General features: G+C 45.7%; 3 protein-coding genes across 4 annotated transcripts in view; 2 read left to right on the forward strand and 1 right to left on the reverse strand.

The window, feature by feature from the left end:
• The first annotated feature begins 66,697 nt into the window (after positions 1–66,697).
• Positions 66,698–220,506, forward strand: ZNRF3 (zinc and ring finger 3). The gene is made up of 9 exons (XM_039225614.1): positions 66,698–67,167; positions 159,727–159,852; positions 209,442–209,516; positions 209,955–210,086; positions 211,680–211,790; positions 212,754–212,921; positions 214,761–214,863; positions 215,627–217,384; positions 218,778–220,506. Exons 1-9 carry the CDS (start codon positions 66,868–66,870, stop codon positions 218,816–218,818), a joined length of 2,814 nt encoding a protein of 937 aa, XP_039081545.1. The 5' UTR covers positions 66,698–66,867; the 3' UTR covers positions 218,819–220,506.
• A 2,222-nt stretch (positions 220,507–222,728) lies between these two features.
• Positions 222,729–225,252, reverse strand: CUNH22orf31 (chromosome unknown C22orf31 homolog). Its single transcript, XM_039225913.1, has 3 exons — positions 225,230–225,252; positions 224,140–224,589; positions 222,729–223,213 (listed from the first exon to the last, which is right to left on the reverse strand). The coding sequence occupies exons 1-3, from the start codon at positions 225,230–225,232 to the stop codon at positions 222,794–222,796; spliced, it is 873 nt and encodes a 290-aa protein (XP_039081844.1). The 5' UTR covers positions 225,233–225,252; the 3' UTR covers positions 222,729–222,793.
• Positions 225,253–232,891: 7,639 nt separating this feature from the next.
• Positions 232,892–247,611, forward strand: part of KREMEN1 (kringle containing transmembrane protein 1) — a 68,593-nt gene continuing 53,873 nt past the window's right edge. For both annotated transcript variants that reach the window (XM_039225677.1, XM_039225684.1), the window contains exon 1: positions 232,892–233,005. In XM_039225677.1, the coding sequence (XP_039081608.1) occupies positions 232,909–233,005 (97 nt within the window). In that variant the 5' untranslated portion in view covers positions 232,892–232,908. The remainder of the gene's footprint in view (positions 233,006–247,611) is intronic.

Raw genomic sequence — 247,611 nt, forward strand, 5'->3', positions numbered from 1 at the left:
CAAGAAGTTACTGCTTCCCCTGTGCTTTGCACCGTCCTAGGTTCTAGGGATGCAAACATTAGTAAAACTCCTAGCTGGTGGCTGGAACTATGCAAAAAGTGAAAAAAGAATGGTTCTTGGTAATTTTTCAGTGTCATTAAGTCAGAGTAGGTCTTCAATTATATTTTGGTGGGGAGGAAACAGGATGGGAAGAGGGAACTAAATCCTATCAGTCTTTTGAAATACAGGCCCTTTAAAGAGGCACAATTTCTGTTGTTGCCATGAGTCTCCCTCGTACAGTGAGCTTGTACATCTCAGGGTGAGCTGAGCATACACTGCTTCAGCGAACTGGAAGAGAGGGTTGGGGGTGATCAGAGACTCCAGGGGACAAAGAAGCCTGTTTCCTTTCTAAGTCCCATCAGTCTTGAGCTATCTGGGTCCTGATGTGCCTCCATAGATGGGAGACTCATTTTCCTGGCCCTCAGACATACGGAAAAAGTCTTTGGAGTGCCTTCTGCCTGAGACCTGCACGTTTATGTTAAAGGACCTTGGAAAACTGTAAGAGGTTCTGAGAAAAGTCATGTAACTGTCATGCAACCTTGCATTAAGTTACCATTTGTGAACACCAAGAGAATGTCTGGCACTCTGTAAGAAATCCCAGTGAAACTAAAATTTAAATCATGTAGACATAAAAAAGAAAACGCAGGAGGCCTGTTAGTCAAGTAGGGTGTATATGAGTAACCATGTGGAGAAGGCACAAGATGCTAGGGCAGAGGAGAAGAGGTGGAGGGACTGCATTTTGGTCTTGATTAATAGGGTGGAAATGGAATGTTGAAATAGACTCCCCCAGTTTTGTTTTCAAGGCTTTTATCTTTTTGATAAACGTTTAAAATCATGCTCAAAAACAGTAATTTGACCCAATGCAGATTACTATCCGTGAAGTCTCAAACACTCAACTCCAAACCTTTGATCAGTTTCATATCCTCTTTGTAAGAGTAATCTGATACTTCTTGCATCAGGTGCCGTTAATATTTTAAAACATTTACTAGGCACTTGTGATAAGAGATAAATAAAACACAAAGTTCTTAAAAAAAAAAAAAAAAAAACACAAAGTTCTTAGTCTTTGTGAAATGCAGGAAACAGTGATGAGAAGCCATAGGTCATTAAGTCTAAATAGATGTCAATGTAAAACAAAACAAAACAAAACCCAGTTACAATCTAAAACTAAAATTCAAAAACTGCTCTGATGTGGTAGCCACTAACCACATGTGGCTATTAAGCGCTTGAAATGTGTCTAATCTGAGTTAAAATGTGCTGCAAATGTGAAATACATCCTCAGTTTGAAGACTTAGTGTGAAAAATAAAAGAATGTGAAATATTTTGTTGATCAATTTTTATATTGAATATATGTTGAAATTATAGTATGTTTGATATTTTGAGTTGAACTGCTTTTTAGAAATTGGGTTTGCTTGTTTCTTTTTTAAAATTGGCTGCTGGAACATTAAAAAAATTTTTTTAATCTTCATTTATTTTTGAGAGAGAGTGTGTGTGTGAGAGCAGGGGAGGGGCAGAGAGAGCGGGAGATACAGAATCCAAAGCAGGCTCCAGGCTGTGAGCTGTCAGCACAGAGCCTGATGAGGGGCTCAGACTCATGAACCATGAGATCATGGCCTTGGCTGAAGTCAGATGCTCAACCAACTAAGCCACCCAGGTGCCCCTGGAACATTTTAAATTACGCGAGTGGCTTGCAGTCTGTTTCTGTTGGATAGTGCTGGCCTATATGATGTCAATCTGAGCAATGACACAGGTAAAGAAAAGGAAGGGAAATGAAAGTGTGCTACAGTTCTTGCCTCCCTCGTTCAGGGAAAAGGTATGCATAATGACTAATCCTAGATGCTATTAGAATAAGTAGATGTGTTAATATTGATTTTAGAATTGGGGTGCATGTACCCCTGAGGATATACAAAGATTTTCCAAGCAACATGTAGGTACATGGATAAAATCTCTTTTCCAAGGTCTGAATCCTTGAGAATGGTATCTCTGAAGCATCTTTTTCCTACCTTGCTTTGCAGTTTGTTTTTTAAGTGTTTATTTTTGAGACAGTGTGCAAGTTAGGGAGGGGCTGAGAGAGAGGGAGACACAGAATCTGAGGCAAGTTGCAGTCTCAGAGCTGTCAGCACAGAGCCTGAGGCAGGGTTTGAACCCATGGACTGTGAGACCATGACCTGAGCCGAAGGCGGGCTCTTAACCAACTAAGCCACCCAGACGTCCCAAGTTTTGACTTTTGTGAATAAAGCTGTGGTAAGCACTTGTGTACAAATCTTTTTTTTTAATTTTTTAAATGTTTATTTACTTGAGAGAGAGAGAGAGAGAGAGAGAGAGAGATCGAGCATGAACAAGGGAGGGGCAGAGAGGGAGACACAGAGTCCAAAGCAGGCTCCAGGCTCTGCGCTGTCAGCACAGAGCCCAATGCAAAGCTGGAACCCAGGAACATGGAGATCATGACCTGAGCCGAAGTCAGACGCTTAACTGACTGAGCCACCCAGGCACCCCTGGGTACAAATCTTTATGTGAAAGTAATCTTGTATTTTCATTTCTTTTGGCTAAATAACTAGGAGTGAAATTGTGAGATAATGTGGTAGGTATATGTTTAACTTTTTTAGAAACTGCCAGTTTTCCACACTGGTTTTACTTACCATTTTACCTTCCCACTAGTGATGTACTGTTTTCTTTCTTTTTTTTCCCTAATGTTTATTTATTTTTGAGAGAGGGAGAGAGAGAGGGAGGGAGGGAGGGAATGAGTGAGGGAGGAGCAGAGAGCGAGTGAGACAGGGGATCCAAAGCAGGCTCTGCGCTGAGACCGAAGAGCCCAATGTGGGGCTCAAACTCCAGAACCATAAGATCCTGGCCTGAGCGGGAAGTCAGACACTTAACCCACTGAGCCACCCAGGCGCCCCTCGATGTACTGTTTGTTTTCTTATGTCATTATTGCAGATAGTTATATAACTTTTCATTAATATTCAACTCTGTTGAATAATATTTTTTCCAACAGGATTTCAACATGCTCAGTAGAAGTAGAAGCCAGGGGTTAATCTCCTTTGCTCATCCATGTTTAATATAGTCCTGAGTATGTACTAGGCATTCATTAAATATTTTTGGGGGCTGCCTGAGTGGCTCAGTCAGTTGACCATTCATCTCTTCATTTCAGCTTAGGTGTGTGGGATCAAACCCACACTGACGGTGGAACCTACTTGAGATTCTTTCTCTCACTTCCTTTGCCCCTCTCCTCAGCTCATGTGCTCTCTCTCTCCCTCTCAAATAAACAAATAAATACATAAAAATTAAAAAATATTTTTGAATGATATTTAACTATTAAGTTGTCTGCAATATGCTTTAAAAGATAGAACATCTTTTATATTACCCTGGAAGATTGCTACATAATACCATTTTCTGAAATGCAGAATTCAACATAAGGTTGGTTTATATTGGGCTCATTACAAAAGGCTAAAATATGCTCATTTTAAGACACTAAGGCAACCTTCCTTATTAAGAAATAAAAAAAATTGTTCAAAGTGCCAGGCTGAAAACATTCAATTTCCAGATTCCCTGGGAGCTATGGAGAGCCATGTAACAATGCAATTCAGGCTAATGGATAAGTGGAAGTTCTAGGCAGAGAGGATTCCAGGAAAGTTGTTAAATGTAGACTCAACTGGGATTCCTTTCACATTTCGGCTGTTGCCCTTTTCCTCCTCATCCTTTCTTCTTCTTTTTTTTCTTTTTTTTTAAACTTTTTTTAATGTTTTATTTATTTCTGAGAGAGAGAGAAGCAGCATGAGCAGGAGAAGGTCAAAGAGAGAGACACAGAATCAGAAGCAGCCTCCAGGCTCTGAGTTAGCAGTCAGCACAGAGCCTGACGGGGGGCTTGAACACACGAACTGTGAGATCATGACCTGAGCCGAACTCAGATGCTTAACTGACTGAGCCACCCAGGCGCCCCCCACCTCACCCTTTCTTCTTGCCTGGAATGCTAATAAAATGGCAAAAGACTGAGCAGTCAGCAGCCATCTTGCAATATGAGGAAGGAAGCCATATGCTAAGGATGACAGAGAGGAAAGACAAAAGGAGTCTGAGTTCCTGCTGGCTTCATGGAGTGGCCCTCAAACCCCAACCTCACTCTGGATGATCCACTTCCCAATCCCAAGTTATGTGAGAAATAGAAACACCATAGTGGCTAGGTCCTTGATACACACCATACAACACAATCCTCACTTCATACAGGCACTTTACCCACCACATTGCCCTAAGTGAGATTTGCCAAACACTGTCCTTATTTTTCTTGTGAATGGTTTACTAGCCCTGCTGGGCAACAAATATGCCTGAGTAGGACAGCTGGAAGTAGATGGGTCCCGGGGACATAATTTTTATCAGTGGCACTTTCTTCCAATACCAGGGAATGAGACGAGTCATTTACCATCATTATTTTGTGGCCGGGAAAGTTGAGGTTCAAAAGGACAAAATAATCAGCTTAAGGCTATAGATTAGTTTTCCAGTTTATTTGTCCATCCCACGCACCAGTCCTACCATTTTTCCTGGAATTTCCTTTCCCCTTGAGTTTGCTTGGCAAATCCATGTTTCTCTCTCTGTTTAAACCATAGTTTCTCAACCTCGGCATTATTGACATTTGGGGCTGAAAAGTTCTTTGTCGTGGGGTGGGGGGAGATTGTCCTGTGCATCATAGGATTTTAGCAGCATCTCAGGCCTCTACCCACTAGATGCCAGCAGCACCCCCCACCCAGTTGTGACAACCAAAATTGTCTCCAAACATTACCAATGCCCAGTGAGAGCCAAGATCTATCCCCCACCCGTCGAGAACCACTGCTTTAAACTCGTGCCAAGCATCACTTCACTGCACCTGCTTCGTTCCCATGCAGTCCTCCACAGATGCCCAGCCAAACACCTGTGACACTTGGCGGTTCGAGTTTACCTGCCTGGGCCTCTCTGTTAGACCACAAGCTCCTTGAAGGCGAGGACGGCATCTGATTCATCTTAATGTTCCCCTGTCTATTGACTCAAAAGATTTAAAAATGGGGGCGCCTGGGTGGCTTAGTCGGTTAAGCGTCCGACTTTCGCTCAGGTCATGATCTTGCGGTTCGTGGGTTCGAGTCCCGCATCGGGCTGTATGCTGACTGCCAGCTCAGAGCCTGGAGCCTGTTTCAGTCTGTGACTCCCTCTCTCTCTGACCCTCCCCTGCTCACGCTGTCTCTCTCTCTCTCCTAGAAATAAATAAAACATTTAAAAAATTAAAAAAAAAAAGATTTAAAAATGGTGCAGGGTTTGGGACACCTGGGTGGCTCAGTCAGTTAAGCGTCCAACTTTGGGTCAGGTCATGATCTCACGGTTTGTGGGTTTGAGCCCCTCATCGGGCTCTGTGCTGACAGCTAGCTCAGAGCCTGGAGCCTGCTTCAGATTCTGTGTCTCCCTCTCTCTCTGAACCTCCACTGCTCACGTGGTTTCTCTCTCTCTCTCTCAGAAATAAATAAAACATTTTAAAAAATGGTTCAGGGGTACCTGGGTGGCTCAGTCAGTTAAGCATCTGACTTCTGATTTCAGCTCAGGTCATGATCTCACAGTTTGTGGGTTCAAGCCCTGAGTCAGGGTCTCTGCTGTTAGCATAGAGCCTATTTGGGATTCTCTGTCTCCCTCTCTTCCTGCCCCTTCTCTGCTCTCACGCTTTCTCTCTCTCTCAAAGATAAATAAATAAACATTTTTTAAAAATGGTTCAGGAGAAAAATGGGAATAAAATTCAGGAATTCTGGCTTTCTGATGCCATGATTTTGACACTCATTGCTAGACTCACGTGTCCCCTTGCTTTGCTTGACATCATATTTTGTAGACTCCCAAACTGTACTCAAGAGGCAGATTTCAGCAAAAATGTACCTATTGCTCTTGTTTTATTTATTTTTTTTTTAAATATTTTTTTTTATTTATTTCTAGGAGAGAGAGAGAGACAGCGTGAGCAGGGGAGGGTCAGAGAGAGAGGGTGTCACAGACTGAAACAGGCTCCAGGTTCTGAGCTGGCAGTCAGCACAGAGCCCGACGCGGGGCTCGAACCTACAAACCGCGAGATCATGACCTAAGCGAAAGTCGGACGCTTAACCGACTAAGCCACCCAGGCGCCCCGCTATTGCTCTTGTTTTAAACACCAACTCCATTGGAAAAGGAAAGCAAATATTCTAAGACAACCTTTTATATTCTCACAAGGAAAAATGAAAAACTTTTTCTTCAATGTTTGTTTATTTTTGAGAGAGAGAGAACGTGAGCAGGGGAGGGGCAGAGAGAGAGGGGGGACAGAGGATCCAAAGCTGACTCTGCGATATCAGTGAGCGCTCAGTGAGGGGCTCGAACTCATGAACTGTGAGATCAAGACCTGAGCCAAAATCAGACACTCAAGCAACGGAGCCACCGGGTGCCCCTGAGAAACTCTTAATGATACAGGGAAGAGTGAAGAGCAAAGTTCTATATAATATTTTTGTTTCCCTAATGAAATCAAAGTTGCATCTTAGCCTTGTAGAAAGATCTATGCACATCCCTCTCCTGTTCCAGTTTCCCCTAATGCTGTCATTTTGCACGACCATGGGTACATCTGTCACAACGAAGAAACCAACTTTGAAGGCACAGGGCTCATTACTGGCTAGGAATGAAGTCCTTTGATTTGTAGGACTAGTGACCCGAGTGCTTTTAATTGTACTAATGTGTTTTTAAAGCAGGACGTTTGTGAGCCGTTTAAGTCATGTTGAGACTCTGAGCCTGTGGACAGGAAATTCTCCTGGTCCTGTTGATGAATGTTCCCTTCAATCCCGCGGCTGCCCACCCCTTTGCAGAATTGTTGCAACACTTCCTGACTTTCATTTGTGTATATTAAGGTTCTAAGAAATTGGATACTCCTGTGGCTTCTGCAAAACGCTGCAGTTCATTTGCCCAGTAAATTAAACAGGGGCCAAAGGACGCAACAAAAGGAAAAGATTCATTTGAGAAGTGCAACTTTTCCACCTGGCATTGACCCAGAGCAGTAAATGGCTCTGCATCTGGTTTGGTCTCTTTATAAAGAAAACCAAACATTCCATTGTCGGTACCTCTGTTGACACCAAGGTTCAAACGCGGTAAGAGAAACAAGTGTTATCTTACTTGAAAGGAGTTTAAGTGCTGCAAGTTCCCTTCGTTAGTACTGGGAGAATAAATACCAATTCACCGGTTTCAAAAAAATTTTAATAAACTTTTTGTTTGGGCATAATTTTAGATTTACTGAAAAGCTAGTACAGAGTACAGTAAAACCTTGGACTGTGAGCAACTTGCTCTGTGAGTGTCCTGCAAGATGAGCAAACATTTCTAATAGATTTTAACTTGATAAATGAGTGATGTCTTGCAATATGAGTAGTACATGATCCTGAACGTCACACGATCACAACTGAGCCACTGGTTTCTCTCTCTCTCTCTCTCTCTCTCTCCTCCCTGCCCCCCGGGATTGTGGGTGTTGTGGGTGATGGTCTTCCATGCTTGGATGCTCAGTCTCTGGCATTTCTGAGTCTCTGAGTTTCCATTATTTCTTATGGGGAAATTTGCTTTGATATACAAATGCTTTGGATTACCTGCATGTTTCTGGGGTGAGTTATGTTCGCAAGCCAAGGTTGTATTGTATTCCTGCACACCCCTACCCACCCAAGGCCAGTTCCCCCTAATCTTCAGCCTCCATTACCAGTGGTACATTGGTCAAAGCTAAGAAACCAACACTGACACGTTGCTACTAACTAAACTCTAAATTTTATTTGAACTTCACCAGTTTTTCCCTTAATACCATCTTCCATTTCAGGATCCTGCCTTGTTTTCGATTCCTTAGCTTCTGTGTGGTGTATCTGTTTTTCCAAAATGTTTCATAACTAACTTCAGTGAAGGAGATTTATTTGAGGAGTTGACTTAACTCAGGTTCAACCTTCTCAGACACATACATACCCTAAGGCTTTGACTCCAAATAATAGCGACTGAATCCCTCCTGCTTTGGTCAGGTGGCTTTGTCTGTAGGTGATGCCGTGAGCTTTTGCATGAGCCAGAGGGAGAATGGCCTAGGAGTTCTCAGAACAACAACAAAATCCTGAGGCTCCTGGCTGGCTCCATTGGTAGAACTTACAACTCTTGATCTCTTGTTGTGATTTTGAGCCCCACATTGGGGATAGAATTCACTAAAAATAAATAAATAAATAAACAAACGAACAAATAACTCTTCCTTAAAATTTTAATTAATTGATTAATTAGAGAGAGAACATGAGTGGGAGAGGGGGCAGAGGGAGAGAGAGAATCTTAAGCAGGCTCCACATTCAGCATGGAGTCTGAAGAGGGGCTGCTGGATCCCATGACCCTGGGATCATGACCTGAGCTGAAATCAAGAGTCAGATGCTCAACCAACTGAGCCACCCAGGTGCGCCATTCCTCTTTTCTATTTATAGCTGACTTTGTATGTTTGATATTCATGTGGAAAAAGACAGCAAGCTGTACCATTTCTGTTCTCTCATAAACTTTTTTTTCCCATGAAAGCAGCCAAGATTTATGTGGTTCCAAGAGCCAGTTGGGTAAAATATAGACCAAACTCTGATTTGGTGAATAAAGGGGATATGAGAAGAGAAAAAGCTTTAAGAGGAGGAAGAAAAAAAATTATGTTTGTTTCAGAGAACATCGAGACAGAGGCCATCCGTCTTCCATTTCTAGACCCTGTAAGAATGGTCATTACAGCCTGGGGGGTGGAAAGGGGGGATACAGCCTTGGCTTGTGAAATGGATGGACATAGTATAGGTTTTCAGCTCCAACACATACTAGTTAGGTAACCTTGAACAAGTTACTTAACCTCTCTGAGCCTCAGTTTCCTTGTCAGTAAAATGAGACCCAAGTAATTTTTTTATTTTATTATTTTTTAAATGTTTTTATTTATTTCTAAGAGAGAGATAGACAGCATGAGCAGGGGAGGGTCAGAGAGAGAGGGAGACACAGAATCTGAAACAGGCTCCAGCTCTGAGCTAGCTGTCAGCACAGAGCCTGACGCGGGGCTGGAACCCACGAATCGTGAGATCATGACCTGAGCCGAAGTTGGACAGTTAACTGACTGAGCCACCCAGGCGCCCCTCAAGTAATTTTTTTAAAATGTTTACTTTTAAGAGAGTGCACATGACTGAGCACGAGTGGGGAAGGGGCAGACAGCGAGGGGTACAGAAGATCCAAAGTGGGCTCTGTGCTAACAGCAGAGAGCCCGACGTGGGACTCAAATTCATGAACTGTGAGATCATGACCAGAGCTGAAGTCAGATGATTAACCGACTGAGCTACCCAGGCTCCCCTGAGAATCAAATATTGAACAATATAATGCATTTAACATAGTGGGTGACACAGGGAAAGCATGTGATACGTGTGTGAAGTGTTATAGTTATCAGGGGCCGTTACCCTAATGCCACCTGGCATTCTCACATTCTCTCTAGCTTACCATTAATCTCATCCTTTCTTCCATCTTTTGGTATTTGGTAGCCAAGAAGTTTGACAGGTCCCAGAAGGCTAAGCAGAACAATTGACTGTTGAGTCCTGAAAATATATGACTAAGTGTAAAATTCGGTCACCCGTCACAGCAGGGACAGAGTCTACAAAGCAGGAAAAGTGTCATAGCAATGGACACCAAGTGAGCATTCCCCAGTTACTGCCTCCCCCAACCCTGAGAACACTTGACCCCTGGTCTGGCCACAGGCTGCCAAAGATCTACTCGGCTAGTGTGACCTGGGATAACATTCCCAGCAAAGGGCTGCAAACATTTGCTGAGCACACAGACCCGTGACCTACGGTGAGGTTCCGGGGACTGAGTTTGGCTCACGCCAACACTGAGGGTTGGTTGGTGGCTTGTGGGGTCCGCTCTGCACAGAACAAGCGAGTGAAGCCATGTGCTCTGGGGAAGACATTGGGATTTGAAAATGGGACCCCATTGTTTTGTACAAGACACAATCGTTTCCTGTTTGCAAATGATTTGTATTTTCCAGCATACAGTTCCAGAATTATAGAATTTATTATAGCCCTTAAGATCTACCATGTTTTTGGGGCACCTGGATGGCTCAGTCCGTTAAACGTCGGACTGACTCAGTTTCAGCTCAGGTCATGCATGATCTCCCAGGTTCGTGAGTTCAAGCCCCGAGTTGGGCTCTGCGCTGGCAGCATAGAGCCTGCTTGGAATTCTGTCTCTCTCTCTCTCTCTCTCTCTCTGTCCCTCCCCCACTCGTGCTGTCTCTTTCTCAAAATAAATAAATAAACTTTAAAAAAAAGGACCTACAATGCTTTTCCAAAAATACTTATCGTTTTCTGTACCTGCAATCAGCAGCCTCTCAGGGAGCTGAGTAGTAGTGGACCCTACGCTGCACCCGAGCGACAGGTACAATGGAGGTTAGCGCTCGGCCCTGCTGGAGAAACTGGACTAAGCTGTGAACCTCTTCAAAGCTTCCTTCGTTGCTGTTTGTTTGTACTCGAAGAGGCAGGAACGTGCATGCATGAAAGCAACGTAGCAGCGTGCCCGGAACACAGGGAGAAGGTTGTTTTGCTTCACACCAGGCTCCAGAGCAAATGCAGCCCATCCCGCCTGAGCCACTTTGACTTCACCTCAGGAAGGTCTGTCTGGATATCTAAAGGAATGTGGCAGCAGCAGAAACAAACACCTGCTCATGAGCTATCCCTGCCCACAAACGGCCTCCTTAGCACATGGAATGCCGTGTAGGTGATGGAGGGCACACCGATTTGGTCTCTGAGCCCATCCAGGGGGGCAGTTCTGTACAGAGACAGGTGCAGTGGCTGAAAGAATGAGCTCAGATTCTCTGACATCCCACAGATGCAAACTAGGGGGCAGGGTGTCTTTTAGATTCACCTTCCAGGTGACCAGATAATTTACAGCTCAAAAGGTCTGTGAGTCTGACTTTTTCTTACCTTCTGGAACAGATAAAGGAGGACAGAAGATAGCTGTCCTCGTTACAGCTCCGAGTGGGAGTAAACATTTCTCCATTGACATTTTTACCAGGGTCTTGAAAAGGAAGAATTCTCAGGCTAGGGGCACCTGGGTGGCTCAGCCAGTTAAGTGTCTGACAGCCAGTTAAGTGTCTGACGTCAGCTCAGGTCATGATCTCACAATTCGTGAGTTCGGGCCCCGTGTCGGGCTCTGTGCTGACAGCTAACTCAGAGCCTGGAGGCTGCTTCAGATTCTGTGTCTCCCTCTCTCTCTGCCCCTCCCCCACTCATGCTCTGTTTCTCTCTGTCTCAATAATAAATAAAAACATTTTTTAAAAAACTAAGTAAATAAATAAACATTTTTAAAAATTAAGGGAAAAATGAACTCTTGGGCTTTCAAGAAGTGGACTAAGTCTTACTTGACATTTTGGGGGGAAAAATTGACAACAAAGTTTTCTTTTTTTTTAAACTTTATTTTTGAGAGAGAGAGAAAGAATGAGAAGGAGAGGGGTAGAGAGAGAGAGAGAGGAAAAGAGAGAATGTAAAACAGGTTCTATGCTGTCAGCACAGAGCCTGATATGGGACTCGAACCCACCAACCATGAGATCATGGCCTGAGCTGAAACCAAGAGTCGGATGCTTAACTGACCAAGCCAGACAACAAAGTTTTCTAAAGGGACTCCCTCATCTTGATCATCCAAGTGTCCTACACCCCCCAGTTACCAGCAAGAAGAGAGAGAACAATTTGCCTTTGTATTGACTTGAGGTTCTCCTGATAATCTCTGCCCGGCCCCTGTGTTCAACCATTTGCCTTTGATGAGTGTTACTTGGTTTCCAGGAGCTGGGTGTCCACACCCAGTGTACTGTTATTTCCGGCATCATGGTCAGATCCACTGCCAGAAAACCTTGATTTCAGGTCATTCATTCATCCTGGACTCTGTGCTACCTTTTACCTTGCTCTCAAGGGACCAGAGCCTGGAAGAGCAGAGAGACAAATGAATAATTTCCAGTGCAGTATGACTGCACCCAGCCCTATGGTGGCACTGAGCCGGGAGGGCCAAAAGGAAAGGCTGCATACAGGAGATATTCACATGGGCCTTGAAGGATGAGTAGGAGTTTGCGCAAGATTCAGCTTTTCTTTTACCCCTGCCCCTCCTCCCTGCTAGAGAAGCTTAGACGCCACCTGGCCCTGAGATAGAGAAGCGCTAGTAGTTCATCTCTTGCTAAAAAAGACCTGAAACTAACCTGAAAAAATATATTCAACTTTAACATCTGCAAATATTCTCAAAACTAAGTGGGTAAGAAAATCCCTCTGCATTTCTGTGTACTTCTTTTAACCCTCCCGAGACACCCCTTGCTCCTCTCCTCTCCACACTCAGCACTCTTGAAGGTGTCCTTACTATTTCTCATTTAACCACCAACTATTCTTAAAAACTGGAGGCGAGGATACAAGGGAGAAAAGGCGGGGAAGGATTTCTCCCCACCCCCACCCTGCCCTTGCTTGGCTTTTCAATTCTGCAGTCCCTCCCTCTCCCATTTCCGCTCTGTCTCTTTCTCTAAAACAGTCAGAAGGGACTTTCGGGTGTCTGAGCTCACATGCTTTTGTCACGCTCCCTTGGAGTCCCAGGGAGAGGCTATCTCTTGGGGTCAGCAGTTGGCATGGGAACTCAGGGCTCCTATGACCGGGCTCCCTGGACCTATCCTGCCTCCTCACTTTGTACAGTGAAGTCGTTCTGACCTTTTCTATATCATCCTGTTTATTTTTTTCTCTACATTCCTCATGGCTTTGCAACCAGAAACCGACACTGTTTCCTCCTTGGCATTTCTTGGGATTAATTAAATTAAGTAATTAAATTAATTAATTAATTTTATTATTAAAATTTTTTAAGTTATTTATTTATTTTCAGAGAGAGAGAGAGAACAAGTGGGGGAGGAACAGAGAGAAAGGGAGAGAGAGAGAACTCCAAGCAGGCTTCACACCATCAGCTCAAGCTGATCAACCCGAGGCGGGGCTTGAACTCATGAGCCGTGAGATCATGATCTGACCCCAAATGAAGAGCTGGTCACTCAACTGACTGAGCCACCAAAGCACCCCTATTTACTTAAGTACGGAGCCCAATGCAGTGCTTGAAGTCACAACCGTGAGATCATGCTCTGAGCTGAGATCAAGAGTCGGAGGCTCAACAGACTGAGCCACCCAGGCGCCCCCACCCTCCCTGGCATTTGAATGTATCCTTCTTCAATTAAAAACTTAAAAGACAGGGGCCTCATAGACTTTGAAACTTTCAGCTTGCCTTCTGGGCTCAGCCACTGGCTTGACAGGTCCCGCTGGCTCCCCTGGGAGAATGGGCAGCTGATGGGATCCGGAGGCCCTGAAACCTCCCTTCCTGAAAGAGCCCTTGTTTGCATATCCTGGTTCCAGAACAGGAACCTCCAGCTGGAAATGGATCGGGGAGGCACCGTTCCGGATTGGGTGCATTTGCTTGGAGCTGCAGGCAGCCAGCCGCCTCCCCAAGAAAGACAGAACCTGTTTTTACTCATTGAAATCTCCCTTGTTTGCTCACTTTCTACTTCTAAAAGTTCTCGGAACCTTTTTCCAGGAAGAAGCCAGGTAAGAGGAAGTCAGGGCAGCGAAGAATATCAAGACTTGTTTTTGTCCTCCTGAATCTAAAGCTCCTTTTTATGGTCAAGGAAACAAGCACCAGGGTGTGTGAAATAAGTCAATAGTGCAAACAATAGCTGATGAGCATGGCGTGTGTACCAGGTGCCTGCAAGGCCCTGGCATCTGTCCTGGCTTTTATTCCTGCTGGGTACGAACTGGCTCCATTTCTCAGAGGAGGAAGGTTGAGAGGTTAAACCCAAGGTCATGCCACTCGTCAGTGGTAGAATGGGGATTTGAACCTAGACCTCTGTGACTTCGGATATTGCCTGGAATCCTGGAGGCTGCACACACAGGCCTGGCTCTTTGTTTTCAGGCCGTGAGGCTTCTGAGGCGACCCCCACTTTCAGTGATTTGCATTTTATTCTATAGAAACTGAAAACTGAAGTCAAGGTGTCTGAAACCAGCAAAAGAATGTACCTTTCCGTCTCCATTGCCATTGCCATTCCTTGGTTGGGGAGTACACTGGTGGGGCCTACGTGACATTTACTGTGCAAACAACAGACTGGGAACCTGGCAGGGCCCACACCTAGCTGAGTAAATAGCACCTGGAGGCCCAGGCAGGGCCTGCGAGGTCCCCAGTGCGGCCTTGCTTTGAGAGACAACCAGGAGAAGGCACCCCTGGGCTAGAAGCCAGCAGCTCAGAGGTCTGGTCCTGGTGCTGCCATTATTAACATGTGTGCCTCTCTGTTCCTCCTCTCGAGGTAGAGGAACTCAGCTTGATGAGCTCTGAGGTCCTTTGTGGCTGCAGGAGTCCGTTTGGCTGCGGCGCAGTGGTTGGGCATGCAGAGCGTAGAATCCAGTTGCCTGGGTTCAAGTATCAGCTCCACTGCTTACAAACTCCGTGACTCTAGACAAATCCTTAACTTTTCAGAGACCCTGTCTTCCTACCATACATCTAAGAATACTGGTAGAACCAGCCCATCGGGTTGTCAAGACCTTAAGTGAGAATGCCCAGGAGAATTCTAGAATATACTGTCATGACCACAAGGGTCCTTTCTTTTGCCTTTGTTTTGGTGGGGAATTGGAAATGCAGTTAAAGCAAAAGTTAAACTGGATGGAGGAGGAGTTAGAAGTTATAGTTGACGTCTCATAATTAAATCTCAGTCCAGTGTTGGTCCATGGGAAACACAGCATGTCGGGAACTATTAGTGATTCTCTAATTCTGCAAATATTCACTGAATGGTTGGCAGATGTGGGGCTTTTTACTAGTTCTGTCGATTATAACAAGATACTTACACAGGGACCTTTTCCCAAAGAATCCCCAGTCCAGGAGAAGACATACACAAAAATCTATGACAGAGAAGTAACAGTTTCATGAGGAAATGAGGAATCTGTCCTGATGCTTCAGGAAATTCTCCGGAGACCCAGACACAGTAAGACTCCTGGGAGAATGTGGACTTTGCGGTCACGTACAGCACTTTTTCAGTCCCAACTTTGACACTAATCAGCTGGATAATCTTGGACAATTTACATAACTTCTCTGAGCTGTCTTCTCCTGTTGGGATGGTTAATTTTATGAGTCGATCTGGCTAAACTAGAAGACCCAGTTATTCTATTAAGTAGTAATCTAGGTGTTGCTGTGGAGGTATTTTGTAGACATGGTAGGCATCTCAGTTGGCTGACTTCAAGTAAAGGAGATTGTCTAAGGGAGTCTCAGAAGAAATTTCACCTATGGGTTGCCGCATTGGCTCCTGCCCCAAGTTTCCTGCCTGTCAATCTGCCCTAAAAATTTCAAACATGCAAGCCCTGCAATCATACAAGCCAGTTCTTCAAGATAAATCCTGTGTATGTAGGGGCGCCTGGGGGGCTCAGTCAGTTCAGTGCCCATCATGCTCTCATGGTTCGTGAGTTTGAGCCCCACATCAGGCTCCCTGCTGTCAGTGCAGAGCCCGTTTTGGATCCTCTGCCTCCTTTCTCTTTGCCCCTCCCTCACTTGCATTCTCTCTCTCTCAGAATTAAACATTAAAAAATTTTTAAATAGTTAAAAAATCACGTATATGTAAATCATGTCATATATATCATTTATATAATATGTGATTGTCTATATATTTATAGACATACATGCTGTATGATATATATCACATATCACATATCTATGAGAGATGTAAAGATATCTTGCTGGTTCTGTTTCTCTGAGAGTAGGCAAGCAGAAATGCTACTTCTCTTTCGCTTCCCTGATTGTCCCCAGCGTCTTTTAGCCCTTGCTCATCTCGGTTCATCATGAAAGCAAAGAACTTGGACCTGGAAAGGCCCTTAGGGACTGTGTAGTTTACCCTCCTCTGTGTGTAGATGAAGACATTCAGATGGAGAAGCCAAGCAGTTTGTCCCTGCTTTCAAAGTCTATACTGGAGACGTGGGGCTAACATTTAGAGCTGCATTGCAAGGTTGGCATAGAGTAAATTTTGCCTTGGGTGCAAACTTTAAGAGAGTGCCCCCAAATTCAGTAATTGAGATTAAGAATATTTTGATGTAATATTTTTAAAAAATCTATATTAATGCAAAACATTATAATGCACAAAGTATCACATTTTCTCTTTAGGTAGGCTTCATGCCCAATGTGGGCTTGAACTCACAACCTTGAGGTTGAAAGTCACATGCTCTACCAGCGGAGTCAGTCGGGCACCCCCACAAAGTATCACTTTTTTTTTAAGAGAGAGAGAGCCGAAGTAGGGGAGAAGGGCAGGGGGAAAAAGAGAGAGAGAGAGAGAGAGGGAGAGAGAATCTCAAGTAGGCTCCACTCTCAGCATGAAGTCAGACATGGGGCTCGATCCCATAACCCTGGGATCATGACCTGAGCTGAAATCAATAGTTGGATTCCCAACTGACTGAGCCACCCAGGCTCCCCAAAGTATCACATTTTTAAACAAAGAAGGATCATGATTGCTAGACATCTCTTCTGCTATAGGCACTGATGTGGTTAGCACAGTACTGTTGGGGTCTCTGTATTAGACACAGAATCACACGCTACCTGTAGTGTTTATTATTATTGTACACGTGGTTTCCTCCACCCTCAAGGCCTCTTATAAGTGCCAGTTGTCGGGGTGTGCCTGGGACTGAGGGGTTTCCCAGGATGTGGGACATTTCGTGGGATAACTAAGATAGTCCCAGCAAGCCAGGATGGCTGTTTGTCCTACCAGAGAAGGAAGTAGGGACCAGATCGTAGGCACTTTTGTACCCCTGAGCCTCTTGGTTACACTGTGTAATTATTATTGATTGAATTTGCCCTTTGTGGGGGAGTGCTTGCAGGCACTGAGTACAGCCCTAATCCGTTGCTCATCTGCAGCACAGTGAGGCTGACTTGGCCAGGACCCACTGGCAAATCCCTGATGCTCCAGAGCCAAGCCTGTTGGCCTCCTGTGTCCTGACTGCTGCTGCTCATCCGTGACCATCCGTGACCATATTCCTAAAATATGAATTTGACTTGTGTAACCAGTAAAGGCTTATTTGCCTAAAACCTGCCCAGGAAGATGTACTCCACTTTTTAAAAATGCTTATTTATTTTTCGGAGACAGAGAGAAAGAGAGAGAGCGAGAGCAAGCAGGGGAGGGGCAGACAGAGAGGAAGACACCGAATCTGAAGCAGGCTGCATGCTCTGAGCCGTCAGCACAGAGCCCGACGCGGGGCTCGAACTCATAAACCACAAGATCATGCCCTGAGCCAAAGTCAGATGTTTAACCGACTGAGCCACCCAGGCTCCCCTCCATTTTTTTTCTTTACAAGCAAATACTCTGTCTTTTGAAACTTTCTGTGCTTTAGACACAAATGGGCCTTTTGATTCAAGGATCATTATCGTCCCTTCAGCTAAGAACAGGATTAAATAGGATAGTGTATAGAAACCACCTTGCATAGATAGTCCCTTGTGAGAGATCATTCATTTCGTTTTCCTTCTCCCTAGTTCTCCTCTGAGTCTAAAATGCAACAATTGTATGATTCCATTTTTACCATCGGCAGGACACATAATTAATTCATTTATTCACTCATTTATTCCAAAATGTCTTATTGTTCACCTACTGTGTGCCAACCATAACCTTACGTATTGGTGCTAAGGATATGGTGGTAACAAAAACCCAGTTATAAAAGATCAGAAATTATCTAAAACTCCCTTGCAATGCAAGAAAGGACCTATCAAAAAAAATAATAAAACCCAAAAAAACAAAAAGCCAATAACAGAATGCACCTACAATTCAGAAATCATCCCTATTATGACTGTTTCAATGAATTCTGAGTAGATGCAGCTTAGCAGGTGGCCACGGTTCTCCCCAGCGGCTGCTATTCTTGTATTTAAAACACCTGCTACTGTTTGCAGGTTGCTAACATTTACTTTGGTCTTTATGTCAATGCCATTTGTAGAATGAGCCAGCTGTGGAAAAAAACGGTGGAGCTTTTTTCCCTTTCAATATTAGCACCGAAATGTGCTTTATTGATAAGAAAATAAAACACCGTTTGCATAGATAGCACTAGCGTAACCTTCAAGACTGATCTGAGCAGGGACCTTCTGCTCAAGATGAAGAGTAGGCTTCATGGCCGAAGAGTAGAGATTATAGCTTAATCATCTGGCTTAATTTTACTTTACCTAGTGGTGTTTTTGTCTTCCTCCCTTTCTTTGGAGCCTTTTTTAGTAATTCCCCTCTGCCTGTGGGATTTTACCAGACAGTTGAGAACTGATGAACCATAGACTGTGAAGGTTAGACAGAAAGCGGGTCAGTGGTTGCCAAGGGTTGGGGGGGGTATTTGTGGGTGGGGAGAGAACCAGAGGGTGACTGCTGAACGGGGAATGGGGGGCCTCTTTGTGGGGGAAATGTGGTGGAACTAGACAGAGGTGGTGGTTTCACAACATTGTGAATGAACTAAATGCCACTGATGTGTACACTTTGTGTTATGTGAATTTCACTTAAATAAAAAGGACCAAAACATGTTAAATGAAAGAAACCAGATACAAAAGAGTATAACCTGTATCAATCTGTTTGTATGAAGTTCAAGAACAGGCTAAACTAACCTAATGTGAGAGAAGTCAAAAAAATGGTTGCCATGAGGGGAGAGGAAAGAAGTCAGAGGGACTTTCTGCAATGATGAAAATATTCTACATTTTGTTTGGGGCAGTGGTTAGAGTCCAAAAGTGTCAAATTGTACATTAAGATCGGTGCATTTTGTTGATGTTAATTCTACCTCATTTAAAAAAATAAAAATGGAAAAATAAATAAATAATAAAAATGGAGGGGCACTTGGGTGGCTCAGTTAGTTAGGTGCCCGACTCTGGATTTTGGCTCCAGGCATGATCTCACCACCATGATACTGAGTTCTCCTCAAAATGCTCCATGCTGTGAGCACAGAGCCTACTTGGGATTCTCTCTCCCTCTCTCTCTGCCCCTCCCCTATTTGCATGCTCACGTGTGGGCGCACTTGGCCCGAGCCCTTTCTCTCGATCTCAAAATAAACAAATGAACTTAAAAATAAATAAATAAATAAGATATTTTAATAATGTTTTATTTATTTCTGAGAGAGAGAGAAAGAGAGAGAGAGAGAGAGAGCATGAGCAGGGGAGGGGAAGAGAGAGAGGGAGACACAGAATCCCAAGACAGGCTCCAGTCTTGGAAGTAGGCTTCAGCACAGAGCCCGACACGGGGCTCTAACCCATTTACTGTGAGATCATGACCTGAGCCGAAGTTGGACGTTTAACTGACTGAGCCATCCAGGCGCCCCAAAATGGAAATTTTTTTAAGTTGAAAAAAGAAAGGAAAGGTGAATATCCTAGGAGAAAACAAAGAAGAAGGCAAGGACCTGGCAATATCTGATTCCAGTTTCTCTGGAGTCAATTCATCCATTTTTTTTTATGTTTTATTTATTTCTGAGAGAGAGAGAGACGGTGTGGGCAGGGGAGGGTCAGAGAGAGAGGGAGACACGGAATCCAAAACAGGCTCCAGGCTCTGAGCTAGTTGTTAGCACAGAGCCTGATACTGGGCTGGAACCCACAAACTGTGAGATCATGACCTGAGCCGGAGTCGGACTCTCGACTGACTGAGCCACCCAGGTGCCCCATTTCATCCATTTTTAAATGTATTGCTCTGGGGGCACCTGGGTGGCTCAGTCTGTTAAGTGTCCTGCTCTTGGTTTCAGTTCAGGTCATGATCTCAAAGTTCATGAGTTCGAGCCCCTCATCGGGCTCTGTGCTGACAGTGTGGACCTTCCTAGGAATCCTCTCTCCCTCTCCATGCCCCACTCGTGCTATCTCTGTCTCTCTCAAAATGAGTATATAAACTTAAAAAAAATTTTTTTAGTGTATTACTCTGGAAGAACCGTTTTCTGGTAGTTCATTGTTTTATGAATATAGTTTTTGGAGGGCAAGAGGTTGCATTATTACTCACTCATGGGCTTCTGGCTTTTGTACATAATTTTATTTATTTTTTAATTAAAAAGATTTTTTTTTTAATTTAAGGAGAGAGAGAGAGTGCAAGCAGGGAGGGGGCAGTGGGAGGGAGAGAAAGAATCTTAAGCGGGCTCCACACTCAGAGCAGAGCCCAATGTGGGGCTCCATCCCACAGTCCTGGGATCATGACCTGAGCCGAAATTAAGTCCAGTGCTCAACTGACTGAGCCACAAGACACCCTCGTAATTTTATTTCTGATAACTTCAGGTATTTTGGGCTAAACGAGCCTGGTCTCAAGCGTGACACTGTGTTTAGAAAGACTTTATCAAAGTAGTTCCCAGCCTTGGTCTGGCAGTCATATGCTCTGGATTTGCTTCCTGCATGGTTTGACTCTTGCCTCATCCATCCGCCTTGGCCACCTGGTAGTTGTGTGACTTTGGGTAAGTTGCTTAACCTCTCAAGGCATGACTTCCTCCTGAGATAAAAGCAGGTATGGTATCTCCCTAGCAGTGCTGTTGTGAGGACTGAATGAGCCCATGCCCAGGGCCTGGCACAGAGAAGGTGCACAGAAAGCATGGCCAGGTGAGTAGGATCACCGGGTGAAATGCAGGATGTCTAGTTACATGTGAATTTCAAATAAACAACAAATAATTTTTGGCATGTGATTGTTATGAATTGAATGCTTATACCCCACCTCCACCCCCAAATTTATATGTTGAAGCCCTAATGCCCAGCATGGCTGTATTTGGAGGAAGGATTAAGTGAGACCTAAGAGTGAGGCCCTGATCCAATAGAATTAATGTCTTCATAAGAAGACACACCGGGGGCACCTGGGTGGCTTTGTTGGTTGAGCATCTGACTTGGTTTCAGTTCAGGTCATGATCCCAGAGTTATGGGATCGAGCCCTGAGTCAGGACCCAAGCTGAGCATAGAGCCTGCTTAAAATTCTCTCTCTCTCTCTCTCTCTCTCCTGTTGCCTCTCTCCCCTGATCATGTGCTCTCTCAAAAAAAAAAAAAAGAGAGAGAGGCACCAGGGAGTACTCACTTGTTCTCTCCATGCCCCCAACACTCTGCACAGAGGTCATAGGCACACACAATGAGAAGGGAGCTACTTCCAAGCTAGGAAGGGAGCCCTTGTCAGAAACAGAATTGGCCAGGGGCGCCTGGGTGGCTTAGTCGGTTAAGCGTCCGACTTTCGCTTAGGTCATGATCTCGCGGTTCGTGAGTTCGAGCCCCGCGTCGGGCTCTGTGCTGACTGCCAGCTCAGAGCCTGGAGCCTGTTTCAGTCTGTGACTCCCTCTCTCTCTGACCCTCCCCTCCTCACGTTGTGTGTCTCTCTCTCTCCTAGAAATAAATAAAAACATTTAAAAAAAAAAAAAGAAAAAAAAGAAACAGAATTGGCCAGAACCTTGATCTTGGACTTCTCAGCCTCTAGAACTTTGAGACCCAACCAAACCCACTAATCAAGTGTCAGGATGGGCTAAAGAATTTCTTCAAACATTCGAGGACTCAAAAAGTATATCTTGGGGCACCTGGGTGGCTCAGTCAGTTAAGCATCTGACTGTTGATTTCATTTCAGGTCATGATCTCACAGTTTGTGAGATGGAGCCCTACATCACGCTCTGTTAGCACAGAGCCTGACTCTCCCCCCTCTCAAAATAAACGAATAAACTTAAAAAAAGAGCGTATCTTGCCATTCCTACAGAATGAGAGAAAAAAATGTAAATCTGTATCTCTTCTGTGTGATGTATGGGCGCGAGTGCAAGTATGGAGCTCCTTACTTCTCCGCCATCTTGCCCTCTCTCTCATAAATCTGTATCTCATAAAGGACTTGTATTTAGAATACATAAAGTATTACAATTCAATAATAAAAAGGCAGCCCAATAAAAAATAGGTAAAGGATTTGAGGAAAACATTTCTCCAAAGAAGACATACAAATGGATGAATGGGAAAACAAAATGTGCCATGTACATACAATGGAATATTTTTCAGCCTTTAAAAGGAAAGAAATTCTGATACAACAAGAATGAATCTTGAGGACATCATGAGAAGCATAATAAACCAGTCACAAGGCCGTGTATGATTCCGCTGTTATGAGGTACCTAGAGTAGCCAAGTTCATAGAGGCAGAAAGTAAAATGATGATTGCCAGGGCCTGGGGGAAGGGAGAACAATGGAGCCATTTGGTGGGTACAGAGTTTCAGTTTTATAAGATGAAAAGAGTTCTAGTGATGGATAGTGGAGATGGTTGCACAACAATGTGAATGTACTTAACATTCCTAAACTATAATTTAAAAAATGGTTAAGATGGGAAATTTTATGTTATGTATATTTTACCATGATATAAATGAATGAATGAATGAATGAAGTACTGACACAGGCTACAACATGGATGAATCTTGACAACTTTATGCTGAGTGAAAGGAGTTAGTCACAAAGGGCCACATATTCTATGATTCCATATTATGAAATGTCCATAACAATCAAGTTTATAAAGATAGATAAGTGATTGCCAGGTGCTGGGGTGGTGGTATAGTGGGAGGGGTTAGGAGGATAATTTTATACTTTAAGCCAGTTAATTGTATGGAATGTGATTTCTATCTAAATTAAGCTGTTAGGGGGCACCTGGGTGTCTCAGTTGGCTAAGCATCCCACTTCAGCTCAGGTCATGATCTCATGGTTCATGGGTTTGAGCCCCATGTCAGGCTCTGTGCTAACAGCTCAGAGCCGGGAGTCTGCTTCAGATTCTGTGTCCCCTCTCTCTGTGCTCCTCCTCTGTTCCTGCTCTATTTCTCTCTGTCTCTCAGAAATAAATAAATATTGAAAAAAATTAAAAATAAATAAAGCTGTTAAGAATGTATAGTGAATATGTTTAGAAAAGTAAAGACTGGATGTGCTTCATGAGAATAAGGAACTATCCCAAGAAGGCAAGTCATGGGATCCAGGAAACAGAGCTCCCACATAGGATGGGATTGGAATAAAGGGATTCTGAGGAGAAAAGTGGTGCCATAGGCTAAGAGAGCAAGCAGTCTGCATCAGGGCAGGAGGGCTCTAGATAGGTATAAAAAAATCTACTAAGAGTTTGGTTAAAAAAAGAAAAACACAAAAAACATTAGATACATAGAAAAGTAAGGCAATGAAAAACGGAGGCAGTTATTAATTACAGAAAAAACAAAAAGCTGTACAAGAAAAAGTTCAGGGGCTTCTGAGTGATTCGGTCAGTTAACCATCTGACCCTTGATTACAGCTCAGGTCATAATGTCATGGTTCATGAGATCAAGCCCCATGTCATCAGGCTCTGTACTGACACAGAAAGCCTGCTTGGGATTCTCTCTCTGCCCCTCCCCCACTCACACACATGCACACACTCTCTCTCAGAATAAGTAAACTTAAAAAAAAGAAAATGTGGGGCGCCTGGGTGGCTCAGTTGGTTGGGTGTCTGACTTTGGCTCAAGTCACGATCTCACAGTTCATGGGTTCGGGGCCTGCGTCAGGCTCTGTGCTGACAGCTCAGAGCTTGGAGCCTGCTTCAGATTCCGTATCTCCCTCTCTCTCTGACCCTCCCCTGCTCACGCTGTCTCTCTCTGTCTCTCAGAAATAAATTCTTAAAAATTTTTTTAAAAATAAAAAAAAGAAAGAAAATGTTTAATTATCGTATACTATGCATTTCAGCTGTGAATAATTACATCATTGTAACATTGCTCATCATTAATAAAAATGATGACATAAAATTTATTGGGAGATTGAAGGGAGGTGGAAGTGGTTGTGAAGAGAGAATTAATTCCCCATGTGCAAATCAATTAATGATGTCAAAGATTGATAATTGAGAAAATGGAGATGATGTAACAGGAAGTGATAGCAAAGAAGTTGCCTTTGAGGAGGAAGATTGGGATGGGATAGGCAAACCTGGATTTTGTTGTAAGCCTTTTTTTTTGTTTGTTTGTTTTTTTGTTTTTTTAAGTAGCCTTCATGTCCACTGTGAAGCCCAACGCACAACTTGAACTCACATCCCTGAGATCAAGACCTTAGCTGAGATCAAGAGTTGAACCCTTAACTGACTGAGCCACCCAGGAGCCCCTGTTGTTAGCCTTTTAAACCTGCCTTGACTAAAAACAAAACAAGCTATATGCATGCGTTTTTAAATATATTTTTTAAAAATGGAAACCTAGAACCTATTGAGCTCTTTTGCATGACCATTTCCTATACAGGAAACATGGGGTTAATTTTAGAGCTCAGAGCACCTACAGGGGGGTGACAAATGGGAGAATTGGAAGAGAGCTGTCCCAGTAGAAGACTTTATGCCTGGGGTCTCCTACAGGAAACCCGACACTGGCCTCGCTGCTTCCCTTGCTGCCCTTCACCATCTGAAGTCCCAGGTTCCTGGTGCCATGCGGTGGCAGCCCCAGGACGCTCTTGCCCTTCAGCTCCTGTATCTGTGGGAATCTTTCCAGCCCCGCTCCCCAAACTGGCTGGGCCATCTTACTTACTCTCTCGTGCCCAACCTTAGCTTCCTATCAGACTCTTGCCCAACACCTGCTTTCCTGACCTTGGCGCTTGGGACTTTCCCTGGTTTTCCTCTCTGGGACTCAGCCTCTAATTTCTCTGACACTCCACCCCCCACAGCTCCAGGCCACCCCCTCTTCAGACCAGTCCCCGGAGCCCTGGTCTGGACAGAACCCATGACCAAGAGGAAACGTCATGCTAAGAGAACTGCCACACCTGTTTGTGTTCACAGGCTCCTCACCGGTGACTTGCGAGAAACTATTCCTATTGTGAAGATTCAAAATGTGTAGCAGCGAGAACTGTGCCCGGCACATAGGAGGCTAGAGGAAATTATTCGGTAAAGAAACACTGAAGGGGCGCCTGAGTGGCTCAGCTGGTTGCGTGTCTGACTTAGGCTCAGGTCATGATCTCGCGGTTTGGGGGTTCGAGGCCTGCTTCAGGCTCTCTGCTCTCAGTGGGGAGCCTGCTTTCAATCCTCTGTCTCCCCCTCTCTCTGCCCTTCCCCCATGCATGCTCTCTCTCTCTCTCAAAAAGAAAGAAAGAAAAGAAAAGTAAAAGGAAACACTGAAGTAGAATTTCAAGTAAGGCCTAGAAATAGCAACAGATAGCTGTCTTGGTGTGTGTGAGGGCAGCAGGAATGAATGGAAATTTCTGGAAGCACATCCAAGCGGAAAGTTTAAGATTTCAACAGTTCTGAATGAAACAAAACAAAACAGAACTGTGTCTGTAACTGGATGGTCTTCTATCCCCATCCCTGGGACCCTGACACTTTTGGCCGGAGACAGAGACACAAAGAGTCACCAGCTTTGAGAGCAAAACAAGACTATATTCATCCAGGATTCCTCTTCCCCCTTGCCCTCCCTTCCATTTCAGAACATCCCCAGTCCCCTGTAGCAGGTCTGTGCCTTCTCCTCAACCCTCAGTTGTGCCTTGACCTTCGATGGCTAAAAGACTTTTTGCTTTATTTTCTCTAGAATCAACTCCCCATATATTGGAACCTTCCCGATGGTCCAACTATTTAAGAATTCATGTCTGCATTTCCCTTCGGAAGTTCCTACTGACTCTGAGCTTCCTCAATTTCACGACTCTGTCATCAACATCTTTTCATTTCACTATCAATAAAAAATAAAAGAGCATCTAAATATAATGTGCATGACTGTATTTAACTTTTGCAGCTTGTTTATTTCAAGAAATGCTGCTTGGAGGGCCAGGAATCTTTAACCGCATTAAGATATTTGACTTGGGTCCATTTTTCATGGGAAGCTGATACTTTACTGATTCCAGACTTTCAGAATTCACAGTTCAGTAAGAGTTTTTTGTTTATTTATTCATTTTGAGAGAGAGAGAGAGCGCGCACACGAGCGGAGGGAAGGGCAGAGAGAGAAGGAGAAAAAGAGAATCCCAAGAATTCGAGCTGATGTGGGGCTCAAACTCACCAACTGTGAGATCATGACTTAAGCAGAAATAGAGTCAGATGCTTAACTGATTAAGACACCTAGGCTCCCCAGTAAGATTTTTTAAATTTTTTTTATTAAAAAAATTTTTTTTTCTAGGAGAGAGAGAGAGAGAGAGAGAGACAGCGTGAACAGGGGAGGGTCAGAGAGAGAGGGAGTCACAGACTGAAACAGGCTCCAGGCTCTGAGCTGGCTGTCAGCACAGAGCCCGACGCGGGGCTCGAACCCACAAACTGCAAGATCATGACCTAAGCGAAAGTCGGACGCTTAACCGACTAAGCTACCCAGGCGCCCCCCCAGTAAGATTTTTTTTAAAGGTGGTGGTCAGGGGAGGTCCCCACAATAGGAATACCCATCTATTACCACTCAAATAAGAAGGACACACTCTCAGAATGTAGAATGGCCTTTTATTTATATTTTATTATTTTTAAATGTTTTATTATTTTTTTGAGAGAGCTCAACCGGGAGCAGGGCAGAGAAGGGGGGTGACAGAGGATCTGAAGTGGGCTTTGAGCTGACAGCAGGGAGCCCGATGTGGGACTTGAACTCATAAACCTCTAGACCATGACCTGAGCCGAAATAGGACGCTCAACCCACCAAGCCACCCAGGTGCCCCTGTTTATTTTTATTTTTATTTGAGAGAGAGAGAGAGAGAAAGCGTGAACGGGGAAGGGGGCAGAGGGAGAGAGAGGGAGAATCACAAGCAGGCTTTATGCTCAATTAGGAGCTCAGAGGCTCGATCCCCTGACCCTGGGATCATGACCTGAGCTGATCATGAAACCAAGGCTCAGACACTCAACCAGCTGAGCCACCCAGGCGCCCGTGGCCTTTTAAATTTAGTATATTACATTAAAAGAAAAAAAAAAGCTTTACATTGTGCTTGTTTTTCTCATTTCTTTGCTCTCCTCCGTTTGGCCCCCAGAAACAAACCATCTTAAGGCAGGTGGTGATGGCACTGAAAAGAGCTGCAGCGCCATCTAGTGTCCAGTCGTTCTCACTGCACATGCAAGTGACTGCCTTTCTGCCAAGAGTTCCCCCAAATGGTGAACTCACACCTAGGATTTCTGGCATGAAGATCAACCTTTGCTACTTCACGGAAGTTTTGAAATTCATTTTACAAATGTTCCTACAACTCTAACTTCAAAAGATTGCTTTGCCATAAATCTGAAGATTGAATTTCCAGCCACTGAATGGTGATTCTGAGTAGTGTTTCCTGAGTCAGACAGACCTGGGTTAGAATTTACTGTCCAGGTGACTTTAGGCAATTTATTTAAACCCTCTGACCCTCTGTTTCCTCTTGTACAATGGAGATAGTCACAGTGGACAGAATTGTTCTAAAGATAAAGGGCAGTGTGCATGTCATGTATTTTTGGCTGATCCTGACAAGTAAGCAATGCTATTGATTTGTTCAATGCTTATGGTAAGGGACAGAAAATCACCCTCCCAAATAGGAGGGTGCTGTTTTACATTCACATCGTGCTTTTTTACATTTCAATAAAAAGTTTAATATGGGATGCCTGAGCACTAGCTCAAAAATCCTTCACTTCTTTTCAATAATGTTTTATAGGGTTTTGTTTTTGTTTTTGTTTTTGCTTGGTACAGAAATCATACACAACTTAAAAAATTATTTTTATTAAAAAAGTTTTTAAATACGTATTTATGTTTGAGAGACAGAAGGAGACAGAGTGTGAATAGGGGAAGGGCAGAGAGAGATGGAGACAGAATCTGAAGCAGGCTCCAGGCTCCAAGTTCCAAGCTGTCAGCACAGAACCCAATGTTGGGCTCGAACTCCCCAGCCATGAGATCACAACCTGAGCCGAAGTCAGTCACTTAATGGATTGAGCCCCCCAGAAGCCCCTAAACAAAAAAATTTTTTAATGTTTATTCATTTTTTTTTGAGAGAGAGAGACAGAGAGTGAGTGGGCAAGAGGCAGAGAGAGAGGGAGACACAGAATTCAAAGCAGGTTCCAGGCTCTAAGCTGTCAGCACAGAGCCCGACACAGGGCTTGAACTCATGACTGCAAGATCATGACCTAAACCAAAGTCGCTCGCTTAACTGACTAAGCTAAACAGGTACCGCTCAACTTTTTTTTTATAAAGATTTTATTTCATTTCATTTTTTTAAAGGTTTCTTTCTTTTTGAAAGAGAGATCACAAGCGGGAGAGGAGGAGGGGCGCCTGGGTGGCTTAGTTGGTTAAGCGTCGGACTTTCACTTAGGTCATGATCTCGCGGTTCCTGGGTTCGAGCCCCGCGTCGGGCTCTGTGCTGACTGCCAGCTCGGAGCCTGGAGCCTGTTTCAGTCTGTGACTCCCTCTCTCTCTGGCCCTCCCCTGCTCACGCTGTCTCTCTCTCTCTCTCCTAGAAATTAAAAAAAAAAAAAAAAACAAACAACAACAACAAGCGGGAGAGGAGGAGAAAGAAAGGGAGAGGATCTGAAGTGGGCTCTGCACTGACAGCAGCTACCCTGATATGGGGCTTGAACCCATGAACCATGCGATCATGATCTGAGTCAAGTTGATCACTCAACAGGCTGAGCCACCCAGGTGCCCCTTTAAGATTTTATTTTTAAGTAATTTCTATACCCAATGCAGAACTCAAACTCACAACCCTGAGGTCAAAAGTTGCATACTGTACCAACTGAGCCAGCCAGGCACCATCACACACACATTTTAAAAATTAATTTCTAGGTATTTTAATTTTTTATGTCATTGTGCTTTTTTACATTTCATTTTATAATTGGTGCCATGTATAGAAGTATGTTTTTTATAGTGATCTGTATCTAGGAAACTTGTTAAAGTAATTTATTTATCCTAAGACTTCATTTTTAGATTCACTTGGGGTTTCTCTGTGCACAATCATGTCACTATTGAATAATGGCAGTTTTACTTCTTTCTGTCCAAACTTTTTCTTTTTTTTTTATAGTTTTTGTAATTTATTTTTGAGACAGAGAGAGACAGAGCACAGGTGGGGGTGGGGCAGAGAAAGAGGGAGACACAGAATCTGAAACAGGCTCCAGGCTCTGAACTGTCAGCAAAGAACCCAATGCGGGGCTTGAACTCACGAACTGTGAGATCATGACCTGAGCTGAAGTCAGATGTTTAATTGCTTTATTGACTGAGCCACCCAGGCTCCCCAAACTTTCTCTTTAAAAAAATTTTTTTATTTGTTTTTGAGAGAGTGCAAGCAGGGGAAGGGCAGAGAGAGGGGGACAGAGGATCCAAAGCGGGCTCTGCCGAACTGACACTAGTGAGCCTAATGCGGGGCTTCAACTCACGAACCATGAGATCATGACCTGAGCTGAAGTTGGACACTCAACCAACTGAGTCCCCCAGGTACCTCCTAACTTGTCTTAATTTTTGCCATCTTGCATGGCCTAAGGCCTTTAGAACATTGGTTAGTATTTGTGACACAAGTGGGAATCTTTGTCTGGTTCCCCATCTCAGAAAGACAGCTTTCAAATTTACCATTAATTATATTTGCTAAAAGTTTTAGTAGATCATATTTAACGAGGTCTTTGTTTTCTAGACGTTGCAAAACAATGATTTCTTTTTTAAAAAAATTTTTAAATGTTTTATTTATTTCTGAGAGAGAGAGAGAGAGGGACAGCATGAGTAGGGGAGGGTCAGAGAGAGAGGGAGATACAGAATCTGAAGCAGGCTCTAGGCTCTGAGCTGGCTATCAGCACAGAGCCCAATGCAGGGCTCTCGAACCCATGAACCATGAGATCATGACTGAGCCAAAGTTGGACACTTTAACTGACTGAGTCACCCAGGTGCTCCCAGAACAATTATTTCTATAGATAATACTGGAGGTAATATATTTCTAGCTCTTAACAGTGGTTATCAGGGGCACTTGCCTGGCCCTGATAGGTAGAGCATGTAACTCTCTCTCTCTTTTTTTTTAATGTTTTATTTATTTTTGAGAGTGAGAGAGACAGAGAGTGAGCAGGGAAGGGCAGAGAGAAAGAGAGGTACAGAATCCCAAGCAGGCTCCATGCTGTCAGCACAGAGCCCGATGTGGGGCCTGAACACACAAAACACGAGATCATGACCTGAGCTGAAATCAAGAGTTGGACACCCAACCAACTGAGCCACCCAAGTGCCCCAAGCATGTGACTCTTGATCTGAATAATTGACAGCGAACATAGATTTCTTTTGTCATTAGTAAAAATAAAGCCAAAGGACAATTTAATTAAGCCAACAAAACATTAACAAGCATCAAATAGTGAAACAGCTCATTCTCAGATAGAGCTGATGTGATGATCTGTCCAAGTACACAGCTTTTGCTAATTTTTTCTCGTCATCGTGTTTTCAATCTCTGCTTAGACTCTTTCTTTCTAATCCACCCTGGACTGCAGCACATAGTGAATTTACCTTCTGTGCTGGATGCTCTTGGTGTCCTGCCTGGTCCACTACATAGGCCAGCACACCTGCCTTCCAGCTGGTGTGGGTGTTGGCTACTAAAGGCGCAGAGCTCCAGCCTTCTTTGGAAGATTCTCTTAGCTAATGGGAGCTGGCCTACCAGGAGATGCCTGGGAGGTTACCCAGATGGCCAGCTCGGCCCATGGCCGATGGCTGACTAACAGGGTGGGGTATAAAGCCCAGCTTCCTGGCCCCAAGGCAGAACAAACCCCGCAGTATAATAAATACCCCAGAGCTCCCTGTGGGGTCGGCTGCACCTAGACCTCTCCTGAAAGCTCTTGTTTGCTTGGCTCCTTCCCCAGCTCTGCCCAGCCTCCCCTGACTTTTCTACCGGTTTCTCCGGAGGGCCCTCCCTCAGTCCATCACTTGCAAGAGAATCCCCACCTGCCTCAGTCTCTGCTTCTGGGGAGCCCCAATTTAAGTCTCTGAGAGTGGTCTCCCTTTGTCCAGGGACCACCCGTGCCTTCTGTGATTCAGGGAGGGGACACCTGTTACGCAGCCTCGGAAGAGCTAGGCCCGAGGTGGTCGGAGCAGGGGCTAGAAACATTCTACTGTTTTAAGTTCCAACTTTAAAAAAAAAAAAAAGTTCACTTGTTTATTTTGAGAGAGAGCGAGAGAGAGAGAAGGATAGAGCGTGGAGAGGCAGAGAGAGAGAGAGGGAGAGAGAGAATCCCAAGCAGGCTGTCAGCACAGAGCCCGACGTGGGGTTCAGACCTACAAACCATGAGACCATGACCTAAGCCAAAATCAGATGCATAACCATCTGAGCCACCCAGGCACCCCCAAGTGGCAACTTTTCTAAAAGCCATAAATTGAGGGGGCGGCTGGCTAGCTCCAGGAGGAGCTTGGGACTCTTGATCTTGGGGTTGTGGGTGAGCCCCACACTGGGTGTAGACATTACTTAAATACATAAATAAACTTTAAAACAAATTAAAAAATATGGGGCACCTGGGTGGCACTCCAGGTTGAGTGTGCCACTCTTGATCTTGGCTCAGGTCATGATCTCAGGATCATGCGATCTAGTCCCTCGGCAGGCTCTGAGCTGAGTGTGGAGCCTCTTAAGATTCTCCTTCTCACCCCCTCTCCCCTGCTTGCACATACTTTCTCTCTCTTAAAAAAAAAAAAAAAACAAGAGGTGTCTTAGTTCATCAGTGCAGCTTCTGAGGTGCTGTAAGGCCAGTATTTAGTGCCCGGGGTGGTGGCCTTCACTGACTGTCTAACTGGCTCACTTTGACTCAGCCCAAACCTCCCCAGACCAGCAGGTCAGTGGTGAAGGGGTGGCATTGGGACAACAGATTATTCATATGCTCAGTAGGTTAAGTGTCCAACTCTTGGTTTCGACTCAGGTCATGATCTTACTATCTGCGGGATCAAGCCCTGTTTCAGGCTCTGCACTGACAGTACAGAGCCTGCTTGAGATTCTTTCCTTCCCTCTCTCTGCCTCTCTCACTCTCTCTCTCCCTCTCAAGATAAATAAATAAGCCTTTTAACAAAAGTAGAATTGGTTCCCTATGCCACACGAGACCACAAATGAATTTCAAATGTATCAAAGCTCTAAATATGAAAAAATGAAACTTGATAATTTTAGAAGCACTCTAGAAGAAAATTAAGAAAGACAGTTAAGGGCACTTGGGTGGCCCAGTTGGTTGAGCATCTGCCTCTTGATTTCAGCTCAGGTCATGATTCCAGGGTCATGAGATTAAGCCCCATGTTGGGCTCCATGATGAGTGGGGAGCCTGTGCAAGATATTCTCTCTCTCTCTCTCTCCCTCTCTCTCTGCCTCTCTCCCCTTGTTGTGTTCTTTTTCTAAAAAAAGAAAAAGAAAGAAAGAAAGAACAAAAGAATACATTTAGAATATCAGGGTGGAAGAGATCTTTAAATATCATGCAAAAGGTACACATCTTTAAGAAAAAAATTAATTTGTATTAAAATTAAAAGTGGGGCGCCTGGGTGGCTTAGTCGGTTAACTGTCCGACTTCAGCTCAGGTCATGATCTCACGGTTCGTGGGTTCAAGCCCCGCGTCGGGCTCTGTGCTGACTGCCAGCTCAGAGCCTGGAGCCTGTTTCAGTCTGTGACTCCCTCTCTCTCTGACCCTCCCCTGCTCGCGCTGTCCCTCTCTCTCTTTCCTATAAGAAAAAAAAAAAACCATTAAAAAATAAAAAAAAAATTTTAAAGTTAAAAGTATGTGCATGACAGATGCATCATAAATTGAAAAGCAAAGGCCTTGATAGTATCAGATGGCGCCTTCCAACTTACTATGTTGTTTCTCACTCACAGGGCTCCTGCCTGAAGGGGTGTCTCACTCTTGAAGCCACATTGTCACCCTTCCCTCATCTGTTGTTTGTGACCACTAATAATGGGCGAGGTTGGGAACGAAGGCCAGACCCCCAAAGGTTGGGCCAAGTTTGAGAACTGATGAAGTAAATGGCTTGGACCCAGCTGAAATCATTTTCACTTTGCTTTTCTATAGAAGTTGCAAAAGTGCTGTGAGAAGAGAACGAATCTTTGACACAGAAGGTGCCCTTGGTCCTGGTCCTCAGAGGCGCACCTGAAGAAGTTCAACTTTTGTAGGGGGTGAGGAATGTGTCCCAGCAGAGATCTAGAACCCTGGGGGGTCATGTGTCCCTTTTTATTCTGGAAGAGGGAATATGCCAACCATTATGATGTGAGCCTGTCTGTCTGACTTATAAATTCAAAACTCCTTGTTGTTACCTGTCACATGTGGGTCTTATTTCCCACTGCCCTGTAGGCCTGCTTGAAGTTTTCAATTGCAGTAGGGCTGGCCTGGGTAGCCACAAAATATAGGCTTTTTTTTTTTAATTTATTAAAATAATTTTTTAATATTTATTTTTGAGAGAGAGACAGTGTATGAGTGGGGGAGGAGCAGAGACAGAAGGAGACACAGAATCCAAAGCAGGCTCCAGGCTCCAAGCTGTCAGCACAGAGTCCAATGCGAGGCTTGAACTCATGAACCACATGATTGTGACCTGAGCCTAAGTCGGATGCTTAACCAACTGAGCCACCCAGGTGCCACCTTTTTTTTTTTTTAATTAAAAAAAAAAAAGTTTATTTATTTTGAGAGATGGGGAGAGAGAGAGAGAAAGAGTGAGTGAGCATGAGCAGGGGAGGGGCAGAGAGAGAAACCCAAGGAGGCTTTGCACTGTCAGCATGGAGTCAGATGTGTGGCTTGAACTCACGCACCATGAGATCATAACCTGAGCCAAAATCAAGAGTCAGACGCTGAGCCGACTGAGCCCCCAGGTGCCCCCAGACCATAGGTAATTTTTAATTGAATTGAAATGCTCCATTACAATAAAAGGGAGCTGTTGAATTCTCTTCAGTCTGAATTGCCCTGGGGTCGTTGGGGGCCCTTAAACCTGCCTGCAGAACACCCAGAACACCAAGTAGTCAGCTCTCCCTCTCTGCTTTTCATAGATCTCCTTTTGGAATGTTTGGGCCTTCAAGAAAAGAGGGCATGGTCTCAAGGCCGGGACTACCATGACTACATCACAACACTCCATATACGCTTGCTGCTTACTCTAATGGTGATACATTTAGAAAAATAACCTTAATTTTTTAGAACACATTTAGATATACAAAGAAAAATTGCAAAGACACTGCAGCTAGACTCCACCTAGTCTACACCTAGTTTTCTCCTTTATTATCTTACATCAATATGGTACATTTGTTATAATTAGTGAACCAGTATTGATACATTATTAGTAACCAGAGTCCATATTTTATTCGGATTTCCTTAGTTTTTACCTAATGTCCTTTTTTTATTTAAAAAAAAATGTCAAATGTTTATTTATTTTTCAGAGAGAGAGAGACAGAGTGTGAGCACTCTGACCTGAGACGATGTTGGATGCTCAACCAACTGAGCCAACCCAGCCGCCTCCCGACATGATTCATCTTAATGTCACTGTTGACGTTGACCTTGATTACCTGGCTGTGGTGGCACATGTCAGTTTTCCCCACTGTTAAGATTCTATTTTTGTCTATCTTTCCAGACTGTACTCTTTGGAAGGGTGTCACTATGCGCAGCCCACACTTACGGAGGAAGGAGTTACACGCTCCTCTAGGACAGAGTCGCTGCATATTACTTAGAATTCTACTGCATGGGAGCTTTGTCTTTTCTTCCCTATTTGTTTCTTTACTCAATCACTATATCAGTATTGACTCAATGGTGAATAAATATTTTACACTTTGGACTATGATCTAACACCACAACTTTATTTTATTGTTCCAATTGTTCTAGCTTTGATCATTTTGATCTGTGTCCCTTTAACACACCACCGTCAACGTACGACTGTTGCTGGGCTCTTCCTTACACTGGCACTATAGGATGCTCCAAGCTCATCTTGTATATTTCCTGCCTCAACCCTAGGATCCCCCATTTCTCCAAGGAGCTCTGGTTCCTTTACTTGGAACATGATATTAGAAACCAAGATCTGGACTCAAGATGTACTCAGTCATGGTATTATTACAGATCTTGCGGCTACATTTTGGATCTTTTAATTTTTTAGAGCAAAACCAATTCATTTGTTACTAAAGATGATCCTCTGTGCCTAACGAAAAAGCCCTTGCAAGCTGCCACAAAGCCATAGTTGGGTGGCTGCATTTTTCAAAGATCAAAAATGAAAGTGTGTATCAAATCAACATTTTGTACACCTTAAACTTACACAATGATGGGGCGCCTGGGTGGCTTAGTAGGTTAAGAATCCGACTTAAGCTTAGGTCATGATCTCGCGGTTCGTGGGTTCGAGCCCCGCGTCGGGCTCTGTGCTGACTGCCAGCTCAGAGCCTGGAGCCTGTTTCAGTCTGTGACTCCCTCTCTCTCTGGCCCTCCCCTACTCATGCTGTCTCTCTCCTAGAAATAAATAAAACATTAAAAAAAAAAACTTACACAATGTTATATGTCAATTATATTTCAGTAAAACTAGAAACGTCAGTAAATAAATAATAAAATGTTTTTTAAAAATAAAGTGAGGGGCACCTGTGTGGCTCAGTCGGTTAAGCGTCCCATTTCAGCTCAGGTCACGATCTTGCAGTTCATGGGTTCAAGCCCTGCATCGGTCTCTGTGCTGACTGCTCAGAGCCTGGAGCCTCCTTTGGATTCTGTGTCTTCTGCTATTTCTCTGCCCCTCCCCTGCTCATGCTCTCTCTCTCTCTCAAAAATAAGTAAACATTAAAAATAAATAAAAATTAAAAATAAATAAAAATAAAGTGAATTTAGGAATTATTCACAGAGGATTTCAATTACTAGCTTTCAAAAGGTGGAAAGCAGGATCAAGGAAGAACAATATCAACCTCTTCCCACAGCCCCTATCCATCTACAATATTTATCAATCCTTTACTCTGGGCTAAGCACCAAAAATTCAGGATGAAAGGCTCAATGGATCAGTCAGGATGATTTTGTTAACAAGTGACAGAACTCTATATAAGCTAGAATAAACAAAAACAATAAAAAAACCCATTAATGATTTACATTTAACTAAAAAGTCTAGAGATGGACTTCAGGCATGAATGGTTCTAGGCCCTTGAAAGATATCACCATGGCTCCCCTGACCCCATCTTCATCTACTTCCCTTTGTGCATTGGCCTCATTCTTGCCTATTCAGATGGCTTTTACCATGTGGTCTGCGGAAATGGCAAGCAGCTCCAGCTCACCTTGACCTTACAACTTATGATCTTAGAGGAAGAGAAGTCCCAGTTTCCTTACATGAAAGTTCAGGGAAGACTTTGATTGGCCCTACTGGGCTTCCATACCCAGGCCTAAACCAGTCCCTGTGGACATGGGATCGATGTTCTGCCAGCCTAGACCACATGCTCAGTGCTCAGCTGGGCGGTGGTGGCAGAGGGACAGAGCATTGTGAATGAGAGCCTTCTCTGGACCACAGGAACTGGGAAAAGGTAGGTTGACAGGGGAGAGCATGCCATAATAGATATGTAGATAGCATTGGCTTTAAAATAATTCCTCTTCCCCCACCCCAGCTCCCTTCCTCTGCTGTGCCCTCCCATGGGACTCTGTACACCCCATCCCTGCATCTTTCATGTTTTATTGTCATCTTCCTCATCAGCCCAGAAGCTTGGCTAGGGCAGTGATAGTGTCCATCTCCCTTACCACGGAATCCCCAGTGTCACAGGACTGAGTGGATGATGACCAGGACCCTATGCCTATTACCAAGGCGTTAAAACAGGGAGAGATAAATCTAAGCAATTATCATGGGTATGACCAAGGCCACGATAAGGACATGGACCAGTTCCACTGGGGGGCACAAGGGGAGATGGCAGCCCTGCCTGGATGAGGGTACAGATCAGGAAAGGTAGAGGGGACATTTCTCTTTCTTCTCTCCACCCCACTCCCCTGCCCCCAGGCCCAGCATATGTACCTATGCTCATGCAGTTCCTTACTGTGCTCATGCAGTTCTTCACTATGTAAGTCTTGGAAGAACCCACTCATTTCCCACCCCAGAAACCCCCAAACACCAGATACCAGCTTATCTCTGCCCCTAAGCATCTAGGTTTGGCCTTCCTATTGCAACTGAGTCAATACTTGCTTTGCAGAATCACTTTGAGGACTACATGGGGTCAAAAAGCACACAAAACAGTCCCAACACATACTTGACCCTCAATAGTTGTGACTCCCTCCTTCATCCTGGGGAATGAGTGGAAGGGCGGAAGAGCAGAGGACATTCAGGTCATGTGTTTGAACTTCAGACTTGTTTCTGTTGGTATTGTCAGGGGAGGATTTTTAGAGGTCCTTCTATCCAATGTTGTATGGGTGTCACTAAATTGCGCCACTTAGAGCCTCTACCGGGGGATCATGGTTGACTGGCAGACCCAGGTGGTGCCCTTCTGAATCCACCCTGCGTTTACTAGTCAAGCCTCCCCAGCCAATGACCCAGTACAGTGTGGGTACTGATGCCTGTTCCTAGGAGAAATGGGATGCTTATGGCACACAGCTTTGGCTCAGGCACTCCTGATTGGCCTGGCTGAAACTTTACTAGAACTGCAGAGGCACCCAAGACTCTTCTTACAAATTCTCCTTCCTTCCGCTCCCTTTTGCATGTGTGAGACCTGCATCAAGGTCTAAAGGCTCTCCCTGCCTTCTCTAGCCCATGCCCCTTTATCGTCCACAGATGTTTCTCCCATAAATCTCTTGCACATCTAATCCCATCTCGGTGTCTGCTTCTTGGAGAAGATGAACTGAAACATTTGTATTTTTGGAACTTTTTGTGATGGAAGCAGGCATTTTCCAGGATGTGGAAATCCTATTAATTTATTCAACTTCACCAGAGAGAGGTATAGTCACCACCAGCAGGTAAGTGAACTTTCAGGGGTCATGGGACAAAGATCACAGAGATCTTGCCAATGCGATGTGAACAAAAGACGTTAAGAGGGGCTTTTGATAAAAAAAAAAAAATTTAAGGGGGTAGACTTAGCTGGCACATCTTTGGCTTTTGCCTGGAATGTACAGGAGGTGCTAAAGATGGAGCAGCCACCTTGTGACCATGAGGAGATGATCCCGAGGCTGACAGCCTATGCACTGAGGGTGAGGAATAATAGATGGAATGGGGGTCTCCGCGGGCATCGAGGACCCACCATTGCAAGCTCTAGGCTGCCCACCTCTGGACTTCTTGTTACATGAGAGGAATAAGACCCCCATTTGGTTAAGCCAAGGTTTTCTGTTCTATGGAGACAAACCAATTCCTAACTTGTACAATGCTTGCGAAAGAAAAGTGGGAGCTACAAGTGGATCACAAGACTGGAGAGAAAGAAATATAGAGAAGATGAGGCTGGAGGCATGTACAGGGACCAGATCACAAAAAGCCTTTGAAGGCTTGCTTAGAACTTGGGCTTTATCCTGGAGGCTTTTCTTTGAACCTGAATGTGGTTTCCCTTTCTAAAGGGAAAAACCCATCTTCCTGACCCTCTCTCCACCATAGTATTCACTGAAAGTACTTTCATTGTAATGTCAAAGCACGACATTGGATATGAACTCCTTACAGAAGAACCACAGAACCAAATTCACAAATAAAAATTGCAGTTGTCCACAATTTAATGTGACAGGTGATGATGTTCTGCTGGAACTAAATTACCTCTCAAAGCGAGGTGATGCTGCTGACTGTGACGACCCAGTGCTCTGAGTTTGCCCTGCTTATGGGGCCTCGGTCAGGCTGGCTCTGTTTGCCCACAGCTTTCCTCCATTTGAGTATGTGCCACATGTGGTCCTCATAATGTGGGCTGTGGAGTCACCTGCTGTGGTAGACCAGGGGCCCCACCACTTGCCAGCTGTGCGCTTTGGGCAGATGACTTCACGTTGCACAGCCACAGTTTCTCAAGAGTAAAACGGTGCTGATGATACCTATGTCACAGGAGAGCGAAATGAAATAATTCATATAAAATGCTTAGCACAGTGTGCTTTCATTCATGTTAGTATAAGTGCTAGAAGGAAGAGAGAGAGAGAGAGGAGAAGGGGGTCTCTGAAACACCCCATTGTACTCCATGCTGGGATGGCACCAGAGTTCACTTGATGCAAATATATATTTGACTTATATAAACTGCAAATTTTAAGTATTAGGTGCAACTCCATCCTTTTTTTAACTAGCCCATGACAAAGTAGTGCTATCTCCTTTCCATGGTAATAGCAAACATCAACAAAAACTAATTTGGTCCTCATTAACTTTGTTCATCAAAATTTCTGCCTCTGGGTCATGATCTCATAGTCATGAGATTGAGCCCCTGGTCTGGCTCTGTGATGGGCATGGGGCCTGCTTGAGATTCTCTCTCTCTCTCTCTCTCTCTCTCTCTCTTTCTCTCTCTCTCTCTCTCTCCCCCCTTCTCTACCCCTCCCCAGCTCGTGCATGCTTGCTCTCCCTCTCTCTCAAAATTAAAAAAATAATAATTAAATATTTTCTGGGGCACCTGGGTGGCTCAGTTTGGTTAAGTGTTTGACTCTTGATTTCCACTCAGGTCAAGATCTCATGGTTTGTGAGTTCAAGCCCCGTCTTGGGCTCTGCACTGACAGCATGGGATATCCTTGGGATTCTCTGTCTCCCTCTCTCTCTCTCTGCCCCTCCCCTGCTCATGCACGTGCTCTCTCTCAAAAAAAAATACATAAACTTAAAAAAAATTTCTGCCTCTGTCTTCTGAGAACCTATGGACTAACAAGTTGTGAACTGGGCCAGAGCATTTAAGTGCTGGTGTGAGATCTTTCAGAACTCTTTCCCTCTGTCATGGCAGCCAGTAATTTTCCAAATAGGGGCTACATTGGTATCATCCTGGCATTTGGCAGCACATGACATGGAGCAAAGCACCAGCCAACATATAAAGGATATGTAGCATGAGATACTGGTAAACTTTGATTGTTACAAAACATTGAGGTTTGGGTACTATTTGTTACTGCAGCAAAATCTAGCCCCCTCCTGACTAATATACGCACTGAATTTGAATGGCAGTACTGTAATATATAGAGGTCATTTGGATGATCCACAATGTGTTTATATTGAGTTGTTTACATTATTAAAACAAAACATTAAAATGCTCTTAAACATGATACTGCAGTTATGTAAGAAAACATCCTTATTCTTAAGAGATGTATTTTTAAGTAAATGGGAGTAAAATGTTTTCATATTAACAACTTACTTTCAAACAGCTCAGCAAAAATGAAACAGAAAGATAGGGCAAAGGTTAATAAGTTGTGATTCTAAATGAAAGCTATCTACACTGTTTTTTCCACTTTTCTGTGGGTATGAAATTAAAAAAAAATCTAGACAACTGAGGGAGCCCCCAAGAATAGGTTATTAGCTCCAGGTTTGAGGAGTACTCTAGCCAATGGGGGGCAGTAGAGAAGGGACAGGGTCAGAATTTTGATCCCAAAGATTTAGTTTGGTAGCTGAAGAACACTCCGCAGTGTTCTAGGCAAGAGTGGCAGTGGGCTGGAGAGGGGGCAATGGATCTGAAACACCTTCTGGAAGTAGATGGATAGGGCTTGGTGACAGCTTATGAATGGCAGAGTTGGGACTCAATTGCCTTCCTCCCAAATCTAGACCTGTGCTGTGCAGTGGGGTAGCCACCAACCACACGTGGCTATTAAAATTTAATTAATTACAATGAAAGAAAATTAAAAATTCAGTTCTTCGGTCACACTGGTCACATTTCAAGCACTCAATTGCCGTCACTGGCTACTAACCATAGTATTGGAAATGCAAACATAACCCATTACCATCATCACAGAAATTCTATTGGAATGCGGTGATCTATACTTTTTCCATTTTATTATACTGATTCCCCTACCCATACTCAAATGAATAATATGGTTCTCTGCTCTCTAGAAGTTCACAGACAACCAGGTAACCAAAAGACTTTAAAAGTTTTTTTTAAGTTTATTTATTTATTTTGAGAGAGAGAGAGCAAAAGAGACCATGCACACACCTGCATAGGCAGGAACAGGAGGAGGGGCAGAGAGGAGACGGAGAATTCCAAGCAGGCTCCAGGCTGATAGCGTGAAGCTCCACATGGGGCTCAAACACACGAACCATGAGACTATGACCTAGACTGAAATGAAGAGTTGGTTGCTTAACTGCCTGAGCCACCTAGGCGTCCCCAAAAGACTTTAATACAGTGTAGAACTATGTTGAGATACATTCACAGGATATGGAGAGCTTTCTGTGGGAGCTCAGAGGAGGAAGCAAGCATCTCTGGAAGAAAGGAGCATTAATGGAACTTTGCAGATTACAGGAGAATGGAGAGGGATATGTGGGGAGGCATTTGAGCCTGAGGACAAGAAGGATCTTTTCCTGTTTCCCTTGAAAAAAAGATCGCAGATGGCTCTTACCTCTGTCAGTTCTCCCCCAGACTCATCTATAGGGTCATTATAACCCCAGTCAAAATCCCAGCAGGGAGTGTGGGTGTGTGTGTGTTTTGGCAAACTGATTCCAAAATGTACATGTAAATGTGAAAGACTTAGGATAGCCAAGGTAATATCAAAGACAGAAACTACCAGATTTTGAAACTTTCTAGAAAACGACAACAAATTAGACAATGTGGTACTGGTGCAAGGTGGGCAAATAGACCGACCCATGGGACATGGGGTCCAGAAACAGACCCCCACATAAATGGTCACCAGATTTATAACACAAGTGACATTACAGTGCTGTGCAAGAAACGATGGTCTTTTCAATAAATGATCTGGGTAAATTTGATTTCTGTATGGAGGAAAATGAACCTTGACTCATACTTTACACCATACACAAAAATTAATTAGAGATAGATCATAGACTTAAATCCAAAACAAGCAAGCATCCAGAATAGAAGAACATTTTGTGACCTTGGGATTGGCAAAGTTTCCTTAAATAGGACATGAAAAGCACTAACTGTAAAAGTTTTGTGATTAAGACGTCATTAAAATTAACAACTTCCATTCATCAAAATATAACATTAAAAGAGTGAAAAGATAAGACCCAGAAAGAAAGAAAATATATCTGAAAAAAATCCAAACACCCAGAATATATAAAGAACTCTTACAAATCAATAAGAAATGACAAGACAATCCATTATTTTATTACAGTAAAAAATACATAACATAAAATTTAACACTGTACATTTTTTGTATTTTTTAAGTTTTTACTTTTTAATTTTTTTAGAATAATCTCTACTCCTAGGGTGGGGCTCAAAGTCACCACCCTGAGATCAAGACTTGTATGCTCTATCAACTGAGCCAGCCAGGCACCCCACCACTATAAATTTTAAAGTGGACCATTCAGTGACATTAAATACATCCACAATGTTGTGCAATCATCACTTCTATTTAATTCCAGAACTTTTTCATCACCCAAAATAGAAACTCTGTACCCATGAAGCAGTCACTCCCTATTCACTCCTCCCCTCATGCCCTGGTAACCACTGATTTGCATATATGTTTTCAATTCTTTTGAGGATAATACCTAGAAGTGGAATTGCTGGATTACATGTTAATTCTACATTTAACTTACTGTGGGACCACCAAAATATTTTCCCCAGTGGCTATACCATTATACATTCCCACCGACAATGTACGAGGGTTCTGATTTCTCTGTGTTCTTGTCAATACTTGCTATTTTCTCTTCTTTGTTTTAATGTCCATCCTAGCAGGTGTGAAGTGGTATCTCACTGTGGTTTTGATTTGTATCTCCCTAATCACTAATGACATCAAACATCTTTTCATGTACATGGTGGCTGTTTGTATATCTTTTCTGAAATAATGTCCACTCAAGTTTTTGCCCATTTTATAATTGAGTTCTTGGTCTTTTGTCATTGAGTTGTGGGAACTCATTATATATTCTGGATACTAGACTCTCACATATGGTTTGCACATATTTCCTCCCATTCAATGGGTAGATAATTCACAGGTTTTTTAAAAAAAAATTTAATTTTTTTTTAAATTTATTTCTGAGAGAGAGAGACAGCATGAGCAGGGGAGGGTCATAGAGAGAGGGAGATACAGAATCTGGAGCAGGCTCCAGGCTCTGAGCTAGCTGTCAGCACAGAGCCCAATGTGGGGCTTGAACCCATGAACTGTGAGATCATGACCTGAGCTGAAGCCAGACGCTTAACCAACTGAGCCACCCAAGCACCCCACAATTCACAGTTTTAACACGGGCAATAAACCTGCACAGATATTTCACAGAAAAGAATATCAAGATGACCAATAAACTATATGAAATAACCAATAAAATATGAAATGGTGCTCAACATCTTTTTTACCATGAGAGAAAGGTAAATAGAAACTGTAAAAGGATACCATGACATACTTACCAGAATGGCTAAAACTGAAAACAATGACTTCCAAAGTGTTGATGAGGAACAACCACAATTCTCTTATTTTGTTGCTGGCAACACATATCAATACCACCACTTTGAAAAAGTATTTGGCAGTAGTTACTAAGTCTAAATATATGTATACTCTGTGACCCAGCAATTCCACTCATTGGCATAGACCCAATAGAAATGAATGTTATGTCTACCAAAGGACATGTTCAAGAATGTTCTTTGCAGCTTCATTCATAATAGCTTCAAACTGGAAACAGCCCAAATGTCCATCAACATGCTCTCAGATTCCACTACTATAAAATTCAGAAACAGATAAAATTAATCCATGGTGATGGAAGTCAGAATAATGGCTACCCTTAGGTAAGAGCTGATTGGGGGTGGGGCATGAGAGAACATGCTGGAAATGTTTCAAATCTTGATCTGAGTGGATATTACATGGGTGTGATATACGTAAAATTCCTCGAGCTATACACTGCCACCTTTTCCTCAACACTTGTGTGGAAGTACCACATCCCCTCCGTCTCCGGATGCCCCAGCCCTACCTTATTTCTCTTCATAGTAATTACTACTATGAAGTACTACTGATTACTACTGAAGTACAGCTGATTACTACTCAGCTGTCAGTCAGCTCAGGCTGCCATAATGCAAGACTATAAACTAAGAGGCTTAAACAAGAGGCCTTTGTCCTCTCACAGTTCTGGAGGATGGGAAGTCCAAGATCAAGGTTCTGGCTGATCTGATTTCTGGTGAGAGCTCTCTCGTGGCTTGTATGCAGCCACCTTCTGAGTGTGCACTCACATGATCTCTGTGCACCTGGGGACAGAGAGAACAATCTCTTCTTATAAGGATACTAATCCTATCGGATCAGGGCCTCACTCTTATGACCTCATTTAACCTTATAGGCTCTATTTCCAAACACAGTCACACAGGGGCTTAGGGCTTCAATGTATGGATTTGAGGGGGAAGGGGACGCAAGCATCCAGTCCATGACACCAACATGTTCGGTTAGTGACTTCTCATTTATCTCCCCCTGTTGGAGTGTAGTTTCCCTGAGGGTAGAGATTCTGTTTTGGCTACAGTGGCATCCCCAACGCCCATGCCAGTGCCCAGCAAGCAGAAGGAGCCCCACTAGTGTTTGTTGAATAAATGAAAGAAGGATGGGCTGTGATCACCGCTACCAAGAGCTATGAAGCCCAGTGTCTGGCGCATGGGAATACGCGATAGGTGATAAGGGCCACCGTGGTCATTATGCTTTCTTTCTTTCTTTTAAAAAATATTTTTAAAGTTTATTTATTTATTTTGACGGGGGAGGAGAGAGAATCCCAAGTAGGCTCTGTGCTATCAACACAGAAGCCAATGTGGGGCTCAAACTAACTCTGAGATCATGACCAGAGCTGAGATCAAGAGTTGGATGCTTAACTGACTGAACCACTTTCTTCTTTCTTTCTTTCTTTCTATCAGTAAGAGTTTTGTTTTGTTCTTGAGAGTTGCCAACTTTTTACTTTCTGTGAACAGACAGAAACCAAACCCACTGCCATATACAACCTCCTCCTAAGAAGGTCACCTTAACAACAGAAGTGTAAGAGGGAAGTCATCTCAGAACAGTGGATTTGTCATTCCCAGAAAGGACAAGTGGCAATGTTCATAAAACTACTTGGTTTTAGTTTTTTGGTTGTTGTTGTTGTTGTTGTTGTTTTAGAGAGAGAGCACACAAACTGGGGAGGGGCAGAGGGAGAGGGAGACTGAGAATTCCAACCAGGCTCCACACTCGGTGTGGACATGGGGCTCAATCCCACAACTGTGAGATCATGACCTGAGCCAAAATGGACAATCGGATGCTTAACTGACTGAGCTACCCAGGTGCCTTGCTCGTTGCACTTTCTTAAGCCTCAGGGTATTCACTAGATCACCCAAAGTTTCTGTCATCAAAGAATTTACATTCTAGAAGAAGGAAGACTTTTTATGTGCATTTTGGTGTGTGTTTTATAGTATGTACTATGTCGGGTCTTTACTTCTTTTTAAAAAATTCTTTTTTTAGAATTTTTAAACATTTATCTATTTTTGAGAGACAGAGGGACCAAGCATGAGCGGGGGAGGGGCAGAAGGAGAGGGAGACACAGAATCCAAAGCAGCCTCTAGGCTCCAAGCTGTCAGCACAGAGCCCGACGTGGGGCTCAAACCCACGAACCGTGAGATCATGACCTGAGCCGAAGTCAGACGCTTAACCGACTAAACCTTCCAGGTGCCCCAAGAAAATCATTTCTTAGTTTATCATTCAGCTAAGTGGTCTGAACATGGGAACTAAACTTTAGGACTTGGTTCTACTTTTTGACTTCACCACTACGTTGCCATATGTTCTGGTGATTCCCTTTCCTTCCTCAACTTCCTTACTAATCTATTAAGATTAGTGTCTTTATAAGAACTTGAAATAAAGGGTTTTGATTAAATTAATATCTCCGAGGTCACCTTGCAGCTGGAAAATGTTCGTCTTCTAGTGTGCTGTTTTTGTTTCCGTCACCAGGGGGCAATACAACCAGAGCATTGGCATGCATTCCTGCTGTTTGATAAAGGAATTGATGCAGAATTATGATTGCTCTCTGCTTTGGTTCTCCGATCTCTTCTGAAACCGTAAGCCCACAGATCCAAGCCTTCTATGGCTGGTCAGAGACTCAGACTTCCATCAAAGGGAGCAGGGCTGGATCACCCATGAAATCTTGCATCCATCACTTTTCCGCCATGGAACATGTATGTGGTTGGAGAGATGGCATCTAATAATGAATTGCCTGTGAATAACAAACAGACACTCAGAAGGAGGAAGCCTGAGATACGGACTGAGATGTTTTTTTGGAAGAGAGTATAGTTTAGTAATACTGTCTTGCTATGATGTTCGGATGAGACTTGTTTGTGGAGGGAAGGTCTACTGTACAGAGCCTGAATGCTCGCCCAGTGACACATCGTGTGACCTTGGATAGGTGGCTTTCCCTCTAAAAATCAGTTCCTATGTATTAAATAAGAAAAAGAAAAAGAGACCTATACATAGTAAATACATACCCTGTATGCCTTTCCACCACCTCCAGTATCTGGCAGGTATCTTACCAGTCACAAGAAACTCCCTATAGCCTCAGAATATTTTTCAACATTACATCCAGTAGGAGTTGGCCTGTGAGATGAAACATTTTTACCCTCTCTGTTGACATTGAATTATTTCTCAAACTCCTTCCACTGCCAGCATGTTAAGGTAATGGGGTTTTCATAGCAGAGACCTCTCTGCATTGACCAACTAAGACTGGTTTTGGGTGTTTGGGTCAATATTTCAATGGCTTTGTACATTGGGTGGAGACAGGACATTTTTTTGCTTTATGTGATTATAATGCTTAGCAAGGGCTGAAGAATGTGATGCTTTAGCCCATCGACTTAGCTAAAAGTCTTGTGTGGAGAGGTTGGTTGCATGTTCCAAAACAATTAAGAGGTAGAAGAGCATGTATTCAGCTTTGCCCTTGACCTTCAGAACTTTGCTAGGAATTTCCACATCCAGATGTAGAATGTGGTACATTTAGGCACAAAGATCTGGTTCTTCCAAGTAAATTTGTAATCAACTTGGGCTCCATTCCTGGAAGATACCTCTATTTGATGATGTTGCCACTGTCCACTTAGAAATGGGCACAAGAAGGGGTGCCTGGGTGGATCAGTCGAGTAAGTGTCCAACTTTGGCTCAAGTCATGATCTCGCCGTTTGGGAGTTCAAGTCCCACGTTGGGCTCTGTGCTGACAGCTAGCTCAGAGCCTGGAGCCTGCTTCAGCTTCTATGTCTCCCTATCTCTCTGCCCCTCCCCTACTCGTGCTCTGTCTTTCTCTCTCTCTCTCAAAAATAAACATTAAAAAAATTTTTTTTTAATGAGTGCAAGAAAATGTGTCCTCGTAATAGTATTACTGGAGTAGAAATCGGCCTGGGTTCTGTTTTTGGCATCACCCTTTACCCGCTGAGTGGCGAAACATCTCAGAATCTCAGTCCTCCCACCTGTAAAATGGGAGTAATTGTACCTGTTCTATCTGAGGTTATGAGGGTCAAACGAGATTATATTGCAAAGGGCAATGCACCATACCTGATATGGAATTTTCTAGGGACCATGGAGGACAATTTCATCATTTTGCACTCAGTCAAGGAACTGAAGATTTTAAAGCTCTAATGTATCTCTGGCAGGAATGTATATCAGGGCAACTTTCCAGAGGCAATATGAATCAAAAGCCTTAAACGCGTGCATGCCTGGGACACCTGGGTAGCTCAGTAGGTTAAGTGTCCAACTTCGGCTCAGGTCATGATCTCACTGTTCGTGGGTTCGAGCCCCACATCGGGCTCTGTGCTGACAGCCCCGGCTCAGAGCCTGGAGCCCGTTTCAGATTCTGTGTCTCCCTCTCTCTCTGACCCTTTCCCACTCACACTGTCTCTCTCTCTCTCTCTCTCTCGCTCTCAGAAATAAATAAAACATTTTAAAAAATTAAAAATAAAAACGTGCATGCCTGCCACACATCCATTAGATTGGCCAAGATAAGAAAAAGGCACACAATACCAAATGTTGAGGATGTAGGATGATTGGAGCTCTCTTATGCTGTTGGCAACAATGACGATGGGGACAATACACACTCCCTATGACCCAAGAGTGCCACTCCTAGATATTCATTCAACAGAAATGTATACATATGTGCACTGAAAGGCATGTGCTAGAGTGTTCCCAGGAGCACTGTCTGTATTAGCAAACACTGAAAACTGCCCCAAAGAGCATCAGCAGTAGAATGGAGAATAGATTGGGCTATGTTGGTACCATGGGGTTCTATCCAGCAGTGAGAATGAAGAAATTAAAATAAAAGCACTTGCTGCAACAGAATGAATCTCATAAACACAATGTTGAATTATCATTATTTTTAAAGATTTTATTTTTAAGTGATCTCTACACCCAACATGGGGCTCAAACTTACAACTCAAAGACCAAGAGTCACATACTCTACCAACTGAGCCAACGAGGTGTCTCCATAAGGTCAAATTAAAAGTGCCATCTCAGTGTGCCTGGGTGGCTCAGTCGGTTGAGCAACCGACTCTTGATTTCGGCTCAGGTCATGATCCCAGGGTCATGAGGTGGAGCCCTGCATCAGGCTCTGCACTGACCATGAAGCCTGCTTAAAATCCTCTCTCTTTCTCTCTCCCACTCCTTCTGCCCTACTCCCCACCCCCCCTTCTTTCTCTCTCTGAGAATTATAAAACTTTTTAAAAAAATACACAAAAGTGCCATCTCAGGTGCCTGGCTAACTCAGTCGGTAGAGCATGTGACTCTTGATCTCAGGGTCATGAGTTTCAGCCCCACATTGGAAGTAGAGATTACTTAAAAAAAAAGTGCCACCTCAAAAAACTATATATAATCTAATTCCGTTTATATAAAGTTGAAAAACAGGCAAAACTCTTTTGGGGTATGGAAGGCAGGATGCTGGTTACACCTACGGGGAGGGGAGGGCAGGGAGTAGGAGGGAGTAAGTATCAAGAGGGCTGCTGGGAGGCAGGATTATATTCTGTTTTTTGATTTCGTAGCAGGTTCCACAGATGTGTTCATGTATAAAACTTTATCAAGCTGTGCACTTAGGATTTTTATACTTCTCGGCAAGTATGTTAACCTTCAATAGAAAGTATAGTAAATAATGTGCATGCCCCAACCCAGAAACTCTACTTATTTTCTTTTTTCATTTTTTAATTAATTAAAAATTGTTTTAAGTTTTTAATTTTTTTATTATTAAAAAATGTTTTTATGTCTTTATTTTGAGAGACAGAGATAGAGAACAAGCAGGGGAGGGGCAGAGAGAGAGGGAGATACAGAATCCAAAGCAAGCTCCTGGCTCTGAGCTGTCAGCACAGAGCCTGATGTGGGGCTTGAACCCATGGACTGTGAGATCATGACCTGAGCCGAAGTCAGAAGCTTAACTGACTGAGCCACCCAGGCACCCCTTAATATTTTTTTTTAGAGTGAGAGAGAGTGCAAGCAGGGGAGAGGGGCAGAGGGAGAGAGAGGGAATCTTAATCAGGTTCCACACTCAGTGCAGAGCCCAATGCAGAGCTCAATCCCACGACCCTGGATCATGACCTGAACCGAAATCAAGAGTAGAATGCTCAACCCACTGAGTTACCAGGCAACCCCAGAAACTTTATTTTCAAGAGTTAATATTTGAGGGGCTCCTGGCTGGCTCAGTTGGCAGAGCATGTGACTCTTGATCTCAGGATTGTAATTTCGAGTTCCACTTTGGGTGTAGAGATCATTTGAAAATAAAAAAATCTTTAAAAAAGAGTTAATTTTTTAAGTTAAAGTATTTATTAAACAAATATTGGTGATAACTAGCTTACATTCAGAGATGTACCTCTTTGCTATAGTGTCTTTTTTTTTTTTTTTTTTAAGTAGTCTTCACACCCAGTGTGGGGGCTTGAACTCATAACCCTAAGATCAAGACCTGAGCTTACAGCTCGGAGCCTGGAGCCTGCTTTGAATTCTGTGTCTCCCTCTTTCTCTGCCTCTCCCCTGCTCACATTGTCTCTCAAAAATAAATAAACATTAAAAAAAAAAAAAAGATGGGGTGCCTGGGTGGCTTAGTCGGTTAAGCGTCCGACTTTCACTTAGGTCATGATCTCACGGTTCGTGGGTTCGAGCCCCGCGTCGGGCTCTGTGCTGACTGCCAGCCCAGAGCCTGGAGCCTGTTTCAAAGTCTGTGACTCCCTCTCTCTCTGACCCTCCCCTGCTCATGCTGTCTCTCTCTCTCTCTCTCCTAGAAATAAATAATTAAAAAAAAAAAAAAAGAGTTGGATGCTTAACTGACTGAGCTGCCCAGGCGCCCCTCTATAGTGTCTTTTTTTTTTTTTAAAAGTCACTAGCTTTTTTTTAAATTAGAATTTACTTGGTGTATATATATATATATATATATATATATATATATATATATATTCTTTTATCTTTTTGATCAATTTTATGATAAAATTTACCTTTTTAACCATTTTGAGTATACAATTAATTTGGTGACATTAAATACATTCACAATGGTGTACAGCTATCATCACTATCCATTTCCAGAACATTTCATCATCCCAAACCAAAAACCGTGTCCCCCATGACTTTCACAGCCTCTGGAAACCACTATTCAACTTTCTGTCTCTGCAAATTTCTGTTTCTGTTTAATGTGCCTATTCTAGGTACTTCACACAAGTGAAATAACAAAGTTAGTCTTTTTGCATCTGGCTTATTTCACCAAGCATGATATTTTCACAATTCATCCATGTTGTAGCATGTATCAAGACTTAATTTTTAAGGCTGCATAATGTTCCATTGTGTGGATGTACTACATTTTGTTTTTCCATTCATCTGTTGATAAACATTGGGTTGAGCCACTTTTTGGTTATTGTGAATAATGCTGCCATGCATGTTGATGTACAGGTTCCTGCTTTCAATTCTTTTGCGGATGTACCTAGAGGTGGAATTGCTGGATCCTACAGTAATTTTATGTTTAACTTTTTGAGGACCTGCCAAACTTTTGCACAGCTGCTGCAATTTTACATTCCCACCAGCAGTGCAAGAATATTCCAATATATCTACATTTTTACTGACACTTGTTATTTCATGTTTTTTGGGGTTTTTTTGGTCGGTCTTTGGGTTTGTTTGCTTTTGGTTGCCATCCTATTGGGTAGGAAGTAGGATCTTATTGTGTTTCTTAAAAATATTTATTTATTTTGAGGTGGGGGGAAGGTGAAGACAGAGGAAGAGAGAGAGAATCCCAGGCAGTCTCCACGCTGTCAGCACAGAGTCTGATGTGGGGCTCAAACTCACGAACCATGAGATCGTGACCTGAGCTGAAATCAAGAGTTAGACACTGAATAGACAGAGCCATCTAGGTGCCCATGTATAGCTTATTTAAATGAAATTATATGGTGTGTGTTCTTCTTCACCTTTTTATTTAGCATTTATGAATCAACCGGGTTGATGCAGGTAGCTGCGGCCCACTCACTTTGTGTGCCCTATGGTATTTCACGGCAAACGTGCCCTATCTATCTATTCTCCTGTAATGGTCATTTCCCCCCCCCTTTTATTATTATTTTTTTTTTTACCATTGCAAACAATTCTCCCTGAACATGTTTGTACCTGTTTCCTTGTGTGCATGAGCAAGGTTGTTTTTTTTTTTTTTAATGTTTTTTATTTATTTCTAGGAGAGAGAGAGAGACAGCGTGAGCAGGGGAGGGTCAGAGAGAGAGGGAGTCACAGACTGAAACAGGCTCCAGTCTCTGAGCTGGCAGTCAGCACAGAGCCCGACACGGGGCCCGAACCCACGAACCGTGAGATCATGACCTAAGTGAAAGTCGGACGCTTAACCAACTAAGCCACCCAGGTGCCCCGCATGAGCAAGGTTTTTTGCAGCTATTGGTTTGTAGGAGTATAATTGAGAGGCTGTTGGGGGTACACATGTCCAGCTTTACCAGATCCTAGGAAATTGCTCTCCAAACCCACCACGCCAGCTTACAAACTCCCAGTGGTACAAGTTCCCATGGCTCCATATCATAAGCAACACTTGGTATTGTCAGATTTTTACATTTTACCAATCTGATGGGTGTGAGTGGATCTTATTGTGGTTTTAATTTGCTCCCCCCATTTGTAAGTGAGTTTCTTCACACATTTATTGACCATTCAGGTTGCCTGTTCTATGTTGTGTCTAGTTGTGTTTTGCCCACTTTTCTATTGGGTTTATCTTTTTATCCTATTTATTTATAGATGCTCTTTATGCATTGCTGCTACTGATCTTTCATTGATTCCAGCTTGCAAAAAATCTTCCCATCTTTGGTTCATGTTCTCTCTCTCTCTCTTTTTGAGAGAGGTGCAAGTGAGTGAGGAGCAGAAAGAGAGAGAGAGAGTGAAAGAAGTGGGGCTGACCTGAAGTGGGACTTGTGCTCACCCTATGTGGGACTTGAACTCCTGAACCATGAGATCATGACCTGAGCTGAAGTCAANGATATCCTTCTTTTCTGTTGTGAACCCTTGGGTTTATCTTACATACTTTCTTTTTTCTTTTTGAATGTTTGTTTTTGAGAAAGAGTATGCATGTGAGCATGGGAGGGGCAGAGAGAGAGAGAGAGAGAGAGAATCTTAAGTAGGCTCCATGCCCAGTGGGGAGCCCAACTTGTGGGGCTCGATCTCACAACTGTGAGATCATGACCTGAACCAAAAATCAAGGGTTGTGTGCTTAACCAATTAAGCCACCCAGGTGCCCTCTTCTCTTTTTTAAAACTTTACTTATTTATTTTTAATTTTTTAATGTTTATTATTGAGAGAGAGAGAGAGAAGGAGAGAGAGAACAGTGGGGGAGGGGCAGAGAGATGGGGACAGAGTATCTGAAGCAGGCTCTGTGCCGACTACAGTGAGCCTGAGGTGGGGCTTGAGCTCATGAAGCATGAGATCATGACCTGAGCCAAAGTCAATGCTTAACTGAATGAGCCACCCAGGCGTCCCTTTTTAATTTTATTTTAAAGTAATCTCTACACCCTACATGGGGCTCGAACTTACAACCCCCAGATCAAGAGTTGCATGCTGTACCGAATGAGCCAACCCAGCGCCCCAGTGTCTTTTTTATTTTTAAACAGAAGATTTAAAGTTTGATTTGTCTCTTTCTTCCTTTATGGTATGACTTGTTTAAGAAATCTTTTCCTACTCCAAAGTCAAAACAATATTTGTCTCTACTTCCTTCAGAAACTTTTGAAGTTTTGCTTTTCAAGTTCAGGAATTTGACCTCCTTGGAATTGATTTTTGGGTATGTGGTGATGCAAGGATCTCCCTCTTTTTCCTATTTGGATAATAAATTGTCTGTTCACCAGATGCTCAGCAATCAGGGTCAATTGACTAATGTCATCCCCCTACTTAAAACTCACCCATGGCTTTCCAGTGCCATAAGGGGAAGCTCGAGTCTTCTTGCCTCAATCTACTGGGCACTGCACAAACTCCCTCTTACCACTTTCCTGTGCACCAACCACACCAACCAGACTCTCCAGCCTCCACTGGCTTTGTTCCTACTATACTGTCCTGTCTCAGTTCTAGTTGCACTGGGTTGAATGGTGGCTCCTCCAAAGATGTATCCACCCAGAATCTGTAAATTTGTGTGTGTGTTTTTTTTAATTTTTAAAAAAGTTTTTATTTATTTCTGAGAGAGAGAGACAGTGTGAGCAGGGGAGGGTCAGAGAGAGAGGGAGACACAGAATCTGAAACAGGCTCTAGGCTCTGAGTTAGCTGTCAGCACAGAGCCCGACACAGGCTCAAACCCACCAACCGTGAGATCATGACCTGAGCTGAAGTCGGACACTTAACCGACTGAGCCACCCACGTGCCCCCAGAATCTGTAAATTTGATCTTTTTTAAAAAATTTTATTTTAATGCCAGTATAGTTAACATACAGTGTTATGTTAGTTTCAGGTGTATAATATAGTGATTGAGCAATTCTTTAACTTAGTGCTCATCAAGGTAAGTATACTCTTTTTTAAAAATATATGCATCTTTATGTTTATTGCAGCATTATTTACAATAGCCAAGGTATGGAAGCCATCAATGGAAGTGCCCATTGATAGATGAATAGATAAAGAAAGAATGATACACTCACACACTGGAATATTACTCAGCCATAAAAAAAGAATGAGAACAAGGTAAGTGTACTCTTAATCCCCTCCACCTATTTCACCCATTCCCCCATCCATCTCCTCTCTGGTAACTATCTGTTCTTAGTAGTCAGGAGTCTATATTTTGTTTTGTCTCTTTTTTTCCCTTTGTTCACTTATTTTGTTTCTTGAATTCCACATATGAGTGAAACCAATGGTATTTATCTTCCTCTGACTTAGCATTATACCCTCTAGAGTCATCCATGTTATTGCTAATGGCAAGATTTTATTCTTTTTAATGGCTGAGTAATATTCCATTGTGTGTGTGTGTGTGTACACACACAATGATATGTATGATATATATCATATATATCACAATATGCTTTATATGATATACATCATATATATGCTATATATGATATACATATAATATTTTCTTTTTCTATTCATCTATCAGTGAACACTTCCATAATTTGGGAATTATAAGTAATGCTGCAATAAACATAGGGGTTCATGTATCCTTTTTTTTTATGTATCCTTTTGAATTAGTGTTTTCATATTCTTTGGGTAAATAGTAGTGTGATTACTGGATCATAGGATAGTTCTATTTTTAACTTTTTGAGGAAACTCTGTACTGTTTTCCACAGTGGCTGCGCCAGTTTGCATTCCTACCAACAGTGCGAGAGGGTTCCTTTTTCTCCACATCCTTGCCAACACTTGTTGTTTCTTGTGTTTTTTATTTTAGCCATTCTGACGGGTGTGAGATGATATCTCATTGTAGTTTTCTTTGCCTTTTCTGGAGGATAAATGATGTTGAGCATCTTTTCATATATCTATTGGCCATCTGGATATCTTCTTTGGAGAAATGTCTGTTCATGTCTTCTGCCCATTTTAATTGGATTGTTTGGGGGTTTTTTGGCATTGAGTTGTGTAAGTTTCTTATATATTTTGGATACTAACCCTTTATCAGATACGTCTTTTGTGAATGTCTTCTCCCATTCAGTAGGTTGCCTTTTAGCTTTGCTGTGCAGAAGCTTTTTATTTTGATATAGTCCCAAGATTTAATTTTTGCTTTTGTTTCCCTTGCCTCAGGAGACATATCTAGAAAAATGTCGTTATGGCCACTGTCAGAAATTACTGCCTGTGCTCTTTCTGGGATTTTTATTTGGGAAGAGGGTCTCTGCAAAGAGATCATCCTGAACACCTGGGAGGAGCCCAAATCCAATGGCAAGTGTCCTTATAAGAAACTGAAGATGAAGAGACACACAGAGAGAAGTCCATGTGAAGAAGGAGGCAGAGACTGGAGGGATGTGGTCAATGGAGCTCTTCAAGCCAGGGAACTCTGGAAGCCACCAGAAGTTGGGAGAGTCAAGGAAAGATCCTCCCCTAGAGCCTTTGGAGGGATCATGGTCCTGGTGACACCTTGATTTCAGACTTCTGGTTTCCAGAACTGTAAGTGAATATATTGCTGTCATTGTAAGTCACCGAGTTTGTGTAATTTGTTATGACAGCCCTAGGACACTAGAATAAGCTGGAGTAGGGAGCCAGAAAGGCTGGGGGAGAGGGAGCCTACCTAGCCTGGAGGGTTGGAGAAGATGAGGTAGATCCAAACCCCCAGCCAGGAGGCAAGTCCTCTCCTCCAGGCTGAGGAGGGGAGACAGCAGCCATAAATGTAAATGACAGGACCACACTGGGGGGACCCTTGGCTCCCAGTGTCCTCAGTGCAATGAGTGAATCCACTCCAGATGCCCTGAGATACTTCATTTACAGAAGAGACAGGCTGTAGGGACCCCAGAGAGGCTTAAGGAGCACTGGGCAGTGAGGAGGTCGACATGTCAGCTGCTGCGGTGGACCACAGAAAGGTGAAATAATCTCAAAGAGAAGCTAAGGGCTAGCCAAGCAGGACTAAAAGCAGGGTGGGGAAGGTCAAGGGGGCAACGAGTCAGGGGTAGATGCCAGCAGGCTAAAGGACAATTCTGGGACAGGGCAGTGGGAGGGTTGGCTCTCTGTGTCTTTGGGCTTCTTTGATCCCTGGGCCACTTTGGCAGCAACAGAGCCTTGAGCACCAATGGGGTCATGTCTGTTTAAACAAAATCAAACACCGGAGGTAAATTATTAACTCACTGAAGAAACAAACAGGAGTGTAGGCCGTATCGCTGGCACCAGGAGACTCATGGAAGTTAAGAAGTCCTGCTTATCAGGAGTGGTCCCCCTAGGCTAGTCCAAGTACTGCCTGAGAAACTTCTACAAGTGAGTCACGATGCCAGGTGCTAGGAGAACAGATGCATAAAGACAGTTGGCATTGGCCCTCTGCTCTGAACTGGAGGGAATCAGAACTCACAGCCTGTCACTGTGCCCTCCACGGCCCATGCATCATCTCACATCTTCTTCATGCTGATCCCCTGAGTAGTGTGAGGATCACCTATATTTCCCAGACCAGGAAACCCAAGCCCAGAGAGCAAGAGAATGTGCCCAGCCACACAGGTCGCCAGTGGTGGAGGAAGACAAAGGGGGCTGGCTTCAGCAAAAAAGAGGATGAGTTGTTAGGATTCAGGGTGCGTTTAGGAGCCTCAAGACAGTAAGTAGAGCTGGGCCTCCTAGAAAAGAGGGATCAGGACCAGCAAAGCCATTACGGGGCAAGGTAGCCACTGTCCCCTTGTCTTCTTCTTTCTGGGACAGCAGAGTCTCCAAATTCTACTTGTCACTTATTTTGTTCTTCCCTCTCTTTTGGGGACAAGAGCAAGCATTCTGGCATCAGAAGTGGATCCGGTCCTGACCTCACTATTTATTACCTCTATGACCACACACAAGCCACTTCCTCTCCACTTCCCCACCTATAAAATGAAGATACTATGGTTCCATGTGGGGATCAAAGGAGAAAACATGCACAAAGGCCTAGGCACAGTGTGGGTGCATTATAAATCTCCATATAGGAATCGCTGATATAATTTCACATGGTAGGAAGTAGCCTCCCCAGCTCTCTCGGCTTTAGTGCTACCCATCAACTTACTAGCACCCCAGCTCTGACTTCTTCAGCCAGAGAACCAACCACAGCAAGGGAGAGTGGGAAGGGCCTCTTGTTCAAGCACAGTCTTGAGTGTGTGGGGGCTAGTTTTAAGAAAAGTGGAGTCAAGAAGCAGAGCAGACTAGTTAAAAGATTTCTGTTATAGAAATCTCCGCTGCAGTGTCTTGTGATCAGAAAACTGATTGGCCAACTTTCCAGTTCCCTCCATTGTGAACCCTTTGGGTATAGGGGGGAGGGTAGTTAGGCTGGAGGAATAGCACGATGAAGGCTTAAAGGTGGGCAAAGGCCTGCTGACTGCTCACTTACAGGCAATGGTAAGCACAGAAAGGGCAGGAAGGATGGTGTGGGGCCCCATCAGGAAAAACCTTCAATGTCAGGACTTTATTTTGGCATAGACTCAAGAGCCATTCATTCATTTAGCAAATATTTATCATGTGCCAACCGTATGTAAGGCATTTTGCCAGGGATTTACCTACCTAAGCAAAAGGCATGGTTCTTGTCCTGAAGGAGGTGAGTGATTTCTAGGAGGAAACAGTCACAGAAATGGATGAATGTTGGGCAACAGGATCCAGATTCTAAAAGAAATCTGCTTAAGGGGCCACAGGAGCAGGGGAAGAAGCATCTGTCCACCCAGGGGTGGGAAGCCAGGCAAGGAGAAGGCAATGACCACATCTGATTCTGCTTTGGTGGATTCTGCCTGCCTAGCATCCATTCGATCATTCCTAAGGGAAAACAGTCATCACCCATCTCTATCCATGTGGCCAAAAGGGACTGACCCATGTCCCCTGCTCCGGAGAGGAGCAAATGAGCCAGGTCTAGTCAATCAGGATATCCCATCTCCTTGGCTAAAGTGATTGGTTCAGTGAGATGTGTCAACATGTTTTGGTCAATGAGAATCAACTCATGACTTGGGTTGGAGCTGAGAGGAAAGAAACTCTCTCTTCCCGGGGAGTGTTGGCAGCATGGATAATATAAGCCCGGAAAAGAGGGGCCAAGGTGTAGAAACCAAGAAAAATGACATCTCAGAGGAAAGCAGAGGAGAGAGCTGGGGAGTGAAGACACTGATAAACCTCCTTTGAGCCCCTGGACCCAGCTCCCAAGGTATCCTTGGACCCTGAAGTTATGTGAGTCATTAAATTCCCTTCTTTGGTTAGGGCAGATTTGAGTTGAATTTTTGTTACGTTGAGAGAAAAAGATTCAAGCAGTCTCTCTCCCAGCCCAGACTTCCAGTTTTCTTATTGTCAAACAATTCTGATAACAGTTTGTTCTGTACATTCCATGTGTTGTGACTCACTGAAGTCCACTCATTTGGACTCTTGTATAATATTTCATTGTGTGGATATGTCAGACGTTATTAATTTCGTTCTTCCATGAATGGGCATTTGGGCTCTTTCCTAGTTTTTGCTTTTGTGAATAGGGCTTCTCTTAACATACGGTGCATGTCTTATCTTACAATAGCCTGTGGGTTAGTTTCAAGGTTCTAGTTTTCAAATCAAATGATGGGATCATGGATGTTATTATATATATTTTTAATTTTTTTATGTTTTATTTATTTCTGAGAGAGAGAGAGGGAGAGAGAAAGAGAGAGACACAGCATGAACAAGGGAGGGTCAGAGAGAGAGGGAGATACAGAATCTGAAACAGGCTTCAGGCTCTGAGCTAGCTGTCAGCACAGAGCCTGATGCGGGGCTCAAACCCACGAACCGCTAGATCATGACCTGAGCCAAAGTCGGACGCTTAATCGACTGAGCCACCCAGGCACCCTGGATGTTATTATATTATTAAAAATAATTAACTAACCAACTAAATGAAAGTGGACCAATGATATGTGTGTCATGACTAACTTAATTCCATTCACCTGGGGTTCAGAGAGAAAAATAAACTGGAAAATATTATATATGCTGTGACATACCCTGTATTTTATGTGTAAAATAGGTCTTGGACCACTTGGTGTAGTGGCACATAGAGATCTCTTTCATTTTTACATGTTGCAGAATATTCTGCTAATGGACATCTCATAATTTATTTATTTATTTATTTTTAAGAATTTACTTTTAAATAATCTCTTCACCCAACATAGGGCTTGAACTCCTAACCCCAAGATCGAGAGTCACGTGCTGTACCAACTGAGCCAGCGAGGAGCCCCAGGACATACCATAATTTAAATGTTTAAGCATTCTATTATGGAGAATTTCAAACATACAAAAGAAGGCATGGTGGGGCGCCTGGGTGGCTCAGCCAGTTGGGCGTCCGACTTCAGCTCAGGTCATGATCTCGCGGTTCTATGTCGGACTCTGTGCTGACAGGCAGCTCAGAGCCTGGAGCCTGCTTCAGATTCTGTGTGTGTCTCTCTCTCTGCTCCTCCCCCGCTCATGCTCTGTCTCTGTCTCTCAAAAATGAATAAACGTTAAAAAAAATTAAAAAAACAAAAGAAGGCATGGTATAACAGAGTTCCATGTATCCAACAGCCAGCTTCAGTAATTATCAATATCTGGTTAATCTTGTTTCATCTCCACACACTCACACTCCCTCCCCCCCCGTATCTATTTTAAAGCAAATCTAGGCTATCGTATGACTTGTCCATAACTTGTCCTCTGTTGCTGGTTGCAGGTTGTTACCACTCTGTGGCTTCTACGAACAGTGCTGAAATGAAGGTCTCTTATGCAAGAGAAATCTTTGCATGCAGGCATAAAAGGAACTGAAGAATAAGCTTATATTAGTGAACTTGTTTGATCCAAAGGGTGGATGAAAAAATAAAAAGAGAGAGAGAAACAAAACCAAAATCAAAATCAAAGAGTGGATGAGTTCCACATTCGGACAGATTTTGCCTGGCTGTCATCTAAAGGAGTTGCCAGTTCGTAATTCGCATCAATTCTTTGGTATCTTCCAAATTTCAGTCTCATTATTGCTTCATTTTGGGCTACTCTTTCCTTCTTTCTTTTTCTTTCTTTCCCTTTCTTTCTTTCTTTCTTTCTTTCTTTCTTTCTTTCTTTCTTTCCTTCTCCCTCTTTCTCTTTCTTCCTTTCTCTCTTTCTTTCTTTCACTGAAGTACAGTTGACACACAGTGTTACATTAATTGCAGATGTACAACATAGTGATTCAACAACTCTGTATCTATGCTATGGTCACAAGTGTAGCTGACCATCTGCCACCATACAAGGCTATCACAATAACATCAACTATACTCCTTATGCTGTAAGTTTCATCCCTGTGACTTACACATTTCATAACTGGAAGCCTGTACTTCCCACTCCCCTGTACACATTTTGCTTCTTGTTTCTTGATTTTTCTCTTCTATCTTAGATGAAAACAGAGAAGATGCTCAGAATGAGGAGAGCGGTAAGGCCACTCTCATGGCTGTTCTTGGGAAGGGATTGTCAGCTTCTTGGGACCTGGTGGCTGTGGCTTCCAAAAGCCTCAAGGCTCTAGCTGACTAAGGTGGGAAAATGTGGCACTGTTACAAGCCAGTGCCCCTTCTTTCAAGCAAATAAAGCAAACTTGTGGGATATCTTTCTTTCATATAGCATCTGTGTCCATTATTTAATTGTTCCAGACAGTACCTGCTTATAAATTAGAAGGTATTGGTGGCTAGAGAAGGCTGTGCTGTATAATTTTTATTGATCTAGAGTTTGGGATCTCGATTTTCTCACCCGTCATGTGAACAACTATGTTATATAATCTCTAAAGGTGTCTTCCAGCAATAAAATGCAAGGCCTCTTTGAATCTTACATCATATTTGGAGATTACAGTTTTGTTGCTTTCCACGTAAGAGTTATTTCTTCTAAGTGTTCTCACGTTGAAATAAGGAACTTTAGTCTGAGTATTCATTCATTCATCTATCCATTCACTTAATATATTGAACATATTTTTATTGGAGATCTTTTGTTTTAGAATGCTTTCTCATTTTTCTTGATTAGCAAATTTTATGTGAGGAGTAGAAGGTCTGAAGATCTCAAGATAAAATTATGTTTGACTCAATTGCTTCTAGCAAAATTTGGGTTTCTTGGCTGACTTTGATTTCAGAGTTTCTTTGGTTTTATAGTGTGTGTCTGTTTACTCCCTATTGCCACTGAGGCTGTCATTGAACTAGTCAACTTCACTGTTATATTTGTCTGGAGTCTTCTGTTATAAGGGTGGATCCAGGAGCTCTAAGGATGAAACTAGTATCTTTCCTCTTCTTGCTTGTCTCCTCTCAGATTGTCTCTACTTCTATAGCAGCAGTATTCTTCATCTGGTTGGGGGAAAATAGCCACAAACAGCTTAAATTTACCTAATCCTATGATTTGAAATCCCACAGGAGAAGACAGACCTTCTCTCTCCCAGTTTCCAATGGGTCAAAGTTCTGGGAAGACTCTGATTGGCCTTGCTTTGGTCATATGCCTACTTTTGAACCTATCATTGTAGCTGGGGAAGCAGAGTACTTTGGTTATTTGGGGTCACATGCCTCTGCGATTGACAGCCCCAGAGAGATGAGGTCAGCCAGGAAGAGGTGATTGCCCATAGGAAGGAATGCTGAGTCAACAATTTCTGTTCATTACCATCTCCTTGCAAATTGGTGTTGCTTTCCACCTCCCGTGAATGGAGTGTACCTATCTACATTCTCACCCATTCTCTCTTTTCTCCTGTTAACTCACCTCTGCATTAAGCCACCCTGTCCTATATAGTTGGACAAAAGCAAGTGATTGATCATTATTTTCTTCTAGTGTTTTCTCTCTCTCTCTCTCTTTTTTTTTTTTCCAAATAGAGGTGTAATCAATGCAAACTGTCTTATCTTTCAAAGCTCTAATGACCCCTCATCTGCTATCAGCCTTTCGTGGTCAAGTAGGCATGTGATTACATTTCCACTTCAGTTAAATACTGCATCCTGAAGGCAGGTGCCTCTTGTGGTCTGGGGTACTGTTCTCGCACACAACTGTCTCCTTTTTATAGTGCAGTATTTATACACTCAGATTGTGGAATTTTTTCCTCTCCCTCCACCTTACCAATCTAGCAGTGATAGTTTTACGACCTGGTCCAATCAGCATCTACTTTGTCAGAGTCCTCTTCTGTGTCTTTTGGACCAAAAAATGGCCTATAGATGTGTTTATTTGGTCCCACACAGTAATACAAATTTTTAAAATCTGTTACAAACTTCTTAAAAACCAGAAGGCACTAAAAATATACCTGCTTTTTTGCTTCTTTTCAACAAATGACAAGATCTGTGAATCCTGGGCCCACATTCCCCAGAGCAACAATGTGGGGTAATAGCCCTCTGGAAGGGCCAGGCTGAGGCCACGCTCCCAAGGTGTTCCTGCCCGAGGCCCCTTTGCCATTTACCATCTCATTGCTGGTTATTTTAGCTTACACCTGGCCACCTCACTCAGTCACATTCCCTGCATGGCCCCTGGAGCATTGTTTGAATTTGTGACTCCTGGTTGGGTGGCCATTGCAAATCAGGGACAGGTTGAAGCAGGGTTTAAACCACTGATGAATCGGGGCCCAGATTGGCCTTCTGCCTCAAGGCTCAAAGTAGACATAGATTGATGGTATACTTCAAAGGCGGAAGAGACACTTCTAAGAGTTTTGAAAGCATTGCCGCTACTTGTCTGTAGAACATCTATTGTACCTTTCAAGAGAATTATATGATGTTTAAATACAATCAATGAAAGTTTCCAGAAATAGATATAAATGCTGTGGAAGAATGCTAGCAAGTCTTAAATTTGAATCACCTTTAAAGAAGCAAGAGGAGTTTCAAACTCGCACAATTACTTTGTGAAAGAAAGTGCATTTTATCGTCACCCTGTATGATTTCTCTGTCCCATATTGTAATAAATGTTTGCAAAAGGAAGGAAGAAAGGAAGGAAACTACTTGGTTACAGGAGCTGGCTCATTCAGTATTTTTAAATTTAGTTTTTAACTGTAAATAATTAGAAGAGGTTGCAAAAGTAGTACTGAGAGGTCCTGTGTTAGTTTTCCCTAATGCTAGCATCTTCCATAACTAGAGGCCAATCCCTTTTCATATTCCAATGGCACATAGTAGGTATTCAGTAAAGTTTATTGAAAGAATATGTTTGCATATAGAACATGAATGTTATCATCTATTGATTTAGTAGGTTAGTCTTTTAATTTTATTACCTTTGAATAGGTAACATATGTGCATGGAGCTAATTCAATAGGTACAAAGGGTATACAGGGAAAAATAGGTCTTCCTCCTTTCTCTGCTTCCTAGTCACCCAGATGCCTCTCCAGAGGCAACTGTTTATTCATTTCTTATGTCTCCTTCCACACATAGTTAATGTTTGCAAACCTTCATGTATATGTTGTCTACTTACCCATTCCAGTCTATTGTAACATAGCATATACACATCTTTTTCACTTAGCAGTATATATATTGAAGATCATTCAGTAAAACTCTTTATTTTTTTATGTTTTTAAATTTATTTTTCAGAGAAAGAGAGAGACAGAGCGCGAGTGGGGGAGGGGCAGAGAGAGGGAGACACAGAATCCGAAGCAGGATCCAGGCTCTGAGCTGTCAGCACAGAGCCGGATGTGGGGCTTGAACCCACGGCTAAGATTATGACGTGAGCCAAAGTGGGACACTTAACTGACTGAGCCTGTTTTTTTTTTATTTTTTAAATGGCTATTCATTATGGGTTCTATTACATATTAAGTGAGTGTATCATAATTTATTTAATTTCCTCTTGATGGACATTTAGGTTATTTCTTGCCTTTTATTATTAAAAACAATACTGCAGTGAATATCCATGTCTGTTTTTATTTAGCACAGATATAGTCTCTTTATTTATTTATTTATTTATTTATTTTTTAGATATAGTCTCTTTAGATACTAAGGCATACATTTATGGATTTGAAATCCCTATACTGCCCTATTTGGTCATGTAAATAGAACTGTGATGGCAGAAAGTTTCCCAAAGCTTTGTGTCGGTTTTGGCCTAAGTCAGTGAGATTTGCCAAAGACCTGGCAGCTTTAACTGATGCTGATGCACCTGTTCTTGGTTATTTTCATCTGAGCTGCGTCTGATAAGCAGAGAAAAGCACAAGGTAAGTTACTCTCAGGATGGTCTAACTTCCACGACCATCTTGTGCCACGAAAAATAATGCCTGGGTATTACTTCTCTTTACTCCTATCACTTGATCCAGTCCTTGTTCCTAGCCACTGGGTCTTATCTCTTATTTGAAGTTATTTCCTATCTCCCCTCACTGCCCATCAGATTTTGGTGAAATTTCATTACTTGGGTAGTATCTCCATTGCTAAACAGCTTTACATTGCTGAGAGATGAATTGTGTTACCTTTGTGTTTGCTGGCCTATGTTTAATTAACCATGTTTTTCTTTTAAGCAGAGTTTTAAGTATTGAAGCCAGTTTCTTTTTTGACCCTGGTCTGGGTTTCCTTCATTGCAGTCCTTAAGAGGAAGGGCTACTGCCCTTCTCCACATGCAGAATTTATTTCGGTCCCATGAAGTCCAGTGCTCCCAAGCAGCTGTTAGTTAACAAGCTGCCCCAAATGTCCCAGAAAATGGGAGGGATACAAAATGATGAGCTTATCACTCATTCATTTAGTCATTAATTCATGCAACAAATATGTATCGAGTGCCTACTCTGGGCCAGGCAGCCTTCGCCTAAGTCAGTGACCAAGACAAGATCCTTGCCATTATAGGGTTTGTTCTCTGGCATGTGTGTATGTGGGGCGTGGAAGAGAGACAAAAATAAATAAGCAAATTATTTCATATGTTAGAAGGTGATAAATGCCAGGGAGGTGGCCAACTAAGGGAGGTTGGGATTTGGGGACCGGGGGGCACACTGCCATTTTAAATAGAGCAGCCTGGGTACTGAGGGTGTGAGCTTTCAAAGACTACAGAATATCCTTACACAGTATCCTGTGTGTATGTGTGTGTGCGTGTGTGTGTTTGCATGAAAATACCACTAATGACTTTGAATTTTTTTAGACAACTGAATTGAAATATAATTGACATACCATTAAATTCATCCTTTTACAGTGTATAATTCAGTGGGCTTTAGTATTATTTACAGAGTTGTGCAACCATCAGCATTATCTAATTCCAGAACATTTTCATCACCCCCAAAAGAAACCCGTTAGCAGTCACTACCCATTCCTGCCTCCCTCCAGCCTCTGGCAACCACTAATTTACTTTCTGTCTCTGTAGATTTGCCTGTTCTGGACATTTCAGATAAATGGAATCATACACTATATGGTCCTTTGTGACTGGCTTCTTTCACTTACCATAATGTTCATTCATGTTTTAGCTTGTATCAGTACTTCATTCCATCGTATGGATATACTGCTTTTGTTGACTCATTCATCAGTGGATGGTAACCTTGACTTTTAAATATTGCAAAGTGTCATGGGTGGGCTGTAGTAATTGACTTCCCTTTTAATGACTGGACTGTGCCACCTCTGGGGAGATTTCAGGACTGATGTTGCCCAGATCCAGCCAGCATGGGTTAGGCTTGGTTCTGAAGAAACTACAAAGTTTCTGTATTTGCAAAGCCCTGCTTCCCCAGGTGCGTCTCCTAAGCGGAAACTCTGGGTGGTCCAAATGCAGCAGTGCAGATCCATGGTTTTTTTTAGTGTATTTTCTATTCCACATTTTGAAAATATTTTTCTACTTTAAAATGTAACCTTGGTAAGTTGTTTATTCAAGACAATGCTCAATGAGTTTTCTTTTCTTTTTGTCTTTTTAATATTTTGGGTGTGGTAGCAAGTAGAAGCAGATCATCCTAACCAAATATTTGCGAATATCTGAACAAAGCCATTTTGCTGAGAGAAGGAAAACTCCATGGAGGAAGTGGGACTTGAACCCCAGTTTTGAGGGGTTCTATTCTCATAGGCCTATATGAGGAAGGAAAAGGCGTGTTCCATAGAGGGGTTGGTTGTTGACAGTTTATCTTCTGGGCGATCCGGGACCCCTGGGACCTGGAGCACGTCTTTGGAACTTTAATTTGGCAGCCATCATTCTGTGCACATAAAGTGATGGTGTTGGAATCCTCTGGCTTTCTGCACACGGAGAGACTCAAAGTTTCAGGACCCCTCTTTGAGTTACAGTCTCTGGGGCTGCAGAAAGATGAACTCTATCAGAATCCAACGGCTAAATGGCTCCCTTCTCCACTCCCACTCTCAACCAGTTGAGAGTAACTGTCTTAGTGACATCGGCGCAAGAACCAGACACGTCCCTGCAAGGCTGAGCTGCAAACAGCCCTGACCCGCGGGGGCCTTTCCCATTTGATCCCAATTTGAGGTGGGGATGAGGGTGGAAAACCTGGGTGCGGGCTCCCGGGAACTGTGGATTGGGGTCGCAGAGCCGAGAAGGACAAGGCCCTAGCTACCACACCGCACCAGGAGGCGTGGGCCCTCCAGAGAGAATGAAGTCGCCCGGGCGCAGGGTGCTCTCCGAGTTCCCGCCGAACTCTGGCAACCGTGAGGAGAAATGTCTGCCGCCGAGGGCGGAGCGCGGGCGAAGGGGTGGAGCTAGAGCGTGAGGGCGGAGCGAGGACGAGGGGGCGGGGTAGAGACGACGGGGAGGGGCGGAGCGAGAACGATGGGGCGGAGCAAGACAGTGGGGAGGTGGGTGGAGCGAGAACAATGGGGTGGAGCGCAGGCGGTGAGGGAGGGGCGGGGCTGGGCCGAGGGGCGGTGCGAGTGCGGGGGCGTGCCCGGCGGTCGGGCCGCCCCCCGCCGCGCCCGCCCCGCCTTCCCGCTCCCCCCCGGCAGCCGCGGCGGTCGAGTGCGGGGAGGGAGGGGAGAGCGGGTCACGACGTTGCCGGGGCGGGGATAACCCCTCACGTGGAGCAGATGAAAGGGCCGCGGCGCGACGGCCGGGGGAGCCGAGCCGAGCCTGCGACCCACAAAGCCGCCGCCGCCGCCGCGATGGGGCTGTGAGGCGTCCGCCCGCGCTCGGTCCTCCGCCGGCCCGCGACTATGCCTGGCCGCGCCCGCCCTCCGCGCCCTCCCGCCGCAGGACCATGAGGCCGCGCTCGGGCGGGCGCCCAGGGGCCCCGGGCCGCCGCCGCCGCCGCCTCCGCCGCCGCCCCCGCGGCCCCCGCGGCCGCCGCCTGCCGCCGCCGCCGCCGCTGCCGCTGCTGCTCGGGCTGCTGCTGGCGGCCGCGGGGCCCGGCGCGGCGCGGGCCAAGGAGACGGCGTTTGTGGAGGTGGTGCTGTTCGAGTCGAGCCCGAGCGGCGACTACACCACCTACACCACCGGCCTCACGGGCCGCTTCTCGCGGGCCGGGGCCACGCTCAGCGCGGAGGGCGAGATCGTGCAGGTAGCTGCCCGCCGCCCGGGCCCCGCGCCGCCGCCGCCACAAGATGGCTCCGGGGGCTGCGCCCGCCGACCCCGCCGCGGGCTGGCGGGCGGGCGGGAGGGGCGGCGAGGAGGCCGGCGGCATCTCTCCCCCGCCGGCGGGCGGGACGCGGCCTCTGGGGCGCCGCAGCGGGGGCCGAGCGCACGTGGGGGTTCGGCCTCCTGCGGGTCGGGGGGAGGACGGGAGGGAGACCCCGGGTCTGGTACCCACGTTGGGGCGGCCCCCTTGGGCCGGTTGGGCACTCGGTTTGCCTCAGGTGGAAGTCCTGGAACTACCTGTTGAATGCCAACTTTGGAAAGATGAGCGATGAAGGATGGGGTGGCTTGTTTCAGGTCGCAGGCGTTGCTTTCCATCCCTGCACGTTCTTTTTGGGAGTAGCCAAGGTTTGTCTGAGGGGCTGGACACCACTGGGTTCTTCTCTGTACCCTGCCGCCAGCCTCACTCACCTGGGCGCTGACCTCCCTGCAGGGCTGTGGACAAGCAGCAGCAGGCAAGGAGAGCAGGGGGAGCTGGCCGAAGAGTGGGGATCGCGAGTGCCCTGGAGTGGCCGTAGAAGGCAGCCTTCGCTGCGTGCCTCAGATTACAGAGGGTGGGAGGGAGACTGCCTGCCCGCTCCTGGGCCAAGGACTTCTGCGGAGGGCCTGGACAGGGTCGCTCACTGACAGGGCCTCCCCACCTTGCTCCCAATGAGAGAGGTCTTCGTTTCAAAGGAAGCTGGCTAGGGAGAGCTTTAAGCTGTGCCTACACTTTGGAGGTGGGACGGAGCTGTAGCCTCTGCGGTCGCTGAGCTGGGTAGATGCCTTCCCGCTTCCTTGGCTATGATTTTATCAACTTGTTAGACTGCCAACCCACTTAGGGCGGTTAATATGCATGCCTCGGATGCGGGCGATTTGAAATGGTTGGCTTGTTTTGGAGCCTTTTTGGAGGTGATGGGACGTCTGCAGAGTTCTAAGCTTTGGGCCTTCTGTGCTTTACTGGGGTGAGTTATGAATGAAGAGAAGGGAAGTGTATGGATGACTGCTTAGCAGTCTCTTGCTTTCTCCTCCCCGGGTGCATACTCAGAGCCCTAGGTGGGTAGGCAGGGAGCTGTGCAGCTTGGCTCCTTAGAGGTATGTCCTTACAAAGCTGGGGGAGGGACCCCTGCCAGGCGATTAATCAGCAGCATTGCCTCACAGAGCTCTTATCCCCATCTTAAACTTCTGCAGGGTAAATAAAAGGGGAAACACATGTTTGAGTCCTGTGACTACAGATGTTAAAGGCTTTTGGACTTTTTTCCTTGCTAATGTTATAATTATGGCCTTTAGTTTATAAGCTTTAGAGAAGATGGTCTTGAAGATTCCTACACATTGCAGTTGCAGCCTTCAAGAAATAGTTTGAATCTTAAAGCTTGCTCCTTGTAACTCCTTGTTTCTCTTTGAGGCTTTCAACTGTGTCTTGATGGCTTTAGAAATATTTGATTTACAGCCTGCTAAGGGAAAAGATGTTTTAATATGGCACTTCACTATTTGAAGGAGACTTTTGAAGTTTGTGATTTTTATCTGCAGTGTTTTAACTTCTACTCTTTCTCCGCGGTAGTTTGTCTGGCGGGCTGTCCATTATGGGTAGTGCTGCGCTTTGGAGATAATCTTGGGTTCACCATTTAATACAAAATTAGCAGTTGAAGCACACCATTTGTAGCTATTTTATCCTTGTGAGTAGAGAGAGAATGTGTGAATTTGGCAGAAGGAATCTATTCCCTTTTGAATCTTTTTGAAGTGCTTATCTAACTCTTTTGTAGTCCATTAGCCTAGCCAAAAAAAAAAAAAATTAAGTCAACAATTGCTAAGTAAAGAAAAATGACTTAAATGGTATTTAATAAGTTGGCCTGTTAAGCAATCACTAATAGGTGTCCTTAATTCCTTTATAACTGCACAGTGTTAGTGAGTTTATCTGAGCTGTCTGAATAGTCATTTCTTGGTGTTCTCACTCCATATCTTTAATCGCTTTATTGTGGGGGCCTCTGAGCTGAACCCCTCGGGTGCACAGATGGAGGGAACTTCAGCATGGCTTTCAGGGCTGTGTGCAGACAGAGGCTGGCATGTTTTTATTAGTTCTTCGAATACTGCCCGATTGAAGTAACTGATGTGGCCCCCTGTCAGCCCTGAAAAATGTTTTTGTAAGGAAAGCTGGTGTTTCAGGACTGCTGAGAGGGAATGTAACATTCTGTATGAAAAATGACAAGGTCGGAGAAACACACTGGTGTTCAGCTGCAGATTAATCATGTTTTCTAAGCGCCTTGTTGAACTTTTCAAACCTCCTTTTATTTACTGTCTTGAAATAACCCTGTGTGATTTGCTATTTAATATTTTATGGTCTTCAGAGCAGAGTTCATTTTCCTATAACTAAAACCTAACTAGCAGCACTGCAGCATGGCTTTTTGTTTTTTTTCCAGTGGGATTCGGTAGCACTGTTGTTCATGGTTAAGGGGAGAAAAAGACCTGTTTGGGAGTCTCTTTACTTTAAGAATTCTAAGATAGGAAATTGGTTTGTGTTACTGCCTCCCCCCCCCCCATCATATATAGTGACAGGAGATACCTTATCACAGTCTGGTTTGCCCCAGATACTTCTAATTAGAGTACCTGTTTGGTCATTTGCATGGGGTAGGGAGGGGGAGACCGGGTTAAGAATGTGTGTGTGTGTGTCAGTGTGTCAGTGTCAGAGCGAGATAGTAATTCAAACCTTGGGATTAGTCACAGGATTCTCGGTTCTCTCCTTGTGCATTTTAGGCTTAAATACCTTTCCTAAGGTCACAAGTGTGCTCTGTTAAGAAGAGAGGTTTTTTTTGTTTTCTTTTTGTTTTGTTTTGTTTTGTTTTTTTGTGACATCTTCATCCCTGAAAGTTGTGAAAACAGTATGTGGATATGAAGTGCTATTAATTAATTATTCATGCAGCATTGAAATCCATTTGCTTGTAAGAATGTCAGGCATACAGTATGAATGCTGGAGGAATTAATTACAGCCCTGTCATTCTGAAGTCTGGAACTTTAAAGGGTTCTTAGACATATTGATACATATTTCATCTTTGAACCAATTTGTTGCTATTATGAGATCATTATCTGAAACTTTCAGACTTGGCTGTGCAACTCACATGGTTAGTGATGTTAAATAAAGGCCTGATTAAACACTGGCTAGTGGTATGTGGATTGGTTAAACAAGCAAAGAAAATTTGCATCGCTAGAGATGAAAGATTGTTTTAAAGTGGAAATGCATTTTTTCCCTTGAAGTCAAATATTTAGAAATGCTTGAGAAATTCATTTGTAGAAGGAGTCTGAATGATAGGTTTTGTGTAACTTTAAAATTGGCCTTACTGGATCCTGGGTTAAGTTGTTGAATGGTCTTGAAAGCAGAGGAGAGCTGAGAACATTTAAGACCTAAGCCAGTGCCTTTAACTATGAGGAGTTGGGGGAAGGTGGGTGGTAGGTCAGAAGGGCTGAGTGACATCCTTAAATATCCAATATTAACTAACGGTATCACAGAGAATAATTTTAGGAAACTAATTCCTCTGCCTTGTTTCCCTGTCAGTGTGGTTCTGCAGTTTGGTATTTGATCAAACACTTTGCTTTTCATCTCCATTTGAAGTTAACAGGCCTGCCTCTAAAAATTGACTTGGCCTAATAGAACAATTGTGTGCTGGCAGCTGACCTGGATTTACACAGAAAGAGATTGCTGACTGTCTTGTCAGAAGGGCCTTCAGAGGTTAAGGCCAAGCATTTGATTTGAGGGAAATCGTTAGGGCTATGTTTCGGGACCTTACGGATTCTTAGGGGCTCTCATTTTCTGCCTTGTTGTCTAAGATCCCATGGGAGTTGTTAATGCAGCTCTGAATGGAGATGCAGATGGTAGTGAGAGGTAAGGGTAGATTCCATAGACTAGAGGGAAGGTGGTGATATCAGGCTTCCATCTCTTGCATACAGGCCACTGTGGCAAGCACATCATGTGTTTGTTCATCTCATCCTAACTTTAACATGGAATTAGGAATGACTCTTAACCCATTTTACAGATGAGGAAACTGAGGCCAAGAAAGGCGATTTGACTTCTTTAACCTCACACAGCTAGCAAACGATAAAACTTGGATCGAAACCTAGGTCCGTCTGGTCCCTTTGCTCCTATTTTTGCCAAATAAATAGAACATGGCTGGTTAGGTTTGGACATTAATTCTCATTTCTAGCAATCTAGTATAGGGGTTCTTAACCTAAGGGTCACAGGCTTCTAGGGAGGACCTGTGAACCCCTGCAGTTATACACACAATTAAATATGCAGCATGCGCTTGTGTACGTGTACTTCTGTTTTCCTGAGAAGTTACACAGTTTTGCCTCTTGGGGGGTTCTGTGATGTCACTCTTCCCCAAGAGGAAAAAGAGAAGCACTAATCTAATATTCATCATCAAATAGTCCATTACTAAGAATTTGGAGTGATGTGGGACTCAGGCTGGCAAGAGTTGTAGAGAAGTCTCCAGGTTTGTGTGTCTCCATTGAGCATATTCAGCCGATTATGTTTACCAAAACCCTATTTTTGTACCAGACGCTGTATTGTTGTTTTTGGAGTTCACAGTCGCTTGTAGAGATAGATGTGTATAGATGAATGGTAATCCTTCCCAAGTAGGTTTCCCCACAGAATTAAGCCCTTGGTTCCTAAGACATCCATTGTCTATAATGAATAACTTCTCTCCTGTGCATCCATCTGGTACTAGTTAAACACATTATCCTTGGGTGAAGTGAGAAAATGGTGACTCAAAGAATTTTTTGCATCTAGAGGGTGGAGTGCAAGAAGGTGACGATCTGAATGCAGCATGTGAGAGAGCAGATTGTAAGTGTGTTCCTTCTCATCATTTACTGGAAAACGAAATGGAGTGTCTTTTGATGTTGAAATGCCTTCAGAACAACTCCTCACACCTTCTCTTGTGGACCTTGACCCCATGGGCATGGTCTGGTCTGTTTATTTTTGCTCATCCCTGGATCCATCCCTGGGTCCCCAGTGTCTGCCACTTGTCGGACATTTAATATTTGGTGACTAAATGATGGATTTAGAATAGATATCAGGCAGGCAGTGGGTCTTATTGGGCTTGGATTAATTGATGAGTGACTCCTTTGGCTTGGCTAATAAATTCTGGGATTATCTTTCCTTTCAGCTATTATTTCCAGAAAGTTACTTGGCAATAAATGGCTAGAATGGACCTCTCTGGTTCTGCTGGACCAGTGGTATGAGAACCCCAGGCTGTATGCGAGTAATCGGTGTGTGTGTGTCATGTTAAGTGGCATTACAAGTGCCTGTAGACGTTCTTTACTTGACAAGACACTGAGTATTGAGAAAGCCCTAGTGTGGACAGCTGTTATGGATGGACAGGCCCATGGAGAATAGTTCATAGCCAAGCCCTGGTGTCCGTGGAAATAACAGTCAGGACTTGGAATTCAGAATCATCATTAACCTGAATATGTGCCATGTGAAAACTTTGCTTCCTGTTGGTGTTTCCCAAGTCTGGGGAATGTGGGTTTACGGTTCATGACAAAAATGGCATTTAAATCAATCTCGATAATCAGAAGAACAGATTCAGCCCTTTAATGTGTTAGATAAGGAGATCAAGAGAAGTGAAGTGCCTTGACCAGGGTATGTGGTGAGGTAGAGATGACCCTGATAACTGTTTGGGTCTCCAGACTCCCAGGCTTGGAGGCTTGCTGTCATTTTAGGCTGCATTTCAGCTGAGTATGCCAGAGAGAGCAGATGAGAAGCATGCTTTGGGGTCAGGTGTATAATTGGGGAGTTAAATTGTACATTGGGTTTAAATGGTTGCATTTCTCCTCTGATTTAGATTTTGACTCACTCAGTTATTCCCTCTGTCAGAGCTTTATAAGGTAGCTACTGATAGCCAAGTGCTTGCTGTGTGCCAGGCTCTGGGCACAGTGCTGTGCTCACATTTTGTGGGTGAGGTAGACGGCATGCCTCAGGTTTTCAGATGAGGAAACTGAGCTCTGAGAACGAAGTCACTTTTGAAGTTTCTGAGTACGTCTGTAGTGGGGCTGAGATTCAAACCCAGGTCTGTGTGATTCTGGGCCATTTCTGTTTTTACAAGACTGCTTCAGTTGGCACTTGCTTCTGCTTGGGATGAGATTATGGGAACTGATGGTGTAGTTTGGAGTTGGATATAAACCCAGGATGACTGACCAAGAAGTGAGTCTGTAACTAAAGTGGAGAAGATACCCTCCCTGCACTTACAGAGATTTGTCTCCTTCTTTCTCTCTCTCTGGCATAGAAGTCTCATTCAACTTGTTTTTCTCATGAAGAGCCAATCTGCTAAATTTGGGAAGAGGGACCTGTGACTTGAAGTGTCTAACTGTCACACCTTGGCACTTTTATTGTTTTTTGGCTATTGGGAAAGTCGGGATGGCAGTAGGTGTTCTGGCATTTAAGGGATTTCTGGTGTGAGACACAGCTCCTTCCTGTGGCTGACTTATTAGAGCCATGTCGAAGTCTCCATTGCTTTCTCCAAAGAGGCTATGTCCTGCATTCAGCAGGACAAAAAACTACATGTTTTTTCTTACATTGTACAAACTACATGTTCCCTAACTATTTGATATAAAAGATTGCAAGAACCGGGTGCCTTGGGTGGCTCATTTGGTCAGGCGTCTGACTCGGCTCAGGTCATGATCTCCCAGTTCGTGAGTTTGAGCCCCACATCGGGCTCTGTGCTGGCAGTGCAGAGCCTGCTTCGGATCCTTTGCCTCTGAGAGATCTCTGTCTCTCCTCTGCTCGCACGCTCTCTCTCTCTCAAACATAAACATTAAAGAAAAACAGCTCCTCTTCCCTTCTCTGTAAATAAAATGAAATAAATGATTGTAAGAGCCTAAAGCTGTAGGTTCTCCCTGCTCATTCCATCCTCCTGGCTGTTAAAACTCTCGGGGCGCCTGGGTGGCTTAGTCGGTTAAGCGTCCGACTTTCGCTTAGGTCATGATCTCGCGGTTCATGGGTTCGAGTCCCGCGTCAGGCTCTGTGCTGACTGCCAGCTCAGAGAGCCTGGAGCCTATTTCAGAGTCTGTGTCTCCCTCTCTCTCTGACCCTCCCCTGCTCACACTGTCTCTCTCTCTCTCTCCTAGAAATAAATAAAAATATTAAAAAAAAAAACCTCTCTGCGGGTGCTGTATTCCTTCCATGAACAGGCACTCACTGCTACCTTCTGCCCACCGGGCTGTGGGTGAGGTGAGGTCGCAGGTTGCTGTCCCTGGCTTCAGGCAGCAGAGTGTCGGGGACAGACGGCACTCAAGAGTACAAGTCTCACGTGGCAGGACACATCCTCAGGATTCTGGGGGAACACCTGGCCTAGGCTGCAAAGTGTAGGGTCTGGGCGACCATTCTGAAGAAGCACATATGTAATGATAGAGTATGTGGATTGGAGCCTTCTGCCCTTTTCTGACTCGTTTTTACCCACTCGTTTTACCCAGAGGTTGAAGCTGATAACCCCTTTGTGGGGACGTGCCTTCTTATACCTGTCAAACAGGATAGGGAGGAGGTAAAGAGTAGAGATTCTTTGTTCCATTTGTAGGTTGAATGAGATGTTTTAAAGTCTGACTTTTAGCAGCTCTGTTGACTCATGATAGTGTGAAGAGAATGAGGTCAGCTGGCCTATTGTGGTTCAAGGGAGAGCATTTTATTTTTATTGCCCTTAAGATGTGTTGTAAGACCTGGTATTAATCCCCTTCTCTCTCCAGCAGTGTGAGATGGTTGTTTAGAAACTCCATGTGTAGACTTGATGTGAAAAGCAAACTTTGAGGATCCTAGCAGTTTGATGTTAAAAATGTATGTTGGAATGGGGATTTCTTGTGCCCACGGTGCTCTGTGTTATAAATAAAGAGTAAAGGTGGTGCTCAGTTGGGTGTATGTAAGGTCCTATCCAGTGCTGTAAGAATTCAATGAAAATTTTATTTTTTACTTGAATTTAGTTTGAGCATACTAACTCATCAGCAGACATTTATTGAGTCTCTATTGTGGATACAGTCTAGAGAAAAACACCTTTTTTGTATCCCTGATAAAGCAGGTGCTTTTCTTTTAGTTAAAAAAAATTTTTTTTTATAGTTTAATTTTTGAGACAGAGAGAGACAGAGCATGAGCGGGGCGTATCAGAGAGAGAGGGAGACACAGAATGGGAAGGAGGCTCCAGGCTCTGAGCTGTTACACAGAGCCCGATGTGGGGCTCGAACCCACAAACTGCGAGATCATGACCTGAGCCGAAGCTGGACACTCAACCGACTGAGCCACCCAGGTGCCCCAGCATGTACTTCTCAGATGTTATTTCAGTGATTTCTCCCATACAAATTTGGGCAGTTAAATTAGCCCCAGAGGAATAGATCTTTACATTGTCTCTAGTCAGTGCCAAAATCTTCCTTAAAAAAAAAAATCATGTGTACCTTACTTTTTTTCCTTTTTTAAAAAAAGATTTTATTTTTAAGGAATCTCTGCACCCAACGTGGGGCTTGAACTCACAACCTCGAAATCAAGAGTCCCATGCCCCACCTACTGAGCCAGCCAGACACCCTTGTAACTTAGTTTTTAATTGTAAAAATAATACGTGTTTATCGTCGACAAACATCGGAAGCTGTTGGGAAGATACAGAGAAGTATGAAGCAGAAAATGAATCCCACTACGTAAAGATAACCTCTGTTAACCTTTTGTGTTCTGGTCTAGCTTTCCTTTCGTTTTCCTGTGAGCTTAGAGAGATTCTGAAGAAAATTGGAGAAAGCGTTACCTGGTGCTTGTAACCCTTTGTCCATCATTCCTATTGCTCAGTGCTTTGAAACATTTCCAGTGTCTGCGTGGCATACTCTCGTCTTCCATTATTCTAAGGAATGGCTGTGGGGAACATCCGCTCTCTTCTTTCTTGAATATTTTCAAAGGATAAAGTTCTAGAATTGGGACCATGGATGGGTCAGGCAGTGTAAACATTTTGAATGCTCCTAGTACATGTGGTCAGATTGCCGTGAGTGCAGATTGCAGAAGAGTGGCTTTAATTTATACTCCCCTGCCAGGTTGGCTTTCATGTTTCCACCTATTCCGGCTCATGACAGGTAGCATAACAAAAAAGTCCCAAAGGCAACTTCATACAAGTGAAAGTCTGTCTGTTTCTCTTAGCGAATAGTAAAATACTGGCTTTTTTCCCTCTCCCGCGAGGATGTGAGTTATGACTAATGTCTGTATCAAGGGGCAGGTCCCTGGCGTGGTCTTGTGGGTCCTCCCTCCTAGGTGTATCTGAGCGTGATTCAGGAGCAGCAGGCTGTCCTTGTGTTCTGGGCAGGGATGGGGCGGCTGTCCAGGCAGATGGCTGTGCGGGGAGGCCTAGAGAAGACCTCACGGAGGGCACCGCCGCGCTGTCTGCACATCCTGTGGCGACAGATTGTGGCCCAGGAGGGTGCTGCCCCTGCATTCACTGTTTCGTGCCCTGCGGTGTTCCCACAGAGCGGGCTCTCTGCTTGCGAACAGGCCAGGTTCAGAAAGGCCATATGAATCTGTCCTCTCGTTTGGAGTGACGCTGCCATCAGTTGGCGGTGAGCAGAGAGGCAAGTGGAGCCAAGCACCAGCCCACCAGGGGTGCATTCAAAACCGCAGGACCAAGGGCTGAAACTGGCTTCCTGGTATATTCTTTGGTCCCTGTTAAACATCTTGAAAATTTGCATCAAAATCCAGTGCTTTGGCCCTTCTTGAAAAACGAAAAGATTGCCACTGTCAGGTCCACTTTTCTGCATGGCAACAGCCTCGCCTGCCCCAGAGGAATAGCTGCCGTGACCTTCAGATGGGACATGGGCCCTCAAGTTCACCAGTTTCTATTGCATTGCCTTGGCTTACTTCACTCGCTGGTAATTACCTTGACCCACGCCTGGCCCCTGTAGGCACTGGAGTTGGCCAGCCTTTCTCTGAAAGTTCTGACGCTGATAGCATTTAAGTGGTGCTTGTTGAGCCTTCTTTCTTTCCTTCTTCAACCACCCAGTGTGTCTGATGTCTCATGTGGCATTATGATGCTTCAGGGGACCCTGTGAGCCTCTGGTTTCATTGCTGGGGAGGGCTCACCTGGCCATGTGTCAGCAGTGTTCTTTTTACTTTGGTACAGGGGCTTCCATTTTCTCTTGTTCTTCTTGAAGCCTGAGTCATTTGGCCTGTGTCTTCGTGAAGACCTGTGTTCCTCCTTTCTTTTTCTCCTTGGTTTCTTTGGACCTCCAGAGTTCCTGTTTGAACTGGAGTGCACCCTGAAAATGCTGTGGCTCAGCTGTCTTTTTACAGTGAGGGACTGGGGGCAAGGGCCTTGGGCCTTTGGCCACAAGAGGAGCTGTGATTAGAAGTCTGGGATTAGGGCTCCCTGGTGCTGGTCTTTCTAGAACAGCATCCCATTTTGGTGTTTGAGTTCCAGAAAATCTTCCATGTGCCTGGTGCATTAGGGTCCCCAGTGCACTTTCACCTGTATTCTCTTGTTTCTGCCTCTCAGCTTGGGAGGGCCTTCCCCGGATTCTGCCCTAGAAGGCCAGCTGCCGGCCAGGTTGTCCTAGTTGCCAAGGCTTGTTGCGTACTTGACATAGAGTACTTTTCTTTGTACCCTGTTGTACATTATTACTTAAACTCATTTTACATGTGTGTTCAGCCCCTTTATGCAATTTTGGGAAATGACACGGAGTACCTGGAGATTTGTCATCTTTTCAGAACGTGCCTCGGTGCTGGAGTCGGTGGTAAGCAGACAGCCAATGGCATGTAAAGAATGTTGCAAGCTTGACTTGCAAAGCCTTTTCAAAATCGAAATCAAGGTAGCCTGTGACCAGGTCAAAGGGAAATGGTGTACTCAAGATGGTGCTTGATTTCCTCTTTCCTTGCTGACCTTACCTCTTCATGCCAGAGGCTGCCTGCACGTCTCCCTGCTTCACGTTCTCGCTTTTGGAGTCCGTTCTTCCTCCCCCCACCAGCCTCATTTTCCTTTGATCTTGGCCCAACCTTGATCAGAATCTTTCAGGACCATCCCACTGTTGATGACCCCGCTGAGCACGTGGGTGACCTGGACGGTCTCTCCAGCCCCTGTGTCCTCTTGCTGCCTCTGGGCTGCAGACCTGGTTCTGCGTGTCCCACCCTTGTTCCCCGAATGGGTCCTTGGCTTTCCTTCATCTGTGCCTTTCATTCCAAGAGCCCTTCTGCTGTAATGCATTTCTGTGCCTCCATGTGCTGTGTCCTCTCCTCTGCGGTTCCTCCCCTGCCCTCACTGGGGCCACATGTCCAGTCTCCCATCACACGTTTCCTCTTCCCACCAAGTGTGTTCCTTTGAACCAAAACCAAAGCGTTCCTTCCTTCCCTTGGCAGCTGGTCTTAAATTCCTCATTGTAGTTCTCTTGTTAATGTTTTCCTTTCCCCCACAAGATCACAGCTCCCAGTAGGTAGGGGTTGTGCCTTACTCATCCCCCTGGGGCCCGGTAGTACAACTCCCTAATATTTCCTGAGTTGAAATCCTTTTTCTGGATCATAATACTTGGGGATAGCATAGTGATAGGGATGTTAGTGTGGCCAGAAAAAGACTTGGCTTTTCTGGAGGGAGAACTTTCTATGATTGTAGAAACAGTTCACAAGCAGCTTGCGGACATGGTTGTGTCCCAGGGCTCTTCCTAACAGTTGGGATGGACCAGACTCACAATAATTTCACCTTGTCCCTGCTCTCCAGGAGGACTAGAAAAGGAAGTGTGGGCAAGGGGACGATGCCCTCTCTAACTCCTTCCAGCCTGGCGTATGACTACCTGGGTACGTTGTCCAAAGCGTGCTGGAGAAGAGAACGTCCAGCCTGACTGCAGACTTTTAGGGAGTGTGTTTTATTTAAGTTTGGATAGTATTTTGGTGACACTTAGAAAATTGGTACTTTTGAGCAACAGCAAGACTGCACACAGCAATGCCGTAGCTCTAGTATGAGCCATCAGAAGCAACTGTATATGGGCCCTTACTTAAATTTGTACCATATCGTTACCTCATTTGGACTGTCTGGCGTGGGCCTTGATCCTGTTTTAAGTGCTGGGTGGGAAGCAGAGTTTTAAAGGACTAAGGAGCGTTTCTAAAGAGGCCAGTGGGCTTTGTGTTGGAAGAGATTGAAATTTCAACTTAATAAACATTTGATTTTCTACTCTTCATGGGGCCCACTATAAACATTTGGGAATTATTAAATTATTGCTTGGTTATGTACATGTTGGCACATTGAGATTTTTTTTGAGTTATTGTTGCTGTTTTTGTGGAATAGTGGCTATTTTACGGGGCCCTGGGACCGTCAGGAAGATTCTAGAGTGTACCCATGATGTGTTATATTTCACTTATAGCAGAGGGTTTCCATGCCCCTTCCTGGCATGTCCACTCCAGAAATGTTCCAGTGCCCATCAGTGACTGTCATCCAGGGAACTAAACAAGCAGCTAATGTGTAGTTTTGAAATGTTGGTATTATGTTTAAATCTCTAGGACACATAGAAACTCACTTGTGGCATTAAATGTGCCGTGTGGGTGACTTCAAGTTGCAGTGGCAGTGGTAATTTTTGCATTTCCTGACTCTTGTGTTTAAATTTGCAGTCTCAAGATTGCATCACCATAGGTTTTCACATTTAATGAATATTTATGTTGAGCCCAGTTCTATACGAATGCAATGGTTTCTGACTTGATTATAGCTTGCCGTGCACTGTGGCCAGGAGTGCCCTACAGACAACGGAGTTGGCACACGCCTCAGCATGCCAAGCCCTGGCGGATGTGGTTAGGGACCACGGTGACTGGTGCTGGGGTTGCCATGCCAACCTTGTTTTTGGAAGGGGGAGGCTCTAAAACAGCAGTGGGATGGGGGCAGAGGAGTTTTGAATGTTCTGAGTGAAATTATTCCCCATAGGTGCCCCTGTAGGAAGATGTTGTGGAAAACTCTGGAATTCTTAACTACATGCTTAGGTAATGTTAATTAATTTTCTTACTTTTGCGAGGCTGTTTTAATGGTCCTCCTGTGAACCTGTGGAAGACATCTCTTGTGCAGGTGTCTTCCCTACTTGCGGCGAGGTAATTGAGGAGTGTCCTGTCTCCTAGCATTACCAACCCCCTCCTCTCACGCCCTGCCCGCGTCCCTTGCCCTCTGATAACTCTAACCTAGTGATGGCTGATTAGAGAAGGGGGTGGGAAAGAAGAATGAGGCAGAGGATAGTTGGGACGGAGAGTCCCCCAGCTCTTTATCTTCATTCCCCTCTTCTCCCCACCCCAAGAAGGCCTATTCTCTTCCCTACTTATTCTCCTATACTCAACAAACACCGTGGTTTGTGAATGCCATCACCCAGTCATGGGATCTTCAGATGCCTAGCTATCAAGCTTTGGCAGGCAGAGTTAGGACAGGAGGAGGAGGGACGTGTCCCTGCCACCCTACACTGGAACGCTGTTTGCCCCCTTGCAGATGGTGCTTCTGCAGGACTAATTCTGCGGCGCCTGGTGTTGCGTTGTGCAGTGAAGTGTCTGGAAGGGAACTGATCAGGTCTAGTAAGCCAGACAGGGGCCCAGGCTGGCAGAGCAGGATGGGACTCATGGGCATTATCTTCTGTCCTGGCATTTTTATAAAATGTGTATTCATTTTTGAAGGGGGGGGAGGGACAGCGAGATGGGGGGACAGAGGATCCAAAACAGGCTCTAGGCTCTGAGATGTCAGCAGAGAGCCCGATGAAGGGCTCAAACCCACAAACCGTGAGTGAGATCATGACCTGAGCCGAAGTCAGACGCATATAACCGACTGAGCTGTCCTAGTATTTCTGGACAGGGGAGCTGAGCTACTGGAGGAGACTGGGACTTTCACAGGCTCAACAGCTCAGGCAGTCTTGTGTTGTGGGGGGGGCTTGCTTTCAAGGCTCAAAATAGAAGAACATCAACCCCTTCGCCCCCGCCTTTGGAAACTTACTAAGGCAGAAGGGGAGGCTGACCACGCATTTAGACTTTGCTTGCTGACTTGGGGTCTGCTGTGTGACTCTCAGGTTGGATTGGATCCTCCTTCAGGGTGGGGCTGGTATCTCAATCTTTTGACATTTCCCCTCTCCAGCCCGAAGGGTCTTATCATGCAAATTAGAAACAGCTTTTACTTCCTCAAGATATGTGGCTTTCATTTGCTGTAAATTGGTCGTAACGTGGACCCCAGATACGTAGGGTACCCCCTGGAATTGTTCAGTGCGTGAGGCTGTCTTCCTGTGTGCTGATAGGGCACCTTCATATAAGTTACTCGCTCTTCGCCTCTCTCTCAGCAATTCTTACGTGCGGTTTTTGATTTCTGTCCATTCCTAGAAAACCAGGGAACTGTGTAAGAATTGCGCGTAACATTAGGAAACAAGATATCAGGGGACATAGGGGGTTTAGTATGCAGATTCTTTAAAAAATTTTTTCTTAATATTTATTTATTTTTGAGAGAGAGATGGACAGAACCCGAGAGGGGAAGGGCAGAGAGAGAGGGAAGCACAGAATCAGAAGCAGGCTGTCAGCACAGAGCCCGATGCTCAGGGCTCGAACTCACGAGCTGTGAGATCATGACCTAAACCACAAAGTCGGACACTCAACGGACTGAGCCACCCAGGCGCCCCAGTATGCAGATTCTTGATCTCTGCTCTGGCTGGTTTTCTGCTCAAGAGATGAGCTGACTGGAGTGGGGTCCCCAAACCTTGGGTCCCTCAGCAATTACATGGGTAGGCTTTTTTGTGGAGGGGAAATGACACCACCATTGTATGGGAGAAGATACACATGTATTCCTAGGAAAAACTTAGTTTAACTTTTGGATTCTAACCTGATTTGGATATAAGTTCTTAGTTCTGTGTTACAGCTACAAACTTGAGCCAACTGCACTTAAGAGGAGTGGGAGGACACTTCCGTATCATCGATCATTGACATGGCTGTTGGGAGCAGCAGTTTTCAGCTTTGCTATGTAGACACCCACAGGTTTGCCAGGTTCCTTAAAACATGTTGTAAATTTTGCAGAAGGAGTGGTCCTGGATTTCCTTTGCTGATGAGAGAGACTGCTTTGGGTTTGAACCCAATTACCTGCTGTGGAAATGTGACTTTGCCTCTTCTGGGTCTCTGTTTATTCATCTGTAAAATGGAGCAGAGTTTCTCCTGGAGCTGTTGTGAAGGTTAAATGAGCCACTCACAGCACACAGTTTGTGTTTAGTGACAGTGAGGCTGCTAATGAAGAAAACAGCCTACATCGTTTTAGGTCAGTCCTCACCAATACCTAACATGCTGTCGTTCTAAATTTTTATTCTATAGTGGTAGCTTATCGAGCATAAAGAATCCCAAAGTGCTACTCATTGAGAAGAAATCATAGCATGAATTTTTTTTTTAACGTGCTCAGTGTCTAACCACTTAGACCGTTATCTCTTCTCCCCAGGTGGTGTCCCATGGGTCCCTGGAGTGGCATTTAAGCACTGTGCCAGAGGCTTAGGTGGCTCGTTCCTCCCTGGGCCCCTGTCCCCTCTTTCACCTGTTTCCCAGGCGGTACGCTCTGCTCTGCTGCTGCTTCGTCGGCTTACCCCTACGCCCTATAGCTAGACCATTGTCCTGACCCTGAGCTCTGCTCTGTTGGTCGGGCATGCACACACATACATACGTGTGAAGTGCAAGTCCTGTATATAGGAGGCTGCGTTTCTAGGCAAGCCTGCCTGCTGTCCCTGAGGCCACATGGCCTGCATACGGGCACCACTGCTCCGAAGGAAAGCAGGGTGGTTGATTGCTCCTCTGGATCCGTCCAGGGCACATGAAATGTTGTGATATGCTAAGGCTGTGCTCTGGGGGCCTAATTACGCGGGGCCTGTGGCAAGCACAAGTGACTTCAGCACTTGGTTTGATCCAGTGTGCAATTTTGCCAAAGCAAATACTTTATTAATCTTAACCCTCAAATTAGACACATTGACTTTTTCTAAAAATGGGAATGATAGGAGTGCATTGTGGGGTTGTTGGTTTTTGTTTTTTTTTTTTTCTTACTTTCCCCCACCACCCTCTGCCAAGACTGGGCTGTGCATTCCTCTCCTTGAATGGAGAAGGTAGTTTCTATCTCTGCCTACCCCCTTCTCTCACATTCCTGAGACGGTGATGGAAAGATTCCCCTTCTATCCTGTGCAGGTGAGCTTTCCTCCTCCCTCTCTCTGAGATTCCACTTCTTTCTACATCAAGGCCTAAGAGTCTTGCTCCTGAAAGGGCCTGCTGTCCTGATGGACCTTTCCTCACTGGGGACTCTTCCCGGTTTCCTTCGGATTCAGATCCAGAATGTGTGCAGGGAAATTGTCGGGGGACTTCCCGTAGTGACCTTGAGCGTGTCCAGCGTAATTTCTTGTGTGGCCCATGAGTGAAGTAGCCTGATGGGTAGACGGAGGGCTTCCTGCTCAACACCCTCCAAGTGGCTTGGGTCAAGGGCATACTCCTAGGGTAGCATGAACCTGGTATTAGAGAGTGGAGCTTGCTCTTATCTAGTCCAAGTAGGAGGAGAAAAAAATGCCTCTAAGTCAACAAGCGCTGTAACCTCATCTCAGAGAACGGTTCTGAGTTAGCATCGTCTTTTCTCTGCTCTCGGCCTCTGCCAACAGTCTGAGGGGACCTGGTGGGATTTACCAGCTTTGAAGTCCTAAGGTGCTATTTTAATACTTTTCTTTTACATTGCAGGGTTCGAGGCCGATTTAACTAGATTCTGGAGGGAGCTTTTACTTTACACCATTCTTAAGAGCCCAGACAATCTTGAAAGAGTTAAACCCTAATTAGCTCATTCCTAAGGTATTTAATGCCCTTATTAAAACTCAACTGCTCGCTCACTTTTTTCTTTAGTGAATCAGATTTCTTGAGGAGCTGAGCCCTCACTCCTCAGATCACAGGCTCACATGTTGAAGCTGGCAGCGCTAGAGGCTAGTTCCTATCTGTGTGACAGCATTTTTAATTTAACAGGACCGCCTTTGATGTTCCCAAATATTTATAGGCAGCTTTAGATCATTTCAGTGTGTGCTTTCTTTTTCTTTTCTTTTCTTCTCTCTGTCTCTCTCTCTTTTGTAAACTGGAGCAAAAGTTCTTCCTCATGCAACAGCCTTCCTTTTATCCTGTTGGTTTATTTTTGTTTCCTTTGCAGCTTTGGCGAAGGCTCTTTGGCCGCATTCACACAAGGTTGACCCTTCCTTTAGCTTCTTTGGTAAAGGCCACCTCTCTGTATCATCCTGCCTGCTTGAGATTGCTTAAGACACTTCTGTTTGTCCCTTGACTTTCTAGACGCTGAATTTTTTTCGGATTTGGCTCGGGAATCTGCTCTCTGGCTGACCTGAAAGCGTTCAGATCAGTGTGGAGACACGGGCAATGTGTGCGGAGGTGTCTCTTTATGGATGACCAGGCTACGATGTCCTCCTCTGCCTGTGTGTGTTGACCAGGCCTCGGCAAGTGATGATTTATAATGTAACTTCAGCAGATAGTGCCGTAGCTGGGGTAGGAAACACAGATAGACACAACTCTCTCCTGATATTTACAGCTTTGCTCCATTTGGCTCTGCTAGACTTGTTGGCTGAAAGTAATAATCATAGACTTCAGTTCAGTCTCAGGGATGGGAAAAACAAGAGTTGTGGTGCAAATTTGTTAAACCGTCAAGAAAAAGGAAAAGAAAACTTTGTACCAATCACAACAAGTGACAGAACAGAGGACGGTGGATTCTCCAGCCTGGACTCTGGGTAAACATTCTGCTTGTGGAACAATCCAAGTTATTGAACTCTGGGCTGCTGTTACTTACCTGGGCCTGTCAGACAGAAGCCTGGAACTTTCCATGGCTGCTGCCATCATTGCTGGCTCTGCCTCCCGCTACATGGAAACCTGTTAGGGCTGAAGGTCACATAGGTGGCTGGTGAAACATTCGAGTGAGTGCATACCATGTTTACACTGTCTCACTAGATCTTTGAGGGGATTCTGAGCACCAGAGGTTTCACCCCTCTTCTTTTAAATGAGGACTCCAAGGTACAGAGAGGTCTTTTTTTTTTTTTAATGTTTATTTTTGAGCACAAGTCGGGGAGAGGCAGAGAGAGAGAGACAGACAGACAGGACAGACAAAGAATCTGAAGCAGGCTTCAGGCTCTGAGCTGTCAGCACAGAGCCTGATGTGGTACTTGAACTCACAAACCACAAGATTATGACCCGAGCCAAAAGTTGGACGTTTAACTAACTGAGCCACCCAGGTGTCCCTGCAGAGAGGTCTTAATCTTAACATAGCTAGTGAATGGAGAGCTGGCCTGGGTTTCAGGAGTGTGTTCACAATCTCACCATAAGGCAGTTTGAGTTTGGCAAATCCACTGGTGGTCTGCTGACCTCTTACAGCTAAGAAGACCTCTCGCAGCTCAAAGCTACAGTGTGCTGTGTTCTGAGAGTTCGGAGCTGACCAGGCTGTCTCCATGCAAGGGACACAGAGGTGGACAGCACAGCCCTGGAGCCAGACAGGCCTTTGTTTGCATCCTGGCTCCGCCACTACCTTGTGATCTTGGCCAGGTCACCCAACCTTCCTGAACCTCTGTTTGGTCATCTCTAACATGGGACAGTATAGATTGTACCCCCAAAGGATTGTGAGGATTAAGTGGGATAATAGATGTGAGTTACACAGTAAATACTTAATACATGTTAGCACTGGTGACTGCTGCTACGGAATCGTCACCCTCTAGGATATCACATCCTGTGGGAGAGACAGTCAGGAAAAGCAGCTATTAGATTGTCTGGTAAACCAGGTAAACTTGGCAGCTACCATGGAGAGATGTGCTACTGCTTAGCAGGGGCCTAGGGCAGAGCCATTGGCTTGGGTTTTTACATTCTTTCACCCAGCAGATTTGTATTGAGTGCTTACTCTGTGCTAGGCAGAGTCTTTGAGTCACAGTGATTACTTCCCTACCCTCTACCGAAAGTTCCCTGTCCCTTGAGGGAATTTGAGCTAAAATGTTAATTGCCACCTGGAGAAAGATTCCCTGAAGTCATTTTCACGTAAAACTCCAAGATGCAAAATGGCAGAGCCACACTTCATTTGACAGTTTATCTTGCATTGCTTTGTGCTATCCCTTCAACTATTTAATCTTATCTGATTTTCCCCTAATTTTTCTGGTCTCTCGTACATGAGAGATCTACGGTCCTTGAGAATGTACAGGCGACTGGCTGAGGGAGCAGGTGGTGATCCTTTTGTTCCCCAGAGTGCCCAGATGGTGTCCGTGCCGTCTCATGGTCTGGTTCTGTGGGGATTTGTTGATAAGATTTTGCTTTGATTTGGTTTTCCAACCCAGCAGCGTGTCCAGATTTGATTACAGACCCTGGTTTCTCTGCAGAATTTCATTGCTCTGTCATTGGCCGTCTTAAAACTTAAGTCCCATTCTCCACATCCCCCAGCCCTTTGCTAGCTGTGAGGATGGTTGTACGATAGAACTTTCTCCCTGTCCACAGTGCATGGTCCAGAGTGGAGGCTAGCATACTTTCACTTATTGGACTGGTTGATGAAAGCCAGTTGGCCGCTGTCCTTATATACTTACAAATCCAAGTAAGCCTTTCTCTAAGGTAGATTTCAGGTCAATTCTGTGTCTTTTTTACTGTGTTCCTGAGCTTTTGGTGAGAAGTGGGTGTTTTTTTTAAATACACTGTTAATTTGAAACTAAGATGTTGCTCCAGCTACTTTTGGACCATGAAAATGATGTTAATTTATTTGTCTCTGTATAAAGGCAGCACTCATTTCTGTTCAGCTTCTTTGGTACCCATGCTTTCTGTAAGTAGCATGTTTAACCTCACATAAAAAGTAGCTTATATTCAGCTAAGACAGCAGCTGGTTGAAAGGATAATTCAGAAGAAGGGTAAATGAGTGAGAAGGCAGCATGCCATTGCATTTGGCTCCATAGAGTTAACTGAGAGTTAATTGCAGCCCAGATTTCTTTCCAACGAACCCCTGAGAAGCTTCGTATGTTTTGTTTTTTAAGTTCATTTATTTATTTTGAGAGAGAGAGAGTGAGAGAGCTAGCTGGGGAGGGGCAGAGAGAGGGGGAAAGAGGGAGAATATCCGTACTGCCAGTACGGAGCCCAGTGCAGGGCTCCACCTCCCGAACTGTGAGCCGAAATCCCAAGTTGGACACTTAAGTCACTGCGCCAGCCAGGTGCTTATTTACCTTCTTGTGGGCATCTTGGTGGCTCTTTCATCCCTTGGTCCAGGGTGCAAGCTGGCCATGCTGTGGATGAGGCCGGAGCTCACGGGAGCACATCTCAAAACAGTGTTGTGACCCAGTAGTGTGCAATCTACTCTGGAGTGGTATGTGGGCCATCACTAGCTAGCAAAATTTGGGCAGAAAGATGTCCAAGACAGTTGAAGAGGTACCGTTGGGGCCCGTACATGGTGATGTTTGCATTTTCCAGCAATTCTTAGGGAGCATAAGTCTGCTCCGCCCCCATCAGAACTTGGAATGGGAGCAAATTCATCCGCATTCGTACTCCTTCCCCCAGTTTAGCTGAATTGCTGGATGCACGGTCAGTTGGATGCAATTCGTTTTGCTCAAGAAAGGGAAAGCCTGCATTGATAATACAGTGATAGGACCCATGATTACAGTTTGGGTTTGTTAAATTGGCGATTAGATCTGTCTGGGCAGGGAGCAGAGATGAAGTTAATGGTCTCTTGGAGATCCCTGGTTCCCAGGCAGGGACCTAGTGGGTCAGTTGGGCTTTTTAGGCACACTTGTCTGAAGAACGCTGTTTGGTTTTGAATCACTTTCCAAAGCTCTGAAGTGCTTCCTGATCTTAACTCTGTATGGAAATTTGCCTTCTGGGAACGGACAGCCACCTGGAGCCAAGGGCTTTAGGCATTGGCCTGGCCTGGGGGCTTCCTGTTGGGCAGCTTGCTAACTACTACCGCAGACCCTGCCCTCAGACCTGGATAGCTTTCACTGTTTTTCACTGATTTTCTCAGAAAACAGTCAAACTGAAATTTGCTCTTGCTGGTATAGAACGATTATGCACATCGCATCTGTGTGCTTAGGTTTGTAGAAATGTAGAAATGTAGTTTAGTGAAAAGGAAAAAGCACCTTTTTAGCCCACGTACTTCCTAATTTGCACAATGATTTTGATGAAATTTGCATCTGAGGACCTCAGTTTCTCCATTAGATTTTGGATCCGAAGGTACTGAGGGAACAAAGTGAGAGAACTTTGTGCTTTCTCCTCCCCCGTGGATTTGAACTGTCCCAAGCTCTTTTTTGTGGTTTGTCTTGGTCCTATGTTCTTGGTGTGAAGGTGAGGAAGTCTGCAGTAGGCTTTGGTTTTTAGAGGTGTGTCTGGCCAAGCTTAATGCCCACTTTCCTGGAGAGTTTTGATGGATGTGGGGCATGACGTTTTCTGGATAGTGTTCACAGAATCACTGTGAGCTTTTTCCTGATTTCTGTAGGGGTGGGTTCATGGGCGGGTGGGAAAGATGGAATGTGCCCCTAAGAGGGTGGCATTATGATGTCGTGGGCTGAGGACCATGAGCCCAGGGCCCAGGGAAGGCACCTAGAAATGCTGAGCAGATCCTGGGGGTGGGCCTCCATCTGGGTTTAAAGAAGGCTGGGCTTGGAGTCACCTCTGCCTACACTTGTTGGGGGGAAAAGCATTTGTTTTTGTGACCCAGGCTGGGTTGGCATCCAGTGGAACTTTCTCTAGTAGATCTGGAGGTGGCCTTCTATGGAATGTGCTTGTGGCAGCTTAAGGAGGAAGGCGAGGCCGGGCGAGGCCATGGCTGGGATACAGGAGACCTGACCCGCTCCCCAAATCTGCCACTTAAATGAGACCCTGAGGGAACCAGCTAAACTGAGCTGTAAACACGTCTGTAAACTGGGTGTGGGGGCTGGGTGAGATTCCTGGAGGGAGCAGGGAGGATCTGTATGCCTAGGGGCTTCCTGCGGGGCAGGAACAGGAAGGGGGAATCACTCAAACTGGAGAATCTGGGAGGGAAACTGAACTTCAGAGGCCAGTAGGGGATGGGGGAGGGGCCCTGCATGCCAGCGAAAGGTGTTTGCCTTTTATTATAGAGACTAGGGGGTCCTACAGCCACACGTGGTAGATGATGTCCGTGTGTAGGGCCAGATTTTTGATGACATGACCTTCCTGGCCCCAAGTTCTCCAGCAGCATGGTTTGTAATCATAGCAGCCTGGGGGCTCAGTCGGGGGCTGTGCTCTCCTATCCTGAGAGCAGCCTGGAATGTAAGGGAGTAAGTAACAGGTTCTAGTGACAACCTTGAATTCACTTTATTAAAGATAAATAAATTACATGCCGACTTTGGCCTTTAACTGTTATTAGTAACAAATTGCTCTCCACCCATATACTCAACCATTCATGACACCTTGGGGAAATCTGCTGTTGTGGCCTTTTCTCCCTGCCCCCCCCTCCCCAAGTGTTTTTTAACGTACCACGAGTGTGTAGAAACTTCTGGGGAACAATTCATCAGCTGCTTTTTGGGTTCTGTCCATAACCCATAACTGAAGTTGAGGCTCTGTCTGTTGACAGTCCTGGGTTTCAGAAGAGAGGTTTCGAGGTCCGTTAGGATTAGGCAATTGAGTGACTGGCCGGTTTGGACATTTTTCTGGTTATTGACAGGCCTTACTGTGGCTTCTCCCAGATGAATGGGGAATATATTTTCCTAAATCCAGCCATTGAGCCAAACGAGCCACACTGGGATAAACTCTGTTTGTTTACAAATTATGTAAGAGAAGTGCCCGGCCATTAAATTCTTCTGGGCCCGAATTCTTACCCCTCTTCAAAGTTGTAATCAAACTAAACAAACACTTTCCACAGGAACTAACTCCCTCCCGAGAAACAGGAGCAGATGCTCCTGGGAGGCCTTTAGCAACTTTGGAATGTTTAATGTAGAAATATGTAACCAAGGTGAAGTTGTTCCAGAAACCTTGCTTACTCTAGCCAGGACCAAAGCACTAGTCAGCTTTTTTATTTAGGGCAAGAGATGCAAAATGAACTGGGCCAGGGAGAATTTTCTCTAGAATGTTTAATTTTCTGTTTTCATCTTCCCCTGCTTCTCCTAGTTTTAGCCGCTTGTGACCTTTATTCCTTTCTGCTTAAGTAACTTTTTTTTTTTTTTTTTAAAGGCTTGATCCTTATCTCTTAGCTGTGTGGGATTACATTTGAGGATCAAGGAGCGCTCCTCTTATCCAAAGCACTCAATTATTGCTCCTCTGTCTCTAGGAAAGATGTCAGGTGCAGAGCAAACACTCCAGGGGAGAGAGGCTGAGGCTGCTTTGCCTTTGTTGTGGTTCCAGTAACACAGTTCTTTTGAGGATTGACAAAGACTCTCTAGGCTCCCAGACACAGTTTTCCAGCTCTTGCTGCTTTGGGTCTTTACTGGGTGGCTTGATTTATTTTGGCCTAGGAATGTTATGAATTTTTAGGACCTTGGGCGCACTTGTATTAGAATAGAGGTACAGGGGTGCCTGGGTGGCTCAGTCGGCTAAGTGTCTGACTCTGGCTCAGGTCATGATCTCACGGTTTGTGGGTTCGAGACCCGCGTCAGGCTCTGTGCTGACAGCTAGCTCAGAGCCTGGAGCCTGCTTCAGATTCTGTGTCTCTCCCTCTCTCTCTGACCCTCCCCTGCTCATGCTGCCTCTCTCTCTCTCTCTCTCATAAATAAATAAAACATTGTAAAAAAATTTAGAATAGAGGTACATTATCTGAGGCCAAACTTAGATTTCTGTGGATTATGCCTCAAGATGCGCTTTTCTCAAGGTGTCTTCTGAAGAACTCCAGCCCTGCAGAATGCTTTGGAAAGAGTTCTATGGTGAGCTGACTTTGAGAATGCTCTTTCTCATCATTCCCTCTTGGAGAGTTAGATGGCACAGTAGTGAATTAATGGCTCTGAGAAATGCTGCTGATAAGGAGTCTAAATGAACTCCATTCAGCCTGGTGTTTCCCAAATGTACTTGATCGCTGGACTCCTTTTCTCAAATAGCTGCTAGCTGAGGACATTCCATTCTAGTAGCTAGCTAATATTAAGTTGGTTAGGGACTGTGCATGTTCAGTTGGTGTCCCATTGGATTATGAGCATGGAAGGCTGAGTGTGTTAATTTATCACTTCCCACAGACCCCTGGGATATGATCATCGCCCCCATGGCCTGAATGCCTTTCACCTGTGATAGGACTTGTTTCTTCCATTTCAGTGACAGGTTTGTCTTCTCTGTACTTGTGTGAAGGGGTGGGGAGCTGTATGGTATAATAGTATAAAAGAACCAAGAAACAGTGCTTCTTTTTGAGGAATTGAGTTTCTGCTGGGACGGGGAGATCCATGGCGTCGAGCAGAAGTACCCTCCAAGCGGGTGTGAACTAGAGCAAACCCCGCACCAGCCCCAAGCAGCGTGTCCCCTAGTGGTGGGGGAAGGCGTGCCTTTGTTGTGATTTAGCAAGCTATGGGGACCTGGTGAGGAGTGGGAAGATAAGATAGAGGAGTGCCCTGGCAGTTGGGAAACCCTGAATGACTTTTCATTAGGCTTGCCCCTGTTTTTAACACATGTTGACAGACAACAATCTGTTCGACTCCCCCCAGGGTTGGACAAAATGCATGTTTAAGCCTCTGGAAGAGCGCTGTCTGGCTGATTTGCCAGCCGCGTCAGTATCCTGGGTTTGGGAATAGCTGTTCTCCCCAACACTGAGTCAGGCTGTGGGTTTGGCTGCTGGGTTTGGGGGGGCCTTCTGCCTTGGAGGTGCTGGGCTGAGTTGAATGGTTGTGCATTTTTCAGGTTTGTCTACCTTGGTTAATGCACAAAAGATTAAATATGCTCTGCAGGCTCTAGTTGCCTGTAGGAAGAATGTGACTTGAGCAGGGCTGAGATAGTACCCCTGTGAGGTACCTTATAAGGGGAGACGCCGAGATGAGGGGCTTAAATTATTTTTCAACTGTGTGTCATATTTCATAGTGTTGACTTAGGACTTTCTTTTTCTTTTTCTTTTTTTTTTTTTTTAAACTTTTTAAATTGGGGGTGACCTACCTGACGGATATTGTCAGCAGCTAAGCCCTCCTGAGCCTGGGGCATCCAGCGTTTTGCCTCAGTAGCTTTTGATGAGACCCCAGGCTCTGCTGTTGCATTAAGGGTGGGGCTCAACCTTCCCTCAGCCCAGTCTCTCCCACCCCTGCTTCTTTTTGCAGGGTGCTGATTGTCCGAAACTTCTTCCTTGCCCTGAACCAGACATGCTCCTTGGTTCCGGTTCTGCCTTCGAGAGTGTATTAGTGTCCTAGGGCCGCCCGAACAGAGGACCACAGACTGGCTGGATTAAACAACAGAAATTTATTTTACACAGTTCTGGAGGCTACAGGTCCGAGATCAAGGTATCAGCAGAGTTGGTTTCTTCTGAGGCCTCTCTCTTTGGCTTGTAGATGGCCATCTCCGTGTGCCTTCATGTGGTCTTCCCTTTGTAACTGTCTGTGTTCAGATTGTCTCTTATAAGGACACATGTCATATTGGATTAGAGCCCATCCTAATGACCTCGTTTAACTTAATCACCTCTTTAAAGACTCTATCTCCAAATAGTGACACTCTGAGGTCCTGGGAGCTAGGACTTCAATATATGAATTTTGGGGTGATATATCTCAGTCCCTAACATAGAGCTACATTAAGACATGATGGCCCTTCAGATCTTTGAAGGTGGTTATCCTCTGTCACCCTCATCTACCAGGAAAAACCAATACAATTTGTTTTCTCCTTGCCAAGTACCCTTAGTTCTTTCTGTTCATCATCATATGTGATGGTTTTGGGGTCCCTTGTCATCCTGGAGTCTTCTGGACTCGCTTCAGTTAAAGACAGACAAAGTAGAGTATCTGGACTGCTTGCAGTATTCCCAGATAGAATTCATTCTAGCAACTGGTTTTGATGATTTTCTGAAATATTTAAAAGGCTTAAAATAGGCCTGTAAAGTTTTAGTAGCAACTTTAATAAATTTGTCTTTAATTGTGACCATTGACACATGCACATGGGCACATGTACATGAACATGAACACGCACATGCACCCCACCCACCCCCCGGGAAGGCAGCCCTAACCATAAGTCTTTTTGACTCAGGCATTTCAGTTTAGAATCGAGTGCCCAGGGTCTAAATTTATTTACCACTCTTCACCCTTCCTCATACTTCCCCAGTTTTAGGAAAGCCAGCAGGGATAGTTATTTCAAAAGAACAAATGAATGTAGAGATGTATTTATTCTTTTGAAGTGTAATTACCGTCTGGAGAGCCTAGAAGTAATTCAGTCACTTGAATATAATTCCTTTTAGGTACTCACTCTTTATGTCAAGCTGTAGTGTAATTAGATTTAAAATTATAAGGCACCCTCTTCACTTTTGGAAATTGTTTTCTGTTTTATTGTGTCCATCTCCTCTGCTAGAAATTGTTGAAAAGGCTTATCTGTTTTGTTCTTTGTATTTTCAGCACTTAGGAGAGCAAAGTTATAAAAAAAAAAAAAGTTTGTTGAATGAGTAAATGAATCCTCTAAGTCATCTTGTGCTTAATCAGGAAGGTCCTGTTGTGTTTCAGAGACACAAATGTGGCAGAAACGACAGCCTGGGGTTTGGGGGGTGACTCTGGCCACTTTTTCCTTTTGCTGCTGAATTATGGAACTTCCCATGAAGAGACCCTCAGTGCTGTTCACTTTTCTGCTAAATTGTAGTGTGTAAATCCTGACTGATAGCTTTGACAGACTTTCTTCTCTCCAGATAGCATGTGACATGACACTCTTGGAGTTTCGAAGATGGTTTGATCGCACCAGCCAGGATTTCCAGATCGTAGCCCTGAGATGGCCAGAGCCCTGGCCCCACACAGCTGTTAGGTCCCCTCTGTTCTGGAGGCCCAACAACATTGAAAACACCAACTATTTATAGCATACTTTTCAGTGTCCGTAAATTTTAAGATGCTCTTGCCAGTGGGACTGGGCAAACACCCTTCTGCCTGCCACCCTCTCCTTGCCCCAAAGCTTGTAGCCACGTGGTAGGAGCTGAGCCCCACCTGAGTGTTTCCAGGACCCGCCTGAGGCCTGCTGGGATGCCGCAGGGTTTCTAGTAGGCTCCGTGGAGGCTTCTGATAGAGTCCTTTGAGGTGGAGTGGCTGGGGATTAAAACAAAAACCCTGAAGACACCAAGGTGTCTGATCTGCCCGTGCTGATCTGCCAGCCTCTAGGTGGCTGTGCTTTCGTTGGTCTGTGCAGGGACATTGGTTAAGTTAAATCACTGGTAAGCTTGGGAGTGTCCTGTGCAACGTCCATTTATCTTACCTGGAAGGATTCCTCAGATTTCAACAAGGTAGTTGAAGACTGTTGAATCCGAATTTGGGATATGATTAATCTCGGCAGAGTGAAGACTTGTAGGGGTGTGTAGAACCTCATAAAAAGCCCTGATAGAGTCTTGGGTCTTCATTCTCTCAGCTGCCCCTTGGAGAAGACTTCCTTGTCTGCCTTGCAGGGTGCATGGGAGCGGAGCCCCCTCCTCAGGGTGCTGTTTAGAAAGGGCTCTGTTGCTCGAATGCTCCCCCTCAGCTGCTCAGCCTGAAGTAGTTGGACTTTTGGGGACAGGTTTTGTTGTGCTAGCCTTTGGGCCCTTCAGTTCCTTGCTTGGTTCAGGGAGGGACCGGCGAGAAAGAGGCCTGTTCTGTTAGCTGGAGTTTCCATTGAAGTGCTAACTGCTGGATCCTTTGAACCTCCAGCCTGGGAGGGTATTTATAACTAGCTGTTTGCGTGCGTAGAGGAACTGAGGCCCTGCCTTTCTATAGTGGTTGAAGAGCTGTGCCCTTGGTGTGGGCTGAAAGGGCAGGCCTGGCTGAGTGTGGGGACTCACGCTCAGCTCCCCACGACCTTGTTCTCCTCCCCCTGCCCCTGTGAGGCCAGCGGCCCTTTCAGGGTTAACGTCTCTGCTTTGGAAGCAGCTGGCCAGTTTACACTCCTCCCTGGGCTGTACAAAAATACTTCCTTTGAAGTGTTGGGAGAAGCGGTGAAGGGTAAAACCTGGTGAAGAAGGAAACCTGGAGTGGGGCTCCAATGTGCTGCTTTTGTGCTCTGGGACCAAGTCCCCCTCCCCTCCAGCCTTCTCTGTAACCCACTGGGCTAGTTAGTCCTCCTCACACATTTCACAGCGTCCAGCCTGTCTCGCAGCTGGCTTTCTCCGCATATGTGTATGTGTCTGTGCTTCAAGTCGCCACGAAAGGAGCATTTCTCAGTGAGGGAGAGTTAGAATGCAGCAGCCCAGCCTGGCAGCAGGAACCCCTCTGACCACGCCGTTCCCTGGGGCTGCTCCGGTGGGGTGGTATCCCAGAACCATGAAGCTGAAGTGTTTGTACTTGGTCCTAAGGCGGCCAGCCCTGCTTCTTGCCCCCTGCTGGCCTTGGAAAGCTGCCACCATCCCATCTCTGATTCCAGATTGGAGCTCAGCAGCCCAGAGGACCACTGGGCTTTCCAGTCGGGAGTTCTGAGTCCTGACACTCCGGACTTGCCTAGACCCAGCGTGATGCTCTGGCTTCTTTTAACCTCAGTCCCCTGGTAAAGCGGGACTGGCTGTTCCTGCCACAACTTTGTTGTGAGGATCGGTGGAAATAAAGGGTTGGGGGCACCTCGACAGAGGGCAAGACACTTCTCTCACGTCGGGCTTGCTGTTGAGCAGAAAAGGCATTTGGGATAAAGGGGCCAAGGAGAAGAATGCCAGAGCAGAAATGAGATGGAACAAAGCTTGAATGTCTTCTTAATCCTGGAGTATTTGCAGCCGAGGAGGGGTCGGGGTGAGACGGGAGGAGAGGCAGCTGTTATATTCTGGAGAAGAATGCCAACCTGTTTCTCCCCACAGATGGGGCCACACAAGTTCTTTCTGAACTGAGTTTTATAGGCCCTCCTTGCTCGGGAAATGCCCTTATCACCTGGGTTTCTTAACATCTTATTACACGACTCCCTAGCTCTCTGAGCCCAGGAGAGTGAGGGCCACAGATTTAAAATATCCCATGATTGGGGCACCTGGGTGGGTGGCTCAGTCTGTTAAGCGTCCGACTCTTAGGCTTATTAGGTCATGATCTCACAGTTTGTAAGATCGAGCCTCTCGTCGGGCTCTGTGCTGACAGTGAGGAGCCTGCTTGGGATTCTCTCTCTCCCTCTCTTCCTGCCCCTCCCCTACTCGTTCTCTCTCTTTCTCTCTCAAAAATAAAAGTAAACTTTATTAAAAAAATCACATGGTTAAGATTTATTGCTGACTTGTGCCAGGCATTACGTTAAGCACCCAACATGAGTGATCTCATTTATTCCTCATGACAGCCCTGTGCTGTTAAGTGCCATTGTCTCCATTTTATACATGAGGAAACTGAAGCTTGAAGAAGTGAAGTGACTTACCCAAGGTCTCACTACTTGCTGATACTTGCTGTGTGGAAACACAGACCCAGTCAAGCAGATTTTAGACCCTGTACCCTTCAGAGCTGTACGTTACAGTAAGTGATGGAGGATGACATTTAATTCTGTACTTCAAACCTGGTGAGAAACTGTTTGTAGGGCAAGAAGTGGAACACTGGCCACTGTTCCTTCTGACAGTATGTTCCTGAGTTGACTCTTGCTGATCAATTATATTTGAATAAACATAAATCCTTTTTGCCTTTCGGACCAGGGAGTTCCCTAATTTTGCATTCTCTATGCTGACTTTATAACATAAATGCTCTTTCCCTCTCATTGGAAGGGCGGGAGGATGGCTGCAGAGCTCTGTAACTGTGGCTGTCTCACAGCTGAGGATCTTGGTGTTGGGGACTGATGAGAATCGATGGGTAGCCTGCACCTCTAGGAATCCTTAGTTGTAGGCTTTAGTCTTTCCCCAGGCTGGATCCAGACTTGGCACTTACTTCAAGGGACTTGACATCCCATCCTTGACCTTCCTCAGCTGGGGAGGGGGAGGGAGAGAGCTGGGAAAGCCTTTGTGATTTGCCCCCAGTTGCACATGGGGCCAGACCCAGGGCCAGGCTGGCAGTCCACTGGCCACATGCCTCTCCTTTTCACCTGAATTTAAAACGGGGGTAGATGAAAGGGATAGAAATGACAAGTCAGAGGAGGAGGAGGGTTCTCATTTGCAAACAGTTTCTTTTGATCTTCACTCCTTTGTTTAAAACACACACACACACACACACACACACACACACATACACACACACACACACACACACACCAAAAAACCCACAACTGGTAGCCTGAGCACATGGTTTGCTCTAGCTCATCAAGGGACAGCCATTCCTCTTTCAGCAGGAAGCCCCCCAGCCCCACCCCAGTGATCTGGCCCACTTAGGGCCCCACACCCTCTCATCCATGTTGCTGCTCGGGTGCCAGATGTCACACTCCTCTTCACAAATCCTTAGGAACTTTTTTTTTTTTTTTAAGTCTTCATAGGATGGAGTCTAAACCCTGTATGTATGTATTCATTTATAATATCTTTATTTCTTATACTCTAGTATTCTACAGCCTTTGGCATTTTGCTCCCAGTCTGTCTTTGCAGTTTGGTGTCCTACTTCTAATCACATGGCTCCTTCAAACAGGCTTTGGCCTTTATTTGCTTCTTTGCCTACATTCTGCCCATCTTTCAAGGCTGCTGCCTCCAGGAAGCCCTCCTGGTCTGATGCAGTGCATAATCATCTCTGCTGCCTCTGAACTTGAAGCAGCCTGGTCTGGTCATTCCCTTGGTTCTCATAATATGGTGGGTTTTTTTTGGGGTTTTTTTTGTCATTTAATTTTTTCATGTGTCTGTCTCCTCACTAGATTGTGAGCCTATTGAGGTCAGAGGCATGCCTTCTGACCTGCTTTTTGTATCCCATCAGCACTGCGTAGGGCCTGAGTTGGATGCTATATAAAGGATCTGGGACTGAAATCCTGCCATTTTTCTGTTAGTTGGAACGAAACATTTGTAAATGAGTTTCCAAAATAAAATGATTAATAGGTTTTTATAGAGTTTGTGTTATTTCTGAATTAATGTAATTTTAAATCAGGAGTTAAATGAACCAGGGAGTTTTTGTACTTTAAAAAAAATTTTAATGTTTGTTTATTTTTGAGAGAGAGAGAAACAGAGAGAGAGAGAGAGAGACAGAGTGAGCAGGGGAGGGGCAAAGAGAGAGGGAGACAGAACCAGAAGCAGGCTCCAGGCTCTGAGCTATCAGCACAAAGCCTGACACAGGGCTCGGACTCACAAACCGTGAGACCATGACCTGAGCCAAAGTCAGACGATTAACCGACTGAGCCACCCAGGTACTCCATTTTTTTTTTTTTAATGTGTATTTATTTTTGAGAGAGAATTTTTTTTTTAAATATTTTTATTTCTAGGAGAGAGAGAGAGACAGCGTGAGCAGGAGAGAGTCAGAGAGAGAGGGAGACACAGACTCTGAAATAGCTCCAGGCTCTGAGCTGGCAGTCAGCACAGAGCCCGACGCGGGGCTCGAACCCACGAACTGCGAGATCATGACCTAAGCAAAAGTCAGACGCTTAACCGACTAAGCCACCCAGGCGCCCTGAGAATTTTTTTTTAAAGTATGTGTGATCTTACTGGAAAATGGTCGATAGTGAGGACTTCTGACCTAGACCCCCTTCAAGATGAAAGCTAACAAATACATGCATTTTAAACCTACTGTTGTTGATATTTTGTTCTCTAGTTAGCTGTCCTTTATTTTCAAGTTTTTATTTTAGTATTTTTAAAACTTGTCCCAACACATTTCTTGTATCTCTCCTCACACTGTTACAACTGTGTTCTTCTTTTAAAAACATCTCTCATCTTTTGAGCTATTCTAGTAATATATTTTGTTTCCTTGACCCCTTCGATGGTTTGTGGTCTTACCCACAACTATGAGGGGTTCAGGTAGGTTGATGGTCTTCACTGGAATTTTCTGTTTGACCCCTCTACCCTCCCAAAGGTGGGTCCACCTGCAGGGAAGGATTTATTTTGCCCTCTCCACCCCCTCCTAGCCCTTTCCTCTGCCTTCTGGCCTTGAACACACCTAACAGTCCTGGACCATGTCTCTTTCCCAGTTAACTCTTTTGTGCCCAGTCTGCGTGTGACTTGTTCAGCTGCCCTTTGGGTGGAATCATGTTTGTGTCCCCATATACTGTTTCCTCCTTGGCTTTTTTTTTCCTTTCCCATTTCTTACTCCCCAGTTAACTGTGTGGCAGAAAGAGGTGGTGACATCACAAGGTCGTCGTTAGTAGCTTTCTGTTTTTAAAATATGGGGATGGGCAACTTACCCAAGGCTATGAGGCCAGTAGGGAGCAAAATTTGCCTTGTGAAGCGGCGCAGGGGTGTGCCATACCCTGATATGGCCCCACACGGTGGCACTGGGAGTCCAGCAGCCGGTCATGTGCCTGTAGCTCTCTGAGGAATGAGTTGTCCAAATGGAACAACCTGGAATGCTTACCCAAGCTGCCATTTCTAATCTGATTTCTAAGAGTAACAGATTTTGAGGGTGGGTTTGCTATTTCCTCCAGGTTTTGCTGTGTTTGTATTTTTCTGGAGAGATGGACTCTATAATATTCATCTATCACTTAACAGGCCCCGGAATGGGTGAAGAGCCCCTGACAGGGCTAAAGCTTGATGCCCCAGCCCTCGCAGGGATTGCACCGAGAAGCTGGCTCTGTGGGCCACATGCTGTCCTGGTAGCTGTGGTGACTCCCTCAGGGGCACAGTAGGAAAGTGAATGTGACCTACCTTCACCTGGTCTGGTGCCATACTGCTTTTTTTTCCTTCATAAATGAAAAATCTATGAGGAATAGCCTTTAAAAATAGCAGAGGTTTAGTTTCAAGTTCTTACAGAAAATGTTACATGTGTTCACAAGTAGACAGAACCACTCCACACTGTACCCCTGTAATCACTGTCCCCCGGTCTCCATCACTCACTTTACCCCCACCCTCTTGTTTCATCTGCACCTTCCCCCCACCGTGTTGTTTTGAAGCAGAAGCACCCATATCATTTTTTTCCTGTGAATATTTCACTATCTCTAGGAGACAGATTCATTTTCAAAATCTAAATTCCAAGGCTGTTCCCACAGAGGTTAATGTTAAGTTGGTGGTGTCCCCTCCAAAGGGACAGCGCCCCTCCCTCCCCTGCCCCCACCTAAGGGATCTACTATGAACTTGGGTGCCCCAGCACTGGTAGCTGGGTCTGAGGCTTGGGTCCTGGTCGAGCCGGAGCTGGTGGGCGACCGAACGGGCTCCCACTGGGCGATCCAGTCCAGTCGTGGATGGTGGATTCCGCGTGGGCGCCGCGATGGTTTCGGCTTTGCCCCGGGCCGGAACCGCAGGATCAAAGGGCGCCGCGCACCCGGCGCTTCAAAGCCCGGAGCCGCCCGGATTGATGCAGGCAATGAGAGCGCTCTGCTGATGTAATCGTAGCTTGTGAGACAGGTTCTTTTTTTTTTTTTTTTTTTTTTTTAATTTAAACAAAGACACCCCTGTTTGTTTAGAGAGGTGAAGCTTGCGCGGCTGAGGGCACATGGCATCGGGAGGGTTCCACTCTGGGCTGATGGGTCCCCGTAGGGCAGGAATGGTGCAAGTGGCTGGTGTTTTCCTAGACGGCCTTGCAGAGTTTTCCGTGAAAGACAAACTGCTTCTGTTAAGAGCAGCTGGGTTTTCTTAGGGTGGTGGGGTTTGTTGAGGATTTTTAAAGCGTCCTCTGGCGGGCAGTGGGGCTTTGGGGCACACCCAGGTGAACCAGGTGAGGAGACCTGTGAACTGTGAGGAGACCGGCCAAAGAGCAGGCAAGGAGCCTGTGTGCTGCCTTTGTCATTCTTGACTCTGACTCTAAAAAGGAAGGTCAGCTGTCCCTTCCCCCGTGGGTGTGAATTGCTTGCCTGGGGCTGGGGAGTAGGGCCATCTGACGGGGCTGGGAGGGTGGCTCCCCAAGAATAGAGCCGAATGCTACCCCTAGCTTAAGATTCTTGCAGCTTTTATAAAAATCATAGACACAGGGGGCTGGCTGGCTTGGAGCAGAGCATGTGGTCTCGGGGTTGTGAGTTCGAATCCCCACATGGGGTGTAGAGATTACTTGGAAAAAACATCACAGACAAATTGGAACATCCAGAAGATCAGCCAACTTAAGCTGCTGCCCGTGCCGTTAGTAGTTGTTCCAGTGTATAGCATTGGTGAAACCCTGTGCCATATATACCTCCATGAGGAAAATCACAGCCACATTCCATTTTCTTGCTTGGTGAGAACTACAGACAGACACCTACAGACAGTGCAGCCCTCCACGAGCCGGCTTGTTAGCCCCACACCAGAGTTCAGGGTCAGTGGGGTCTGGGACACTTGGAGTTCACCTTGGCATCCTACAGCCGTCCCAACAAAACCCAACATGTGTACAACCAGTTTTTTCTTATTTCCCCCCAAATCTGTTTCTCCTGGGTTCTTGTCTGTTACTCAGGCTAAAAGCCCAGTGTCATTCTGAACTGTCTAGCCTGGCCTCCTGAGGCCTCTGTCCATGCTTGGTGAATTGTCTGCAAGCTCTGTGAGGGCAAGGCTGGGTGATTTTTTTCTCCCCCTCTTTTTTTCCCCTAAATTTGTTAATGTTTATTTTTGAGAGAGAGACAAAGCACAAGCAGGGGAGGGACAGAGAGAGAGGGAGACATAGAATCTGAATTAGGCTCCCGGCTCCAAGCTGTCAGCACAAATCCCAACACAGGGCTTGAACTCACGGATTGTGAGATCATGACCTGAGCTGAAGTTGGACGCTTAACTGATTGAGCCATCTATGCGCCCCCTTTACCCTCCTTTAAAAAAAAATTACATGTTTGATTTCCCTCATCTTCTATAAAACACTTTTGCCCATATTTTATTTTTATTTTAACGTTTATTTATTTATTTTGAGAGAAAGAGAGAACAAGTGGGGGAGAGACGGAGAGAGAGAGGGAGAGAGTTCCAATCAGGTTCCACGATATCAGCGCAGAGCCCACTGTGGGGCTTGGTGTTATAAACAGTGAGGTCATGACCGGAGCCTAAATCAAGAGTTGGACACTTAACCGACTGAGCCACCCAGGCACCCCTTATTTTTTTTAAAGTATATTTATTTATTTTGAGAGAGAGAGCAAGTGAGCATGCTTGCAAGAGCAGGGGAGGGGCAGAGAGAGGGGGAGAGAGAATCTCAGGCAGCCCACATGTTGTCAGCACAGAGCCTGATGTGGCTCTCATGAACTGTGAGATCATGACCTGAACCGAAATTGAGTCTGACGTTTAAGTGACTGAGCCCCCCAGGTGCCCCGTGCCCATATGTTATTAAGAAAAGTTTCAGACATACGGGAAAAGTGAAAGGATTTTCCATTGAGCACCTATATTCTACCATTAATATTTTACGGTACTTGCTGTGTCACATATCCATCTGTGCAGGTGGCTGATGTGTCTTTAATATTTAAGACCCCGAGCACATGTATATCCTACACATGGTAAGTGCTCCAGATGTTTTAACGGGTGTGATAGAGTTTTTAGAGATTCCCTTTTTATTCCATTTCTATCACTTTGAGAAGCGGCTCACTTACAGGCTCCCTCGTGAGCTCTCTCTTTTGGGAACAGCCCCTGGGAACTTGGCTGCTTCAGTCAGGCACTCGGAGAACTTGGGCTCGCAATGGCTGGTGGGCCAGACTTTGCTTTAGAGACCCTGTTGTGTTTAAATGACTTCCTCCCTCATAGTTTCTGGAGCTGAGCCCATTGCCCTTCCTTCATCTTGTCCCTCCTTTGCCTCTTGACAGCGTGACCTTCTGGCCGCAGTGAACACGGGCCCATTTTGTTCAGAAGCTGTAGGTTTTTGTACAATAAGAGGGTTACAGTAGAGTATGCAGTTAGCCAGCCAACTGGAACTTCTGGTGTGCCTTAAACAAACTGGTTTGGAAATGTCTACTTTGAACCAACCCCCCCTCCCCCCCGACTGAATAAAACAAGTCATATTTCTTGAAATACCCATATGAACATGTGATTTGGGGGGAGATTTCACTGGAATTGGCAGTCAGCTTATCCTCTGACCCTTTCATAGACAGCCTTTAGCTCTCATTTGCACATCTGCTCAGAAGATCTCAGAAGCCTAGAATATTTGGACTTGTATGTAAAACAAATAGGTTTTGTGAAGTTGAGATGAACCACAAATTTTTGCACTTAGACTGACTTCCCACGGACTCTTCTTTTTTTTTTTTTTTAATTTTTTTTTTTTTTTTTTATTTCTAGGAGACAGAGAGAGAGACAGCATGAGCAGGGGAGGGTCAGAGAGAGAGGGAGTCACAGACTGAAACAGGCTCCAGGCTCTGAGCTGGCAGTCAGCACAGAGCCCGACGCGGGGCTCGAACCCACGAACCGTGAGATCATGACCTAAGCGAAAGTCGGACGCTTAACCAACTAAGCCACCCAGGCGCCCCTACGGACTCTTCTTTTGCTTTGCTTTGCTTTGTATCCCCTCCGTAAGTTTATGTGCTTGTACCCTGAAATCAAGAGTGGCATGTTCTACTGAGCAAGGCGGGTGCCCTTGTGTGTAAAGTCTTTTTAGAGTAGAAGCACTTTCTTCATTGTTGTGAACAGAAAATGGACAAGACGGGGCACCTGGGTGGCTTAGTCGGTTGAGCGTCCGACTTTCGCTTAGGTCATGATCTCGCGGTTCGTGGGTTCGAGCCCCGTGTCGGGCTCTGTGCTGACTGCCAGCTCAGAGCCTGGAGCCTGTTTCAGAATCTGTGACTCCCTCTCTCTCTGACCCTCCCCTGCTCACGCTATCTCTCTCTCTCCTAGAAATAAATAAAAAAACATTAAAAAAATTTAAAAAAAAAAAAAAAAGAAAATGGACAAGGCTTACCAGCTTACCTGGCTTCTCTCTCTCTCTCTCTTAAGTTTATTTTTTTATTTTGAGACATAGAGAGAGAGAGCGCATGTGCATGAGAACAGTGGAGGGGCAGAGAGAGAGAGGGAAAGAGAAAATTCCAAGCAGGGTCCCCTCTGTCAGCATGGAGCCTGACACGGGACTCAATCTCATGACCGTGAGATCATGACCTGAGCCAAAATCAAGAGTTGGACACTTAACCAACTGAGCCACCCAGGTGCCCCAAGTTTACCTGCTTCTTATCTGATTCTTTCTCTTCATTGAGTGGGTAAGCTCTTCCTTCCTCAAGTGGCAGTCATATTTTAGTTCCAGCCTGTGGCTTCCCTGCTTAAGGGGTTTGGGCTCATAGGTTTCTGTGTGTGTGTGTGTGTGTGTGTGTGTGTGTGTGTGTGTGTGTATTTGGAAGAATGACATTGTCTTTGCAGTGCTCCCGTGACCTCCAGGGTGCCAAGAGGTCTGGGATGTGATTTGTGTAGTGGTCCTGATGACTGTGCCTTTTTCACTGCCGTCCTACCTGCTTTCGCTCTCGCTGTAGAAGGCAGCTACGTAACGTTTTAACAATGAAGCTAACACCACCGTCTCCCAATTTGATTCTGTTGAGACTTTTTTTTTGTATAGTCTAGCTTTATGACCATGAAAGTTGATTGGTGTCTCCCTACTCCCTTATCTTGGTCTGTATTTTGTTTCTGCAAGTCTTTTATTTTGAGGTTTTTAAGCCCATAGAAAAGTTGAATGAATAGGTCAGTGTGTGGCAATATGTTAACAATTGCTCAGTTTGTACTTTCTCACAGATCGTGTGTGTGTGTGTGTGTGTGTGTATTTCTCTATCTTGTCTGACTGTTTTAAAGTTGCCAGTATCATGGCGTTTTATTCCTCAGTTCACTAGCATACATCTGCTGAGACTAAAGACATGCTCTAGACCACTGTACTATCATCATACCTATGAAATTGACACATTTAAATTTCATATTTTAATGATTTCAGAAATGCCTTTTATAGCTCCCTTTTAAAAATCCAGGATCTATTCCAGATTCTTCCATAGTATTAATTTTTTAAAGTAGTTATGTTGTGGGGCACCTGGGTGGCTCATTCAGTTAAGCGTCCAATTCTTGATTTCAGCTCAGGTTGTGAGATCAAACCTTACATCGGGCTCTGCACTGGGTATGGAGCCTGCTTCGGACTCCCTCTCTCTCTCTCTCCCTCTCCCTCTCCCTCCCTCCCTCCCCCCTCTGCCCCTCTTCCCTGCTTGCATTCTCTGTCTCTTGCTCTCAAAAATAAATAAATAAATAGAAACATAAAAAAATAAAGTAGTTAATGTGTATATGCACATCGTGTGATGCTTAACCAGAAGCAAAATAAAAGGAAAGGCTTCTCCCACAATCCTCTTCCTGTGACAAACCAAACCAGTGTCACTTTTCTATCTCTTCTGATGTTCTTTAAAAATGAAGCTTTGGACAGATTTTTTAGCTCATTTTTATAACCATCCTTGAGCTAATTGGAGGTATCATGGAATGTAAAAGAAAAAAAAAAAAAGAAAAGAAAAGTGACCCAAACCGTTGTGCTGTTTCACCACACAAGCAAAAATTGTGGTCTTTGAAAATTTTTGCTGAGAGATTTGGAGTTTTATTAAGAATACCAGGAATCCAGTGGCCTTTGAATAATGCTTGAATCAGGAGGGAAGAAATCAGCTCTTCCTTTTGTGTGTTGAAAGCCCAATTTTTTTGACAACAGAATGGCCTCTATAGGTTTTGAGACTCCTTTTTCCTGGGTGGTATCTCCATCTTGGCCCTCATGACATCTGCAGTGAGATAATTCATTGTGGTGGGGGGCTGTCCTGTGCATTGGGTGGGGGGATAAAGCAGCTTCGTTGGCCCCTACCCATGAAATGCCAGTAGCAAGCTTTTCTCCTGGTTATGACAACAAGGAATGTCTCCGGACGTTACCAAATGTTCCCTGGTTGAATGAGGTGGGGGAGGCCCAGAATTGTCCTTAGTTAAGGACCATTGCTCTAGAAACTCTTTAGGGTTAATTATGGAGGTTGATTGTGCTACTGATGAATTTCGGTAGAAGAATGTTTTCTGTTATAATGAGAATTCAATTATTTCAAGCCGTGTCCCAGTTTGAGAACTCAGAAATTTCTAGGTGTTAGTGGCCAAGGAATTGAAATCAATTGGCAGATGACAACGGAGTGTGTGCGCCTTTCATGATTTTCACACTCTGGTGGGAGCCTTGTCATCTGATACTGTTGGGACCTGTAGGCGGTTGGGTAATTGAAAACAAGGTCAGTTAAGTTGAAGCAGGGAATGATTAGAAACGAGAGATAGTTTAAAATTATGTTTTAATTACAGCCTGTAAGTGGACATTCAAGCCCAGGCCTTTGTGAATTGGACCACTCATTTGTGTTCATTAGAGTCTTACTTTAGCAGTACTCTTGGTCTATCACTTAACATTTATAGTTTTTATTTTTAAGCGATGTGAAAACGTACACTTGTAAAGCTATCAGAAGAGTTCTAGAATTTTTTTTCTGTCTGGTCTTCAAAAGTTGCACTTAATTCTCAGCTATTAAATAAAAAAATTTTAAATGTTGATTTACTTTTGAGAGAGAGAGAAGAGACCATGAGTGGGGGAGGGGCAGAGAGAGCGGGAGACACAGAATCCAAAGTGGGCTCCAGGCTCTGAGCTGTCAGCACAGAGCCCTACGCGGGGCTCAAACCAACGGACTGTGAGATCATGACCTGAGCCCAAGTCGGACACTTAACTGACTGAGCCGCCCAGGCGCCCCAGTTCTCAGCCATTTTTTAAGTTATTTGCCTGCCTTTATTCTTTCTTTCCAAAGTATTTGACTTAGTTTTCCTGGGCTAAAACTCTGTTTTTTGCATCATTTAAAATTTAGTTCCATCACATGCTTAGAGAAGATAGAGTTGGCGCAAACAGATCTACAAACCCGTAGAGCCTAGTTGGTAGGAGCAGTGGCATGTGGAGGTCCCAGAGAGTGGTTTCCTGGCCAGGAGTCTGCATTGGAAGCAGGCACAAGTTAATGCTTAGGGGGGCAGTTCTGTTAATAGCCCCTACTTTATTCTGAAGTGCGTGCAGAGGTTCCCAGAGGAAGGTGGTATGCTCGCTAAGTGTGTGCCGTTTTAGGAGCTGGAAGATCTGGGGGCAGACTCTTGAGTGGCCCCAAACCTCGGGTGGCTGATTTGTCAAGTGGAAAATGATAGTAGCGCTTCTCTTAACTACCGGGCAGGTTATCCTGAAGGTCACACAGCAGTCACATAACAGGACATGCCTATGTAAATGTTCCGCGGGACACTGGTATGTTACTCATGAGCCAGCTATTGCTGAGCCCGAGAACAGATCTGCTCTTCTAAGGATGTGGTGGCTGTCTCTTGCTCTTTGATCATTGAGCACTTGAACCTCACCATGAGGGCTTTCAGTTAGATCAGGAAATGGAGGAGACTTTGCTTAGTGCAAATTCATACCCATTCCTGTGGAAACAGCTTTGGGATTCTGCCATGCTGATGGCAAGGGCATATGGCCTGACTGGGTCTTTGGCATAGGTCTTGCTTGAATGGAGATTACTGGCTTCTCGGTGATGAACCCAGACAGCAGGCCAGGCAGGAGGGTGGGAGGACCAGGGGCCTGGCTGAAGTATCAGAGGCAGCCGGAGTTCTCAGCACAGTGCCTTTACCCCTGCCTCTTTTTTTTTTTTTTTAATATATTTATTTACTTTTGAGAGAAAGAGAGTGTGAGTGGGGGAGGGGCGGAGAGAGAGAGGGAGACACAGAATCTGAAGCAGGGCTCCAGGTTTTGAGCTGTCAGCACAGAGCCCAACGCAGGGCTTTGAACTCAGAGTGCGAGATCATGACCCAAGCTGAAGTTGGACGCTCAACCAGCTGAGCCACCCAGGCGCCCCCCCTTTACCCCGGCTTTGACATGTCTGCAAAGAAAGCAACCCCCTGGAGGGAAAGAAGCAATCATTGCAGTGCCTCATTTTAGTGTCTTCTGGGAAGTAAGGTATTTTATTTACTTTTGCCAGGATGCCTCTTTCTTTCATCAGCAGGGTGAGCAGTGTTGGAGCTGTCTGCCAGGGTCTCATGCCATTCAATGGTTAGATACATCCTGCACTGATGTTCTTACCCTGAAGGCCTTTTTGTCATGGACTGTTGTGATTTAGTGAAGCTGGGTTTATGTACAACGGAGTTGATCCAATTGCTTCTCCCCCTGTTCCCTGTTCTGCCAAAGGAAGCCAGAATTGGCTCAGTAGATGAAGATGTTACTTTGTGAGTCCTTGTGTAACCCCAAGAAGAGGGAAATGGTGTAGCAGTTTGCATGGGGGCACCCTGGGAGTACTGCACAAAATCTGCCCTTAGGCCAGCATTGCTGTTTTGACGTAAGGATTGACAGGAGAGAAATAATCAAGGAGGTCACCACTGTTTTGTTAGGGAACCCCATCCATCCATCCATCCATCCATCCATCCATCCATCCATCCATCCATGCATCCATCCATGCCCGGCTCTAGGCACGAGGGATAACATAGTGAAAAAGACAAAAATCCTTGCCCTCATGAAGCCCACATTGTGGGGAAACTGTCTCCCAGCACATTGTTATTTTGGAATCAGGGTGACTCCTCCTGTCCAGGTCTATGGAGCTAGACATGGAAAGAGAATGTGTGATTGAGGAACGGCTAAGCTTTGGTCAAGTGGCAAAATACAGATGAGGTTCCTGTTGTGATGAGAACACACTGAGCTTGGTGACCCATCACTGGAGGCAGCCTGGCAGAACTAGGGTAAGGATAGTGTAGGCTGTTGCCCAGGTGTGGGGCCGACTTGGAACAAAGGCTTTTGAAAGGGACAGGTATGGGGTGTGGTACCCATAGCTGGGGCTCACAGAGTACCTTACCCCGCTCAAGCCCAGAGACTGTTCAGCGATGCAAGTGCTCATCACTTAAAGCCTACTTGAAATCAGGGATGAAAGCATGGAGACCAGGAGATCTGCCTGGGGCGGTGGGAGGTAGAAGAGCTGATGCTTATCTTTGTGGGGAGAGGCCTGGCCCCTCTCTTGGGCTTGGTTTCCTTACCTGTAAATGAAACCTGCATCTCACTGGTTCCTCCTGGTTTGAATTAAACGTCGACACACACACACACACACACACACACACACACACACACACACTTCACATTGTTGAATAAGAATGTAGCCATTTGCCTCTTTGATCAGTGATCCGCATGAATGTCCGAGACCTGGCTTTTCCTGGCTCCGGCTACCTTTGGAGTGAATGCAGAATGTCTGCGTTACAGATGACCTGGTCCCTATTGGCACGCACAGAATCTCAGTGAGACTGTAGTAGCCACTTAGTGACACCAGGCTGGAGGCAGGACTGAGCAGAGAAAGGGGCTGTCGCAATTGGAACCCCTAAAGCCTGGGCAGGGCCAACCTATATTTCCTTGACTCCTTCTCTTGGGTGTTACTGGCTGTGATTGGTTACCCTAAGGAATCCTCACAGAAGAAAGTCCCCAAATTATCTGTCTGCTCCTCAGAGCTCTCCAGCCGTCTTTGTACCTGCAGTAAATCTTCAATATGCGTCCTCTCTGAGATGTACTGTTCCTTCGCTCCCCACATCCCCAACTCCCTTCCTGTCCCTCCCTCTGCCTTGAAGAAAGAGAGCAAGTCTTTTAATTATATGGAAACAAAGATTGCCAAGGTTTATTTGAATGAAGTGTTGTGTGTTCCACCTATAATAGTGGCTAAGTCTTCCAAAGTACATCATCTGACATGTTAGAATATAGACTTCCTTCTCACGGCAAAGCTGTAATATTATCCAGCCCCCCGCATAAATGCATTCTTCTCAGTTACACCCTAATTCTACCCTGAACTTCCCTTTCTTCTCCTTCATTTCTGTAGAAATCATTGGAATCTACTTATAAAAACTGGGGGAGTTGTACATTCTAGTTCAAAAATGAATCAGTTCAAGTTCGAGCAGTGTTAGAAGTAAAAGGAATTTTCGGTGTTATTCTGATTTTTTAAAAATAGCGTTCTCGGCCCTAAATGAGGCAGTCAGTGTACCTGAAGAGCTGTAGGCCCACTGAGCAAGTGCCCGGGTCACCTGGTGGGCATTGTAGCTATGAAGGAGTTAATGTTACCCCTGCCATGTTTGAATATTAACCAGAGGGCTTCCTCTGCTGTTGTCTGTTGTCAACAATTACTTGGAACATTTTCTGGCAGTCGAGCTTTGCTTTTCCTCTGAGGAGATGCTGGAACAGGATGAGAATAGACATTAGGCCTCAACAAAGGAAGATTCTTGATTATGTCCAAGAAACACTGGCCTTGTGGGCACATAGAGGTTGCCTTTTGAACATTTGGTAACCTGTCAACACTCCCAACAGCCCCCCCAACACGCGCACGTGCGCGCACACACACACACACTTACCTGGATCGGGGGAGAGAGCAGTAGTAATTATTTTATTGTGTAACAATGAATGGTACCTCTTCTCCTATTTGGGATACTCATTAAAGTTGCTTTGTGGAGACGGAGGGATGGCGAGGTGCAATTAAACACAGTCGAGTGCTTTCTGCTTAAGAAAGCAGAGGTATTAATGCTCCCCGGGTCGCTCATATTTGGGGAGACTAATAAGGAGGGTATTGCTCTACTGCAGATGTGTTCATTTGGGTATTAACAAAAGGCTGGGTGACCCAGAAACTTAAACCCAGAGAAGAACAAAAGTACTTTCAAACTTACAAATGGGAAGATCTTGGAGGCTCTTGAATAGCTCCTCTGGAGTGCTTTCTTTGCTACCTAGCTGCTTGGGAGCTGTGGCGTCTAATAGCTTCTCAGCCTAGAGGGCCCCGTAAAATTTTAGCCTGTTTCTATATAGAGTGCTTTGGAGTGGCCATTTCTCTCTGCCTCTTACTGACTCTCAAATACCCTTTGGAAAAAGAGCTGATGAGATGCATTGAGACTTGGCATCAAAAGCCATTCATTGATAGCCATCACTCACCCGTTCTGCACTTATGGCCCTATAATTTAGTTTAAAAAAAAAATGGTTTCAAGGAATTACTGCTATAATGCAAGAAGATAATACCCATTAGAGTCAGACCAGTGAAAAAGTATACAGATTAAAAAGAAGTCCTCCCACCCTCCCCTTCTTCCTTCAGAGACCATTGTGACCAGCTGGGTGTCGGTTTTTTCTTTTCTGTGCATTTATCTGTGCATCGTCTTCCTACACTTGCTGACCCAAGGCTTCTCTGGATGTAGCAGGGTACACTGGGTGTCCCGTAGCCAAACCTCCTCATGGCTTACAATCCAGATGAGGTGAAACAGGACACACTCCTGTGTGTGATCAGGCGTTTGGGGGGAGTGGTGCTTATCATAAGCCCCTGGCTTTGAGGTCTTCTGTAAACTTCAGGCATTGCCCCACTTTCTGGATATGGCTGTCACGATTCTTGATTCTTCCTGTGTTGTTCTCGTAGGGTTCTTCTAGAATGGAATTGATGGATGTCTCAGTGCCTTCAACCGTGGACATGAGCGTGTCTGTCCTTTGTCCTTAGATGTGCCACTGTGAGAGCCTCAGCCCCGTGATCTGTTCTGGCCGCGCAAAGGCTGCTCACTTCTGTGGCATCCCATGTATTAAAGCCCTGTCATGTTCATTTCCAGTCACCCTGCTTCAACCTTAGCTTTGCTCTTCTGTGGCTTTGGGTTTTGGGTGCTCTGCCTATGTCCTTGGTTCATCTCTGTTCATTCTGAGTATTTTGCTTGAAGTATACTCACCAGGCCCTACTTTTTGAGGTCAAGACGCTGTCTTCATACCCTTGGAGGCTGGCCTGTCCCCCATTGAACCCCAGTGTGGGTGTGACATGCCCACAGCGACATCCCTGACACAGGGGTGCCCCAGGTCAACCTGTTTCCTGCCATCTCCTCCAGGGTTTCCTGGATCCCAACCTTCAGTGGCTTAGCAAATTATTTTCTACAATACCACCACTATGATTTATGATGGGATCCATTTTCTTAAACTTGATCCAGGTTACTTCCACCAGTGGTAAAATATTCTCTTAGAGTCTCCATTGAGGCTGCCCCACCTGAATTCCCAGCCATCCCACCAGGGGGTTAGAGGGTTGGAGGAAAGGGACCCTTTCATCTTTCTGCTTCAAGAAGCACCTGGCACCTGGAGGCACCTGGAGGGTCGGTTGCTTAAGTGTCAGACTTGGCTCAGGTCATAATCTCGCGGTTCGTGAGTTCAAGCCCACGTTGGGTTCTGTGCTCCAGCTCAGAGCTTGGAGCCTGCTTGGGATTCTGTGTCTCCCTCTCTCTCTGCGCCTCCCCTGCTTATGATCTGTCTCTCTGTCTCTCTCAAAAAATAAACATTAAAGAGAAATACTGCTTATACTTACTGCCCTTCACCATTCCTGTGCACTGAACCCCTCCATATGAGGGGAGTTCACGGGGGCAGACTCAACGCACAGTCAAGGTCATTTAGGAATCCAGACTTGTTCTGTTCGGCATAGGTGTCTGCGCAGCAGTCGTTCTGAAGAGCGCTGTTTTCATTTGCCACAGAGCCTTTCTTGCCAGTCCCCACCCACTGCTGCTCCCAAACTCCCGTGCAGGTCTTTGAGCCATAGGTCCTTGATCTGGGAGAACAGTCTCCTGTCTGCACAGCAGTTTCATTCTCCTTGTCCTTCAGCTTCAAGTCCTGACCTGACTAAGCCATGACTTAGACCCAGACCCCCAGCGTCTTTCTGGCCGGGTCAGTCTCTTGTGTCTAACAGGACATCTTGCGTTCTGTGGCTGTTGTGCCTACCGTGCCACACCTCTGCAGTCTCCGCCTTGGTGATTCATTGTCCCCAACCCCCGGGGGTATGTCAGCGGCGGGCCCTCAAACTTGGGCACTTCGCTTGGGATCCTGAGGTCCACTCAGCGGCTGCCCTGGTGGAGAGGCAGGCTGGGCACCTGTGAATGCGGCCCCCATTCCCTGAGCCTGGGAAGGTGCCTTGAGTAGCCATTGGGTCGTGAGTGACTTACTTCCAATTGGTTTAGTGTCACTCCTCTCCCACTCCTCCCCTTGGCTCCAGGAGGTAGTAATTTTTGAGAGAACTCAGATCCCTGTGCTGTTCTTTACCGTGGTGTTCATAGAGCTTAGTCAGCAGACAGGCAGCCCCTTGGGTGCTTCTGAAAGTAGAGCTGAAATAGGGACTCCGAGGGCCTTCTACGCGAGGTCCAGGTCCTACACTTGGAGGGCAGGCGGCCGGCTGTGGATTATAATACTTCTGGATCGAGGGAGAGGATCAAGGAAGGATGTGAGGGGCTGTTTCAAAGGCAGGGCTTGTAACCCCGCGCGGCACCTTGTTCATCTGAGCTGTACGACACACAGGCTTAGGGTTTGCTTTTTTTTTTTTTAATTATGAAGATGAGTCTTTACCTCTTAAACTATTAGTTGTCATGCCCTGGCTGGTGCTATTAATGTAAAATTGAGACTGGAGGCCATAAATTTGAAGATGAAGATGATAAACTGCTGCCAACGAAGTTTTTGCTTCCAATAAAATGTCCCCCCCCCTTTTTTTTAAAAGAAAACCCTCCATGTCGGACTCGTTTGCCTGAGATTTGTTTCTGAAGGTATCCCAGAGGCCCCCATGGAAGCTGGCTTGGGGAGATGGGGGGCAGACAGAGCAGGTCAGCTTGAGTTGGAACTGGCCGATGCCTGCATCCTGGTGCATGTGCCAAGTGAGGGCTTGTGTCTGGTCTTAAAATCCTATTCGTCCATCAGCATGCTGACCCCCTTTCCAAGTTTCTTTGTTCCATTGTTTTGACTGTAAAAGTGACACCTGTTACAGAACCACTTTCCGTGACCTAGAACAGTGTTCTCAAACGTGTGTGTGCATCAGCATCATCTGGCCCCACCTCTCAGTGTCTCATTCAGAAGCTCTGGGGTGGGGCCTGGGAATTTGCATTTCCAGCAGGTTCCCAGATGCTGCTGCTGCTGCTGCTGATCTGGTAACCACCCTTTGAGAACCACTGATCTAGAAAGGTCCAAGGAAATGAACATCATCTTCAGTCTTACCAGTAGGAACCATTGTTACCTCTCTGGAGTGTAATGAATATACAATTATGTATATGGATGTAGTTCTTAAAAGCAAAGATAAGCAAAGTGTGCTACACTTGCCTTAAAAAAAAAATAACCTTTTTAGGGGCAGTTGGGTGACTCAGCCCGTTAAGCGTTTGCCTTTGGCTCAGGTCATGATCTCACAATTTGTGGGTTTATCGGGCTTACTACTGTCCGCTCGGAGCCCACTTTGGATCCTCTGTCCCCCTCTCTCTCTGCTCCTTCCCTGCTCACACACTCTCTCTTTCTCTTTCTCTCTCTCAAAAATAAACACAAAATTTTTAAAAAGTAATGTTTTTTTACTTTAGAATAGGTTTAGATTTATAGACAAGGTCCCAAGTGTAGAATAAAGAGTTCCTGTATATCCTGCTCCCATTTTCTCTTAAAAGTTTAGTTATTTATTTTGAGAGAGAGAGTGAGTACAAGCAGGGGTGGGGAAGAGGAAGAGAGAGAGAGAGAGAGAGAGAGAGAGAGAAAGAGAATCCAAGCAGGCTTTGTGCTGACAGCATAGAGCCCAATTCAGGCCTCAAATTTAAGAACCATGAGATCATGACCTGAGCCAAAAGCAAGAGTTCGACGCTCAATCGATTGAACCACCCAGGTGCCCCACCTCTCTCTTATTGTTAGTATCTTACCTTATTAAGGTACATTTGTCACAACTCAGGAAGCAACACTGGTATATTACTACAAGCGAAACTGCATACCATTATTACTCAAATATCAGAACTGTACAGTGACAGAAGTGAAAGACCTCTTCCCTTCCTGTCCCACTCCTTGTGTATTTCAGAATATTTTTCTGGACACTTCTATGCATGTAATAACACACACACACACACACACACACACACACACATCTTATTCTGGAACATGCTTTTTTTTTTTTCACTTAAAAAATGTCTTAGAAGTTTTTCTATATCAGTGTTTCTAGATCTGCCCCACTGTGTTTTAATGGACAGCACACATTGTTTTGTACCCTTTTGAAATTTAATAATATCTTATCAGTTTTCAGATTTTAAATCTAGTAGATTATAGGTGAAGTCTGGCACGCCTCCCTTTTATCTTACATTTGAGGTTAGAGATTATTTGCCCGCCTTTGTGGAGCACTTAGCATGTTCCAGGTGCTGCCATGTATTTAGCACATATTATCTGACACAGTTATCAAAACAACCTTATGAAATGGGTATCCTTATTATCCCTGTTAACAGATGAGGAAACTGAGGGTCATGGAGGGTAAGTGAGCAAAACCCTCTGATGACTCTCTAGCTGAAGCAGGCTCTCTGGCGTTTTGGGTGCCATGAGACGCTCAGCTTAGTGGGAGCATTGCTCATTTGGTCAGCTTTCCTGGGTGCCACACCCAATGCTAGAATATGAAGGTGAAGGGGATGGGGAGACCTGTATTTAAATAATTAGGGGCATCTGGGTGGCTTGGTTGGTTAATCTGCCGACTCTTGACTTCGGGTTTGTGAGTTTGAACCCTGCATTAGGTTCTGTGCTGATGATGCAGAGCCTGCTTGGGATTCTCTCTTTCTCTGCCCTTCCCCTTGCTTGCTCTCTGTCTCTAAATAAATAAATAAATGAGTAAGTAAGTAAATAAAACAAATAATTAGGGATGCCCACATGGCTCAGTTGGTTAAGCTCCCAACTCTTGACTTCGGCTCTGGTCATGAGCTCACGGTTCGTGAGTCTGAGCCCCACACCGGGCTCCAGGCAGACAGCACAGAGCCTGCTTGGGATTGCCCCCCCACCCCCCCACGCCTTTCCCATGCTCTGTCTCTCTCTCAAAATGAGTAAAATAAACTTAAGAAAATTATAAAAAAATAAATAATTACATGAAAGTATTACACTGGAGGTTTTAAGTTACTAGTGGTTTTTTGGTGCCTTTAAAAAAATGCACAGAAGGAGGGGATGTGTGGCTGGCACCCTTGCAGTGCAGATGGAAATATAGCATCAGATTTGGCAATTGGCCTTGAGTTCTCATTCAGAGTCTTACATGTTAGCTGGGTGACCTTTTGCAAGGCACTTAACCTCTCTGAGTTTTTGTTATGAGTATCTTAAAAAAGCCTGTTTATGGTTGTTAAGATTAAATAAATATGTATTAAGAAGTAGCCGATATATTTAATGTTTACAAAATATTTAACATATTTTATATATCTAATGAGCTTAATAAGTACAAATGTGTAATGTCTACCACATCAGTCGCTGAGTGAAGCTTGGCTTTTAAAATCCTTGGGCAGTTCCAGAAGGAAATAAGGAAGAAACCAAGTCTCAAATCTCCTTCATCTTTTATCTTCCAAGACCAAACCCTTCTGCCCCCATCTTTGCATCTCAGAGCATTCTCTGGACGGGCTTCGCTCTTGGCACTTAACCCTCACTACCGTATACATTTTGTGCTGTTCGCGCCTTCTCTCCTCTGTGTAACCACAGTCTCTCTGGAGGGCAGGATCTGTGCTTTTCATCCCTGTGCCCCCTGCAGTTTAATGGAAACACATTAAATATCAGTTGCAGAACCAGATGCTACAGAAGGGGCTCACATCCTGCATGCCAAGATGGGACGGGCTTAAACATTACGGTTTGGGAAGAGTGTGTTCACCTCTCCCAGCCATCCTCCTTCCCCCAACCTCCCCGCGTTAGTGGTTTTAAAAACATTAGGTTTTTACACCCAAGCTTGCATTTTTAACATCGAAGGGTCCCTGAACTTTTGTTCAACAAGATTTTTTGATGAATTATATCTTGATATATGAGTAGTCTGTGTTATGAATTAACTTAATCCTTGGCTCTTTCACTGGGAGGAGAGATTTATGTTGATATTTCCCCCCCCCCACTTAGAAAAGCAGAACAAAACCTCAGCAGGCCTACGTCTTGTGTAGCCAGGACAGTTCTGAGCAGGCTGCCGTAGGCTGGATAAAATGCTCTTTGCTCTTCCCCTTCCCTATTCATGCTCGGGGTACAGGGATTCTAGGCCAGCGAAACTGGAATAATATCGTAAAGGAGTGTTGGTCAAAGATGATGCTAAGTGAGTTACAGGGAAGACTAGCGTCTCTTGTCGTGTAATGGCTTAGAGAAGTTTCTCAGTTTGTCCTGGGGGACTGGTGGTTAAAACATGTTCCATATCAACCTGAACTGTCTAAATAGTGATCTTAAGAAGTATGGCAGTGCTTTTTTTGCCTCCTTTCCCTGGAAAATCAGCTGAACTCCACACATTGGTTGGAAAGTGGGCTTGACCTATCAAGTATGTGAGACTTCACTCTCTTAGATCCAAAGAGCAGGCTTCCCATTTCTGAGGGGCAGTAACAGCCATTCTAGGTCTCTGCCTTTCTTTTCTCCTTTTCTCTTCCTTTCTTTCTTTTTTTTCTTTTCTTTTTTTAGGAGTCTGCTGCCCCTAAGAGAGCCAACTATTCAGAAAACTTAATCATAGGTTCTTCTTCCATTCAGACTTAATCTGGTCATTCAGAGACCCTTGCCCTCCCCTTCAGAGGCTGCCGGTGCCTGACCTGCGGCCATGGAGGCCTTCCTCTCTCTGCCTTAGAAGGCTCAGAGGGCAGAGCAAGTCTCATTCGTTGAGTAGGGGGTTGGGTTGGGTCTCTTCAACTTAATCTCTACTTGTGAGCTGGAAAGGAGACCAACCAGCAGCAACTGACTCTCTTCCAGAATTTACCATGGCAGCCAGAAGCTTCCAGTGGTTTCAGCCAAAAGAATTTATAAAAATGATGAAATACAATAGAAATTTATTTCAGTGAGGTTGTTCATTTTATGGATAATTGTTCCTTTCTGGGCATTTGAATCACCCCTCCTGATTTTTTTTTTTTTTTTTGGTCCTCAATTCTTTTACTCTGTTTAGTGACAGAAGTAGAAGGGCCTTATGAAGTCTTTGAGTAAGTAAGTGCCAACATCTCTCCTCACACTTGTTTTCCTCTGACGCTAAGAAAACAAGTGGAAGTAGGTTCTTAAAAATCTGGTCACGGAAGAAAAGATTAGTTTGAAGTGATGGTGGGGGTGGGTGGTATGATACGCCTTTGCATGCTGCTCTGGTGTACCCACTTGTTTATTAACTGTGTGGCAATAATGTGTCTGCAGTAGTGCAAATGTGTATTTATTGATTTGAATTCAGAAGAGTTTATTTTTAATTTTTAAAAATTTCATGTTTACTCTTTTTCACTTGGCTGAGGACCCATGCAGATAAAGTCTTGGCTTGTCGAAAGAGCCATTTAAATCTTGTTTGATTCTCACTTTTCACACGGCACATTTTATATCTGCAAAATATAAATGGTGAAGACAGATCCATTGAGAAGAAGATTGCGAAAGCCTCAGACTTCTGTGAGTGTTTAAGTTGGAAGAAGTAACCCATACCATTTGAGCTTTGCCTTTCCCCTGAGATACCGTTCTATGACATAGCTTCAGGCCTGTGTCTTTTGTGTGTAATGTATGTCCAGCCCTGTAGAACGTCTCACCTGGTTCAGGAGATCATTTTGAGTGAACCTTACCTTCGTTGAGGGTCTGAAGCGCTTTCCCTCCAGAGCTGTGTGATAGAGCGAGTGTGGGGGAAGAGGAAATACAGATGTGTCCACCTGCCGGGGGCCTGACACCTGTGACAGCCCGCTAAACCCAACAGACCGACAGCTCTTGAGGAGACCCTGCACTTTCAGATGGCACGTCAAGCCATTTAGTAGCAGCCAGAAACTAAGTGAGGAGTGACCAAGCTTTCTTTCAGCCCCTCTCCCTTCTGTCCCTAGGCTTTTATGGTTGTCACCCACCAGAGGAAGGAACCTTGGCCTAGGAGTTGGGAGACCGGGCTCTAGATGAGCTAGGTGACCTTGGGCAGGTCTCTTAATGTCCCAAGGTCGTTCTTTAGAGTAAGGGAATGGGGCTGGGTTCTCTAGCCGTCTCTTTCCCCTGACTCCTGTGCGATTCCCAGGGGCCAGTGATCTGATCCACATGGGGTTGGAGATCCCAAATGGGACAGGGACTATTTGAGATGTCCATTAGGGGCTGTGAAGTCTATTGGCTCTTGTGTGTTTCACCTGGAAAAATGAGGGCAGTGTCTTTCCATCTGTGCCCTCAGATTCTTCTCTTTAGACCCATGGACAAGTGGTGGGTTCCTTCTTCTGTATGGTTGGTATTGCTTTCTGTTGGGCATGAATCATTTTAGGCTAAATATTTAGAGTTTTTTTTTTTTATGAAGAGATGATCATATTTGTATCAAGATGGTGCTTAAAGCTGGTGCTTGTCATTTTATTACTGATGGTTGTGTTCTCTTTCCAGAGCTGTGGGCTTTATCTGGCCATCTCTTAGGTATGCCGCAAGATGTGACTAGTGCTTAAAAAGGCAAGTTCAGCAAAGGCTATTTTCTGTATTTCTTTTTCCCTTGCTTTCCCCCTTGTTGAACAGCACAAAACTACCAGGTTTTATGTTCCACTGGGCAGCTGCTGCCGGTCTGATGTTTTTCTCTTCCCTTCCTCCTCCTGTGCCCCCCTCTCCCTGAGGCCCCCCTCCCCGCCATTCTTGCTCTGCTCGGAGGGGAGCTGTACCTTTGTGGTTCTTCTGCAGCTGCCGGACTTTGATGGGGACATGCTTGCTGCCTCTACACTTGCTTCCCGTGGCAACGGGTTCTTTGAAGATGACCTCTTGCTGTTTGCCTGTTGTCTCTCATGTTGGATTATAGATGAGAGATTTACCAGGCTGGGGGTAGGGGCCTGCTGTTAGCGCATTTCTTTTAGGGTTCCCAGCATCCCTCAGCCTATGTTTTCCCTTTCCAGAATATGAGGTTTGGAGGGGGGTGGTGGTTTGTATGTGAAGGGGATACTTGGGCTGAATCAAAACAGTTTTAGGTTTGTAGGATGGCGCTTGTTGTGGGATAATTTGGAAGTACATGCTGAAGTGATTCCTTATTGAAGCTACTTGATTTACTTCTCCTTTTCATTATAATGTGATTAGCATACGTGGTGGGGGGCGGACCATTTGTTCCTCTCTATGCTCCCCAAGTGTTTGCGTGCTGTCGTTAACCTTGCTTCCTGATGTAATCTGAGCTTTGGGAATTGCCAGATAACCTAAATCTCCACCCTGCGGAACATCCCTATCTTCCCCCAAAGCCACAAGTTTTCTTTTTCTTTCAAAGTAGCAGAATCCGCCCCCCCGCCCCCCCATGATGTGTAGCTCCTATCCTGTGTGGACATTTCCTGGTGTGCTGTGCACATCTAGCATGTGGATTTCTGTTTAGCTCAGTGCACTTGCCCTGGACGAGGTGGGGTCAAGGATGGAATGCCAGTGCTGTAGGACAACAAGGATTCCAAAAGAACCCTTGATCAAAACAAAAACTAGCCACGTATTTTAACCTATACAAGTGGCAAAGGCTAAAATAATATTAGCAACCGTTTTGGTAAAAAGGTACAAGAAAATAAACACTCTTATGCACTGTGGTGGAAGCGTTATTTGTAGCCATACATATATCAAGAGCCTTAAAAATATTCATACTCCTTGACTCAGCAGTTTTTATTTGAGGAATTTGTCTTAAAAAATATAACTGGAGGTGCATATCAAGATTTATGTGAGAAGATGTTCACTAACAAGTTATTTATGCTAGAAAATTGCCAACAATGAGAATATTTAACAATCAAAGGCTGACTGAGTGGTAGTACTTTTGTTCATATAACTGAGTAGTATGCACACATTAAAATTGCTTGAGAGTACTTAATGTCAAGGGAAAATTCTCCTAAGTGAAAAAAAGCAGAATATAATGTGATAGGTCATATCCTAATTTTGTTTAATTGGAAAAATTAAGAAAGTAGTGTGGTGTGCATAGAAAAAAGACTATGATGAAATCTACTCACCCCCCAATGTTTTCTCTGGTAATGAGATTTGGGGGCATGTTAACTTCTTTTTATATTCCAAATTCTTCAGTGATCAGGTACTACTTTAATAAGCTGAGAAAGTTTTTTTTTTTTTAATTGATTCCTCAGCCCTTAAAAAGTACATTGAGAATATGTTCACATAGAGCTAAGTATTTTTTAACGGGTAAACCAAGAAAATGCCTCTGCTCTCCGCTTTTTTGTCATTAGAATGTGCCTTTGGGGTTGGTTGGTTGGTTGGTTGGTTTTAATACTTACCATCACTCTTTGTGTAGGAGAAATAACTTTGTGGCTTTAAGAAGTTGCAGTTTTATCCAAAAGGAAGTTATATCCCTTAGCAGGAACTCAATAAAACAATGTATCATCTTTTGGAATTATGCGGATGCTTGACTTCAAAAGGACTTACATATATGGGCATTGGTATTTGGATTGGTGGACTGTCCCATTTGCTAAAGGTGGATGAATGGCAGTGGGCTTTGGGAACCCTTCTGTTTGCTATGGTGAAAATCACTAGTTTGAGTGTTGGACTCTGTCTTTATTTGGAAATGTTCATGATTTGGGAAGAATGAAGTATTAGCTGATGATGGTTCTGTGAGAAGTTTGCCTAGGGGCGTCAGAATGGTGGGAGGGAATTTGGGGGACTGAGGAATGGGTTTCATTTGTAATTGGCAGGAGAAAGTAAAGGCTGCTGAGGGTAGGTAGAAAGGTCTGGACTGCCTGTTGAGGTGAACTTGACTTGGAGATTGATTGAGTTAGTGGATGAGCAGCAATGAATTGTAGGCTGACAAGCCTTATGATTCCTCAACCCTCACTATCACCAGTTACTTGGGAAACCCAGAGGCTGGCACAAAGGTAAATAACAGTGGTCACTTCCTGGGAAGTTGTTGAAAAGCTGGTTCAGAATACTGGGATGTGGGTAAAACTAGCTTCTGTTGGGCTCATCATGTGGGAGGGACTAGTTAAGTTAGGGTTGGCTCCCTTAGAGGGTTCAGTTCACTTTTTTCTATTTTGAATCCTTTAAGTAGGCACGTGTGGGAATCCATTGGTGTCTAGATAGAATTTCCTTTCAACTGGTGCCCTGTTAATCAACTATATATTACTAAATAATATTACATTGTATGGAAAATACATTTTATTTGTCCATTCATTAATTGTAGACATTTGGGCTGTTTCTGCTCTGGTGATTATGAACAATGCTGCTATAAACATTTAAGCGCAAGTCTTTCTGTGGACCTGTTTTCATTTTTCTTGAGGAATTGCTGGGTCATATGGTAACTCTATGTTTCACATTTTGACGGCCTGACAGACTGTTTTCCAAAGTGGCTGCACCATTTGACATTTTCACCAGTCGTGTCTTAGGAGTCCTGTTTCTCCACATCCTCTTCAGCGCTTGTTATTGTCTTTGTGATTATAGCCATCCTAGTAGATGTGAGGTTGTATCTTGTTGTGGTTTTGGTTTGTATTTCCCTGATGACTAATGATGTTGAACACCTTTCCATGTGTTTATTGGGCATTTGTACACCTTTGGAGAAATGTCTATTTTAATGTTTATTTTATTTTTGAGAGAGAGAGAGAGACAGAGTGTGAGCAGGAGAGGGGCAGAGAGAGAGGGAGACGCAGAATTCGATAGAGGCTCCAGGCTCTGAGCTGTCGGCACAGAGCCCAAAGCGGAGCACAGATTCACAAACCATGAGAGTATGACCTGAGCTGAAGTCCGATGCTTGACCAACTGAGCCACCCAGGCACCCTGGATAAACATCTATTTAGATCCTTTATCCATTTAGATAGAATTACTTATCTTTTTATTATTGAGTTATAAGAGTCCTCATGCTCTTAAAGTGTTAAGGACCACAAAGAGATTTTCTTCATGTGAGTTATATCTATTGATATTTGAAATGAAATGAAATTGAAATGATACTTGAAAACAGAAACTGAAAATATTTAATTTTTAAAATAATTTAAGAATAATAAACGTAGTTACATTAACTAAAATTTGTATGAAAACCAATATTTTGTTTTAGACAATACATTAAGAAGAGCCTCATTTTATATTTTTGTAAATCTCTTTAATGTTAGGCTTAATAGAAGACAGTTGGATTCTCAGGTCTACTTCTGCACTTAGTCTGTTGTGATATGGTTTGTTTGAAGTATATGAGAAAATCTGGCCTTGTACAGATATATAGTTGAGAAAGGGAGAATATTTTATTAGCTTCTTAACATAATTTTGGATATTCTTTGTTACTGTATCAAAACTTGACAAAAGGTAGTTTCATGAATGTTAGTTGCAACATGGAACCTGAAACTTTTACATCGAAATCCATTGGTCTCTTTGAATGGACTTTTACTAATGAAATGGCTTTGTATTATTGGTCACTGGTCACTTGAGAAATACTGATTCACTGAGTCATGCAGTTCTCCCAAATGCTGACACATTTCATTATACAGTATTTAAAAATCATATTTGTTAATATCTCACCTATCTCACTAAGAAAATCTCTAAGTATTAGGATTCTGTCAAGCTGGTGGTGGTAGATATAAATTTCTCCAAATCATAATTTTGCTTGAAAGTTCAAGTTTTATCATTGTCAACAAACACTATGAGTTGTTTTCCTTGAAATGACAGACTGATTCATTTTTGAGAAAATGTCTACCCTGTACCCATTTTTATAACCATACTTTTTCAGTTGTCATTTAAGTAAAAATGCTGTTCTAATAAAAAGTGGCTAGTTTAGCTTGCAACTCACAATTGCACAGTACTTTTTCTTGAGGCAACCATTGTACTTTGGTATGCAGCAGAAGTGCTTTATGCCTATTTCCCTTCTTGTCACCCAGAATATTAAAAGGCATGTACTTAAGAGTTGAGACCTGGGGTGCCTGGGTGGCTCAGTCAGTTGAGCTCAGGTCAGGTCAGGATCCATAGTTAATGGATTCGAGCCCTGCGTTGGGCTCTGTGCTGACAGCTCAGAGCCTGGAGCCTGCTTCTGATCCTATGTCTCCCGCTCTCTGCCCCTCCCCTGCTTGGGTGCTGTCTCTCTCTCTCTCTCAAAAATAAATAAACATTAAAAATTTTTTTCTTTAAAAGGGAGCTAAAATTAAGAATTATTACTCCATCAGTATTCTTCATCAACATTCTTAAGGAAACCTTTTTGTTGTTAATTTGAGAGAGAAAGAGCAGGGTAGAGGGGCAGAGAGAGAGAGAGAAAGAGAGAGAATCAATCCCAAGAAGGCTCTACACTCAGCATAGAACCTAATGTGGGGCTTGATTCCATGACCCTGGGATCATGATCTGAGCTGAAATCAAGAGTTGGATGTTTAACTGACTGAGCCACCCAGGCGCCCAAAGGAAACTTTTCCTTTTTTAAATTACAATAATTAAGAGTGCAGTTTGGTGCCACTGCTTTGATTCATGCAATAATTCTTCCCACCATGGCTTTTATACCATCAGGGCAAATGTCGACACAACTTTAAAAGACAGATAATGTCTTAGTTTTATTACAAAAATAGTTTTGTAATAAGATCTCCCTAGGGGCTTGCAGATCAGACTCTGACTACCACTGGGCTAGATAGCATTTAATGGAAATTGGGATGAAATAGTTTTGCAGGTACTTGCCTCTCTGTTATCTGAGAACATTAGCACAGACCTGCATTATGGTGGCGGCATTATATATATTTTGAATATTATGCGTCTGTGATTGCATCGTCCCCCTCACTCTTCAGCAATATTCATAATCACAAAGCCATTACCATTGAGGCTCCTTTGAAAATAAAATGCTTCCCCATCTTCTTCCTTTTTTTTTTTTTTTGGCCTTCCAAGGAAAGTACCCTCTTCATCACCCACCTTTGCCAAATGTGGTATTCCCTGTTTCATACTCTGAGTTTGAGAAGGCAGTGGCCCTTGAGGGCCTTCCTCCATATGTCCTTTTTTCAGGATACTCCTCACTCTGAAAATCCTAATCTGCTGTCTAGTTCAAGCCCAGGCCAGTGGCAGGCAATGACCTGATCCTTGCCATGTAAATCCTCAGTGAATGGCATGAGACTCAAACTTAGCAGTTCATAGAGTTGTAAGGTGAGCCCCGTTTCCCAGCCAATTATGACTCGATCTAAAGCCATAGCTGGGCCATTAATGTATTTTGGGCCTTGTCCTCTTTTATATCTTGCCAAACTCTGAGAGTCTACTATATAGCTACTGGCAACAGGCCTCTGCCAAAACGTTCTATGAATGTATCATTTTACACCTCATTTTTCCTTGTTTCCCTCTGTGATGGCGCCTTGCCTGTGTTTCTCTCCCACATCTTTCCACCCACTTAAAAAAATTATTCATTTAACTTACTCCTGCATTGTGATATGGACTTTTGGCTTCTGTGTTACTTATTGTGAAAGAGATGGTAAAGAATGAAAATGCTAATATCTCCTTTTAGGGCCCCTCCTTTCTCAACCACCAGGGGTTCTCCTAAGGGCCCTTTTGTAGGTTGAATTGTGTCACCTCCAGAACTTGTCATGTTGGAAGTTCTAACCCCCCAGCACCTGAATGTGACCTGTGGGAATGTGACCTGATTTGGAGATAAGGTGTTTATAGAGGTAATCAAGTTAAAATGAGATTAGTGTGGGTCCTGACTCAGTATGACTGGTGCCTTTATACAGATGGGGGCATTTGGACCAGACACACGCACAGGGAGAAAGCCATCTGTAGATGGGAGACAGCAATAGCAGTAATGATGCTACAAACCAAGGAAGGCCAAGGATTGCCAGCAGCTCACCGGAAGCTAGGGGAGAGACATGGGACAGGTTTGCCCGCAGCCCTCAGGCACCTTGATCCCCAACGTCTACCTCCTAACCTGTGAGACAATCACTTCTGTTGTTTAAGCCCCCCAGTTTGTGGTACCTTGTTAGGGCAGCCCTAAGACAGTAGAATTGGCCCCAAGGCTGACTGCCCCTGTTCTGTTATTCACCTTGGACCTTTGTCCTACAGGTCACACCACAGACATCCTCCCAGGTTACCTACACCCCTGCCTGCTCCATTATGTTCACAGTAATGAGGAATGCCGGGCTGAGGGTGGTATGTTCTGGAAGGATGGAGGGGGGTGATGCCGGACTCCCGGACTCTGTTCCCCTCACTCATTCCTCTTCCCCTGATTAGAGATGTTGAAATCTAACTGGCCTCCACTTGCTCCTCTTTCCCGTGGCGCAAGGAGCATTGAGCCAGCATGGGTACATTTGGCTTTGTTTTCTCCAAGTGCTTTCTCCATGGGACCCTCCTGTGGGTTCCCAGCTGACCGCCTCTTTGCACCACACAGCTAGGAAAGGTGGCCAAGAAAAGCGAGCTGCTGGAATGCTCAGGGCCCCAAAACATTGCCCTTCGTGGTAGTTTGGTTCTTGCCAGGATGCCCTTGTAAAACTTTTATGAAGATGTTGTTGTACTTGCATTGGAGGTTGAAAATTGCTGTTAACTCTGCTAAGTCCTGTGTCACCCAGGAATGTGGGGCGCTAAGGAAGTGCCACTGGCCCTCCCTTCTGGATGGGCCCTCCGCTGCAGCAGCTGCCCGCGCAGAAAGTTGAGCTGGATGGATGGATTAAGGGACATCAGCTAGGCCTTTGTTTAAAAATATTTAAAATATGTTTGAACCTCCCTTTTATCAACAAAGAACAGCTCCTTTCAGCAGAGAGAAGTTTTTCATTTCCCCGTTTTTTTGCAATTTTGTTTGGTTCTTTTGTATACTTGCGACTTTGAAAAAGTATTCCCATTCCCATTTTGAAAACCAAATACAAAAGACGTGCATAGTTATGTGCTATTTTGCTTAAGGGAACAGAGCAATTTACTTCTATTAAGAACATACTGTTTATGAAGATAATCTTCTCTGGCTTGAGTTAACTTTTTCTGGTGCTGAGCTTTGACATTTCAAAAAAAAAAAAAAACAACCCCAAAACCCCCCCTAAAGAACGTATGAGAATGTATGTATTTAAAACTTATATGGAATTAGGTGTCAGTGGGGGTAAACTGGTAACGAGAATGAGCTTTGGAAATAAAAATAAAACAGGTTCCTTTTTTTTTTTTTTTTTTAAATGTTTATTTATTTCTAGGAGACAGAGAGAGAGACAGCGTGAGCAGGGGAGGGTCAGAGAGAGAGGGAGTCACAGACTGAAACAGGCTCCAGGCTCTGAGCTGGCAGTCAGCACAGAGCCTGACGTGGGGCTCGAACCCACGAACCGTGAGATCATGACCTAAGCGAAAGTCGGACGCTTAACCAACTAAGCCACCCAGGCACCCCAAAAACAAAACAGGTTCCTATGTCAGAGTCTGCTGGTCTTAGAACCAGGAGTGTTTAACCAGTTAAAGTCCTTGGTTAGTAGGCGTTTTGAATTAAATGTCAGAATAAGGTGGCATTTTCCTAAAATAAGATCCAGGTTTTTCCTTGCCTTCCTCTAGGATGATCATAGGTTTGTGTATCAGGTTTCTGCCTAACTTCAGATCTTCTTTGGGCATTTGCCCAGTGTTATTAGAAACCTGAGATGTTCCTCTACATACACGCAGGAAGGGCCAACACATTGCACAACTCCAGGGGCCCCATTCATCTTAGAGCGCATGGATTAGCCTAGGGTGTGAAGGGTGCTGGCTGGAAACAGGCTGTGCACGGCCCTGCTCACAGGTGCCGCCGACAGAAAGGGCCTGGTAGCTGGAGGTAGCTGCTTCTCGGGTCAGTTAATACATAATTATTTTTAGAAATGGACCCCAGCCACAACCCCTGCTATTCTGTGTCCTTAAACCAAATTATTCATCTCAAGGAGTATTTGGCCAACTCTGGGTTATGGCTTTGCCCTCCGGCCACTAGCTCAGCCACAGCTTGACAGGGCCGAGGCCACAGCCTATGAAAGATCAGTCTGCAGAATTATTAGTTGTCTCTTAAGGTTGCCTTAAAATTGCTTGAGGGCCAACCCTCAATTTTAGAAGAGCGTGCTTATATTTCTCCATTTTATACCTTTCTCTGACAAGTATTCCTATCCTTCGATTGATTCTGAAGGCTGGCATCTGAGTGAAGATAAGGTGGGACTGTGTGGCAGCGTTGTTTCAAAGATTGAATGTGTTTTTAAAAAAAGATTAAATATGTTCTGTTATATAAAGTACCTAGAATAGGACCTGGTGCTCATGTGCTGGTGTTATGTAACGTAGCCATTCTTTTAACGCCTTTGCAATTTCTTTTTATAAACACTTTGTATTATTAGATTGTGTTTTTTTGAGGGAGAGAGAGAGAAAGAGCACAAGCATAAGCAGGGGAGGGGCAGGGGCAGAGAGAGGGAGAGAGAATCTCAAACAGGCTCCACGCTCAGCACAGAGCCTGATGTGGGGCTCCATCCCACAACCCAGAAATCATGACCTGAGCTGAAATCAAATTGGACATTTACCTGAGTTGGACTTTTAACTGAGCCACCCAAGTACCCCAGCACCTTTGCAGTTACTGGCACCTATTTTGTCATTTATTTAATGTATTTTGTAAAGTGACTATAATTCTAAGGACGCCTGGGTGGCTCAGTTGGTTAAGTGTCCGACTTCAGCTCAGGTCATGATCTCATGGTTTGTGAGTTCTAGCCCCGCTTCGGGCTCTGTGCTGACAGCTCAGAGCCTGGAGCCTGCTTCGAATTCTGTGTCTCCCTCCCTCTCTACCCCTTCCGTGCTTGCACCCTGTCTCTCTCATAAATAAATAAACATTAAAAAAATTAAAAAAAAATTAAAGTGACTACAATTCTAAAAGCCAAAATGACTTATTTTATTAATGCTTAGATTCTTTTTTTTTTTCTTTTTTTCTTTTTTTTTTTTTTAAGAGAGAGAGGGCTCAAGTGAGTGAGGGGTAGAGAGATAGAGAAAACCCCAGGGGTCGGGGGAGAGGAGAGAGAGAGAGAGAGAGCGAGTGCGAGTAGGAGAGAGAAGCAGGGCTCACCTGAATGAAGCAGGGCTCATGCTCTCCTGAAGCAAGGCTCATGTTCACCTGAAGCGGGGCACAAGCTCATTAACCACGAGATCATGACCTGAGCCAAAGTCAAATGCTTAATGACTGAACCACCCAGGTGCCCTCTTCTCTTCTCTTCTCTTCTCTTCTCTTCTCTTCTCTTCTCTTCTCTTCTCTTCTCTTCTCTTCTCTTCTCTCTTTTCTCGTATTGTACTGTATCGTATCATCTCAGTAATTGGAATGTCTTAAAATATACGGTGTGGCATGTCCTGGCTTAAGTTTTTTCTTTTTCCGCTACAAGATGGTATGGTTGATGATGTTTTAGATTTGGTGAAAAAGGTATTTTTTAATAGAGACTATATCAAGAGTTTGTGGTGGTTGTCTTTTCTAATGAATGATAACAGGAATAAATGTCTCTTGCTTTGAAAAGTCCATCTGTCTGCCACCTGGAATCCCTCTGTGGATCAGCAGGGTCTCATGGCCTGTGCTTTGGGGAGCACCAGGCGCTGAGAATGCATGCCGTGATTGCGGTTTTCAGATCATGTTTTGTGGAGCAGCTTGGGGGCTTCTGCCAGGAGCAAAGAGCCAAAAGGAATAGCTTCAGAGTCTCTTCTCCCAGTGTGGCTGGGCCTGCTTTTGCCCAGGTCAGAAATTGGAGTTTACTTGTAGGTTGGTTTATAGGAAGGACGTCCATTGCCGAACATGATTTGAAGCTCAGCAGTAAGCCATCCTTCCATTGCCTCCCTGATGGTCTGCCGAGGCCTGCAGGCTGGACAGGACGGGGGTGCAAAGGAGACTGTTTCCGTCCCTAAGACAGGAAGAGCACCTTGGCCCACCTGGCCGACGGGAAGCCCCTCTGTCCACTGCCACAGTGTACTGAACACCACAGAGGAGGTGTCCAGAGACAGGGATGTGTGGCTGCCAAACATTGCCTTCAGAGAGGAAGTGTGTTTTTTGCAGGCCACTTTCTGGGGTGGAAGTGAGTTGGCAAAGTGATGTGTGAAGTCTATCCTGACATAGAAGGGACGCAACTGGAATGTAGTACCGGGGGGAGGTGGGGGGGCGCGGGTGATCCATGGTTCTTGCTAATGCCTATAGAACATCCTGTTAGATGGAAGTGTCTGATGGCACTTTTTAGATTTTCTGAGCAGCCTTTCGTTTCCATTTCCTTGATTTTTTTCTTGCCTTTTTTGGGGGACAGCAGCTTCCTGCATCTGTTGAACCCAGAACTTCCTAGAACCAAAGCGATGTCCTGACTCTTCTTTCCTTCCCTTTCCCAGGGCTGATGTTTTCTATGTGAGCAAGAGTACAGAATGGAGAATTGGGGAACCTAGTTTTTGCCTTTTTTTTTTCCTACAGGAAGAGGGGCTCGTCTACAAAGCTGGTCTCTCAGTCCTTTGAAGTCACCAGGGCTGACAGAGACTTTCCCTGCTAGCCTCTTGAACCTTGCACTGAGCAGAAAGTGACTTAATTGCCCAAGGCAATATGTGCGGGTTGTGTGGAGGACTTCATGCATTTCTGCTTAAACTTTGTCTGTGAGAGAGCTGGGGGTTAAACGAGGCCTTCTTGCTTCTGGAACCTCTTTGGGCATTGCGTGGCATCCTGTAGGAGCTCTGTTGCTTCAGACATGGGGTGTAAGCAGTCTGAGGGGGTATTGGAATCAAACCAGATCAATTCTGTAGGAAAAATAGGGCCTAACAGCCATGGCCCTTTTTTTCCACCCCAAAATGTCTTTAGCCAAGTGGGGTCCTAGGGCACCAGAGCCTCAGCTAGCTACTTCTCCCCTCCCAGCACCTCTTGATTTATTGAGAAGGTGGATTTGAAGGTCTAGAGAAGGGAATGTGCAGATATTGCACATTATGGTATCGTAATATTATTATTATATATGGTATAATATAATATTTGTCTAAAAGCTGTCTGCATTTTGAAATAAAATTTTAGAGCAGCGTAGATTAACATGGGATATGCCTGGGTTTATTACAACCCTGGCCTCTATGTTTTGGAGCCAGAACAGTGCTTTCCAAATTTTGTCTTTGTTGAGGGGCTTTGCAGTTCTGAGATCGTGCGTTGGTGGTACTGGCTATGAGATAAAACCCACAGTTTCAAAATTCCAAGCTGACGGGTATCATCTGTAGCCAGTCCATGGTGGGGTCCTTGGTCCGGCCCTCCACTATGGCCCTCACAGCCCTGGTCACACAGCACGTGTCACTCAGGGGCTGCTCAATTTATTGAACAAGTTGCTTTCTGTTTGGATAATCCTGCTGTCACTCTTTCTGAGACTGTCAATTACACTGCATCTGGTGAGACTGTCCGCCACATCCCCTGAGACTGTGTTGTGTTTAGGGGTGGGAAACAAATGTTTGTTTTACTCAGTTTAGGACCATGGAGAACTTTGGTGGCAGGAGAATCTGTCAAGAAGGATGTCCTGAAAAGCAAATGACTCTTCTCTCCGGTTGTTGCTGAGAGCTGAGGTTATAATTCATTGCAGTGAGGTTTGTCATTGATGAAACATAGTAACCAGTTGACCTATCAACAACTGTCTGAGTGTCTACTGGGCAGGGAATGAATCAGTGATTGATAGATTTAGAGATGGGTAAAACAGTTGGTTTTACTTTTGTCTCCCTCAGATCCAGACAATGGTGAAAAACTCACTTATCATTCCTACTGGGGAAAGGTATATGACACAGTGATTAAGACCAATAGGTCAGGAGCATGGTGGGTGGAAGGAATCAGAGTGGCTTTGTTTGAACATGGGTCCAATTGACTCCATGTTTCTTTGGGTGTCCACCTCATTGCATGGGGACAGTAATCTCTGGAAGCAGATGTGTCTGTGTTATGACTTGTAAGGACTGTACACCTGAAAGTGGTCCCACTGATCCGGCAGAGGATGTGAGTGGCTCCCAGGGAATATGAGGACACGAGGAGCCTTAGGCTTATGACTGGCTGCATTTAATTCTCCTATCCTCCTTGGGTATTGATTCACCCAGTTTCCTTCATTTGGCCTATTTCCCAGTTTGGCGTCTCTCTTTAGTTCAAGGTAAACAAGTTACTGTGTTCAAAACGGAATGAATTGTATCTGGTACATTCTGTCCTTGGATCTTATAGCAAGGACTAAATGGTACTCTGGGAGCTTGGCAAAGTGAGAACCGGCTTCATCACCAGAGAGGAACGTAGTTGTGTGGGAGGGCGAAGCCCTGGAGGAGAGTGCTACATTCTGGTCCACGGTATTGCACTGATCACAAGTGCTTGTGAAAATTACCTTCTGGTACTCACTCTCCCATCCTTCCCATAGAAGGCTGAGTTGCTTCTCAAATTTCTCTTGTAACCACTGAGATGAGAATCTGGTTTTGTTGCGGGGGGGGGGGGGTGGTAGAAAAACAACTAGAGCTCAGACATAAGAAAATATAGGCCAGTCTTTTTGGAGGAAGAAGGAAGTTCAGTTTACATGAGCCTCTGGTCCAGCAGCTAAGTGAGTCCTCATGTTGGAAATGGGCCCCTAGCAGTGGAACCAGGCAGGTGAACGAACACTTTGCCCCTTGGCTGCCACCTCCCTCAGCTGCTGCCCCCTTTCCCTCTCCTGGAGGAGCTGTGCAGTTCAGGATGGATATAAATCTTTGGCCTGTGTAGACCTCTTTCAAATAAGATTATGTTCTTCTACAGCTAAGAAGTTCCCATTCACCAAGGCGCATGCTTACATCTAAAAGTAATAGCATCTTATCACCGTAGTGATATTAGAATCATATCTAGCTGCCATTTTTGTAAAGAAAAATTGGCAAACAGTGGCCATTTCATATCCCTCCTAGCACAGTTATGATTTCTGTCATATAGTCAATTTCAGATAGAAAGTGGGAATCCTAATTTGAGTATATGCCTCGACTATACCTGTTTTTATTTTTGGTCTAGGCAAGTAATTTTCGTAGTGTTCTCAGAGGTTTGCCTTCATCAGGATCATCTGGAAAACATGTTAAAAACTCAAAGTCTATGTCCTAATCTCAGAGGTTCTTTTTTTTTTTAAGTTTGTTTGTTTATGTTTATTTATTTTTGAGGGAGCAAGAGACAGAGCTCAAGTCGGGGAGGGGCAGAGAGAGAGAAGGAGACACAGAATCCCAGGCAGGCTCCAGGCCTCAGCGCAGAGCCCGATGCGGGGCTTGAACTCATGGACCATGAGATCATGATCTGACCTGAAGTCGGATGCTTAAATGATTGAGCCTCCCAGCACCCCATTTATTTATTTTGAGAGAGAGAGAGAGAGAGAGAGAGAGAGAGAGAGAGTGTGTGTGTGTAGAGGGGCGGGGTGTGTGTGTATGTGTGTGTGTGTGTGTGTGTGTGTGTGTGTGAGAGAGAGAGAGAGAGAGAGAAAATTCCAAGCAGGCTTCACTCAGTGCGGAACCTGACTCGGGGCTCAATCTCACAACTGTGAGATCACAGAGCCAGTATCATGAGTCAGACGTTTAACCAGTTTAGCCACGCAGGTGCCCCCCCAGTCCCAGAGATTCTGACTGGGGTTGTGTGTGTGGCTAGGCCATGCGGTTTTCCTGTGAGGTGAAATTTACATGGATTGAAATGTGCAAATCTTAAGTATATTATCCTGTGGGTGTTGGTAAATACGTCCTCTTGTGTAATCCAACATTATCTTTTCTGTGAAAATAAAAACCAGCATGACCATCACCCCCAAAAGCTCATGTCCATTCAAAGTTGATCTCCATTAGACTGCATTTTAATGGTGCCCCAGGGCTCTGAATAAGCTGAAGCCAGAAAGCCACTATTAATTAATGAAGAACAGCACAGTTTGGACGTTTGATTTCAGCAGAAAGGAGTGGGGATTGGGGTTGCCATCCTGAATTCAAGGTTCTTCAGTTATGTAGTTCTTGGCTCATACTGATGGAGACTATATTTTTAAAAGAGAGTTTAGTGAGTTGGTTAGAAGGAAACTGCAGTGCATTCCCCTTTGGATGTGCCCTGTTGCCCCCTTCTGAAATTGGGGCATTTTCAGTTCTGGTTGAGGAGGCTGCATTGTTGTTCAAGTTTTAGCTTATTCAGGCTGCTATGTGAAAATACCACAGACCGGGACAGCTTATAAACAACAAATTAATTTCTTTTTTTTTTTTAATGTTTTATTTATTTCTAGGAGAGAGAGAGAGAGAGACAGGGTGAGCAGGGGAGGGTCAGAGAGAGAGGGAGACACAGACTGAAACAGGCTCCAGGCTCTGAGCTGGCAGTCAGCACAGAGCCCGACGCAGGACTCGAACCCACGAACCGTGAGATCATGACCTAAGCAAAAGTCGGACGCTTAACCGACTAAGCCACCCAGGCACCCCACAAATTAATTTCTTTAAAAAAATTTTTTTTAATGTTTTATTTTTGAGGGAGAGACAGTGTGAGTGGGGGCAGGGGAAGGGCAAAGAGTGAGAGGGAGACACAGGATCTGAAGCAGGCTCCAGGCTCTGAGCACAGAGCCTGATGTAAGGCTCGAACCCATAAACCATGAGATCACAAGTTGAGCTGAAGTTGGACGCTTAACCGACTGAGCCACCCAGGTGCCCCAGAAATTAATTTCTTGCAATTATGGAGGCTGGAAGTCTTAAGATCAGGGTGCCAGAATGATCGTGGTGAGGGTCTTCTTCAGGGTCGCAGACTTCTGGTTGTTTCCTCACATGGCAGAAGAGTCTAGGATGCTCTGTGGAGCCTCTTTCATAAGGCACTAATCCTGTTCATGAGGGTCCCACTGTTCATGACTTAAGCTCGCCCCCCTCAGAGCCCCACCTATGCAGGCTATCATCTTTGGTGGTTAGGAAATAACAACATATGAATTCTGGAGGGATGCAAACATTCAGACCATAACAGAGCCCATTTCCTGGCAGGCTCTTGCTTGCTCTGACCTCTTTTTGGAGAAGCCTCCTGCAATTCCATAGTTAGGGTTTCCCAACTGCGTATTCTTTCTTGGCTGGCCCAGTCATTCAAAGTGTGGATGACTGCTCCTTCCTTGGCTTCTGCCTGGTGACTCACGTGAGCGCATTGTCTCCCTTCATTTTATGATGTTGCCATTTAATTTTCCTAATGTAAAGTTCTGTCCTTTGACCTGCATGATCTCATTTGATCCACAGCCAGTGGTTGACACCCCAGCCTCCACCAGGGAGAGAATGCACATGCAGTAGTTAAAGAAGACTCTGAGCAGAGTAGGCGTTCAAGGGTAGGGGTTCAGAGGTGGGAACAGCAGGAGTGAGCTGACAGGGTCCGAAAAGAGCATAAATAAGGAGGCAAAGGGGCTAGAGCTGGACCATGAAGAGTGAGTGGGGTTGGGAATGAAGAGTGAGTGGGGCATAGGGACCTCCAAATGACTGGTGAATTTATGATAATGTCTTGCTTTTACCTTAAGTAGCATTTGATACTCTTTAGCATTCTTTACAGTTTCTTTTCCTTTCTAAAAACTTGAAATTAAATGGAGCGGGTGGTTAAGTCTAATTTGTTGTTGAAAAACTGAGGTCCAGAAAGAAAAAGTGATTTGGTCAAACGTACACAGCAAGATTAGTGGCAGTCTGAGTTGCTGACCCATGCTATCTCAAATTCCTGATGTCACCTGACCACCCACCGGTCTCTGACCCCAGAACACCTTCCTTGCTGGCTCCCTGCGGTGTTTTGTTTTGTTCTGCACTGCATGGTGCTACTTAAACAAAATCTTTTTAAAACAACATTTTCCCTGTAACTGGTAGCATCAAACATATTTCTTTATCCTCTGGATTCAATCTGGTCCTGACTTTAATTTGATGCTTTTAAGATAACTTGAGGAGGACGAGGTAAGAGCATGTTTGAACTTCTGTTTTTCTTTCTTCAAATTGTAGGGGAATATTAGATTTCAGAGTCTAAAGTGAACAGAGTAGTCACTAGCCAGATTAAATTAAAATGAACTAAAACTAATACAACTTAAAATTCAGTTCCCCACTGGCACTAGACACATTTCAGCTGCTCAGTGGTTACACATGGCTTGCGCCTCCTACCTTGTCAGTGCAGAACTAGAACATAGGCATCACTGTAGAAGGTTCTTTTTGGACAATGCTGGTCTAAAGTGACAGTCTCAACTGAGTGACTTCTCCATAGCCTCCTACCCTCCAAACCTCTAACTCTGACTTCTCCTTGACCTCTGACTTGAGTACAGAGAAGTGTGATGAAGTTGTCTGTGAACTGGTACATGTCTCAGGCCATGTTCTAGACACAAACAGTCTCTTGTTTTTGGTTAAGAGACAGAGACAGAGTGCAAGTGGGGGAGGGGCAGAGAGAGAGGGAGACACAGAATCTGAAGCAGGCTCCGGGCTCTGAGCTGTCAGCATAGAGCCTGTCATAGGGCTCGATCCAGCAAGCATGAGATTACAACCTGAGCCGAAATCCAGAGTCGGATGCTTAACTGACAGCCGCCCCGGCTCCCCAAAAAGATGTTGTCTCTTATTGGGTTTTCCATGGCCCAGTTCTGAGCTAGACCTGAATCAGAAAAAGAAAGGTCCCTTTTTTCCCCACTAGGTCATTGTGTATTTATGAATTAAAAGCTAGTCTTCATAACTGAGGCTGTTGTATGTATTCACATACAGTAAACTAACCATTTAAAGATACAGTGTAGGGAGTTTTGACAGATGCACATACCCGTCAAACCAACACCACAACCAAGATACAGAACATTTTCATCACCTCTGGAACTTTCTTGCCCTTGCATTCCATCCCTTTCTCTACTTTAGACCCAGTCACTGATCTGCTTTCTGTCACTGTAGATTGGTTTACATTTTCTGGAATTCCGTATGAATGGAAACATGTATTATGTACCGGTTTTGGGGGAAAGGGGAGGAATTCTAAGTTATTTTATTCAGCATGATGATTTTGCGGTCTGTCCATGCGGTAGCATGTATCAGTGTTTTTACTGCTTTTTATTGCTGAATAGTATTTCATTCTTTGGATGTACCACATTTTATTTATTCATTTCCTTGTTGATGGATATTGGATTGTTTCCATTTTTTGTCTCTTACAAATAAAGTTCCTGTAACTATTTCCCCTGGTGGGTCTATGTTTTACTATATGAGAACCTGCCAAACTGTTTTCTAGAGTGACTGTGCCAGGTTGCATTCCCCAAAGCAGTACATGAGAGCTCCTGTTGCTTGACATCCTCCGCGACACTGTATTCATTAGTGCTGTAATTTCAGCTATTCTAGTGGGTATGTAGCGGCATTTCTTTGTGGCTTTATTTTGCTTTTCTCTGATGACTAGTGGTACTGAACATCTTTTCATGGGCATATTTGCCATCCCTATTTCTTCTTTGTGAAGTCTATTCAGGCCGTCATACTCACTTTTTTATAAAAATTGTTTGATGTTTATTTTTGAGAGAGAGAGAAAGAGACAGAGTGTGAGAGGAGGAGGGACAGAGAGAGGGAGACACAGAATCCAAAGCAGGCTCCAGGCTCTGAGCTGTCAGCACAGAACCCGATGTGGGGCTGTGAGATCGCAAACTGAGATCATGACCTGAGCTGAAGTCGGACACTTAACCGACTGAGCCACCCAGGTGCCCCTCATCTTACCCATTTTTAATTGTGTTCCTATCATTAAGCTGTAATAATTCTTTATATTCTGGGTGCTAGTACTCAGTCTTCTTTTGAGCCTTGCAGTAATTTCTGTATCTTTGCAGTCAGGTAAGAGGGCTTAATCTTCATATTAGTGGTTTAAAAAAATTTTTTTAGTGTTTCTTTTTAAGAGAGAGAGTGTGAGTGGGGGAGGGACAGAGAGAAAGAGGGAAACCCAGAATCCAAAACGGGCTCTAAGCTCTGAGCTGCCAGCACAGAGCCCAACACAGGGCTCGAACTCGGGAACAATGAGATCATGACCTAGGCCTAAGTGGGACGCTTAACCAACTGAGCCATCCAGGCGCCCCTTTATATTAGTGTTTAAAACTGAACTCCCTCCCAAACAACCTTATTCTGTCATTCTTCCTCATCTCAGTAATGGCAGCTCTACCCTTGGAGTCATTCTCAACTCCTCTCTTTTCCCCCTCACCTGTGTCTAATTCATCAACCAGTTCTATTGGCTCTACCTTCAGTATTCAGAATCCAACCATTTTCTACTCCCTATACTTCTACCCTGTTCTGAGCCACCAGCATTTATCCTCCAGATGGATCATTGTGAGAACCTCCTAACTGGGCTCTTTTTTTTTTTTTTGAGCCACCCAGGCAACCCTCTTTTCCTCCCCCTGCTCTTTTCAAGTACCTTTCTGCTTCCTGCCGCTGTCCCCACCCATCATTCCCCAAATGTAGCCCATAGAACAGTCTTATTAAAACATAAGTCAGACCATGTCACGACTCTGTTCAGAATTTACCAGGTACTCATGAAGACTTACAGAGTCCTTCATGGTCTGGCCTGCTGCAACGTCTCCCCTCTTCTCCTACCTCTGCCCGTCCGCCTTTGCTCCCCCTGTTCCAGCCATGCTAGCCTCCTTGCTATTCTTTGGACGTGTCAGACCCGCCTCAGGTTTTATGCACTTGCTGCTGTTCCCTCTGTCGGGGATAATTTCCTGCCCCCAGACATGACTCTTTTTCAGTCCTTGTTTACATATCGCCTTCTGCTCAGTGCATAAATTTAATTTTGGATCCCTTCCCTTCACCCCCTAGCTCCAGAAACCAAATATAAAAAGAAAATTAAAGATGTAATTATGCTCAAAAACAAGATAAACATATCTGTGAAAAAAATAGGGGAGAAATACAAAGCAAAGATCGATGCCGAAGCATCCGTCCTGCTGCTCTGTGAGTCTGGAGTAGGCGGTGATGTGAGGAGCCCCACTCTGAAGGGGTAGTGGGAACTAAAAGTAGCGCGTGTGGGGAGGGGACTGGAGCCAGACTCACTGCTTAAAACCAAGGTCTGGGCTGTGCTGCTCCAGCTATGAAAAGGAGGCTAAAAATATCCAAGACAATTACTGCTCAGGATGAAGCCTAGGGCGGTGGGAAGAAACAGATACAACCTTGAGCTTACTCATGGGCCAAGGTCACCTGGAGGCGTGATGACTGAAGCTTACTGGTGACATTATATCCTGAAGGTCCTGGTCCCTCAGTGCATGACCTGTTCCAGGCTTACAGATTCTGGGAGATCCCTAACCACAGAACCTTGGGAGAGGGTGGTACAGAGAAGACCCCCCCTCACTCCTCCCCTACCCGGCCCCACGGGCTGACTAGTATGGATTGCAAACCAAAATTCTAAAACGTCTAAGGAAAACCAACTCTGCTAAAGATAGCCAACAAAATCAACAGCAAGAGATTAATTTGTTCAGGATTAAATGGAAATAGAGCAGTCTGACAACAACCTTAAAATGCATGTTTTGAATCATCAGAGATGAAAGAAGGAATTGCAGCCATAAGAAAATATGAAACACAACTGGCAGAAGGGAAATATTAATAGGTGGGTATGAAAAAGAGTAATGTACACATGCTGGAAATGAATAATAGGCATTGAAATATAAATCTTAATAAATGAAACTCAAACTGCACAAAGATGCAGATAGGATTAGTGGATTGGAAGATAATGCTGAAGATTTTACCCAGAATGCAGTAGAGGAGGATAAAGAATATTTTGACAGAGTAGTTGGGTGACCTCTACCCAGGCCTCTAACCCTGATCTGATAGGTGTTCTAGCAGAGGAGAGTAGGGGCAGTGGCAGACGAGAACTACCCAGAGAGAAGCAGCCTGAGAACTTTCCAGAAGCAAAATAAGCAAGCGTTTTCAGATTGAAAACACACGGAAAGTGCTTTGCATAACAAGATGAATTAAAATAAATCCACAAGTCCATCCCCAGTCACGTTGCAAAATAGCCAAACATAGGGAGAAAGCAAAAATCTCCAAAACACCCCAAAGAGGGAAGATGGGTAATCTATTAAGGAATAACATTTTTTAAAAAAATATTTTTAACGTTTATTTATTTTTGAGAGACAGAGGCAGAGCACAAGTGAGGGAGGTGCAGAGAGAGAGGGAGACACAGAATCTGAAGCAGGCTCCAGGCTCTGAGCCCAATGAGGGGCTCAAACTCACCAACCACGAGATCATGACCCGAGCTGAAGTTGAACACTCAACTGACTGAGCCACTCAGGCACCCCAGGGAATAACAGTTTTAAAGGTGGTCTTTTTTCTGACCACTACTCTCCTTTTACTTCATCACAAGCCTTAATTCTAAATACTGAGCCAGCAGGTGATTGTTTATGCCCAATTAAAAGGTTTGCTCTTGGGTCACCTGGGTGGCTCAGGCAGTTGGGCATCTGACTGTTGATTTCAGCTCAGGTAATAAACTCATGGTTCATGAGTTTAAGCCCCATGTAGGGCTTTGCACTGACAGTACAGAGCCTGTCTCTCCCTCTCTCTACCCTTCCCCTGCTCATGTGCACGTGCTCGCTCGCTCTCCCTTTCTCCCAAAATAAATAAATAAACTTTTAAAAAACGGTTTGCTCTTAGGCATCTGACATTTAGTCTGAGCGGTGAAGGGACCTGCATTTGAGTGGCCACCCTCATTACACCCTGTATTGGAAGTTTATGAGTTGGGGTGTTTCTTCCCGTGTTTTATAGAAGAGCCTTGAGGGTCTAAGTAACATGCTCAAGGCCACAGCTGTAGAGACCGAGTTCAGGTTGTGACCCAAAGCCTACTCTGCCCACCTCTCCTCAGGTTGCTAAGTTGGCTAAGCAGATGTCTGCGGGATCTAGAGCTAGCTCTCTAAGCTAAGGGCTAAGTTAAGGATCTCTTGCTGGAGCTCCTGTCATGGCGGATGATCCTTTTTGCCAGGGTGGTGAGTGGTTCCCTAGCTTCCGGCTGTGGGTCAGCTGCATCCTGATGAAGGAGATGGAAAGATTGTATGGTTCTCCTATCCTGACAAACAGACTGAATACCTAGTATATTCACTATGTCTTTGGCCACCTTCTAGGGGTTTTTTTTTGTTTTTAAGTGACCTATTTCCTTGCTGTTGACATGATAGTGCACGTAGAAGTTGCTATTATGTATTACTTGTTTCTTTGGGTTAGGAAAATCGGTATAGATTGATAGTTTTCTTCCAGGATACTATCCTTTGGGAACCTAATTGAATTTCAAACATTTAATTTTTAATATCTTTTCCCTTCAGTTAGACAAGGACCTGGGCGCTCTGCAGAGGCAGGGACCATGCTTCTGCTAATCAGGACTTTAGGGGAAATATCTGAAAATAGAGCTATTAGAAAGATCACAGGTTTATGGGGCAAGTGGACTGTGCTTGTGATGAGGGTGCCATGTGTGGATTTATTATGTAATAAAGCCATCAAGGTTTCTCAAGAAATCAAGGGATTGGGATATAAAACAATAATATATCTGATATGTGGGCATTTGCAAACTAGCCTAACAAGTAGCTGTTTTCCTTTTCTTCCTTGTGAAATGTGACCATCCCCCCGAATTTGGCATTTTCGTTTCATTTCCACGGCACATCTGTCTCAACTGGTTTAGCTTTGGGCTGAAGGGATTACTGATGCTTGAATATTCCTAAATTGGGGCTTTTGCCCTGTGGAGGCGTGGTGTCACGAAGCTCAGTTTGCCATCCTTACCTGTGAACCTGGTGGTGTGTCGTACTCTGAAGGCTAGTTCCCCCATGACTTCTGCAGTCCCTTGTTCCCTAGATATCTGCCAGCCCTTCTCTTTGTCTCAGTTTTATTTTTGTTTTTGTTTTGTGCAAGCTCAGCCAAATAACTAAGAAGCCCACAGGATGGAAATGGTTCTTAGCATTTGGATTAGATAAAACGTGTTCCTTTCTTCTCAGCAGCAAGAGTGATGGGGATATATTTGCTGCCACCATGGCAGGACGGTGGAGCGCCCAGGCTTGTAGGCTCCCTGGTTTCAGTCCCAGCGCTACCGCTTACGTGTGTGTGTGACTTCGTGCAGATCACTGAATCTGATTTGGGGTCCTCGTCTGTGAAACGAGCATACTAGGAATACCTGCCTCGAGGGTTGTTGGGTTCAAATGAGTTCACATCTATGCACCTGGTACAATCGTGCCTAACCTGAAACATGGCAAGCACGCGGCAGGTGTTAGTGGCCATTGTTGTTATCACTGATGCTTTGGTGCTAGGCACTGCTCTGGAAGTTGAATATATGTAATCTCTAATCTTCACAACAACTCTGTAGTGTCAGTATTGGCATCCTTAATGTGTGGATGACAAATGGACATGGAAAGAATTTCATCTGTGCTAGGAAGCTCACTCAGGAGGCCTTGGTCTGCGTGGGGCCTAAGCCTTTGCTTTATTGGCCCGGATCCTGTTGCCTTCTCTTCTGACAGGCCCTGGGAAACAGCCCTGTCCTCTTGACCTAAAGCTTTGGTGGAGTCAATTTGAGAGTCAGGTGCACCCTCTTGTCAAGCGCACAAGACGAGACAAGGCCAAGGCCTGACTGATTCATCAGGTAAAGGCACAATGAGCCACTTTTGGATTCAAACAAGTTATTACTTAACATAGACGGTGAAAGGGGAGTAGCCAAAGGTGCCAGTTCCCTGTAGCCTTTGTCCCACACCAAAAAAGTGCTGCCCTGAAACAGAAGGGGCTGACGACCTCTGTTCTGAGTGGTGGTGAGGCAAGAGTCTCATCCTCATCAGAACCCAGGACGTGATGAGAAACTGTCTCATGACCACCTCCCAGGGGGAGACAGGAGGGTGGCCTTGAGGTGCACTTCACATCCCCCCCACCCCCTATGCCCTCTCTTGTTCATCAGGAATAACTTGTTCAGGCCTTGACTCTGTGGCCCGCGTGGCCGCCTGCAGGGAGGCATGGAGAGCTCTTCCCCTCTCCCGTCTGGCCCGGAGGCCCACGGCCTCTCCTCCTTTCACCTGAAGTGCCTGGGTCCCCTTTCCTGACTTCTCTCCTGGCACATACCAAGGCTAGTGAGCTTTCTAGGAATAAAGGTCAAGCTCACCTTACTGGATGAAGACCCTTGAATATGGAGACTCACATCAAGTATAGTTTTTTTGGTAACTATTACATGCACGCATGCAACATGGCCTTGCCCTCACTTAGAAGTGCTGTAAATATATTTTTTGGTTTTTGTTTTTTATTGTGAATGAGGAGTCACTTGGTTTCTTTACTTGGTAGCCTTGAAATTAGACACTGCGAAAACCTGTCCGTAAGTCTGACACCTAAGAACTGTGTCGTGGAAGACTCCAGGAACCTGTCTGCGTTGCTCCCTCTAACCTGGCAGTCACTCCCCTAGTGCCCTAGCATGTCGGGGGTTGGGAGGTAATAACACACAGCAAAAGATCTCAATTAAAAACAAAAAGTCCAGGAGCCCTTTTAATCATCCATCTCTGGTATCAAATGCTGGGCACTGTGCTAAACTTTCAAGATGCCCTGAGTGTGGGTTTAGGGAGTGGCTTTAACCAGATCAGCAAAGGGCAGACCCAACCTGGGTTATGACCTCCCTGGCCCACTCTTCCTTGAGCAAGAACTTTTATAGCAGACGTAATAAAGCATAGGTAGCTTAATGAGATGAGGAATGGGCCAGAAACTGTCCTAGCTTGCGCTAATAATTCCTGATCTATAGCGGCTGTCTCCAAGGAGCCTGGAGCACTGCTCAGATATTATCTCATTAATCCTCCCCAAACCCCCATGGGGTAGGCAAGTGGCAGGCATTCCTCTTGCTCTCAGGATCAGAGAGAATGGGGCCCTTATGCGACTTGCCCAAGGTCACACAGGGTGGCAAAGCCCAGCATATAATTTATTGCTTTTAACTCTTGAGCCTGTGGTTTCCTCTGCTCGCTATCCCCACTTCCCCTGCTATTAACAGACTACACAGGAATATTTTAATCAGGCGATTTTCATCAAGTGGCCCTTCCTGGGTTGGAAACTCACCAGGGCAATTACCAAGCAGCCGGGATGGAGTGGAGTGAATCTGTAGCTGATGGGTGTTTGCTAGTGAGTCCTCAGGGAACCCAAGGCACCCTTCCCTCCCTGGGGGCTCTTGCCCACTCAGGATTTGTCACTGGTGTCCTGCCTTCATGCATTCCTGTGATGGGTTTCTTGCTTGGTTACATGGCCTTGGAGATGTTGAATGGAGGAAGCCCCAGTTCCACCCATCCCCCTTAGATGTATCCTCCTGTTTTCACTCTGTTCAGGGTGGCATTGGGTTCCTGGCCAGGGCCCTTTCCCTCTTGGCCAGTATGCCTTAATTTACCCATCAACCTTGGAATCCTAATTCATTAAATGCATTGGCTTGTGCCATCTCGCTCAGGTGATGCAGACACAACCCCAGATTTATGGATGAGGAAACTGGACCTCGGGGGCTGTGTTCTCATTACACCATGCCACCAGTGATAATGAGAGTGTTGCCATACTATTTTTTTCTTTTGTAACTTGTCCTTTATTTGCATAGCTCTTTAATAAGAGCTTTACTGAAATATAATTCCTATACCATACAATTCACCTATGGGAAGTGTACATTTCATTGGGTTTCAGTGTGTGCGCACAACAGTCCACCGTCACCACCATCTCAGAAGGAAACCATGTACTTCCCTGTCCTATTCCTTTACCCTCAAGCCTTAAGCAGCTGCTGAGATATCTGTTTTCTGTCTCTGTAGATTTCCCTATTCTGGACTTCTGCATGAATAAGATGTGGACTTTAGTGACTGGTTTCTTTCACTCAGCATAGTGTGTTCAAGGTTCCTCTGTGTTGTAGCACACATCAGTACTCTGTTCCTTTTTATGGCCAAATAATATTCCACTGTATGGGGAGACCTCATTTTGTTTACCCCTTCATCTGCTGATGGACATTTGGGTTACTTATACCTTTAGGCTATTATAATAATGTTACTGTAAACATTCACGTGCAAGTTTTTGGGTGGACTTATGTTTTTATTTCTCTTGGGTGTACCACCAGGAGGGGAATTATGAGGTCAGGTGGTACCTCTATGTTTAGTTGTCTGAGGAACTGCCAGACTGTTTGAAAAGCAGCTTTACCATTTTACATTCTCACCAGCAGTGTATGAAAGTTCTGATTTGTCCACGTTCCAGACAGCACTTGTTTTCTGTCTCTAGTCACAGCCATCCTAGTGGATATGAAGTAGTATCTCACTGTGGTCTTGATTTGCATTTCCTTGATGGCTAATGATGTTGGGCAGCTTTTCATGTGCTTATTGGCATTTGCATCTTTTTTTTTTTTTGAGAAATATCTATTTAGATCCTTTGCCCATTTTTAAAAAGTTTATTTGAGAGAGAGAGTATGTGCACGCAAGTAGGAAGAGAGTCAGAGAGGGAGAGAGAGAGAGAATCCCAAGCAGGCCCGCACTGTCATCACAGATCCCTCTGTAAGGTTTGAACTCACGAACCATGAGATCATGACCTGAGCTGAAGTTGGACGCTTAATGGACTGAGCCACCCAGGTGCCCCCCTTTGTCCATTTTTTAATTGGATAATTTGCCTTTTTATTATTGAGTTGAAAGAGTTCTTTCTGTATTCGAGTCCCTTATCAGATACGTGATTTGCACATATTTTCTTCCATTCTATGAGCTGTCTCCTCACATTCTTGATGGTGTCTTTTGGCATAAGTGGTTTTAATTCTGTTGGAAGTCCAGTTGATCTATTTCTTTGGTTTCTTGTGCTTTTGGTGTCATGACTTTTGGCCCACTTCCCACTTGATGGGCACATAGGCCCACCTGCTGTCTAATCCTAAGGAGTACATCCATGGTGGGCATGATCAGCACTGCCCTTTGGATGGGGGAACAAGCCTCAGAGGTGCTGTGATTATTCCAAGGCCACACAGAGGTTAAGTGGCAGCACTGGAATCCACCCTGGTTGGTGACTTATAGACCGTGTCTGATACCACAGTTCCATGGTGGCATCAGCAAAGATGGCAGGTTCTGTTCTGGGCCAGACACCAAAGCACTTGCTCTTAAAACTGGGTGAAGGGGCTCCTGGGCAGCTCAGTCGGCTCAGGTCATGATCTCACAGCTGGTGAGTTCGAGTCCCGTGTCCGGCTCTGTACAGACAGCTCAGAGCCTGGAGCCTGCTTCAGATCCTTTGTCTCCCTCTCTCTCTCTGTCTCTCTACTTGTGCTCTCACTCTCTCTCTCTCTCTCAAAGATAAATTAAAAAAAAAAAATAGGTTAAGAATTTCCTCAAAACAGTTGCTTGGCAAGTGTTGAATTATTCTTCCCATTTTACTTACTATGTTTTTACAATCAAAGAGAACTTCTAAATAAAAGCGACCTTCAAATCTTGATTGGGAAGTAATGAACCCGCCCCTCAAAGGCCTGCCTTTCTTTGCGTTCAGAAAACCCAAGAGTACAGCAAGCTGGGCTTATTCCATCCATTGCTTCCTCAAATCTCAAGAGTTATGGTCTTTATTTTATAAAGATCCCGTGAGTTGTACTTACTTTATTGTAATTTTGGGGGATGTGTTTTTGTCTCCCTGTTCTGTGTGTGTCGAAGAAAGGAAAGGGATTATTATGGTATAACCTTGTAAAGTTTTTCTAGGATCAGGTGTTCCTCTTAGGTAAGCTCGACCCATTAGGAGAATCAGAGCGATGTTTGCATTGATCAGAGCAGTGTTTTTTTTTTTTTTTTGGTTCTTCCCTGCGAGCCGGTTAGTAGTACCTTCCTCTTGTGTTTCCTTGCCGAGCACTTGGAGGCAGCCTGTGCAGAGAGCGCTCGGTCCTGCTGACAGCCCATTGGAGGCGTGTTGCGGTGGGAAGGCACACTTCTGATGTGACTGTACTGGGTACATTTGTTACTTTGAAACTGTGTTACCCATAGAGCTGATACAAAGGAAAAAGCCCTCACGAGCTTCAAATTTCTGTCACCTGTTATGCAAGTGTATGCATGTACATTTTGAAATTTTTTTCAAACTGCCGATCAAACAGCAATACGGCAAGGGAGGGCCCAGATCTTATTAACTGCCTTTTCCAGCCTGTTGTCCAATACAGGGTCGGTGCTCAGCAAATGTTGGTTTAAATAAACACTGCACTGGAACAAGGGAAGTTCCCACTGTCCTTCCTTTCTAATGACAATGACCCTCCAATTTTTTTTTTAATGTCTATTAATTCATTTTGCGAGAGAGTATGTGCATGTGTGGATGGGCACGAGTGGGGAAAGAAAAAGAGGTGGGGGGAATCCCAAGCAGGCTCCATGCTGTCAGCATAGAGCCAGATGCGGAGTTTGGTCTCAGACCATGAGGTCATACATGACCGGAGCTGAAATCTGGAGTTGGTTGCTTAATGGACTGAGCCACCCATATGCCCCTGCCCCAGGAACTTTTTTTTAGGGGAGGGGGCACAAGTGAGCAAGAGGCAAAGAGAGAGAGGGGGAGATAGGGAGACAAAGAGAGAAGCAGGGCTCACCTGGAGCAGAGCTTGTGTTCATCAGAAATGGGGCTCGAGCTCACTAATCGTGAGATCACGACCTGAGCCGAAATCAGATGCTTAACCGACTAAGCCACCCAGGCTCCCCCAACAACTTTTTAAAAAAATATTCATTTATTTATTCATTCTTGAAAGAGAGCGCGCATGCAGGAGAAGGACAGAGTAAGGGAGACAGAGGATCCCGAAGCAGGCTCTGTGCTGGTAGCAGAGAGCCTGAATCGGGGCTCGAACTCACAAACTGTGGGATCATGACCTGAGCCGAAGTTGGATACTTTAACTGACTGAGCCACCCAGGTGCCCCTGCCTACCAACTTTTTAAACTCTTTGTTTGCTGTCAGTTTTTGCCCATCAGCAGGTGGTATTTTCCAATCGGCATCATTTTGCACATAAACTTTTCTCAAAGTTCACACATGGTACTTTTTATACTGTGTTCTCTTCATCCTTATCTTCTTGTGATGACATAATAGCCCATAAATTATGCATGTTATTTTGCTTGATTATATAGTATGGTCAGTAATGGCACATTTTTTTCCCTAAGTTTTCACAGTTTGGAGGAAGACTAAGATTTTATTATATGAAATTTCTTCTTTGCTTTAGATTATGTCCTCAGGATCTATTCTAAATAAGGAATTGTGGGGGAAGGAAGGACCTAAGCAGCTTGAGCTTTGTTGCATTTGCTAGGCTAGTGCCCACAAATTGAGTGGAGAAACCGTGTGTCCACATGTGTTCACAATCATCTTTACCTACAGCCCTCCCTCAGTCGGGTTTAGCATTGATTTACTTTGATTCTGCTGTGCATTAATCAGCTATGAGATTGATGGTTTTTCTGTTCTTTACTGTAGACTGTATTTATCCCTTATTTCCACTTGTTTTATTCTTCTAGTTTCAGAATGGCATCATGTTGTCTTAATGATTTGTTTTATAGTATTTTATTCTATTTGTTTATTTTTATTTTTTAAGTAGGCGTCATGCCCAATGTGAGTCTTGAACTCATAATTGAGTCACATGCTTTACTAACCGACTCAGCCAGGTGCCCCTATAGTTTTCTTTTTCAATCTGAAGAATGAGAATTCCACCTTTACCCTTTCCTTTCCAACATCTTTCCTCTTGATTTGGTAACACTGGTGTCTGGAAGCACCTAATCCTTACCTTTTTATAGTAAAAGCAATCAAGGGGTGACTGGTTGGCTCAGTCGGTAGATCAAGTGACTTGATCTTGGGGTTGTGAGTTTGAGCCCCACGTTGGGTGTAGAGATTACATAAAAATAAAATCTTTACCGGGCACCTGGGTGGCTCAGTAAGTTAAGCCTCTGACTACGGCACAGGTCATGATCTTGGAGTTTCGGAGTTCGAACCCCGCATAGGGCTGTCTGCTATCAGCTGTCAGCACAGAGCCTAGCCTCCTCCAGGTCCTCTGTCTTCCTTGCACTCTGCCTCCCCACCCCCAAAATGAATAAACATTAAAAAATAAAACCTTAAAAAATAAAATATTAAAAAAAATCAAGTGTCCTTTATTACATTGCCTTACAATTTGAAGTAAAACTATGTCAGTGAATTTCTGTGTAGAGATTAATACTTGTCATCTGATGGCCATATGAGTCACCTCATGTCACGTTAATAGATGTAGAGGGGCGCCTGACTGGCTCAGTTGGTAGAATATGTGACTCTTGATCTTGGGGCTCATGAGTTCAAGCCCCACAGTGGGTGTAGAGATTACTTTAAAAAAATGAAAAAACATCAAAACAAAACAAAATGAATGATTGTAGAATTATCTTTTGCTTAACATTTTCAGATGCTTTTCTATGGTCTGTTGGATACTTTTTTAAAAAATGTAACTAATGAAACATCTCCTTATTAGCTGAAATTGGAAATGGAAGTTCTGAGTTTGTAAAATAAGACATGAGTTACGTACACAGGGCCATACCTAAGTTTCAACGTAATTATCTGGCAGAGTGAAATTCCAGGGTATGTGGAGTATTTAAGTGAGAAAGTGGACTTGAAATACATGACCTTGAGATACGTTGCTTTACCCGGGCTCTTACAAGCAGCTTCTCAGTTATTCTTTGGGTGTAGCGGAGCGTGATAGGGTAGAGGCTGTTATTGGTTTTTCTCTACAAAATGACACCCACTGCAAGAGACTCCAGCTTAGTGTTCTGACAGCCAGAGGCCTCAGCAAAGAAGTGCTGGTTAAAAAATCTTTTTATATGTTTTTTAAATTTATTTTGAGAGAGAGAGAGACAGAGTGTGAGCTGGGGAGGGGCAGAGAGAGAGGGAGTCACAGAATCTGAAGCAGGCTCCAGTCTCTGAGCTGTCAGCGCAGAGCCCAACATGGGGTTTGAACCCGTGAACTGTGAGATCATGACCTGAGCCAAAGTCCAACACTTAACCAACTGAGCCACCAAGGCACCGCGAGAAGTGCTGGTTTAATCCCCAGGCAGCTCTTCGTTTGGAAGTTCCAGCAAACAGCAGAAATAGCCTTCTGTGTCTGCAGCAGGTTTCTGTCCTCATTGCCATGACCACATGGCGGTGTGGCGGGGGGGTGGTAGTGGTGGTGGTGGATTGGGGTTCAGAGGGAGCTATATTCACGTACTTCTTGATTCTAGATGCAGACAAAGGTTTAAACTGGGTTTGTTCAAAAAGCAAAGAGTTGTCTCTTTCTTTGTACATAGAAGAGAAAAAAAAATCCCTGTGATTCAAGAGGAAAACGTGTGGGGCTATCATTTTTCCATTTCTTCACATACCTTATACGTCTTGATTCTGGCCACCACACCTTTCAAGAAAAGGTCCAGAGGCCATTGTTTCAGGTAGCCCTCTGTAGCACAGTGACACCCTACCCTGGCCGGCAGTGGCAAAAGGGACAAAAGGAAGGAAGTTTCCCTTTTAAATCCCCAGGAATTTTTTTTGATGAGATAATATTACAGAGTGAAATGTCTCTCTTGCTATTAGTTCAGTGCTTTGCTCCTGTGTAACAGTAACCCACTTAGAAGCAGGCGGCACTTTTGAAGTTATTTTAAACTTTGAGCGGAGTATAGAGATATTGTAACCCAGGATAAGAGCACCACCAGCCACGGTTTCAGTTTTGTCCTTTCAGACGTGTGGAAAGTGCACCAGTATATCTCAAGGATTTTGTACTGAAAGCTTCTTAAAGAGCTGGTCTTGGTTTCAAAGCTTGGCTTGATGTCCTGTACTCAAGGGAACACAGTTCTGTTCCTCCAGATATTTAACCTTACCTGGCACAGTCCTTTGGCTTTGAAGTTCCCATAGATTCTTTGTCCGTTAACGAAACAGGGACACCGTGATAGTCAACCTCGTCGGGCTCGGAGAAATTTGAAGAAGATCCATCTTCATATTTCAGCATAAAACCCAATGTTTGATACGCGGCACCGATGATGGTCAGGTATACGCACTGCTCGTCGATGGTCATTTTACTTCAGCAGCTCCGTATTTGGGAATGCAAGTAGGATATTCATGGTCTCTTGCAGAGATCATTGGAAGGTCTTTGTGTGTCTGGGAGAAGATTGGGGCTTCTCAGAATAATCACCCTGGTGATTGTGTCTGCCATCTCTATAACACCCAAACCCACATCACATCTGGTGCCACCTGGGAGTTATTTTTGGTTGTGGGGGTGGTGAAGGCCGCTGTTTCTCCATCTCCCTGAGTCCGCCCTGTGCCGTGTTCCCAGCCATCCCCAGCCCAGGCCCTGGATGGCTCCCAGAGCAGACCCTCTAGACAGTCTCCCTCCAAGTGCCCACACTCTCTGTAGGAGAGATGCCTCCGGGGTCTTTCTTTGGCGGAACATAATGCTTCCCCGCAGGACCCACAGAATCTGCTGGAACACATGGAGGAAGGGACTCCTGTCCAGCGGTGCATAAGGTTTTTAATCAAAATAAAACATGTATAATGTTTATTAAAAAGGCAATGATTTAATTCATGGCTTATAATAAAAAAGAGCATTCAGGGGCGTCTGAGTGGCCCAGTGGATTAAGCGTCCGACTCCTGATTTTAGCTCAGGTCATGATCTCACGGTTCATGAGATTGAGCCCTAAGTCAGGCTCTGCACTGCTGGTATGGAGCCTGCTTGGGATTCTCTCTCTTCTGTCTTTGCCCTCCCCCGCCACCACTCACACTCACGTTCTTTCTCTCTCAAATAAATGGATAAACATTAAAAAAAAAAAAAAGCATTCTTCTGGTTTACCCTTTGCTATCCCTGATTGCTGTTCCCAGGGGCAACTATTTAAAATTATTTAGTGTTTTCTTCTGTTATTCATCTCTGTGAATATATCTAAATTTCTGTGAATAACATGCTTATAACTTCTATTTCATACTTTTAGTCCATTGAACTTTTTTTTTTTTTACTTCCTGCTATGGAAAGTGAAGATTTTGTTCTCTTTTTCCCCCGCCTCCCTTCTCTCCCTCTGCCCCCTTCCCCTCATCACATGTCTACAGTTTTCCAGGGTAGCTGTATCAGAGTTATTGTTTAGATCAGGGTTTATACTATTATGGCTATCACTCTTTTCAGCCAGGCCATGTAGGCCATACCCTGCTTATGGTTTACATGCTTTTGGTTTACAATTCTGATATAACTTTTAAATATTTTTTCTGGAGTTAATAATTGTCCCATGCTGCCCCATTACTTGAATTTGCTATAAGATTATCACTTCTCTCTCTCTTTTTAATGTTTATTTTTGAGAGAGAGAGAGAGAGAGACACAGAGTGAGAGCTGGGAGGGGCAGAGAGAGGGAGACACAGAATCCGAAGCAGGATCCATGCTCTGAGCTCTTTGCACAGAGCCCGACATGGGGCTCAAACTCACAAACCGTGAGATCATGACCTGACCCCAAGTCAGATGCTCAACTGACTGAGCCACCCAGATGCCCCTGATTATCATTTTATATTTTCTTATTCAGAACTGAATAACTCTTATTGGTACTGTCAAGGCCATTGGGTAATGATTCAGGTTGTTGTTTTCTTTGGATCGGGGAAGGAGGCTCTTCTGCAACTGGTCCCATCTTGCCTGGTCACCCAGCCGACTGGTTATGGCCATGATCGTGGGGACGCCATTCTCTATTTCTCCTCTTTGTTGGGTCCCCTGTGTCCGGGACCCCATGCCTGGCTGGTCCTTGGTGTATTCTCTTGTTTTGTTGGAGCTGACGGCAGCTTCTGAAATCAGATGCAGTTGGGAAAATATAAAGTTTTGCTTTTTAGGGGGGCACGTCCTCCCCCCCCAACTGCCTTTCTAAAGTGCTGTCGTGCTCCTTCCTGAGTTAAGGGCAGCAGTGTTGTGTTCTCTGTGTACAGAAAGCATTGGCCTCCTCTGCATGCTTGGGTGCTGTGGTCCCATGGCAGAACCGAGAAGGAACAGCCTTTGCTCCTGTGCCGTTGCCCATAAATCTTTTTTGTCCCGAGGATGTCTTTGGTGACTTGGTAATTAGTGACTGTAAGAGCCAGGTTGTTTGAAGTACATGCAGCTTTTGATTAAACTCCAACCTGCCTGCCTGCCCTGGTCCCTCACTTAGCTGAGCAGAGACCCAAGTGGCTTATCAAAAACAAAGCATGAGGCATGGCGTCAGGCCTACCTCCAGCCAAACGCTGTTCTGGCAGTAGTCATTTATTGAGCACCTATTGAGTGCAATGCTCTGGGTGGGATGAAAGGGGATGACCCCTGTAAGGTGCTCCTTCTAGAAGGAGATGCCTGTCTTACAGAGAAGGCTGAAAGAACTGTGGTAAGCACCAAACGAAGCATTTGGCAACGTGGAGGGTAGAAGCAATTATCTGTATTGGTGCATTCAAGAAAGCTCCATAGAAGGGGTGGCATTGAAGCTCCTCTTGAAGGACAGAGTATTCTAGGCAAAGGCATAAAGCGCAAGCAAACAAGACCAGTCTAGAGGAAGTGAAGACAGAGAAGGCTTTTCCACTGAGAGAGCATCTACTGTGTTACAAAAGTTATATGTTTTATCTCCTTTAATCCTTATAGCACCCTGTTAGGGCAGACAAAACTGTCCCCGTTTTACAGATGCGAAAATCGAGGTTTATAGAAATGGAGTCATCTGTCCAAGTTGATGTGCCTCTTAAGAGGCAGGAGTGAGGTTTAAACATAAGCTTGCCTGATTCCAAAGCTCTCATTCTTTCCATCCCCAAACACCGCTTGAAACAAAATCAGGAGTAAGAAGAGCAAGAGCCGTAATGATGGCACGTTCATAATAATGTCCCACCTCACGTAAAGGATTAACTGGGCATTTTCTTTCCACTGAGCTAAGCAAGGACATTGAGCATCCCCAAATTATGTTCTGATAGCACGAGGCCAAAATTACACCACAGGACATGTTTTCTTTTAGATTCTTATACTTTAATTGTAGCTGGTTGGTTATTTGCACTGCTCTTCTGTGAATCCATCCCAGGAACTTTGCCGGTCTCCTGTCTAGTTCCAGGCCGGCTTCCCCTTTCTGCGGTGTTCTTTGCCCAGTGGGGTGTCGGTCCAGTTCCGCTCTGGGTTTCCCCCAGTCCATTTGATTTTCTTCTTTATGTTTTTATTAGCAAGTCTTTCTTTCTGATGTCCCTGAGTTCTTACACACAAATCAGCCATTCTTAACCTTCTTAAAAATATTAAGGCAGAAAATGTCAAGCACCCATTCAGGTAAACCCCACACACTCAGACATTTTCAGAAAAGAAACTCAGAAATGCCTGTAATTTTTAAATGCTCACATGTCACATTAGGTTCAAAGTTGACATGCTCAAGCATCATTCACTGAAGTATCCTAAGATTAATTCTGAATGATTAGTGGTCAGAAGGGCACACAGGCTTTATGTGTAGTCACTGCCTGTATGCCACTGGCTGGCGTCAACAAGTATGAATTAACACGCCTGGTTTTTATGTGGCGGCTGTCTGGAGCGACAGTGTGGAGGCAGCGTCTGTCTGAGTCTTCAGGAGAATATGTGTATTTCATACATAGGAGGCCCTCATTCTCTGTAGATGATTGGACTCTAATATAGGACTTAGAGGAATCTTTTTAGATTATGGTCTAATATTTCTTAGTAAATAGTGGAAAGAAAATGTTTGGGGCTTTATCTTGAAAAATGAAATGGAAAATAATGTTTTTTTTTTAACGTAACAAGTTAAATTATAATTGTTGCTATGTATTGATTTCTGGGCATAAACAGGGAATCCCATATGGGCCGTGTTGGGATATTTTCAGCAAAATTGTATGAATGTATGAATGTGGCATCTTTCTCCTATGTTTGACTTCAGCAACAGGATTATCAAAAGTAATTCCAAAAATATTAGAGAACTCCCTTACTTTTTTACAAAGTTCTGTCATAATTCTTTGATCATTCTCTGCGGAAGCTCTCTTGTATGTTTCTTCTTTAATCTTTCACTAGATTGTTTGCCATTGGCTTTGAGTGGAATCCTGTTATTGACCAATATGGCTTTTATGGGCTCCATTATATTCTGCATCAGCTGCTGAAATGCATTTTAGTTTGCAGCTTACTTACCATGTCTGGTCAGTGTATCATCTGATATTCTAACAATTAGCAAGCGGTTGTTGTAAGGATTAAATAAGATAAAATGCATTAACATAGCAGCATAGTAAATGTAAATACTTATGAGAAAACCCTCTCCTTTGCTTTCGCCAGACTTGGCATACTTGTTTGCATTTTATGCCTTTGCCTAGAATATTCCACCCTTTGAGATAGGTCAATTCACAGATGAATGTTTTCATGTTACAGCTACTTGTGCTTCTCTCTGAAACATTCTGCTGAGCTTATAACTTGGAGCCCTTGGGAACAGAGAGCCCTAGGATGTAAGTGGTTGGAGGCCTGGGGTGGCAGGCATTTCCAGAAGCTGATATTGTCATCAGGGATGATCTGACAGAGACCTGAATCATACAATATTTAGCAGATGGGGCAGAGAGGCCAGTTACACAGGAGACACAGCTCAGGTTGAATTCAGAGGCCCAGTGCTTGGGCACCTGAAAGTGTAAACTCGAATAAGGAACTCAGGAGAGAAGACACAGAAGGTGGAGCTGGGAAGGTGGCAGAATCGATGAAGTAGGTTTTCAATCTTCTGAGATGGGATTTTAGTGGCCTCTTTACTTCCATGGGGAAATAAACAACCCACGCCAACGGATTGTGCCCACTGGTGCTTTAGAAAAATTCCTTTTGGTTTTTGAGCCTTTGATCCATGTTCAGAAGTCAACACCCTCGACAGGGCTGCCATTTGGAGCTAACAGTTCCCCGCAATGTCATTGGAAGATTCGATTGGGGCATCTTAGAGGAAGACGGGAGGGTGTGACTGCAGAGGAGGGAGAGAGTGCCTGGCATGACGTGCGGCCCAGAGCGCAGGGCTTGACAGCCTCCAGGGGACCCAGACCAGTGGGTGTGTTTGAGGCTTACATAGTTCAGATTTCTGCATGCCTGCGGACGCACTCTTGACATGCCTCTCCTGTGTCTATGTGTTCTTCTCCACAGCACAGCCGTCTGGTCATGGCTGCTCCAGCCTCACCATGGCTGCAGAGGTCCAAGCTTGACCATCCCCTACTTCTGCTGTTCCCGTTCCTGGTCTTCCTCCTCTTCCTCTTCTCCCTAGGTGCCCCTGACCGTCCCTCCGCTCTTTCCACCATACCCCCTACTCTGTATTGTGGGTGAGGACATTTAGTTAGATTTGCCTTGACTCACGTTGACTTTACGTTTCTTCTCTGATGCGTGTATGTGTTCTTCCTAACTTAGCATTTCTCAAAATGTGCCCTGTGAAACAGTGTGATAGGAGTATACACACAAAATTGGCTTATAATCAAAGGGTGGGAAGTGCTGGGTTTTGCAGAGGTTAAAAACCTTTTATTTTTCAAGGGCTCCTGGGTACCTCAGTGAGTTAAGGGTCCAACTCTTGATTTCAGCTCAGGTCATGATCTCACAGTTTGTGAGTTCGAGCCCCACATCGGGCTCTGTGCCAATCGTGTGGAGTCTGCTTGGGATTCTCCCTCTCTTCCTCTCTCTCTGCTCTCTTTCTCTCAAAATAAAAAATAAACTTGAAAAAAAAAAAAACCCACACCTTTTGTTTTTCAAACCTTAGACCTCTGCAGAGCTTTAATTTCCAAAAGTAAATCCTGACTCCCCATGGAGTGTTTCTCAGTGTTAGTTACTTGCACAAGAACCTGTTTTTAATGTCTTGGGGCTAGTGTTCTGCAGGACGTGGTTTCCAGAAGGGCTTCGACTCTGTAAGGGTGGAAACCACATTGTCCTCCACTGTGGATCCCATGTTAGCTGAGGGCAGTCATTGCTGAGTAAACTCTTGAGACTTCTTCTTGAAACTTTTTTATCGTTGGGGCGCCTGAGTGGCTCATTCAGTTAAGTGTCCAACTTCCGCTCCAGTCATGATCTCCCAGTTCCTGGGTTCGAGCCCCACCTTGGGTTCTGTGCTGACAGCTCAGAGCCTGGAGCCTGCTTTGGATTCTGTGTCTTCCTCTCTCTCTACCCCTACCTCACTCACACTCTGTCTCTCTCTGTGTCTCAAAAATAAACATTAAAAAAATTTTTTTAACCATTTTATTGTTGGAAAAAATTATATAAAATTCACCATTTAAGCCATTTTAAAGTGTACAGTTGAGAGGCACTTAGTACATTCACAGTGTGGTGCATCCATCACCATCTTCTGATTCTAGAACATTTTCATGACCCCAAAAGGAAACCCTGGACCCATTAAGCAGTCACTCCCCACTTCTCCCTCCATCAGCCCCAGCAACCACAAACTTGCTTTCCATTTCTATGGATGTGCCTATTCTGGACATTTCCTAGCAGTGGAATCGTAGATACAAGGTCTTAGATGTGCATGATACCTCTGCCCCCGCGGTGTAGCTCTTCATCATTGGCCAAACCCCATTCATGTGTAAGTAACAGAGAGCACCTCTCCATCTGGAAACCTCCAAGTCGTGTGGCCAGGTTAAAAATGCCCTGGAATACTGTGGAAAAGGGTCAGTGGTGCTGTTGCCTTTGCCAGGTTTTGGCCTGGGATTTCAGGAAGCTGACTTGAGCCGGGCTGGGAGCCCTTTCGTGGTGGCGGAAGTGACAGGCTGTTGGCCTGGTTGGCTTTAGCACCCTCACCCGTCCTCTCTCTCCCATCAGAGGTCTTCACTTCAGGCCGTTCATCCTTTAATAACTAGCAAACATGTCAGAATGGGCTGGGCTCTTCATGGAATCTTCTTACGTCCTTCGGGCGTGATCTTCCAGCCAGAGGACTCATGCAAAAATTGGCTGTCCTGAGGCTGTCTGTCTCATGTGTTGCAATTCCCAGGGGATGGGTCAGTCCTCACCCACTAGAGAGAAAGCTGCTGGCCACCCCCTTGTAGCACCCTGTGCTCACTCACCTTATGGGCTTGTGAAACCCCCATCTGTCGCTCCATTGAATTGCCAAGATTCTCTTGTCTCTGGGCTGCACCCTTCACTCCTCCACTACTGATGCCACCTGAGGCCGGGCACACCACTTCTAGAAGAAACCATTTTCAGTGTGCCACTCTAACGTCCAAGGAACCTGGGGTATTGTCTCGGTGTCCAAACACCTTTGCAGTTTTTGAGCGTGTCTCTTTCCTCCTCAGTGTAGACCATGGCCCTTCAGACTCATCAGACCGGTCTTGTTCCTCTTCCCCCTGGAGCCTTTAGCTCCTCCTCCCAGGCTTGGAACAACTGGCTGCTCTCTCTCCGTTTTCCGATTTTCCTTGACCCATCTGACTCTCCCTTGAAGCTTAGCTATCAGCTCAGCGGCATGGTGTGCACGGGGCTTCCCCGGAGCATTCCAGCAACTCTTGCTGCCCACACTGCATTCATGTTGCAACTCTACCACCACAGAATTTAGAACTGGCAACATTTTCCCCTAAAGATTTTATCACTTCGTGTTTTTCCCCTAGTCAGATGATTAGCTCTTGGAGGAAGGGACAGTATTGCTAAGCAAGTAGATTGGGAAGTCACCAGGCTATAAATCTGAGGGCTAGGTCACCCGTGGGTACAGCCACTTGCTGGCTCTCTTGTCTTGGAAAAGCTCCTTACCTTGTACTTCTCAGCTATAAAACGAGTGGGGGTGGGGTAAAGAGAGTGTTTTAGTTTTCTATTTGCTGCTATAACAACTGACTATAAACTTAGTGGCTTAAAGCAACACAAATGTATTCCCTTTAGTTCCGAAGGTCAGAAGTCAAAAATGGATGTGTCCGTGACATTCCTCCCAAAGGCTCTTGGGAGAATCTGTTTCTTGTCTTTTCCAGCTTTTGGGGGGCAGCTTTGGAGGATATCATTCTGTCCACCATACTGGATTCTTGGGTCTCTTGTGTTTCTAACGTGCCACAAATCTGAAGACACATTTCTTTCTCTTACTTAAAGAATTTAGCACTGTGCTGGATTCATTAATTTCTTGATAAGTTAGTTTATCCATGAGGGTTTCCTCCTCTCAGATTGTTACTGGGGATCCCAGAGCCTAATGAGACTCAGTAATATAACCATGAGCACAAACTTTAGGATCGTTCTGTGTTTAGACTCCCACTGACTGCACTTTAGCTAGAGAAAATGTGATGATGCTCCTCTTCCTACCTTTGATTTTCTGCTTTGCCTGCTTTGAAGAAATTCTCAAAGGATTTCATCTCTTTCCCGGTAGCCTTTTAAACAGCTTGTTAGGGGTGCCTGGGTGGCTCAGTCAGTTAACTGTCCGACTTCAGCTCAGGTCATGATCTCACGGTTCGTGGGTTTGAGCCCCGCGTTGGGCTCTGTGCTGACAGCTAGCTCGGAGCCTGGAGCCTGTTTCAGATTCTGTGTCTCCCTCTCTCTCTGACCCTCCCCTGCTCACGCTGTCTCTCTCTCTCAGAAATAAATAAAAACATTAAAAAATTGTTTAAAAACCCAGCTTGTTACTTATACTGGTGATTCATGTCTAGTGATCTTTCCATAAACCCCTGAATATGTTTCCAGGTCCTGCAGAACTTGAAGTAGATGTGTTGTTAAGGTCTAGAAGCCAAATAGACAAAGATATTAACTTAGCTAATCTCATCTGTAATTGCTACTTAATGTTATGATATTTCACAGGAATTTAGATTGGTATTTATAGGGGAGTTACGCTATATTCCTTTCCCTGCATTCCATCGGGTGGTGTCCACCTTGGGTAACCACCGCTTACAAAGCAGCAAGAGAGTGGGGCGCCTGGCTGGCTCAGGCCAAGGAACATGTGACTCGTGATTTCGGGGTCATGGATTCATGCCCCAATTGGGTGTAAAGATTACTTGAATAAATACATACACTTAAAAAAAAAAAATAGCGGTGAGAAATCATCCATAAAATCAACACCCTCCCCCACCCCCTTTTAAGAGTTGAGGTTACTTTCAACTATTGAGTCTGAGACATTTACAGTGTGAGTCAAGCACGTCTGTGGCCTGTATATTGAAGCTTTCTTTCTATTTTGCTTTCTAGATGCACCCCCTGGGCCTATGTAATAACAATGATGAAGAGGACTTGTATGAATACGGCTGGGTAGGAGTAGTGAAGCTCGAACAGCCAGAATTGGACCCAAAACCATGCCTCACTGTCCTGGGCAAGGTAAGCACCAGGCCCTCTGAATCACTCTGGTTCCTACGGTGTTCTCTGCTCTCCCATTTCATCAGTTCCTCGCCTAACTGCTTACAGAGAAGAGCCATCCCGGCACAGCCCTCTCTCCCAGCCGAACCGTGTGGGGTGAAGACTAACACAAGCCCTGTGGCAGCCCACCGTGGTGTTTCCAAGCTTGGGCTCTGACGGAGCTCACCAGCCTCAGAGTTGGCTCCCCCTCTTGTCCACTCTGTGACTTTAAGCAAGTCTCTTCCCCTCCAGGAGCCTCAGCTTCTTATCTGTGTAATGGGTTCATATTAGAGGTTCACAGTACCTTATACCCTTGGGGACAGAGGTATCAGAAGTCTGAGATTTGGAGAATTTAGAAAGGTATGAAGGCTGTACATGTTTTATATTAAGTAACCCCCAGGAGATCTGGGGCAGTTCTTCGTAATTAAACACCTTCGTATTTGTGTGGCAAACTGTATGGATATTCACATTAAGTGACATAACTAAAATCTCCTGTTAGTTCAGGGCAGCTTTGCCTCTAAATGAGTTCGGGTCCATTAAGTTTTGCTGCCAAGTAAGTTCTGGAAAAACTCCTGGGTTTTAGAGCTTTTTTGGTTTCGGAATGGCAGACAGCAATTATGGTCCTATATTAGAACTTACCTCATCGGACGGTTAGGGGGTGAGATGAGATACAAACAGCCAGCAGAGGAAGCTTTCAAAAAATGTTTGCTGCCATTGGCTGCTACCGCCCCATTTAGAAGCACGACACAAGAGACTCGTTAGCCAAGAAGGTCAGCATTATCTCTGGCTGTAGTGTTAAGATAGAAATTTATCGTGGAAAACTGTCCATCAACGATCTTAAAATCTGACAAATGACCATCTGTTTTAAACCGGATCACTTTGTTAAAGGGAAAGGTTTGAAGAAAGTTATTAGAAATTAGGATTTTAGCTGGAGGAAAGGCGGTATCTCCTAAGGACAGTGTTATTGCCTGGGTATGTTTTATAAAAAAAGAAGAGGAAGAAAAGGAAAAAAGGGGAGAAAGAGGGGGAAGGAGGGGGGGGGGGGGGGGGGGAATAGTCCTGATTCCTTACCTCTCAAGGACTCAGGCAGGATGGCTTTGATGCAGGGTGTTTGAGGGAGAGCCTTTCCCCCCCATTCGAAGATGTCCCAGCCAGTGTCTCCTAAAAGGCTTTCAGTCCAGGAGACCATTAGGAGTCTAAGCTAGGATTTTCCTGCCCCTCTCATCTTCTGAATAGCTTCTGAGCACTTGTTGAGTTCTCCTGCCCTTTTGTAAGGGTGGGGGGCGGGGGGGACAACCCAGGAATTATTACCCGTCTGGTTTACAGTTCATGAAGTCAAATCAAGGTGTTTTAGGTGACCCAGGCCCTGATACTTCATCATTTCAGAGCTGCTTAATGATGCTAGGAGAGCTGCGGCCCCTTTGAAAATACTGTAGTGTTTTCCTAGGAGAGATGCCAGCTGCATCCAAAGGTTGGGAACACTGCTTCCCTTGTGGGCAGAACACTCCTCCTATAATATTTTCTCCTATACTTACGCTGCTGCTTTGCGGCAGCTTGACTTGATTTGTTTTACTCCAGCTCAGTGGAGCTCTACCTTTGCATCTGTTGTGTCTACACGTGGGGTGGAACAAGGGTCCTGGGGACCCCCACATTGTCCTTCAATGGCTCAGTGCTGTCGAAGTCACTTGGAGAACCCGCTTGTTACCTTCGCCACCTAGAACAGCCATGTAGTGGTTTTACTTGAAGAGGTTTGTATGGTTTGGCCTGCTGGCCTGTGAAGCCAGGGGGAATAAAAACCCTAGACATATATTGAATCATTAAGTACTTCTTGGGTTTATTCATTCACCAAATATTTATTGAATGCGGGGGCCCTGAAGCTAAGTGTGTGGTTCTACCTGCTTGCAAGCAACAGCCCCCCTTCCCCCGCCGTGTCTCTGCTTGGAAAGGCTGTGCGGTGGCCAGGCAGTATTTACACGTGGTTAGTTCCCGAAATTTGGCTTAACACCTGAATAAAATCATTAGCAAAAATGCCTGGGCCAGACAAAGCAAGACAGTTTCACATTTGTTTAGACACTGGGACTGTACAGGAGGTGTGATGACTCATCCATCTCTCTCTCTTTCCCTCTTTGCTTTTTTCCTTTCTACCTTCCTTCCTCTCTCTTTTCATTTCTCATTAAAAAAATTTTTTTTAATGTTTATTTATTTTTGAGAAGGAGAGAGGCAGAACGGGAGCAGGGGAGGGGCAGAGAGAGAGGGAGACACAGAATCCAAAGCAGGCTCCAGGCTCTGAGCTGTCACACAGAGAGCCCAGTGCGGGACTCAAACCCACAAACTGTGAGATCATGACCTGAGCCTAAGCCAGATGCTTAACTGACTGAGCCACCCTGGCGTCCATTTTCATTTCTCATTTTAAAGTGTAGTTGTTCTCAGCTTCAATTTTATTAACTTTGCTAACTGCGCCTTTTATTTTTATTTTTAGCCCCCAAGGGCAGTAGCAAGAGACTAGGGTAAAGAAAAGCAAAGTGATCCTCACAGGCAGCCCTGTCTCCTGCAGATAGCCTGCTTTTCTCTCACTTCTTTGCTCTCAGTGGCTGTGGCAAGAAGGCAGTGGGCAGTGGAGAGAAGCACAAAAGGAAGAGATTACAGCCAAGTCAACGTGGGGGTGGGAGGAGGGACTCCTCCATATAGATGTTGAGACTTGCTGAAAACCATAGAAGGGAGGACTCTGTCAGGCGCGCGGAAAGGCCTGTGGGAGAACAGAGGAGGGCCAGTCGCAGACCCCTCTCCCTCCCCCACCCCCCACTCTCATCACCTCCCCGCCCACAGAAAATGCCATGGGGCAAAATGTTGAAACAAGAGAGGAATGTCCTAAATTAAAAACCTGTAAATGCCTCTCCAGGAGTTCAAATAAAGTTTCATTTTAAAAGCAAAAGACATAAACTCATCACCTTGGTTTATTACTGAATGCTTTTGAACTCCTCAGAAGGGAACACTATAAACTCATGAGAGAAAAATGATTTATGATCCCCTCCTTATAATCCTTTCGATTCTGCAGGAGGCAGGGCAGATAGTGGGATCAGCTAGGGAGGCAGAGTTGGGGTGAGAGGGAGCCCCCCACAGGGATATAGCCAGCCGGGGCACCGGGCCAGGCCCTGCATCATACCAGGCCCAGAACAGAAAGGCTTTCTGGGCCTTTCTCTTTCACTCCATGTTAAGAGGCTCCTTACTCTTCTAATATTTTGAGCTTTCTGTGTCATTTAAAATCTCTTCCCTTGATATTCTAGTTCAGGGAGATTCTCTTTGCAGCATTGAAGGCCAGACTTGGTTTTTAAAAATAGAATAAAATGGACATTTCTGAGCAGCTTGCTACTAAAAGTACGGGTCTTGAACATCCCCACAGTGCAGGAATCTATGCTCATCCCATGGGCGTTTTAACCCTTCAATTCAGACAGTGTTTATTAAGCATCTTCTGGGATGGGCAAGAACTTTCAAGGTTGACCTTACTAGCTTCAGTTCCTATGACGCATCCACGTAACTGAGGGTCTCATGGCAAGAACCCAGAGGATGTGGTGGAGTTCCTAACAAAGCCCGCCTGGCCCGGATTCCATAAATGGAGGCAGAATAAACCTCTCCTCCCCCTCATGCCACGTTGAGGTGGACCCTTAGGGAGGGTTTTGGAAGACAAGACAGTCAGTAGGCATGGACCAGCTCTTTCTGCTACTCGGAAGGATGGTGTGAGGAAATGAATAAAGAGACAAGAAAGGCAGGGAGTTTTGGGGTCAGAGACCGAGCACTGGGAGAGCAACCTCAGAAAGATCACTTCAGTTCTGGGGTCCTTAGGCTTAGGCCTCCTGCTGCCTTTGTCATTGCGTTTGTCACTGTCATGTGCGGTGTTTGTGGAGAACTTAACACAGAGCCTGGCTCGTGGTCCGTGCCTGAGGAGAACATAACAGCAGCCATAATGTGTTGGGTGCTCGCTCAGCGCTAAGTGCTTTCTCTGCAGCATCTTTCATTTTCGGACTGGCTCTGAGATCGTGTCCAGATTCCCGTTTTACCATGAGAAAATCAAGTCCCAGAGACATTCTCTACATAACCTAAGATCAAACGGCTCCCAAAGTAGCTGACCTGAGATCTGAGATAAAGGCTGTTCTCCTGCCTCACCTCTGTCAGTTTCCCCCCCTTGCCTGCTTTTGTCTTCACCAATTTGTAGATAAAAATCGGTGCTTTTCAGTAGCCACTGGCCTAGTTGGGACTGTTGGTTCCACTTAGCAGAGACCTAGCTTGAGCGGAGTTTAGCCAAAAGGGGATTTGCTCTCGAGGCTCCTGGGTAGCTGCTGCTCTTCTAGAAGAGCCAACTCTGGGCTTAGTGCCAGGGGTCCCTCCCCAAGGCTTCTGTATATATCTGCTTTTATTCGTCTCTCTCACTCTCTCTCTACCTGCTTGGTAGGAGACATAGCCGCCCGACATCCCTGGGTCTGACACTGTCTTGGTTTCAAGCCTGCAGGATTTCACGAAAAGGATTTGTTGGCCCATCTTGGATCAGATGGCCACTTTTAGTCTGGTCGGCTGTGATCCGGGGCTGGGAACTCACAGAACAAATCCTTAGCTTCCTGCGCAGCCATGTGTGGGGCCTGGGAGGATGAAGTGCTCTCCAGAAGACAGCTGGCTACCATCCCTAAGCAGCCCCCTGTAGTCACCAAGCCCTGTATGGGACCGTCAGCCAGTAGGTGATGTCCTCAATTTATCCTGAGTCATTCAGAGAAGCACCAGTTGGAAGGGACTTCTCTGGTCCACGTGTGCTATGAAGAGTTCGTTCTTCTTGCCCTGAGCTGAGAGCCAGTCCCTGGTATGGATAGAAATGAGGAGGAGAAGCGAGTCTCTGGGGCTGGAAGTGTCAGATGGGTTTGACAGAGGGGGGCTGTGGGAGACAGGGAGAGATGGGGGAATAATCTCCAGGAACAAGGCGGAAGGAAAGGAAGCAAAGAAGTTGGTCAGGGGGCATTGAAAGTTGCTGGGGAAGGAAGAGGCCTTCAGGTTAAGGAGTTTAGTCTTTATCCCCTAGGCTGGTTGGTGAGGGAAGGATCAGGTCCCTCTTCGCTGATGGGTGTTTCTGGGAAGTAAGTGGTTACCAAACATCAGGTCTCATAAATGCTTTGGTGAGATTCAAGCCAGTGACATTGCTGAGGACACCTCATGTTTGCCTTTACATTTCCCCAGCCAGCTGCCAGTTTGTATAGAAAAAGGAAGCATTTCATTCCTGACATGATGGAGCATAGTCCCACCGTGACTGATGGCCACTTCTGCTGGGTCCTGGGGGAATAGCGAACCGTGCATCACTGAGGCCTGTTATAGAGGATCCAGGAGCAATGAGGACAGAGACCAAATCCTCCTTTTTGTACATTGGCTCTGCCTAGGAAAATTTCTTACTTATCCTTCTTTCTTTTTCTTTTTTTAAAATTTATATTTATTTTTGAGAAAGAGAGAGTGAGTACAAATAAGGGAGAGGTTGGGAAAGAGGCAAAGTACCGCAAGCAGGCTCTGCCCTCAGCACAGAGCCCTACATGGGGCTCGATCTCACAACCATGAGATCATGATCTGAGCCAAAATCAAGACAGACACTTAACCGACTGAGCCACCCGAGCTCCCCTCTTACTTCTCTTTCAAAGAGCAACTCATAAAACAGAGAATTCATGATGATGAATGGGTTTTGTTTGGCCAAGCCTCTCCGAACTGGGGCTTGTCTTTCCTGGGCATTGTCTCTCTGGGTTCTCTGGTAAAAGTCAAAGCTGGTAAAATCATAGTATAGGTGTTACTCTAGCCCAGCAGTTCTCACCCTGAGGTCAGGGTTCCTTGAGGGATTCCCACAGGTGGTCCCACAAGACCAGAGCTGTTTCATAATAATGCTGTCACTTGCCGAATCACTCATTCCCTCACAGGCGTATGGTAGGCTTCTGCAGAGGCCTCATTTTGTGTATTGACTTGATTGTTCTGTCAGCTAATGGGATATGTGCTCATATATTCTGTGTTTTAAGGATTTCTCAGTTTTGGGGTGCCTGGCTGGCTCAGTAGAGCATGTGACTCTTGATCTCAGGGTGGTGAGTTGGAGTCCCACATTGGGTATAGAGTTTACTTAAAGATAGATAGATAGATAGATAGATAGATAGATAGATAGATAGATAGAGGTGCTTGGGTGGCTCAGTCAGTTAAGCGTTTGACTTTGGCACAGGTCACAATCTCGCGGTTTGTAGTTTGAGCCCCGCGTCCAGCTCTCTGCTATCAGCATGGAGCCTTAATCAGATTCTGTGTCTCCCTTTCTCTGCCCTTCCCCCACCAGCACTCTGTCAAAAATAAATAAAAACATTAAAAATATATATATTTCTCAGTTTTAATTCCTAATATGGTAAATATCAATAGCTGTAACCCACAGAAACACAAGTTCTTTGGGATTCCTCATTTTCAAGAATGCAAAAGGAGACCTGAGATTTGAGTGCACTGAGCTAGCATGAGGCCCCCACTCTAAGATAATCTCCTAGAGCTTGGCTGAGGGAAAAGCCCTGTTAGAAAGTTAGCAACAATGAGCAGGAACTAGAGGTGAATGTGTTGTCACGAGATGATTTTGAAGAGTGTTGATTCTAGAGTTTAAGTAATTTGAGTAAAACCAACAGGTTGCTGTTTCCCATATTTAATAACAAGTAACTGAAAAATGGATTCCCATGAAAAGTAAGTAAAAAAGATCTTAATACCTTTGGAGGCTTGCGGTGGGCTAGAACCTTCAGCCTTGGGCTTCAATGACAGGGCTTAACTAGATAGGCCCTTGCTTAAGGCAAAAACATGTGGGAAGTTGGGCCTGACTGCAGATCCTCTTTAAGGGCCTATAGGTGTGGAGGGCGAGGGGGGCTTGTCCTTCAGCGTGCCTTCTCATTTGGGTGTTTGGTCGCAGGCGTGCATTTCCTCGGGTGCCCGCGTGCCATGGTCCTAGGCCAAGCCCAGCTTAGCACTCTTGAGCATGAGATTTCCATCTCCAGCGGAAATTTCAGCGGATGGTGGCGCCGAAATCCTCCGTCTGACTTGCTGTGGGAAAGGGGAGAAGGCGGCAGGGTGAGCGGGTCTCAGAGGCAGCCGCTCCCTTGCACATAGTGCGTGTGGGGCACTATGGCCACCGTGTGTTGTGGGCGCATCCCTGGGAGCGCCCTGTGCTTGAGGACACTTAGGTGAGCCGGACCTTCTCAGAGCCTGTCATCTGAGTCCTCAGCAGAGCGGTTCTCGACTGGAGACGAGGCCTCCCTCCCCAGCCCTTGGGAACATCTGACCCTGAGACGTATTTGGTCTTCGGACAAAAAACACCGAGGATGGGTTGAGGGTAGGGGTTGGGGGTGCTAATGACACATAGTGGGTAGAAGCCAAGGGTGCTCCTCAACAGCCTGCGATACACAGGGCAGCCCCCGCCCCCATGACAAGGAATCCTCTGGCCCCGCATGTCCGTAGTGTCCCAGACGAGACACCTGTCTTATCATAATGGGCAAGTTTTATCTCCCTAAGAAGACTTAAATTCCACTTCCTCCTCCCTCATTCCCTTCCCTGCCCCACCGCCCTCCAGTATAATGACCGGTTCATGGTAGCTTTTGTGGTACATTCTGTGAAGTGCGGGTGTAGCGTTCCAGCATGTTCATGTTTCCAAGTAAGGTGTGGAGAGAACCCAGATCTGGAGACCCTGAGCCCTGGCTGCAAACAGTAATTGTTGTGCTCCAGTAGTGGCTGGAACTAGCTTTGGGACAGTTAATCTCTCTTTGCCTCCATTTCTCCATATCCCCCCTCTGGCAAGATAGTTGTGATGATTGAAAAGTATAATGTATGTCGAGTTTTTGGAATGTGTACATTCTCCACAAATATCAGTTTCCTTCCTTTCCTAAACTTGCCCCTACCAAGCGGATGAAAGCCCTTTTTCTAAGGTGAGCTGAGGTGGGTTTGTTGTTGGAGAGGAAGTTTGGAAGGCTCTTCAGATTTATTTTAGGGAACGCTTGGGTAAATACCTCCCATATTTGGTTAAAAAGGAAAGCAGGAAAGGAACTTAGTAAAAGAAATCAGATCAGGAGGAAAAGATTGGCATGATATGAATGGAAAAAGGAAAGACTCAGGGAATACCACTTTTCTTCTAAGGTCGCATGTCTGATGTGAAAGTCACAAACTTTTAATTTGATGCTTTTCTTCTTTACCTAAATCTTCCAGGAACTTCTTAGTTAAAAGGCTATATTAAGCACAATACCTTTTCCTTTTTTTTTTTTTTTTTTTAAAGTAGATCTGAGACATTTTCAGCTATAAAAGGCTAACCCAACCCATTATTTGAAATCCACTGAGAGGCTTAAGGAAGTTGTGAAGATAGAGTGGGTGAATAGAACAAATAATGTGTCTCCCAGCCCAAGAAGCACGGGCTGCCAGCCACTTCCCTGGACTCAGGGAAGCCTGGCTCGTGGACGCTCCTGCTGGCCATTGTCCCCCCGAGTTGAACTAGGCTCTCAACTGAACAAGGGTCACAAATGAGGCTGCCCCAGTAAACTAGGGATGGTGTTGCAGGCCAGTGGGAAAGCCCATCAAAAATAGCTCATGTCCTTGTCTTCTTTTGAGAGGCCATTTTGAAGTATAAAAAAGTTAGAACCTAATGTAGCAAGTAAGTCATTGTAATATGTATAATACTAGTCCGGAGTCTGGTGACTTGAATCTCTCACACCTGGAGATAAGCCCCCAAATCCCATCTGCTGTCTTTCCTCTGAGGGGTCTTGCCCATGCCTGGCCATGTGTGTGAATTAACCCAAATAAGCAGCAAGGGACTGTCAGTCACTCGGATGAGTTTCTGGCCATGTCCATGGGCATTTCACATTTTGGGGGTTATCTTGATAGCTGTGCATATAATTGGTTTACTATCTACCAAACCCCTGGCAAGCCTACACACCATGTTTGACCATTGCACATTTTATTTTACTTTTAAAGTTTACTTATTTATTTTATGAGAGAGAGCACTAGCAGGGGAGGGACAGAAAGAGAGGGAGACAGAAGATCCCATGTAGGCTCCTTTCTGTCAGCACAGAGCCTGATATGGGGCTCAAACCCATGAACTGTGAGATCATGACCTGAGCCAAAGTCAAGAATCAGATGCTTAACCGACTGAGCCACCCAGGCGCCCCGACCATTGCACAATTTAGAGCGCTTCAGTTGCACCTGTGCAGGAGAGTACCACACCCTGGCCTGGGCAGAGATCCCCCACTGGGTGCAGAAGCAAGAGGAATGGGGATGTTGGCAAGATCCTGGCTGCTAATCTTGGTCACAAGACCGTTCTCGGCTGCAGACAAATGCAATTTCTTTTCCTTAATCTGTCTTTTGTGTTTGTTTTCTTTCCCAAAAGCACCATATTTTATTTGGTGAAAGGGTACCATTTCTGTTTTGGTGATCTTGTTTTCCAAATCAGACACTGGGTTGTGTGTTCCTTTTTTTTTAATCTTTTTAATGTTTATTTCTGAGGGAGAGAGAGAGAGAGAGCAGGGGAGGGTCAGAGAGAGAGGGAGTCACAGAATCCAAAACAGGCTCCAGGCTCTGAGCTAGCTGTCAGCACAGAGCCTGACACGGGGCTCGAACCCACGAACCATGACCTGAGCCGAAGTCAGATGCTTAACCGACTGAGCCACCCAGGTGCCCCTCGGTTGTGTGTTCTGACTAATACTTTTTGTGTTCGGTTTTAAGTTTGAGACCGTCTAAACAATTCCTTTGGGATACTGAAATACTTCGAATTCTGCATCATTTTTTTTACTTATAAAAATAATAAGAGTTTCAACACATTCCAGTTGTCCTAAGCACTGGTGGGTAGAATAAAATTCTAGTTAATCTGAAGAACCTGGGCTATTTCTCAGAATGTATACAGGCACTCGACTTTCACTATTACACATTAACGTAATGCTGATGGATTTTCACAAATGCATCAACTTTTAAATGAACCTCAGAGAAAAGAATGTGAAATATGCAAGGAACTTGTGTTACCTTGGCTTGATTTTTAGAAATCCAGTTTTAAAGTCCTTCGCTGGAAGCTTTCTTTTTCATCTCTTTGTAAACATAGTAGGTTGGTTTTAAAAAGTGAGTTATTTTCTTAACGTTTTCCTTTTTTTAGAGTTTCAACTCATAGAATCTTAGTTTTTATAACCCCTAATTTTAAAAGTATACCCCAAATTATAGCATTAATTAATTTTTTTATTTTTGTAACTGTAACAGGATTTTCTGGTCCTTTTGTTGTTGTTTTTTAAGTGTGTAAGCCATATAATAATTTTTACTACCATTCTTATATTCCCAGTGCCAAGAACAGTGCCTAGCACATTATAGTAGGCACTCAGTAAAGGTTTGCTGCATGGAACAATTAATTATGGGGAATTTGAAAATAGAAGGGAAAAAAAACCCATCTCTGATTGTCTCCTTTAGTACAGGTACTTGTCAATTTTAATTTATTCCCTTCCAGTCTTTAGTGAGCCAGATTTCTAATGTAATTATTGTGAAGGTATATGCATCTATTCTGCCTTTTCACACTAATGACATATACTAGTTATATTACCAATTTGCTATTATTTTCATATATTATTTAATGGCTGCTTCCTCTGACAATAGACTATATCATGATTTAGTTGACCGTTTACCCCAGGGTTCAAGAATTAAATCACTTCTGTTTTATTTTTAATCCTTATAAATAAACCAAATTGAAACCTGTCTTTATGTAGGATGGACTATTTTTTCCCTTCTTTTTGAAACATTCCCATATGGTAACATTCCAAGAAGAGATTACAGATCAAAGGATATGAACATTTTTAATGACTCTTAATGCAGACAGTTACAAATTGCTTTCCAGGAAAGTTCCTCAGTTTACCCTGCCAAAAAAAAAGTGAATCATTTTTCACATAAACAATGCAAGTATTATCATGAACACATCTTTTTTTAGTAATTCAAAAGGTAAACATAGTACTTTATTGTTTTTATTTGCAAGTCCTTGATTATTGGCAAATATCAAACTGTAAGCATTTTTCCATCTACTAATTAAATTTCCTCTCTTGTGAGTTTTCTATTCCAGTTCCTTGCTCTTTTATAAGAATGGGTCTTAATGTAGATTTTTTTTTTATAGTATGTATTCATTTCTTGTCATTTGGAGTATTTTTTAACTGGCTCTTTAATTTACTTATCTCTGTTTATTTATTTAGCTTTTTTGGCATGCAGGAGTTTAAAAAATTTTACATGATTGTGATTCCTTCCTGATTTCTTCTCTTGCTTCTAAACTTAATTATTCTGTTCCCTCTCTTGCAAACTTAGAGTCATTTTTGCCTTTTTTAATTTTTCTGTGACTGCTGTTTGCCTTTTAATGTATCCCATCTTTATCACTCAAAATTTATTTTGATGTGTAATATCAGGGAGTGGCTAAGTAGAGTCTCTCTCTGTCTTAAAGTTCTTACAACACCTTTTAAGTCATTTCCTTTATTTTATGTATCTTCCTCCTTGAAAAAAAATAATATACTCTGTTCTCCTGAATGCTGTAGTAGTGTCATATCCTGCATCATTTACTGTCAAGTGAATTTTTTATCCCTTTTTGGGCCAGTACCACACTGTTTATTTATTTTATTTTTTATTTTTTATTTTTTTGAGAGAGAGAGCATGCACACAAGCAGGAAGGGAGAGAGTGAGAGAGAGAGGGAGACAGACTCTGAAGCAGGCTCCACACCCAATGCAGGACTGATGCAGGGCTCAGTCTCACGTTCTTGAGATCTTGACCTGAGCCAAAATCAAGAGTTGGATGCTTAACCGACTAAGCCACCCAGGTGCCCCGAGTAATCACACTATTTAAATTTTTGTTGTTTTAGGGGTGTCTGGGTGGCTCAGTCAGTTAAGCATTTGACTTCTGCTCAGGTCCTGATCTCACAGTTTGTAAGTTAGAGCCCCGCATCGGGCTCTGTGCTGACTCCTCAGAGTCTGGAGCCTGCTTCGGATTCTGTGTCTCATTCTCTCTGCCTCTCCCCCACTTGTGCTCTTTCTCTCACTGTTTCTCAAAAATAAATGTAAAAAAATTTTTTTGACACATTTTGTTGTTTTAAAATATATTTCCAGGGGCGCCTGGGTGGCTTAGTCGGTTAGGCGTCCAACTTTCGCTTTGGTCATGATCATACGGTTCGTGGGTTCGAGCCCCGCGTCGGGCTCTGTGCTGACTGCCAGCTCGGAGCCTGGAGCCTGTTTCAGTCTGTGACTTCCTCTCTCTCTGACCCTCCCCTGCTCACGCTGTCTCTCTCTCTCCTAGAAATAAATAAAATATTAAAAAAAAAAAAAAAAAAATGTTTCCAGAGCTAGGTGAAATAAGCTTATGTGCACTCATTGAAAAGAATTCATTGGTAAATCAACAAAGCAGTTGACAGTTTGTGCTATTCTTTAAACCAGGGAGTCCTAATTAATCCTTGTCCTCTCCCGCCCAATACGTCCTATCCTTCCCCAACTCTGACAGCCTGGGGAGTTGCTTTCAGAATCTGTGTTCATTGTTATAATTGTCATAATCAAGTTTCACTCCATTCCAGCATGCACACATAATTCTTTTTTTAAAGTAGGCTCCACACCCAATGCAGGGCTCAAACTCACGACCCCAAGATCAGGAGTCTCATGCTCTACCAGTTGAGCCAGGCAGGTACCCCGATGCATACATAATTTTTTTTTAAGTGTACTTATTTATTTTGAGAGAGAGAGAGAAAGAGAAAGAGACCACACATGTGCGGGAGGGGGCAGAGAGAGAGAATCCCAACCAGGCTCAGTGCTAACGGCACAAAGCCTGACACGGGGCTCAATCCCACAAACCATGAGATCGTGACCTGAGCCAAAATCCAGAACCTGACACTTACCCACTGAGCCACCCAGGTGCCCCTGCACACTATTTTTTATTAGGAAATATATACTATGGTTAAAAACAACTACAAAACCTATTTCAACTTCAGGTTGCCCAAGATTGTCTCACCACCAAAACTTTCCTACCAGTTTCCGTTCTGGAAATATACAGTTAGATGGAGTCTGTACAGAAACAGAATAGAAAGGCCTGATCAGATTGTTCTCACGTGAACAATCATTTTTTTAAGTGTACAGTTGTTTTTAGTATATTCATAGAATTGTGCCACCATTACCATTAATTTTTGTATTTTTATGTTCTTTATATATTATAGATACAAGTCCCTTATCAAATATATGAACGTTTTCATCATCCCCAAAAGAAACCCGTTGCCCTTTTGCAGTCATCTCCCTTTCCTTCTGAATGTTTCCTATCAATGGAATCACACAACATGTGGTCTTTGGTGTCTGGTGCCTTTCACTCTGCATTGTGTTTTCAGGGTTATTCTATGATGCAGCATGCATCCATAAGTCCATTTCTTAAGTTGTCAAAAATTATTCCATTGTGTGTTGTTTATCGCTTGCTTATTTATCAGTGAATATACATTTACATTGTTCCAACTCTTTGGTCAGTAAGAATACTGACCATACTTTTGTGACCATTTGTGTACCAGAGTTTATATAGACCTGGATTTTCATTTCTCTTGGGTAAATAACTCAGAGTGGAATTGCTGGGTCATATGGTAACTCTCTGTTTAACCTTTTGAAGAACTGCCACAGACCATTTCCCAAAGTGGCCACACATTCTGCGTTACCACCAGCAATGTGTGATTTCTCCACATCTTAGTCAAGGCTAGTTATTATCTTTTTGATTACAGTCATCCTACTGGGTATGAAGTGGTATCTCATTGTGGTCTTGACTTGCATTTCCCTGGTGGTGAATGAGTTGAGCGTCTTCTCATGTGCTTATTGAAAGTTTGTTTATCTTCTTTGGAGAAGTGCCTATTCAGATTCTTTAATTTTTTAAAGAATTTTTTTAAAAACCCAATTTTTAAAAAAATGGATAATTTGTCATTGAGTTGTGAGAGTTCGCTATATATCTTAGGTACACATCCCTTATCAGATATATGATTTGTAAATATGTTCTCCCATCCTGTGGGTTTTCTTTGTACTTTCTTGATCGTGGCCTTTGCTGTGCAAAAGTTTTCAATTTTGATGAAGTCCAGCCGATCTGTTTTTTCTTCGGTTGCTTGTGCTTTTGGTGTCCTATCTAAGAAAGCATTGGAAGGAAGGCTCATTATTTCACTGAGACGTCATAGTTGTCCTTACTGTGGTATTTTACATGGTCATATACTTAAGGGTCTTCTGGGATTTGTAATAAATTTTTTCTCTTTCCCTCCCAAAGCTTAAAGTTAGCAGAGGGCCAGGAGGCATTGGTCTCTGTCCGTTGCTGGTCTGCTTTCCCAGACACTTTGATTTTACCTGGGACATCTGAGGCACAACAGTCTCCACATACCCTGTGCCACCAGCAGGATGATCGGCCACTGGGCATGTCAGTGACCAGAACTTCAGTTCCAGCTTAGGAGCTAAGTGACTGGGTTGAAAATATGGAAAGACAGCAGAGCTACTGCCCAGCCTCCTCCTTTTTTGTAGCTAATGATGGTTCTGGAAGACACTGGACTGCTCCTTCTAGAATCCCAGCAAGTGCCCATGAATGTGATGCTCCTGCAGACCAGCCCTAGGGATCCTGTTTCTTATGGCTCTAAGATTATATTCTTGCAGGCCTAAGTAGGGAAGACAAGACAGTCTATCAAAATAAAGGTAAGAGAGGTGCCATTTTTGAAATGTTACAGAAAGGATGTAGGTGAGTGACAGCTTGTCAGTAAGTCTCCCACCCCTGCTGTGCCTCTGAAAAGATAATGGCTCAGAGGTCCCATTTTAGAATATTAAATATCTAGCAAATGTTTCCAAAATAGTTTTTCTCTCAAAGGTCTGCTGAGGAGCACCAGACTGAAAGTAATTCCTCTAATGTCTAGGCTCTTGTTCTCAGAAGGGGGTTTAGGTACCTTTGGGGGTCATTGACCAGGGCTCTCTACTCCTAAAAACAGCACCAGCAGGCGGTGCAGAAGCTTCTGCTGAGTTCTACCCATAAACCACAGCCTGTCTGGAAGGTCTGACTTCAGGACACTTGGCCTTGGCAAGTATGTGCTTCAGAGCGGGCCTGGCAGGATGGGAGCTGATGGACAGGCGCACGTGGCAAGGGGAGACGTTGTGCAGCCGCTTCACACTTACTGGAACTGCAGCTAGTTGCCCAAGTTCTTTTTCGTGATGCCAGAAGCACCAAGAAAAGACAACCCCCCCCCAAAAAAAAATCTGCAGTCATTCTGGGTCATTTATATTACCTGAAATTCATGTAACACCCTGCAGATACACTGCATTGTTTGAGACGACATGTTTCCTGTCATGCAGCCTTCAGTCCTTCCGCTGATATTCCTGTGTTGTTGGCTCTTGTATCACGGTTGTGATTAAAAAAAATAATAAATAAGTGTAGCTGGCTACCGGCTACCACACAGAATTTTTACTTGGCATGGAAAGGGACACTTCCCTAAAGGTCAAAATTGAATCGATTTGTTTTGCAAAAGGATTATCTGTGGAATTGCTCTCAGCTGTCCACCAGCCTGTCCCACAAACTCCCCCAGTGCCGCCCCTCCCCCACCCAAAGACAAATGCACTGACACCCATCTCTTAAGAAGCAGTTGTAGGGGCACCTGGGTGGCTCAGTCGGTTAAGCATCCGACTTTGGCTCAGGTCATGATCTTACGGTTCGTGGGTTCGAGCCTCACGTCAGGCTCTGTGCTGACAGCTAGCTCAGAGCCTGGAGCCTATTTCAGAGTCTGTATCTCCCTCTCTCTCTGACCCTCCCCTGCTCACGCTGTCTCTCTCTTTCTCTCTTTCTCTCTCTCTCTCAGAAGTAAATTTAAAAAAAAGAAGCATTTGTAAGGGGCGCCTGGGTGGCTCAGTCAGTTAAGCGCCCAGCTTCGGCCCAGGTCACCGTCTCAGAGTTTGAGTTTGAGCCCCGTGACAGGCTCTGTGCTGACAGCTCGGAGCCTGGAGCCTGCTTCAGATTCTGTGTCTCCCTCTCTCTTTGCCCCTCCCCCGCTTACCTCTGTCTCTTCCTCTCAAAGGTAAATAAACATTAAAAGGTTTAAAAAAAAAAAAAAAAGAAGCAGTTATATTATTTAAAGCTGCATCTCTTACCAGGCCCCCACCCTCTTCATCTCTCTGTGTGCTTGTTGTCTGTGCTGAGGTTGGGCTTTCTTCTGTGAATAAGAGAAACTAAGAAAATTGCCTGTTTTAGGCAATGCAGGTGTGTTTCAGAGATTTAGAGTTAAGAAGTCAAGTAAATATTTTGGCAGCCCAACAAAGGTAAGAAAGGGAGAATGCACCTAATGGGCTTCTCAAATTACAGGCCTGTCCAAACACTGCCTTCCTCAAGAGACACTGGTCAGGGCTGGAGGCTGCCTTTGCTGGGCAATGGCAGCAAGATTTGGCTGAGAAGCGGGCTTGCTTCTGTCTCTGGTCCCGACTGGCCCTGTACCAGATAGGACACTTGGACTTTGATCCAGTCCCACCCGAGAGTAAAGAGTAAAGATATTTATCAGTAAGCGGGAGATCTGTCCTCCACAGATCCTAATGATGTTGAGTCCTCTTCCTGGCTGAAATAGATTTTTCTCCCTCTTTTACTTTATTTTTTTTTTAAAGTTTATTTATTTTGAGAGAGAGCGAGCAGGGAGGGGCAGAGAGAAAGGGACCAGCAGCTGCTGAGCCCAGTGTGGGGCTCAAACTCCCAAAACTGTGAGAACATGACCTGAACCAAAAGCAAGAGTCAGATGCTTAACTGACTAAGCCACCCAGGTGCCCCTTTTTCACCTCTTTTTAATTAGAACCCTGAAGAAATGGGACACAGGATCTCAGAAACCTGCTTCAGTGTAACTTCGTCCATCTCTGGGTCTGGGAGGCAGGCAGTTGTAAAAAGAGGGCTGAGAATGTCTGAGGGCTGCTAGTCTTTTGGGCTCAGGATCTGGGCATCCAAGTGTGCCCTGAGCCTGCCAGTCTAGGTGGCTTCCCTGTCTCCTGATTAAAGAACAGAGACATCCCAGAAGGAGGGAGCTCTGACCCGCTAGTGGCGAGTCTCCGTTCAAGCTGTGCTTTGTGTCTCTTCTAACAGAAAGGCAGACATAAAAGCCGCCTCTCTTCCTTGCCCTCCCCCAGTGGCTTCCACTGGATCACCTTGGCAGGGCCTCATCCTAGGAGGGCTAGCAGGCGGGCAGGGAGGAGGGAGGAGGGTGGCGGCTGCACCGGCGGCTCCTTTGATCACCTCCCGCCCGGTTCCAGGCCCTGCCGCCAGCAGGCCAGCCAAAGGCCCGGCTCTACTGATCTGATGAGGTGCTGAATAGGACCCGAGGGGCAGTGACGGGAGCGAGCAGAAAGCCCCGAATGAAAAGGAAACCCCGTGAACCTGCCCGGCTTCATTGGCCAGATTTTCCTACCAGGGAGCCGCTCAGTTCCTGCCAGCCCGGGCTGCCCGCCCCTCACCCCGGCCCCTCCTGTCTCTGCTTTTCAGACCCTGTGTGTGTTTTGTGTTTGAATCAAGGCCCCTCTCCCTGGTTCTCAGGCTGGGAACCCACTGCGCCTGTTTCCATGGTCACTGGGAAGCTCTTAGCGCCATGTGCTTCAAAGGGAACCTTTCCCCTCCCGGCGCTCGCTGCTGCTGCCCTGGGCGGCCACACAATAAGCGGCTCCTCAGAGCCAGGCCTCTGACCCTTGCTTGCCAGGAGGGAAACCTTGGCTCTGCCGTCGCCGCCACTGCCGTGTTACCTCACAGAAAGAGCCCTCAGCAGAGTGCATGGATGTGCACACACCATGGCCCATGAGTCTCCCATGCGCCCTTGCAGGGTTTGATAGGATATGGAGATTATAGTTTGCCAAGAGTTTGGGAGCCTTTCTGAAATCAAAGAAAAGAACAAAGCCTAAGCCCCTTATAGGAGAATAGGTGGCCTCATTTGGGGTGGGAGAAGGGAAAAAAAGAGGAAGACTGTGTTTGGGACAGGTAGTGGACCAGGACATCAGGCGGGACTTCCTCAGCTAGACTGGGGTCTTTGGGGCCAGCAGAGAATAAAGTCAGGGCAGGTGGCACTGGCTTCCTCACCCTGGAGCTGGGTGGTGAGGGTATGTGTCCCCTCTTCCTGGGCCACGGATGCCTGAGGAGCGGCCCACCAGGCTTGAAGTTGGTTTTTGCAGCACAAAGGAAAGCTTCTCACATGTGACTGGAGAGAAAGAATCAGTGGGTTCATGATCTTGGGGTGCTACTGCATGATGAAGCAGGAATTCACAGGTGAAGGTCCTCTGAAGAGCTTATAGTTTATTTGTTTATTTATTTTTTGAATGTTTATTTGTTTTTGAGAGATGGACAGAGGACAAGCAGGGGAGGGACAGAGAGAGAGGGAGACGCAGAGTCAGAAGCAGGCTCCAGGCTCTGAGCTGTCAGCACAGAGCCCGACGTGGGGCTCAGACCCACAAACCATGAGCTCATGACCTGAGCTGAAGTCGGACCCCCAATTGACTGAGCCACCCAGGCGCCCCAGAAGAGCTTCTATTTTAGACACCAGGCCAGCCGCCCTCACTTGGAGCTCAGGATGGTCATTTCTACCTTGGGCTTACTGAACCACAGAGAGCATGGGTGGGAAGCTAAATGTTTCTCAAACTCTCAGTTTCCTACCAATCTTTACCTTTTGTAACATTTTGGTCATATGTCTTTTTCTTTTGCTCATTTTCCTCTTCTACAAAAACTCTGTTTCTTTCCTTTTTACAGAACTGTCTGAAATTGCACCTCTCCCACTTGTCCTCAGACAACGAGGAAGGGCATACGAGGATGGCACAATTTCTCTATATTCAAAAATGTCATCACTACCATGTCCTGGTTTGGTGGGCAGAGTCCATGCTCCAAATAGTATTGTTACTGGTGGGAGCTGAAGACCGTGAACTGTTCAGAGACTGGCTAGGGCTCCAAAGCCACATGCTGGTCATGGAATCCTGAGATTGCTGATTGCCAGTGCTCTTCCTGGAGGTGATGACTTCTCTTATTCCATGTTCTAAGCTAATGCCTCCAGATTCTTTACCTAACTTGACATGCAGAAATTAATGGTCACCTGATTTACTTTGGCTCCTTTAGGTGTTAGGCGCATCTCTTGAAAAAACTAGGAAAGAGGGGTTATGATCTGGAGTCACTTGAACCTGTTGTGTTTTAGGTCTTTCTTTTCTCCCCAGTGTCTAAGCTGATCCCTGTCTAACTTGATTATGGCTCTTCAAGGCTGAAAAAATGAGAATCCCTTTCTTTCTGTGTGTCTGCTGGACAAAACTAAATGGGGAGGGGCATGCAATGGACTGGGTACCATCGAGATACATGCGGGTGAAGAGTGTGTTGGTAATGGCGCTAGATTTGAATTTAGTGGTTCTTCAGAAGAAGGCTATTGGTTTTTCACCAGTTACGCCAACAACTATTCTTGTTGGCAGCTTTACTAGAAGGATTAAGAAGTTGGATGTCTCTCACTGCTTGTAATTGATTCTCCAACTGAGTTCTGTTCTTTGTCCAATTGAGTTCTGTGGCTGTGACTGTCTAGGTGGTCAGTTAATCTTTTTTGTTAACCAAGAAAGTTTATTCCGTTATTGGGCTAGGGTTTGTAATTTAAGGTATGAATGTGTATGGGATGTTGAATTTACCTGGTATTTCAGAAGTGCAGCTACCTAAACACTTCTACGCCCTGATTGTTCTGGCCCCTTCATGTTCAGCAAGCAGCTGTGGAGTGTCCACAGTGCTCCATCCACCCTTTTAGGCATGGCAAGGCCATCATGGGGACAGAACTGGGATGGACTCCCCACAGGTCTCGGCTTAGACGTCCCTTTCTCCTGGAATTCTCCCTGGATGAGTAGTGGATTAGCGGGGAAGGCTTCTAAGAACAGATGAAAATGAACTTTCAAGAGAGGATGGGTTTGGGGTAAAGAAGGAATGGAAGCGGAGATTACAGGAGCAGGAAGAATGCATGGTGTATCCCAGGGCCAGTCAGAAAGAGCGGCTTGATCAGGCCTCATGGTTTTACCAGACAGAAGATCCCCTTGGCAGAGAAGGCATTTCCAGGGAGTCTTTCAAGAGATGTGCAGAATAGGAGCATTCACTGGAGGCGAGGGAAGCACATTCCCAGCAGAGGGAACAGGACGTACTGAGGTCTAGAAGTAGATCACCAGTTTGGACATTTCTGTGATAGTGCCGTATTTTGCTGTTCAATGGCAATTTAAGTGAAAGAGAGGGATAAAACTTAGTGTACTGGAGAACTTAAAATGTGAAAATCTGGGAGAATTTTTACAGGAATGACCTAAAGTGGTACTTGGTAGAACTTGCCCCGTCAACATAAAACATAATCAGGACTCCAATTTTCCTTTCTCTGTGTGTTCATTCTTTTCATTCATTCAGGATCCTGAATCCTTCCCCTCCAACCAAATTATGATTCAATATAGATAACTAAAAGTTACCATTTAACCATTTTTAAGTGTACAGTTCTGTGGCATTAAGTACATTCATGTTATTGTGCAACCCTGGGCACCATCCATCTCCTGAATTTTTTATCATCTCCACCTGAAATTGTCCCCATTACACACACTAACTTCCCATTCCTCCTCCCCCAGCCCCTGACACCCACCGTTCTCCTTGCTTCCCTCTGAACTTGACTACTGTAGGTATCTCATCTAAGTGGAATCATATAATGGGGCACCTGAGTGGCTCAATCGGTTAAGCAACTGATTTTAGCTCAGGTCATGATCTCATGGTCCATGAGTTTGAGCCACATGTCAGTTTCTGTGCCAACAGCACAGAGCCTGGAACCTGCTTCAGATTCTGTGTCTCCTGCCCTCTCTGCCCCTCCCCTGCTCATTCTCTCTCTCTCTCTCTCTCTCTCTCAAAAATAAACAAACGAACAAAAATTTAAGTGGAAATATATAATATTTGTCTTTGTATATGCTTTTCACTTAGCTAATGTCTTCAAGATTCATCCATGCGATAGCATGTACCAGAATTTCCTTTGTACTCTTGAATAATAGTCAGTTGTATGGATATACAACATTTATTTTTCATTTTTTTATGCCTTCATTCTTTGAGGGACATCTGGGTGGTTTCCACCTTTTACGAGGGTGGACTCAGGTATACATGTGTCTCTTCAAGGCCCTACTTTCAATTCTTTTGGATATAGACCCAGAATTGGAATTGCTGGATCATATGTTAATTCCGTTGCTTAGTGCATTGAGGAATCACCACACCATTTTCTACAAGAGTTGCACCATTTTACATTCCTACCAGCAATATACAAGGGTTTCAGTTTCTCCACATCCTATCAGCACTTCTTGTTGTCTGGGTTGTTTTCTGTTTTTGCTCTTGTTTTTAATCTCCATCTTAAGACAGGGATGAGGTAGTTTCCTTGTGGTTTGATTTGCATTTTCCTAGTGACTGATGATGCTGAGCATCTTTTTCATGTGCTCCTTGGCTATTTACATATCTTCTTAAGAGAAGAGCTATTGAGGTCCTTTACCTGCTTTTTAATCGAGTTGTTTGTTTTATTGTTGTTGAGTTGTAGGAGTTCTTTATGTGTTCTAGATATTAATCCGTTTTTCGCTATATGATCTGCAGATATGTTCTCCTATTTTGTGAGTCCCTTTTCACTCTGTTGATAGTATCCTTTAATTAAACCAACAGTTTTTAATCTTGAGGAAACCCACTTTCTGTGTTTTTTTTTCTTTTGTTGCCTGTGGCTTTGTTGTCTCTTCTCTTTTTTGTGCTTGCTCCTTAGTTCATCATCGTGTAGCATTTTTTTTTTACACATAGAAGGTTATACAAACATATCTTGCTACTCAGCGTTGGTTTGTGATTTACTCTTGTCCTGTGAATTCCAGAAGGGAACAGAAATCTTGCTTCTTGGGCCAGACTCTGATGTGTGTGTTGGAAGATGTGCGCTTGCGGATACAGAGAATTGATAGGAACTGCACAGAAGGTGCCCTAGACTGGCCGCGGGGGTTCACCAAGCTGGCTGCACTATTCTGTGGTGAACCTCTTGCAAACGGGGATCTCCTGTCCGCCTCCGTGGCCAGCTGCCACCAGCCCCACAGTGTGAATGGCAAGGAAGTGGGGGCTGGCGGCTGGCTGGTCTCCAGGATGCAGCCTTTGCTGGCAGAGAACCAAGATGGAGGGGGAAAAACACTCTTGTGTATGAGAGAAATAATGCTAGCTCCAAAACCTATAATTCCCAAGTTTAAAAAAAAAAAAAGAAAGAAAAAAGATTTTTCAACTAAACTGTGCTTTTATCTTTGGTTTCTGAATGGGAGATTGTTCGCACAGCTAAGCTGGCTGCCGAAGCCAGGCCAGTTAAAACAATATGCAGGCAGCTCCACTCCAAGTAACCAGAAACTGTTGGCTCAGAGGAGCCCGAACCGAGGAACCAACCTGCTGGGAGAGGTTTTCCAAGTAACTCCAAGCAACGGCCTGAATGTAAATCCTCCTGCTGGGGAATGGCACTTTGGCAAATGAAGACCCTAATTAGAGATGGAAGGGTTTCTATTTTGTTTTTCTTTAATCCTTACCCTGGGGCCTTTGCAGGGCCGCCATGTCTCTGCTTGTGTGCAAAGAAATTTCCAGCTTCTCTTTGTAACAAGATCCTCTTTTGGGAAAGAAGCAACAAGCCGACAATGTGGGCCCACCACAGCCGGGGGACCCTGCCACCAGCTTAACCCAAAACAAAGAGCTTGGTCTGGGCCTGAGAGGCTGGGTCACCTGGATTGGCCGGTCGTTTGAAGTTCTTGGCCAAGGTGGATCTCGTACTGCCTCCCCCACCCCCACCCCAGGAGACACTTAAATCCATGCTTAGACTGCACATGAAGTTTCTTAGGTCCCAGTGGAGAACAGAAGTGTGAACAAAATGCAAAGCAGTTAAGGAAGAACTGCAGCTTTGAGGCCAAGGTCAGATTTGAAATGGGTGGCGGGTCCCTCTTCTCTCTTCTGCCTTCCACGTGATCCTTTTCCCCGTTTGAGTGAGGTGGAGGGGCCATGCTCTTTTTCATACTATCACCTGTTAGTTCCCCAGATATCCACAAGCACCACATGTGGAGGACCTGCATGTACCGGTTCAGTTTAGTTTAGCTTTGTTGTGGGTTATATTATTGACTCACCCAGGTACCTTTTCAAGGGCTTAGGACTGATGTTCTTGATCTTTTTGATTTCTCCTTGGTTCTAGAAAGGCAAATGAGCAGTGTTCTCTGGGTCCAGAGTATCAGGCTGTCACTAAATTATGGAACCGGTTTTAGACAATTCTGGATAACTAAGATGAGCACTACTGATGAGCTTTTTCAGCCTTTCAGGATAGCTGTTCCTTGAGGCAGCCATTGCCCTTCACGTGGGTAAGTGGTGGGAGGGAGGCACGAGAATTTCGTCTGCCCAAGTACTTTATGCATTACTGAGGGCTGTTAACTTCTTTGTCATGAAGTTCACTGCTGGTACAGGATGCTCGTGCCTAAATGGCTTCAAGAATCTGTGAAGGGAAATTGCACATGTTTGAGTCACCTATAGGAAGGATGCTTCTCCTGAACCATCTATTATTGCTCCATGTTGAGCCCCAGGCTGGGCTTGTCCAGTAACAGTCTTCTTTACTATTTATATTCACCAGTGAGTGAGCTGGTTGATACTCTAAGATGAATGCACGGAACCTCAGGGGAAAAGACTTAGCTGCAGCCACCAAGTCTGTCCAGACCCCATTTGCACATCACTTCTGTCCTTTGAACTTAGAAGTTGAGCCTACAGATGGTGGCTCTGCTGCATACGTAAAAGGACAGACCGACAGATTCCTCCCCCTCCCACCCCCCTGCCATTGGTGGGGAGTCTAGAGCTGCCAAAGAGCCACCCATTACTGCTTGTCATGTGCTAGACGCGGGTGTCTGCTGCATTTCTTTCCCGGAAGTCCTCAGCTTGCTCATACTGTCTAAAGTTAGGTTTCAGGGAATCCCGAGATGTTTCTTTGTCAGCTCTGTGCCTGTGGTCAGGCCACTGCAGCTGGGGAAAAATGGCCCCATCTGTTTGCTGCCCGGCAAAATGAGGACTGTGAAGTGCTGTGACCCCAGTGTTAGTAAGTGTCCCTGTTCCAACTTTTCCTTGGTTTACTTTTCAGTGGTGCTTGGAAAAACTAAAGGGCGCCTGGATGGCTCAGTCAGTTAGGAGTCAGACTTTGGCTCAGGTCATGGTCTCAGGGTTCGTGAGTTCGAGCCCTGCATCGGCCCCACTTCGGGTGAGCCCCACTTATCTCTCTCTCTCTCTTCCTGCCCCTCGCTCACTTTCTCCCTCTTTCTGTTAAAGAAAAAAAATCTACTTAACATCATTGGGCAACAGGTAGGTTCAGAAATAAAAAGAAAACTGAGTTTTTAGATGCCACATTGATCATTTTAAAAAGATAAAGACAAAAGAAAACCTTAACCATCATGTCCTTGATTTAGTCCGTCACTCTTTGGGAAGGTGTGGTGCTCACATGGCAGAAGGTAGTAACAACTCTAACTTTGTTGTTCTAGTAGATCTTTGCCAAGTTATACTCCTAGCTAATTTAAAGCTGTATCAGACTGAAAGGGCAGGGGGAGGGCTGATCGTCTGCATGTCACCTTGTACTTGTACCTAAAGAACAACTTGGATCGTTGCCTGCTAACCTTGTAATGACAGTGGATTTGCAAAGGAACTCAGATGTCAAGAACTGAAATCTATCGCAGATTTTTCAATTGCATGTGTAGGCCATAAGCATGATGATATAGAATAAACTGAGTAATACTAGATTTATGGCAATGCTTCTTTACTGCATTAGCATGTTGACCTGGGTGGGGTGGGCCTGGGGGCCTGTGTCAGAGCATACACCATTCTCTTCAATAAGCAACCCCAGGCATTGCAGAATTTTGATGGTAATCTTTGCCAGGGCAGCCAAACATTGTTAATAATGTTAAGAATAGGGGCGCCTGGTGGCTCTTTCGGTTAGGCGCCCTACTCTTGGTTTTAGCTCACGTCATGATCTCACAGTTCGTGGGTTTGAGCCCCACGTAGGGTTCTGTGCTGATGATATAGATCCTGCTTGGGGTTCGTTCTCTCTCTCTCTCTCTCTCTCTGCCCCACCCATGCTCACTCTCTCTCTGTGTCTCAAAATAAACTTAAAAAGCGGGTACCTGGGTGGCTTAGTTGGCTGAGTGTCTGACTTCGGCTCAGGTCATGATCTCACAGTTCATGAGTTTGAGCCCTGCATCCGGTCTCTGTGCTGACAGCTCAGAGCCCGGAGCCTCCTTCAGATTCTGTGTCTTCCTCTCTCTCCATTCCTCCCCTGCTCACTCTATGTCTCTGTCTCTCAAAAATAAATAAACATTAAAAAATTTAAAATAAATAAATAAATAAATAAATGAACCTAAAAAGAAAATTTTAAAAAAATAATGTTAAGAATATCTCCATGCTCAGAAAAAAAACAGGACAAAGTCTTAATTTTTGTTCCCTAAACATCTTTGCCCTGTATTTTTCCTTCTATGGTCATTCCAGGTTGCTATAAAGTCATACAGACACCCCGAGTGCTCCTGTGATGACAGTGAGGATCCAAGTCCAAATCTCGCTCCTAGGAAATGCTGAGAAGTGTCACTCTAATTACCATTATTTTTTCTTGCTTTTGGTTTGTGTCCCCCCCTTCTTTTCAATATCCTTTGTTTTTGTTTTTTTGAACAAGGCAATTAATAGTAGTGGCATCTTTGATGTCACTCTTATCCGAAATCATTTCCTAATGCCCTGTATGCCCTCAGCAGTTTCCCCCGGTAGCAAGTGGCCTGCTTGAGCTGTGAGGCAGGCTAGGGTGATGTGATTGCTGATGTTTAAGGGACCCCTGAACAGCAGCAGCAGTGCCCAGAACTGCCTGTGGTGGGGATGAGAGCTTGCAGAACATCTTACCACAACCCTCTCATCTGACAAGAAGCAGAGATGCCCCAGGCTCCCAGCTGTGCGGGGAGTTCAGTGAGCTTGATTCTAAGCAGCCCCCTTTTGTAGCTTAGTATAGAAGAACAGAATACATCTTTGGAATTCACTCGTATGTTCATTAGGCAGCTCCTGTCTCCCAGGCCATGTGCTGGGCATGGCTGATACAAGTGGGGACACCAGTAGACAAGTCTTCAGCCTCATGGAGCTCATAGTCGGTAGAGAGGATGCAGAGGTAACCACCAGCAAGTAATAAAACGGGACACTCAAGTCTTACAGAAAGTTAACTGCTTATGTTAGGTATCTTGTTAAATATTATCTACTTGACTACTTTGTGACAAATGCTTTTAAACCCTCTGAAAGTTATGTAATATGCTGTGTGATGTAAAAGGATGTATATGCAAAATCTTTATTCTAATAAGTGCCTAAAACTTACCATTTGGTTTTTTTTTTTTTTAATGCTTAGTCGTAGCCTAAGAAACCCAAAGCGTAATAAAAAAAAAAAATCCAAAGTGTAATCATAATCAGGTTTTGAAGTATTGCTTCAGATTGATATCCTTTCTTCCAGACTTCTTCTTTCCCTCTCCCAGTTACTTTAAGAAGGGAAAGGAAGGAAGGGGGGGATGAGGGGAACGACTGATTAAAATGAAACCTGGCTTGGCTGATAAGGGTTGCATCTTCTATTCCGAACTTAATAATGTTGCAAGAGATCAACTGATCAGCACTAAGTGGTGTGTCTGTACTGGCAAAGGTCGTCGTCACAGTTCATGCAGATCTTTCTAGTACATTGACCTCCTGTGTGCATGAACATCTAGAGACTAGCCCAGTAAAGTGTCCTCCCAGCCTGTGACAGGTGCATTTGGGACGGTGAAGTGCTGTTTGACCACCTAAGGAAGATGAACGTGTGGAGACAGGTTGTAGTGCATTAGAGAACTTTCTCTTTAGAGAAAAAAGTGAATCCAAAAACAAGGCTTTGCTAGGGCAAAGGGTGGGAGCCCTAGCAAATAAAAGGTTATACCAGAACCCACTTCCTGTGTTTGTTCTACTCAGTAAAGTCTTGGTAACACTGAATAATTACAGTAGGAAAAGCCTGAAATGAGGCCATCCTTCCACTTGTTCAGTGAAGGTTAATTTAGGGACTTAAATTTGAGAGTTAATTTAATGAGACTTGAGATAGAGCTTGAATTTAGGGATTTTTGCAAATTACCTGTTAGAGGCAATAGAAACAGAAGTGTATTTGTTCCTCAATATGAGAGTGACCTCTTAGTATTTAAGAGTGATTACTGATTAACCAGGGAGTTTCAAATGAGATGTTTACATATTCTGATTTAAAGAGTTTGCCCTGACTGAGCGAGTACTGGTTCGGGTCGGGGTGAGCAGTGAGCAGAGTGGGGCTGCTGTATCAGCATTGTGACTTCACCTGGAGAAACTTCCTTCCCGTGTGAAGCTCCCCGTAGCATCCTCGGGGGTGTGCGCAGGGCATAAGGCCACCTCTGTCACACGTTTTCATCTAAAAGACTTGAAATGGGAAAGGAAACGAATGCCTAGAAAGAAAGCGGGTCTGACCCCAATATTCTAAATAAATCGAGACAGTGGTGCTTTGCCCCCCATAAATGATCTCTGCGGCCGAGCTGATGAGTGGCAGAGACAGATTCAGCCCAACCTCTGGAACCCACTCATTTATGTCCACTTCCTGAAGGTGAGATGTTTTCCAGGCAGAGACCTGTGGGTTTGCTGAAGGCCAAAGATGTGAGAGGCATTGGCCGCTCGGGGTACACCTGCTCAGTGTCCGAAGTATAAATCAGCTGCCAACGCTGAAATTGGGAGATACAAAATCCACATTTCTACCTTCTCTTGGAAAACCAGAAGATCTGGCAGTACCGGTGCCCCACTGCTCTGGTAAAGACAGCCTGAGTCGTGTGGCAGCTGCTCCCAGGCACCGTGCACTGTCTCACGGGCCGCAGACCCCACCCCTGTGCTGGCCCCTCCCACTACAGCAGCACATCCGTTGCCATCAGTCTTACACCTGGCCTCTGTGGGCAGAGTTTGTGATCTCCGTTGTATGATCTTAAACTGCTGGTGGAATACCACCATCAAGGTTGTCGGTGGAAGGTTGAGGGAATCAAGTGTGGGCACAGATCAGTGTTTTCTGACAAAAATAAATATGAAGAGTAATCCAAAATGGGTTGGATTAGCAGGCTTTTGTGCCTCTGACTTGTGTCAAGCACTGAAAGAACAATGTAGGGTAACCATATTGTCATTCAAAGCTAGGACACATTTGAGAATGGAAGGGGGATGCCGTCATTATTTGTTATGTCGTTTTCTTAACAGCAGGGCTGTCCTGTCCATGTGGGCATCTTAGGCCTATGGGACATGAAAACAGGATCCTTATATTCCCATCAACCAGGGGGAGTGAAATGAAGGTTCATAAGAGGAGCTCACATGGAGGCTACAGTAGTATAGAGATGGTTCTGGAAAACTTGGGCAAGGCTTTGCACAGAAAGGAGGCTTTTAGGTGGGTCCTTGAGCATAAGAAGGGCTTTGAGAGGTAAAGAAAGGTCCAGGAGAGCCATTAAGGTAAAAGCAAAAAGGTTATTGTGTGTCTTGATTTTTCAGAAATAGGCAGCTGTGTGGCTGGAGCATACGGTGGTGGGAGGCAGTGGAGAGGGGATAGGCCCAGGTAGACGGAGTCCAAACTAAGTTGAATCTTTTTTTTTTTTAATTAAAAAAATTTTTGTTTACTGTTTATTTTTGAGAGAGACAGAGACAGAGTGCGAGAGAGGGAGACACAGAATCGGAAGCAGTCTCCGGGCTCTGAGCTATCAGCACAGAGCCCGATGCGGGGCTCGAACCCACGAACAGTGAGATCATGACCTGAGCTGAATGAAGTCGGACACTCAACTGACTGAGTCACCCAGGCACCCCAAAACTAAGTTAAATCTTGGACATTAAAGTAAGGAGTTGGGACTTCGAAAGGGGCAGGAAGGTAACTCTTGGCACTATTATGGGATGGACTGGAAAAAGACTGGAAACATGGAGGTGAAAGGAGAGAGCCTACTTGAGAGTGATCCTCTGTGGAGGTGGAACTGAGTGACCTGGGTGTGGAGAGGGGGAAGAAGGCTCCCACGATGGTAGTTCCATTCATCGGAGTCCAGTGGTGCAGGTTTGAGGAAAACTTGGTGACCGGTTTCAGCTGTGCTGAATTGGAGCCCTGGAATTCAAGAAAGGGGTCAGAGCTGGAGATGAAGTTTGAGAAGCCATTAGGTGGGAGTGTAGGTTCAAACCAAGAGCCTGAGTGAGCTTGTTTAGGGAGAGAGTGGACTAGGAAAAGGGGGGCAGCACACAACTTCAAGGAAAACTTGAAATAAGGGATGAGGAGAGGAAAATCAGTAAAAGAGACTGAGGAGGAATTGAGAAGTGTATACATAAGCAGGATATTAGTGTTTGGAAATTTCTAGAGGCAAGCAGGGACCATGTCAGCAAATGGAACCTGAACAGAGAGAAGAGAAGTAGGCTCACAAGCACAAAGCCACGTTAACAGGGTTGTGGAACTGCTCGGAGGACAGCCCAGGTGAGGTGACATGACCCCGTGGAGCGTTCATTCAGCACAGGTCTATTGTTTAACCCAAACAAACTACCTTGAAGTTTAGTGTCTTAAAAGCAGCAATCATTTTCATTTGTTCTTGATCCTGTGGATCGGCCGAGCCGTTATTCTCACTTAGAACAGTTGTGCCCTCTTGACATGCAGTCTCTCCTCCCCAGGAAGCTAGCTGAGACTTCACTTGATAGTCTAAGGGTTTCCAGCAACAAAAGAGGGCAAGCGCCAGGCACTTCCCAAGCCTCTGCGTTTATCATGTTTACTAATGAACCATTGGCCAAAGCAAATCACATAACCAAAAGGCCGTAGAAAGAAGCCCACATCCTTTTTTTTTTTTTTAAGTTTATTTATTTATTTTGAGAGAGAGAGCACGCAGGGGAGGGGCAGAAAGAGAGAATCCCAAGTAGGCCCTGCACTGTCAATGCAGGGCTTGAACTCAGGGACCATGAGATCTTGATCCGAGCTGAAGTCAGTCGCTTAACCAACTGAGCCACCCAGGCGCTCCAATAAGCGTCACCTCTTGATGTGAGAAGAATTGTGGAGTATTATGGCCTTTTTTTTTTTTTTTTTTTTTTCAGTCTACCCTGACAGGTGTGAATTTCTTGTAACTCTTGGCAGAAGGAGCTGTTTGATACTTTGGGTCAATCGTGTACCTCTCAATTGAGCCAGGCAGGATTGAAGATCACAGTGGAGCAATTTAAATTCTGATGACCCACCTAATTGTGGAGTAGATTGTTTCAGTTCAGCACCAAATGAAAGCCCAAGTGGAGGGGACAACAGTGACACTTGTATTCATGACATCAAGCTAAAGCAGCTACTAAAAGACATTCATATACCCAATTCAAAACTCAAACATGAGCTCCCTCTCAAAACAGCATTGTCTGGTTCGCGGCAACCAACACCTCTTACTGCCATTGCTCATTTAGGACTATATCAGTGAATAGTAGTCACAGCTGCCGTTGGCGCCTACCACATGCCCCAAACTCTGCCAGGCGCTTTATACCCCTGAACTATTTGAGCCCTTCAACAACCTAATAAAGTCCTACTGCTGTGCCAGTTCTACAGATCAGGTAACTGAGGCTCAGATATGAAGTGACTTGCCTAAGGGCATCAATTTAGTAAGAGAACCATTTAATTTAAAATGAATTTTTTAAAAATCCCTTGGGCCACGGGTTCTCCCAACTGTGGGCAGCAGTAGCAGTTACACAGACAGCTGTGTGCGTACACACGCGCCCCCCCCCCCCAACCGTCCCGATCATCTCTTTGTTAAGGCAGTACTCTCTCATGCATACTGCCCTGGTGCCCTGGGATCTCATGCAGGCGAGGCGCTGTGCTACTGCTCTTCCTTTCCCATTCACCTAGCTTCCAGGGGGACTGGTTTTAGAATACTGAAGACAGTCTTAGAGCATCAGAAGGAGGTATTACCTGCCTCAGTCTGGATAGTTTTTTGGACCGACTTTAGAATGTACCTATATTAGCTAAAATTACCAGCATCACATGATAAAGAGTCCTTTTGTCATTAAAATTTTACTTTTTTTTTTTCTGTTGTTAAAATTTTACTTTTAAGAAGTTAGAGGAATCCTGGAGAAAAATATTTGTGGATTCTCCCCCCACCTGTTTTTTTTTTAAGTTTTATATTGAAGTATAATAGACCTAGAATAAGCAGGACATATTTAAAGAGTATAATTTGAGGGCCTCCTGGGTGGGTCAGTCAGCTAAGTGTCCGACTTCAGCTCAGTTCATAATCTCATGGTTCCTGAGTTCAAACCCCACGTCGGGCTTTCTGCTGTCAGTACAGAGCCCTCTTCAGATCCTCTGTCCCCCTCTTTCTCTGCCCCTCCCCCACCCACGATCTCCCTCTCTCTCAAAAATAAATAAACATTTTAAAAAATAATAAAGTGTACAGGCACCTGGGTGGCTTAGTCGGTTAAACATCCGACTCTTGGTTTCAGCTCAGGTCATGATCTTATGGTTTGAGTTCAAGCCCCATATCCAGATCCACGCTGACATACAGAGTCTGCTTGGGATTCTATCTCTTTCTCTCTCTCTCTGCCCCTGCCCTGCTCATGCTCTCTCTGTCTCTCTCTTAAAATAAACTTTAAAAATGGATGTTATAAATTCGTTATAAAAAATAATAAAGTGTATAATTTGATAAGTTTTGTCACACACACACACACACACGCACACACACACACACACACACACGCCTCGCATGAAACCATCACCACAATCAATGAAGTCTCTATCATTCCAGAAAGCTCCCTCCTGTCCCTTTGGAGGCCCTTCCACCCCTCCCCTCTGTTCCTCACCAATCCCGAGGTAACCATTATTTACTTTCTCCTACTATAGATTAGTTTGAATTTTATAGAGTTTTATATGAATTCACTCGTACAAATATGTACTCTTTAACTTCATGTTTTTCACTCAGTGTAATTAGTTTCAGATTGATTCATGTTGGTTGTCTGTATCTATTTATTCCTTTCCATAACTTTTAACATTCTAAATGAGAAAAGGGAACACTGCCTTTTTTTTTTTTTTAACTCTGAACTTGGGCCATGACTATTGAAGTTACCTACAAAATTGTACATTAACCAACCAATGCCAGTGATGAGTTAATCTGTAACTTCATCTGTTAGCTGTTAACATGACCCCCAAACGTAACCTCCTCTTGACTGTCAGGCCCTGATCTTGGGCACACTTGCTCTCCAAGCTAGGAGGGTTTGGGGCTTGGGGAGCCCGAATATTTCTGAGACTTGGTTGGTCCTGGCCAATCATCATATCATAATGTAGCGTATCTTCATGACCTCATGAGAATGGGGCTATCTGTATATACGGTGTGAACAGCACAATAGCAGGGGCTGGGCGCTCTGTACCACTCTGTGTTTTAGAAGTTTGAGTTATGTCCTAATCTCAGCATAGGAAGGAACACTGAGGGGCTGCTGTGTTATTCTTATTAACACAGAATTCTTATTAATAAGTCCTTCTTATTATTCAAAGGACTCACCTGAATAGTGAACTCAATCTGTACATTTGGAATTATCTGGATTTACACTTCTTTTCAAGACTCCGCCTCCTTTTTAAACTAATGTACACCTGTCAGCTAGCAAGTCCATTATAGTCAAGCCTTCTTCCTTTCATAGGTCAGTTTCTTAACAATACTCTCTGTAAGTGCTTGGCTTCAGATCTCTCAGCACAGGAATGTTCTAGTAACAACTGCTTAAAATAATACGCAAAATATTTATGTTCTTAGTAATGGGTGCTAGTTAAATATATCTTTCCGTTATTTTTGGAAAACTAACATTGGATGCCCCTAAGTTTTTATTTTTCCCCAAAAAGAAAAACTTGGACATGGCAAAACTTAATGGACTCTAAAGAAGTCTGGGGCAGGGTTGACCGGATGCAGTCGGCTCTAAGTTGAACGCCCTCCCGTGCTGCCAGCATTCTCTGACCTTGGGAAGTCTCTGTATCCTTTGCAAATCGAGGATGTGGGACTAGGTGCTCTTTAATCCCATTCCAGGACTGAGAGGCACTTAATCGATTCCGATGGACCATAGTCGAGGTCACTGTTGCCTAACAGCCCCCCTCTGTCCCTCTGCACGAGGACTGGGCCTCATTGGCTTCTGGGGCCAGGAAGCAGGTTCACTCTCTCTCTGGACTTGGCTTACTGGTCTTTTCAAACATCCCAGATGCTGGAGGGTATGCAGTCAGACTTGTTTAGCCTCAGAATGATGCCAGCCGGTCCCCCGTGCCTACCGTAGTTTGGTGTCTGTCGAGCCAACGCTGGCATATTCTGTAAGCATCTGCTTGTTTGGGGGGTTTACAGAGCACTTGCAGTTTTAGCTGTCTCCACTCCCCCACAAACCAGACTGCCAAACTCCTGGATCATAAAACAAAGCATAAGCACCTGGATCATGACCCAGCTCTTTTCCTGTTCTTCTTTTGAGACTTCCCCAACAGGAAAGGCTCTGGGTAATTGATAGAGATTATCCCTGATTCCCTTAATGTAACCTTTTTACTCTTTCCTTTTCCTGGGATTAAGCTGTTCCTTTGCAAGAAGTCCTTTTCTTAATGACACAGTCATAGACCTGTTATTGACCAAAGGAAGCGATCCAGCCCAACTCCACCTTCTGTGGCTCATGGTGAGGACTTTTAAAGTCTTTAACTGGAGTTTTCAATTTTCTGCACTGTTAAAGGTTATCCAAGTATACTTTAAAATTAATCTGCTTTCTTGAAACAATAATTGCCCATATATTTGTAGTTGGATATGAGTGCTCATATGGAATAGATTTTCTAGAATTTGCTGCGCGAGGGTTCTGAGGCACTGTGCGGGCACTGCTGAGGTGTGCCGTGCACCGGGTGATGATTGAGGTCTGACATAAAGTGGAGACATGAGGACCCTGTCAGCAGGCACCGTTTTTCCTCCTCCTCCTCCTCCTCCTCCTCCTCCTCTCTCTTTTCCTCCGTTCAAGGAGTATTTCTTGCTGTGCATATGGGTCCCTAGTGTGACTACTGGCTCTCCTTGAGAAGGACTAGATCTTTTAGGATGGGTCTTTTCATCACCCGATGGGACCATTATGGTGGGGATTCAATAAGTATGTGTTAAATTAATAAACCGTAGGAAAGACAGTCGCATTTGGTGTTTTGCCGAGGAGTTCCTAGCCACCGGAAAAAAACCCTATTTGCAGGGGTCAGGGAACCTTTCCAGAGAAAATGAAAGTTTGGTCAGTGATCCAAAAATGTCAGTAAACCATAGGGGCTGTGCGTGAATGCCACGTTGTGTACCAGAAACTAACCTGGGGGCATGCTGACTGCCACTGAGAGAAATAAATGGTGGCCAGTGTTTATACTGTGGCCCTGTGCGTGGACTACAAGGCATGGTCCCCATGTAACCAAGCCTCGCCTTTTATGAATCTCTTCCCTTCGTGGTGCTTGGTGTGTCTGTAGGGTCTGCAGCCTCAGCCAACACCTTCGTGTGCCCAGCTCCTGGCCAGCCTTCCCCTCTTCTTCATTTGGGCAGCTTGGTCTCCACGAACCACTTCCTGACCACACCAGCCCTATAACATACACACCCCCATCCAAGCCCATCTATTCCAGACCTGATTTGAGCACCCTTCAAGGTGGCCCCACACAGGTGAGCTCTGGATTCATTTGTTTCCCTTGCTAGAAATGGGGTAGCTCCATTTCTCTAAGCTCTGCACAGGCAGGGACTGCCCTCCCCATATTGCTTTGCAGCCCAAACAGAAGGACATGGATGGGACTCCAAACCTAGGAGCAGGAGGAACTACAGCCGCTGCCCCTGGGGGGAGGGGGGCATGCCCAAGAGTATCTCTTCCCTTCACCTCTTATCCGTTCTTGGCCGGAGAAAGGCCACCTTGGTGCCTTCCCCTTCCATCATCACCACCGTTGTGATGACTTGAGCACCAGAACTAGAATGCATCTGAAAGAGATAAGAATCTAGTTTTAAATGCCTTCAGCTTGTTGGCTTATAGAAATGGGACTGTAGGACTTGTTCTTTTATTCAGACACTAAAACACGGCCTTTCTGGCTTTAACTCCTATTATGTTTTACAGCCTAACCCATGATCTCAGCTGCCACATCTGGTATCTCCTCTCCACACCCCCAGTCCGTGTCACTAGAATTGTTTCTCATAGCAAATGCTGGCCTGACTCACTGGCAGAGATGTGGATGTTAGTTGGGCAATTGGCATCCAAGTTCTCTGACTTGCTTAACTCAGCTCAGAGTGTGTTTGAGGGCTTTAGTTCAAGAAAGGATGTATTTTGTGAAGAAAAATGGGACTTCAACTTGAAAATGGTGTTCCTGGAATTCATATCTTTCAGAACTTTGATCATGCTGTTGCCTCAGAAGACACTTCTGGAACTTGCATTCTATTGCTCTGTCCTGCCAGGGGGTAGAGGCCCCTGTTTGAGGTCCTGGGAACCCTGTGGAGTAGAAGCCAAAGGTCTGGACCTAGGGAGCTAGGAGGACCTCTCCTGTGAACCCCAAAAGCTTGCCCTATCTGGGATAGAGAATTGCTCTTGGGCCCACAGCCTCTCCCCACAACATTTGCTGCCTGCCGGATTCCAAGTGCCAGTCCAGGAGCTTTTGATAGTCACTGCCCCTGAGACCTTTGATTGTGAGGGACCCAGGCTTCTGCTTTGGGGGAGGGAGGTATCATTCCCAGAGCCAGATCACAGGAAGCTCACTTGTTTATTGCGTTTATTGCCTTGAAGTGCATTCTTCTTGTTAATGAGGACTTTCCTTTTTTTTTTTTTTTTATCTTTATTTTTGAGAGACAGAGCATGAGCAGGGGAGGGGCAGAGAGAGGAAGACACAGGCAGAATCCAAAGCAGGCTCCAGGCTCTGAGCTGTCAGCACAGAGCCCAATGTGGGGCTCGAACTCATGGACTGCAAGATCATGACCTGAGCCGAAGTCTGACACTCAGCCGACTGAGCCACCCAGGCGCCCCATAACGAGGACTTTCCTTTTAAGTCTGAGTTAAAATAGCATAAGTGGGTTTCTAGAAACCAAATAGTGTAACTGAGAAAGGAATCTGGCAGTTCTGGGAGGGGACGAACAAGGGAATGATGAGTTGGAATTAAGCACACTCCCTGCTGCCCTCTCTCCTGACCCCCCTTAGGGTCTTGGTCCCTGTGGTTACACATTTTAACTATGCCTACAGATCAACCCAGAGAGCTTTCAAACCTCCGGAGGCCAGGTCCACCTCCAGCCAGGTACCCCTCAGTCTCTAGGGAGGGCTTGGCCCCTGTATTTTTAAAAAGTTCCCCAGGCCTTCCAGTATGCCTCTGGGCTGACAGCCACTGACCACCTTCGGGCTGTTTTGTGCCACGGCATCATTCTTGCTCTAAACTCTGATGTTTCTGTGTATATGTGTTGTGCAGCAGAGTCACACCAACTTCCAGAACCTTTCAGAAGGTGAGGTCTCTTTGACTCTTGAGTGTCTGGTGCTCTGTGTGGGATCTGGGCTCTGTTTCCTGGAGAGAAGAATCCTGTATGCAGACAGTCAAGGGAGGGGCCGGGTGCCCACAGGAGACACACATAGTGCATGTGACATGTCCGAGGAGGGGGATGGGGCCTCAGCTCTTGCGATGTGACTGGCATCTTCTCATCTAGTCTCCTGGCCTCTCTCAACAATGGTGAGAACACGTCCTGTTAGCATTATCCGCACTGAACAGATGGACGAAGCACAGAAAGGTTGTCAAGTCTGCGTGCAGTCACAGTGCTGGCAAAGTGAGCCAGGATTTCAGCCCAGGCTGTGTGAAGGGACAGCCCCTCCCCCTGCCCCTGCCCTGGCCCCTTCCCCGATTGGCCCGTCCATTCACAGGTCACCTTCAATTCAGGCTGTGTTCTTCCTTAAGGCCACCTTGGTTGGGGGTGCCCTCAAACTGTACCCAGATAAGAATGGTGTGGCTGGGGGGGGTGGTGCTTGGGACCCTGCCCTTCTCTAGAGAGAGGGATTTGGTTCTCTTGCTGTTATATGTGATTCTGGTGTGAAGTTAAGAGACAATGAAATCATATCATTCTTAAATTCTGCTAATACCAAGTCACAGATTCAAGAACACGATATAACAGGGTACGTGGGGGACCATTTTGGAACCACCTTGGTAGATCTTTAAGAAGTATACAGAGTGAAAGTTGTATTGTTAGTGAGCTCGCATTGCCTAAAATGGCAATAAGACACAACTCCCTTGAATGAAATAGCCCCTCTGACAAAACAAACATGAGCTTTCAAGCAGCTAACCCTGTACAAAAGTAGAATTTTCCACCCTGCCACCCCTCTTTATGTTGACTATATGAGTTGCATGACATTTGTAAAGGGAATTTTAAAGATGAGGGAGTCCAAATGGGTTAGGATAAGAGCTGTTTGGAATGCCTTGCAGGATTGGGAAATACAATACTTGCATAAGCTATTAATGGAATACTTGGAGATTCAGCATTCATGTTGATATATGTGCACACATTTCTATCATGCTTGGTTATGGAAAGCCCTCGGATAACCAGAGTATTTTGTAGCCTGGGATTAACGGAGAGGATGAGGTCACATGTCGGCTCTCTACTTCGTGGCTCTGTGAGGTCACCTCTGAGCCTCCAGCTATAAAATGGTGGGAGTCATCACCCCCTTGACTACAGACCTGCTGTGCAGAATCTGTGCCATTTGAAAGCACCTACTGCCTTGCCTGGTGCATGATAGGTACTTTGATTACTTTCCCCTCTTGGAGTCTGATGCTTTGGGCCAGTTCTGCCCTGAGACCAGGCAATAAAGGCCCTGCTTCTGAAGCTTCTGGCCATTGGGTGAGGAGTCTAAGGGGAAGCCTCCTTCTAGAAGCCATTTCCGGGATCCCAAATTCCCCCCAAGATGAGCCAGTGCTGGCTTCCAGGACCTTGCAGACCTCTTGTCCAAGACCACCCTTCTGGGGGCTCCACTGCCCGGGGATCCTACCCCTCCTCCCAAGGAGGATAGACAGACCTTAGCCTCTCGAGGCTGGGGTATTTTATTCACAGGTGTACAAGTCCTCTCAAAATGCAGAGTGGGTCAGGAATCCCTTTTCTCCACAATGACATGCTCTGATGAGGAACTCCAGGAAGTTAGAGAAATCTCAGTTGAACGTGACCTTTCAGATCTTTATGAAGGTATACATAACGATAGAAGGGTAGCATATATTTTATTTCATGGTTTGCTGGCTCTTGTCCCAACTCCCTCCAGTGTTAGGAGCAAACCTGCCTCAGGCATGCAAACATTCTTTCATTCAGATTCTCTTCCTCTTAGTACAAATAAGAAAATCATATAATCAGAGTAATCTTGTTTTTTCAAACAGCGTACCACCTAATGCAGGAATTCGCTAACACTCTTCCTTTGCCCCATCGTAAGTGTCGCCCGTGTGCTGTTTAGGTAGCTCCTGGATCTACACCAGCGGAATTGGGAGAGGGGCCCCAGAATGTACATTTGACAGTTATCTCAGAGGCTTCCTACCGTTTGGGGCTCAGTGGTTCTCAGCCTTACCTGAATTTTAAAACTCACTGGGAAACTTTTAGAAAAATATTGCTGCCGGGGCTCCATTCCATAGAGGTGAAGTCATCATGTCTAGGGACAGGGCCCCGGGCAAGGGTATTTTTTAAATCTCCCCAGTTGCCTCTGTGGGTGAAGGTTGAGAAGCAAGTCTGCCCTGCTTGATGGCTGCAGTAGCCGGGAGCTCAGCCCTCAGCCCGCAGAGTCTGCCCTCCACCTCTCAAGGCAAAAGGGAGGATGTAGGGTCTTCAGACATTGTAGGCACTGTTGTTCCTTGTTAAGCCCAAATACGCCACCTAATTAACTTGTCAATGATTATTAAACAGGTGTTACCTGTCATATGCAGAGAAGGGAGTGGTCCTGTTTAAATTTTCTAGTTGTGACTTTGTAAGATTTGGCCCTGAAGTGGGACTTCTGGAAGCTCTACCCAAGATAACTGCTAACAAGTTCTTCCAAAAGTTTCTCTGCCAGGCAAAGACATCTCATCAAACAACCTGACTGCAGACATTTTTCCATAACATCCCTTCACCCAGCACCGGCCATGGAAAGGAGGGTGCGAACAGGCTTCCTGGGTTTGGGGGGCTTCTTGGCAGCTGTTAAAACAAAGAGGATCATTGTGTTTCTTGGTACTGGTGTAAAATGTCTATGTTGAAGATTAAGATCTGGGGAAATGCATTTCCGTTTGAACCCAGTATTTGCTGACTGTGAAGAGGGTACCAACCTGTATAATGGTGCGGTGACATGGCTTCGGGTTCCAGCCTTTTCTGTCGATTCCTTTAATTAGGAGAAATTAAGTGGGGCTGCTACATATTTTGCGAATAAATAACACTATTTAAACCGAGGCAGCCTTAACCACTAACTTAACCGCTGAATTCTCGCTGCTACATACCTCCTAAATAGATCAGCACAATCTTAACTAGGACTTAAAATGAATGCATCATCCTCATTCTGGAGCTCAGCACCGGCAGCCCACAGGAGCCTTTGGAGGCTTAATGACTTTAATTACGGCGAGAAATACCTTCTCCCGATGGGGAGGGGCGCGGCCAGCTGGACTGGGTCAGCGAAGGCGGATGGGGGCCCGCCCCCAAAGGCCGGCCCCACGGAGTCGGCAGAGGGACTGGGGGGCGTGGGGAAGAGGTGGGGGAGGGACCCTGACGGAGGGCGTGGAGAAACAGGGCCAGGGGAGGCGGGGTTGAAGCTGGAGGGTGGAAGGGGAGGAGGGACCCTGGGGGGAGGCCGCGGGGGCCTCCGAGTTCTGAGCTGTTTGTGGCTTGGGTACTTTGATCTCCCGCCAGCGAAACCTGGAAGGTCAGGCCGGGCTGCAGCCAAGCCCTGGAGCGAGGAGCCGGGTGGAGCGGGCAGAGCAGCGCCACCCACCCTCACCCCCACCCACCTCCTCTCCCACTCCCGGAAAGTGAGCCTGCCTGGCTGCCCAGGCGGCCGCCCCACCCCTCTTTACCCCCTTGGGGCAGTTTTGTGTGTTGATCTCCTTTAGGCAGTGGATTAGGGGCTCCAGATCATGAAAGTAAATTAGCCAACCTCTCCACAAGTTTGGCTTGGTAAAATCACTTATGTTGCATGTACTTTAAAGAAAGCAGGTTATTTTTTTAAGCTAGGTGCACCCCCCCACCCCCACCCCCACCTCCTCTCTACGCTGTCCCAGAGCAGCAGGTGGTTCTTCTGGTGGTTCCTGTTAGGGTCCTTTCCCTCGACACTTCTGACACCCGCCCCCTTCTTGGCACCAGCATTTTCTCACTGGTTACCCACGTGCTCTGGTGTGTGACCTCATTTCCTATGGAACGAAAGGTTTCTGTAGGAAAACAGGGCGCTGGTGAGACCAGCCTTGCAAGCCCCCTTGCCTGGCAAGAGTATCTGTCCCCTGTCAGAGCAGTGACTCATGCTTCAGGGAATAGCAGCTGACCAGAATGATCAAGAGCCTGGTGCCTGGGTGGTCACTACCAAGCGAAGAACACGGGGGAGGAGGAGAGGAAAAAGTGAGGAGGGAGGGCTTACAAGCCACTCACTGGCCTTCAGAGGGTGGGGCTTTGGGACCCAGGGAGCGCCGGCTGTTTGGCGTGGCCAGTCTCTGGGTGGTTGGTCTCCATCGGTGTTCACAGGCCCTGTCTCTCCCCGACCACAGAGCAGGCCCTGCGGCAGTGGCAACATACCCGGGGCTTGTTCCTGGGCCCCTGCATTCCTGGCAAGACGTGCCCCAGGCTCGAGCCTTAGGCGGGTGTTCCTCTCAAGCCTGTGCTTTGGTCTCATTGCCCCCAAAAGAGGCTGTCACTGTGGGAGTTTGGAATCTGCCAGCAGTTGCCCCAGAAGCCAAGCTTCCTGTCTTTGGTCTTCGCACCAGGTGGGGAAGGCCAACTGGTATCCTTCCCCAAGACAGGCCCCTGTTGGTACAGGCCGTCTGTCGCCACCTGTCTCAAGATGTCCCATAGGTTTCACCAGTCTTTGAGGAAAAGCCAACGTCCCCTGAGTGATAATGGGAGGACCCTGTAAAAATCTGCATCTCCTGCCATCTGTGCCTGTGGATTCCCCCAAGGGTAGTCATTTGGTGAGCGTTTTCCTTTGGTAAGAGTTTTAAAGGAGCTTGCCTTCCTCCAGAGAGTAGAAGGAACAAACATTGCAGGTGCACGGGCTTGTTTTCTAAGAGCTTTGACATCAGAGATGTGCTCACACAGGGGCCTGGGGCCTGATAAGGATCCACATGGAGGCAGAATCACTCGTAGGGACCGAGGTCGAGGCTGCCCAGAGGCAACAATGGCTGCATTAGCACCAGCCACCAATAAGAGGCCCGTCAGCAAACGTGGAAGCAGGCGATGTGCACTCAGTTAATACACCAAATCCTGAAAGTCTCAAATGTGCAGAATCTTGAGTTCCAAGAAGATGTGGTAGAGAACAGACCTTTCTCAATCTGAGTCAAAGGAAATGGGAGACAAGGTGGCCAGGAGCGAGCTACGGTCTGTGCTCGAGGTAGCAGAGGCCTAGGTGTTTGATGCCAACCCCGAGGGCAAAAGCTGATCTTTCTGGGTTAATAAACAAACATTTTTTGGCCATTTACCCTGTGCCAGGCACATTGCTGGATTCTGGGAATTCAGCAGGAAAGAAGTCTGACACATTGGCCGCCCTCTAGTGAGGAGGCACTTTGAGTAAACAATTCCACTGTGATGTCATAAGAGCTTCAATGGTGGGGCACAGTCAGGCCACAGGCAGTAACAGTGTAAAGGGAATAACACCTAAGTGGGCCAAGAATTAGAAGCGGTAAAGGCTAGCTGGTGTGGGGGAGGCAGTGCGTTCCTCAGCACGGGGAACGCAGGCCATCAGAGAACTAGTGAAAGCACGGCCCACTTAGACTCGGGCTTGGAGTATGGAGTTTACCATAAGCAGCAGAGAGGTCATGCCTTTCCCTAAGAGCAGCACGGTTATCCAAGGAGAGTGGTCCAGGTCAGAGCTGTGATTTAGAAGAGTCCCTCTGCTGCTGGGTAGAGACCACACTGGGAGGCAGGTGGGATGGGCTGGAGGACCCCCAAGGGAGAATGTTGTTGTGACTCACGTGAGAAGTCTGGTGTCCTGGACAGGGTGGCAGCAGTGGGGATGGAAAAGCAATGATGGATTTGGAAGATGGAATCAGCAAAACTTGGTAAGCAGTTGAGTGTAGGGGTGAGGGCAAAGGTCCAACTTGGCCCCTGTGAGTCTGGATGGTAGGAAGGCACGGACTTGCATGAAGGGTAGGACTGTGGCAAGACCCCATGCACCCATATCAGCCTGAGCAAGAAAGGACCCACAGATGCCTAGGACAGTGTGCTCTGCTTTGGGACTAGCCATAGCAGGAACTTGGGGACCCAGACTGAAGCAGAATGCTGATGGACTCAGGGACTCTGGTGCCATAATGGATTCTCTGCCATGATGGTTTCTGCCACTTGGGTCACACTGCTCTCTATACATGTATCAGAGGAGACCCGCAAGGGAACACTCTCTTGGGTAAAAAGAGATCTGCGCACCCTCACCCTGCTGCTTGCCAAGCAAGAGCTCTTCTCCCAGGGCAACAGCCAGTGCATAATGACAGACACTTCTAGAAGGTCTTGGCTTATATCTTTCTTGGGGTGCCTGGCACACAGTTGGACCTCTTAAGTAGTTGTCAGGTCGAACTATGTAACTGGATGTTTTCATACCAATAACCATCTCATTTAAATTGCAGCGTGTAAATTCTCTCATTGTTTTTCAGCTCAAAATGTAGCTCTCTGCCATATTCCCCAGCCTCCTACCTATACCTTAAGAGCAAGGGAATGAATAAGTGGTGATATTCCACTCTCGCTAGCATACCGCACACCATGGAGCAGTGGGTTCCATTTTTTTTTTTTTAATGTTTACTTATTTTTGAGAGAGAGAGAGACAGAGTGCAAGCTGGGAGGGGCAGAGAGAGAGGGAGACACAGAATCAGATGCAGGCTCCAGACTCTGAGCTGTCCACAGAGCCCAATGCAGGGCTCAAACCCATGAACCGTGAGATCATGATCTGAGCCGAAGTTGGACACTTAACTGACTGAGCCACCCAGGTGCCCCAAGAAGTGGGCTCCAAAACATCTCCCATAGAAGGGAGGGGGTGTTGACAGGAGTTGCTGCAAAAGGATTCTGTCTCCTGAAAAATGAGGGATTCCTGGTAGATAAGAGCCTCTAGCATACTAATGTGCTCTGTGGGTATCAGGGGGCACTCTAGAAAATGCAGCATTTCTCAAAGGATGCCAACCAAGAAAATCTCATCCCGTGATACGTACTTTGGGCAAAGCTACAGTAGAGACGTGATCCTATGTTCATAATGTCTTACTCATTTGTCCTTGGAATGGAACACTGAGACTATTCCTTGTGACTCGCCTGGCCTCTGTCTGTAGCTGCATTGCTTGCAGAATGCACGCTGGGTGAGGACAGGGGTCTGTCTGCCACATGCTGCTTACTACTGTGTGCATCCTCAGGGCTGAGCACAGAGTAACTGGTTAATTGCTACTGTTAACAAATAAATGAATAAATGACATTGCAAATAGAATTAAACTCTGTTCCTGCCTACTATGTTCATTTGTTGGGTATAGACCATGCCCAGGGCAGTCTGCTTTGTTAAGCTTTTATAGGGCCCACAGACTGGTCAAATAAGATCTACCTCCTGGCTCCTTTAGACTCTGAGGGCAGGTTAGCAAGCACCCAGGCCAGGCATTTAAGTGTAAGATCTATGCCCTTTGGCAAGGCAGGACCACTTGTAGCTATTTATTTATTTATGTTTAATGTTTACTTATTTTAGAGGGAGTGGCAGAGTGAGAGCAGGGTAGGAGAGAGACAGAGAGGGAGGCACAGAACTTGAAGTGGGCTCCAGGCCTCCAGGCTCCGCACTGTCAGCACAGAGCCCCACGCGAGGCTCAGACTCACGAACTATGAGATCTCATGGAGAACTCATGACCTGAGCCGAAGTTGGATGCTTAACCGACTGAGCCACCCAGGTGCCCCTAGCTGTTTTTTTAAAGCCAGATACCAGCAGAACCATGAGTATAAGAATGTATATATGGCACTGTTTATAACAGAAAATGCAGAAATCCCGTAACAGGACACAGTCTTAAGCTCTGGTACAACCATATAATGGAATAATATTTTTTTATATCAATGCATGTATGATATTGTTGAGCAAATTGTTGAGTTAAGAGGAGGAGTATGAACAATATATACATACAATTTATTTTTAAGTGTTTTTAAGTGTATTTTGATATGTGAGTATATTTATGTGCATTTTATTCCTGCTAATAGATGGGTTAAAAAAAACACAGAAAGATATGCCATACTGTTAATGTCGTAAAGCTGGGATATAAGGGTGAGTTATTTTTTGCTTTCAATTTCAATATTCACATTAAGCATATTTTGCTTTTATAAATAGCAAAAACACTAAAGAAGGTCATATTGGAGGGGGAAATGCATCACAGAAAGTAGTAAGCGGCAGAAGAGAAATCCTTAGCAATATCAGGGCCCAGGGAGAGTTAAGAGATGCTTTAGGCTATAAAGAAGCATTTGTCAATCTTATGGGAGGGGTGGCGCATGAACTTGACCTTGAAGAATCAGTAGATATGATCAACACGTGATAGTTTACACTGGAGTATCTTTCTGCATATGCAGTTTCATGCAGAGAGTTCCTCTCACACTGACTTCCTTCCCCCAGCCAGCTCACCGCGGGTCACTTCACCCAGAAGTTAAATGTGTTGACAAATTTGTCTTATATTATCTGCACCATCCTATTTTGTCATTACAGGTAAATTAAGAATCGAGTGGGTTTGTAAGGAGGGGCATTAAAAGCCTATATGGATTGTATTACGATTCTTACAATACTCTTCATACTCTTTGGCCCAGGGCCTCCCTTCCTAAGGAAATTGGAAATGTAAGCCACAATTTATTCAGTATAGCATTAGTTATCATAATAAAAAACTGAAAGAGCCCAAATATCAAAAATACATGAGTGAGTAGAGTATATGAAGGACTATTTCACAGCTTTAAAGATGTGTACCAAGCATTTTGAATGACTTACTGGAAGGTTATGATAAGTGTAAAAGAAAAGACAAAACAAAATGAAAAAAAGAAAGAATTGTATTCAATAGAGACAAAAAAAGTTCTGCTTGGAGCTCCCAGAGCTTCCTAGAAGAGGTTGAGGACAGAGGTGTTCATATCAGCACTATTAATCCAGCTTCCTTGGTTATCCTGTGGTCAGGAGTTTGGGTTATCTCTGATTAAGATGATCCTCTATCAAAGATTTCCTCTAATAAGTATTAGGCACTGGGACCAGCACATCCAGTGCTAGACAAACAGATAAACAGCAGTGAGTCTGCCCAGGGGCTGCTGGGACTAACCAAGTCTGGGTGTAACTGCACAGGCCAGGGAGAGTGCCAGATCCATTCCTGATCGGAGTTCCTGAACTTAATTGAAACTAAAGCAGACTGGAGGCTTTGAGTTCTCCTACCCGCCAGGATGTCTCATTCCCATCCAGAAACTCAAAACTCAGCCATGTTGATAGAAGCGCTCTCCTTAGGGGAAAACAACATCCACATACAGGGGGCAGCAGCCCAAGAGTATGGTCCCAGGCAGGCTGGCTTTTCGTTCAGAACCAACATTTATTGAATAACCCTAGGAGTCTCGCATAGCTGTACATGTTAACCACAGTAGGACCCTGTCTCCCGGGGCTTGGAGCTTTGTACTTGGCAAAATGTAAGCATGCAGATGTTCGCACATCTGATACTTGTCTCGGTGGCTGGGGAGATTGTCTAGCCTTGGGTCCTGCAAACCCTGGAAAAGTTAACAGAGGGCCATGACAACCTTTGGTTTCACATTCTACTGCTGGGCTTCCAGTCACCTGCTGGCTGGTGTTGACCCGTCCACACTGGTCAGGTCTTGCGTGATGGAGGCAGCAGAGGTGATGAAAGATGTTAAAGTAACTGTGTGGGAGGGGCAGACGGAGGGCAAGCAAAGAGCCATAAAGGCAGGGAGGGCCTTTGGCTGCTTTGGGGAGGCCTTCCCAAGACTTCCCACCTGTTTTCTGCTGTTCACACCCTTCTCATGTTCTTCCATCCACGCCAGTCTGTGCACAGTTCAAGGGTAACTGCCTTCTCCAGCTGTAGCCCAGTTTACCTGTGACTTTTATCTAGCAGCATCCACCAGGCTGCATTTTTCCACCCTTTCTTTGAAACAGCCTTATCTCGAGTTTTGTGACTTTATAGAGATAGGGTTTCTAGTGGTCACAAGACCACTAATCTCCCAATTATGTAATCTCATAATCTGTGCTTTAGATTTGTTTTGAAACCATATTCTGGCCCAAGTTTGACTTGGTAAAACGATGAAATGATCTAAGATGTGAAGACTGGTTCAGGAAGATGCCTCATCTATTTTTAAGCTGAAATTGTGGGGCGAGGGGGAAAGTGTGACCAAGTAGTGTTGTGTTTTTTAATTTGCTTTGGGAATAGTATAAGAAATGTGTTGGGGCACCTGGGTGGCTCAGTCGGTTAAGCGTCCGACTTCAGCTCAGGTCATGATCTCACAGTTCAAGGGTTCAAGCCCCGCATCAGGCTCTGTGCTGACAGCTCGGAGCCTGGAGCCTGCCTGTAATCTGTGTCTCCCTCTCTCTCTGACCCTCCCCGGCTCGCACTCTGTCTCTCTCTCAAAAAAAATAATAAAGAAACATTTAAAAAAAAAAATGTGTCATTTTCTAAATCTGGATTATTCATGGCCTATTTTAAATCCCAAGCTGGCTCCTAACAAGCAGGTTCTCCACAGGATCCTGGTTGACTCCCCTCCTGTCTAGTCCTGGCATGGGCAGGAAATACAACCTTATTTAAATAGCAGATTCCATTAATTTTTAAAGTAAGTCAGCTGTGAGAATCATCATTTTCTCAAAAAAAGTTTGTACTTGAATCCCATGTATTAACTTGGTTGTGTCAGAGTCAGTGAAATGGATCCATTAAATGGGATTTAAGCACCTCATTCTTGACCTGCTGTTTTTACTATACAAACCAGGAGACCCTTCAAACCTCCTAGATTTTGTTGAAAATGCCTTTTTAAAAAGTGCCTGTCCCAAGTGGGTCATGCCTCACCTCCAGATCCTTAAGGCTTCCACGTTCCTGGGGAGCAGGGAGGTCTGGAAGCATGAGCAGCCATGTGGCTGGAGCTCTGCGCTACCCCGGGTCCCACAGCCTTTCATGGGCTGCCATCAGACTCTGCAGGTGCGCCAGCATCAAAGTGGGAGGTGCCGGGCGCTCCTGATCAGAACAGATCTGAATGCACGGTTCCCTCTGGTGCTGGTTGATGTGCTTGCTGGTGGAATGAAAGCCAAATAAAGGAACGAGAGGTCCCGTTGATTACCTTGTTTTCGGTGTTGTTCCTTGGGGTCCTTCCACGTCCAGGGAAGAATTTGTGAAGATGAGGGTATCACCTGAGTAGAAGACGCAGCGCCTACTTACTGTTAACTCTGTTGGCCACAGCCCAGGGAGTCTGTGCCCCTAAAAAGTCTTTTGAAGGGAAGTGACGCCTCGTGGCCGCAAACTTTCTCACTGTGCCATCATGTCCTCTCTCTGCAGCTGGGCAGTAGGGCCACTGTAGCCCTTTCTTCATTGCTCGGGACAGTCCCCTGCCTCTCAGCTGAGTGGCCAAGATTGGGAACTGGAAGGGACCCTAGTCATCATAACATAGACTTCCTCCTCCTCTTACAGGTGGGGAAACAGAGACTGAGAGACATTCAGTGACTTGCCCACCACTGGCAGCTTCTCAGTGGCAGAGCTGGGAAAGCTCCCAAGAGCCACTCCCGACGACAGCCTGCTGGTGAGGCAACAGGGGTGGGACAGGAGGTAGAGGGGACTTGAGCTACATGGCGTCTCAGTTCAACAAGGAAGAGGCCCCAGGGGAAGAAGGACAGCTCCACAGCACAGCAGCCAGGGTGCCCGGGCTGGTTAAGTTGTGGGGAACTTTGCAAGATCCGCAAGGAGTTCACAGTCCCGCTTCTGTGGGACACAGTACAGGGAATTGTCTCATAAAAGCTGTGGGATAAGACTGCCCTCTAGTGGGCTTGTGAAGCCATTGGTCCAGCCACGTACTGGGCTCTGCAGGGTCAGTGCTGCCTTCTCACACATCCGGGTAGTGGCTCTTCCCTCGACAGGAATTCCTTCCAGTCAAATTGTATTCTTTCTCAAGCACTCTGGCTCATAGAGACTTTATTGATCTCTGAACACCAGCCATTATTTGCCCATCTTATAGGAGGCTTGGGGTTTTATTTTGTTTTTTGCTTGTTTTTCCCCCACATGAGAGGATCTTACGTCTCTAACAAGATTCAGGATCCGAAAAGCAAGGGTTATGTCTTCTGTCTTGTTCTTCCACTGCTTTTACCCTGTTGTCCACTTAGCCAGACATGAAATCAGAAGGTTCGTTGGGCTAGAAAAGAATCCTTTCCCTCAAAAAAGAATCCCACCAGGGTCTCCTGGGTGGCTCAGTCGGTTAAGCGTTTGACCCTTGGTTTTGGCTCAGGTCATGATCTCACAGTTCGTGAGTCTGAGCCCTGTACCGGACTCTGCGCTGACAGCTCAGAGCCTGCTTGGGATTTCTCTCTCCCTCTCTCTCTCTCTCTCTGACCCTCCCCAGCTTGCTCTCTCTTCTGTCTCTCTCAAAGTGATAATAACAAGTATAATAATCTAAGAAAATAATTCCACTTCACATTTGTTCCTGAAACATTCTCATCTTCTTTCTCTCTGATCCTTAGTTCCCCAAGTGGTTGAATCATCTGAATCCCTCAGAAAACTTCCAGAACTCAGTTTCCTGGGCCTTACTCCAGCCCTGCTGAATCAGTCTCTGTGGTTTGAGCCAGGAAATCTGCTTTACAAACTTCCCAAGTGGTTTTTGATGTGCAGCCAGGTTTGGCAGCCAACTGCTCTAAATCCCCATTTACGATTTTTTCTCGGAGCTTTTCCCTCTGACAGCATCTCCAGAGGTCTTCAGCTTATGTCAGTTATTAAAATTGACCATTTTGAGATCCCCTTGGAAATATCCCATGTGCCGGTCTCACAGCAGCCGTGGGTGACACAGGAACGAGGCAGGACCACAGGAGAAAAGGACCAGAGGCATTTACTTTGGTTGCCAGCGGCTGTGTGTTCACAGCAGAAGATCCTGAAACCAATACCTTCATGCTGACGGGGCAGGTTGTTGATTTGTTTTTAATGTTTGGCTGGACAGGGAGACAAAGGTTAATTCAGTACCCGGTTATTTCTTTCTACCTATGCTAACTCATCTGGTTCTCCAGAGGCAGCCGTACAACCTTTTTTTTTTAATAGATGGGAAAGTTGAGGTTTGGGGAAGTTATTAGCAACTTGCCCAGAGTCAGAGAAGTAACTGTCAGATTCTGCATTCGAACACAGGTCTGATTTCCCAGACCAGCTTTGGAAAGGTCAGAGGGGCAAGGCTGCCAACCTGTTCTTTTTTTCCCCTGCCAGGCCAAGCGGGCAGTGCAGCGGGGAGCCACTGCCGTCATCTTTGATGTATCGGAAAACCCAGAAGCTATTGACCAGGTAAACTCCTCAGGCCACGCATCGCAGCCCCCGCCCTGAGAGAAGTGCTTCCTTCACCAGCTCGGTGTGTCACTGGGCCGGCGCCCTCATCTCAGGGCTTCACACTTGCCCGCTCACCATAGAGACCCCTGTCTAGGCATCATTCTGACTCTGAGGCAAGGGTATTGAGAGGAGTGAAGAGCAGGGGGTTGGTGGTTGGGGACGGCGGGGGAGGACGGGGAGGGCATTTTCACAGACCCTTCGGGGCCTTCAGCCTGCCCAGGCTGTTCTAAAACGAGCATTGCTCCCAGTCTCGCCCTTCCAGAAGCTCCAAGGCTGTCATGCTTGAGGACCTGGGGGATTTTCAAATGGTATCTGCCGTTCTTTTCCTTCAGCCTCGTTCTCTCTCCTCCTCAAAGTAAACACATCCTTTAAGCAGCATGGTCTTTTCATCCTCAGCTAAACCAGGGCTCAGAAGACCCACTGAAGAGGCCGGTGGTGTACGTGAAGGGTGCAGACGCCATCAAGCTGATGAACATCGTCAACAAGCAGAAAGTAGCTCGAGCAAGAATTCAGCACCGCCCACCTCGAGTGAGCCTGGCAGCCTCTCTGCTGCTCCCTGTGCCTTTATTCCCTTTAGGCTTTTTTTCTCCAATCTTCTTTCTGTCTAACATGCTGACACAGCCTACGTTCCTGCAGTTTAGATGAGGTAGAAGTCCGGGGGCCGAGGAGAAATGTCAGCCCTCGAGTTCCTTTACACAGGAATTGAAAAGACCTTCCAGAAGTAGATGATTTGTGCTAAGGTGTCTCTGGTCTCTTCTACCCAGCGCTCCCTCTTGGTAGCGTCCTGTCCTTCTTTCGCTTCCCTCCCGTCCCCCTCTGAAAGGCTGAGGATTGAAGGAAGGAAGGAATACCCAGCACTCAGCTTCCCTTGTCCCCCCTTCCTTCCTTCCTTTTGACCCAGACTATAGAAAAAGGCCTATACTTCATTCTTCCCAGAGAATAAATTGCACTGTTGAAAACCTTTTATTTTTTTTTAGTTTATTTTGTGAGAGAGGCAGAGCACACATGTGTGTGTGCGTGAGGGAGGGGCACAGAGAGGGAGAGAGAGAGAATCTCGTGCAGGCTCCATGCTCAGTGTGGATCCCGACGTAGGGCTCAATCTCACAGCCTTGAGATCATGACCTGAGCTGATGTCAAGAGTCAGACAGACACTCAACCGACTGAGCCACCCAGGCGCCCTGAAAACCCCCCACTTATATGATTCTGGCACACCTAGCTTTCAAGTGGGATTAAAGTTCATGACTTCTAGGTGGTCACTGAATAGCATTTAGGCTTCTCTTGAGTGTGTCAAAGGGCCACTGCTGGCCAGTAGCCCTTTACTGGTATCTTTTGCCCAAACCTCAGACTGAAGATTCTAGGAACCTGGGATAGGCACCTCCTATAGGATTTATTTCCTTATCACAAAAATTGGAATACTCACATATAGGAGGATTCATACATATGCACAAACTAGATACCCCCAGCATTCAATTAGTATACCCTCCTCCTGTTAGCTAAAATGCATGTCCTAGGTGAGGTGGCTTCAAGGCTTGACGAGGCAGTGTGCCACGAGGAAAAGATAAGAACTCAAGAGTGTAGGGAATTTGCAAAGCACTGCCTTTGCCGGCTTCTTTTTAAAGGAGAAAAGAGCACTTTGGTAAATGTGACTCATTGTAGTGGAAGCCGATATTTGTAGAAGCAGCATACAATTTTCTGAGTTGTCGTAAACCATTAATTATATGGTTAGTAATCACTGTTCCCTCAAAACATGACACTCACTCCTTTGTCCCATAAATATGATATTCATGTTTATTTGGCTGGGCCTCTCCTACCGGTTACAGTGAACTTTGCGCTATTCCTTGGGGAGCGAGGCTTTATGATGGGAGTCCTCTCGGCTGTGAGGAGGCCTGGCCAAGATGGCTCCAGGCCTCCCGCTAGCCACACCACGGGGTAGCGCCCAAGTGGAGAACACCCCATGTGTGTGCAGGTTAGCCTCGCACACACCCCGGGTGTCTCCTGCAAATGAGGGGAAGCGCACCCGAGTTGACCCCCTCCTTCCTCCAACCAGCGCTGACACAGGCCACGTGCCCGTCCCCCGGCTGAAGAGACCCGTGACTCATCGTGTCTTGTGTTCTGTTCCAGCAACCCACCGAGTACTTCGACATGGGGATTTTCTTGGCGTTCTTTGTCGTGGTCTCCTTGGTCTGCCTCATCCTCCTTGTCAAAATCAAGCTGAAGCAGCGGCGCAGTCAGGTAACACCTCCAAGCAGCCGGCCGGTGCAGATCCCCTACGCCCTGTCACTAGTAAAAACCAGGAGTGGGGGGCTGGGCTGTGCAGCCGGATCCCAGTAACCCATGCGCAGCAAAGACAGAGAGAAACGAGAGCGAAGCTTATCACCCTGTGTCTTTGTTCCCAGAGGGCCGAGCCTTGGGAACGCTTCCAGTTAGGAGTTTTTCTCAAGAAATTTCTAAACGTTAACGCAGAGCCCTGGAGCCTTGCTCCTCAGATATGATCTGGGGCCCAGTAGGGTCCACGTCATCTGGGAGCTTGGTAGAAATGCAGGTTCTCGGGCCACACCCCAGACCTGCTGAATCCAGATCTGCATCTTCCAAGCTCTCTCTAGACAATTCTCAGTAAACAGAATAGCCGTTCTTGCCCCAGCTAGCACATCGCTGTGCTCGTAGAAAGGCAGGATGTGGGGCCAGAGGTTGACAGACGGGGTAAGCAACAATCTCGACTGTCCCGTGTGTACTGTGACAGCTCAGGAGAGGGACGGTGGATATTGGTGGGCAGTCTGTCGAGAGGATCACCGACTCCTCACAAAGTTGGGCGGCCAGAAGTGGCTGGGTTTGGTGAGCACCCACGCGCCTTGTCTCATTTGTCCTTAGGACTCTCTTCAGTGTAAAGAGAAGGAATCCTGGGCACAGAGCAGGTTAATAACTCAGGGTCTTGCAGACTTGGCCAACCGATGGAAGTGAATGCTTCTGCTCATACTGCCACTTAGGTGAAGCCTGCGTTCAAGCCGTTAACACTCAGGGGTCCAGAAGGTCTGTGCTGCAGCCGTCTGAATTTTTAGTGTTTTCTCGAAAGCCTCTTCTGGTCTAAGAGAGGACTAGTGTTACACCTGTCCGCATGCATGAGACGCCACGGCCCTCGGGGCGACTACCACTGCAGTCCGTCCCTGACCCTAACACAGACCACATTCTGCCACACAGAATTCCATGAACAGGCTGGCCGTACAGGCTCTGGAGAAGATGGAAACCAGAAAGTTCAACTCCAAGAACAAGGGGCGCCGGGAGGGCAGCTGTGGGGCCCTGGACACGCTCAGCAGCAGCTCCACGTCCGACTGTGCCATCTGCCTGGAGAAGTACATCGATGGAGAGGTAACAGCAGAGGCGGGACACATGCTGGGCGGGGGCGGGGTGGACAGGTGAGCAGAGGTGCGTGGGACCCGAAAGGACAGAGCCCCGTGTCCTTTTCCCACAGCTTTGTAGGGGCAGAAGGGTTTAAACGCCTAGTCTCAAGGGGGTGGCCTGAGATTGTCTAACCGCTCTTCTCCCCTGGAGGAGGACCCAGCTTCTACCCACGTGACTTCAGAAGTCGATCAGAAATATATGCTAGGCCAGACAATGTCTGGTGTTGAGAACATTTACACGTATTGACATAGTTTTATTTTATTTTTTAATTTTTTTCCTTTTTTTTTTTTAATTTTGAGAGAGCAAGCACATATGAGCAGGGGCGGGGCAGAGAGAGGGGAGAGGGAGAGAGAGAATCCCAAGCAGGCTCTGGACTGCCAGCACAGAGCCCGACATGAGGCTCCATCTCATAAACCGTGAGATTGTGACCTGAGCCGAAATCAAGAGTCAGACACTTAACCGCCTGAGTCACCCAGGCGTCCCTTACACGCACGGACTTAATTTTAGAATTGCTCTTCTGGAAACAGAGACATGACTTGAAGCAAACGTCTCCTGCAAAGCCCGGTGGAATGCTGGGTGTTTTTACTTAGGAGACAGGGGGTGTGATGGCTACCTTTTTTCTTCTAGCTTTTTATCCTGAAAGTGTCAGACTTTCAGGAAAGCTGCTGGAGTCCTTCAGTGAGTGGTACGTCATTCACCTCGAATAACCCTTTGTTAACACTGTGCCACGTTGGCTTAATCTCTCTCCAGACAGAGGCACACAGACACACACATTTTGAGGGGCGGGAGGCAAACCACTTCAGAATCAGTTCCAGACATTTGATGCCCCTTTAACAAAAGCGTTCTGCTCCCAGGTAGACTATTGGATTAAAAAATGAGTTTTCACAGAGGCCTTGAGATTAAGAGAACCTTGAATGGTCTTTAGATGCAGACTGCCTGCATTCTAATCCTGACCCAGGGTAAGTTCTAGCTTTGTGACCTCGGGCCAGAGAATTCATTCTCTGCACTGTGCTCGAGACATGAGCCTGAGCCGGACATGCGGTCAAGGTGATCACAAAGGTTACACGAGAAAATGCAGGTCGAACTCTTACCAAGGTCAGGCACAAAGTTAGGTGCTAGCTTGAATATTATTGTGTTGAGCCGGTCAGAGAATGGAAAAACAAAATCATGGTAGCAGATTTGCAGGGTGCTTTGGCTCAGGAATGCCAGTGGTGGTCCTGCCTCAGAAAACCCCATCACCTCCTCTCACGGAGGGTGCTTTGTTATAAAACCATGTACCCTCGGGTGAGTGTTCAGGGCCCAGCAAAGGAGGGGACAGAAGAGCTTTGCGCCTTGGCTGTTCCACTTGTCAATTACAAGTCCGGGGCACCTTCCTTTCTACTCATACCCAGTTGGTGTACCTGGAGGGAGCCACCATCCCAGAGATGCAAAAGTCTCGGGGACTAGCTTAGCCCTCTCCCCACACCCACGGGCTGCAGAAGCTCTCGGCTTTGGTCTCCCCTCACGGGCAGCATGAATGTGAGTGCCTTCCTCAGGCAACAAGAAAGGAGCCTGCTTCTATGTGCTTCCTCCCTTAGCATCGAGGACCGTGGTCGGGGCTTCCTAGAACGCAGACGTGGGTGCGGACTCCAGGGCAGTGAGTCTGCCTGTAGCTAGAGATGGGGGCGGTGGGGTGGTGAGGAGGAAGCCTCTGGCACTGGCCTGGCGAACAGGGCTCCGTGGCCCATGCCGGACTCCTCAGGAAGAAGCGTTTTGCCCTCCGCCTGCGCCCTGCCTTCAGTCTGTGTGTCCCCTCTCCCTCCCCAGGAGCTGCGGGTTATCCCCTGTACTCACCGCTTTCACCGGAAGTGCGTGGACCCGTGGCTGCTGCAGCACCACACCTGCCCCCACTGTCGGCATAACATCATAGGTAATTGTCACCTGCCACTTCCCCCCCATTGCTGAAGAGTCACTGTCCCTAACAAGTGCCTAGCAAGAATGTGACCATACTGCAGACTGGTGAGCGAGCATTGCCTCCAGGGCCTGGAGGTGTGGGGACCTTGGGTTTCGGAGTGCACTGGCCCTCCAAGCCCTTAGGAGAGCCAGGTGTGGAGAATTGCCCTGAGGTCCTGTTTTGGCCTCTGCACGTGAACCAGCCTCCTGACCTTGAGCAAGGCATCTGGCCTCTCCGGGCCTTAGGCCCACAATGTCCTTAGCAGAAATGACAGTGATGACGTGCCCATGGCCACGTTGTTCCCGCGTGGGGGGATGTTCCCACGCCACAGGCGATGAGTGTGAGGTGGCGGGGTCGCAGTTTGCTCCTGCGCCACTGTGGTACTGGATGAGGGGCGCGGAATGCCGGGTGGACTCCAGGGAGCTGTTTCTCCAAGACAGAAAGTGCCTTAACTTGGTACCTGTGCTGCCCTCTGCAAACGCCCCGGTGTCTTTGTCAGGCAGGACCGCGGGGAGGGGGGACGTAGGCCCTTATCGGCAAGACCCACCCTTCAAACAGACAGCTGGGTCGGCCTCTGCCAGAGTCCTGGGTGCGCTGATGGCCTAGAAGGGGCCATCGTCATGAGACAGGTTGCCCTGGCACGTGACCGGGCCTCTCCTGCTTCAGCCCCTGCCCTCGTTTACCCCTCGAGCCCCGTGTGCTCAGCTCTGCTGACTTTGTTTCCTCCTCCTCCCCCCAGAACAAAAGGGAAACCCAAACACTGTGTGTGTGGAGACCAGCAACCTTGCGCGCAGCCGGCAGCAGAGGGTGATCCTGCCGGTGCACTACCCCGGCCGCGTGCACAGGACCAATGCCATCCCGGCCTACCCTACCAGGACAAGCATGGACTCCCACGGGAACCCCGTCACGCTGCTGACCGTGGACCGGCACGGGGAGCAGAGCCTCTATTCCCCGCAGACCCCCACCTACATCCGTGGCTACCCACCCCTGCACCTGGACCACGCCCTGGCCCCTCACCGCTGCGGCCTGGAGCACCGGGCCTACTCACCAGCTCACCCCTTCCGCAGGCCCAAGTTCAGCGGCCGAAGCTTCTCCAAGGCAGCTTGCTTCTCCCAGTATGAGACCATGTACCAACACTACTACTTCCAGGGCCTCAGCTACCCGGAGCAGGAGGGCCAGGCCCCCCCGGGCCTCTCTCCTCGGGGCCCGGCCCGCGCCTTCCCCCCGAGCAGCGGCAGCGGTGGCCTGCTGTTCCCCACCGTGGTGCACATGGCCCCGCCCTCCCACCTGGAGAGCGGCAGCACGTCCAGCTTCAGCTGCTACCACGGCCACCGCTCAGTGTGCAGCGGCTACCTGGCCGACTGCCCGGGCAGCGACAGCAGCAGCAGCAGCAGCAGCTCTGGCCAGTGCCACTGCTCGTCCAGCGACTCCGTGGTGGACTGCACCGAGGTCAGCAACCAGGGCGTGTACGGGAGCTGCTCGACCTTCCGCAGCTCCCTCAGCAGCGACTATGACCCCTTCATCTACCGCAGCCGGAGTCCCTGTCGCACCAGTGATGTGGGGGGCTCTGGCGGCTCAGGCCGGGGGCCTGTCGTGTGCCTTGAGGGCTCCCCACCCCCAGAGGAGCTCCCAGCAGCCCATGGTCAAGGTGCGGGGCGGGGAGGGCCTTGGCCCGGCCCAGCCTCTCCCTCGGGGGACCAGCTGTCCACCTGCAGCCTGGAGATGAACTACAGCAGCAACTCCTCCCTGGAGCACAGGGGGCCCCCCAGCTCTACCTCAGAAGTGGGGCTCGAGGCTTCTACCGGGGCTGCCCCAGACCTCAGGAGGACCTGGAAGGGGGGCCGCGAGGGGCTGTCGTGTGTCTGCTGCTGCGAGCCCCAGCCCTCCTCGCTGGAGCCTGGTGCAGGGGTGGCCGGGAGTGGCACGCTGCTCCTAGGCCCCCCACCCTGTGAGGCCTGTGGCCCCACAGGTGGGGAGTCACAGCCGGGAAGCTCCCAGGGCCTGTACGGTCTTCACCCAGACCATTTGGCCAGGACAGATGGGGTGAAATATGAGGGCCTGCCCTGCTGCTTCTATGAAGAGAAGCAGGTGGCCCATGGTGGCGGAGGGGGCAGCGGCTGCTACACTGAGGACTGCTCAGTGAGCGTGCAGTACACGCTCGCTCAGGAGCCCCCGCCCAGCTGCCACCCAGGGGCCCGGGACCTGAGCCAGCGCATCCCCATCATTCCGGAGGATGTAGACTGTGACTTGGGCCTGCCCTCAGACTGCCAAGGGACCCGTGGCCTCAGCCCCTGGGGTGGGACCCTGGGCCCGGATGCCCTGCGGCCCCGCAGAGGCCTGGGAGCAGCCCAGGAAGAAGAGCCAGTTCTCTGCTGCCAGGCCAGGGCACCGCTCTCGCCCGGCTGCCCTCTGGAGGGGGCAGAGGCCACCAGGGCCAGCTTCCCTGGTGCCCCTCAGGACACTCAGGAGTCCAGCGCCACAGCCGCTGAGGCTGCAGGTGAGAACAGGAGAGGACAGTAGGCCAGAGTCAGGGACCTCTTTCTCCAGGTTGTTTTCTAGGTGACTTTCTTTGTGCCCTTGACTTTAAACCCTGTGTGCACCTGATGACTTCCAGAGCTATTCTCCACCCCAGCCCTTCTTTCTGCATTCCAGACCCATTAGGCCTCTTCCCTCACCATCCCACCCTGCCGTGTCCACCGCAGTGCTCTCAAATTCCTACCTCTGCATGCCCCGCCCCACCTCTCCCCTGCTCCCCACACAGATGCTCAGGCCGAAAGCCTGACACTGTCCCTGAGCCCACCCCACCCTCCACACTCCAGTGTCCTGGGCTTCTCAACCTGCCTGCAAGGACCGCGTGGGCTTGTTTTTTGCCCCTGTCCAGAAAATCAAATTCCCAGAAAAATGAAACTTCACAGAAGACATGCGGAATCCAAGTGCAGAATTTTCATTCAACTCAGCAGATGACATCCAGTTGCCCTAGAGTTCCGAAATGTCTTGTTTATTACATCCGTAATAAACAGTCTGGCACCTTCGATAGTACTGTGACACGACAGGACACGTTCCACTGCCAGAGTGTCTCCCTAATTTATCTCTTCTGCAGCCCACACCTGCTGTCTCCTCACGGAGGCCCATTTCCTCTCCCTGTGGTCAAGGCCGTGGCCTTCTGGCTGGTCTCCTGCTGGTCTTGCCTTCTGTTCTGCATGGGAACCACAGTGGTCTTTTTTAAAATATGCATCTTTACGCCAGAAAACCCTTCAGTGACTCGCCACTACCTTTAAATTTAAAACATGTAAACTCCCCACCCGATTCTGTCTGATCTGTCCCTGTCCGTGCCTCTTGACCACCTCCTGCTTCGCTCACCTCCTGGCTACTCCAGCCTTCTGTGGCCTCTGTTCATCCCCGCCTCCAAACTTGTCTGCTGCTTCTCCAGGTCGCAGCTGAAATCACACCCTCCAGCCTCCTGCAAGGGCACTCTCATACCCTCTGCTTACTTCCCAGCCCATCACAGTCTGAGGTTACTTGGTTCTGAGGCCTGTAGGCTTCGTGGAGAGGTCTCCTCTGTTCTTCCCAGTGCCTGCAACAGTGCCGGATGTGGTGTTGCCCATGCTACCTAAGGGCTTCCGGAAGTGTCTGCACCTCCAGATGAGGGAGGCTGACTGTCTAGGAGGTGCCTGTGTCCCCGACAGCATGAGGGCCTCTCAGCAAAGGAGCTCGGCTTCGGCCCTTTGCTGTATAACACGGTCTGTCCAGTGTTGGGAGCTGTCCCTTCCTGAGAACCTGTCCCATGCTGGGCATGGGCACCCACGTCCCTTGTCTGGCCCCTGTGTGTGTGCCCAGGGCCTCCAGGGCCTCTTCCGGCCCATGATGATTTTTCTCTCTCTCTCTCCCAGGACAGAGATCTCGCCCAGCAGATGGCGGCCCGGCAGCCTGAGCTCGGAAGGAACTCTTATGTGGAAATGGGGACTATGTGGAGACTCTGAGCTCTGACTTCCTTTGGAAAAAAAAAAAAAAAGAAAAAAAAAAGATTTTTTTTTTAGCTTTGACAAACACACGAAAGTGGTAATAAAGAGAGCCCTCCTTCTCAACCCAAAATGTGAGCCACCTGTGGCAAATCGCCCCCACCCCCACCCCCCATTAACAAACCAACAGACAAAATTCTCTGAGTCTTTGCCTCTTTTGATAACACGGTATTCTGTTTTGTAAAGTGTGTGTGCTTGGGGTTCTGAGGTGTGTGGGATTGAGTTCTCTGCTTTGTTTTTTAAGATATTATATGTAAATGTAAAGTTATTTAAATATATATTTTAAAGAACCCTAACCACCAACTTTTGCTGAAAAAAAAATCACTGCTGCATTGATTGAACCACATCATGTGTAGATACTGTTGTCTCCCCGGAGGGGGCTCAGGCCTTTGAAAAGCTCAGGGCTACACCTGCCTTAGAAAATGAACCAGAAACTTGAAGTAAAGCTAGTTGATATGGGTACAAACTCTGAGGAACAATGCAATCACTGCTGCCTCTTTCTTTCTTGTGGCAAATCCCAACGTGCAAAGTTCCGGGTCTTCTCAGAAGCCATGCCTCTCCAGCCCACACCTTTAGGCAGCTGATGGAAAGAGCTAGGAACAGGGCGGAAGGTCTGCAGCACTGAGGAGCTGGGACAAGCCATTGCTACGCAAAGCCCCAGGGTGACAGGGACAATTCAGCCCAGTGTCCTCAGTCTATCCCCTGAGGTCAGCGTCTTAGGTAAAAGGACAGAGTTCACAATCCCGAACTTGGGCTTCCTGCCACTGGCTGCAGAGATGGTGGGGACAAACACCGGGGAGGAATATAGTTTTTGCAGCCTTAGTGTCTGGGGGGTGGAGAGTGTCCTGGGGAAGGGACACAGGGCACTGGAGCATGCCTGCGTAGGCACAACCAGCATCCTTGGGCTGCCTTCCTGGGGAACCCACAGGGTCAGCACCGAGCTCCGAGCTCCGTTTGAATGACGTTTCCCATCCCGTTTCCCTCTGGAAGCTCGCTTCAGGGTCATTCAGCCCTCTGCCTCACGGCTGAAATTGCTCATCTCGCCTGCAAATGTCTACTATCCTTTCGACCTAATGCACTATTATGTATTGATCCTCCATGAGACAGAGAAAGAGACTATCAGATAGTTTAGACCCAAAGGGTAGGTCTATGTATATTTCTCCAGCCTTTGCTGTTCTTGTTTGTAAGAGGAAGGGAGAGTTTTAAAACCCAAACCATTTTTTTTTTTTTTAAAGATGTTTCCAGTTTTAAAAGGGAGAATCTATTTAAAGCTACTTCAGATCAGGGATCGTCCTCCTTTTTGTCCAATGTACTTCTTAAGAAAGTGTGTGTGGTTTTTTTTTTAGAAGAAACTAATCACATTAGCCCTTGTGTTCGCTAACTCCTCTGGTCACTTTTATTCATTTATTGTCATCTGAAATGCTCAGTTGTGGAATAGGAACCTCACAGCCCAGCCTCTCCCCCAGAGTGGGGACATAGAGGCTGGCCTGGGCTGCCATCCTTGGCGATGCAAGGCTGACTCGGGAAGTCAGCCCAAAGTCCAGATGAGAACGTTCTGACTGAGAATCTCACTGTATCCCAATCCTTTTTTTTTTTTTTTCTTTTCAACTTAGCCCGTGATGAGGAAATTTACCTAGGAAATTTGTAGCCAGATTTTGACAGAAATTCCAACAGCGACTGATTGAGCCATTTGCCATTTAGGAACTCACCACGATGAGATGTGTCCTTCAGCTCCTGAGGTAGAATCCCTTGGGGGCTGCTCCCCCCCACCCCCCCACCCCGGGCTGGTGCCCAGCACACCTGTTGGCGAGGGTGTGGGAAGCGCCTAAGCTGTTGACATGTGATCCGGGCCAGGAGTAGCAGCTGCCAGGACACAGCTTGCGTTACGCGGTTTTAGGGAAGGGGTGGGGGGCATGGCTTCTAACGTGGATTGCAGAAACCAGCTTCTCAATTGCTGAGATTTTCTTGTTGTTTGTGGTTTTGTTTTTTTGTTTTGTTTTGTTTTTAATGCCTTTGAGTGCATACTCTTTGTCTGAAACCATACCCCCAAAGTGGCTTTCTTTAGCCCTGCCTGGAAAACTACTCAACAGCCTTAAGCAATAAATAGATTGAGTAGCTAATGTGGCTTCAAGGGGGCTTTAACATAAATGTGTCCAATTTTCATTTGAAAGAGCAATAATTACAGATGGCAAAAAGAAAACATTTGATTGTTCTAGTTTACAGGGTGGTAGAAGCAGGAGAATGAAATTTTGAAACTTCAAATATCAGCCATTGTCTTAAATTTGTGTTGGCCCACCAGACAAGGACGTCCCCAGAATGTAGTAGTAACCCAACCATATTGCCTAGGCGTTCAAATTCAAAGGAATGTCGTCTTCGAAGTTGTAAGGTTCCAATAATAATGACAAGTACCTTTGTCGGTGGCCTCTCAGTGGCGTGTTGGGGGTCACATAGCCTTGGAAACTGGGAGCATCACATTTTCCATTGAGAACCCCTCCCCCCCCAGCCCAGCCAAGCCGAAGTGTGACTGTTAGGCCTGGTCCCCTGGCCCAGCGCTGGGTATGGGACAGCCATGTAAACTGAAGAGTGCTGGAACCAGTTAAAAATGGTCTTCTGATCAACAAGGTACCTCTTTGTAATAGGACACAGCCTCAGTATGCCGGCTCTGACTCAGTCTCTCCCGCCTCTCTTGAACCCAAGCCATTTTATAAAGCCCGATCTGCTGTCCCACCGCTCAGACCCTCCTCCCTTACGTGCTGCTAGTTTCTACTCAAAGCTCATGCATGACTAATGCTTTTAAAATAAGGTCTAAAAAATAATTACTAATCAAGAGTATTATTTTTTAAACAGACCTGCCTTTTTCTACTCTTTATATAAACTCTATTGTGTTGGTCTAACAAGACACTATTTTAAAATGTGTTTTTTAACTTCTCCCATAGCACTTAAAAGATATTTTGTAAAGACTTTGCTGTAAAGATTTTGTAATAAAATGGTCTAAGGGCTCCTTCTCCAACATTACCATTTTTTTAATGTTTTAAAGGCTAGAAAACAACTTATGTATATTCTGTATATGTATAGCAGCACATTTCATTTATGGAAATATGTTCTCAGAATATTTATTTACTAATATATTTATCTTAAGCCATGTCTTATGTTGAGAGTGTGACATTGTTGGAATAATCATTGAAAATGACTAACATGAGGCCCTGTAAATACATGATAATTGCACACAGATTTTACATATTTGCCGACCAAAAATGATTTAAAACAAGTTGTAGTCTTCTATGGTTTTGTAACAAATTGTACAAATGACTGTAAAAAAAAAATACAATTTTATCAAGTACGTGTTACATGTGGTCATTGCTCTGTTGGGTAAAGGCTGCAGATTCCACCAAGGAGGAGTTTACATGGAGCCGTGCCTTTAACTTCAGGCTGTTGGGCACTGGGGTGGTGTCAGGAGAGCATCTGATAGAGAGTGTATGGGATTATGTCCTTGAGGTGGTGGTAGTTTTTCTGCTCTGCGCTATATGGAGGGAGCGAGGGAAACGGTAGCCCACTTTCAAAAATAAGGAACATGGGCTGGATATAAACCATTGACTTCCCCTGCCTGGAAGACCGAGAGAGCCCGCAAACCCCTGTTAAGGAAAGGGGGCTTGTAGGGAAAAGACACCACGCATGTAGCCCTCGGGTGACCTCACCACGAGAGCCGAGAGGCGCCGTCAGTAGGAGATTCATTTCCTCGAATGAATGAATCTCATACCCACGGGTCTTGCGTCCCAGGGAGGGAGTACTAATTTGTAAAGCACTCTGAGATTATGTGGAAGGTGCAAAGTGGTGTTTATTTTTCAGACCTCTAGCAGAGAATATCCTAAGCCCATGAGCCCCTGTTCCTATTTCTCTCTCTTTAACTTGGGCCATTTCTTGGGCACAGGCTCCTCCCTGCCGGGCACTGAGTCCTGAGCACCTCCGGGACTGGCGGCCTGGCTGTACAGAGCCTCCCAGAGCTTTTGTTTGATGGCCTTGCCCAGCTCCAAGCTGTACCTCTTGGGGGTCCCGGAAGGATTCCACAGCATCGGCTCAACCACAGAGTGGTACAGAGCCCTGTAACCCTCTGTGGGGAGGCCGTGGATGGTCAGTTTGTCCTCGGACAACTGCTGTCTCTCTCTGGGTTCAGGAAGCAGCGCTTGGCCCTTCCAGGCCGCTGTCCCAATGTTCCGGGTTAATGCTTGGGTGGCAGCCACATGTTTGGCATATCTGTTCTCAAGATCTTGGCGGACTGTTACTTTTTTCTCCTTTGAACTTTCTTTACTCTAGCCAGGAAGAAAGCAGAGAAGTCAAAGCTAAAACTTGAGAAGGGAGCTCAGAATAATTATCTGGGATTTGTGTCCCAGAGTCTTGGTTACAGCCACAACCAACATTTGTCTAGTGTGTTCTAGTTTACTGAATTCCTTCATGTATGCCGCTGCATGCGGTCCCCCATAACCCTGTAAGGGCAGCAGGAGACGGTTTGAAAGGCAAGGAAACTGGAATTGGTTTGCCCAAGGCCACACAGTTCGAAGGGTCACAACCATTGTGTCATCTAGCGAATGCCACGCAGGAAATTAAGCATTTACTCTTTGCACTGTATTAGCTTAGTCCTCATGAAACCCTATGGGGGAGGGGCCATTATTCCCCATTTTACAGATGACGAAGACCAAGGCAGAAAGAGGCTAAGCCCAGGCTTCGCCTCAATTATACTTAGAGCTGGGATTTTTTTTTCTTTTTTTTTTTACTTAGGGCTGGGAGTTGAAGCCAGACGGCTTAGCTCCAGGGTGCACTCTGAGCTCTGCTGGCCCCACGGAGTAATGGACCCCGGGATGCCAGGTTCTCCAGGTGGAAGTTCACAGCAAGATCTACGGCTCCCCTCTGGGGTGTGTGCGTAAGGGCGCTACCCATACCCTGGCTTTTCCTACCCTTCTTATCCCTTCACATCAAGATCCTTTTGCCTGTGCTTATGAAAGCCACTTCATCTTCCTAGAGAACTAGGCAGGGGGTAAACAGCATGAGCCCAGATCTGGTACTCTCTCCACTATAACATGCTGCTGCCCACACCCCTACCCCCCACCCCCCACAGTCCTGCCTTTAACCTTAGGATTTCCTTCACTCTGTACTAATCACTTAAGCATTAAGTGTTCCCTAGCTTATGTTTCCCTGTTCCCATTCCACCCCATTTCCTCCACCACCGGCTACCGTGTACCTTGTTGACGCCTCCTGTGGACCTCCTGAGCCTCGGTGAGCCTGGGCGCTGCCCCACTGGCCGTTTGCCCTTGGAACTGATGGAGTTTCTTATCCCACCCCGCTGCGCGGCTTTTGTTGCTGAATTGTCCTTGGGCTTTAATCCCTTTGAGGGCTTTGCTTCTCCAAACTTGCGTGGTCCTGGGCAACACTTATTCTTAAATTGTCGCCTGAGCACCAGCTTAATCAGGGAGAATGAACTGGCAATTAACGGATTCTTTACAACTTCCCAAGAAGAGGTGCTACCTGGTGCTGGGGTACTGATGTTCTGCTTTGCACACATTCTGGCGGCCCAGATGTTGGTGAGAGCCGGTGAGTCCACATAGCAGTCCTGAAGCCTGGTGTTCAGTAGGATGGACTGACGGAGCCCATAGGTGGGGATGCTGGAGTCTCGTCTCACATAGATGGGATGCTAGAATTATAAGGGGAGAAAAAGGAATAAAAAAGACCAGTTCCTAAGCAGAGACCAGAAGTTCCGCTTTGGCAAAGTATTAACATCTTTTTACACATCATTCCTTCTACACAGCTCTTAGAAATCTTTCTATCCATCTGGTCTCCTGCTCATCAAAGCCTTTTGTACCAAGTAGAGAAACAAGGTCACAATGATATTTAGGCTCTCCAAGAACATAGCAATGCTCCTTCTCGAAGCTTGAAGTGGAGGTTTGGGGAGCACTTACGAGGAATCAGAGACAATTCCTGTCTACTAGAAAGCTTAGGGGACCGTGGCAGGAAAGGAATGGAGATGAGATCACTCAAGATTTCCTCTAGGCACTGTAGTCACCCCTCCACCACGCTGCAACACAGAAATGACAACAGGTAAAGGTCTGCCAAACCCTAAACGTACTTTCTAACCCGACCGCCATGAGCCAAGAAAGGCTGCTCAAAAAACACCAGGGTCCATAAAGGCAAAAGCACAAAGTAAATGACGCTGACCTCCATCTCCTGGGACCAGCCAAGAACAAGAGAACAATTTGGATCGATTAGAAGCACACACTTAAAAGAGACCTGGCCTTCTAAGAAACGTCATCGATAAGAAAATAAAATCACCTTACCATTGTTTCGGTTGCCTTAAATTTTATTTTATCTAGCTTAGTAGGGGGAAGAAATATGTATTTCCTTTCCCTTTTTTCTCTTTTGCTTTTTTTGGTTGTTGTTGTTTTGCTTTGTTTTGTTTTAATATTTCTAGTCACCTGTCTTTCTCTGCCTCAGTCATGTATGAGCAATTTGCAGTTTGTTCAGATTTTGGCTCACATGCAGGCAGTTTTGAACCATGATCTCTAGTATTTGTGATGTCACTTTTGTTTGTGATGTGGATGTGGGTGGGTGTTACATCATCAGATTTTATAGTTAAATTAGGCTGGAAGAAGTTCTATTTTGTTGTGCTTGCAGCCTCGGGAGCTTGTGAAGCTCCCATTCCTCGCCCCTCCCCAGAAGGGCTTGAGTGAGTTAGTAAGGTCCTAATGTTCTTAAAAAGCATGCTTTGCACGCAACGTAGTCAAATACACAGACCATATTTGTGGATCCAGGTAGGGAGATAGATCCTTACATGTGCAAAAGTGGCCTTCTCCACACACATAAAGAAGGTACTGTTACATTCTCCGAAGAGCTGCCAGGGTTAGGGACCAGAAATGAAAGAACACGTTCCTGCAGCCCTGGGCACCTCTCCCTACATGTCTCTCCCCGGGAGACTACACAGTTTCTGGAATGTGGTTTTATTTTACATCCCATGGCAAATTCAGTAATTAGAGCTGTTAGCGGTGTCAAGGGCTTGAACCAGGAACAAAGACGCCTCTTCCTGGTGACTCTTGGGCAGTGCCTCGCTCCTCATCAGGTGATCATCCTGATGGCGATTTTGAGCTTTTGTACACCCAATGCCAAAGGAGGCTCCCTCCTGAGGGGGAGGAGAGGGAAATGATGGAAAAACAGAGTATGCGTCTTGGCAGGAGCTCCTGGAATCGCATGTGTTGCCTGTTTCATTTTTCTGCGTGTTGTCCCTGGAGTGAATCAAAGTCTGCAGGCAGACCGCACGGCAGGCCACGGCGGAACCACCTCCAGGCCAAAGGCATCTGGACCCACAGACGCTTGGGAGGACAAAGGGGCCCATTCAGTGGTGAGCCCTGGCCTCACCTCCCGAGAGGTGGGTCAGTTGTAGAGAGGGCGTTGGCAAGGGTTTGTCTTTGGGAAGCGTTTGTGAATGTCTGGAGACTGGGCAGGCAAGCATCCTTTCAGAGCCGGTGAGTCCCGGGGAGGAAGCACAAGGCTCTTGGGCTGCTGCCTGCCTTTGCTCTGCGTGGCAGCGATGGAGGGGAATGTTGGGCAAGAAAGGAATTCTAGGAGCAGCTCTTCTGTTTCTCTTCTTCCCCGTCTTGAGGTTGGCCTTCCCACACCTCCTCTTTCCAGATACTCATCTGCTGTATTTATTTTCCTAGGCCTGTGCTCACTGGCCAAGTGACAGTGCTCTGGCTCCGAGGAGCGGGCTGAATCTCCTTCTGCTGGCCCAGAGCTGTTCACATGGACGGCAGCCGATACACACTCTAACTCCCATCAAACTCTGCCTCCTCTCCCTTCAGTGTAACTCACTTCCATTGGCTCTTCCCCAGTAGGTAACCTCCAGGCTCCTTGAACTAACCAAGGGTAATGCAGCCTGTGCTATTTCTCCTATGTCAGTAGAATTTGTATGTATTGAATGCTTGCCATAGACCAGGCACTGTTCTAGGCACCTCACAAGCATGATCTCATGAAATGCTACCAACAGTCTTATGAGTTTGTCATCCCTACTTTACAGATGAAGAAACTGAGGCACAAGCTGCTCAAGCACCATGCCCCAGATCCCAATGATGGGAACCAACAAAGGCTGGACTCAACCAAGGTCTACACAATCCTTTCTCTTAACCACTCCTAACTATCACTGTGATGCTTTGCCTCTCATCTGGTCAGCCCATCCACATACTACCCCTGCGCCCAATTCTAGTCCTATCTGTGACATGAGACCTTCTCTGGCCTCAGGAGCTGATCTGCACGAGTTGGCATCACAGATCCGTCTCTCAACAGGCAAGTGGATTCACATCTCTGAACCTTACTTTCCCCATCTGTGAAATGGGGATAGTAACAATGCCTACCTCAGGATCACTGTGAGGATGAAATGGGCAAAGTGTGTGAAGCACTTGGTATGGCTCCTTGCTCATAGGAGGCACTCAATAAATAATGTTCTCATTGGTATTATTATTGGCACCCATTCACTCATCTGACCCTTTCCTGAGCCCCTGTTGCCCATTGTCTGAGTGACATAACCCAACATTTGATAGAAACTTCATCTCGGGTCTTTCATGAGGCCAAGCAATGAGCCTCCTGAAGTGGGGAATGATTCTGATCCAACTTGGATATCATGCCATTTATTTTCCCATGATCCACCTGTGCTAAACATTTGTCAGGTTCTTGGGGTGACTGGGTGGCTCAGTCGGTTAAGTGTCCTACTCTTAACTTTTTTTTGTAATGTTTATTTACTTTTGAGAGAGACAGAGACAGAGTGTGAGCAGGGGAAGGGCAGAGAGAGAGGGAGACATGGAATCTGAAGCAGGCTTCAGGTTCTGAGCTGTCAGCACAGAGCCCAATGTGGGGCTCAAACCCAAGAATCATGAGATCATGAGATCATGACCTGAGCCCAAGTCAGACACTCAACTGGCTGAGCCACGTAGGTGCCCCAAGCGTCCAACTCTTGATTTCAGCTCAGGTCATGATCTCATGGTGCATGGGGTTGAGTCCCATGGCTGGATCTGCACTGACAGCATGGAGCCTGCTTGGGATTCTCTCCCCTTCTCTCTCTGACCCTCCCCACTCACACTCTCTCTTTTTCTCTCTCAAAATAAATAAACATTAAAAAAATTGTCGGATCCCTCGACCTCACAGGAGTGGTATATTTACAGGAGCCGCCAGTCCCTCCTATTGTGAGAGTTGTCCAGAGTATCTCATGCTTCATTAGATGGCAAGGAAAGCAGGTACCTGAGGATAAAGTAAGGAAAGTGACTCGTCTTTAATTGAGAGTGTTCCATCCAAGGCTGTGTTCAGAATTATAAAGTCAAAATGGAAAGACTATTTGGTCCAGGGTCCTGAAGTTATGGCAAGAGTTTCCATCATTGGTTGCAACACTTGCTCCAGAGAACCTGGAGTTGAGGCATTAGGGCTTCCCTGCTGCTGAAAGTCCCGGTCTTCAGTTTGAGCCTCCAGTGAACCCCTTTATTCTGCTGAGCCCAGTCTAAATAGCCTTTATTTTCCACCGATCATTTGGAGCTGTACTTCCTGGCATATCTAAAACCACCACCCCTATTTGGAAACACATCTGCCCTTCTTTGATGCTTGGCCAAGCTCTCCTCACTGTATTTTTAGCTCCTATAATATTTTGTCTTTCTTTTTTCCTTGACTGCTACCTTTCTTCTCTTTGATTTTTCTTCATTCCTATTCTCCTTCAGAAGGGTCCGTTAATAAAGGAGATTGAGCCAATTCATAATTACTCTCGTCTTTCCCCTTTACCCCCCCATTCCCAAAGTCTAGTGGAATTTAGATTTTAATTTCCTCAGAAGATGTTTTTCTTTTAACACCCAAGCAGTAAACTTCCACACCCATATGGGAACGTATCTGAGGTTCGTGATGTAGAAGGTTTAGGAAAGAGGAGAAAAACTTTGGATGAGAGAATTTGAAAAGATTCCTGAACCGTGATGCAAACTCTGAGGAACAGTGATTTAAACCACATGTGCTGAATGTGCACCTATCATGGGCCAAGTATGTGAAATAGGGTACCCTGCCCACCCTGCCCCCCCTTCCCACCAGACTCAGTTCTCAGATGTGGCTGCCTGGATGCCACACAGACACCTCTACTGCTCAAAACCAAATTCTTTCCCTTCCCTAGCCCCATCCGAACAAGCAAAACCATGACTTCTCTACAATTTCCCATCATCACTAGTTTTCCAACCCAGAAACCTGAGACAGGGTCAGTAACAGTATGGTGCTGAGCTGAACCGGAGGCTAAAGATCCTGTTTTTATTTAAAAGTTTGGTATTTTGGGGCACTTGGGTGGCTCAGTTGGTTGAGCGTCTGCCTCTCGATTTTGGCTCAGGACCTGATCTCACGGTTCTGGGCTTGAGCCCCGCATTGGGCTCTGTGCTGACGGCACCGAGCCTGCTTGAGATTCTCTCTCCCTCTGTCTCTGCCCCTCCCCTGCTCTCTCTCTCTCTCTCTCACTCTCTCAAAATAAATAACCAATAAAATAAAATATTGATATTTTATTCATCATGACTTTTGGGGCATTCACTTAAGTTTTAAATATATTGCATTGAAATAATGTTTATGAAATGTTTTTAATATATTTTACAATTTATTAAATAATATTTATTTATTTATCTTGATTACTGAGTTTCTTGGCCCCCCTCAAGATTCTGTGCCTGAGGTGAACACCTGACTTGCCTCACCATAATCCTGACCCTGGACCACTCACTTTTGTTGCCAGAGCCCCATAAAGACAGGTAGGCAATTCACCAAGGTGATAGGAATGTAGTCCTGGAGTCCGACTGCCTGGGTTCAAAGCCCAGCTCCACCCCTGTGTGACCTTTGAACAAGACATTCAACCTCTCTGAGGAGGTTGGGAAGGGTGCCTCTCTCGAATAGGGCTACTAGGAGCATTCTGTGAAACGTGACCGCAAGCACTGTACCCTGCCTAGACTTTAGCGAAGTCCTCAGTAAAAATTCACTATTGTCGTTATTAGTATCAGGAGGCTCCTTATCCACAACATGATGACTTTTGAATAGAAATCATCCCAACTGGAGTTTCAAAGATACCAGGATCACCTAAACTCCGCCAGCTGAGTCCTCCCAGCTTCTTGGCAAATCCTGCTGCCCTCAGAGGAACTGAAGGGCTTGACTGCGGAGCACAAGCAGGCAAACAGACAGACACCAACATTTTCCTGGAGGCCCAGGGGCTACAGTCAATGTCCTCACTCTTTCCATGAAATAAATCCGCTAAGCGACTAAGGCATGTGGAGCATTGAAATGAATATCTCAGGCTGCTTCTTGCCAGGGGCCAGGACCACGTAACTGAGCAAAAGACCTTGAGCTGTTAATTGCCCTGACCTAGACCCGGTAGACTATATTTTTAGCCTCTGTGCACTGTTTCCATCACCTGTGCTGGGCTTTAAGCTACAAAAGAGGGGAGGGAGGCCTGGGGAAGGCTACAGGGGTGCTTCTCATAGCAGCCGGCGGGGGCAGGGGCTTGCCCACTATTTCTGAGCTCTGTTGTACAAGCCAGCCTCGGGGGCGTGCAACCTGGGTAGCGACACAGTGTCCCCAACCTTAGAAGGGCCCCATACTTGGTTTAACGCTCTGTTGTAGCCATCCTGAAATTCTTTATCGTCTTGAACAAGGAGCCCCTCGTTCTCATTTCTCACTGGGCCCTGCAAAGTACATAGCGCGTTCTGCTTGTCCGCAAGGCTGGTACGCACTCTGCCGGGGAGCTGCCTTGCGGCGCAGCCGGACAGGCTGAAGCTACCTGGTGAGGCATAAATCCCCAGACTTGGCCACATAAACCCTATTTTGAACCTCTTGTCTGCGCCTTCCTATTTCCTCAGAAACTAGGACGAGATTCCAAAGAACCTTGTAAACTGTGTCCTGCTTTGCTAACATGTTTCCCCGCACTCGATTTAAAACAGTTCCCAGACTATTCTCCATCAACATCATTTTCTTGTCTCTGTAGTACTTTGTGCTCTCTGAAAGTCACATTATTTCTAGGACCAGCGTGTCTGGTTGGTGCTCTGGGTGTGTTCCTCACTGAACATTTGTTGAATGGAGGAAGGATCATCTTTATTGAGTGCCTGTTCCCGCACATGGTTTCACCTGCGTGTTCTCATATCATTCTCATTCTAGGTGCCCCCCTGCCTGCACCTTTGAGGATGCTAGTCAGAGGTGAAGAGTTCGCAGGTGCTGCCGGAGGGGGTGGTTTTGAAGGTGGAAAAGGTCCAAGATGGTGGAGAGGAGAGAGTGAGCTGGAGACGCCAGATGGGATGTGGAGGACGGGAGAGTTGGGCACTGGGTGGGGGTGCGGGGGGGGTCCCCTCGCTCCAGTGAGGAGCCCAGAGGATCCCTGAACTCCGGAATGAGACCGGGAAAACAACGAGTGAACCAGATTCTTCTTGCCAGGGCTCTGGGTCGTGTGGGCGGAGAGGGACCAAGCCTGAGAGGCCTCGTGGGAGGCACCAGCGCCTTCGGGCCCGGCCCAGGAAACAGCTGGGGAGCTGGTTGCGGGGAGGCGGACCCTGGAGCTGGACGAGGGGGCGCAAGGGCCGCAGTACCTAAGGCGGCCCCGGGAGCCCGCGGGGCGGGGACGCCCCAACCCCGCTCCGGGCGCGGCGAGTCGGCACACGAGGGCGGACGCTCCCGCTCCGCCGCCGCGCAGGGCGCAGGCCCGCACTTGCAAGCCCGGGACCAGGGACTTGAAAGCGGCCGGCGCGCCGCCCAGACCTGCCCCGCGGGGCGTCGCCGCGGCGCTTTAGGCGGGAGCAGAAGGAAAATCTCCTCTGCCTGGGGCAGTGCGGGGGAGGAGAGGGGCCCCGGACAGACCCAGAGCGCAGGCGGGGAAGACCTTGCGGGCGGGGGAGGGGGGGGTAAAGGGCCTGCCACGCAGGGGCCGAGTTTAAGCAAGTCACGCGCTCTCTGAGCCCCAGTTTCCCAGTCTGTAAGAAAGCATCATTGCCCCATCCACTTCCAGACCCTCTCTGTGCTGGGCGCTGTCCTTTCTTCTATCTCATCTAATCTTGCGAAAGAAAGCCTTGTTATTATTCCCATTTTGAGGATGACTGAGGCTCAGACAGAGCAGGAAACTTGCCCCAGTTAACAAAGAATGTGCGATAGGATTCGGAAACAGGGTTCAGTATGCTGCCTCTTTCGTGGCTGCAAGAACTTGGCTTGTGGAAGGAACTCAGTATTTACTAAGCTCCTGTGCGCGTGTAAAAGTTTCCACGCATGGCCTCATTTAGTACAACCGCTTTGGGAGTATTTGCTATCAACGCCCCCATTTAACAGATGAAGAAATTGAGGTAAGAGAGCTATTTTTTCCTTTAAACCTCCCCCAAGGTCTTACAGGTGACCCTATGGAAGGTGAACCCGAACGGACTGACTCCACAGCACCCTTTTTTTTTTTTAACCACTACGATGAACCAAACAGGGAAAAGCGGTTTGCAAACTTCTGTTCTGATTATTACCGCTGCGGTCAAGCCCGCGAGTGGGTCACGACCGGAGTGAAGGTGGAGCAAGGCTTACCGCGCGCCCGTCCGGCTTCAGCCCAGCCAAAGCTCTGCGTTGGGATTTGGAGGCGGGGCCCTGGGCCCCGCCCTTCACCTGCTGGCCCCGCCCATCGCTCGGACCAATAAAGTGCCCTGCGGGGGAGGGCCCAGGTAAGGAAGGGGTGTGTGGGCGGGGCCTAGTGTGTGAGTGGCAGGCACGGCGCGCGCTCGGGGAGGGGAGGGCGTGCACAGTCGGCTCCGCCCCCGGGCCTCGCGGCGGAGTCGGGCGGGCCCAGCACAGCCGGGGCGGTGGCGGCGCTGGGGAGGGGGCGGGCCGGGGCGGGGCTGCCGGGCGGCCGGGGCGGGGCCACGCCCGAGCCCCGCGTCCCGCTCCGATGGCCGCCCCCGGCTCCCGGCGCTGCCCCCTCTCCCCCGGGCCGCGCCCCGGGGCCCCGCACTGACGGCCCATGGCGCCGCCCGCCGCCCGCCTCGCCCTGCTCTCCGCCGCCGCGCTCACGCTGGCGGCCCGGCCCGCGCCCAGCCCCGGCCTCGGCCCCGGACCCGGTGAGTGAGCGAGCCCCGGCGCCCGCCCTGCGCCGAGCTCGCCCGAGGGGCGACGCGGGCCGGCCCGCCTGGGGGGCCCAACCCCTAGCTCCCACCTCCCGGGACTCCTTCTCCCAGCCCCTCAGCGACGCCTCCCGGCCGGGGCGGTGCCAGCCCCAGGACACGCGACTCCCCCTTAGGCCCCTCCGTGACGCCCCCCGGGCCGGGGCGCCCTGTCTGCCTCAGTACCTACTCTTGGGATCTATTCGCCAAGCGCCTCAGCGACGCCTCCCGGGCGGGGATGTCTCCCCAGCCTGAGGAGCCGGGACGCCCTGCTCAAGTTCCGCCGCTACTCCCTTCGGGCCGGGATGCCCCCTCTGCCCCAGCACCTCTGGGGTCCCGCCCTGTCTCTCAGCGGCGTACCCTCTCTCAAGACGCTACACCCCCTCCCCCAGCCCCTCAGCGACACCCCCGGGCCGGATCCCCTCCGCGAGCCGCACAACGACGCCCCCCGCGTCCCCAGCCCTCCCGCGCCTCCAGGCTTAGGAGCGGGTGCGGAGGCGAGCGGAGCGGGCGTCCAGCCCCTCCGCCAGGTCCCCGGCTGCGCCCGCCTGCCCAGCACTGTAATTTCTGCCTCGCAAGGAGTCCAGCTGACTTGCGTGTCCTGCAAGAGGCAGGTCCGGGGCCCGCGACGCCCGGCTGTACCCAGCCGGGACTCCCCCTACCTACCTCCGGGGCCTCTTGAGCTTCCCGAACTCAGGTGCGGGCCTAGCTTGGTGAGAGGGGGGAACGGGTGATTGGAAACCTACCCTACAGATCTTAGGGTGCTTATCCCGAGGGTGCAATGCAGAGCCCCTTGTTCCGGTAATGCCACACTTTAAACAGAGTCGCCCACTCCCCAGGCCAAGGCCAGGTCTTCCCGAGGTGGGGCCCTAGACTAGGATGGAAGCTGGGATTTTGCTTTGCTTCCACACACACCCTTCTCTGCAGAACTCTTTCCAAGTTGAAGAGCAGGGACGAGGGCGTTGTCTGGCCCGGTTACATTTCTCTGCAGGTTGTTTGGGTGTTGAGAGTTGGGCATTCTGAAAGGGACGGGAAGGGTTCATTACAGGTTTGCCGGAGCAGGAAAACCGGCTAAGGGTTCTCCACCCAAAGGCGCAGACTGTGATGCTGGAATGACAGGAGGTTGTTGCTGAAAGAAAACTCAGAGTTGCTTTGTCCACCTGCCAGCTTGGATTAGTAAAAAAGATAGAACTTGGTGTTGTCACTTACTCTGTGATTTTGGCCCATGACTCAGCTCTCAGAACCTCAGTTTCCTCATCTGTAAAGGAGAGATAATGAGAACTCCCTTTGCCTGATGTGGTAACATCCACGTACAGAAGGCAGTCAATAAACATATTTTAATAATACTTTTTATAGTGCTTCACAGTTCACCAAGTGCTAGACACCTCATTTGCCCTGAGAGTGCTATGAGCTTCCAGTCTGGTTAAGCCCTGTAAAAGGCAAAGCTTGGCTTTAGATCAGTAGAAGGGGGTCTCCAAGAACTGTAAACTTTAGGCTCAGGAAGTAGTTTCTGAGTGATCGGCAGCTTTGTTGGGGGCTTCTGTAAAAACTGTTACAGAAGTTTGATCACTTCTGTTATTTGCTGTATGAGAAGAATGAAGGAGGATCTTGCCGAGAGCCAGAATATGTCAACATAACTGTAACCTAGTAACCCCTTAGTTCCACTTTGCCATCTGTGGTCAGGATTTAATGTCCTCTAAGGAGAGAGAGGTATGGGTGGAAATAAACTGGCTCCCCTTCTGGAAAGGGCAGAGTAGTAGCTCTGAAAAGTGTTAAGTGAGTCAACTCTGCTTATGTTTGTTAGAAGGTGGCATCCTCCCCTCAGGCACCTTTGCTTTGCTAGGAGGGGTCAAATGCAGCAGCTCATAAGCAGTTTGAACCTCAGACCTTGGTGTGCTTTTATTTAGTGAGTTAGAGACAAATAAATAACCATTGTGAGATGATTTATGAGAAGTGGGACAAGTTTCTGCTCCAGCAAGCCTCTCAGCTCTTTTTCCTACCATCTTGGTATACCAGGGCTTTGGGGACTTTTTCTCTTAAGCTCTAGAAGCAGTTTTAGGGAGGTACCACATGGTCTTCAGTATCACATCCTGTCTCGAGCCTGCCTACTAGATTCTTAAATTCTTGAGGATATGCCAAACTTACCATTTTATATTTTTTGATACTGTAATTTTCTCTAAAATTTTGTGGATGGAAAAAATTATTTCAATACTTATATTCTGCACAATTTTATAATATTTAAATTACTGGTGGTTTGCATTTTTGAATGCTGACTTTATAAAAACAGTTAGCTCATTCCCCATCAATGCTAGTTCTAATTACAGTGTATAACCAACCCCGAATGATCTCCCTTCTCCCCTCCATTCTTCCTTTGAGATTCTCTCCCTTCCTTCACAGCTGATAAGGACAGAAGTTGATGGCGGAATCTAGACTCCTCTTTCTAGGAGGAAGGCAGCCAGGGCCCTACGGCTGATGGGATCTCTGAAGTGGGCTCCCATTTGGAATTTACTGACCTGCAGGGGAGAGCCTGCAGGTAGGAAAAGCAGAGAAGGCTGGGCGGAATTGTGCCATTTGAGTTTTCCACCTAAGGCAAACTACCTGCTTGGGTGTTTCACTACCTTTGGGGGCTGTCAGGTGTGTCCCCACAGAGCTTCTCAACTCAGGTTACATTTGCTGTGAGCACCTTTTATGATGCTCATTCTCCTCTAAATTCTCATCTGGCATTCATCCTGTTAGCCAGTAGTATGTCTTGCTATAAAACCTGTAAGTTCAGTGGACAGTGAGAACTTCATACTATATAGAGCCCTGTCCCTCTAAGGGACTTAGTTAATGTTAGTTTACCTGAATGTAGCACAGGGGCTGGTAGGAGTAAAGTGGACTGACATGCTTTCGTGCTTTTATGTCGACCCATTATTTTTATACTTTGAGTATTTTAAGAAATAGAAACCTGTCAAAACTGACCTGATATCCAAGAACTCTGATGTTTCTGTGAAAATTTGTTTTGGCTTCTAGACAAAGATGTTTTTCTGTTTGAGATATGCGGTGTGCCTGGGTGGCTCAGTTAGCTGAGCATCCGACTCTTGATTTCAGCTCAAGTCATGATCTCATGGTTTGTTCGTGGGCTTGAGCCCCATGTCAGGCTCCATGATGACAGTGCAGAGCCTGCTTGGGATTCTTTCTCTCTTTCTCTCTCTCAAAATAAATAAATAACTTAAAATATAAAAATAAAAAAATAAATGCTTGGGATATGCAATGAGACCTTTTATAAATCTGAAAGCAAAAAGAAGTTCCATTTAGGCTCACTACTAATGAACAACAAGTTGGTGTACCTAATATAGATATTACTGATAATATCACTATTTAGTATAGTTAAAGCAACAGCAATAAATGATGAAGGTAAAATATGTTGCTTTAGGTACCTTTACCACATACAGATTCGGGATTTTTGGTGATGGGCAATATAACATCTTTAGTTTAGAATTTGGAGGCCTGTAATCCCATCTGAGGGTCAAGGTCAGGTGTTGGCAGACATTTTCTTTTTTCTTGAGAGAGAAAGAGCATGCACGAGCTGGGGAGAGGGAGAGAGAGAGAGAATCCCAAGCAGGCTCCACACTCAGTGCAGAGCCTGACACAGGGCTCAATCCTACAAGCCTGAGATCATGACCTGAGCCGAAATCGAGAGTCAGATGTTCGACCAACTGAGCCACCCAGGTGCCCCAGCAGACATTTTCTGTAAAGGGCCAGACAGTAAATAATTTGGGCTTTGTGGGCTCTGTACGTCTCTGTTACAGGTACTCCATTCTGACTTTGTAGGGCAAAAGCAGCCATAGACAAACATAAATGAATGGGCATGGCTATGAAATTGGAAAATTTCATATAATTTTTATATGTAACAAAATATTGTTCTTTTTTTTTTTTAAGGTTATTTATTTATTTTGAGAGAGGGAGAGAGAGGTGTGTGCAGGAGCAAGGGAGGGACAGAGAGAAAGGGAAAGGGAATCCCAAGCAGGCACAGAGCCAGATGTGGGGCTCAAACTCACAAACCACAAGATCATGACTGGAGCCGGAAACAAGAGTTTCTGACTAAGCCACCCAGGCGCCCCCAGAATATTGTTGTTTTGATTGTTTTCAATCATTTAACAATTTAAAAACCATCCTTAGCTCATGGGCTATACAAAACCAGGGAGTGGGCCAGATTGAGCCCGAGGCTATACTTTGCCAAGTCCTGCTCAAGGTCCCTGTGTATTGATTATTTTCCAGTGTTCACTGGTCGGAAAGGTGAAAAGGCGGCTTGATTTTGGTGAATAAATGAACTGTTTTGCTTTCACTATTAACTAATTTTAGGAGACATATAGGAAAAATGGTTAAAATGGTAAATTTTATGTATATTTAACCACAATTTTTTTATAAAGCTACATGAGGGGGAGTTCATGCACATACATTTGGATCTTTAATAATGCTTTAATTTTTTCTTAAATTTTTTTTTTAATGTTTTATTCATTTCTAGGAGAGAGAGAGAGACAGCGTGAACAGGGGAGGGTCAGAGAGAGAGGGAGTCACAGACTGAAACAGGCTCCAGGCTCTGAGCTGGCAGTCAGCACAGAGCCCGATGCGGGGCTCGAACCCACGAACCGCGAGATCATGACCTAAGCGAAAGTCGGACGCTCAACCGACTGAGCCACCCAGGCGCCCCTAATAATGCTTTAAAAATGGCTTAAAAGGGGCGCCTGGGTGGCTCAGTCGGTTGAGCGTCCAACTTTGGCTCAGGTCATGATCTCGCAGTTGGTGAGTTCGAGCCCCGTGTTGGGCTCTGTGCTGACAGCTGAGCCTGGAGCCTGCTTCAGATTCTGTGTCTCACCCTCTCTCTGCCCCTCCCGTGCTTATGCTCTGTCTCTCTCTGTTTCTCAATAATAAATGTTTAAAAAAATTTTTTTAAATAAAAATAAAAATGGCTTAAAGAGAAATTCAGTATGGTTCCGTGTGTGCTACATACAGAAAATAGTGTCTGCCTTGGAACTGGCCCATGGTTTGTTCAACTATGCAGATGTTGCTTGGAGCAAACCGTTGAGAGATCTGTTTCTCAGAGGAAAGCCCAGGCAGCAGGTGGCACCAGCCTGAGACACAGAAAAACAGCCAGGGAAAAAAAAAAAAAGGAAGAAGAAGAAAACAAACTCTACCATTTTCCTAAACAATTGAATTTTATTTCCACGGTTCTGTCGTCATTTTTAAAGTGGCCTTTAAAAAACAACAATGTGCTTAGCATGGCTGATTATTTTGTTTTAATTAAAACATTGTTGAGAAAACAAAATGAAGCATTCAAACATACCAAGCGGATTGTGTTTGTACTGTGGAACAGTTAATGCAAAACACTTGAGAGAGGCCGGAAGTTTGGATGTGTAGCTTTTGCCTAAGTTTTTGCCTCCTGAAAAGGGACAACAGAGGAGGAAATGAATGTGTCTCTTCGAAAACTCCCTATGGAGGTTTTGAGGTAAGATCTCCCCAAACCCCCTGACGCCACTTGGCAGGTTAGTTTCTGGCTGGCTCACTGTGCAGGGCCCCTGAATGGGGCAGAACAATGACTGACATTCCTTCCATATTCAGTTTGACCTTGAGAGTCCGGATGGAACCCGGATGTGTTAGTGCAGGACGAGCAGACCTAGTTCACTCTGTTTTTCCCTCTCTCTGTTGTCTTCAGTATTATCTTCTCAACACGACAATGGCTTCTTCCCCAGACCTCACCTCGGAGACATTATCCTGGATCCCTGAACAGAGAGAGGAGAGAGGCCGTTGTAGAAATATCAGAAGGGTGTCCATACTTCTCAAAAATGGCCACTATATAGAAGTTTGCCTTCTCCTCTAAGGAAATCCCCTGCTCCTTACTCCCCCCTCCCCCTTCTAATCTTTCTAGGAAAACAGCTCCTTAGCCTGGACTTGCAACAGTGTGTGTGTGTGTGTGTGTGTGTGTATTATGATTTAATTTTTTTAACATTGTTTAAATTCATTTTTGAGAGACAGAAAGAGACAGAACACTAGCAGGGTAAGGGCAGAGAGAGAGACACACACAGAATCCGAAGCAGGCTCCAGGCTCTGACCTGGCAGCACAGAGCCCGACACCGTGCTTGAACCCATGAACTGTGAGATCATGGCCTGAGCTGAAGTCGCTCACTTAACCAACTGAGCCACCCAGGTGCCCCTGATTTTATTTTTTAAGTAATCTCTACACCCAACGTGGGGCTTGAACTTCCAACCTTGAGATTGAGTTACATGCTCCACCGACTGAGTCAGCCAGGCGTCCTGAACTTGCAACAGTTTGAAGTGAAATGAAGTTGGGTGCTAGGGAGCACCTCTCACAGAAATAAGATGTTAGGCCACCTAACTTGCAAGGTTGCCTTTATTCCTCGCAATGATAACAGGACCTTCTAGGGGCTGCTCCTCTGCTAGGCCCAGCTTCTAGTTTCTCTTGCCACTGATTTAATCCTTGGCAAGTCGCCAAAGCATTAAACTTTTATTGTTCAATTTACCACAAGGGCGGGCCCCGCTTCTAGTGGGCTGAGGAGCCTGCAGCCGCTTCCAAACCCGAGTGTCACACCACATTAGCAACTTCAGACTCTGAGGGCTGGATTTCTTTCAGTTTGGTTAGATTCTTGGTTAGAACCAGAGCAGTATACTCACACTCAAAGTTTGAAAGCTAGGAAATAGTAAAAAACAACATAAGCCACTTTTAAAGATGATTCAAAATGGTTGCAGCATCAGCATATACAACTCACTCTGCGTGGTTTCGCTATGCCTTCTAAACAGAGATGTTAAATGGCTGTCCACGTTCCATGTTCCTTGGTGGCCTAAGGTTGCGAGAAAACATGGCGACCAAGTAGTCCTCTTCAACAAGGGTAGCAATCCTTTACCAGTGCCATCACAGTATGTAAATTACTTGCTGCTGTTCAATCTATAAAAATTCATCTTCAAAGACAATTATTGGGCTGGTAAAAATATTTTTAATAATGACCACAGAAGCCATATTTGTTTTTCTTTGATGTTCTTCCGAAGACTCTTCTGGTTTTAATCAGATTGTTCCCACATAAAATACAGTGGAAATCTACAATAATAAAATCCCTCTTCCTATGTCTATGGGGAAATAAACAGGATGGGGACTGTCCTTTTAAGGGGCTTTCCCCTTCCCTTTCCCCAGACTCAAAGCCTCTATTACTGGTGGGTGTTTTGGCATCAGTTAAGGGCCTTCAATCCTTCCCTCCCTCCATGTTTTGCTCTTTCATTAAAGTGTTTCTGTTGTCTAATTATATCCTTTCAATCAAATTAGAGACTGCAGCATCTGGTGAGGGCCGTAACTGCCGCCATCTGCACCTCGTATATACAGGCCTTTTCAGCTGAGAATCGCTCAACTTCCAAATGGCAGGAAGAGATTTGGAAAAAGTTTAGTTGGAAGGGAGGTTAACTTAAAAGGAACGTCTTCAAAGGCCGGGTACGACGCCCTGCTTGCTGTGATCTGTGCGCTGCCACGCACAGCTTCATTGGCTTGGCTCACCGAAGATTCTTCTCTAGGACTTGTGGCACATGAGGGGTTTTTGATTGTCTTTGCTGAAATGGCTAGGCCTCTCATCCTTATTACGGGCTTGAGCACCCAGGGTGTGCTGAGAATTTTTCCCTTGAGAAGAATCTTTTGTTATGTGACCACTGGTTAATGGATACGACACTTTCTGTTTATTTGACCATTTCTTCTAATTCAGTGGTTTCAACTGCAGGAGATTTTGCCCTCAGGGGACATTTGGAAATATCTGGAAACATTTTTGATTGTCACAACTCGGGGTGGGGTGGGATGGGGTAGAGTATGCTACTGACATCTAGCGGGTAGAGAAGCCAGGGGTGCTGCTAAAATAAACATCCTACAGTGCACAGGATGGCCCCGCCAATGAATTATTTGACTCCCAGTGTTAATAGCGCTACGGTTGAGAAACCCCATCCTAATTGTATTATTCTTTTGTCCTTCCCTTCACTGTGGCCTAGGAGAAGGCAACTCTGATCAACTTCTTGTTGATCACTCTTAAGGAAATAGATTCTTCATTATCCATATCTGAGGTCCATATTCATTTCTGTGGACCGTGTTTTGGAAACCTAAATGGAGTAAAGACATCTGAGATTCACCATGTTTCTACTCTCTAGAGGAAGATCCCCAGATTAAATACAGTTAAATTCAAATGGCATTCAGTTAAATTTGTATGGCAGATAAACAATGAATAATTTCTTTTGGATAAATCTATCCCATACAGTACTTGGGAATACTTACCTTAAAAAAGTACTTTGATCAGTTTTGTATCTGACATTCAAATTTAACTGAGCATCCTGTATTTTCATTTGCTGACTCTGGCAACCCTGTATAGCCGTGAAACTTTATACCTTTGACTATGAAATCAATCTGTTGGTCACTGACTACCCTTATTGCTCTGGCTGACCTAGACATGACAGCTTCTGCTTGTTTTTGTTTATAAATTAGTGCTACACTGAGTCTTTCCTTCTGCCCAAAACTGTCTCCCTGGCTGAAGCTTCTGAAACTTGTCACTTGACTCATATTTTTACCTTGGGACCAACTAACAAGTGCTTATCGAATGCCTCCTGTCTGTATGCCCAGCATCTCTAACTAGGACTCAGGCCTGTGCCAATTCATAAAAGACCACCACTTTATTGTTTTGGGTTTTATTTTAAAGATGTGCTCCAGGGCTGGGTGTTATATGTAAGTGAGGAATCACTAAATTCTACTCCTGAAACCAATGTCACACTCCATGTTAACTAACTAGAATTTAAATAAACATTTGAAAAAGAAAACAATAAAAAAAAAAAAAAGTTAGGCTCTAGGGACATGCTGTCGCCCTGCTCGCCAGCTCCCTGCTCAAGAACTCTTGTATTATTTGGCCATTGTATCAACCAAGGGAGACTAAGTAGCCCACAGCCTGGCTTCCATGGAACGTTGGCTGCCCTCCAGGACTCCATTATAGGGGACTTTCTTGCCATCTGAAAGTAAAAATAGGGCACAGGCAATACTGATGAGACTTGTCCAGCAGCTGGATTATATCAGTTTGTTTTATCTCCTTTTATACCAATGGAGAGCTTCAGACAGTGTGAGATAAGGTCGGTCAAGAGATAGAGAGGCAAAGTGGATTTGTGCCAGGTGTCTCCTGCTTAAAGCAAACTCAGAGTATAAAATTTATATTTTCTTTACAAAGGCAATTGATTATTCCCTATTACAAATGGTTTCACCATAGAGTTCCTTTAAATAGGAGATTCTTCTGGTTTAAATAGCAAATATTTGATTTTCAAGTATTTGATTTACCTAAACTTTCCTGGAACTTCTCATATTTTCATAGGTCATTGCTAGATAAGCCATGATTGCTCACCATAAGTTGGGTGAATATGTCTGTAATGCATTTTTCCCCCAAGCCTCCCATGTGCCTGCTTCCCTTATTCAGCTAACATTTGCCAGTCACGTTCTGAGGGGTCTGTCCTTGCTGCAGATATGAAGATGAGATGTGCAAGAAATCATGGGCTAGTGGATGCGGGACCAGGTGCTTCTTAAGCAATTACAGTTCAAGGTGATCGAGTCTGACCAGGCTGTGGGACTTGCTTTAGGGCCCCCAGTTTCTATAGGAGTATAGTGCTATCTATTCTAGACACTGACCTTTCAAACAGTGCTCCCTCTTTTTATCTTGTTTTTGTTTCTTTGAAAGTTGGCTTATAAAACACTAAGTTATTGTCCATCAGAGAACTGGATTTTGAGTTTTAAAACCTCAAGCTTCCTGTTTCCTTACATGAAAACTAAGTCTTGAAATTTCATTTCAAGATTGAAGTAGATCCATTTGTATTCAAAGGTTAAATCAAGAGAGGTACTGTCACCAAAGCTATAGAATATGTTCTGGTGGTATTGGCAGTAGAATCCATGGTTAATTTGTGAAACTAAAGTTCTTCTCACTTTTGACTTCTGTCCGAGTGAGTCCATTCTTTCACCGAGGCTTGGCTTCATCTCTCTGTGTATGTTAAAGACCTAGATTCTTTCTCAAAAGCTGTCTTTTGGTCTTCAGTTTGATTATGCATTTTTAATATCCTAAATGCAAAATACAGAGTCCTCAACCACTGCGTATTCATGGTGACTGTCCTTGGCAGAAACACATGTCCTTCACAGTGGCAACCGTGGCATGTTTTCCCGTGGGTCCTGCCTGGGTAGGAGTGGAGCATATTCCAGACGAGAGCCAGATGGGAAAAGAGTGGTGCCCAAACAGCACTGCATTCTGGGTTGTTTTTTAAAAATTTTATACAACAAATAATGAGAACTCCTCTCTGAAGTGTTTTCCTGGGTCTTCTGAATTTGAACCTCTGGTCCTATGCTTATGGTAGGCTCAATTTTCTTGGAATAGGCTTTTAAATAATTAAATATTTCATCTGTTAATAAAAATGAAAAAACTGGAGTTTCAAATAGAAGACCTCAAGCGTCCTTCTAAAAGCATAAATTCTTTAGTTAAAATAACTTAGAGAGGCATGACCTTTTCTTCTGTTACTGTTTTTAAGGACACTGTTTCCCTGAATAAGAAGAAAGATCTAAAAGATTTTGAATGAAAAGGCTACTGATAACTTTAAAAACATTAGAGTGATTATTTTTATGGTAATTCCACTTTGGGCAAGAGTACAGCTTGTTCTGTGATCATTTCAACTGTTAATACATAGCCCAAGAACATGATCTGTGACTGTCGATCTTAATTTTAGATGACTGAATTTACAGCTGATTGAGTTTGTTTACAGCTTTTAAAAAGAAACTAAGGGAGATTAATTATAACAACAACATGTTTTTAAAGTATCTTTTAACAAATTTTGATTATAGGAAGTTGAGAACACATGCAAACATAGACAAATGTAAGAAGTTGTGTATATCCGTGTCCCAGCTTCAAAGAGTATCAGCCATGGCCAATATTATTTCATTTGTACTGGCTTCCTCTCCCCAACTAGATTATTTTGTAACAAATCTCAGATATATCATCTCATCTATAAGTATTTCAGTAAGTATCTCTAAATGATAAAAACTCTTGGGGCACCTGGGTATCTCAGTGCATTAAACACAACTGTTTAATTGGGCAGAGAGAGAGGGAGACACAGAATCGGAAGCAGGCTCCAGGCTCTGAGCTGTTGGCATAGAGACTGACATTAGGCTCAAACTCGCTGAATGAGATCGTGACCTGAGCTGAAGTCGGACGCTCAGCCAACTGAGCCACCCAGGTGCCCAGGTGTCCCAGATTTAGAGAGTTTTAAGCTTGGAAGAGATTTTGAGCCATCAGTACTCTCCAATCACATCACTCCAGACTTTTGAACTTCAGTTTCATTAAGATAGAATCTTGATATTTGAGTTTACAGTGAAGGGCCATTGAGACCATCTGTCTCAAAACCCATTGTTTCACAGGTGAAGAAACAGAGGTCTCAAGTGTCCAGGTGATTTGCTCAAACCATACAGTGTCAGCTAGTTATCTGGTATCCTTTCCTCTTTATTCCAGTGATTTCCCATATGTACTATGTGTACAGAAATTTATTCTCTCTCTAGTCTAGATCTGATAACCTGCCTCCATATGATCGTGGGAATAACTGCTCTAACCTCAGTCATGTCAGAGTAGGAAAATGTTGTGAACTACTGGCTTCCCACAGTCATGTGTCTCTTTGCTCTTTACTTCAGGGTTTGCATAGCTGAAATAAGCGTTCCTATAGCGCTTTTGAATGTCTGTGTGCAAAAATCAGTTTATCCCAAGAGCATGAGCTTTGAAGATGTACCCACAAGTTCCCACTGGACACCAGTCTGTACCAGAAACCCAGCAGAGTGTGTGTTGAGCAGACATTTGACAACACTGTTGTATTGCCCTTTAAATATTAAAAAGAGCTTTTTCCACCTAAGCCTTATATTTCTATAATTCTACCCACTTACCAAATTTTAGAGATATCTTTAAAAGAACAGAAGATATTCCCATTGGAAAATGTTTCCTGCTGTCTTATTTTGAGACATAAAATAATTGAATTTAATGTCTATTGACTCATGTTGATTCCAAACTGGGTCAAACCCAGCTGAATTCTTCCAACATCGGGTCACTAGAGGCGCTGAGTAGTCCTACATAGAACAGACATTTAACTTTGATGGATTAAAAACAGTGACTCTCATAAATATCATGCATAGAGATCCAACTAGTAATTTTACCAGAAAACTAGGAATATTCTGGACTCAATATGAGAAAAATTATGTTTCTCAATTGTGTGGCTTCAGACAAATAGTGTAATTAGCAATGACCTAGTTATAGAGCCTCTTTGAGAACATAACCTTCAACTTTATTAAATCTTGTCAAGGAATAGAATGTCTTTTAGATTAACTGCTGTTTTCCTACCTCTAACTCATATATGTCAAGTCTTAATTACTTTAAAAGAACATCTCATGGTTTTAAACATAAACTTTAAAAATGCTACGTATGTACAAGCTGGCAGAGTTCAGTTGGCTGGGACTCTATTAACTTGACATTTTCCTCAATTATAATACATACAGATATTGAGTTATATGGTTCATTAGAACATATAAACAAAGATGTGTCTCATCACATAGTTGAAATTTTAATTAAGAAAAATCTATTTGTGGGGCACTTGGGTGGCTCAGTCAATTAAACTCTTTCTTGATTTTGGCTCAGGTCATGATCTCATAGTTTCCAAGATCAAGCCCTGTGTCCAGATCTGTGCTGACAGACAGAGCCTGTTTGGGATTCTCTCTCCCTCTTTCTGTGCCCCTCCCCTGCTCATGCTCACGTGTTCTCTTTCTTTCTCTTCAAATAAACATTTAAAAAAATCTATTTGCTCCATTATAACTTTTTCTTACCTCTTTTTTAAAACTTTTTTTTAAGTTTATTTATTTTGAGGTGGAGAGGGGAAGAGAGAGAGAGGGAAGGAGAGAATTCCTCACTGTCAGTGCAGAGCCCAACGCGGGGTTCAAACTCATGAATCATGAGATTATGACCTAAGCGGAAATCAAGAGTACAATGCTTAACCTACTGAGCCACCCAGGTGCCCCTTTTCTTACTTCTTATTCTTTTATTTAGTTAAAAAAAAATTTTAATGTTTATTTTTGAGAGAACCAGATTATGAGCAGCACAGAGAGACAGAGACACAGAATCCAAAGTAGACTGCAGGCTCTGCGCTGTCAGCACAAAGCTCAACGAGGGGCCTGAACCCACAAGCTGTGAGATCATGACCTAAGCCCAAGTTGGACACATAATCTCCCAAGTCACCCAGGCGCCTGATTTTTTTTTAATAAAAAAAAATGTTTATTTTGGGGGGGTACCTGGGTAGCTCAGTTGGCTAAGCGTCCAACTCTTGGTTTCAGCTCAGGTCATGATCTCACAGTTTGGTTGGGTTCAAGCCCCACATTGGGTTCTGTGCTTATAACACAGAGCCTGCTTGGCATTCTCTCTCTTCCTCTCTGTCTCTCCCTCTCTTTCTCTGCCCCTCCCCCACTTACACTGCTTCTGTCTCTCAAAAATAAACATTTTTTTTTTTTATTTTGAGAGAGAGGTAGAGAGCATGCACAAGTGGGGGAGGGGCAGAGAGCGGAAAAGAGAGAATCCCAAGGAGGTTCTGCACTGTGAGCAGCACAGAACCCAACACGGAGCTCAATCTCATGACTGTGAAATCATGACCTGAGCTTTTATCTCTTATTCATCGAATGTTTGGATTCAATACAGGGCTCATTCACATCATATATATTTTCTATGCTGATGGTAGCCTGATAACTTTAAAAACATTTTTTAAATGTCTTTATTTTATTTTGAGAGAGAGACAGAGTGAGCAGGGGAGGGGCAAAGAGAGAGGGAGACACAGAATGTGAGGCAGGCTCCAGGCTCTGAGCTGTCAGCACAGAGCCCGATGCAGAGCTCAAACCCACAAACCCACAGACTGTGAGATCATGACCTGAGCCGAAGTCGGACATTTAACTGACTGAGCCACCCAGGCGCCCCGGCAGCCTGATAACCTTAAACAGAATTATAATAGGATGATGTGCCTTTCATGTTATATTCCCTTGCATAGGTAATTAATATAGGTTATTATTGTTATTATTAGTAGTAGTATTTTTTTTTTAATGATTTTTATTTATTTCTAGGAGAGAGAAAGAGAGACAGCATGAGCAGGGGAGGGTCAGAGAGAGAGGGAGTCACAGACTCTGAAACAGGCTCCAGGCTCTGAGCTGGCAGTCAGCACAGAGCCCGATGCGGGGCTCGAACCCGTGAACCCACAGACTGTGAGATCATGACCTGAGCCGAAGTCGGACATTTAACTGACTGAGCCACCCAGGCGCCCCGGCAGCCTGATAACCTTAAACAGAATTATAATAGGATGATGTGCCTTTCATGTTATATTCCCTTGCATAGGTAATTAATATAGGTTATTATTGTTATTATTAGTAGTAGTATTTTTTTTTTAATGATTTTTATTTATTTCTAGGAGAGAGAAAGAGAGACAGCATGAGCAGGGGAGGGTCAGAGAGAGAGGGA

Source organism: Hyaena hyaena, unplaced genomic scaffold (assembly GCF_003009895.1).
Source record: "Hyaena hyaena isolate Hyena2069 unplaced genomic scaffold, ASM300989v1 scaffold_19, whole genome shotgun sequence".
In the NCBI taxonomy this organism is placed as follows: domain Eukaryota; kingdom Metazoa; phylum Chordata; class Mammalia; order Carnivora; family Hyaenidae; genus Hyaena; species Hyaena hyaena.

Excerpts from the sequence above, each read along its gene's own strand:
- ZNRF3 (XM_039225614.1), top strand. The coding sequence starts at position 66,868 with ATGAGGCCGCGCTCGGGCGGGCGCCCAGGGGCCCCGGGCCGCCGCCGC. Across the intron at positions 159,853-209,441 it reads GCCTCACTGTCCTGGGCAAG|GCCAAGCGGGCAGTGCAGCG; the intron begins GTAAGCACCAGG and ends TTCCCCTGCCAG. Across the intron at positions 214,864-215,626 it reads CTGTCGGCATAACATCATAG|AACAAAAGGGAAACCCAAAC; the intron begins GTAATTGTCACC and ends TCCTCCCCCCAG.
- CUNH22orf31 (XM_039225913.1), bottom strand. Across the intron at positions 223,214-224,139 it reads CCACAGGAGGCGTCAACAAG|AGTAAAGAAAGTTCAAAGGA; the intron begins GTACACGGTAGC and ends CTTCCTGGCTAG.